The following is a 276,163-nucleotide window of genomic DNA, read 5'->3' on the forward strand; positions in this document are numbered from 1 at the left end:
CCCCTGTCTCTCCCTCTTCTTATGAGGGCACTAGTCCCATTGTGGGGCCCCATCCTCATGACCCCATCTAAACCTAATTCTCCCGCCAAAGGCTGCATTTCTCATTACCTTCTTGCTGAGGAGTAAAGCTTTAACAGGAGTTTGGAGACAACACAATAATTCAGGTGAGACCACAGTACCCAGTGTCAAGGTGTTAACAGCGCCACTCACAGCATGAGCCACGCCCCTCCCCCATGACAAGAGGGTGTTTCCCAGAACATTCACATCCTACTGTTCCCCATGGGGCTGGCCCTGCTCAGATGGGGTCCATGGCTGAGCCAAAGTATGTGGGATGTTTCAGAAGCCAGTGACATTTAAGGACGTGGCCATAGACTTCACATGGGAGGAGTGGGGGCTGCTGGGCCCCACACAGAGGATCCTGTACCATGACATGATGCTGAGGAACTATGGCAGCTTGGTGTCCCTGGGGAGGCCTTCCTGTCACTTCTTTATCCATGTCCCATGTGTGTGCGTTTCCATGTGTGCTCACACATACATGTACATATTTATCCCCTGCCTTGTCCCCAGTACCCCATACCCAGGTATGTCCTTGCTCTGACCTGTGTCCCCCAGTTGGTTCCCGTCTGTGCAGAGTGGACGCCCTACCCCATATCACCAGAGAAGACCTCCTGTGCCTGGAGCACACACACTGCCCTGTTGGGTCTGTTGGGGTCTGGCTGGCTTGTGACAATAGCATCAATATTTCCCTCCTACTTTCTAACGATGCGCAGGACTTCCCGATTGCAAACCAGATGTGATTTCCAAGCAGGAGCAGTGGGAAGATCCCCAGACTATGGAGAGAGGTGTCCCAAGAGGTCCAGATGAGTGAAGTTAGCATCTATCAGATCAAGTGTTTTTTAAAATTAATCTTCCTCCCCCCAGTTTTTTTTGAGGTATAATAACAGACAAAAAGTGTATATATTTAAACTGTACAACATGATGTTTTGAAATACATATACATTATGAAATGATCACCACCATCAAACTAATTGATATATCCATCACCTCACATAGCTGTGATATTTTTTCTGTGGCGAGAAAGATTACAATGAACTCCTTTAGGAAATGTGAGGTACACAATACAGTTTTGGAACTGTGGTCACCATAGTTACAATACTATAGTTCAGATCAGTTTATTTCTCCTCCTGGGGCAAAGAGGTGTGACGTATATTGACCAGAAAAGAGCCAGTAGGCAGAAGCCTGAAAACAAAACCGACAGTCACTTAGGGATCACTTCCCAAGACCCGACAGCCACTAATCCGCCTCCTGTCTCTGTGATTTGCCTGTTCTGACATTTCATATAAATGAAGTTTATATAAATGTATTTGTATAAATCCATTTGTTTTTCCTATAGATACAGGTCATACTATGTGTGGTCTTTTTGTGTCTGGCTTCTAACCTCAGGCAATAGTGGTCTATGAACGCTCATGTCCCGGTTTTTGTTTGACTGTTTTCCATTATGTTGACTAGGCCATGTTGTGGTAAGGGTGTGGTTGTAAAACACCCCCAGTGGCAGCTGACAGGTGGGGTGGCTCTTGGTGGCCTTGGCCCCTAGCCTTTCTGTGTTCCATTCTGCCATTTTCCTTCCTTACCATGCAGAAGAGGCTTGACAGCAGGCCTGTGGCCACCATTCTTGGAAAGGCCTGGTGCAGGGTTGGCCTTTGACTGGCCTGGGAACATGGATCGTGGGAGGATTCCCACCATGTCTTAAATGGTAAGGGTGTCTCACTGCGCCCAGATCATTTGTCCAGACAGTGTCGTTTATACTGAATGCCTATTTTACTTCTGAGAGTGTGGGATTTTGGTAGATGCCACACAATGGGTGCATATGTGGCCAGCCCCCAGTCAAACCCTGGGCACAGAGTCTTGAACAAACCGGAGAATACACTTTGTTTGTTCACGTCCAGTGTAGGAGGGGTTTGGTGCACGCTGTGTGGCTCCACTGGAAGAGGGCTCTGCCCCCTGTGCCTTTTCCCGTCATGGATTTTGCCTGGTGTCCTTTTGCTCTAATCAGTCACAGCCACAGTGTGGTACTTTGTCGAGTCCTATAAGTCCTAGGGAGTCACCAAGCCTGTGGTGGTCTTCTGGACCTTGATCTCTTCAATCTTCTGTCCTCAGCTGCAGGAATGCCACTGAAAGGCGCAGGTCTGTGTGTCCCAGTCTGACTGAGGTTCTGTCCGTCCCCTTCAGACTCAGTGCACAGTCGGGTTAGGGCTTGAGCATGTTTCTTTGCTTATTTTTCAGACACAGAGCCTGGGCCCCAAGCTGCATGGCTGCCTTTAGAGAAAGATGCTCTGCTTCAGGGGCCAAAGACAGTGGGACTTACAGGGCAGGATTTCTGGCACACCATCCAGAAAGAAGCCACAGAGTAGGAAGGCCAGGTGGTGGAGAAACAATGCCAAGCAATGACACTCAGCCAGGGGAAGAGAAGCCCAGAGTGGAGCCTTGCAGGGACTTTCTCCTGGCACCCATTCCTCACTGAGCACCGGTCCTCTCAGTGCTCAAGCTCCCACAAGCCACGTTGGCAAAAAGGCCCTCACCTGCCTTTCAGTCCTAGATCAGGGGCACCCTGCCAAGAAGAGAGTGTATGTCTGGAAGCCCCCCGCTCTTTTCCAGACCCAGTCACCCACAGGGAGCTCACACTGTGGGGGACACGCTGGTGTGTGGTGGGTGGGGAGATGGCTTTGGCAAGAATACACACCTTGGGGGCGCCTGAGTGGCTCAGTGGGTTAAAGCCTCTGCCTTCCGCTCAGGTCATGATCCCAGGGTCCTGGGATCGAGCCCCACATCAGGCTCTCTGCTCAGCAGGGAGCCTGCTTTCCTTCCTCTCTCTCTGCCTGCCTCTCTGCCTACTTGTGATCTCTGTCAAATAAATAAATAAAATCTTAAAAAAAAAAAGAAAAGAATACACACCTTGTGGGCTCTCCACGGATTCCCAGTAAACGGAAGGCCTACACATGCGAGGAGTGTGGGAAAGCCTTCGGACAGAGCACACATCTCGTTCAACACCAGAGAACGCACACCGGCGAGAAGCCATACTGTGGCGGGAGTGTGGCCGGCCTTCCAGCAAGAACTCGTCGCTTGTTAAGCACCGGCGGGTGCACACAGGCGAGAAACCCTTCAGCTGTGGGGAGTGCGGGTGCGCCTGCAGCCGGAGCTCGCACCTCGCGCAGCCTCAGCGAGTCCACACCAGGGAGAGGCCGTTCGCCCGCTGTGAGTGCAGCAGAGCCTTTGCCGAGTCTTCAGGCCTCCTGGTCTCCCACAGGACCGACGCGGGGAGAGGCCTTGTGAGTGCCGCATGTGCTACAGGGCGTTCGGCCTCCTCTCCTCGCTGGCCACACGAGCGCGGCACTCTGGGAATGTGGGAAAGGCTTCAGCCAGAGCTGTTCCCTCCGCAAGCTCCTGAGGACACGCACGGGTGAGAAGCCGCACCCCTGCGGGCACCGCGGCCACTCTTTCGGCCAGAGCTCCTCCCTGGCCAAACACCAGTGGGTGCGCACGGGCGAGCGGCCCTACGCGCGTGGAGAATCGTGAGGACCTTCAGCCAGAGCACGCTCCTCACCCGGCACGAAGGGATCCACACTGAGGAGAAGCCCTCTGTGTGTGGGGACCGAGGAAGGGTCTTCGTGCAGAGCTCCGCCTCACCCTCCACCTGGGACGCACACCGGGGAGGAGCCCCACAAGTGCAACGAGCGCAGCAAGGCCTACATCTAGATGTCGCACCTCACCGAGCACTACCGGGTGCACACGGGGGAGCGGCCCTACGTGTGCAGTGTGTGCAGCAAAGCCTTCAGCCGCGGCGCACACCTCATGCAGCGCCGGTGCGTCCACGCGGGCGCCGGACCCTGCATACGCCGCCTGAGCCGGAAGACCGTCCGCGAGCCTGCGGTCCTCCTTCCCCGTCGGAGGGTTCAAGCTGGACAGAAACCCTTTAAGTGTCACAAATGTGAGAAAGTCTTCAGCCAGGGCAGATTTCTGGCCCGGCACCGGAAAGTCCTTTCCCAGGGGACACCACGTGAGTGCAGCGGGTATCAGAAGACCCTCGGCAGCTCTTCCGCGCTCATCCCTTAGTGACCTGGGCGCGCGCCAAACATGGCGGCGACCCGTCGACCTTGGTGTGGTGTTTCTCCTCGGCAGAGGGCGCCGGGAGGATCAGCAACCCCGGGCCGGTGCAGAGCAGCCCCCTGCCGTCATACACGTCTCGCTGCAGGGTCAGCCGGTTGGGTGAGAAAGCCAGAGTGGCCTTCAAGGGGAGCAGCAGCCCTTCCCGAGCTCCATCATGCAGGTTCCCACAGATGTCCACCAGGTGGTGGGAGAGACCACGGTCCCAGCAGGTCTGGACCAGACGTTTCAGTTTTTGCCAAGGCAAAAATGAAATTAAAAACAAAACCCAAAAAACATGAAACTTAAAAAGATGCTTTTTCAGGGCACCTGGGTAGCTCAGTCAGTTGAGCTTTTATCCACTTTAGAGAGAGTGCACAAGCTCTCTCTAAAGTGGATAAATAAATCTTTTTTTTTTTTGTAAAGATTTTATTTATTTGACACAAAGAGAGAGATCACAAGTAGGCAGAGAGGCAGAGAGAGAGAGAGAGAGGAGGAGGCAGGTTCCCTGCTGAGCAGAGACCCCGATGCGGGGCTCCATCCCAGGACCCTGAGATCATGACCCAAGCTGAAGGCAGAGGCTTAACCACACTGAGCCACCAAGGCACCCCGGAATATTACTTTTTTAAGATTCATTTATTTTAGAGTGTGAGAACATTTCCATGAGAGAGAAGACTGGGCATGAACTAAGACAGGACACGGAAACACACACATACACAAATGTCACAAATTACAGAAGTGCACAAGACATCTGGCAAAAACCAGCCACCCAGGAGCCCCCATCCTTGCTTTTATTTATTTATTTTTTAAGATTTTATTTATTTAACAGAGAGGGAGATCACAAGTAGGCAGTGAGGCAAGCAGAGAGAGGGGGAAGCAGGCTCCCTGCCGAGCAGAGAGCCCGATGCGAGGCTCAATCCCAGGACCCTGAGATCATGACCTGAGCCAAAGGCAGAGGCTTAACCCACTGAGCCACCCAGGTGCCCCAATAAATCCTTAAAAAAAAAAAATTAAAAAAAAGATGCTTTTTCAGTTGTTGGTGCCTTGTATTAACTCAGGCCATATGGTTTTGTTTTTTTCTTCGGCCAGAAAGTAAGGTTTGTAATGCTGAAATGTGGTGTGTCACAGTCGTGGTATTCTTATTTTATTTTAATTAATTTATTTATTTGGCAGAGCACAAGCAGGAGGAGCAGGAGAGGGAAGAGCAGGCTCCCTGCAGGGAGCCCAACGTGGGACTCAGTCCCAGGAGCCTGGGATCATGACCTGAGCTGAAGGCAGATGCTTAATGACTGAGCCACCCAGGCGCCCAAAGTTGCAGTCTTTAAAAAAGACATTGTGTGTCATTCATCAGCTTCAACACAAGGACTTCATTAAAATCATTTGAGCCGGTGACATTCAAGTACGACCTTAGCACTTGGTAAGCACTTATACCCATTGTTCCATTCATCCTCTCAGCACCCCTGGGATACAGATATTTTTATCCCCACTTTAGAGACAAGGAGCTGAGTTGTTGTTGTTATTGTTATTGTTGTTGTTTTAAGACCTACTTATTTGAGGAGGGTAGGGGTAGAGGAGACAATCCCAAGCAGACTGTGTTGATCATGGAGACTGACACAGGGCCCAATCATGACCCCAAGACCATGACTTGAGCTGAAACCAAGAGTCAGACGCTTAACCGACTGAGCCACCAGGCGCCCCAAGGAGCTGAGATTTTGAGAGGTTAAATCACTGCCGGAGGACCCCAGTTAGAATCCACTCACTTTTCAGGATAAAAATATATGAATTAGCAGATGGGGACAGAGAGGGAACAGTCCCTCCATCCCTTTCCGCAAATGCAAAGGGTATTTACTCTAAGGAGGCAGCTCTAGAATTTGAGACTGTTGAGACTCAAAAATGGCAGGGTGGGGGCGCCTGGGTGGCTCAGCGGGTTGAGCCGCTGCCTTCGGCTCAGGTCGTGATCTCAGGGTCCTGGGATCGAGCCCCGCATCGGGCTCTCTGCTCAGAAGCCTGCTTCTTCCTCTCTCTCTGCCTGCCTCTCTGCCTACTTGTGATCTCTCTGTCAAATGAATAAATTAAAAAAAAAATAAAAATGGCAGGGTGATTGGGTCCCACCTGAAGAAGCAGGTTGAACCATCCACTGACTTAGGTAAAGGCAGAAAGTAGGAGCTGGCAAGCCACTGCTCAGTCTAGATGTTGGTTACAGGCCTGCTGGAGCCATTCCTTCATCCCGTCACAGGTGTGAGCCTTTCACTTTCCTACACAGCTTCACTCAGGGGTTCTTTGTGGCCGTCAGGATGTGGTCTGGCCTTGAAGCCCCTGCACTCACCCACCATACCCCATCTTTCCGGGTTCATTTCCAGTCATCCCTGTGTTGTCCAAGCCCAGCTTGGTTTGGTCTCCTGTCCTCAGCATCAGCTCCAGGGCCCCTCCTCACTGGCTGAATCAGAAGCAGCCTGTCTTCCCCTCGTGTCCCCCGTGGCAGTATGAACATTGCGTTGTCATTGTCCATGTCCTTGTTCAGAGCCCACTCTGGACTCAGAGCCCCTTCAGCACACACTTGTCTCAGGTGCCTCCATAGACCCATCCCCTGGCATGTGGCTGGGACAAAACTGGGAGGGAATGAGTGAGTGAACCAGGGAGATGGGGCGGGCTTGCCACCGACCCCCCACTCAGCCCCTGTAAAAACAGGGACTGTGTCCTGGCAGCAAGGTAGAGGGACAAGGAGGGATGGGCCAGCTCTCAGCAAAGTCTGCTTCCTTCCTTCAGGGTGGTCGGGCCTAAGAACCAGCTAAATCCAGCTCCATGGGCTTGAAGTCCAGCATGACTCCAAGGCACTCTGGGTCTTTACTCCCTGCCTCATGTTCTTGTCTATGAAATGGGGATGGCGAACACCTCCCGGCAAGAATTGAACGTGTTAACTTGGAGAGAAAATATGTGCAGTGTGAGTGTCGTTCCACCAGGAAGCACCTTCCACCTGAGGCAGGTCAGTGACAGTTACAGACTGGCTGCGGTTGGGTGATGAGAAAGAAGTGCCACCAACAGCTGGCACGAACAGCCCCACCAGGGGGGAGGGCGGCAGGTGGGAAACACCCAGCTCTTATGGGATCTGATGGTCAGGGCAGAGGCTGGCACAGCACCACATAGGAACAGGATGGTACCCACAGAATGTCCCTGGGCGATTCACTTTCCCCAGAAGGCCAGTCTTCAAGTTCTCTGCCCATTCCTATTGATGGTGCACCTGTGTGTGTCTCATATTGAACATCTGTCTGCAGAGAGCTGTTCAGACACTGTGCAGAGGGCAGGGGAGCTGCGGGCACTGGCTGCGGGAGGCAGAGACTGGGCCTCCCGGCCCAGCTGGACTGTTCTGGGGTAGGAGGCAAGGGGGAGTCCATGGGGCCTCGAGGCTGTCACTTCACTCCTTGGATGATGTGCACCTGCACTTAAACACACCCTCACAAAACATCGCACGCTCACACACTGACAGAAGACGCTCTCTCTCTCTCTTTTTTTTTTTTAGATTTTATTTATTTGACAGACAGAGATCACAAGTAGGCAGAGAGGCAGGCAGAGAGAGAGGAGGAAGCAGGCTCCCCGCCAAGCAGAGCAGAGCAGAGCAGAGAGCCAGATGCAGGGCTCGATCCCAGGACCCTGAGATCATGACCTGAGCCAAAGGCAGACACTTAGTGACTGAGCCATCCATGTGCCCTGACGTGAGAGTTTATCTCCAGTTCTCCATGTTATAGAGTCAGGTTTATTATCTCCATGCTATGGAGAAAGTAGAGACCCAGAGAAGTAGAATCATCTGCCTGAGCAGGAGAGAGTAAGAAGCACAACTGGGAACTGAGATCCACCGGGCCCCTCCCGATAGCCTGTACTTCCTATTGCATCCCCCCGCTCCTTAGCCAGTGGTTCCCAGCCTCACCTACACGTGAGAATTGCCTGGATAAAAATCTGGGTGACCAAACCAAACACCAAACCAGTGCAATCTGGATCTGTGGTAGGCAGAATAATGCCTCCTCTCCCTGCTTAAAGATGCCCACATCGTAATCCCCAGAACCTGTGAATATGATACCTTACTCGGCAAAAGAGAATGTGCAGACGGGGAGGGGGAAGAGAATCCTGGGTCACCAGGTGGATCCAGTGTCATCACAAAGATCCTTTTAAGTGAAAGAGAAAGGCAAAGAGGGTCAGAGTCAGAGAAGGAAATGAGATAACATTGACGCAGATAGGAACAAGGAATGTAGAAGAGACAAGGAAATAGTTTTCCCCTGGAGTCTCAAGAAAGAACTGCCCCTGCCACTAGGGCGATTTTAGCCCCTTGAGACCCATTATGGACTTCTGACCTCCAGAAAGATCTTTGTTGTTATAAACCACTACATTTGTGGTAATTCGTTAGAGCAGCAATAGGAAACCAACACAGCCTCTCTAGACAAAAACCAGACCAGTGGAGTACAACCAGTTGTACCCGGGGGAAAACAGGAACAATGGTTTATGGAAGTGATAAAAGAGAAATCAGGAAAAATGTGGGGCTCTTTTCCCTGGTAGGTGGGTGGAAAGGCAAGTTCTGCTTGGAGGCAGGGAGGCACCAGTGATGTGAAGCTGGGCTGGAGAGAAGACAGGGCTGAGAGCTGGAAAGCAGAAGCTGCCAGAGGTGGGGCACCTGGGTGGCTCAGTTGGTTGAGTGACTGCCTTCGGCTCAGGTCATGATCCAGGATCGAGTCCTACATTGGGCTCCCAGCTCCATGGGGAGTCTGCTTCTCCCTCTGACCTTCTCCCCTCTCCTGCTCTCTCTGTCTCTCTCTCAAATAAATAAATAAAATCTTAAAAAAAAAAAAAAAAAAAAAGCAGCAGCTGCCAGAGGTAAAGCCTTCGGTGGTGCAGAAAGGATGATCACAGCAGAGCCAGGAAACTGGATTAACCAGCACTGCCCAGAGAGTGCCTGGTGCACAAAAGAGGCCCAATAAAAATGTGGTCTCTTGTTATGATTACTGGGGGTGAGCATCCTGGGGTTGTTCCTTTGACAACAAAAGGCAGAAAAGCACAGAGGAGGCCAAGAAGACCCAAGGAGATGAGGGCAACCAATGCCACCCACAGGCCAAAGCCCAGGTCAATGCTTGACAGGGAAAAAGAACAGAATTTCTTGGATTAGGACCCATGGTGTGTCTACCAGTGGTGAGAAAACGAGAAGGGGCCATGTGCACAAAATACCAGTGCAGGCAAATCTATGGAGGCAGAAAGCAGATTAATGGCTGTCAGAGGCTGGGGATCGGAGAATAGGGAGTAACTGCTAATGGGTATGGGGTTTGTTTTTGGGGGTGAGGAAAGTGTTCTGGAATTAGACAGGGGTGGTCTTTGCACAACCTTGTGAATATATTAAAAAGTGAACTGCATGGGGAGCCTGGGTGGCTCAGTGGGTTAAGCATCTGCCTTCAGGTCAGGTCATGGTCTCAGGGTCCTGGGATTGAGCCCTGCATTGGGCTCTCTGCTCAGCAGGGAGCCTGCTTTCCACCCCACACCCCTGCCTGCCTCTCTGCCTACTTGTGATCTCTCTGTCAAATAAATAAATAAAATCTTTAAAAAATAATAAAAATAGGGGCGCTTGGGTGGCTCAGTGGGTTAAGCCTCTGCCTTCGGCTCAGGTCATGATCCCAGGGTCCTGGGATTGAGCCCCGCATCAGGCTCTCTGCTAAGCAGGGAGCCTGTTTCCCCCTCTCTCTCTCTGCCTGCTGCTCTGCCTACTTGTGATCTCTCTGTCAAATAAATAAATAGAATCTTTGAAAAAAAATAATAAAAATTAAAAAAAATAAAAAGTGAACTGCAGGGGCGCCTGGGTGGGTCAGTGGGTTAAAGCCTCTGCCTTCGGCTCGGGTCATGATCCCAGGGTCCACATCGGGCTCCCTGCTCGGCAGGGAGCCTGCTTCCTCCTCTCTCTCTCTGCCTGCTTCTCTGCCCATTTCTCTGCCCACTTGTGATCTCTGTCAAATAAATAAATAAAATCTATTAAAAAAAGAAAAGTGAACTGCACACTTTAGAATGATGAACTTGAGGTATGTGAGCTATAGATTAAAAAGAAGGAAGTTTTTTTTTTTTTTTTAAAGATTTTATTTATTTTATTTGACAGATAGAGATCACAAGTAGGCAGAGAGGCAGGCAGAGAGAGAGGGAAGAGGAAGCAGGCTCCCTGCCGAGCAGAGAGCCCGATGCGGGGCTCGATCCCAGGACCCTGGGATCATGACCTGAGCCGAAGGCAGAGGCTTTAACCCACTGAGCCACCCAGGCGCCCCAGAAGGGAGTTAAGTTTTAAAGGGAAAAGAATATGGAAAGAGAACCAGGTAAAAGGGCAAACTCTGGCAACGAGGAGGGAAGCAATGAGAGTGTAGGTGTAAGATGAGAGAGAGGACATGCCTTAGGCCTTCTGGACGATGGGAGATAACGTGGGGCATGGAGAGAGCATAGCCACCAGGGCTCTTCCGTAGGTCCGAGCTCCCCGGAAAGGCTTTGCCACACTACTTGCATTCGTACCACTTCCCTCTGGGGTGGGTCCTCTGGTGTACTTTTTAGTACACTATATACCAGGAAAGGAAGACTTTTCTACACTCGTGGCATTCATAGGGTTTCACTTCAGTATGGATCCTCTGGTAATCAACGAGGTTAGACCAGCACCGAAAGACTTTCCCACGGGTGCTACATGGACAGGTGCTACATGGATAGGGCTTTTTCCCAGTGTGAGTCCTCTTGTGCACAGGGAGGGCCAAGTGCTGCCTGAAACTCTTCCAATACAAGCTGAACCTGCAGGAACTCCTGTCTACACAGGCAGCCTAGGACACAACTGCCTCTGGCACGTGCTCAAAGCTTCCTCCATGTGCACCTAACGTGTGGTTTGTTTTCCACAGCAACGCTCTCTTTTTTTATAGAGCTGGAAGGTATCCTGACACTCCTCACAACTTTTTTAAAAAAGATTTTATTTATTTATTTGTCAGAGAGAGAGAACACAAGCAGGAGGATCAGCAGGCAGAGAGAGAAGCAGGTTCCCCGCTGAGCAAGGAGCCCCATGCGGGACTTGATCCCAGATCCTGGGATCATGACCTGAGCCAAAGGCAGACACTTAAGTGACTGAGCCACTTAGGCGTCCCCCCTTCTCACAACTTTACTGCCTATAACCTCTCCCCATACTAGGAGATTCTAGTCTATTGACTATTTCCCAAAGGTCTACTGGGGAATGACCTTTTCTTAAAAGTTTTTTACCTGGAAAAGTCTCCTCAGTAGCATCTCTGTTCTGGTTCCCTGAGGAGGCCTCAGGAGCATCAGCATCTTTGAAGGCAGAGCCCTGTGAGCTCTCTTTTCTGATGACCTCCCTTGTTACCGCCATGATGAACTGCAGCAGCTCTTTGAATATCCTCTGTGGTCACCGTCCTTGATCTGAAAGAAACCAAGATCACAAATGTCAACTCTGTTGACTTTCTAAGCTGAAAAAAAAACAAAAGTATTGATGAATTGGACAAAATTAACAGCTCAGTTTTCCACCCCTCCTTGTGTACATACCCTTGGCCATATTTGTGGTTCTCACCAAAGGCAGCATGGATGCCTCTTCCTTGACTTTGGGTGTGGCCATGTGACTTGCTTTGGCCAACAGAATCTGAGCGGAGTTGCTAGTATGTTAGTTCTGAGCCTGGGCCTCAAGCCGGCAGGCATCTCTGCCATCACCATGAGATAACTTGCCCTATGAGCCATACAAGATAAATGTAGCAGAGATGGACCCAACCTATAGCCTGGAGCGCAGCCCAGCCCGGATTAGCCAATTCTTAGACTCATGAGAGAAATAAGTGCTTACTGCTGTCGGTCAGTGAACTGTCGTAACTGTTCATTACAGAGCAATAGCTGACTGACATAACTGCCAAATTAAGAGGAATAAAAGATGGGGTTTGAATTCTGGGGAGAAGCTGAGAAAGAGAGAGAGGAAGAGAGGAGAGTCTATTCAGGAAAACCCAGAGGTCTAGAGCACTGGTCCAGTAATCAGAGAATAAGCATAAAAGAGTCTCCCAAAGTCTGGGGTGTGGAGTGGAAGGGCCACAGTGAGGATGGAAAGTAAGACAGAATCCAGATAAGCAGCTTCAAGAAAGGAATACTGTCACTCCGCCATTCATTCTTCACAACTCTTCTTGGGGCTCTGACCTGTGCTAAGCACCAAGGATGCCCCAGCCTCAGGTCACAGAAAGGGCAAGACTCCTCTCTGCTCTAACAGCACAGACTCCTAATCTGGACAGAGAGGAAGGCCCTGAGGAAAGCTCCCGTCGACTTTCCAGGTCACCCCACACCTACTGTCAATCCAGGCTCGTTATTCCCTGGCACCTGGGTCTCCTCTGGCTGTTGCCCTCTCTCCCCTGCCCTCAGAAGCCTCCCAGAAAGTATCCCCACACTCATACCAATGCCCCTTCGTCCCATTACAGGCTGAACTGCGTCCCACCAAAATTCACACGTTAACACCCTAACCTAACGCCTGGTATATCCCAGAATGTGACTGTATTTGGAGACAGGACCTTTAAAGAGATAACAAACATTAAACGAAGTCATATGGGTGGGCCTAATGCAGTGACTGGGAGGGAGAGACACCAGGGGTGTGCTAATGAGGAAAGGCTACGTGATGACAGAGCAAGAACGTGGCCAAGGAGAGAAGCCTCAGGAGAAACCAACCCTGCCAACACTTTGATCCTGGACTTCCAGCTTCTAGAACTGTGAGAAAATAAGTGTCTACTGTGTAGGCCACCCAGTCTGTGGTATTTAGTTATGGCAGCTGTAGCAAACTAAAACACTCTCAGGCTCCTGGGCCAGCCTTGCTCTCCCCTTGGATGCTGCACTTCAACCCATCGAGCTTGTCTGTTCCGTCTTCAAAACAGACCTGTATCTGACCACTTAGCAATACCTCTGCCTCGACCATCCTGATCCGACCTACCCTGCTCCCCGGGATTCCAGCAGCACTCACCTCCTAGGTCTTCCTGCCTCTACCCTCACCCCAGGAGTCTTCCCCTGTAACAGCCAGAGGAATCCTACAAAGAGCTAAATCAAAGCACAGTCCTCTGGCCAAAGGCTTCCCATAGCTCCTACCTCTCTCAGGGTAGACATCCAAGTCCACACATGGCCCATAAGCTCTGCACCATCTGCCCCCACAGGCCTCCCGATTCCGTCCCTATCCTTTGCTGTGTCCTTCCCTCAATCCACTCCAGCTGGACCTCCTTGCCTGTACCCACCTTGGACTTTTGGGATTAGCATTCCATCTACTGAAACACTCTGCCTCTTCCCTCTATTCAGGACTCAGCTGGGATGCCACCTCCTCAGAAGCAGTTTTTGTGTCTCTGATTACTGTCTGCCTTCCCAACAACAACGTCTGCTCCATAGAGGCAGGCGGTGCCTGTCGTCTAAACTGCAGGTCCCATCTGGGATGGCATTGGCCCTTACTGCTCAGTGCACATCTGTGGAAGACACAAGGGGCTCATTCTGGCTGCAGGCAAAGGTCTGACGAGCAGAAGGGGCCATGATTACAGGCTGGGGTCAGTAAGCATGGGCCAGGCCAACCTCAAAGCCTCACCACACAGGCTGGGCCCCTACCCACCCTGTCCTCCGCCCCCAGCAGGAGTCTCCTGCTCAGACTCTCCACAGAGGACATGTTCTCACATACAGTCACACATTCAGGCATCCACACTATCACACAGTCACATCCGCGATCACAGTCACAGTCCCTGCACCATCACAGAGCAATTCTACACAGTCTGGGACCCTCCTGCTGTATTGGGTCCTCCTGGGTACCACCACCAGACACCCTCTTTCAATGTGACAGCCACACCGTGCTGCAGGATTATCACATATGGTGACTAACACAGAGAGCACACGCACAAGTTACACACACAAGAACTACCCACACACGTGGTCACAGCGAATGACACATTCACCCTAGACTGTGGGGCACCTACAGCCACAAAGGACAAACACCTGTATATGGTCACAAAAAGCAACACATGCTACACACGGTGACACCCCTCACACCGACACCGTCACCCCTCACCCCCACGCACCGTGCACGCTTCCACCTCCCGCACAGCCCCTGGCCCAACTCTCCACCCACGGCCGCCACAACCCCACAGTGGGCCAGCCTTCTGCCCACTACCCGCCCGCACTGCAACTACCGTCGTGCCCCCAGGGTGCGCAGGAGGGGACGCGGGGCTTTCTGGGGCTTATAATCCGGGAGGACGGGAGGGCGGCGTGCGGGCTGCGGACCTTGAAACGCGAGCACCCTGAGCATTGTGGTTCAGCCGAGCCCGCGCGCCCGCAGGACGGCGAGGCGCATTCTGGGAATTGTGGTCCCGGCAGGCGAGCGCGCCGCTGGACAGCGCGGCGCATTCTGGGAGTCGTGGTCCCGACGAGCGGGCGCCTCCCTGTGAGCTCCCGGAAGTGGCTCCCGCCGCGCGGGTGAGGTGAGTCTTGGGGCGGTCCGCTGGGGTCGCGGCGGGAGAGGAACCCTCCATGCCCCGAAGCCGCCAGCTCGTGCGGCGGCCTGTGCGAGGCGTGCGGGACCGACCCGCCGGCGGGCACTGAGGCGCTGACCACGAGCGGCGCGACTGGAGGGCCGCGTGACGACCGCCCCAGCCGAGTGTAGAACTCCTGCCCGAGCGTGGGGCCCCCGGACGGGGATGCAGCCTGAGAGTGGGCTGCAGCGGCGCCACGCCGCGGGCGCGCGTTTCTGACGGGCCGCTCGCTGTGGTGTGTGGCCGACGGGGCTGGGGGCTTGCGCTCCCGCGGCTTGTTGTGTGCGGTCAGGAGTGGGAACGTGGGGGTGTGGCTGCGGGGTGCGCGGCTCAGAGCCGCGGAACAATGGTGTTCGCGGGGGCGTTGGCGCCGCTGTGAGGACCTGCGGCTCCTGCCCTGACTGGGAGTGACACAGAGATTGGGAGTGCCCGGGTGGATTTGGGGGTGTGGCTGACGCCGCGCCTGAGGTAGGCTGTGTGCGTGCGACCGTGTGGCTAAGACGTTGCCGGGCCCGCTGGAACGGGGGTACTAAGCAGAGTTTACCGAGTCTGTGCTTCGCCGCGTCCGCAGCTGCAGCTCTTGGACGGCGGCCACCCACCCGGGTTTGTGGATGTGTCCCCAGCAGCTTCTGTGTGCTTAACCCGGCAGGAGGCTGTGGAGTCCGCGGACTGGGTGTGTCCACCACGTGTTCGCCGAGTGCTGGCCGCTGCTGCACGTTCGTCATGGAGCGCCTTGGGTGACCTCACAGCAGCCCTCTGAGGTAGGTCAGTTGTCAGGACAGCTACAAGTGAGGACCACTGTCTTCGGTTGGCTGAACACTCACGAATCGGGGACCTTGACCTGATGTGCGGTCAGTGCGGAGGGGGATGGGCGGAGGCGGTTCCATGTCCGTGTGTTTCAGCGACTGTCATCAGGAATTTTCCAGAATAGAAGCTCCAGGTGTCCAAAAGGGAGCTTGGAATCTCGGTGCACTTACTGCCGTCCCTTCCTGCTTCCCCTCCCCTGTACAGTGACTCCCCACGTCTGTGGTGACCATGCCCAGCCTTCCCCGGTCCCCATTTGCTCAGCACCTGTTTACTATGCACTTGACGTAGGCCGTGCCCTGGGCGCTGTTGCTCCCGCTTGCCCCGTCTCTCTGGGGTAACATGTGGTTACAGCCAGAGCTATAGGAAAGAGAGACCCAGGGCATTCACTTAGCTTGTTCCAAGCGCTTGGACAGCTCTTGGAGACGAAGGCAGGCAAAGCGCAGTCTGGAGGAGTAGGAGAATTTAGGTGCAGAGAGAGATCGTAGAACATGAGAATAACAGGGAGGAAGGCTGTAAAGATGGGGGTTGGGGATGATGGCAAGGACAAGGTGACAAAAGGTCCAAATGAGCTTCTAGGGGCTCGAACACAGTTTTGCCAGAAGTTGCCAGCTGCCACAGAAAGGTTTCGGGATTGGGGACTTACTTTACTAAGGTTTGCTTCTCCCTGTGCCCAAGGCCATGGCTCAAATGCCAACCAACATTTGTTACCTCTTTTTTTTTTTTTAAGATTTTATTTATTTATTTGAGAGAGAGAGAATGAGAGAGAGAGAGGATGAAAAGGGAAGAAGGGTCAGAGGGAGAAGCAGACTCCCTGCCAAACAGGCAGCCTGATGTGGGACTCGATCCCAGGATTCCAGGATCATGACCTGAGCCAAAGGTCCAGGATCATGACCTGAGCCAAAGGCAGTCACTTAACCAACTGAGCCACCCAGGCGCCCCTGTTACCTCTTTGATTTTAGCCATCTTAGCAGGTGTAAAGTGGTATCTCATTGGGAGTTTGATTTGGATTTCTGTGGTTGAGCATCTTTTCATGTTGCCTCTTAGCCATTTGTATATCTTCTTTGAAGAAATGTCTAGTCAAAACCTTTGCCCGTTCTTTAACTGGATTATTTGTCTTTTTATTATGGAATTGTTTAGATACAGGTTCCTTATCAGATATATTTTGTAAATGTTTCCTGCCATTTTATGGGTTGCCTTTTTGCTTTCTTGTTGGTGTCCTTCAAATCATGAAAGTTTTTAATGTTGATGAAGTTGTTTATCTGTCATCATTTGTTTATCTTCCTTCATTTATCCGGGAAGGCTTTGCATTTTTTAAATTGAAGTATAGTTAATGTACAACATTTTCTTGGTTCCAGATGTACAACCGTGATTCAGAATTCATACACAGTGTAAAATGCTCTACAATAAGTCTAGTTACCATTTCTTACCATAAAAAGTTAATACAATATCATGATCTATATTCTGTGTGTTATACATTACATCCCCATAACCTATTTATTTTATAAGTGCAGGTTTGTATCTCTTGATCCCTTTCACCCAGTCCCAAAACCCCTTCTCTGGCAGCCATCAGTCTGTTCTCTGTATCTATGAATCTAGTTGTTGTTGTGTTGTTTTTTTTTTTAAGATTTTATTTAAAATAAATATTTAAATAAATAAATAAATAAATTTAAATAAATATTTAAAATAAATTTAAAATAAAAATAAGAGAAAGAGAGAGAGCGCACACAAGCAGGCAGAGGCAGAGAGAGAAGCAGGCTCCCTGCTGAGCAAGGAGCCGGATGTGGGACTTGATCCCAGGACCCTGGGATCATGACCTGAGCCGAAGGCAGCCACTCAACCATCTGAGCCACCCAGGCATCCCTGAATCTAGTTTTCTTTTGTATGTCCACTTGTTTGTTTTTTTAGATTCCACATGTAAGTGAAATCAAATGGTATCTGTCTTTCTCTGATTTATTTCACTTACCGTAATACCTCAGGGTCCATCCATGTTGTCATGAACGGCAAGATTTTATTCTTCTTTATGGCTGATATATATATCTATATCTATCTATCTACGTATATTACATATATGTATGACATCATATGTGTATCATGTATATAATATGTATCATATGTATATGTATCATATCATGTGTATATGGATATATATGATATATATATGCCGCATCTTCTTTATCCCTTCATCTGTTGTTGGACATTTAGGTTGCTCCCATATCTTGGCTATTATAAATAATGCTGGGGCGCCTGGGTGGCTCAGTGGGTTAAGCCTCTGCCTTTGGCTCAGGTCATGATCCCAGGGTCCTGGGGTCGAGCCCCTCATCGGACTCTCTGCTCAGCAGGGAGCCTGCTTCCCCTTCTCTCTCTCTGTCTGCCTCTCTGCATACTTGTTATCTCTATCAAAATAAATAAATAAATAAATCTTTTAAAAATTAAATAAATAAATAAATAAATAATGCTGCAGTGAATATAGGGGTGAATATATCTTTTCGAGTTAGTGTTTTCTTTCTTTTTTTTTTTAAAGATTTTATTTATTTATTTGACAGAGATCACAAGTAGACGGAGAGGCAGGCAGAGAGAGAGAGGGAAGCAGGCTTCTTGTTGAGCAGAGAGCCCGATGTGGGACTCGATCCCAGGACCCTGAGATCATGACCTGAGCCGAAGGCAGCGGCTTAACCCACTGAGCCACCCAGGCGCCCTCGAGTTAGTGTTTTCATTTTCTTCAGATAAATGCCCAGAAATGGAATTGCTGGATTGTATGGGTAGTTCTGTTTTTAATTTTCTGCATTATTTTTTAAGTTTATGCAGAACACTGACTAAAATTAACTATATATTGGGTTACAAACCAAGTCTTAGCAAATTTCAAAGGATTAAAAATGACTAAAGCACATTTTCTGAGCACAACAGTCTTAATCTGGTAATCAACAATAAGAAGATAACTAGAAAACCCCAATTGTTTGGAAATGAAAGATTATGGGTTATTTCTAAATAACCCATGGGTCAGGAAGAAACTACAACGAAAATGAGAAAATATTCTGAACTCATTAAATGATAATGAAAATGCAACATCGAACTTATGGGTATGCAGTTAAAGCTTTGTATAGAAGGAAATTTATAACCTTAAGTAAATGTATTAGAAAAGAGGAAAGGAAGAAAGGCTGAATGTCAATTATATAAGTATCTATCTCAGAAGCTACAAAATAATTAGCAAATAAAGTGAGTGAATGACCGTGTGTAGCTACCTGAGGAGTGTGTGTGAGGGGAGGGAGATCTGGTTCTGTGTGGGAAGAACACTGTAAGCAGACCAGCCATGGGCTCAGGCTGCCTTGGTTTACAGCTCAGCAACTCCCCATACCTTCAGTATCTGGGAATCTTTGGGCAACTCTTCTCCTTTCTATCTGTTTTCATATCGATACAATGGAAAGGAAGTTCCCACCTCCTGACTTTGTTGTGAGTTTTAAATGAGTTACTATATACAAACGTTTAGAATGGTGCTTAGCACCTGATTGTTTTGAGCATCTATGTCTCTGTGAGAATGAGTCACATCTCACAGGCCCCCAGTCTGCATCTGCCCTGCTCTACAGGTACGAGCAGAGCCCCAAGTTCCACACCATGACAAAGTTCTGGCATTCCTGCAGACCCAGTTCCAACACTCCAGCCCTCCTGTGCCTCCCTTTTGTGCTGCTGCTTGATGGCCATCCCCAAGAGTCCTCTGAGCCCAGTGCCCTGGGAACAGGAAGGCTTCCTGCGTGTGAAGGTGGAGGATGAGGAGGCCACCCTCTCTGAGATGCAGGAATCTAGCTCTGGCCACACCGCCCACCCTGAGGCTGCTCGTCTTCGCTTCCGGCGCTTCTGCTATGAGGAGGCATCCAACCCACATGAGGCCCTGGCCCGGCTGCGTGAGCTGTGCCACCAGTGGCTGCAGCCCGAGGCGCACTCCAAGGAGCAGATGCTGGAGCTGCTGGTGCTGGAGCAGTTCCTGGGGGCGCTGCCCCCCAAGATGCAGTCCTGGGTGGGTGCCCAGTTCCCCAAGAGTGGTGAGGAGGCTGCCATGCTGGTGGAAGGTCTGACTCGGGCACTCGACAAGAGAGGTGAGGCGGAGCAGCTGGTAACTGTTCACAGCACACTGAGGGCAGAGCCCGGACTGGAATGTGGGAGTGCAGGGTTTGGGCTTGGGGTCGCTCACACACGCACTCGTCACCTTTGTACCTCACCCAGACTCTCACACACTGTGCTAAGCAGATCTGTTTTGATTGCTAATGACCAAAATCCCAGCCCAAACTGACTGAAGCAAAGTAGGGAGGCTTCATGGCTATATTCAGGAGTTCTTTTTTTTTTTTTTTTTTTTTAAGATTTTATTTATTTATTTGTTAGAGAGAGAGAGAGAGAGAGCATGAGCACAGGCAGACAGAGTGGCAGGCAGAGGGAGAAGCAGGCTCCCCGCTGAGCAAGGAGCCCGATGTGGGACTCCATCCCAGGACGCTGGGATCATGACCTGAGCCAAAGGCAGCCGCTTAACCAACTGAGCCACTCAGGCGTCCCATATTCAGGAGTTCTGTTGATGGTATCAGGACTCTTTTTTTCTCATTCTGCTTCTCAGTTGGGTTTTCCTACATTAGTTTCTCTCACTCTTCTCCTTTTCCTTTTTTTTTTTTTTTTTTTTTTTTTTTTTTTTTTTTTTTTTTTAGAGAGAGAGAGTGCACAGGAGTGGCAGGGAGGGGCAGAGGAAGAGGGAGAAGCAGACTCACCACTGAGCAGGTAGCCTGACGAGAGGGCTCAATCCTAGGGCCTTGAGATCATGACCCGAGCCAAAGGCAGACACTTAATCAATTGAGCCACCCAGGTGCCCCTAGCTTTACTCTTAAGCAGCTTCTATCCTCATTGGAGATAATATTGGCTTAGCAACTCAGACTTATGTCTTATCAGTGTAGAAACCCCCAGGAAGAACAGTAAAAGATTCCTGGGCTGAGGCCAGCTGAACTGGTTGGGGTCTTGTGCTTGTTTTTTGGATGACCAGATCCCAGGGACTAACATGAGCAAGGAAAACCAGGCTGCTGGGGGCTGGAAACCTGTGAGGGTGGGGGCGGGAGTCACAGAAATATCCAGTGTCTCCTTGTGTCTTCTCTGATTCCTCCCTCTGCTGGCCCTCTAGGATCTGGCTGAGTCAGTCTTGCCCTTAACTAGAGTGGGCACTGTTGCTTTGGGGGACCCACACCAATATCCCAGCCCCGGGAGGGCCTGTAGGACACAGAGAGGATGGCAGGACAATCGAGAACAGGGAGTGAAGGCTCCTCCCAGAAGGGCCTGGCCTGGTGTGGCCAGGTGTGATGGTAGCAGATAGCGTGTATATCCCAGGACCTGGGAGGAGGCGTGCTGTGAGTAGGAGGAACAAAAGTATGATCAAGGGTTGGTAGATCCAACCACTGCTCTTCTTCCTCCTGGTCATGTGACTTTCTTGTGCCTCTGTTTCCCTGTCAATAAAATGGGAATTGTAGTCATAATACCTACCTCAGTATCAATGCCTGGCACAGATTAAACACAGTGGAAACTGGGGCTGTTAGGATGATTTTTTTTTTTTTAGCTCCTTAAGAAGCAGACTTTTCGGGGCGCCTGGGTGGCTCAGTGGGTTAAAGCCTCTGCCTTCGGCTCGGGTCATGATCCCGGGGTCCTGGGATCGAGCCCCGCGTCGGGCTCTCTGCTCAGCGGGGAGCCTGCTTCCCTTTCTCTCTCTCTGCCTGCCTCTCTGCCTACTTGTGATCTCTCTCTGTCAAATAAATAAATAAAAATCTTTAAAAAAAAAAAAAAGAAGAAGCAGACTTTTCTGGAGAGGGTAGTCATGTGCTTTCCCTTGGCCCCATCAGCTGTGCCCAGGCAGAGGTCATGGGGACAAGGGTAATGACCCCATCTTCCTGCAGGGTCCAGGTTTTCAGAGAAAAGGCAATATGGCACTGAGACAAGAAGGACCTGGCAGTCCAGGCAGAGGGAATGGTGGGAGGTGAAGGGCCAGTGGTACAATAAGGACCAGTGAATTCTGGAAAGGCAGGTTGTGTGATATTTCTAGAATAGAGGAAGAAAGGAGATGTGGGACCAAGCATGTGGCTGGAGAGGCTGGGGAGTTAGGAGGACATCTGTAGGCTTAGAGGAGGAAAGCTGAGATCTACAGTTGAAATCTCAACTTGGCTGCTAGCTAACAGTGTCATCTTGTACCAGTTAGTTACTCAAGACCTTCCTTCAACTGGGCCTGTTTCCTTGTTGAAGTGCAGTCGTTGCAGTATGTCCTTGTGAGAGCAGACTGAAGCTGAAATGAGGCAATGGAAATGACCTAGTACTGTGCTAGTACTTGGAGACTAGCACATAACAAGAGTCCAAGAATGACCAGCACCCCTGGGAGGCGAGCGGTGGTGGGTCCCTCTGGCACAGGTGGGGAAGCAGGGCCAGACAAAAGCAAGACTGCGCAAGGCCCTGGAGCTGGCCAGCGGCAGAGCTAGGACCCCACTGTGGACTCAAGCAGCAGCTTTATGCCTTCTCCCATATCTTCCTGGGGTCTGTCCAGTGCACGATGCTATTCACTGTCCCCAGGTGCCCTGTGCACCCCTCAAGGATCACTTCAGCTCAAAGGTCAGTTCAGACATGCCACTGACTCATACACAACCCAGTCTCCAGCTTCCTTTTAACCATACTCTGCCTCCACAGCCATTTAGAAAGAGTGGGCCTCAGTCCTCCTGGGGTCTTAGGGAAGCCAGGCAGGTGTGTCACCACTCACCCTCAGCAGCACTTGTCTACTTAGGGCTCGAGGTAGAGTCTACTGTAGGAAACTGCACAGTTGTGAACATCTGGAATTAATTCCCTCATTCAGCCAGTATTTACTGAGCACCTGCAGAAAATGCTCAGTAGGTGTCTAGGTCCATGGGGAAGGCACCAAGAGCTGGGGCCTGCCCAGGGGGAGCGAGTATGCAGGCACTTGGCAAAGAAGAACCCGTGTGCGTGCTTACTTGCTCTCGCTCTCACTCTTTCAGTTCAGTTCAACATCAGTCTTCCTTCTGATACTTGAGCAAAAATCAGCAGCCTTGAAGAATGAGACTTGTGGGGAGGGGGGATTGAAACCTGTGATCCAGTTTTTGATGGTGTGGGAGGACAGCCCCATGCCTTTTTGTCATCCAGGACACCAAATGAGAAACTTTCCTTTGGAAATGGGGCCAAATGTTAGGAGTGGCTGTGTCTCCCCTTACAGAGTCAGACCAGGCCGAGTTGGGGAGCCCTGTGTGGAAAGAGTGGTGACACTGTGGTTTGGATTGTTTCAGGATGGGACCCGAAAGCCAAGCTCTCAGAGGCAAACTGCAAGCAGAGTGATTTGGAAGAGTCAGAGCCATTAGACAGGGCCACTGAAACCCTTATGGGAGGTATTTCCCTGGGACCCACCTTTGGTGATGCTTGTGAACCTGAGGGCAGCTCAAAGAGGCAGGCAGGACTCTCGGGGGAAACCTGGACGAAGTCTGTCCCCCAAGAGATGGATTTGAGGGAAACTTCAGAGCCTCACAAGGATGTTCCCATTGACCAGCCCAGCTGTGAATCTGGTGCCTTGGGGAATAGTCCCAATGTGTGGCCAAATTTCACCTCAAAAGAGAAGACACCAGAAGAGAAATTTGATGCAATAGATGGTGATAGGACAGAGCCTCCATGCATATTCTCAGGGAGGAGGTCTTCCAAGTGTGGTGAATGTGGAAAAACATTCCAGAGCCCCTCAGCCCTCGAGACACATCAGAAGAGCCATTCTCGGAAGACACCCTACACCTGTAGTGACTGTGGGAAAGCTTTCAGCCGGAGCACTCACTTGGCCCAGCATCAGGTCATCCACACCGGGGCAAAGCCCCATGAGTGTAAAGAGTGTGGGAAGGCCTTCAGCCGGGTCACCCACCTAACTCAGCACCAGAGGATCCACACTGGAGAAAAAACCCTACAAGTGTGGGGAATGTGGCAAAACCTTCAGCCGCAGTACCCATCTCACTCAGCACCAGCGGGTGCACACAGGGGAGAGGCCCTATGAGTGTGAAGAGTGTGGGAAGTCCTTCAGCCAGAGCACCCATCTGACTCAGCACCAGCGCATCCACACTGGGGAGAAGCCCTACAAGTGTGACGCTTGTGGGAGAGCCTTTAGTGACTGCTCAGCTCTGATCCGCCACCTGAGAATCCACTCCGGAGAGAAGCCATATCAGTGTAAGGTTTGTCCGAAGGCCTTTGCACAGAGCTCCTCCCTCATTGAGCACCAGAGGATCCACACGGGAGAGAAGCCATACAAGTGCAGTGACTGTGGGAAGGCCTTTAGCCGCAGCTCAGCCCTCATGGTTCACCTGAGAATCCACATCACAGTCCTTCAATAACCAAAGAAAGCCCTTGGGACACAGAACAACTTCCCCTCGGAGGATCAACATCTAAAAGAAACCCTAAGTTCCAAAGGAACAGAGAACAGGGTGGGTGATTGATAGTACCCTAAAATGATAAGGTGCTTCTGGGCAGATTCTGGGGCTGTCTGGGAACAACTCTGCATTTGGAGATCCAGATGGAGGCACCTGATGAACACAGAGCTATTCAGGCCAGCAGGAGAATCTTCCAGAAGGATTCTGCTCTCCATACCCCACTCAGGCCCATCTCAGAAAGGACAGCTGAGCTGAGGACCTGGATTGGTCTTCAGAGCCATGACAATTGGAGTAAAGTTTCTGTCGGGACTCAGTGGTCCCAAGATGCTCTGGGCAGAAAGGCTCTAGCTTCATGTTCCCATGTAGCTGCTCTTACCTTTTCTTACTTCTTAACTTACCTGGTAAGCTGAACTTACCTCTTAGCTTTTCCTCTCCGGCTCAGCCCAGGAGGGATGCCAGCCCACCTCTGTGCCTTCACACCTACTCTTTTGCTCCACCTGTTCATGTCTAACTCCAAGGCCAACCTGTGGGGCTGCCTTTTCTGTGAGGCCTTCTCCAGGCCCCCAGTCTCTCTCACATTCTCCCTAATCAAGGGTGTGACATGATGCTTGCGCAGCATCTGTTTCTCTTTGCCCTTTTCTTCTATGTTCCATCAGTCATCAGCCCTGTTGGCTTTACCAAAAACTCACCTCTAATCCGCCTTCACCATTGTCACCTTCTGTGAGCCCTCATCACCTCATCTGGATTGCAGCTGGGGTCTCCTGCCTTCATTCTCTCCTCTGACTTCCCCCGATATTTCATTCTCCACACCAGCCTCCAGGGGGCTCTTTCTGCAAGCCAGACCTGATTGTGTCACTCCGTAGTAGAAAGCTCTCCAATGCACCCCCTTCTTTGGCAAAGCTTCCTGAATGGGTTACAAGTATGCCAAGACATAAGGCTTGGCCCCAAACAACCTCTCCAGGTACCCTTATATGTGTATGTGAAAACTGTCATTTTTCTATGTGTGCAGTGATGTGAAAATGGTTTCAAAGAACTGCCCTTAGGGATAGATGTCAAACTCCTTCACCTGCCATTCATGATCATTTGTGACCTGACCCCCCCCCCCCCCCGTTCATCTCCTCCTGTGGTAGCCCCACCTTCCACACACCAGCCCTGTGGAACTACTTGTGGTTCCTGAAGAAGCCATATTTTCCCCCACCTACGTGCCTCTGTACCTGTGCCTGCAAACCTTCTCTCCTTTCCTCCCAGATGTTTCACATATCCCTCTCAAACAAAGCCCTCCCTACTTCCTTGAGCTGACTTCAACTTGCCTTCTTTGTTTCCAGAGCACCTCCTTAACTTCTCTTTAACTTCCTACCATGTTGTATTTACTGCTTCCAGAGCTTACAGTCTGTGTTTCCCAAAGAGACTGTGAGCTTCCAAGAGCAAGGACCATGTCTTATCCTTAGTATCTGCAGCACAGGATGCAGTAAGCTCTGACCAGTGTATGTTGAATGATTATACCATGACTGGTGCCTTCCTGGAGGCAGTTGCCATGCTCCACCCTGCGACCTGAGAAAGGTTGCTGTCTCCCTGACACCCTGCAGGGCAAGAAGAATCTTATTTTCCTAGAGCCCCAGCACTCAGACAAGCCTGGCATACAGTGGCCTCAATAAAATGTTACCATATTGAGTCTGCCCTTTCTATCGCCCCAGAATTCCCTGGACTCAGTGGTTGCCAGCATGCTGTCAGTGCTCTCTGGCCTTCTCTCACAGTTCTGTATCCCTGCCCCTCTTTCAGGGTCCATGTCTGTAACTGGATGTCACTGCTTCTGCTCTTAACTTTTAGGGTGTCAGTCTTCCTCTCTCTGATGACCCTATCACATTCACATGTTAGCCATTTGACCTGCCATACTGTTTTGTACTGTACCATCTCTCCCAGTGTTTCTCCCTGTGTCTTGAACTCATTCCCTCTGTGTCACAAGTAAGCAGAGTCACACAGACCAACCAAGGAGTGAGGTTCAGAACAGGAAGGTTGAGACCCAGGGAAACAGATCTTGTATCAGTATCTCTGAGAAAGTCTGGGAAAGTCCCAGATACACCTGCACACTGCTCAGAGATGAGAGATACACATTACTAGTGAAATGATCACACAGGCCTCCAATAAGCCTTCAGGCAATGGAAATATATGGGCCTAAAGTCAGGCTGCCAAGCCCTACTCCTCCCCAGGGCTGCTTTTGGGACCTCAGATTAGTGACTTCCCTGAACCTCAGTGAACTGCTCATCTGTAAAGCAGGAATAAGACGACCTGCCTTGTGCAGGACCCAACCCAGGGCCTGGCGACCAGCTTGCAGTGTCCATCTCCACCTCTTTCTGCCCCCATTTTCCTTGTCTTTGGCACAGAAGAGCTGAAACTCCACTCCCTGGTGCTCTGAGCATCTCCACCACCCACTTCGTCATGACATATGTGTTTTCCCGTGTTTGTCTAAAGGGGGAGGAAATCAGGAAAAAGGAATCTTCCTTAAGGATCCACATGTGTTGTTCACTCTGCCAAATAACTTATGTACATCATCTCACAACACTCAGGGCAGGATGACCATCCCTGTTTTACAGAGGAAGGGACGTGGCCAAGTTTTTACTGCCAGAGACTGGAAGCACTAAGATTTGAAAGCCTATCCAAATATGTCAGCAATTTTAAGAAGCACCACTATGTTCAACAAACCAAGTAAGTCAAATACTAACATTGGATTTCCTTCAAATCCAGACATATGTTCTTTAGAAGAAACACATTTAAAATGGGCAAGTTGAGGGTAAAGGAATAGAAAAGGATATACAAGGCAGATGTGAATCTGAAGAAAGACAACAGAGCTATATTAATTTCAACAAAATAGATGTTGACACGAAAGCATCATTAGGGTCATAGGATTGCTATGTTGTTTTGGCATTTTGTTGGTCTGTTTGTTTTTTGTGGCATTTTTTTGTAATAAATAGAACATGCATTAGGAAGATGTGAGTTTGGAGCCAGACAGCTCATGACATCTGTATTAGGGAACAGAATCACAATAACTGATAAGACCATACATGTAGTTGAAAATGCTGCCACATTCTTTGTGATAATAGCAGAGACAATATTTGAAGAAGTAATTACTGGAAACTTTTCAAATTTGGAAAAGGTGTCAGTTTACAGGTTCAGAAAGCTCAGTGAAAAACAGTGTAATCTCAAAGAAATCCATGCCCAGACACATCATAATTGAACTCCTGAAAACAAATTTTAAAAATTTGAAAACAGGGGCGCCTGGGTGGCTCAGTGGGTTAAGCCGCTGCCTTCGGCTCAGGTCATGATCTCAGAGTCCTGGGATCGAGTCCCGCATTGGGCTCTCTGCTCAGCAGGGAGCCTGCTTCCTCCTCTCTCTCTCTCTGCCTGCCTCTCTACCTACTTGTGATCTCTGTCTGTCAAATAAATAAATAAAATCTTTAAAAAAAAAAAAATTGAAAACAGTCTGTGAAAAACTATGTATCCTATAAAGATCAGTGCAAAAGATTATGGGTTTCCTGTTAGAAATAGTGAAAACCAGAAGGCAGAGAAACAACATGTTTAAAGTGCTGGGGGAAGAAAAAACCCTAGCAATCCAAAATACTATATCCAATGAAAATACACATCAAGAAGGGGAGTAAAATAAAAACATTTTCAAATTATGCAAAACTAACAATCTTGCCAGCAGGCTAAAGAGTGATTTTGGTAGAAAGGAAGTGACATCAGAAAGAAAATCAGAACTTTGGTAGTAAAGAAAGTAATGCATTGCAAATTTTTGTTCTTTAGGAAACACATGAATGTTTTTTAAAAAAGATAGATATGACTGTTGAAAACAAAACTTATAACATTGGTCACGTTCAATGTATGTTGATGTAGTATGTATGACTACAACATAAAGAGGGGAGAATATCAAAATTCATTCATTGGGGGCGCCTGGGTGGCTGCCTTCAGTTCAGCTCATGATCCCAGGGTCCGGGGTCCTAGGATCAAGCCCCACATCGGGCTCCTTGCTCAGTAGAGAGTCCCTCCCTGCCTGCCATTCCCTCTGCTTGTGTTCTCTCTGTCAGATAAATAAAATCTTTAAAAAAATTCATTCAGTGATATATTTGAGATTTGTATATTTTAATGCATATACATTATATCCCAAAGAACCATTAGTGTTGGGGCGCCTGGGTGGCTCAGTGGGTTAAGCCGCTGCCTTCGGCTCAGGTCATGATCTCAGAGTCCTGGGATCGAGCCCCACATCGGGCTCTCTGCTCAGCGGGGAGCCTGCTTCCTCCTCTCTCTCTGCCTGCCTCTCTGCCTGCTTGTGATCTCTCTGTCAAATAAATAAAAATAAAATCTTTAAAAAAATAATAAAATAAAATAAAAAATTAGAGGGGAGGGCAAAGAGACCTATGTAGTGATAAGATTTCTGTATTTCACTCTAAGTGGTATAATATTAATTCTATGTAGACTGAAGAGTGAGGTACACATATTGTAATCCCTAGAGAAATGTCAGAGACAGACAGACACACACACACCTATGCAAAGAAATAAGCCCAATAAATGAATTACAATGAAGCTCTACGGGTACCTGATTGGCTTAGTTGGTTAAGCGTCTGCCTTCAGCTCAACTTATGAACCCAGGGTCCTGGGATTGAGCCCCACAGTGGGCTCCCTGCTGAGTGGGGAGCCTGCTTCTCCCCCTGCCTCTGCCACTTCCCCTGCTTGTGTTCTCTCAAATTAATTAATTAATTAATTAATTTGGTAGGTGCCCTGCCAATTATTTTTTATTCACAAAGAAGTAATCTCCTATTATTTAAACTAATACAGACTTGTTTTTAAGCCTAATAATAAGCTGTTACTGATGTCTACTCCCAAGAAATCAATAATCTGTGTTTCCTGAAGAAAGTGAAAAAGAACAAATTAATTCAGAAATAGAAGGAAGAGAATAATAATGATACAGGTAGAGATCCACAAAGTAGAAAAGAAACCATAGAAAAAATGAACACGGGCCCCTGGGTGTCTCAGTGGATTAAGCCTCTGCCTTCGGCTCAGGTCATGATCACAGGGTTCTGGGATCAAGCCCTGCATCGGGCTCTCTGCTCAGCAGGGAGTCTGCTTCCCCCTCCCACCTCTGCCTGTCTCTATGCCTACTTGTGATCTCTCTCTGTCAAATAAATAAATAAAAATCTTAAAAAATAAAAAGAAAAAATGAACAAATCCAAAAGTTAATTAGTTCTTTGAAAAGATTAATACAATTGATAAATCCCTAGCTAGGCTGACAGAGGGAGATATTGGGGGGGGGGGTAAGAAGGGACACAATATCAAGCATGAAAGAGGTGACATCATTACAGACTCTGTAGGCATTAAACTAATACAGAAATGTTGTGACTAACTCTATACCAGGAAATCAGACCACTCAGCTGAAATAGGCAAGTTCCTTAAACAAAACTTAGGAAGTATTAGTTGATATTGCTGATACAAAGCTTCTGGTATGCCTGTACCTTGAGGGCCAAGCTCTAAGTAGACTGGGTAATCAAATGTCTAGAGGGGTACTGGGTCAGGCAAAGGACTTTAGATAGATCTGAGGAGACATGGGAAAGAATAAAGAGGAGTCGCACCCCTACAACAGTTTCAATCTCCAGTGTGAGAGACCTAGCCTTTGGGCACAGACTCCAGCACCATCAGCTGGTGGCCACTCAGTCCAGAAAAGAGAACTACAAAATGCAGCCTTTCTGAAGTACCTCCCAGTGTGGGGACCAATTTGGTCAAGGTGGGGTTGGGTTTGTTTGGGGAGCTCCCTACCCAGACCTGCTAGGGACCAGGCAGAAGTGCCTGCAGAGTAGGAGGCAGCTTGAAGAAAGCAAAAGGTAATCTTGACAAATGTGGCCCCAAGTAGCCAGTCCATGGCCCCTATATCCTCAGGATCCAACCCAGAGCCCACCTACCTTTAGGACACAAGATCCCAGACCATTTCCCTCAGCCCTGGAAGTATGGCCCCTTGCACCAGGGCTGCCATAGCCAAGGACACCTTTTAAAGTCTCCACATTTTTATTGATTTCCAGGAGGAATGAGGGGCAGTCCAGCACTTCCAGGTGAGTCCAGCCTCTAGCTGCAGTGTGAGGCATCAGAGCCAGACTGGAGAAACTACTTGCCAAAGATACCATTAGCAGCGTGAGTCTGCAGCTGGATCAACTTCCTAGACAATTTGACAAAACAGAAGTGGTAGAGGAGGGAGGCATCAGGTGTCCTCCTCCCTGGTGAAATCAGGGCAGACCTCACTGAGACCCCTCAGGAAGTAATTAGCTTGGTCAGCCTCCAGCCAAGACCCCTCCCACAGGTGGGCCTCCCTCCAGGTGCTCTAGCTGACCAAACCACTCTCTGCTCCAGGGCCTTTCCCTGCCTTCAATTTCCCTCGTAACCCCAGCAGACTAGCCACACTAACCAGTGTGCTGGGAGGAGGTGCAGGGAAGGGGCCCTCCTGGCAGAGAGCACAATCTGGGCAAAGGCAGGAAGGAGGAACCCAGCTCACAGAACCAGAGGAAAAGTTCACCTGCCACCTGGAGCTCCACCGGGTTGCTGAGCTCAGACACAAAGGGTTTGGGCGACCACCAGCGGTAGCGGCAGCTGTAGTTGCCCACGTGCTTGGGCCCCACATAGGTCACTACAAGGTCTGCTGAAGGGTGGCTAGACCAGAGTCTGGCTATAGGCTCCTCTTCGCCTGCCCGAAGCAGCTCGAAGGTGACCTCAGGCAACTGGCCCTCGCAGCGCAGGATGGCATCGCGGCCTGGAACCACTGCCCCACTCCACAGGGGCCGGAGCTGTGGTCTGGGATGGGTTCCTGGCCAGAAGAGCTGGGTCAGCCCAGTGAGGTCGTCCCCTCAAGTAGCAGCTGCCCCAGCCCCTCAACGCCTTCCTGCTTCCCACTAAACCCAGGCCTGCTGGCTGCTCCGTCCCTCCAGGATGCTACCCTTTGTCCTCACACACCTCTCCTTTTCCTGGTCCTCCTCTTGTCCTCCCAATCACCCTCTTCCCCAAGACCTTGTAAGTTCCGTAGACCCGGGCCTGCTCTGAGACTTCCTGGGGCCCCTAGCATTTGTCAGTCAGGGCCTCAGGACAGGGTACCCAAAGGAAGAAATGGCCAAGGGAAATGGTGTTCCCGGCAGAGAGCACAGGAAATAAGCCAGATGGGAGGTGTCCCCCGGGGCAAAGTTCCGTTGTTCCGAAGGGTCTGCTGTGCGGGCGGGACCAAGGCCCGGTGCACTTCCCTTCCGCACCTTCATTTGCTCCCGGTTGCCCCCCCCCCGCCCCGCCCCCTGCTCACCGTCTACACGCAGCTCCAGGTGCGCGCTGGGCGCTGAGCCCTCGAAGGGTGGAGCCGTGTCCACGTAGACGCAGCTGTAGTTGGCGGAGTCCACCACCGAGACGTCCCGCAGCTCGAAGGTGGCCTCTGTCCCCGCGGGGCTCAGGATACGGTACACTCGGCGCTTGGCATCCTCTCGCATCAGGGCGAAGCGCAGGCCAGCCCGGGGCGCCCGGCACCGCAGCTGCACAAGGGCGCCGGGCGCCGGGTGCAGCATCGCGGGCTCGGCCGAGAGCTCCGGCGCGGGGAGCGTCTCTGCGGGGAGGACACGGCCTGATTTGCGCGCCGAGGGGAAAGCTTGGGCCTCTCAGGTGATCCAGCCGCGCGCCTTCTGCCTGCAAGAGTCCGCGCAGCCCGCTCTGCTCCCTCCCAGGAGGCCCGCCGGCCCCGCTCCGCTTAAAACTGCAGCGCCCTCCAGACCTCGCCGGATCCCTCACACACAGTCCTACACTATTCCTTATTAATTTGTCCATAAAAACACGTGGGGAGGGGCGCCTGGGTGGCTCAGTGGGTTGAGCCGCTGCCTTCGGCTCAGGTCATGATCTCGGAGTCCTGGGATCGAGTCCCGCATCGGGCTCTCTGCTCAGCAGGGAGTCTGCTTCCTCCTGTCTCTCTGCCTGCCTCTCTGCCTGCTTGTGATCTCTGTCTGTCAAATAAATAAATAAAATCTTTAAAAAAAAAAAAAAACACGTGGGGAAGGAGTCGACTTTTGTCACCAAGCCCACGACATGCGGTTGCAAGAGCACGCGTGCTTCCCCGCAGTCCGGGATCCTCTCTTGGGGTCGAGGCTCCCTGTCCTTGGCAGGTCCTGCAGCCCCAGACTGGCTCCCTTCAACAAACAGGCCTCAGATGCCCACCCACACCCGGGAGACAAGAGGAGACCCCGGGCAGGTGGGGGCACCGGCATGGCCGGTGCCAGACTTGCGTGTTGACCCAGTTTTTCTTGTTGGAGCCTTGGGATTGCTGAGCTCATTGTCCTATTCTCAGTTGGGGAAACTAAGGTCAGGCAGACGAGTTGGGATTGGGCCCCAGCCAGAGCCCTGCACTTCTGGGGGACCCCTTCCCTGCATCCTTGCTGCTGCTCTCCACCCCTGCAGCGGAGTGGCTCTGGCCCTCCCAGGCCCATGGCCTTGTCATCGCATCCTGTGGCTGCCAGGCTTACCGTCGCTCAGCAGCAGCTCCACAGGCGCACTGTCCGGGGACCAGATTTGCTCGCCGTGCAGCCTATAGCGACAGGTGTAGAGACCTCCATTCCCGAGAGCCACCGAGTTCACTTGAAAGAAGACGCGGTCTGGGCTGGTGGAGCCCCTGGGTACCAGCAGCTCCTTCTCGCCCTGCCGCAGCTGGAATAACACGCCCCTCAGGGGTGCCACACAGAGGAGGGTCACGCCGGCTCCCCTGTGCAGGACAGCTGCAGACTGTCCCTGGAAACTCAGCGTGGGTGGCAACGGTGCTTCTGCAAGGCAGGGAGCGTCCCTGGGGCTTGAGTCCCCGATAACTACCCCCTCCCACCTTGGGACTGTTCCTGAGAAAGATTGGCTCAGCCAGACCTCCAGACCTCTGCCCTGTCTGCGGCAGTCCCAGGAACACCTTTCTTTGTGGCCCATCCCTAGGCCACCCATGGCGCCACAGTGTCAGTGTTCAGGGCAGGTGTGATCCACCCAACTGAGTGACCACTGTTTCCCAGACCTAGTCCTGGGCAAGGGTATTCAGGGTTGGGATCAAGGTAAATGCAGTTCTGTCCTCCAGGAACCTCCCACCCCAGGAAGCCCTCTGGGATGGTCTGCACACTCACCCAGCTCCTCAACTGTCACAGTGGCACTGGGCTCAGAGGGTGCGCCTGCTTCGTGGGTCCTGTAGCTGCAGCTGTAGTTGCCTGGGTGCAGGACTGTGAAGGTGGTCTCTACGTCTTTCGGGGCCTCAGCCACCTCCAAAAACTGATCATCACCTTCCCGCCTCAGCAGGAAGGTCACACCATGAAATCCCCCACGGCACACCAGTTTTGTCTTCAGACCCCGTGTGATCCAGGACACCGGCTCAGGTGTGAGCAAAGGTGGGGGTAGGGACTCTGCGGGTGGAGCAGGGTGGGTGGATGGGTCTGAATGACTTGGCCCAACCAGACTGGGACCTCCACACTCATGGAAATGGGAGGGAGGGGCACCTGGGTGCTCAGTCAGTTGGGCTTTGGACTCCTGGTCTGGCTCAGGTCATTGGGCAGGGGGGGGCTCTGTGCTCAGTGGGGAGTTTGTTTAAGGATTCTCTCTCTCCCTCTCACTCTGCTCCTCCCACCATGCACATGCTCTCTCTCCAAAATAAATAAATCTGAAAGAGAAAGAGAGGGAGGGAGGGAGGGAAGGAGAGAGAGAGAGAGAAAGAAAAAAAGGAAGGAAGGAAGGTAGGTAGGAAGAAAAGGAAAGGAGAGAAAGAGGAAATGTGCTGGGCTTTTCCCAAACGATTTCTGGGGATTCAGCCATGTATTCCTCACAACCTTCCGGGATCAGTGCAAACATCACCCTCATTTTACAGATGAGGAAACAGGATCAGAAATGTCAGATGACTCGCCAAAGGCCACCTAGCTGCTCAGGGACACCCCTCCCCACCCCCACCCCCATGTCAGAAAAGTAGGACCAAGAGAGTGAGGAGGGGAGGAAGGGAGGAAGGGAGGCCTGCCCCGCACGCAGCCCTTTCCCCACTGTCTCGCGCCTCCATTAAAGCCTCCGCACACCTGCTCCGGTCACCTCCAGGAGGTTGCTCAACTGGGTCCATCCGCTCTCCAAGCCAGAACGGCAGCGGTAGAGGCCCTGAGTGTCACTCGTCACTGCTCCTAGTGGGAACCGGTGCTCCATGGCGGGTAAGTCGAGGTGCACAAGTTCCTGGGTTACCCCATCTTTGAGCAGCTCAAAATCCGGGGTCTTCAGGCGGGCCTGGCACACCAGCGTCAAGCCAGCCCAGGGCTTCAGCAGCGATTCGGCCTCTGCCCACAGGTCTGGCTGGGGATCAAATACTGCGTGGCCAGTGGCGGTCAGTGCGGGGCTCCAGGACAGGGGCTCACCTCTGCAGGTGCCCACCTCCCCCCAAGACCCGACCCGGACTCACCTACTGCTGCCTCAGTCGCTGGGCCCAGTGAAAGACCTGTAGAGAGGGCACCTGTGAGGCCCCCATTCCTGTCCCTTCTCCTCCCTTCTGCCCCAAGGGAACCCAGCCCCAGCAACCTCACCCCAGAGCATCAGGAAGGCCCCAAGTGTGGACATGATGGCCAGTCTCCCTCCAGCCTGGTACTGTCTGGGATGATAAAGCCCACATGAGGCTGAGGGCAGCAAGGGGGCAGCAAGGGGCATTGACCTCTTCCCTATCATTTGTCCTTCCAGAAGCGGGGGCCTGCAGGGCGTGGAGACAAAGGGCAAAACTCCAAGGTCTTTGGGAGTCTCGTCAATAACTATAATCAATAATTATGTATAATTATAAACTAAGCAATAAATAATAAAAATGATTTTTAAAATTATATAATAAAATAGCAAACTACAGCAAATAATACATTAGCAATTAAAATGACTTAAAATATGAGAAATACAATTTTAAAACAAATTAAAATAAAATAATGTAATAATTACTAATTGATCAAGGAAATTTTCAGTTTCTAGTGTTTGTGGGCCCTGCCCCAGGGCTCCCAGGGAAGCTATACTTTAACATTTACTAAGATCAAAATGACTGCACAAAACCTCAGAGCACGGGCTCTATGTCTGCCTAGAGCACACATTGTATGTCTGCTTCATTAAAACAACAAAAACAAAACAAAAAGGAGCATTCCAAACTTAAAGATAAGAAAAACAAAAAACCACTCTGGGTCCCAAAAGATGAAAGTCCTACAGACTTGCACATACTAAAAACACAAGAAAAAGTCTGAAATTTTCTGGAATGTCCTTCATCATGATGATTTGTAACTCTTTTTTTTTTTTTTAAGATTTTTCTTTATTTATTCGGCAGGCAGAGATCACAAGCAGGCAGAGAGTCAGACAGGGCAGCAGGTGGGGGGGGGGAGCAGGCTCCCCGCTGTGCAGAGAGCCCGATGCAGGGCTCCATCCCAGGACCCTGAGATCATGACCTGAGCTAAAGGCAGAGGCTTAACCCACTGAGCCACCCAGGAGCCCTTTAACTCATTTTTTTAAAAAAGATTTTATTTTATTTATTTATTTAAGAGAGAGAGAGCACGCATCAGTGGGGGGAAGGCAAAAGGAGAAGCAGACTCCCCACTGAGTACCCCTGGGATTATCGCAGGACCCTGGGATCAGACCTGGGCCGAAGGCAGACACTTAACTGATGGAGCCACCCAGGTATTTGAGCCCTCTCTTCTTTGTGCAGACTGTATCCTGGGCACCTGCCCTAACTTGGGCTGGAATAAAACTCTTCCTTTCTCTTTAAACATTTTTAAAGGGTTTGTTCATTTTGCATCAACATTTCTTGGCATACTCAACAGGATGTCAGAGCAACTCGCCTGAGAACACGTGGGGATCATCTAGATCTCAGCGCTTGGTATGAGCACAGGCCCTCTGTGCCCCTCTGGCTCCTTAGCACCTCATAGGTGTTTCTGGTGAGATGTCCTGATATCTGGACTTCTTCAATTTGGGTTGACAGTCATGACTTTTATTTGAACTGTTCAAGGTTACCAGTGATGTCCTCTAGGTGGGAATAACCTGAGAGGGGGGGAAGTCGATTGGTTGGTTATTTTAATTTGGCATTATACTAATGGATGCTATTAATATATAAGGCTTGAGTAAATTTTCTCGCTAGAAATATAAGAGACTGAATAACTCAGCTCCAAAGAGAAGGGACACAGAAATTTCCTGTCTCATAAGGTAAGTGTGATTGGCTCATGCAGGGGTGCCCACATAAGGATTAGTCATGCATTGCTCCAAACCCCTCTATGGTCCTAGACCTTCCAAGGAGAAATGGAGACACAGAGAGTGTACCACGGCCATACTAAAGTAACACTCACAAGCGGCACCCTCTCGATCCACCACTCTTTATATCCTTAGATCTTAGTCAAGCCTTATCCTAAAAATAAAACCCAAATTAAAAGGAGTAGGGAACTGTGCTTCAAAAGCCAGACCAACACCCAGAAAACGAACGACCACCCATGGGAAACCCAGGCAGGCTACCTGTGCGTATGCACAGAGCCTACATTTGCAGGTGCTGGCTTCATTGGGACAGGTAAGGATAACCTGAGTGGGGTTCTTTTGACATGTCTGAACTAGTTTATTTGTGTGCGCAATTAAAGAAAGCCAACTGTAAGACTAAGTAATCAGAAACTAAGAAGCCATTTGGTTGAGTCAGTGAAGTCCCCAACTTGTGGGGAAGAACCAGCAATCCCAGAGGTACTCTGAGCTTCGTTTGGTTTGTCTGTTGCTACAGTTTTTGGTATCTTTGCATACGACCGGCCATGTTCTAACTGGAAATGGAAAATAACTAATAAATGGATCCATAAATTATGTGTATATATACATACACACACACACACACACACACACACACACACACACACACACACACACACACACATATATATATATATATAAATCTTTTAAAAAAAGATTTGATTTAATAAAAGGGGGATAGGGGGATGTTTGGGGATTGGGTCTTTAAGGTCCTGTGCACAAATAAGAGTGAAACAAAGGCTAAGTTTTGTTCGCATCTTGTTTGTATACATGTATCTATGTGTGTGTTATAAATGGGAGGTATTTCCTCTGTCTCTGGATGGTATTGCTAAACCCAATTTGTAGAGGAGCCCTATTTCATTGGTTTAAAGACAAGTCCTTGTACAAACTGGGCATGCTAAAACTCAAAAGGTTAAAAAGTAACCCTAGTGTTTTGTTTTGTTTTGTTTTTTAAGATTTTATTTATTTATTTGACAGAGAGAGAGATCAGAAGTAGGCAGAGAGGCAGGCAGAGAGAGAAGGGGAAGCAGGCTCCCCGCCGTGCAGAGAGCCCAACACGGGGCTCCATCCCAGGACCCTGAGATCATGACCTGAGCCGAAGGCAGAGGCTCAACCCACTGAGCCAACCAGGTGCCCCAACCCTAGTGTTTTCAAGTTCACATGATCTGGGGTAAAATTACCTACATTCAAACTTGTATATTACTCCATAATAAAAATGCATCATAGGAAGGGACTGGAGGAACAAAAATTAAGACACCTGACCCCCTTCCCGATGGTCAGAATAATGAGGGAAAGGAGGAGGAAGATAGGCAGACATCTTAGAAATCCTAAATTCGCACCCCCTCCTCCAAGCACAAGCACCAGAACCAATGTCCAATCCACTGCCTGCTCTCCTTTCAGAGGGCTACAAAATACCCAGAGGAAAAGACAGGAGACACAGAAATTTTTTTAGGATTTTTACTTTTAAGTAATCTGTATACCCAACGTGGGGCTTCAACTCAGAACCCTGATATCAAGAATTGCATGGGACGCCTGGGTGGCTCAGTCAGTTAAGAGTCTGCCTTTGGCTTAGGTCATGATCCTGGTATCCTGGGATCTTCAGCTTCCTGCTGATTGGGGAGCCTTCTTCTCCCTCTCCCTCTGCTGCTCCCCCATTCCTGCTTGCTTGCTCTCTCAAATAAATAAATGGCATCCTTAAAACTGAGTACTTACAACATCCAACCTGGTTAGCTGAGGAAGGCCTGTGGAGACAGCCAGGCTGAAACCCTGATCGAGAGGCCTGAGCAGAGTGTCCTCCCCTCAGGTGAGACTTCTAACTGACCGTCACCATAAGGCCCTATTTATAGGGCAGATAAGAGGGTTTGAAATTAAACATCTGTTTGCCTACGTGCAGTTTGGAGCGGGCTGCATTTCCATGTTATCATGTTTCTGTATTTTCAAGGAGCCTGGGTGTCTGCCTCCCCTCCCGGATTCCAGTCTGGGGGGCCAGCTCAGCCTGGAGCAGGAGGAAGCAGGGGACAAGATCTGTAGCTCTTGGCCCCCAAACCAGAAGGGCCAGTTCTGACCTGGAGGCAATATAATATACTTCAAACCAGCAGGCTCCCAAGGTTATTCACACAGCACAGCCTCTTCTCCCCTCGCCTGGGGCCAGCTTGAAGCCTCCCAACTGAGCAGTCAGGGTCAGGTAGAGAAGTCCCCTCATATCACCGGATATGGTGCAACAGGGCTCAGTAACCCTTGTGATTAGACACTGCAACCCCGGCAGACAGCCCAATAGGGTCCTCATCATCTTTGAGTCCTCAGGCCCATCCGGCCCTCTCTGGGGCTCTGCTCTGGAGACAAGATGAGAAGGAACTTCCCAAGCTAGAAAGGATTCACACTAGTCAGGGTCATAGCTCCAAGCATTCCCTCTCCCTGCTTCCCTCACAGGCTTCTGCAGGAGGCTGCTGGTCCCAGACCCAGGAACCCAGGGGCAGCCGAGGGCAGAGAGAGGCTCCCTAAAATGGCGGTGGGGGCAGGAAGCTGGACAAACCCACAGACCGCAGGGGCACGCAGTGGGGCAGGACCAGGTAAGAGGGTAACGAAAGCCAACTGTATGGGAATCCTGGCATGGGAAGCCACAAGGGGTGATGATGGCCGGGCCCGAGAAGCGGCCCTGTGCAATGCCCCTGCATCCCAGAGGAGACACGGACCCACCACCTTCCGGAGAGGGCCCCCTGAGGGTGCCAGATGGAGCTGCCAGCTCACCCCCTGGGGAGGAAAGGGGAGTGGGTGCAGGCCAGGGCTGGGGGGGCCGATGCCCAGAAGGTTGCTTGGGAGCCTGGAAGGGGCCTCTGGGCTGGAGTGCTACCAGAGAACTGGTCTCTATCAGAAGAGGCCCCAGCACAGGTGGAAGTCCTGCCTGGGCACCAGGTGTGGGAGCTGGGAGTGATGGGCATGGCTGGCAGTAGGGAACTCCCCCTCGTGCTTTGTGGGTGGTCTGCTCCCACCCTACCCAACCCACCCATTCTCTCACTGAGTTCCCAGCACCTGGCTGGCTTCCCCTCTAGCTTCCCTTCCCGGAGGCCTTCCGGCTCGCCACCCTGCGTCCTCAGCTCCCCACCTTCCTGCCCCTCCACCCGGCTGTTTTCCCCTCACTCTGCAGCCTGCCAGAATCCCTCTGCGTTGCCAGGAAATGGGTCAGAAACCTGCTTGCTCAGGTTGTCACGTGGGGACTGTGACAACCCCAGATGTGCGGGTGTGCTGCTGGGTCCACAACCTGCTGAAGTATTTCAAGCTGCTCAGGTTTCTTTTTATTTTATTTTATTTTTTAATATTTTATTTATTTATTTTGACAGAGTGAGAGAGCACAAGCAGGAGGAACAGTGGGGAGAGAGAAAGGTAGAAGCAGTCTCCCCGTGGAGCAGGGAGCCTGGTGCGGGGTTCCATCCCAGGACTCTGGGATACTGACCTGAGCCTAAGGACTGAGCCACTCAGGCGCCCCTCAGGCTTGTCTTTTTATAATGGACCCCTGGCCACAACTGTGCAGAGAACAGGAGGGAGGGGTGGGGGGGGGAAGCAACTGGGAGGGGAAGATGGCAGGACCACCCCCCCCTTTGCCCTAGGCCTCCTGCTGCTCACCAGGGTCCCAGAGTAAGGCCTCTGACCTTCTGCCCCTTGGCTTGAAACAAAAAATGCTGTGCAACCTCGAATGCAGCTGAGGTGAAGGGGAGGCAGGGAAGGGGACTCATGCAGCCCTCGTTCCTGGGGAGCCAGCTGCGCTCTGGATCTCTGTCTCCTAGGGTTCTGAGACAAGACCACCACTGATGAATGGATAAACAAAACATAGTGGACACCTACAACCAAACATTATTCTGCCATAAAAATGAAATGAATGAAAAGAAAAAAGAAAGGATGAATACCCAAGTTTTGTAGCAACATGGACGGGACTGGAAGAGATTATGCTGAGTGAAATAAGTCCAGCAGAGAGAGTCAATTATCATATGGTTTCACTTATTTGTGGAGCATAACAAATAGCATGGAGGACAAGGGGAGATGGAGAGGAGAAGGGAGTTGAGGGAAATTGGAAGGGGAGGTGAACCATGAGAGACTATGGACTCTGAAAAACGATCTGAGAATTTTGAAGGGGTGGGGGGTAGGAGGTTGGGGGCACCAGGTGGTGGGTATTGTAGAGGGCACGGATTGCATGGAGCACTGGGTGTGGTGCAAAAATAATGAATACTGTTATGCTGAAAAAATAAAAAATTTAAAAAAAATTAAAATAAATAAATAAAAATAAAAAATAAATGAAATGAATGAAACACAGATACATCGTAATAAGATACATGAACCTTGCAAACAGTACAGTAAATGAAAGAATCAAGACACAAAAGACTTCACATTGTATGATTCTGTTTATCTGAGATGTCCAAGATAGGCAAATCTGTAAGCAGCAGGAAGTAGATTAGTGGCTGCCACAAGCTGGGGAGAAGGAATGGGGAGTTTGGTTAATGGGTATGGGGATTCTTTCAGGGTGATGAAAATGCCCTGGAGGGGGCGCCTGGGTGGCTCAGTGGGTTAAGCCACTGCCTTCGGCTCAGGTCATGATCTCAGGGTCCTGGGATCGAGCCCCGCATCGGGCTCTCTGCTCAGCAGGGAGCCTGCTTCCTCCTCTCTCTCTGCCTGCCTCTCTGCCTGCTTGTGATCTCTCTCTGTCAAATAAATAAATAAAATCTTAAAAAAAAAAAAAAGAAAAGAAAATGCCCTGGAATTAGCCTGTAGTGACAGTTGCACAAAACGTGAACATACTAAAAAAAAAAAAAAAAAAAAAAAGACACTGTACACATTAAAAGGGTTAATTTTTTTAAAAGTCACCAGCCAATTTCAAAAGGTTACATGATTACATGTATATTACATTCTTGAAAGACAAAATTGCAGAAAGAGAAAACAGAAAACCAAGGGGTTAAGGAAGAGGTGGAGGCAGGGGGGAAGTAGGTGTGGCTAAAAGGGCAACTGGAGGAATCCCAGGTGGTGGAAATACTCAGTATCTTGATTATCTATTTGAATAGCTTGGTTATCTACTGTAGTTTTACAAAATGGTACCACTGGACAAAACTGGGTAAAGGGTACATGGGATCTATTTGTATTATTTCTTACAGATGTGATTTTATAATTATCTCAAAAATGTGTTTTTTACAAGTTATCAGAATTCAATAAAAATCCTTATTTAAGGACCCATGGCTTCAGGAGTCGCATGTTTCTAAGGATGGTGCCTGGCAGGGATATCCCTCCAGCCAAAACCTATGCTTGGCAGCTGCCCAGTCCTCTGCCCCCTCCAACTGGGCGCCCTGCCTGGGAGTCTGCCCATCTTGGGATAGTATCCAAATCCCTGAAGGTCATTCCTGATTGCCTTCAATGCTCCAGCCTCCCCACCGTCCTCTCACGGACACTGTGTGCCCCTTTTCTGCCTGAAAGCCTTGTCCCCCACTTTCCCCCAGAATGCCTACTCACATGTTTTGTGGCCGCCCCTCCAGTCAGTCCCCATCGCCCACGCCAACAACCGGCTCCCATCGGACAGGACACAAGTGACTATTTGTTTCTCTCCCCAGCCCCCAGGATCTGGGCTCTCACCTACTGGGGGCTGGATGGAAAACTACTGAGTGGAAGAAGGGGAGGGACCCTGCACAGGAGATGCCCAACGGGGGTTCCGGTCTCGGGGAGCGCTGGGTTGGCGGCACACCTGGCAAGTGAGCGCGGAGGCTGGGAGTTCGCGCGCAGAGGGCGGCGGCGGAGGCTCGGCGTTGGGAACCAGCCTGGCGCGCCCAGACGCGGCGCGGGGAGGAGGTCCGAGTGGATGCAGGAGGAACGGAGGAAGGAATGACGGCGCGGCCTCGGGAGCGCAGCGCGGGACTGGAGAGCCGGAGGAGGAACGAATGAATGCGCACACGGATGGACAAACAAATCGGAGCCGGGTGGCCACAATCCGGGCGCCGAGGGCGGAACCAGACAGCGGGAGGATGAATAAACGCGCGAACGAACGAACGAACCCGCGGGAGGAAGGGACGCTGCGGAAGGAAGCGACAGACGAGGCTCGCGGGACCGAAGTGCGAGCGGTGAAGCACGGGGTGCGGATGGGCGAGCCCCGGGCTCGGGGCGGCGGCGCACGCCCACCCGCTCTCCTGCGACGGGCCGGAGACCGGAACCCTGACCCTCGCTCACCGCCCTCGGCCCGCCCCGGAGTCCACCTGGCGCGGCCGGGCTAGGACAACGCCCGGGTCAGCACCCGGGCTCGGGCCGCGGGGAACGGGGAGGGGCGCGGGGTGAGCGCAGGGTGTCCACCGAGATGCTGTCGCGTCCCCAGTGCGACCTTGCGCCTCGCGGTACTCCTAGTTCCTCCCAAGTCGTGGGCTTGCGTCCTTCGGTTTCTGTAGCGATGGTCCAGCAGCCCTCTCCCCGGCCAGTGTCCTCCGTTGCCGTGGATACGCGCCGCCCTTTTCCTCAGCCCCTCCCCTGCCTCACTGACACACCCAGAGGGACGGGGGGGGGGGGGGGGGGGGGGGACACACGCACACGGCCGCTCAAGGTCGCCGGGATCTCGGAGCCCAGAACCAAATCTGGAGGAAGAACCGTCCTGCAGCCCGAGGGATGCACACTCCTCACCCCTGTCCGTTCTCTGGCCACCAGGTCCTCTCTACAAACCCAGGGACCTTGTCCAGCAGGGGCCGGCAGGGAGACGGTGCGCATCTCACATACCTAGCGCTGGCCCCGAGGCCCTTCCCTGGGGGACAACGAGCCCAAGCTGGAGGCACTATTTGCTGTGTGACAGTTTCTCAGTTGCCTCGCTCTCCGTCCAGGTGGTCTGGACGAGTGTGGACGCGTGTGGACGCGTGACTCAGGCACACCCGGATTCTGTTCCCCTTGGCCCTCAGGACTGACTCAGGATCCAAGTATGAGGAGCTTCCGCCTGTGAGTTTCTCGGGGCAGGAAGTTCTTTCTGAGCTCTTAAGGCTTCCATTTTGTATGGAACTTTAAACCGTGACTAGCTCGCAGGTAGTACAGCTGCAGCTTTCTGGACCCATGAGGGGAGAACCTGTCAGACAATGGAGCCCACATGAGAGGCAGAATGAAGGACAGTGTTATTAGTGTCCTAGGGCTCCTGTAACAAATTACCACAAACTTATGGCTTAAAACAACGGAAATGGATTCTTTCACAGTTCTGGGTGCCAGAAGTCTGAAATGAGTATCACTGAGCTGAAATCGAAGTGTCAGCAGGCCTGATGGCCCTCTGGAGGTCCCGGGGAGGATCCGTAACGTTGCCTTTTTCAGCATCTATAACTGCATTCTCTGTATTCCTTGTTTATGGTCCCTTCTTTCATCTTCAAAAAACTAATAATTAAACAAAATCTTTGACACATGTTCATTTCATATTTGCACAAGTCACAATTTTAGGTTGTTGGGGTTTTTTTAAAGATTTTATTCAGGCGGTGCTTGGGTGGCTCAGTGGGTTAAAGCCTCTGCCTTGGGGCGCCTGCGTGGCTCAGTGGGTTAAGCCGCTGCCTTCCGCTCAGGTCATGATCCCAGGTCCTGGGTTCGAGCCCCACATCGGGCTTTCTGCTCAGCAGGGAGCCTGCTTCCCCCTCTCTCTCTGCCTGCCTCTCTGCTTACTTGTGATTTCTCTCTGTCAAATAAATAAATAAAATCTTTAAAAAAAAAAAAAAGCCTCTGCCTTTGGCTCAGGTCATGATCCCAGGGTCCTGGGATTGAGCCCTGCATCCGGCTCTCTGCTCAGCAGGGAGCCTGCTTCCCCTTCTCTCTCTCTGCCTCCCTCTCTGCTTACTTGTGATCTCTGTCAAATAAATAAATAAAATCTTTAAAAATAAAGATTTTATTCATTTTATTTGTCAGAGAGAGAGAGAGAGAGCACAAACAGGGGGAGCAGCAGGCAGAAGGAGAAACAGGCTCCCGGCTGAGCAGGGAGCCTGATGTGGCCCTTGATCCCAGGACTCTGGGATCATGACCTGAGTAACCAACTGAGCCACCCAGGTGTCCTACGATTTTAGTTTTTAAAAAAGATGTATCCTGGGACTTCTGGGTGGCTCAGATGGTTAATTGTCTGACTATTGGTTTTGGCTCAGGTCATGATCTCAGGATTATGGGATCGAGCCCCACATCCGGTTCTCTGCTCAGCATGGAGTCCTCTTGAGTTTCTTTCTCTCCCTCCCTCTGCTCTTCCCCTCTATGTTTGCTCTCTCTCTCTCTCAAATCAATCAATCTTAAAAAAAAAAAAAATGTATCCTTTAACAGCAGGTAACTACACCTGCAGTAACCAACAATTCCAGGACCTCAGTGGCTCAACACAATACAGATGTCTTTTGTGCTCATGTCACAGTGTGAAGTGGTCAAGTGACCCTCCTTCCAGAAGGCGGTCCTTAATTCAGGGACTCAGGCTTCTTCTATCAGGCCTTAGCTATTCCTTACAGCCTCCTCAGAATTTTCTGCCAAATCTTCTCTGTGCAGCTGGCTGATGAAAAAAGCAAAGAAGATGATGTAGGCCATGTCGTGTTTTCCATCACTTCTGTCCACATTCCATTAGCCAGAACTCTGTCACATAGCTCCGTGGAACTGCCGGAAGCCTGAGAAATGTAGGTTTGTGAGGAAGAGAAAAGGGACTTTGGGGGCATTTTAGTCCATCTGTACATGGGACCCACAATGTGCCTTCTATACAGAGGTTCATCTTGGCAGCACTCAGGGTCCAGTAGAGTCCATCATACTTGGATTGAACTCTCCTAAGGGCCTGCCTGGTTCTGTAACGTTTGCTCCTCTAGACTAGGGAAACTTTTTCTTAAGTTATCTGTAACTTATAGATATGTAAAGGTGTTCATTTGTAAACGAATCAAGGCATTCAACTTAGATAGATCTGAACCCTCTGAAACCAAAAGGGCTCAATAAGTATTCTTCCTTGGCAGTCAGTCATTTGCATAAGTTCAATAAGAATCTGTTCTCCTTGTAACAGGACAGCATTGGACACTGGTTATTTTACCAAGGCTTTGACTGGAACGTCATATTTGAAAAGACTCAGATATGACCAGCTTAAAGGAACTAAGGTTGACTTTGTAAAACCTGGAGCCGTAAAGCCCTTTGGAACTGTTGGCCTGATACCTTGCTTACAGAGTTCCCAGCAACCTCACCAGGTGAGTAAAGAATGTCACTCCTTGGTAGGTCCAGAGCCTCAGGAAGAAGAATTTGCCCAGGTCGACTGGTATTTCAGGCATGTCTGATGGCAAGTGCGTGGCTTGACTTCTGGCCCGGAGAGGCTACCTAAAGTTCAACCTAGAGATTCCTCATAAAAAGTTCCAGCAAAGCAGATTCTAAAAGATCTATATGAATTCTCACTGTTCTTGCTGAGCTTATGTAAATAATAGGCCAAGTTTGTTAAAAACTGGACTAGTTTCTCAAGTGAGGTAGTCCTGATTTGGCCATCTCTGGAAATGAGGGTTATTTTAGAGAGAAAAACTATGTTTTAGTAACATGCCTTTATGGGTGTCAAATTCTAGATTAGATTGTTATTAAATGTTTGTTTACCTAAGCTAGATAACTTAAGGTAAACTTCAGAGAAGTTGCGCGATAACTCGTGTAAACGATCTTGCTTTTGCCAGTCAGTCAGAGCCAGATATAAGGAGGAAACTTCAGAAAATTGAAGTATTTGAAAGGAAAAATCTGACTGAGTTAGTGGGAATAGTAGAAATAGCCGCTGAGGACTACGGGTCATGCTTGCAGGGGATGAGAGCTCTCTTACAGACTCTGCAGGGAAAAGTATCAGGTGTCAGCAATGAAAACACAGCTTTGTAAAAGCCACGCCACTTACTTAGGCTTTGGTCTCCATGAGGGAGTTTCTTGGGACGTTGGGCTACTGCAGGCTGTGGATACCGTGGTTCGTGGAGATGGTGCGACCTCTCTACGAACTGACTAAGGGAGGACTCACTATGGTAGAATGGACTAAATTAGACTATAAAGGAGATTGGGCTAAGACTAGAAGAAAGTTAGTAAGCCAAATACATCAGGGCACTCATTTGGGGACACGCAAGTTTTTTTTTTTGTTGTTTTTGTTCTTGTTTTTTTTTAGAGTTTTTGTTGTTGTTGTTTTTAAAGATTTTATTTATTTGTCAGAGAGAGAGGGAGAGAGAGCGAGCACAGGCAGACAGAATGGCAGGCAGAGGCAGAGGGAAAAGCAGGCTCCCCGCCAAGCAAGGAGCCCGATGTGGGACTCGATCCCAGGACGCTGGGATCATGACCTGAGCCGAAGGCAGCTACCCAACCAACTGAGCCACCCAGGCGTCCCGGGACACGCAAGTTTAAAAGAGCTTATGGGGGGGGGGGGCGCCTGGGTGGCTCAGTGGGTTAAAGCCTCTGCCTTCGGCTCGGGTCATGATCCCAGGGTCCTGGGATCGAGCCCCGCATCAGGCTCTCTGCTCGGCGGATAGCCTGCTTCCCTCTCCCTCTCTCTCTCTCTCTCTCTCTCTGCCTGCCTCTCTGCCTACTTGTGATCTCTGTCTGTGAAATAAATAAATAAATAATCTTTAAAAAAAAAAGAGCTTATGGGCAAGCAGTTCTAGGTTTCTAAATTAGGGCGTATGGCTCAAGATGTGGTTGATAGATGTGTTCAGTGTCAGGTGGTAAATGCAGAAAGAACTAGAATGGGAAGAGAGAAAAGAGAAAGAGGTTGCTATAGCAGAAATGACTGCTCAGTCTGTACTCCAGTCACTGCAGGCATTACAGTCTGTCTTAAAAAAGCCCATGCAGGGATCCGGACTGCCCACACTGGGCTGGAGACAGAGGTGGAGCCACCTCCTCGCCAACCCAGGGACTTAATTTGGATGCACTGCTGCCAAGTGGGAGGCTTGGAGCCTCGCTGGAAGGGACCGTTTACTGTCATCCTGACCACCCCCATGGCAATAAAAGTAGAAGGCATCAGGACCTGGATTCACGCAGGTCATGTCAAACCGCCCAGGACGAGAACTCCCCCCAGACGTGGATGCCGCTGCCAATGGACCCCGCCAATCACGGACTAAAACTAAGACTCAAAAAAACAATGAGTTCACGGGCGCCTGGGTGGCTCAGTGGGTTAAGCCGCTGCCTTCGGCTCAGGTCATGATCTCAGGGTCCTGGGATCGAGTCCCGCATCGGGCTCTCTGCTCAGCGGGGAGCCTGCTTTGCTTCCCTTCCTCTCTGCCTGCTTGTGATCTTTCTCTGTCAAATAAATAAATAAAATCTTTAAAAAAAAAAAAAACAATGAGTTCATTAAATTCATTGTTGGCCCTCTTGTTAAGATATAGGCGGGAGGTATAAGCAATTGCGAATAGAAAAGAGGGGGGTTAACTTACTGTTTCTGATAAAAGGAGGGCATAGAACTGGCTAAAAAGTCAAAGATTTGACTAGTCTCCAAAGAAAAGAGGGGAATGTAAGGACCTATTTAGAAACTGTCCCTGCTCCCCTTCCCCCAGGGCATTTACTTGGAGACAAATCCCGGAAACCAGCTTCAGGTAACAAAGCCCAGATACTAGGGTGAGTCAGGCCAGGTGGAGACATCTGATCAGTGGGGGGGATGCATACTGTCTCCCTGGTTACCAAGGAGGATGGGCCCCGCCCTTTGGGAGCCTTTTGGGCTCCAATCCCAATCAAGGTGTAATAGGCTGGTTCAAATGTCTACTAGGGTAAATTGTAACTCAATTGGTCACCTAGCATCACTGTGGAGTTTCCTGTGTGTGTTACAATCTCATTGGCCACCTATGCGTGGCCAGGCCCGACCGCATGGCCTTTGCCCTTAAAAGCTAGGCTGTGAAACAGAGAAGGGTCGCCCTCTCTTGTAAGAGGTGCGGCCCCAAGCGTTTGGTTAGATTCTTGATGCTTGGCGCGAAATAAAGCTTTGCTTGACCTTCGCTTTGTATCAGTCTCGCTCCTTTAATCACGGACCCATTATTGGGGCATAACAGTAACTATATATATTGCTGTGAAAGAAACATGTTGGTAGCTCCAGGCCTCTGGTGGACTCCCACCTATGTGGTGGCCACGCGGAATTGTGGCCGCACACTTGGTTCACACTCCTTGATTCCTCCCATGCGGCAGGAGATGGCATCCTGCCCGGAGTCCTCTGACAGAAGAGCACTGGCTGGATCACCGGACCTCGACTTGACATGATGAGGTCCCCACTTGCTAATCACAAGCCAGGCCAAGGCTGCCCGGGAATCCCTCCTCCTTCCAAGGGGAGCCCTCTGCGTAGCGAGTGTAGGAGCCACGGGGGGGCGGGGGGGTAGGGCAGGCAGAGGCCGTGCCCACGAAGCCCGTGGCCATCGGTCCCAGGATGGTCACTGCAGAGTCCCTCTTCTGAAGCCCAGGGAGGCCAGAGATCATCATCTCGAAGACCAAACGGAGGAGGCCAGGCCAAGCAACACTAATGGGTGTGCAAACACCCACAGGACACCAAGGGCTCACGAAGCCCCCTAGGCAAGTGCAAGGAGAGGTCCTGTGGTCAAAAGTCACCTCCACCATTCTCTGCCTGTGCCCGGGGGAGTCACGCCCCCGCTTCCCCACTTTCCAGCCTACCCGGGAGGCGGAGCCAGACTCCCGAGAGCCCACGCGGCCTCCGGCTCACAGCGCGCTCCACGCGCTCCTTTATTAGCGCTTCGCCAGAGCTCCTCGCTGTGCGCGCACCCGCAAGGGCGCAGGACGGCGGGAGCGGAGGAAGCCTGCGGACGCAGCGAGTACCGAGCGGGGTTCGGGGAAGCCCGGAGCTGTTTCGCAGTTTCGCAGGCTCAGGAGGCGGTGGTCGTTGAGGTTGGAGCGCTGGCTGAAGGCGCGGCCGCACTCGGCGCACGCGTAGGGCCGCTCGCCCCTGTGCGTGCGCCGGTGGCGGACCGGGCTGCAGTTGCGCACGAAGGCCTTGCCGCGGTCTCGGCAGATGTAGGGCTTCTCGCCCGAGTGCAGGCGCTCGTGCTGGCGCAGCTCGGAGCAGCCGCGGAAGGTCTTGCCGCACTCGGGGCAGCTGTAGGGCCGCTCGCCGGTGTGCGCGCGCCGGTGCTGCAGCAGGCCCGAGCGGCCCTTGAAGGCTTTGTCGCACAGCGGGCAGGCGTAGGGCCTGGCGCTGCTGTGTGTGCGCCGATGGCGACTCAGGTTCAAGCGCTGCTTGAAGGCCTTGCCGCACTCCGGGCACGCGTAGGGCTTCTCGCCACTGTGCACGAGCCGGTGCTCCACGAGGTGTGACAACAGGCCAAAGGCCTTGGCGCACTCTGCGCACTCGTATGGCTTCTGCCCGGCAACGGGCACCCGTGGAGGCCCCCGGGTCCCCTCGCCACAGTCCCCACAGGGCGGGCACCCTAAGAGGCAGGACCTCTGGGCCAGGGCCCGGCTGTGGCGGTGGTGCTCGGCCGAGTGGGTCTTCTGGTGGCGGAGGAGGCCAGAGCAGCGCATGAAGGCCTTGCCACACTGGGCACACTCATAGGGTCGCTCGCCGGTGTGGATGCGCTCGTGCTGCAGCAGGCTAGAGGTGCGTGCGAAGGCCTTGCCGCACTGGTCGCAGACGTAGGGCCTTTGCGCCAGGGGTTCAGGGGCGCCGCAGCCGGGACCCGAGGCCTGACCACACTGAGGACACATTAAGGGGCCCTCGGCCACCTGCGGCTGCTTGTCGGAGCCAAGGCGCTCGCCACACCGGGCACACAGGAGGGGCCCCTTTGCCATCCGCACTGTTTCCTGCGCGTCCGGCAGGGCCGTCCGGGTCAAGCCCTCGCGGCAACGGCAGGCCTGGGGCAGCTCCTTCAGGGGCTTCTGCTGAAAGAGGGTCACTTGCAGCGTCTTTGGGAAGGCCTGGGTGCCTATGCGCTGTTCCTGCGACCCCTCCTCTGTGTGGACCTGGCACAGCTGGGTCCTGGGGCAGCACCAGCACAGCAGCTGGCCTCCACAGTGATCACACACCAGGGGCTTCTCCTCTGGGGGTGTTCTGTGATGCTGTGCCAGGCAGCAGCTACAGCTGGAGGCCCTGGTATTGACTGGGCACCAACAGGGGCCCTCCCCAGCATGTGGCCTCTGGGGAATGACTAGGTCGGGGTCCTGAGAGGAGGTGGGGCCACATGGTTCTTTTACCAGGGGTCCTGCTCCTGCACTCTGGCGGGTCCCTGGACTGGGGCTCACACCAAGGCCCCAGCTCCAGGAGTCCCTGCCTTGGGGAGCCGTCTTGCCGCCTGCTGTCCCTCCATGTAGTCTCCCTCCTGAGAGGGGTGTCTCTTGGCCGGGTCCTCTGCCACGGGCCTCCACTCCATCTTGGGCCTCTCCTCCTGGCCCCTGTCAGCTCCCTGGAGATCTGCCTTGGGGATGCCTCCCTGCCTGGAGTTCTGGGCCCAAGCCTCCATCCTGGGGCCAGCCCCCAACAGTGTCCAGGATGTAGGATCTGGAAGAGCAGAGGAGAAATGGAGGTTGGCAGTTCCCAGGATGGGAGAGGTGAGAACTGCCAAAGAATGATGACCCCAGGACTGATGGGGTTGCCCCCACCTTTCCCTAGCCCAGGGAAGAAAGAAGAGAAATGATATCAGGCAGTGAGAATACTGGAGCCTCCTGCCCTGACTCCTGACATCTGCCACGGTCTAGGATGTCTCGGAGGCCCTAGAAAGCATCATCCTTACTCTTCACCAGTTGCTGGAACACCGTCATCCTTGACTTGCCCCTCCCTTTAGCAAGACATACCCCAATTACAAAGCTGCCCACTCCCCAGAATCACACTCCACTCCCAACCACCAGCTTCCTGGCAGCACGCCCTACTGACTCCCTGCCTTGACCTGGCCCCTCTACACCTGCCATCAGCCAGGTCTTCTGGGAGGTGCAAGGTAGGGCTCATCCGACAGCAGGGCTGGCCACCAGCTGTGCCCCTCCCCACTTCTACCAAGCAACGTTGGTTCTCTCAGGTCTGGCAGCCTGAGAAACGGGCATAATAAATGTAATGTGAACAGCCCAACTTGGGGGCCCTGATCATTCCAGCAGCGACCAACATCAAGAAGGCCCGATGCCTCCTGTTACTATTTCCAAATTCCACTGTGGCTGTTAATTTTCTATTGCTGCCATAACAAATTGCCACAAATTAGTGGCTTAAAGCAATGCAAATTTATTAGCTCACAGGTCTGGAGAGAAGTCCTGAAGCCAGGTTTCAACAGTGTTGCTTTCTTCTGGAGGCTCAAAGCCTGGATCTGTTTGCTTGTCTTTTCCAGCTTCTAGATGCCACCTACTTTCCTTGTCTCATGTCCCCGTCTTCCGTCTTCAGAGCCAGCAGTGAAACATCAGACTGCCCCTCCTGCCTCTTCTATACAAAGACACTGTGATCACACTGGGCCCACCATAAATAATCCAGGATAATCTCCCGCATCAGGATCCATTATCATACCTCCTAATCCCTTTTGCTGTGTGAGTAACAGTCACAGGTTCTAGGGACTTTGGGGGAAGGTGGGGGGGGTGGTCTGCCTACCACAGTGGCTTTTTCTGAGCTCTTTGTATGCTTTACTGGGAAAACACAGTATATGAATCGAGATGCCACTTAGGTGAAACAAAACTGAGTGTTTCGTCCGCAGTCTTGAAGGACACAGGAGCAGCTCTGAGCAGTCCCATCTGGGTGGGGGCTTGCTTGGCAGGAGACAGTGAAAACATGTAGAGTGGGACAGGTGACTCTGATGTGCAGCAAACGTACAGGAAGGGGTCAGGCTGAGAAGGCCCACTTGGGGGGTTGGAATATAGAAAGGAAAAGGACAAGGGGCACCTGGGTGGCTCAGTTGGTGAAGTGTCTGCCTTCGGCTCAGGTCACTATCCCAGGACTCTGGGATCGAGTCCCATTGTCGGGCTCCCTGCCTGACAAGGAGCCTGCTTCTCCTTCTTCCTCTTGCCTGCTGCTCCCCTGCTTATTCTCTCTTTCTTATAATCTCTCAGGGGCACCTGGGTGGCTCAGTGGGTTAAAGCCTCTGCCTTTGGCTCGGGTCATGATCCCGAGGTCCTGGGATCGAGCCCCGAATCGGGCTCTCTGCTCAGTGGGGAGCCTGCTTCCCCTTCTCTCTCTCTCTGCCTCCCTCTCTGCCTACTTCTGATCTCTCTGTCAAATAAGTAAATAAAATGTTTAAAAAAACTTTCATTAACAGTGGAACTATTTTTTAAAAAAGATTTTTATTTATTTATTTGACAGAGAGAGATCACAAGTAGGCAGAGAGGCAGAGAGAGGGGGGAAGCAGGCTCCCGGCTGAGCAGAGAGCCCGATGAGGGGCTCGATCCCAGAACCCTGAGATAACCACCTGAGCGGAAGGCAGAGGCTTTAACCCACTGCGTCACCCAGGCGCCGCTTGTTCTCTCTTTCTAATAAACAATTAAATAATCTTTTTTTTTTTTTAAGATTTTATTTATTTACTTGTCAGAGAGAGAGGGAGAGAGAGCGAGCACAGGCAGACAGAATGGCAGGCAGAGGTGCAGGGAGAAGCAGGCTCCCTGACGAGCAAGGAGCCCAATGTGGGACTCGATCCCAGGATGCTGGGATCATGACCTGAGCAGAAGGCAGCGGTTTAACCAACTGAGCCACCCAGGCATCCCACAATTAAATAATCTTAAAAAAAAAAAAAAAAAAAAAAGAGGGGCGCCTGGGTGGCTCAGTGGGTTAAAGCCTCTGCTTTCAGCTCAGGTCATGATCCCAGGGTTCTGGGAGGTCATGATCCCAGGGTTCTGGGATCAAGCCCCGCATTGGGCTGTCTGCTCAGCGGGGAGCCTGCTTCCTCCTCTCTCTCTCTCTGCCTGCTTCTCTGCCTACTTGTGTGATCTCTGTCAAATAAATAAATAAAATCTTAAAAAAAAAAAGATAAGAAAGGAGAACTTGCTTGTCGATTAGGTTACTGATTAATGACAGTCACTAAAAGAGGACTGACCTGTTAAAGAGGCCATGGTAAGAATGAATTCTTCCTACATTCTTGTTACTTCCCAAATAAATATGGACGTGCCCAGCACAGCCTTTGAAGTACGAATATGTGACCACAGTAAATCAACAGCTCACTGAGCATGATGGCTCAGGTTCTCGTCCTTTTGCTTGGTTCCCTTTTCTGTGCAAGGCAGATTATCCCTTTCTCAAAAGTTCCAGAAATTCTGGACACCTGGGTGGCTCAGTTGGTTAAGCATCTGACTCTTGATTTTGGCTCAGGTCATGATCTCAGTGTTGTGAGACTGAGCCCTGCTTGGGCTCTGTGCAGTATGTGGAGCCTGCTTAAGATTCTCTCTTTCCCTCTGCCCTTCCCCACCTCTCCCTCTTAAAAAAAAAAAAGTTCCAGAAATTTGAGTCTATTTAGTGAAATGGTTTTCACCAACTCTCCCTTGACCCATTGCTGTTTTTCTGTCATTTTTGCAAATTTCTAACAAGCAGGTCCCTGGGGGCTACCAGTGGGTTGAAATAACATGACTTGGAACTAAAAAGAATCAGGAAGCATTTGGCCAAGTCTCTCTGCACGTTTTCAGCCAAGGACACTTCAGAGCAAGTAGACGTTCTTTTCACGACGGGGCTGCCAGCCGTCTCTGGTGGATTACCTTGCCCTTGGACATCACAACCACAATGGCAGAAATTGGCTGACTTGGGAGTGAGAATTAGACATGCTGAGGAGGTCAAAGGTGAAAAGTGCAGAGTCGCACACGTTCCCCAGATCACAAAGGGGTCACGGCAGCCACTCCGCCACCAGCGCTCTGCTCTTCCGGCTGCTGCCTGCTGCAGTGTGGGATGCTGAAGGGTCCGCAGTAAGGGTCGTTTGTCTGGTCACATACTCAGCAAGTAAGCAGTCGGGGGCATGCTCCGAAGAAACGAAGGTGGCAATATGGACAGGAGCACACACTGTGACCTGACGTTATTCAGACAGTCCTCACTCCAGTCACATGTGGTACTAGCAACCCTCCTGTGACTTTCAGGCCTGTGTGAGTCTGGCCTTCAACCCAAGGTAGGTGAGGCCACCTTTCTCCAGCTGCACCTCAAAGCCACTTAGTGTCTGGGTGGACTAAGACTTCACAGGGCCACATTCAGACCCAAAAGGAGATCAATCCTTGCTGGCTCTCTCTCCCATGGGTGGCACCAATGGGGGCTAGGGAACCCAACATCTTGCCCACTGTGGCAACTACCACTACGTGCCTCTGTTTCTCCGCCTGACAATTTAGCCACCTAGAGCTTGAGACCCAAGCAGAGGCACTCAGAGCCCCCAGAGTGAGAGACTTCAAGGAAGCAGGAGGACATCTGGGCGACACTGAACACGGGCATGTTGTACTCCAGTGCCAGACTGTCCATGGTGCCCTTATAGAGGGAGGCAGCAGGAGGGCGTGAGGGGCACGTCTCTTTCCCAGACATTTGGGATCTGAGCCCGAGGTTATTCTCCCCAGGTAAGAAATGGCTACTATCCTACCCCGATACTATGTTTCTGACTGTCTTCCCTGAGACTGGACTATGCAGCTCTCCAAAAACAGGCGTGAGGAACGACATGGGCTAACTAGGGAGCAAGCAGCTGTGGGCTCCATGTGCCCACCTGTGCTGACTACCCTAACAGTAGGTGGACAGGAATCTAACCCGCAATAGACACCGTGCCCAGGGTTGAAGGACCATGACTCCTGCAGAGCCCTCATTGGACCCACCTAGGGAAGGTCAAGGGACGAGCTTTCTCTGGAACATGCAGCTTGCTGTGCAAATACAACAGACAAGCTGGGGGTCCAGTTTCAGAAGGTGACCCTTGTACACTGGCACTGGCAAAACCGTTGTACTTTGTACGTTGGACTCACTGTGGGTAGACTGACCAGCCTCTTCCAGCTAAGTCTCCACACTCAGACTTTGTCCGAATGAGGACAGATGGACAGGAAGACCTGGCAAAAAAGGCAATTGCACAACACACTCCCACACAGCTAGTGGGAATGGAAAGTGATGCAACCAGCTTCTGTGGAAAACGGCCTGGCAGTTCACCAAAAGGTGAAACACGGTGTCACCACATGACACGGCAGTTCCACTCCTAAGTATCTCTCCGGGAGAAATGAAAACGGGCTGTCAAGCAAAAACTTACACACAGATGTTCATTATAGCATTTTTCATAACAGCCAAAAGGTAAAAATAACCCAAATGTCCAAAAACTGGTGAATGGATGAATGAAATGTGGCGTGTCCACACCAGGGAATATTACTCAGCAACAAAATGGGATGAAATACTAATACACGGATGGGCCTCAGAAAACATCATGCTCAGTTAAAGAAGCCAGACACAAGAAGACCACATGGTATAATTCCATTTATGTGAAAACCCAGAATAGGCAAATCCACAGACACAAAGGGTAGACTGGTGATTGCCAGGGGCTGAGGAAAGGAAGAATGGGAATGGGAATAATGGTTTCATGAGTATGCAATTTCATTTTGAGGTGCTGGGAATGTTTGGAATTGGACAATGGTTGCACAACACAGTAAATATAGTAAAAACTAAAATATGTTAATAACCAACCTCAACTGTACACTTCAAAATGGTTCATTTATGTTACAGGAACTGTATCTCAAAAAACAACAAAGGAAACCGCCCGCAGCACAAAGCATTCCTGCCTCCGGTGTGCGGCAGAGCCCAGAGGTGAGCCTGCCCTGCAACACCCCAGAAATCATCTGAGCCCCGGCGGGCCGTAGGGACAGGGAAGCGTGGGACGGAGGGGTGTGTGTGTGTGTGTATGTGTGTTTAACAATACTTTCATAATGAGAAAAACAAGGTCTTCAAAACTGCTAGGTAAAAATAAAATATGAACTTCGCCCACATGCTCAAGTGGATTGTACACCAAGCAGAGTTTCCACATCATTGGCTTAACCTCTGTGTTAACAGCATTCTCCCCTGGACCCAGACTTCTCTTCAACCAAGTGTCTCTTATCCACTCATCTGAAGGAGAAAACCCTTGGTAGGAAGCTAGACACACCTGCTGTGCAATGGGCATCAAGCTGGGGCCCAGGGAAATGCTTCATGGTGTCTTGAGGCCCAGGGCACTGTCATCACTGATTTACAGATGGGAACAAAGGCTGAGAGTTGGCGAAGGAGCTCACACCCCATTCTGTCTGACCATGGAGCCGTCCTCCATACCCCGCTAGCCACTGGCTCCCCACCGCCACCCACGGGATTCACCTTTTGCCTCTTACAAGCCTCCTTGTATCCCCACCCTCAGCCTCTGCCTCTAAGCATGCAGGTTCTGCAGGGTTCCTTGGTCTGCCTCCCCAAAGCCAGGCTGACCTCTTGCAGTGGCCAGGCACAGAGCTGTAGGAGAAGCCATAAGCACTGATATGGGGACGATCCTTTCTTTCCTCCTCATACAACTGTAACTCCAGGGTGAACTCTGGCTGCTCACAGAGAAGAGGGGACCCCCACAGTGAGTGTTGAGCAGCAGGAAGGCAGGTACCCAGATTTCTGTTCCCGGGGAGGAATCAGGACTTCTATAATCATACTTTCTGGAAGCCCCACAGCCAAGATCTGCCTTGATACCAAGTTGCAATGCCCCAGATGTGAGGGACAGCAAGACCTGGGTGCCTGCCATGCCTCTGCCCCAGGGCTTCCAGTAAATGCTGTCCCTGCAGGGTCATGGTTGCTGGCCTCATATCCTGGTTTGCACAAGAACCTGGTGGCTGGAACAGGACCTCGTGGAACTCAGAATGAGCTCTTGGAACCTCAGGAATCCAGAGGCCAATGACCCACTGGAATGGGAGAACACATCTGGGACAGCCTGACCAACCCAGGACAGCCAATCACCGTGGAATCAGTGGACAGGGCAGAGGATGGGTGGCCTGCAGTGTGATGTTGCTGCTGCCCCTCAGAACAATTTGTTACTTAAACTGTAACCCCTGGAGGATTTTACTAGTTGCCAAGCACATTTAGATATGGCCTTAAGAAAAACATATACTGGCAACAGGTCTTTGGGGAGAAGGACGATATACGACCATGAAGCTGGGCAGCTGGGGATGCCCGGCCCGCCCGGGGCGGAATGCCGCCCTGATGAAGTTCTAGAACCTAGGTGAGGTTCGGTGGGCTGAGGTCTGGAGCTGATGACCAAGAAATAATTCTTGAGACATCTTTGGTGCAAAATGGTGGTTTATTAAAGCACGGGGACAGGACCCGTGGGCAGGAAGAGCTGCTGCCCCGGGTTGTGAGGGGTGGCAGGATATGTACCCTGCAATTGGGGTAAGGTGAGGGGAAGGGAGGTTTCAACGGAGATTTCATATACTAAAGAGGGCCTACTGGAGGCCTTGCCCTTGCGGTTGATCAATGTTGTCTTTAGGCCAGCCATTAACATCAAGATAGCTGGGAGATTTTTGGTGGGATGTCACAATGCTGCTATCAATCGTCTTTGTTAGTGAGATTTAGGTTTAGAAGGGATTTAACTATATTTACATTCCCTTCTACCTCAGCCTCCTTCAGTTTTGTTTATGTGGGGGGAGGGAGACATTAGGGCTGGAGGAATTGAGTTATTTGCCTCTGGAAAATGTGCTATTGTTAGATAGCTTCTTTGTTGTAAATCTCTTGGTAAACCAAGGGAGACTCCGGTCTTGCAGGAAGACTGTGATCTCTGCAAGTTAACTATTTGTTTTTCTTTTAGGTCAGCCAGAGGTACCTGAGGAATGTCACACATATTACTGAGGGGAGTGGGTGGAGAGGGGGTGCAAGGTGCCAGCTTTTGCTTTGTCCTCAGCCAGCCTCCTGCTCCCTCATCAGCCCCTTCACAGAAGCTGGGCCCCTGAGGATGCCTGGCTCGCTCAGGGCGGAAGTTGCTCCTTCACAGAAGCCGGGCAGCCGGTAACGCCCGGCCCACCCAGGGAACGCCGCCTGCTTCAGGGACGCCTTTGAGCACCCGGGAACGCCCGGTCAGCTCAGGGTGGAACGAAAACCGCCTACTTCCCTTCTCCGTTATCGCTTCTTTCTCTTCCCAGAAGCGACCGTTGTTAGTTAGGTGAGTCCTTTGAATGTGCTTGGTTAACTATAAACTTTATCCTCCTCCTGGCTTGTCTGCAAGACGTGACTAACGTTTGACCTTCATCGGTCCTTCTGTTGGCTATTGTTTCTATCTAATAAAAGTGAGACTGTGGGGTTGCTGGTGGCAGCAACTTTTCGACGGTTGTCCCCTGCTCCCAATCTCTTGTAGCTGACTTGTTTGTGCCTAATTCTTCTCCCGTCGCTGACTGGAAGTGGCATGATGTCACCCAGGACTGGGCAGGTTCCACCAAAGGAAGGTGTAGTGGACTGAATGGTGCCACATCCCAAAAGCTACATATATACCCTAACCCCCAGAACCTGTGAAGGTCACTGACCATAGTTGGGAAAGGACAGTGCAATGAGATCATCACGCATTCCCTGGGTGGGGCCTAAATGCAGTAACAAGAATCCTTGTAAGAAAGCGAGAGTGAGGGTGCCTGGGTGGCTCAGTGGGTTAAGCCGCTGCCTTCGGCTCAGGTCATGATCTCAGGGTCCTGGGATAGAGTCCCACATCGGGCTCTCTGCTCAGCAAGAAGCCTGCTTCCCTCTCTCTCTCTCTCTGCCTGCCTCTCCGTCTACTTGTGATCTCTCTGTCAAATAAATAAATAAAATCTTTAAAAAAAAAAAAAAAGCGAGAGTGCGAGAGAGAAGAGGTGGAAGCCAAGACTCGAGTGATGCAGCCACAGCCCAAGTGGCATCTGAAACCATCAGGTGCCACGACAATTTGCATGGGATGGTCTCTGTCTCAGAGCTTTCAGGGCCTGGAGCCCTGATGATGTCTTCAGACTTCTGGCCTCCAGAACGGAGAATAACTTTCTACTGTTTTAGGCCACCTAGTTGATTATAATCTGTTATAACAGCCACAGAAAATCAATAGAGACTGGTCCAGCACCCCTCATAGGATGAGTGGGTTTAGGTGTGGGGGCCCTCCTGATCTCTGGTGACGTCCAGTCTGATGACTGCTCTGTGCAGAGGGTCAGGTAAGACTGGGGTGGTCCCAGGAAAAAGCAGCAGCTCCCACCTAGCAGGAAGAAACCCGGAACTCACAATGGGGGACCAAGGGCCACCCATTAGCCATGTTCACAGGGCATCTCCCGACTGTCCCTAGACACCTGCTCCCATAGGTGGCTTCCTGGGCCCATCTACAGTGACAGAAACCTGCCTCCCGACGTCGGACACACCAAGTGGCAGCCCATGGCCGAGGCTCCCTGCCTCTCTTGCCCTGCTCTCGGCCGGCACCTCCAGACTATCCTACCTGTACCTGGAGGGCCTTCAGTCATGAACCTGGGACCGGAGGCTGAGCTCAGCAAGGGTTCCAGGGAGTGGGTCTCCCCGCTGCACAGCGGCCATCCCAGCTGTTCTGGCAGTGCCTCCCCATCTGCCCCGGGTGAGCTCGCCCCGCAGCCTGAGCGCTCCCCCAGCCTCTCTAACGCTCTCCGGGCTGCAGCAGGTGGACAGGACAGGACACACAGCGGCCACTGCTGGGCAAGCAGGAGGTTGAGCAGGGGACGTAGCCCAGGCCAGCCCGGCAGAACCGCACGACGACAGCACGTGGGGAAAGGCTGGCAGGGCGACCGTCCTCCGCGTCTGGATACACCCCACTGAGGCCCACGGCCGTCTGCCTGCTTCACGGGGCTCCACAGGCCCGCACTACGCCTGTCCTCCCGGTGACGCGCCACCTGGAACGGGGTCGGAGCCGTTCCAGGGCGCGGGCCAGAACGCACGAGTCGGAAAGCAGGGTTAGTGCGGGGACGAGCGACGCACGCGGGGCGGCTCTCCGGCCTCCCGGCGACCGGAGCGGCGGGACCGGGCCTGACGAGGAGCCGGCGCCCGCACGCAAGCCGAGGCCGGCGGGCGGGCCGGGGGCGCCGGGAGGCCAGTGCCCGCCAGCAGGAGGCTCGGAGCTTGATTCCGAGAGCCGCGACGGTGGGGCCCGGGCCTGCTGCCTCCACACGTGGGGCTCAGTGTCCACGCTCTGGTGGGCGCGCGCGGCAGCCGGAAGTGGAGCCGACAGGCCCTCCCGGAACTGAAGGCCCGACCTGCGGTGGCCAGCCGGACCCCTGGGCGAAGCGGACCGGAAACGCGCGAGAAAGGTCTCCGCACAGAGCCCGCGGGCCGGAGGGGGCAGGAGGCTGGTTGAGGTCAGGGGGGTAGAGGCGCGCGGAGTGCTCGGAGGTCCCGGCCTCGCGGGCTGGAGTCGCGGGTACGTGGTGAATGCCACTTACTCGCTCGGGGGCGGCCCGCACGGGTCCCCTGGTCCTCGCCCCGCACGCGGCGCAGAGCCTGCCACCCTCCACCTTCGGGCCACCGCGGCCCTGAGGGATTAGAGCCTCTGTGAGAGAGAGCCGGAGCCCTCGCGGGGCCTGCTGGGAAACGTAGTCCCGGCGCGCCCCGCGGTCCGACCGCTGGACTCCGGTTGTCATGGCAACCGCGGCCTTCTCCGCCCTGTCAGCTAGGTAGGGCTTTTGCGTCTTCGGCAAGGAGACGGTGTCCCGGACCGACTGGGGCGCTTCCGCCTGTCCCAGAAATGCTCCGCTTTCCGTCTCTGTAGAGAGGAAGAGTGGGGCTGATGCTGGGGGCAGCACTAGAAGAGCCCTCCCCGCACACGCTGGCCACCTACGGGGGGCTTCAGGAGTGAGAACCCGGGTCCCCAGGGCACTGGAGAGAAAGTGGGGTTCCACACCAGGAATCCAACTCCCTCGGCTTGTCAGGTCGCTGGACTGGCCTCATGCCGAAGCCACAGCCCTGGGAGCCTGTGCCCCAGAAAACTGTCGCGCCACTTGCCACCCCTTCACGCAAGTCCCTCTGCCGAGGGCAGTATCCCAGCACGGTGCTCCGCCAGGAGCTTGGCTTCACGACAGGTTTCTCCTGAAGTCCCAAGGCACTGGGGACTGGGAATCAGCCTCAGGGCGTCTTCACTGCTCAGCACCCTGGGCCGGAGCCTCCATCCTGGGGCTGGCCTTCGATTCAGAATCCTAACAGCAAGATCTGGGAGCACCAAAGAGAGATGGAGAGGCTGGCAATTCCCAGGAGGGGAAAAGGGTGCAAAAGAAGCAAATCCCAGCGGCTGAGGGATCTTAGATGGCTTGAACAGATTTGCTAGTCTAGAAAGCTGTTAAAAGGTGGAAACATAAAGAAGGCATTTCGGGGGCGCCTGGATGGCTCAGTGGGTTAAAGCCTCTGCCTTCTGCTCAGGTCATGATCCCAGGGTATTGGGATCGAGCCCCGCATCAGGCTCTCTGCTCAGCGGGGAGCCTGCTTCCTCCTCTCTCTCTGCCTGCCTCTTTGCCTGCTTGTGGTCTCTGTCAAATAAATAAATAAAATCTTAAAAAAAAAAAAGGCATTTCGGCAGGAACTGAAGGCAGCCAACTCAGTGGGTGAGGTGATGGGGGGTGTCACCTCTTTCTAGGCTACATTAGAGAGACTGCTCTTACCTGTCAGACCACTGGCCTCCTGCTGATTTCTGCCTCTCTGACCTATCCTCATTACCAGCTGCCCTGTACATACTCCAGACTGTCCATGTGACAAGCCACACCCAACGCTAGCTGTTGGATGGCTGTGTCAGGCTCATGATGGGAACTGTTGCTGACCTAGGTTTAGAGTCCCACGCATGTGTGTGGTAGATAGAATAATGGACCCCCAAAGATGTCCATGTTCTAATCCCTGTTCCTGGTGAATATGTTACCTCATATGGCAAAAGAGACTTTGCAGATGTGATTAAAAATCATGAGATAGGGACATTATCCTAGATTTTTCAGGGATCCAATATAATCACAGTAGTCCTTACAAGAGAGTTGCTGAGAGAGTCGGGAAGGAGATGTGATGATAGAAGCAGAGGTCAGCGTGCTGTAGTCACAAGACAGCGAATATGAGCAACCTTTAGGACCTGGGAACGGAGAACCTAGTTTCTCCCCTGGAGTCTCCGGAGGGATTGCAGCCTGCCGGAGGAGGATTGTGACCTCTCTCTGTCAAATAAAAAATTTTAAAGATTTTATTTATTTATTTGACAGAGAGATCACCAGTAGGCAGAGAGGCAGGCAGAGAGAGAGGGGGAAGCAGGCTCCCCGCTGAGCAGAGAGCCCAATGTGAGGCTCCATCCCAGGACGCTGAGATCATGACCTTAGCCGAAGGCAGAGGCTTAACCCACTGAGCCACCCAGGCGCCCCAAATAAATACATCTTAAAAAAAAAAAAAAAAAAAAAAGACTGTTCCAAGGTTCTCAAATCCAACCCAGAAACTCATCTCCCCTATTCCTTACTCCCAAGTGCCCCAAATGAGGAGACAGGTCTGGATCTGATCTAGTATCGCCATCCCAGCCCTGTTGCCCCATCCCTACCTGCAATTCCAGAGTCATCCTGAATATGTGGATCTAATTTACAACTGTGCAGACTGAAACTAGGGAGGGGGCTTAGGTTTGCTGACCCAGCATCTGGCCAAGTGGACTGGCCCAAGCACCTGCCTCTGCCTTAAAGTCTAGAATTCCCACTCTTGTAACAAGCATCCCAGCCAAACTACCTACCCGTGTAAGCCCAGCTTTACACATGCTGGTTGGTGGCCAGAATGTAGGGAGCCCTGGGCAGTCGGAAAGATCAACTTCTTGTTTGCCAAGAAGCATGGGAGAAGGAAACAGCACCGCAGGAGTTGGATAAGCAATAAATATGCTTGTTGTACCTCTCTGGGCCTCCACGACTATCTATAAAATGGGGGAACCCACTTCAAACAGTTGTTCTGAAGAGTAAGATTGGATTCCTGGATTCCTAGATTTCTAATGTCCACCTGGGAGCCTGGGATCAGGCAGGGGCTTCCCTGGAGTGACCTCAACAATGGAGTGGCCAGGAAGAGGGGCAGAGCAAAGTAAGGAGGTCTTCTGAACAGGTCTTATGAATATGTCTAAAAGTCCTGGGTGTGAACTGGTGTCTGGTGGAGGGAGGACCAGCCACTCCAGGTCTGCCTGGAACCCAGAGTGGGAGCAGTGAGTATATGAGGGACTAGGGAAGACTGGCCTATCCACCCATCATTTATTCAGGTTACTCACGGGCAGATCCTGTGTGGCAGGCTCCATGCTTGCAGCTGGGGATACAGCAGGGAATAAGCCACACAGTCTACCTTCCTAGAGCAATTAGACAAATAGGGCAGAAGAGATGGTCAAGGCTGGTGGGCCCAGAGTGGAAATGATGCACCAGGAAGTGAAGGTGGCCTCTAAAGAGACTTTCCACCCTTCAGGCTGAAGAACACAGTGCCAACATCCATAGACCCATGGGGTCAGCCTTCAGGTCTCCTCCACTGTGTCATGGAGGTGGGGAGGCTGGACCACCCCATGCCTGGCAAGAGGTATGTCAATCTTAGCTATGCAAGGTGACACTCTCCGCCCCCCCAACCCTTTTCACATTATGGGGTTTTATGGCAGGAACTCCCTCCTGCTCTCCAGTGCACAGCAAGTCACTCTTTCAGGGTCTATAAAGGAGTCTATTTGGGGCACCTGGGTGGCTCAGTCAGTTAAGTGGGCGACTCTTGATTTTGGCTCAGGTCATGATCTCAGGGACCTGGAATCAAGCCCTACATGAGGCTTACCCCTTAGTGGGGAGTTGGCTTGAGGAGTCTTTCTCTTCCTCTGCCCCTTCCCCCACTTGCTCATGCTTTCTCTCTAAAAGAAATAAAAAAGATGTCTATTATCAAATGACAGTAGGCCAGTAGCCCACCCAGTAGCCCAGGGCACAGGATCCAAACTGGCCTTGTCTCATCCCCCCCCCCCCCCCAGTTTTGTTTTGTTTAGTAGGCTCCATGCTCAACTCAGGGATCAAACTCATGACCCTTAAATCTAAAGTCACATGCTCTACCAACTGAGTCAGCCAGCACCCCTGATTCTGTTCTTATGTCTATGCTGAAGGGGGAAACTGAGGTTCAAGGGGGTGGCGCCCTCTCAGCTTTTGAGGAGAAAGAGGCAGGGCTGGGAGCCTCCCTTTGGATCCTGCTGAGTGTAGGGGCACTATTACCTCTGCCTCTCTCAGCTTCCCTGCTCCCCCCGACCCAAGCACCTTTCCAAGGACCTCCCCCAGGACAAGGGAGGGCCCCCAAGGGTCAGAGAGGGTCTGCCGGACCAGGGAGGAGCCCATTTATCTCCTCCCCATCCCCCACAGACCCCAGTGGTAGGTCCAAGGCTGCTGTTTGCACCTAACAGGGCAGAGTTCAGGGATAAGGGCCACAGGTTGTAGGGGCTGGGGGCCTTGGTGTCTAGATGCAGTTCCTGTGCCCCCAATGGCAGCCCAGGATCTAACCCCATGCTCAGGCCAGCTTCAGGGTATATCCTTCTGAGTCCAAGGCAGGGAGCAGCAGCTCTTTCTACCCAAGGTTCCTGTCCCTGTGTTTAATAAAACGACCATTTTGGACCAAATCAAAACAAAAAACAAATCCAAAACCCAACTAAAAACCAAACAAAAAAACCAGTCCAAGGGGGCACAGAGTCTCTGGTCTGAAACACTCCTGAAATGGGGTAGGAACAGGGGCTAGTCCTTAAAATCAGTCAAGCAGTACACACCTAAGGCGGATGCTGAGGACCTGCTATGAACATGCTCAGAGAGTGGGCAAATGGGGTCACTGGGGATCTACAGAGGACCACTTAAGTGGCTGGGCCCCTTGGGGTCTGGCTTGGGGGAGCATCCCCTTGGAGGGAGAGATAGGCACCAGAAGGTGAGGAGCCCCATGCACTCATGGAGAGAAACTCCACTAGAGGCTGCCGCATTATCCTGCCAGGCAGCGTGGATGAGCAACCGCACTATCGCTGCCTCTGGGGAGCCCACCAAGACTTAGTCCACGTTCCAGCTCGACTCCAGGGAGTAGGTTTAGGAGACGCCAAACAATCGGGGTGTGTGAAGTTGCGGGACAAGCTCTTCAGGAGAACCACCGGGTCAATGGGTGAGGCTACAGCGTGGCCGCGGCACGGCCACCAGGGCCGACCCCCTGCACCCGTCCAGTGACGTCAGCATCAACACAGGACCCAAGTGCATCAAATAGAGTGGAGGCTGCCCCCGCCTCCAGTTCACCTGCTGGGCACAGCCCCTGGCCCCATATCCAGGGCTCCTCACCAACATTCGCCCGCACACGATAAGGGGCGGCAGGAAGTGCAGTAGTCGTAGAGAGACGACAGGGGTACCCTGGCATGGGATGAAGAAAGCTCAAGTCGGAAAGGGTCCCGCCCTCTAAGAGGCTCAGCAATCCGAGCGTGCGAGTGTGCGGTAGACCCACCCGCGACAGGGGCTAGGGCATGCAAGTGGGGGCCAGTCGTGACCACCAGTCCCACCACTCCTCTCCGAGCATGCAGCTGCGTTTGTCTGTGAGGCGGCCGTGACCTGGACGAAGAACGAACCCGCTACCGCACTCGAAACCCGCGGCAGGTGCAGCGTGAAGTTAGAGGCCCGGGAGCACGAAGAGCGCCAGCCCGACTTCTGCCCTCATTAGACATGGCGGCCTTGGCCTCAGAGAGATCTCTGCGCTTGTGCAAGGGCCGCTAAGACCCGGCAAGTACTGGCCATTAGAACATCCGCCAGGCGGACTCCTGGGGTCACTTTTGCAAGCGCGCGTGCGCAGGGTATTTACGTATTTAGTTTGGCACTGGGCGCCTTCATATCTTGTTCCGGATTGGTCCTTGGGTATAATGGTGACGTTTTTGCATACGCGTTGTCCCCGCTGACCCGGGAAGTTTTCACCCCCTTTAAAAGCTTCGGCCCGCTATTCGCGGTCTCTTCCTGTCTGTGCCAGGGCGACGCGTGGTGAGCGCTGATCGATTGTGACGCCCCGGCTGCGCCCTCAGGTGAGGCCGCCGCGGTGTCGGGGGTGTACGAGGAACGATTCAGGATTTTCCGGGCCGCGATGAACGATCCCCGAGGCTCGGGGTTTCCCCCGGGAGAGTTTCCCGTTTTTCTCCGTAAAAAGTGCTGAGGAACGTGGAGGCGCAGGAAAGTTACAATTTCTCCGTGTCCCGCTATCTCCGTACCTTTATCCGGGAGCGGGGTTCGGGGGTGCGGGTTGGGCTTTGCAGTCGTGAGTTGAGATAGGAGGTTTCTGTTCTTAGCACACGGTGCACTCCGCGGCCAGTGCACGGTTTTTCCTCTCGTAGCTCTTAGTAGGTCTTTGGTGTCGGACACGCGCTGTGGCATTTGCCTTGATTTTGTGTGGATTCGTGTGGTGGCCCTCGGTGGCAGACCCGGGTTTCCATTTGACTCCAGAGAAGCAGAGCGGAAGCAGCCTGACTCTCCCCCGTGTCAGAGCTCGTTAATGACCTGGCTGGGACTCGAATTCCAGCGGATGTGGTGTCGGGGTACCGGCTGTCTCCCTTGCAGACACGGTCCGCGCAGCCCCTGTTGGTTCCCGGGGTCCTTGGCGAGAGAGAGATGCTTCTTGTTCACCTTACAGCTAAGTGGTTTTTCGAGGACCCAGAAAGGTGGGCCCAGACGGTCACCGCCTTCCCGGGTTCCACATAAATTCCCAGGTGGCCGCGTGTGGGCCAGCCTCGCAGTGGCGGGTATGTCTGGGCTCTGACAGTTTGTGTTCCTAGGATGACCGAGTGGGAGACGGCTGCACCTGCCGTGGCGGAGACCCCTGACATCAAGCTCTTTGGGAAGTGGAGCACCGATGACGTTCAGATCAATGACATCTCCTTGCAGGTGAGAGGGGCGTGTGGTGGTCGCGCTGTCCCCACCTAGGGGGTTCGGGGCACACGTGGACTCTTCCAGAAGGGGTGACTTGAAACTCCTTGCTGTAGACTTGAAGATGTGACAGGTAAAGGAGGGCTTCCTGGACCACCACACCCACCGCGTCTGTTTTTCCTTCGTATTTTGTTAACCCGGTTGCTACACTCGATGGTTCCCACAGGGGTTTTGTGTCCATATTTTGGTTCTGTTTTTCTTCTTTGTTGTTTTTGTTAAGATTTATTTATTGAATTGAGGGGTGCCTGCGTGGCTCCATTGTTGTGTCTGCCTTTGGCTCAGGTCATGATCTCAGGGTCCTAGGGTGGAGCCTCTCCTCTGGTTCCTTGCTCAGGGGAGAGCCTGCTTTTCCCTCTGCCCGCCGTTCTCCCTGCGTGTGCTCGCTCTGACAAGTAAATACTTTCTTTTTTTTTTTTTTTAAAGATTTTATTTATTTATTTGACAGACAGAGATCACAAGTAGGCAGAGAGGCAGGGCAGAGAGAGAGAGGGAAGCAGGCTCCCTGCTGAGCAGAGAGCCCGATGCGGGACTCGATTCCAGGACCCTGAGATCATGACCTGAGCCGAAGGCAGCGGCTTAACCCACTGAGCCACCCAGGCGCCCCAGTAAATACTTTCTTAAAAGACAACTTTTCACTTTTACCTAGTGTTCTCTTAGGGGCTGGGGAAGTCGAAGTCCGTGTCATGCCAGAATTTGGTTTTGAAAGATGTGCAAGGCTCTGCCATAGAGCTGGATGTTACATCCAATCCCTGCCAGGGCATTTGGTGTTTGTGGTTTATCCTGCCCAGTGTGGAGCCCCCCATGGAGACCCAGCTGCTTGCCTGTTTGTGTAGGTGGTTCTCTGCAGACTGTCGTTTTGGTATCAGAATTTTTCTCTTCTTCAGTTATCTGGGTGTTATAGAAATAGGATGTGTGTGGGGCTTCTGGTGTATAAGTGATAGAGTGACGTTTGGGTGTATTTCACGGTGAAATAGTTGACGGTAGTACTCTACACATACGTGTAGTCCTCTGATTTGAACGCCCCTGACATTTTGGTGTTTTATAGACATTTTCTTGGGAAATGATGCCTCTTTGTATAGGAAGCGTTGCTGGATAATTTTGCTAAACAGTGGTCCTCTGGCGTGATCTTCCCCCACCCCTTTTAGGTGACACTTGGCAATGTCTGGGTACATTTTGGGTTGCAAAAACCCAGAGGGGTGCTACCGCCGTACTGGATGCTGCTCAACGTTCTGCGGTGCACAGGACAGCCCCCGCAACAGGAGTTCCTTCATTGAAAATGCCTGTGGCACAGAGTTTGAGGAATGTTTAAAACTGAAATCGTGGAGAGAAAAAAAAAAAACTGAAATCGTTGGGGGTGCCTGGTGGCTCAGTTGGTAGGCGTCTCCCTTTGGCTCAGGTCATGACTCCAGGGTCCTGGGATCGAGCCCTGCATCGGGCTCCCTGCTCGACAGAGAATCTGCTTCTCCCTCTCCTTCTGTATGCCACTCTGCCTACTTGTGCTCTTTCTCTATCTCTCTGTCAAATAAATAAAATTTTCAAAAAAAAAAAAAAAAGAGATCATGGGGTAGCTGACTGAGCCTGGGTAGCCTAGTGAGTTAGGTGTCTGCCTTCAGCTCAGGTGGTGATCCCAGGATCCTGGGAAGGAGTCTCATTATCAGGCTCCCTGCTGTGCATCGTGAAGTCTGCTGCTCCCTTTCCCCTGTTCATGTTCTCTCTCTCTCAAATAAATATTAAAAACAAAAAACAGATCATAAGTTGTGATCTTCTTGGTTCTCTATCCCCCTCCCTTCCTCCCATTACAGAGGAGGTGAGCTTTTTTGTTTAAGACTTCATTTATTTGAGAGAGAGAAAGCACAGACAGAGGGAAAAGCAGTCTCCCCACCCCACTGGCCGGGCAGCCTAATGCGGGGCTCCATCCCAGGACCCTGAGATCATGACCTGAGTGGAAGGCAGACACTTAACCGACTGGGTCACCCAGGTGCCTCAAGGAAGTGCTCTTCTTAGTGACTTTGATGAAGACACTTGTTAAGGTTACTTTTTTTGTGGCAGGCAGGGCCCTCACAGTAAAGCCACCACAGATGGGTGGGGGCTACCCCCAGTGGGTGCTCAGTCCCTCTGGTTCTTGGCCATCTTACTCCTAACGATGGTACTTCCATCCCCTCTCCCTGCTGCCCCAGGACTACATTGCGGTGAAGGAGAAGTATGCCAAGTACCTGCCCCACAGTGCAGGGCGCTACGCTGCCAAGCGCTTCCGCAAGGCGCAGTGTCCCATCGTGGAGCGTCTCACCAACTCGATGATGATGCATGGCCGCAACAATGGCAAGAAGCTCATGACCGTGCGCATTGTCAAGCATGCCTTCGAGATCATCCATCTGCTCACTGGTGAGGTAGGACTGTGAGGCCTGATGAGGCAGAGTGCCCGTAGTACAGCCTGAAGCCAACAGCTGTCCCGTGGCGTGCGTGTCAGGGTCCATTAGGGTTTAGGGGTGAGGAGGGGGGAGGGATGTGGACTGATGTCACGTTCGTGGCTGCCTTCTCCTAGAACCCGCTGCAGGTCCTGGTGAACGCAATTATTAACAGCGGTCCCCGGGAGGACTCAACCCGCATTGGGCGAGCCGGAACTGTGAGGCGTCAGGCTGTGGATGTGTCCCCCCTGCGCCGTGTGAATCAGGTGGGCTTGGGGCAGAAATGGGCAAGTAGGAAGGTTTCTTCTGCCTGTGTGCTTTACCTGGAGTGTTCTTTGCTCCAGGAATCCTTCCTGCATTACCATCACATTCAGGGCAGATACTGGTTCTGGCCCTATCCCGAGCAATGTTTCCCTGAGGCACGGTTTAATTTGAGTGTGTGTTGTTACATACTGTGTGTGGGTGTGTGGTTTTTTTCCCACAGACCATTTGATCATTAGCTGGGGGCATTGTCACCATGGCCCCCTTAACAGAGATAGAATTGTCTCACATTCCGTGCCTGCAGCTGTCCCCAGTGTATCCTTCGTAGCTGTCCGTTGTCAGTCAGGGTCCAGGTCAGGAGTGCACACGGCATCGCACTTCCCTGCAGTCCAGGTTTCAGATCTCCTGTAACCAAACACCCAGCGTCAGCTTTTGTGTCCACACTTGTTTCTGTGGCCCCCGGTCTGATCTCAGACCTGGCAGCATTTCACCTGGTGCTGCCTTTGGGCTCCTACTGTGTCTCGTCTCTGTTGCGGGGGGGCCAGTGGATGCCAGGCAGTATGGTAGCCAGCATTTGTTGGGGTGCCTAGGCTACGGAAGACAGTGGCCCTATCTGCTTTGGGGGCATCTGCTTAGCTGACCCCTGTGCTCCCTAGGCCATCTGGCTGCTGTGCACAGGTGCACGTGAGGCTGCCTTCCGGAACATCAAGACCATTGCTGAGTGCCTAGCAGATGAGCTCATCAATGCAGCCAAGGTGAGTGAGGACACAGGGGTGGGGCCAGTTCAAGGGGAAGCTGCTCCAGCCTTCAGAACTGACCATCTGTCTCCTTGCAGGGCTCTTCCAATTCGTATGCTATCAAGAAGAAGGACGAGCTGGAACGTGTGGCCAAGTCCAACCGTTGATCACCTGGCTGTGCCTTCAATAAACCTGTCTGTCCTTGGGGCAGCCTCACCCACCTGTGCCAGTGTGTGTCCTGGGGGGCTCGAGTGGGATGGCCCCAGGGTCCCGAGTTGCTGGCCATGTTTCTGACCTGTCTTTGGCCTGTGGGGACCCGGGTTCACCAGGGAGATACTCTGCTCAGGAAGTGCCACTGACTCAGAACCATGGAGAGTAGGCCTGGCCACCCGGAGGGTTCCAGTGTGTTGGAAATGAGAGGGGTGGGCTGTCCTGGCACAGATGTCACTCTAGTCTGGGGAAGGGCTTGGTGTTTATCCAGGAGATCTGGGCGGTAGCCCACCACCCTGAGAGGCATGTTTCCTGTGAGCAGCGCCAGGGAGCGGTATCTGAGGCCAATGGTCTGGGTCAGTGTTTCCACCCTCCTACCTGCTGGTTTGTCAGGGGCCAGCCCTATCCAGTACACTGTGGGGTCTGCCCACCTTCCACCCCAGAGGCTCCTCTGCTCTGGCCAGCTTCCCCCTGAGCCCCAGGCTGCCTGTGCACTCTTTTTTTTTTTTTTTTTTTTTTTAAGATTTTATTTATTTATTTGACAGATAGAGATCACAGGTAGGCAGCGAGACAGGCAGAGAGAGAGGGGGAAGCAGGCTCCCCGCCGAGCGGAGAGCCCGATGTGGGGCTCGATCCCAGGACCCTGGGATCATGACCCAAGCCGAAGGCAGAGGCTTTAACCCCCTGAGCCACCCAGGCGCCCCTTTTTTTTTTTTTAAGATTATTTATTTGACTGATCACAAGTGCTCAGAGAGGCAGGCAGAGAGAGGGGGAAGCAGGCTCCCCGCTTAGCAGAGAGCTCAGTGTGGGGCTCAATCCCAGGACCCTGAGATCATGACCTGAGCCAAAGGCAGAGGCTTAACCCACTGAGCCACCCAGGCGCCCCTGCCTCTGCATTTTGTGTACTAGTCAGGACTGCAGCAACCCTGGGTACCCACAGAGTCACTGCTACATCAGGTTTATCTGATTCCACCAGTGGCTTGAAAGTGGATTCATGAGGTGATGGAAGACTTGGGTGGTGGGTTGTTACTGCCCACGCATGGGACCAGACTCACTGGCCTGTCCCCCTGTGCCATCTATCACCTTCCTGCCACCCCCAACATCCGGCCAACGTCAGGCTTGGTGTTCATCCTGGAGGGACCTGTCTCAGGGGCGGGCCAGGCAGTCAGACAAGTCTGACAGGTACCTTGGGAACCTGGGATCTGGAGGGAGTGGTACCAAGGCAGTACCTTCCTGCAGGGAGGGGCACCTAGTATGCAGCTGCTGGTAGGCCAAGTACTGGGGTCAGAACTAGCAGAGACGTGCCAGGCAGAGGGAGGTGGCACCCAACAGGTAGGAAGGGCCCAAAGGCCCACTGGGGTCTGTCGTCGGGAATCTCTGGCACCTGCTCTGGGCTTCTGTCATTTCTCTGTGTTGCTGGGCTCCAATCCTGAGGCTTGCATGTCCTCTTTTCCTCATCTGCCCCTCCTGGGATCTGGTATGGACCCCCCAGAATCGAACTAGTTCTTAGAGGTCCCCATCTTTTGTTCCTCTCCATGTTGGAGCCTCCCCATTGCTTGTCTGGGGTCCTGCCTGGTGATGAGTTCTCAGCTGTCATCTCTGCCCCTTCCCCACCTAAGTCAAGCTTAGGACTTACCATGCCCCCTGGGTCTGTCCCTGTTCCCCAATCCTTTCCTCCCATCTCTTTTGCTCCCTCCCTTCTCCAGTCTTGATGCTTCTTCAACTCCCTACCTGGACACCCTTTTCCTTTGCTTCTACCCTGTGAGTCGCCTACCATCCTAGCCTCTGCTCCTTGGCTCTACACCCCCCTTCTTTGCTCCTGTACTCCAGAGTGCAGCTCCTGACCCTCCGCAGACCCTCCTCCGCTCTTCCACCGCCTGCTTTCCTGGCTGACGGGCCTCTCCCCTCAGGTCCCGTCCAGATGCCCTGCCCTCGGCTGCCCTGGCTCCGCCGCTCCCGGGCCCCTCAGGGCTCAGGCCCCAGCTCTCAGAGCTCACTCTCTGCGCCCCGCTCACCCGGCAGGGAGGAGGGCCAAGACGACGACGGCGAGGAGGAGGAAGGGGACGGCAGCCCCGGCTCGGGCCCCATCCTGACCCCCGCGTCCCCTGTGGAGTGTCTCATTTGCGTGTCACCCTTCGACGGCGTTTTCAAGCTGCCCAAGCGCCTGGACTGCGGCCACGTCTTCTGCCTCGAGTGCCTGGCTCGCCTGTCCCTGGCCACGGCGGGGGGCGGCGACGCGGTGGCCTGTCCGGTGTGCCGCGCGCCCACGCGCCTGGCCCCGCGCCGAGGGCTGCCCGCGCTGCCCACAACAACCGGGCCTGCTGCCCGTGACGCGCGCGCGCCCCTGCCGCGCCAGGGCTCGGTGCGCTTCGACCGTCGCCGCGGCCTGCTGTACTTGCGGCCGCCGCCGCCGCCGCCGCCCGGGCCGCGCAAGTCCCGCGCCGCGCGCCCACCGCCGCCGCCGCCGCCGCTGCGCCTTGGCCGCCCGCTGTCTCGCCGCCTCTCCCTGGCCAGCCCGGCCTGGGCCTTCAACGCCGCGGTGGCGCTGGCGGTGCTGGTGGCCGCCGGCCTCGTCGTCTCGGGCGTCTACATCTTCTTCCTCATCCCCCACGCCGCCTCCTCCGGCCCCGTGCGGCCCCAGCTCGTGGCGCTCGCCCCGGCGCCCGGATTCTCCTGGTTCCCGCCGCGGCCCCCGCCGGGGACATCCTGGACGCCGCGCCCCGTGGGTCCTGACCTGGACACCGCCCTGCCAGGGGCTACGGAGGACGTGCTGGAGCCCGAGGGGGACTCCGAGGACAAGGTGGAGGCCGAGGGGACTCTGGACCGGCCCCCCGACCGCGTGTGGGGAGCAGAAGCCGGCCTGGGCTGGGCCCCGCGGGGACGGGGAGGTAGGAGGGTGTGGGCGCCGCGGTAAACGCATCCGTGCTTCAGGTCCTGTCTCCAGAGCTGGGGTCCTCCGTGTCCTCCTGGTGGGGCCCCTGCCAGGATCGCTTGCCCTGGGCCTCAGGGAGGCCTTACCAAGGTGCATGGAAAGCACCCATTTCTCCGAGGGAGGTCTAGTGAGATCGTTCCAGGCGTCATCACCAAGGAGCAGGGACACTCTCAAGGAGCAACCTCTGCCTTCATTCCCACAAGGGCCCTCTGGGAGCACCCATAACCCCGAGCAACTGTGGGCATCCAGCTGAGGCTGTCCTGAGACCCTCTTTGAGAAGGTCCTTCTGGGAGGCACTCCTAAACCTGGTCTCCATGAGGGCCCAGGTTGGGAGGACCCTTGATCCTCATCCCTCTGAGAGTCCAGCTGGGGAGCCCCTCGGACCAACATTGGGTAGGTACCCTGCTCGAGACCCCATCATGCCCCTCCGGAGGGTCCCACTGAGCGCACCTCCCATTCATCATCAGACCCCGGGGGGAGAACCCTCAGCTAGCAGCTTGGGGGGGAAGCCTCTGATTTAGTCATCCTGTGGGCTCACTGCAGGTGGCTGGAAGCCCCCAGTCTCTGGGTGGTGAAGCTGCTACTGCTGTTGACCTCTGGCCATGCCCCTCTGCGTGGCCTATCGCAGTCCTCCCCACCCCACTAGGGCTGTGGAGTTTATTTTCCACTCTGCCACCTGCAGGTTGGGTGTGGGTGGGATCCAGCTATTTCCAAGCTGGTCCTGGGTTGTCTGCATGCATGGCTGGGGCTTGGGCTTGAAGGGGCAGGGGTGGCCAGGCCAGGGCTGAGGAGGGACACATAGGGCCTGAGCCTCCAAGATTAGCTCCCACTTGGTTCTGAGCACCAGTCTGCAAGCAGGAGCCTCGACTACTGTTTGGGTCATGGCTTCTGGGGTCCTGATATGCTGTGGGGCAGCTGTGGTCACCAAGGCTCATACAAGGTTTGCCCTCTAGGTCAGGTCCACATGATCTGGGGGGTGGGTGCTCCTGGATCTTGCTGGCCTGCTCGGAGACATCCTGGCCTCTCTCCCTGGGTGCTAGAACCCCTATCACCCCTATTTCCACTCATTAATTTCTCGAGACCAGTTATTGCATGTCTCCTCCAGAGTTCCATCAACTTTTTTTTTGGGCATCCCTGTTGTACCCTGAGGTGAAGCCTCAGCCTTGGGTAGCAGCCTACAGGGAGGGCAGCTCTTGGGTTCCTGTCCTCCTCCTCTCAGAAGCCTTCCTGGGTCAGTCATCACAGGGTAGATGGCTGCCACCCTCTACACAGACTGAACGCAGGTCTTCTGTTTCCCCCAAGGCTCTTGAGCCCACATCCTCCCTCACTTGGCCCAGGTTTGGGGTTCCATGTTCTGTGGCTTGGAATCTGGCATTTTCCAGAGAGAAATGTAACTTCTATGGGGCTGGGGGCTCTCATTTGATCTGTTTACACGTGTGTCCTCAGTGCCTGGCACACGGGGGGTGCCAAATAGTTTTCTGGGGGAGTGACTGGCATTGCTGGTGACCAAGAGGCAGGCTGGGAATGCTTGTGGGCACTCTAGGCTCAACTAGCTCGGAGCCACCCTGGTGGAGGCGTGTCAGCCGAGTTCCTTTCGATGGGACGCTGCTGCTTCCGGTTGGAAAGCAGAGGGGGAAACATCAGGACATCCAAGGGAGTGTCTTTCCAGACCAGTTCTTGTCCCACACCCAGGTGCCAGTGTCACCCACAGTGACTGAGAGCAGGGTGCTGGGTCACTGGGCAGCCCTAGCCCCGCCCACACAGGGAGGGGACTTGGTCAGGCTGGAGCAGTGTTGGTGGTCTAGGTTAGTGTCTGCTGACTGCTGCAACAGAGAACTCAGACTAATTCTGTCACAGTTCTGCAGGCCAGGAGTCTTGAAATCATGTTTACCTGGCTAAAATCAAGTGTCCTTGGGGCTAGCTTCTCCGGAGGGTCCAGGAGAGAATTTCCTTAGCTTTTCATCTTCAACACCTGCATTCCTTGGCTTCTTCCTCTATCTATTTTTATTTTTTTAAGTAATCTCTACACCCCATGTGGGACTCAAACTCACAATCCCAAGACCAGGAGTCCCATGCTCTACTGACCGAGCTGACTAGGTGCCCTGTCTTCCTCTGTCTTCAAAGGCAGCAGCATCGTGGCTACAAAGCTCTGACTGTCCTGCCTCCTGCTTTCACTTGTAAGGGTGTCGTGAGAACTTGAGCCCGCCCTGATAATCCGGGATAATTTCCCCAGATCAGCATCTTAATTTAATCACATCTGCAAAGTCCATTTTGCCATCTAAGTAGCAGATTGACAGATGCTGGGGGTTAGGACCTGGCTATCTTTGGGGGCCATTATTCACCTCACTATAGCGTCTCAGGTATCCTTATTCTCATCCCTTCCCTCCTCCACCCAAGGCTGGGAGATTGGGGAGGGGGGCAAAAGTTGGGCCCAGCCAGGAGAGTGAGAAAGGGGCCCTTAGCTGGTGGTGCCCAGAGAGGGGAGAGAAAATGCTTTCTGCCTGAGGGTGTTCAAGAAAGGCTGCCTGGAAGAAGACCTGCATCTTCGAAACAGCTGGTATTTTTTTTTAATTTTTTTTTAAGATTTATTTATTTATTTGACAGAAATCACAAGGAGGCAGAGAGGCAGGCAGAGAGAGAGGAGGAAGCAGGCTCCCCGCGGAGCAGAGAGCCCGATGTGGGGCTCGATCCCAGGACCCTGAGACCATGACCTGAGCGGAAGGCAGAGGCTTTAACCCACTGAGCCACCCAGGCGCCCCTTAAACAGCTGGTATTAAGGCAGAAGGAGCTGGGGGCAGGAAGCGGGCGGCTGAGGGCACTGGCAGGGCTGATCATCCCATAACCCAGTCCTAGCTAGCTTCCTCCTAGGGGTTAGGGAAGGTTCGGCTTCTCCACTCTCCCAACTGGGAGACTGAAACTTCAGTCTCTCCTTCCTTACAATGAGCCTGATGACAGATCCCAGGGGTCCTGAACATTCCTGTCTGCTAATTACTACCTCGATCACTGCCCATCCACTGCCCATGAACAAAGGGGCCGTCCAAAACCACCCTGGGGCCGGTATCATGGGTCCTCTGCCCCAACCTTTCCTACCAGCCTCTGTGGCCATCTAGAGCCATGCCCTCCCCGCCCTCCCTCTGCCCACTTCAGCCCTGCTGCATAACCACCCCTCATCTGTCGCAGGCTTGCGAATACCCAGAGAAGGGAGTCAATCTCATTGCCTGGCATGGTGCCAGAGATGCCAGACTTTGGTTCTCTCTTCTGTAAAATGGGTGACAATAAACACTTTACTTGCAGGGAATATTAGTTAATCTACAAGTATTTATTGTGCACCTGCTGTATACCAAGGGTGTGCACTGGGGACATCGCAGGAACAAGGAAGGCCCTCACATGGCAGATGACGTCCAGAACGCTGAGCAGAGCAACCATCATCTTGGCCACACTGCCTTCCCTGTCAAGTTCGTGGAGTCCCCAGTTCCCCAAAGCTTCCCCATGTTCTCTTCCCAGCTTTGCCTTCATTGCCCCCGGAGGGACGCAGGGTGCTCCGTTCTATAGGGATCTGGCCAGCCTCTCCTCATGAGAATCAAAGATGCCGCTGCCCGCCCCCCCCATCCCTGCCCATCAGGGCATCTTCTTGTGTTGAGGCCAAGGGAACAAGGGCCTCAGAGGGCCCTCACTGGACCCTGAGAGCCGCAGAGTCCAGACTCTGCGGGGAAACAGAGGCTGTTGGGCTGGGCAGGGTGTGCATTCGAACCAGGACCAGAGAGCTTCCTGCAAAACACCTTCTCCCCTCAACTCCACACCCTGGTAGGGTAGACTTGGTTTTTACCCTCCTCCTCCGGTCCTGCAATTGGAGTTCTCTCTCCACACTTGGGAGGCTTCCCCTCCTCACTAACACCCACACGCAAACCAGGGTGGGGCTTGGGGGAACTTCTAGCAATCCTGGCTGGGGGCTGCTTGAGTGTCGTCACAACATGGCAAGTGGCTTCTCTCTGAGCAAGTGAGCCAAGAGGGAACAAAGCCAAAGAAGCCACAATGCCTTTTATGACCCAGCCACAGAAGTCATTCTATCATCTCCCCCATGTGCTAGCGGCCACCCTATTCACTATTGAAGGGACCTAAGTGAGTGTGTGAACATGGACAAGGGACTCATGGTGGCCATTTGGGAGGTCAGCCATCTATCTAAAGTGGAGTCACCAGCACAGTCCTTTGTCCTCTTTAGCCCAATGGGCCTGTGCCACTCTCTTGGGCCCTCTCTCTCTGAGAGAGTCCCAGGCCTTTGGTTCAGGCTGAATCCCCAGGGTGATGACCATATCACCCTTTCTGTGAGTTTCGGGGAGGCCAGGGAGAAGCCAGTGCCGGCCACAGTAGCACCAAGTGGGGACTGGGTCAGAACCAAGGACAGAAAGGGAAGAGTGACTGGCTTCGTCCTCACCGGTCTCCAGGCCCCCAGATCTTAAGGGAGGGAGGAGACATGGAGCTGTGAGTGTTGACGGGAGTTGGAGGGTCGAGGGGGGTAGCATTAAAACAGCTGACTCTTTTCTAGGCCTCTTACCCTCTGGTGTTGGAGGAACAGGAGTGAAGAAGCATTGTGGTGGTTCAGACCTGGGCTAGGCACCTTCCTGCAGCCGTCTTTAGTGTTTCCACATCACCATTGGGGGAGGGTGCACAGTGGGGCAGCAGGTGGCACAGGTGCTAGGGACCAGCTGGCCTGTTGCAGAATTTGTCTGAGATCGGAGTTCTCTGCAGGAAGCTGGCTCTGCTGCCCTTATTCTGTGCTGTCTGGAAGAGCCAGCTGGCACGGGTCCAGAGGCTAGTAAGATGCCAAGGCAGCTTAATCGTTTCAGAGAGGAAGCATGACTCATTCCAGGATCTACTCTGTCCCACAGCCTCAGTGAGCCACTGCAGTCAGCCCTGTCCACTGTACCACTGGGCGGAAATAGCCCTCCCGATATTAGTGTCCTTGTGTACCTGGAGCCCTAATCCACACCAGATCGTCTATGCCAACAGTGTGATTTGTGGTAGGGGCTGTGGGCCACGCTGCATCAGTTTGTCCTGTGGGGGGGGCGGGCGGGGGAGAGACTGGGTAACTAAGGTCAGTTACATGGGTGCTGTTACAAAAGTGCACACCTTTGTTACTGTTTCCCAATGAAAACCCTGGACACCAAGACTTAGGTGAGGACACTTGGTGGCAACACTCAGTATGTGTTGTCATGTATATTGTTTTTGGGAGAAGTAAGTGCTGCGTGTGACCCCACTGGGAGAGGACAGCAGGAAGCTTGTGCCTGATCTTTCTTAATTCCTCTTTACATACCTCTTTCTTCTGCCAGATTTTATTTATTTTTTAAAGATTTTTTTTTTTTCTTAATTTGACCCAGAGAGAGTACAAGTAGGGGGAGCAGCAGGCAGAGGGAGAGGGAGAAAGTGACTTCCCACCAAGCAAGGAGCCCCACGTGGGACTCGATCCCAGGACTCTGGGATCATGACCCCAGCTGAAGGCAGACGCTTAATGAATGAGCCACTCGCGTGCCCCTCCTTTCCCAGATTTTAAATTATATCTTTTCACTGTAATAAACTGCAAATAAGGGCCACTACAACAACGTACTGGCAAGGACGTAGGAGAAAAGAACAGCTGGGCACTGCCGGTGGGAATGTGAGCTCTACAACCGCCGTGGAAGACAGTAGGAAGGCTCCCCACAACCTTAAAGATAGAAACCCCACACAGTGCCGCAATTTGCGGAGGAGAACGAACTATTGAGAACATACAAGCACCCCTCTGCTCACTGCAGCTCTATTTCCAACAGCCGAGCTGCGGACGCAGCCCACGTGCCCCCCTAGATGATGGATAAAGAAGGCGCGGAGCACGGACACTGGACCACGGCTCAGCCGCAAACACGAAAGAACGGGTCCTGTCCTTTGCAACACCGCGGATGTTCTCAGGATGTCCGCTCTCGGGACGTTCTGCAGAGAGGGTCGTCCCGGCCTCAGCGGCCAGGGACAGCACACACCTAGCCGCGGGAAGGGCCCGAGCCCAGCCACCCACCCCTCTGCCCACACTGACTGCCGATTTTCCTCCCCGCACCCGGTTTTCCTCCCGCCCAGGTCCCCAGGCCCTGAGTCCGCAGCTGCTCAACGCCGGGGGGACGAGCCGGCTTCCGCGGGCACGAGCCGGTTTCTGCTGAGGCGGTCCCCGCGCGACTCCGCCGCACAGCCCGGGTCCGTTCCCACTAAGGCTGGGGACGCCAGGGGCCCAGGAAGCGGGTCATTCTCCGCGCTAAAGGCGCATACAGGGCGTGGCGGGACCCTGCCCCCTTCGACTCTCGTGCCGTCCGCCACTCCCGATTCCGGCGATGCGGGGACCCTTACGGACGCGACCCGGTAACCAAGCGAGGGGCCGATAAAAGCGGGACTACGGGCAACCATCAGAGGCGGACGTGCGGAAGTCCCGCCCCAGCAGCCGTCCCGGAGACGCCCCGTCCTGGGCCCTCATTGGTCAGCGCCGAGGCGTCGTCGCAGTGTCTTTGGGTAGTGTAGTTCCCGCCGCGGGGCCCCGTGCGCCCGCGGGGCCGCGTCCTCCGGGTGCTGCTGCCCACGGTCCGTGAGGGCGGGGTCCGTCGTCGCATCTTCTCCGAGCCGGGAGCTCCCAGTCCTGGCCCCGTCTCTCTGAGACTCGTCCCCAGCGTGGGGCGGGCTGCCTCTCATAGAAGTATCGGTCCGCGCCGCGCGCTCTCCCGAGCTTCCTCACCGGTCCTCGGTGCCCGCCGCCCCGGCAAGGGACACCTGGCGCCCGGTAGGCTTCTCGCGCAGGAGTGGCTGGGGACCGAGGCCCCGACTGCGACGGTCAGCCCGAGGTCATCCCTCCGCTGGCTGGGCTGGGGTCTGGTCTGCGGACACGTGGGACGACCCGGAGCCGCCTTTCAGCGCGCAGCTCCGCCGCCACGGCCGCCAACGGCCGCGGGGACAACAGACCCGGCGCAGGTGGGTCGCGGGTGAGTCCAGGGCGCTCCCTCGGCCCCACTCACTCAGAGCCCCGTATCGGGGATGTTGGTAGCCTGAGGCTTTTCCTCCTCCCCCCGCCCCGTATCACCCGGGCTTTGGGGATCACCCACAGTCCAGCCCGCAGTCCGGCGGTTATGCCAGTCGGTGGAATGTGATAGGGAAAGCGTTAAGGACACAGAAACCAGCAAATGCATGTTAGTGAGGCTGAGTGGGAATCCAGGTCCCACCGTGGTCTTCCGAGAACAGAGAGCAGGGGTAGGAGTCAGGCCTGGAATGGATCTAGACCCCTGTCCCGAGGGCTCTGGGAGCTACGGGAGATTTAGGGCAGAGGGGGAGGTGATCTGACATGGTGTTGGGAGGCTCCCTCTGGCTACAGAGGGAAGAAGGCCCATGAGAGGCTGCTGGTGACGGGTGGCTGCACCAGGGTGCTGGCAGTGTGTGGGGCAGGGTGCCCCAAATTCTTTTTTTTTTTTTTTTAAGATGGGAGGGGACCCCAAAGGGTTGCCCTATGATGGAAAAATGTTGAGGTCATCTTAGAATTCTGCCTACTATGTTTTTTTTTTTAAAGATTTTATTTATTCATTTGAGAGAGAGACAGAGAGTGTGAGCATGAGTGGGGAAAGATGCGGAGGGAGAAGCGGACCCCCCCGCTGATCTGGAGCCTGATGTGGGGCTCAGTACAATGATCCAAGCTGAAGGCAGATGTTTAACTGTTTGAGCCACCCAGGCGCCCCTGCGCACCATGATTTTGAAAGGCAAAAAATTTGGACACCTCAGGAACAAGATACACAGGTAGCAAATAAACATAAGAAAATATGCTCGAGGGGAGCCTGGGTGGCTCAGTGGGTTAAGCCTCTGCCTTCGGCTCAGGTCATGATCTCAGGGTCCTGGGATCGAGCCCACATTGGGCTCTTTGCTAAGCAGGGAGCCTGCTTCCTCCTCTCTCTCTGCCTGCCTTTCTGCCTACTTGTGATCTCTCTCTCTGTCAAATAAATAAATAAAATCTTAAAAAAAAAAAGAAAATATGCTCGAGATTGTATGCTATTAGGGAATTGCAAGTTAAAAGAATATCATTACATAGGTATTAGAATGGCTAAAATCTAAAATCCAATAGGAGGAACCAAGATTCTCATTCACTGCTGAGGAGAATGGTACAACAATGTACAAAATGGTACAACCACTTCGGAAGAATCTGATAGCCTCTCGCAAAGTTAAATACAGTCCTACCATATCAGCCAGCAAGGCACACAAATGGTTGTAATTGCTCAGAACAGGAATCAACTCAGATGTTCTTCAATAGGTAAGTGGTTAAAGACACTGTGGCACATACACACAACAGGATATTATTCAGCTGTAAAAAGAACTGAGTTGTCAAGCCACAAAAGGGCATGGAGGAATCTTAAATGCATACTGCTAAGTGCCAAAGTCAGTCTGAAAAAGGCATCCGCTGTTTAATTCCAACTTTATCGCTTTCTGAGAAGGGCAAAGCTTAGAGACAGTAAAATATTGGTTGGTGAGGACTTGGGGAAGGGAGGGAGGGAGGAATAGGTGAAGCACAGGGGTTTTTCATGCCACAAAACTATTCTGTATGATACTGTAATGACTGACATATGTGATATTATATATTTGTCAAAACCCATATTATGTACATATTATGTACAACTCTAATGTAAACCATAGACTTTAGTTAATAATAATGTATCAATATGGGTTCACAGTTATAACAAATATACCATGCTAAAGATAACAGTAGGGGAAAATGTAAGGTGAGACCAGGAATATGGAAATTCTGTACTATCAGCTCAATTTTCCATAAACCTAAAACTTAGTGCTCTAAAAATAATGTATATTGGGACGCCTGGGTGGCTCAGTTGGTTGGATGACTGCCTTCGGCTCAGGTCATGATCCTGGATTCCCGGGATCGAGTCCCGCATCGGGCTCCCATCTCCACGGGGAGTCTGCTTCTCTCTCTGACCTTCTCACTCATGCTCTCTCTCACTGTCTCTCTCTCAAATAAATAAATAAAATCTTTAAAAAAAATAATGTATATTAATAAAAACTAGAGTAGTATTGATAAATAAATGTCAGAAAAATTTTTTAAAGATTTTATTTATTAGAGAGAGAGAGCACAAGTAGGCAGAGATGCAGGCTAATAGAGGGAGAAGCAGGCTCTCTGCTGAGCAGGGAGCCCGGTGTAGGACTTGATCCCTGGACCCTGGGATCATGACCTGAGCCAAAGGCAGCTGCTCAACTGACTGAGTCACCCAGGCATCCTAAATGTCAGAAATTTTAAAAATGAGCCAGACTAGAGACAGTCATTGGGAAAATCATGTGATTTTCACGTGTAGTTAATACTGGGCTACTTTGAGTACAGCTGGGCGGTTTTAGGCAGTGTCTATACAAATTTAAAACATGACAGGCTCAAGGAGAGTTATATAGTGAATTTAAGAGCTGAACTGTTTAGAGGGAGAAGTATCTAACAATAGGGCACTACTGGAAATAATTGGGGTATCTCCATTAAAAGATGTTGGCACTGAAAATGATTACATTTATAATCAGCAAATATACTAATAAACCTTCTCTGATAAGCAGAAAACATCATGTGCTTGTTAACAAATGGCCAGTGTCCCAGCTGAGGCTTGCATCTCAGCGACTTGGATGTTCCCATTCTCTCTTCCTTGTTCCCGATGAGCAGGAACTGCATTGTCTCCTTGCCCAATGTCACCCAACCCAAGAAGAACGAAACGCTGTAAGTATGTGATCCCAGACAATGCTGTGAATGCACACGAGAAAACAAAAAGCACCAGTAATTACGTATAATAAAGTATAAATAAATTCTTTCTTTTTTTAACTTATTGTAAAAGCAACTATATGAAACCATATACATAATTGTATTGCTTGATCTATAACAAATAGGAATGTATTTGCCATTAGCAGCACAGTGGAGGTGGGTGGACATAGCAATACTGGCTTAAGGAAATGGACTACAGAGAGTATCTCAAGTTCCATACATGGGTATATCTTTGTCCAACCTCATCTAATTTTGCACTTGAAATGAATTTTTTGGTTATACATACATTTTGTATGTATACATACATACATTTTGTTATATATAAGTTATACATTAATAAAGTTGACTAAAAAAATTCGTTAGAAAAAGGGCAAAAATTTGGGGGCATCTGGGTGGCTTAGTCAGTTGAACATTGGATTCTTGGTTTTGGCTTGGGTCCTGATTTCAGGGTGGTGGGATGGAGCCCCACGTTGGGCTCCATGCCCAGGGCAGAGCCTGCTTGGGATTCTCTCTCCCACCCCATCTTGCCCCATTCCCTGCTCACTCACTCTCTCTCCCTCTAAAACAAATAAATCTTTTTAAAAAGATTTTATTTATTTGATACAGAGAGAGAGAGAGCACAGGCAGGGTGGGCAGGAGAGGGAGAAGCGGACTCCCCACTCAGCAGGGAGCTGGATGCGGGGCTCGATCCCAGGACTCTCGGATCACGACCTGAGCTGGAGGCAGATGCTCAGGCGCCCCTAAATCTTTTTTCTTTTTAAAGATTTTAAAAATTTTATTGATTTTGAGAGAGAGAGAGCGTGAGAGAGAGCACAAGTGAGAGAGAGCACATGTGCACAAGTAGGGGGAGGGGCAGAGGGAGAAGCAGACGCCCAGGAAGCCCGATGAGGGGCTCGATCCCAGGACCCTGAGATCATGGCCTGAGCTGAAGGCAGACGCCTAAGCGAGTGGCCACCCAAGTGCCCCTAAAATAAATAAGTCTTAAGAAAAAAGAAAAAAGAAAGAAAATGGGCAAAAACTTGAGCAGATACTTCACTAAAGCAGATATATGGATAGCAAATATATGAAAGGAAGGCTGTTCAACAGCTGTTGCTGGTGGGAATGTAAAATGGTGCGGCAACTCTGGGAACAATTTGGCAGTTCAGCATACAATTACTGTAGCACTCTACAGTTGCGTTCATAGGCATTTCTCACTTCCCTGACACACAGAGCAATGAAAACGCATGTCCACACTAAAATGAAAACATGTTCATAGAAAACCGAATACAAATGTTCATGGCAGGGTTGTTTGTCATAGCTAATGATGATGATGATGACGATGATGATGTGGACACCCCAAATGTCCTTCAGCAGGTGAATGGATAAACAATCTGTGGTATATTCAGATAATGCGATACTGCTCAGCCGTAAAGAGGAACAAGCTACTGATAGACACCCCTTTCATGGATCTCAAATACGTTATGCTGAGTGAGAAAAGCCCACAGTACGGCGCATCCATGCTCTAGGATTCCCTGTACGTGACATTTGTGAAGTGGCCCAATTACAGCGATGGAGGACAGATCAGTGATGATCAGGATTCGGAGAGGGTATGACCTAAGGGTTAGTTAGAAGTTCCTTTGTGAAATGAAACAGTTCTGTATTGGACTGTGGTGGTGGTGGTGACATGAAGCCACACATATGATAAAATTTCACAGAACTCCATAACGAGTATATGTGAAAACTGGTGTGATCTGACTAAGGTCTGTAGTTGAGTTAGAAGTATTGTGTTAGTACTATTTTCCTGGTTTTGACAAGGTACTGTGGTTATGTAGAATATTATCATTGACAGAAGCTGGATGAAGGATACATAGGAACTCTTTTGCAACTTCTTTCAAACTACTTCAGAATAAAAAATATTTTGGGGGTTCCCGGGTGGCTTAGTTGGTTAAGTGTCTGCCTTTGGCTCAGGTCATAATCCCAGGGTCCTGGGATCAAGCCCCATGCTCAGTGGGAGCCTGCTTTTCCCTCTTCCTCTCCCCCCACAGCCTCTTGTTCATGCTCTCTCTCAAATAAATGAATAAAATATTTAAAGCTAAATAAAAGTATTTTATAAATTTCTTGAATGTATATGTCCAATTGAAAGGGGAAACACAAATCAAGGCACTGTGAAATAAGAGGGCAGATCTATTAGAATGGCTCACGTAAGGTAAACAATTACATACTACCCTGCTACAAAAGGGATAGGCACACGGTTCCTGCAGGGTACACAAGGACCCTCACTGGCATCACTACTTCCATAAGACCCTCACAGACACTTCTAGGCTTATGTGGGAGGGGTGGGGTAAGAGGTCACAGCCACCTCTCTGCAGGGTCACTGGTCTCCTCTGCCACCCTAGAAAGTATACTTTGATAAGGGAGCACGTCATAAAATACAGGCAGGACTCTTGCCCAAGGGATGTATTCTTTTTTTTTTAAGATTTTATTTATTTGACAGGCAGAGATCACAAGTAGGCAGAGAGAGAGAGGAGAAAGCAGACTCCCCACGGAGCAGAGAGCCCGATTCAGGGCTTGATCCCAGGGTCCTGGGATCATGACCTGAGCCGAAGGCAGAGGCTTTAACCCACTGAGCCACCCAGGCGCCCCCAAGGGATGTATTCTTACACGCCACACCATTCACAACTGGGGAGAGGCAAGAATAATTTCATCTGGACTACACAGAGAAGGGTCTATATTGTTTCAAATTCACTGCATGAAATGTGATGCTAGTAATTCTGCATCTCGTACTTTCAAATCCACACACTTCAAACTTGCATCAAATTTAACCACTATGTCCTGCTTGAAGCAAAATTGTACACAGAGGTGGGGGGGGGTCAGAGCTTAGGGAGTCAGGCTGAGCTGAGTTTCTTCCTGGGCTCCCATGAGACTGTGGGTACAATGCCTCACCTCTGTATGTCCATTTCCTTCTCCATAAAATGTGGAATTCATAATCTCAGGCTGTGGTGAGTGGGAATATCAACATCTGATGGCAGTGAAAGCTCAGAATCCCCATTCAGGCCCTGTATGGCTGTGTGGTCACCTCCAGTCACCTCCACAGCCCTTCACAACTGGTTGGCAGGAAGACACTTCCTGCCTCTCACCTGCCAACAGCCCCCCCATGCTGCACTGTGACCTGGGCAGTTTCAGGCATCCGCCTGTTGTGGCCACCCAGATGGCTCCCTCTTGCCATCCTTCAGGCAGCCAGCCATAGGTAGATGTCCTGCAGTTTAGGGTCACCCTGCCACCTCCCCAGTAAGACTCCATTGTCTCATTACCTGTTCTTATAGTCTCTAAAGAAGCACCAAACCTAAAATCTGAAAAGTAAAACTACTGAGGTTCAAGAAGGCAACCTCAGGAATTAACACAAATAAAAAACACGAGCTGTGACTGCAAGCCCAAGAAAGGTGTGTAGTTACAAGAGGCAACTTCAGGAGTGCTTGGGGGTTCAGTTGCTTGGGTATCTGACTTGATCTCAGCTCAGGTCTTGATCTCAGTGTTGTGAGTTTTGTAGGCATGGAGCCTACAAAAAAATCACCCTGGGGTAGGCTTCTTTGGTACTCATCTAAGTGCTCTGTTTGTCCTAGGAGACTCAGTAACACATCCTCCAGGGTAAGTGCATCTAAATTGAGTACAAGACATCCAGGAGCTGGGTTCTCCTCCTGCCAGCCTCCTATCACCATGTGCCCAGGATCTTTCCTCCAACACCCTCCTCCACAAGGCCCCTGAGTTGGCACCATGGCTTGACACGGGGCAGACTACCAGCCTACTGTCCTCTGAACATATGCCAGACCCATTCCCAGCACCCCAGACCTGCCTGAGTCCAGTGGACCTGGCACCATAGACTCAAAACTTGTAAAATCCCACTGCTGATCTTCCGCGACCTCCCCTCCCCACCAAGGTCCCCCCCCAGCTGCTGGTCCCCAGGTGCTCACTGAACTCTGGCTGGAGAGTCTTTCTTTCCTTTCACCTTCCCCTATCTTTCTCTTTCTTTTTGCTTTTAGGATTTTATTTGACAGAGAGAGCCAGAGACCACAAGCTGGAGACGGGGCTGGGGATGATGGTGGTGGATGGCATAGGGAGAGGGAGGAGCAGGTTCCCCAACGAGCAGGAAGCCCGATGTAGGGCTCCATCCCATGACCTCGCGATCACGACCCTACCGAGGGCAGACGCTGCGCCGACAGAGCCACCCAGGCGCCCCCGGAGTCTTTTCTGAGCTCTGTCTCCTGCTCTGTGAAGCAGACACAGCGGCAAGCGCGAGGACTCCCCGGCGGTCCCGGGTACCACGGGCTTTGATGGAGGTGAGGCCCAATGGTGTCACTTCTCTGCGGCCCGGTACACCAGGGCTCGGGACACCTGCGGCGCTCACTCTCACGCCGTCCCTACGCCCCTCTCCTCCGCCCGGAAGACCCTCTCACACTCAGACCTGCGCGCAGCGGCGCTCCCCGTCCCGCGGGTGTGGCTCCGAGGGAGGAGACCGGCGCCGGAAGTCCCGCCTCCCCCGGCGCTGCTTGCCGAAACGCTCCTGTCCCCGGCCGTCCTGGTCTACATCCGCGTGAGCTCTCAGCCGCGGCCTCCCCTGTCGCCTTGGCAACGAGCAAGCGGCCCCGCGAGGGGAGCTGGGAGGTGAGGTTCTGGAGTGACGCGGAGGCTAAGCTCATGGCGCCCGCTGAGGCGGCGGGACTTCCGGCGTTGCCCTCGAGCTTCTCCGCTTGCCGCTGTGGGTCGGCACAAGTATCCCGAGAGCTGCGCAGCGGGCCGACTTCCCTGAGAGGCCGTACCGCGGAGGACAGCGGCGGGGACCCCCGTCGCGCCCCTGTTAGCGCCCTGACTCCGGGAATGACCCCCTCTTCCTGAGACTCGCTGTTGCCCCCTGCGGAGTGGGGCCGGAGGGTCTGGGCCTCCCACAGGCGGCTGCCTGGTCCCTGCGCACGTTTTAGGCCCAGCTTCGGAGGTCCCACGGTCGGCGGGAGGTTCCTGCGCCCAAGCCAGGGTGGCAGGTACGGCCTGAAGAGGCCGAAATTCGGCATCCGCCGCGGCCATGCTCCGCCCACAGCTTCCGACGGCCGAGGAGGCGCGGGTGAGTGGAGGGTGCCCCAGGCTTTGACAACCCCTATCCCCACCCAGTGACAACCCCGATCCCCACTCGGACCCATTCGGTCCGGGTTCCGAATGAGCTCAGGAGGAGCGGGGGAGGCTGTGGCGGGTGAAGGGACAGCCTAGGCAAAGGCACAGGTGGAAGAGGGCCGGGGTCTCCGAGGTCCGTGTGCGGTCTGGTCGGGGGAGGGTTGAAGCTAAGAACAGGTCTGCGTGGGGGAGGTCTTCAGTGCAGAGCGGGGGGAGGGGGGATGCCTTAGCAATGAACCTTGAAGGAGTGGGGTTCGACTGGGGCAGGATGGGATGGTGGTTGTTCTCAGTGGGGTCACTCTGGAGATGCCATGTGCAGAACGAGCATGTGGGGATTCCATTGAGTTGCCAGTGGGGTGAACGGGTGAGATTGTGCTGGGGCTGTGGAGCTGTAACATGCAGTGGTACAAAACTTATGTGCATGTCAGGCAGGAGAGCAAACTGGAAGGTCTGGGACCACGTACTGGGACCTGAGAGGGAAGGGTGAGCGTCTGTTTGGTTGCCTCTGGGAGGTGATCTCTGGGACATAGAGGGAATTGGCTGACGGAGGTAGGGTGGGACCTGTGTGTCTGTCTGTTACATAGATGGCATCTGTCTGGTCACCAGCCTGTTGTTGCTGTGGGCAGGATGCAGAATCCGACTGAGGAGAAGCAACAATGGAACTGGGGGCCCTGGCAATCCTCTGAGGTCAGGGTCTTAGGAGGAGGGAGGTAGAGGGTATGCTTGCGTGGGAGTGGGGGTTTAGGGCTCAAAGGGAAAGATGATGTATGTCAGTGAGACATGTGGCAGGGCCCTGAGACACTGATCAAGGGCCTGGATGTGTTCCTCTGTCCATGTTTTGCTTGGCTTTTCTGCCCACTGTTGACTCCTAAGGCTCAGCTGAATCAATCATTACAGGGCTTGGTGACCTTTGAGGATGTGGCTGTCTATTTCTCCACGGAGGAGTGGGGTCTCCTTAATCTGACTCAGAGGAGCCTGTACCGTGATGTGATGCTAGAGAACTTTGCACTTATTGGCTCGCTGGGTAAGTCTCTCACACTCTTCCCTGGCAGACTGACCACCTCTGCCTTTTCCCCATAGGAAGGTGTGTTCATCCTAAAGCCCACCACAGAGGCCGTTTAGTTTCCCAGGTTCCCTGTGGTTGGTGCTGTCAGTACTGGCATTGGGCTGTGTGTTCTTCGTCTGCCTCCTTAGCACCTTGTTAGCAGCCTCAACGGATGTTGGTCTCCTGGAGTAGGGCTTGGGTGCAGGTATTTACAGTTTGCCCAACCAGCTCCACTCAACCCTGCCTCTCTCTCTGGCTCTGCTGAAGTCATGGCCCCTCTGTGCTCTGGGTGTTGATTTCCTTCAGAGGAGATTTTTTTTATAGGGCCCTGCCTGGGCCACACTTCAGCCATGAATTCGAATGAATAGATCAATTTGGGGAGTATTACCATCTTAATATCTTTCAATTCATGAACATGACATATCTTTCCATTTATTCAGTCTTTAACTTTTTTCAACAGTGTTTTGCAGTTTTCAGCATATAAGCCTAACTTTATTCCTAGGTATTTTATTCCTTTTGATGTAATTTTAAGTGGAACTGTTTTCTTAATTTCATTTTAGGTTGTTCAGTGCTAGAATATAGAAATACAGATTTTTATATACTGATTTTGTGTCCTGTAGCCTTGCTAAGCTCATTTATTAGTTCTAATAGTTTTTTTTTTTTAAAGATTTTTATTTATTTATTTATTTGACAGACAGATCACAAGTAGGCAGAGAGGCAGGCAGAGAGAGAAGGAGGAAGCAGGCTCCCCACTGAGCAGAGAGCCTGATGTGGGGCTTGATCCCAGAACCCCGGGATCACGACCTGAGCTGAAGGCAGAGGCCTTAACCCACTGAGCCACCCAGGCGCCCCAGTTCTAATAATTTTTTAAAATCATATTTCATTTTTTAAATTATTACTTACATATAATGTATTATTTGTTCAGGGAAAGAGCTCTGTGATTCATCATTCTTACACAATACACAGTGCTCACTGCAATACAAACCCTTCCCAGTGTCCATCATTCAGCCACTCCATTCCTCCCACCCCTCTCCACTCCAACAACCCTCAGTTTGTTTCCTGAGATTGAGAGTCTCTTATGGTTTCTCTCCCTCTCTGATTTCTTGTTTGATTTTTTCCTCTCTTCCCCTAAATCCCAATAGTTCCTTTTTGCCCTTGCTTCCCTTGCCTTCGGCGATGTATCTAGAAATAAATTTTTGCGGCCGAGGTCAAAGAGGTTGCTGCCTATGTTTTCCTCAAGGATTTTAATGGACTCCTGTCTCACATTTAGGTCTTTCATCCATTTCGAGTCTGTTTTTGTTATGGTATAAGGATATGGTCCAGTTTCATTCTTCTGCATGTGGCTGTCCAGTTTTCCCAACACCATTTGTTGAGGAGACTTTTTTCCATTGGACTTTCTTTTTTTCTTTTTAAGATTTTATTTATTTATTTGACACAGAGAGATCACAAGTAGGCAGAGAGGCAGGCAGAGAGAGAGAGGGAGAAGCAGGCTCCCCACTGAGCAGAGAGCCTGATGTGGGGCTCGATCCCAGGACCCTGGGATCATGACCCGAGCCAAAGGCAGAGGCTTTAACCCACTGAGCCACCCATGTGCCCCAGGATGATGTACTTTGTTAAATGCTTTTTCTGTACCTGTTGAGAGTATCACATGGTCCTTGTGCTTTCTTTTATTAATATATTGTATCACATTGATTGATTTGCGGATGTTGAACCCTTGCAGCCCAGGAATAAGTCCCACTTGGTCGTGGTGAATAATCTTTGAATGTACTGTTGGATCCTATTGGCTAGTATTTTGGTGAGAATTTTTATATCCATTTTAATGAGGGATATTGGTGTATAATTCTCTTTTTTGGTGGGGTCATTGTCTGGTTTTGGGGCCAAAGTAATGCTGGCCTCATAAAATGAGTTTGGAAATTTTCCTTCCATTTCTATTTTTTGGAACAGTTTCAGAAGAATAGGTATGGAAGAATAGGTATTAATTCTTCTTTATTTCATTTTATTTTATTTTTATTTATTTATTTTTTTTTTAAAGATTTTTATTTATTTGACAGATCACAAGTAGGCACAGAGGCAGGCAGAGAGAGAGAGAAGGAGGAGGCAGGCTCCCTGCTGAGCGGAGAGCCCGATGTGAGGCTCGATCCCAGAACCCTGGGATCATGACCTGAGCCGAAGGCAGAGGCTTTAACCACTGAGCCACCCAGGCGCCCCCTTTATTTTATTTTTAAAAAAGATTTTATTTTTTTATTTGACAGAGAGAGAGAGAGATCACAAGTAGGCAGAGAGACAGGCAGAGAGAGAGGGGGAAGCAGGCTCCCCACTGAGCAGAGAGCCCGATGTGGAGGTTGATCCCAGGACCCCGAGATCATGACCTGAGCCGAAGGCAGAGGCTTAACCCACTGAACCACCCAGGCGCCCCTAATTCTTCTTTAAATGTTTGGTGGAATTCCCCTGGGAAGCCCATTTGCCTTGGGCTCTTGTTTGTTGGGAGCTTTTTATTTATTTATTTATTTATTTATTTATTTGACAGAGAGAAATCACAAGTAGGCAGAGAGGCAGGCAGAGAGAGAGGAGGAAGCAGGCTCCCTGCCGAGCAGAAAGCCCGATGCGGGGCTTGAACCCAGGACCTGGGATCATGACCTGAGCCGAAGGCAGTGGCTTAACCCACTGAGCCACCCAGGAGCCCCTGTTGGGAGCTTTTTGATTATTGCTTCAGTTTCCTTGTTGGTTATGGGTCTGTTCAGGTTTTCTATTTCTTCCTAGTTCAGTTTTGGTAGTTCATCCGTCTCTAGGAATGCATCCATTTCTTCAAGATTATCTAATTTGTTGGCATATAGTTGCTCATAATATTTTCTTCTTTTTTTTTTTTAAATTTTATTTATTTATTTATTTGACAGAGAGAGAGATATCACAAGTAGGCGGAGAGGCAGGCAGAGAGAGAGAGAGGAAGAAGCAGGCTCCCTGCTGAGCAGAGAGCCCGACGCGGGGCTCGATCCCAGGACCCTGGGATCATGACCTGAGCCGAAGGCAGAGGCTTTAACCCACTGAGCCACCCAGGCGCCCCTTTTTTAAAGATTTTATTTATTTATTTGACAGAGAGAGATCACAAGTAGGCAGAGAGGCAGGCAGAGAGAGAGGGAGAAGCAGGCTCCCTGCTGAGCAGAGAGCCTGATGCGGGACTCGATCCCAGGACGCTGGGACCATGACCTGAGCCGAAGGCAGCTGCTCAACCAACTGAGCCACTCAGGCGTCCCGATATGGATAGTTCTAATAGTGTTGTTTTGTTTTGTGGATTCCTTGATATTTTCCATATATATGACATTATGTCATCTGCAAATGCAGATATTTTTACTTCTTCCTTTCCTTAACTGACCTGGTTAGACTCTCCAGTACTTACTGAATAGAACTGGTGAGAGTAGACATCCTTGTCTTCTTCCCAACCTGACGAGAAGAACATTTAGTCTTTCACTAGTAAGTATGATGTTAGCTGTTGTTTTTGTAGCTACCCTTGACGGGTGAGGAAGTTCCCTTCTTTTCTTAGTTTGTTGAGTGCATTAATCATGAAAGATAATTAGATTTTGTCTAGTGCTTTCCCATATCTTTTGAAATGGTCATGTGATTTTTTTTCTCCTCTATTTTGTTAACATGGTATATTACAGCATTTGGTTTTCATGTGTTCAACCTTGTATTACAAGGATAAATTCGACTCTGTTATAGCTTATAACCCTTTTATGTATTTCTGGATTTTGTTTACTAGTATTTTGTTGACTTCTGCATCTATATTCGTACGAGTCATCAGTGCATAGTTTTTTCATAATGTCTTTGTTTGGATTGAGCATGAGGGTAATTTTGGCCTGAATGAATGAGTTGGGAAACATTACCTTTTCTTCTGTTTTCTGGAAGTGTGTGTGAAATATTTGTGCTAATTCCTTTTTTTTTTTCTTTTTTAAGATTTTATTTAGTAGGCAGAGAGGCAGGCAGAGAAAGAAGGGGAAGCAGGCTCCCTGCTGAGCAGAGAGCCCGACATGGGGCTTGATCCCAGGACCCTGAGATCATGACCTGGGCCAAAGGCAGAGGCTTAACCCACTGAGCCACCCAGGCGCCCCTGTGCTAATTCTTATTTTAGTGTAAATATTCATCAGTGAAGCCCTCTGGGCCTAACCTGTATTTTTTCACCCCTGTGGGGGAAGTGTTTTTTTTTTTTTTTTTTTTTTTTTTGTTTAACTCTAACTAGACTTTCTATTTCTTCTTGAGTCAGTCTTGGTAGTTTGTGTCTTTTTTAGGAATTTGTCCATTTTATCTAAGTTACCTAATTTGTGGTCATATAATACAGTTGTTCATAGTATTTCCTTACAATTGTTTCTATTTTGTAATGTTAGTAATGTCCCCTTTTCCATTCCTGTTTTTAATAAATTGAGTCTTCTATGTTTTCTTGTCTAGGTAGCAGTTTTTCAATTTCATTGCTCTTTTCAAAGATCCTAGTTTTGGTCTTATTGATTCTCTTTTTCTAATCTCTATTTCAATTATCTCTGCTCATTATCATTTCCTTCCTTCTGGTAGCTTTGCGTTTAGTCACTTTTTTTCCTGTTTCTTGAGGCCTAAAGTTAGGCTGTTTGAGATCTTTTTAAATATGGGTGCTGTGACATAGTAAGAAATATATATTTTGTCTTAGTCTCCAATTTCTAGCATAGCTCCTAAAAAACTTGGAATCTCTGCAGTGATAAGAGTGTCTTTTGTGTGCTTATGGAATGACTGGTGGCTGGGAGCTCCTAGATAGCTTCAGGATAGGAGGTGGCCATCTGAATGATGAGCTACCCTCCAACCCCATCCTTCTAGTCCTCCACCTCTGGCCTCTGCGGAGAGTAGAGGGGCTGGAGACTGAACCAATCACCAGTGGCCAATGATTTAACTAATTATACATCATCATGAAATCTCTATAGAAACAACGAAATAACAGAGTTCAGAGAGCTTCTGGGTTGCTGGGAAAACGATGCCACTGGAGGGCATGGATGCCCTTTACGCTCTGCTTCCTCACCCCTCACTCCCATCTCCACCCCTGGCAAACTTTGCCCTTTGAATTTCTTCCATTGGGCTGTTCCTGAGTTGTGTACTTTATAGTAATAATCTGGTGATACTAAGTAAACTCTTCTTGAGTTCTATGAGCCATTATAGCAAATTATTGAACTTGAGAAGGGATAAATATATTTGTGGGAATCCCTGATTTATAGCCAGTTAGTCAGAAAAATGGGAGTCTTGGACTTCCAACTGTTGTCTGAAGTGTGGGCAGTCTTGGGAGACTGAGCCCTTAACCTGTGGGATCTGACACTGATTCCAGGTAGTTAGTATCAGAATTTAATTGAATCCTTGGACACAACGTTGGTGTCTGAGGGTTAGAGATGTGGCGTGGAACACCCACCCTACATCTTACCCACATTTGGTGTCAGAGGTGTTATGAGTAGGGGTGGCTGGATGGCTTAGTCACTTAAGCGTCTGCCTTTGGCTCAGGTCATGATCCTGGGGTCCTGGGATTGAGCCCCACATCAGGCTCTCTGATCAGCATGGAGTCTGCTTCTCCCTCTCCCTCTCCCCCTGCTTTTGCTCTCTCTCTCAAATAAATAAACAAAATCTTAAAAAAAAAAAAAAAGAAGAAGAAGAAGAAAAAGTGCTATGAGTAAAACACCATGGAGGTGTTTATAGCTCTAAACTGCTATGTCCCATTACTTTTGGCATGTTGTGTTTTCATTTTCATTCATCTCAAAGTGCTTTGTAGCTTTCTTTGTGGTTATTTAGGAGTGTTTTATTTAAATTCCATAAATTTGTGAGTTTCCCAAATTCTTTCTGTTGATTTCTATTTTAATTCCTTTGTGGTCAGAGAACATACTTTGTGTGATTTCAGTCCTCTGAAATCTGTTGAGATGTCCTAGCAAAGTGGTGTGTTCTGGAGAATGTTCCATGTCTGTGTGAGAACATGAGAATACATATTCTGCGTTTGTTATGTGGTAGGATCTATAGATGTCTGTTAAGTTTAGCTGATTTCTGGTGTTATTCAAGTGCTATTTGCTTGTTTTCTGCCGAGTGGTTCTGTCCATTATTGAAAGTTAGAAGTTGAAATCTTCAACTATTATTATTTATTTTTTTACTTCAGTTATGTCAGTTTACCTTCAGTGTAAGGTTCTTTCACAATAAATTGTGGTAAAACACAACATGGAGTCTACCTGCTTAGCAAATTTTCCAGTGTGCCGGGGAGGTTTGTTTTCTAATACTCCATTTCCTTCATGGTTGGCATGAAGACATGAGCTTCCTACGGGGTTGCGGCGATGTTCCTTGGCTTGGGCTGGCCTCTTACTACCTTTCTCCCTTGTAGGATTTGCACCTTCAAGGTCCCATGTGGTCACCAAACTGGAAAGTGAAGAAGAGCTCTGGGTGCCCAACATGGTGGACTTGACTCTAGGCAGCAGAGCAGAGTCCAGGAGGGGTCCTGTTCCTAGTGAGTAGGGCTGGGTGATGCCTTGGTTTCAGCGATGGGCTCACAGCATGCTGGGTATCACTGTGCACTGGCGTTTTGGTGCTGAGGCCAGTGACCACACACTATTTCCACCTTTCCTCTCCCTTCTGGACACACTGTGTGTCTTGCTATCCCTACCATGACTCTCAGGACCTAGATGACCCACATCTCTGGCCTCTGTGCCAGTTTAGTGCTGTCTACTGGTGACTTGAGATGTGTACATACCCATAAATAACACTTGAATACCAGCTACTCTGTTACCATTGCCTTTTCATTGGAGCAGTCACATCCCCTTCACAGTGCTCCCTGTCACCAGCGGCTGAGGCCCTACTTGAAGCCATTGAAAGGAGTGACTTGGAGATCTCACCTCTTCTCCCTGCACTGCTCCCATCTTGTGTCCTCGTCCCTGCTTAGCTCTTTCCTATTCTGTGATCTGGTGGAGCCCTATTCTGCTGGGGCAGCCCTTTCTTACCCAGACTCTTCCTAGCAACCTCCTGGCAACTCTCGGACTCCTTTTGGGTGTGTCTGACATGCGTTTTTTGTTTTGTTTTGTTTTTAAAGATTTTGTTTATTTATTTGACAGAGATCACAAGTAGGCAGAGAGGCAGGCAGAGAGGAGGAAGGGAAGCAGGCTCCCTGCTGAGTAGGGAGCCCGATGCAGGGCTTGATCCCAGAACCCTGGGATCATGACCTGAGCCGAAAGCAGAGGCTTTAACCCCCTGAGCCACCCGGGCGACCCATGACATGCATTTTTTTTTTTTTAAAGATTTTATTCATTTATTTGACAGACAGAGATCACAAGTAGGTAGAGAGGCAGGCAGAGAGAGAGAGAGAGGAAAGCAGGCTCCCTGCTGAGCAGAGAGCCCGATGCGGGACTCGATCCCAGGACCCTGAGATCATGACCTGAGCCGAAGGCAGCGGCTTAACCCACTGAGCCACCCAGGCGCCCCATGACATGCATTTTTGATGAAGGTGCCTCCTCCCTCTGATCCAATGCTCAGTAACTGGCTTTTCTCTGTTTTAGGTCGTCCGTGTAGACTGAAGGACGAGGAAGCCTCTCCAGAGCAGATGAAGAGCTACGGAGTCCGCCTGTCGGAGAGGCCCTTTCTGTGTGAGGAGTCTAGGAATGATGTCCCAGCCACCGTGGGCCTCCTCCAGCGCCAGGCCGCCTACAGCAAGGAGAAGCTACACAAGAGCACCAAGCCTGGGGAGGCCTTCCATGTCAGCTTCAGTTGCCAGAAGCAGCAGGGACTCCATACCACACAGAAGGCCTTCAAGTGCAGTGTCTGTGGGAAAGCCTTCTTGAAGGCATTTGCACTCCTCGACCACCTGATAACTCACCCCAAAGAGAGACCCTTTAGATGCCTGAAAGGTGGAAATGCCCCCAAGGAGAAATCCACCCATGTCAATTACCAAAAAATTCACACTGCAGAAACATCCCATGTGTGTAATGAGTGTGGAAAGGTTTTCAGTTATCCATCTAAACTGAGGAAGCACCAGAAGGTTCACACAGGCATAAAACCTTTCAAGTGTGATGAGTGTGGCAAAACTTTCAACCGCAAAGATGCACTTGTTCTGCATCAGAGAATTCACACTGGAGAAAGGCCTTATGAGTGCAGCGAATGTGGGAAAACCTTCAGCGTTCTGTCTACTCTCATTCGGCACCGGAAAGTTCACATTGGAGAAAGACCCTATGAGTGCAGGGAATGTGGGAAATTCTTTAAATACAACCATAGCTTCATTCTTCACCAGAGAGTTCACACTGGAGAAAGGCCTTACGAGTGCAAGCAATGTGGGAAAACGTACGTGACCCGCTCTGGCCTGTATCAGCACTGGAAAGTTCACACTGGAGAACGGCCCTATGAGTGCAGCCTGTGTGGGAAGACCTTCACCACGAGGTCCTACCGCAATCGGCACCAGCAGTTCCACACTGAAGAGAGATCCTATGAATGTACAGAATGTGGGAAAGCCTTCAAACATAGTTCTACCCTCCTTCAGCACAAGAAAGTCCACACTGGAGAAAGGCCATAAGAAGACAGCGCATATTGGAAAGCCTGTAGCCGGGGCTGGGCACCTTGTTCAACATGAAAGGCCTCCCTCCGGAAAGGAGATTGAGGAGAGTAGCCATTTGAAAGCTAAACCTGGCATACCCCAACATGTGCCATGGCGTGGCAGGTGTGTAGGAAGCTTTCAGAAGCTAGGTTGCACTCCGACTGCCAAGGCTGTTGGCAGTGCGAAGTCACCGCTGGTTTCTGTGATAGAAGCTGTCCCACCTCCACCACCGGGCAGGAGCCCAAGGTGTGCATCAGTCATGTCAACGTGCTCTGAACAGCAGACCTCCTTAGTCCCCACTCTGTCGAGGAAAGAATCATGAGTGGTGGACCCCACAGTGGGCCTCACTGCCCCCCCAACCGGGTATGTCGTGACCAGTCGCTGGTCAAGAGTAGCTGAGCTGTGCTACTGGGGGCTTCCAGAGAAGATTAATCATTTCCATGGACACAGTGTACACTCTACATGGTTCCTGTCATGGATTCATCCACCCCTGGACCTGACTGTCTCACGCTCCCTGGAATGTGTTAGGTAATGAAAGCTTTACTGTTTACACCATGTTTAATATTGGGGCTTCTGAAAAACAAAACACAACAAAACATATTTAATATTGGGGGTTTTAATCACTGTGTATGGAGGGACTGAGAACCGAACTGGGCTCATGAAGAGAGGGACTGGCTTCTGTAGGGAGAGGTCCCTGACTTTTGTTGCCTTACTGGGGATAGCAGAATGTTCACCTCATGGCCATACCCTGGTCCTAAAATGAAGACCATGCAGTCCTGGGATGTGGCCAGTGCTCCTGGCGTCTTTGCATACCATGGCCTTCATTGTTTTTGCTGCCAAGGGAGAGAAGTGATATCCTCTGTTTTGTGGGGTCTTTTGATTTAAAAATTTTGGGAAACTAATTTCCCAAAAGGTCAATAAAATGTCAGTTCAGCAAAACTTGTGTGTTGTGGATTTCTAGATGTGTCCCTGGTCCAAAAATTATGCTTCCCGTGATGAAGAGAATGTTAACTTGGAGGCATGTTTAGAGAGAGAACTATGACCCTACACTTGACGGACTTTGAGCCACAGTGCTCAGCCAGTACCATGTGTTGGGGTTGGAAACCACTGCTGCTTTCTGTAACTGGGGTGATTCTTCTCCCCGATCCCCCACTTTCGCTACTGATGGGAGAGGTGATGACCATGCAGGGTAGAAACGCAGTCAGGCTTGAAAAGTCCGGGAACTTGGGGCACCTGGGTGGCTTGGCCAGTTAAGTGTCTGACTGTGTACATTTGCTTCTTTAGACATTTCATACAAATGGAGTCACACAGTATGTTTTTCTGTGAATGGCGTTCACTTGGCATAATATATTTGAGGTTCATCCATGCTGTAAAACATGTCAGGACTTCATTCCATCTTATGGCCAAATAATATTTACCATGGTTTGTTTATTCGTTCGTCAGTTGATTGGGCCTTGTTTGTCTTGTTTTGTTTCCACTTTTCGGGTGTTACAAAAAATGTTGCGATGAACATTCAAGCACAAGGTGTTGTATAAGTATGTTTTCATTCCTTTTGAGTAGATAAATAGAAATGGGATTGCCAAACTGTTTTCCAAATTGGCAGCACCGTTGTATAGCTCCACAGCAGTGTATGAGCATTCCAACTTTTCTACTTCCTTATCAGTACTTGTTGTCTGTTTTCCCATGGATAGCCTAGGGGGTGTGAAGTGGTTTTGATTCGCATTTCTTTAATGACCAGTGGTGTTGAGCAACTTTTCATGTGCTTACTGGCAGTTTGTGTGTGTGTGTGTGTGTGTGTGTGTGTGTGTAGCAGAGGCCTGGCATCAGGCCAAAGGTTCAGGCATCAAAGAGAAGAGAGAAACTGACACCAACTTGGAGAGAAAATGTAGCAGAATTGGAGGAGTGGCAAAGTGGGGAAAGGCTGAGCAGACAGTGGAGAGTGTCCCTCATGGGGAAGGTCACAGGCAAAGGTCCAAGTGCAGGGAACTACTGTTGAATGGAGCTCAGAGAACTATCATGAGTGAGGGCAGAATGTGCAGTGTCAGTATACAGACTGCATCCCTGCTGATTGAGTGAGCTGAAAATGTTGGAACTACTGAGCCCCGCAAAGGCTGGTATCCGGTACAGCTCAAAGGTCAGAGTCATGAGACCTTTGCCTGGAGTATTCCAGCATCTCTGGCAAACATCTTTCTTCCCCCAACAGACTGGTTGCTGTGTACTGAGCCCCAGTGGGAGACCAGGCCTGTTCCAGGAAAACACAGAAAATTCTTTACCCATGAGCTGGGGGCCATTTAATGCGATCTAACCAGCCATCCACACAATGTACAAAGGTTTGAGCTGTGATGACCAGTGTCTGTCCTACCCCATTGCTTAGAAGGCTTGATCCTCACATGGCTCAGTTGGCCTTTAACTCTGATCCCACATGTTGGTAAAAGTCCTCCATGTTGGTAAAAGATAATTATTACATCCAGAAAGGCAGGCCTGAGCAGGGTGGGGGATTCCCCCAAATATCTCATTGTGCTAGGGAGTACTTGAGCAGCCCTGCTGTAATCTTTGATGACTGCAAGCCTGTCTTGGGTTCCGCCTCTAATGTGGCTATCACTCCTCGTCCCCTCTGGGCTTTTGGGAAAGTCACCCTGAGAAGAGGTGGCAGTAGCACTGCCTTCCCACGTACGATGCAGTATGGATAGACAGTGCACCCTGAAGCCTCTCATGTCAGAAAACTCTGTCTTTCTTACCCAAAGTCTGCCTAGGGGAATGTATATAGCCCACCCACAGGTTTTGGTAAACTGCTTTTGTATTGTACAAAATGTTTGTGGGTTTTTTTTTTTTTTAAGATTTTATTTATTTATTTGACAGACAGAGATCACAAGTAGGCAGAGAGGCAGGCAGAGAGATAGAGAGGAGGAAGCAGGCTCCCTGCTGAGCAGAAGGCCTAATGCGGGGGCTCGATCCCAAGACCGTGGGATCATGATCTGAGCCAAAGGCAGAGGCTTTAACCCACTGAGCCACGCAGGCACCCCCAAAAAGTTTTTTGAAATTGCTTCTAACATAAAATCAAAAGCCACATAAAAATCTGAATATCTGGCTCTTCCCAGAAAGGTAAGAGATGTGGGAGACCCATATTAACTCCACCATGTTGTCTCCCCACCCCTTAAAAAGGATAAACTTCCTTGGTAGCTACCAGAGGTGGAATAATGAATGCCATGGCTAGGCGATTCTCTAAAAACTCTGGCTACTCACATAAACCATTCTCCAGACCATGAGCTCTATCCTCTTGATATGAGGTTCCTGTGTGGTGACAGCCACAAGGTGAACAGCTCAAGGAAAATAAGGAATTCTTACATTTGTTTGGATTTCCATTATGGGTAATACACAGGTCTGCAGGTCTTGAGAATTTCTTCACTCTTATCTCACTTGGCCATAGTCATCTGGAAAGTTTTTTTCTTCTTTTTAAAATATTTTATTTTTAAGTAATCTGTACATCCAACATGGGGCTCAAACTCACAACCTCAAGATCAAGAGTTGCATGTTCTACCAACTGAGCCAGCCAGGCACCCCAATCTGGAAGTTTTTGATATACCTTTAGAACAGCCAAGTTCCCTCTAGTTTACCAGTCTGCTCCAAACCCAGTGTTTCCTACTAACAATGGCTCCCAAATGGCCTCTGTAGATCTCAGATTAAGTTATACTTGCCTCACCCTGCAGAGCCACAGCTGATGGAGAACTGTGGTGCTCCTTTTTCCCCAGCGGCAGTGCTGTAATTTACTAGTCTCCCCAACTCCCTATTACCTCACACCGATTGTTTCTCTGTTCACATACAGAATCCACTGGGCCTCTACCGGCCTCCCAGGGTCATATCTTCTTTATGGAACCAGAAGACAGCTTCTCCTCAGATGGGAAAACCCAGACATCTCTCTAGGAACCAGGGACCTGCCTCCTAATCCAACAGTGCAGACTAGCATCCTCTTTCAGGGTGAGCTGTGGGCCTTCTGGTAACTCTGAAACATAGGCCACTATGTTCACTTTATGAACCCTTCAGTTTTTTCCCTAGTCCTTCACACGCACTGCAAAGTAGGCCAGAACAGAATGTAGAGCAACTCCCTATGTTCCTTCTACACCGTGAGGCAGATGGTGCTTCGTGCCCTGTCTTAGCCACCCCTCACTCTACCCACTTTTTTCAGCCTACTCCACCAAACCCCCCAAGAATAAAGCTGATGTGAGACATACTTGGATGGCTCAGTTGGTTAAGCATCTGCCTTCAGCTCAGGTCATGATCCTAGGGTCCTGGGATCCAGCCCTACGTTAGGCTCTCTGTTCATCAGGGAGCCTGTTTCTCCCTCTCCCTCTGTCTGCCACAACCCCTGCTTGTGCTCTGTCAAATAAATAAATAAAATCTAAAATAAATAAAGGTGACTTGATCAGGGCATTTGGATCTCATACAGTTAAGCACTCTTGATTTCAGCTCAGTTCATGATCTCAGGGTTGTGATTTTGACCCTGAGTCAGGCTCTACGCTGGGCATGGAGCCTGCTCAGGATTCTTTCTCTCCCTCTGCCCCTTCCATCCCTCTCTTAAAAAAAAAAAAAAAAAAAAAGAAAAGAAAAGAAAAAAAAAGACTTGGTTACTTGGTCTTTATTATCATGCAGAATAGAGAAGACCAAGATAAGCAGTTCCAGGGGAGGGTGATGTGTGGGCTCATTGGACACATAATTGGGGTTACATGCAGACATGACAATATCCATGAGGAATGGGCATCTTTCTGAGAAGCCCAAACTGGACATCCCTCGAGGCCCTTGACCAGCATGGGGTTAATTCACTTCCTAACCATTTCAGAGGCAATGGGAATGAATCCATTCCAGTAGGCCCAAGACAATCCTGTTTCCCTCCACGAAAGGGGAAGGGAAGCACAGGGCTCTGTTTTCTTCCTGCATATGTAGATGACTGCTTCAAATATTTGGATCCAGGCAGGCTGGAAAGGGGTTTATGCTCCAGAGGGGAGAGAGTTCAGTCCAGAGCTGCTCAGAAAGGGCAGAGTACCTTCTGAAGCCTTCTCCACACTAGTGGTACATCCAGGTAACCTCTCTGTGGGTATTCTGCTGCATGAAGTTTGACTTGGCTGAAGATCATCTCAGAAGGACCATCTCCATAAGGTTCCTTTCAGGTATGAATCCTTTTATGCTGAGCAAGATTGCAGAGGCGGCTGAAGATTTTCCCACAGTGGCCACATTCATAAGTCCTTTCTCTGGTGTGAACTGTCTCGTGTTGAACAAGTGTAGATCTTTCACTAAAGGCTTTCCGACATTGGCTGCACTCATAGGGCCTTTCTTGTGTGTGAACTCTCTGGTGACGAACCAGGTGAGAGTTATTGCTGAAGGCTCTCCCACATTCACTGCATTCATAAGGCCTTTCTCCAGTGTGAACTCTCCAGTGATAAATGAGGCTGGACTTTCGGCTAAAGAATTTCCCACATTCACTTTACTCATAAGGCCTTTCTCCAGTGTGAACTTTCTGATGTTTAATGAGAATGGAGTTCTGGCTAAAGAATTTCCCACACTCACTGCACTCATAAGGCCTTTCTCTTGTGTGAACTCTCCAATGCTCAATGAGACTAGAACTGTGAGCAAAGGCTTTCCCACATTCACTGCACTCATAAGGCCTTTCCCCAGTGTGAATTCTCCAGTGCTGAATCAGGCTGGAGCTGCGGCTGAAGGCCTTTCTACATTCGCTGCATTCATAAGGCCTTTGCCCAGTATGTACTTTCTGGTGCTGAATGAGTGTGGAACTATTGCTGAAGGTTTTCCCACATTTGGTGCACTCAAAAGGCTGTTCTCCAGTGTGAACTTTCTGATGTCGAAGGAGGTGGGAGCTTTGGCTAAAGTCTCTACCACATTCACTGCACTCAAAAGGCCGTTCTCCAGTGTGAACCTTCTGGTGCTGTGCAAGGTTGGAGTTATTGTTAAAAGCTCTTCCACACTCACTGCACTCGTAAGGCCTTTCTCCAGTGTGAACTCTCCAGTGCTGAATGAGGGCAGAGCTGCGGCTGAAGGCTTTACCACATTGATTGCACTCATAAGGTCTCACTTGAGTGTGAACTTTCTGGTGCCGAAGGAAATTGGAGCTTTGGCTGAAGGCTCTTCCACATTTGCTGCACTCAAAAGGCCTTTCTCCAGTGTGAACTTTCTCATGCCGAGGTGTGACCTGGTACTAAAGGCTTTCCCACATTCACTACACTCATAAGGCCTTTCTCCTGTGTGAATTCTCTGGTGATGAACAAGTGTGAGTTTGTGTTGGAAGGTTTTCCCAGAATCACCACACTCATAATATTTTACTCCAGTGTGAAATTTCTGCTGTTTCCTCAGTTTAGAAGGGTGACTGAAGGTCTTCCCACATGCTTTACACACATGACATGTTTCCTGATCATGACATTTTTGGTGATTAACAAGGGTTGATTTTCCTCTAAGGGTTGATTCCTCTAAGGAATTTCCAACTGTTGGGCATCTAAATGGTGTCTCTTTAGAGTGAGTTCTCAGGTGGTTGAGGAGAGTGGAGGTCTTCTGAAAGGCTTTTCCACAGTTGCTGCACTTAAAGAGCTTCTGTGTGGTATGGACTTCTGTGAGCTGCTCAAGATTAGAGTTGTGTGAAAAGGTCTCCCTGCACTCTGTGCTCCTTTGTGGCTTCCTGCTGCTGTCAGTGGTTGAGTGCTGGAAGAGGTCATGGCTCTCCAAGGCATCCTTACCACCTTTTCCACAAGTAAGGGCTTCCCCACAAGTGAAGACAGGTGAACTGTAAGATTTTCCACATGTGAGTCCTTATCCTTGTCCCATCTGAAGGGTTTTTCTCCACTGAGCTCCTTCTGGTGCTGGTGAAGGTTTGCACTGAACGAAAATTCTCTTCCACATGTTCCACATGTATAGAGGGTCTCCTCAGGATATGTTCTTTGATGTTCATCCAGGTGCAAAATGTCTTTCAAGAATGGGCCACACATATCACAGGTGTCAGCCTTCTGGGTAGAAGGATTTGCACTGGGGATCCTGACCTGTGACATCCCTTCTACAGAAGTATTCTGCTTGGAATGGGCCCCTTTACCTTCCACTCCATCCCAACAACCTGAAAGCAAAGAAGTTTCTGGCAAACTGAGTGTTCCACTTGGTGGAAAGGGTAACTTCATTAGAACTATATGGCTGAGATATACAGGAATGGGTCCAAGGGATGTTGACAGGCCAAGGGCCCAGAATAAGAGTGAAGAGCCTACTGTGCAAGACAGGACCTAACCAAGCCACAGAATAAAGGAGGCCTTACTAAAGTCGAGGACAAAGAGAAGGACAAATGATGTGTGTGTGTGTGCGCATGCACACCAGTAAGCACATGAAAAGTTGCTCAACACCATTGGTCATTAAAGAAATGCATATCAAGGGGCGCCTGGGTGGCTCAGTGGGTTAAGCCTCTGCCTTCGGCTCAGGTCGTGATTCCAGGGTCCTGGGATCAAGCCCCGCGTCGGGCTCTCTGCTCCGCGGGGAGCCTGCCTCCACCTCTCTCTCTCTGCCTGCCTCTCTGCCTACTTGTGATCTCTGTCTGTCAAATAAATAAATAAAATCTTAAAAAAAAAAAAAAGAAATGCATATCAAAACCACTTCACACCACCTAGGCTATCTATGGGAAAACAGACAACAAATATTGATAAGGAAGTACAAAAGTTGGAATGCTCATACACTGCTGTGGAGCTATACAACAGAGCTGCCAATTTGGAAAACAGTGTGGCAATCCCATTTCTATTTATCTACCCAAAAGAAATGAAAACATACTTATGCAAAACCTTGTACTTGAATGTTCATAGCAACATTTTTCTTAACACCCGAAAAGTGGAAACAAAACAAATGCCCAACCAACTGACGAGCGAATAAACAAACCATGGTACAGCTCCACAGCAGAATGTTATTTGGCCGTAAGATGGAATGCAGTCCTGACATGTTTTACAGCATGGATGACCTCAAATATATTATGCTAAGTGAACGCCATTCATGGAAAAACATACTGTGTGATTCTGTTTGTATGAAATGTCTAAATAAGCAAACGTACACAGTCATAAAGTATGTTAGCAGTTGCCTAAGGCTGAGAGAGAACAGCTGAAGGAGGATGCGGCAGGAATGTTAATGGGCACATTTTCTCTTTAGGTGATAAAAATGTTCTAAAATTAGTTTATGGTGGTATTTATACAACTGTGCAAATACACTAAAAATCACTGAGCTATACACTTCAAAGTATGAACTGTATGGTATATCTCAATGAAATTTTTTTTTTTTTTTTTAAGTCTCATGAGGGAAGGAAAAGAATCTAGGTGTCCCCCACAATGGATCCTCCAGCCAGGATTGGTCAAGCTTAGTTGGATCCATCAGGCAGACGACAGGTGCCTGATCCCCAACTTTTGCCCCCACGGGGCCCCTGGGCAAGAGCTATTGGGACTATTCATGAGGCTGTTGAGAGAGACATGGAGAATGCACACAGCCCAGTCCCAGCACCCACAAGATCTGTAATAGGAAACCTGCAAAGAACCAGTGCCTTGGGTCCAGCTATGGGGCGAACAGAAATCTTTCTGTGAGAAAAAGGTAAAAGGGCAGAAGCTGGTCACCATGCTGGGCCAGGCAGAAAGGCCTTACCAAGTGAGGTCATGAGCTCAAAGTTCTCCAGCATCACACTGTGGTACAGGTGCCTCTGGCTTACATTAAGAATCCCCCACTCCTCCCTGGAGAAGTACACGGCCACATCTTCAAAGGTCACTGGGCTCTGCAATGACAGGACACCTAAGCCAAGGCACCAATGGATGGGCTGAAAAACAAAATAGTTAAATGGATGCAGGCCCTTGACCTATGACTCAGAGTGCTGCCACACCTACTTCTGGCACATCCTCTTCTTGTGACCCCCTCGGTCCTCTTCCCCTCACTCACCTGCAGCTCCTCTTCCTCCTCAGTCCCCCACCTTGGAGGACATGAGAGGCCCTGACACCACTGGTGTCCCTCTCTCCTTGTAGTCCCACTGGTCACTGTATCCAGGCCAACCCAATCCAGAGGAACACAAGCCAGGTGGGCAGACAGTTGCTGTCTGAGCGCTGGACTGGCCAGGAACCCCTCCCCAAGGTAAACAAACTCTCTCGTGTTGTGTCTCTTGTCTCTCCAGATCACACTTCGCAAGTATAAAAAAATTCAGACTCTCTTTTCTCCCTTAAGCCTCTAGTACCAGGGCCCTGGGCACACTGGTTCACATTCCCTTACCTTGTACATGTCATTCTTTGGACTACACCATCATCATATCTAGCCCCCCTCCCCCCGTCCACACCACAGGCATCTCCCTAAATCCCTATATCCCACTATGCGCACAGCACACCCAACAAAGGCAACCAGGATCCAACACAGCCTGGCCTGCCTGGATCTCCAAAAAACACGACTTCCAGAAACAGCCATCACTTCTAGTTAATGCCTCCCCTCCTAGCCCTGTTACTTCAGCCTTCAGATCCCCAGAACCATGAGTAGATCTTAAACACCCCTGCTCTCTTCCACCTCTATCCTTGTCCCCTCATGGTGTCCCTTCACCTGTCAAAGCTGTTCTCACTCTTCCTAGTAGACAAATCCCAGACCTACTGTCCCCTATCCCTCGCTTAGGGACTCTTAGGTTACACTGACCTTTTCTGCCCCTGATTATTCTCCAGCCAGACACCCCCTCCCCCACCCTCAGACCCCAAGGAGGGTGGCCACAAAAACCTGATGAGTTGTAGAGCGGTAAACCAGTCCTACCTCAGGCCCCACTGTCATCCTACCTCTGTTACTTTCATGCTTCATGTCTAGTCTCTCATCAGAGGCCTGGTCACCATTCACCACAGCCACACATCATATCCACACAGAAGTCTTCATCCGTTGGATGTCTCCAGCCTGGACTTGAAATAAAGCATACTTGATACCTTAATTTGGAAGTCTGTCAGATACCTCAAATACCATATGGCCCAAACCCAACTCTTTATCTTCCCTCTGATATCTACTCACTCTAACTTCCACATCTATCTATCTGGGTCAACCCTCATATCTCACTGTGTTACATCAGGAAATCTAGTCCACCCTTCTTAAAAAGTTCAAGAGCCAACAATTTCTCCTACTTCTACCTTTGGCCTAAAAGCACATACACCTGAACTACTGCAGTCACTCAATGGAAGACTCAGTGGTCGTCCTACCTCCAGCCCCACCTCCACCGCCCCCTGACCAAATCTGTTCTCCATTCAGCATCCAGAGGTAGCTTATTAAAACCTGAGTCAGGGGATCTGGGTGGCTTAGTGGTTGAGTGTCTGCCTTTGGCTCAGGTCATGATCCCAGGGTCTTGGGATCGGGCCCCTTGTCGGGCTCCCTGTTTGGTGGGAAGCCTGCCTCTCCCACTCTCCCTGCTTGTGTTCCCTCTCCCACTGTCTCTCTCTCTGTCAAATAAATAAAATCTAAAAAAAAAAAAAAAAAAAAAAAAAAAAAAGGCCTGAGTCAGAACACCTCCCTTCTCTGCTCTAAACTTTCCACACTCCCACCACACTCTATAAATAGAGACAGCTCCTCAGCTTGCCATTCCAGGCCAATACCTGTCCTCCTGCTCTCTTTGTCCACCAGACATAATACAGACCTGTAGTTCTCTGAACATTTTCATCCTATACTCACCTCCAAGAAATTTGCACATCCTGGTCCCTGTGCCTGGGACACCCTTCCAGACCTTATCCCATAGGATTCCAGAAATGTGAATGTCAGGGGAGGTCATCAAGAGGATGTGACTGCCAGATGACCCACGCATGAGCTGGACCTGGGCAATCAAGGCTTGTCCTCACCTCCAGTCCTTGGAATGTGTATTCTTACCCCCTCCCAGAAATTCCCTCAGGGACATAGCCTTGAGATTGTGATGTGGTGCTGAAACCATCTGGGTGGTATCCGTGACTGAACCAAGTTAAGGTCTCTGTATAAATTTATGATTCAGTGGGCTAATGTGGAGGTCTACTCTTCTTGTGGCTGTCCAACGCAAGCTTGCTGTGTACCTGCCCTTGCTTATTTAACCTGCAACCTACGAATCTGGAGTGACCTGCCTCTTTCTTCACTCTCTCCCTGCCCTCCACCTACAGGCTCAGTGTCAGATTACAGCAGGGAAGCTCTGGAGGAGGTTGCAAACTAACACTGAACCCCTCCATATAACTTCCGGCCTGGATTTTGGATGCTAGGAGAAGTGACTCTCTGGCTTCCAGACTCAAGTGTAGGTGAAGAGTCCAGGACACCACTCTTCCCCGTACAGGCGGTACAGGATCAGGACTGGGATCCCAGCGGGTAAGGGGCTGGGACACCCTCCACTCACCTGACCCGGGTCCATCTGCGACGCTGCTGTCCTGGTCAGTCTGTGGTTTGGGCGGGACGGTGCGAGGCGGCGACAGGGACAAGCAATGAGGGCTAATCCAAAGCTTCAAATCCCCACTGTCCGGGGTGACCGCGGGCTGACGGTCGCACTAAGGGGCTTAGTCTTCCCCAGCATAGCATGCACCCAGGGACCTGGGAACTGCATCCGGAGACCGTGGGACGAAGGCGAAGCGGGGGGGTTGTTACCTCCGTTCTGCATCCGGGGAAACCAAGGCTCAGGAAGGAGGAGCCGTTAGCGGAGGGGGAAAAGTGCGTGCAGTGGAGTGGTGACAGTCCCGGTACTTCCCTACCCTCATCTCTGGTCCCAGGGGCCACCTGCCAAGCACCCCACCAACCGCGAATTGAGGAATGCAGTGGCGACAACGGAAGTCCCGCCCCAACCTCAGCTGCTCACACAGAAACGCCCAGACCCTGAGCAAGCAGGGGCTCCAGGCCCGCAGCCCGCTAAGACTCTAGGTCCCGGAGCCAGTCGCCGCGCCGCTGGGTCGTTGCCGAGGTGATCGGGACCCACGCCCGACATGTCCCTGCTCCCGCGACGCGAACTACATTACCCAGAAAGCCCCTCACCGAGTGTTTCCTCAGTGTATCCCTCTGAGCGCGCCGTCCGGACTCTGGCCAATGATGGGCTAGGGGCGTTTCCGACACAGCCGAGGTCTTCCGGTCGCCACTTCCGGGATCCGGCCATTTCTTTGTCCGCTTGCCGTTTTGTCCGGTGTGGCTGAGGGACCTTGCTGTCAGGTTGTGGCCTGTGTCCAGGAGGCTCCCTGGTCCTGCGGGCGTGATGAGTGAGCGTATCGAGCAGTCACGGCTGAAGAATCGTGTCCTGGCCCCCACCCGGCTGGACTCAGTCCCAGTGTCCTAGTCCCCGACTGAACTGCGGGCCTTGACGTTCAGGACGATGGAGCGTTCGCAGGGGCCGGGTCTTCATCCCAGAACCTAGTGTCGTGAGATACAAAGGACGCAGGCAGAGGGATCTGCATGTGCAACGACTCAGAGGTAAGACCGACCCGAGAACATTCAGGAAAGCTCCGTCTTCCACTGCAAGGAGCCAAGAGCGTGAGAGGAGTGCTAGGAGTCATGGAAATTTTTTAGTAGAAGAGGGATGTCCATGATCTGTTGTAGGATTTTGAGAGTATCCCAATGAATACCCAGTAGACATACTAAGTGAGCGCGCTGGTGGGAGAGGGGTTGTGGCCAGGCTGAAAACAGGAAGATTCATGAGGATGCTGCGGCAGCATTCGTCGGGACCGTTGCGGCGGTGGCCTGTGCAGGGCAGAAGTAGGAGAAGTGAAAGAAGCGATCATATTTCGGTTAGATTTTCAAGATGGAGTTGATGGGTTTTTGTGGTGGATGTGAGGACTGAATGTAAGTGGCAGATAAAGGACCATCCCAAGGGTTTAGAAGGAATGAGGTACTACTGCTCGTTGAGATGGTCCCAAAGGAGGAGGATGTTTTGGGGAAGATTAGCAGTTAGATTTTGTAGAGGTAGAGTCCGAATTGTCTGGAGACCTCTGAGTGTGGGTGACATATGTACTGTGAACACAAAGGGAGTTCTGGTTTGGCCTCCCATGCCAGGCTGTGGTTCAAGGAAGGGCCCGAGAATGGCATTTTGGAAGGAGAGTCTTGAGTTGTGGTTACAGATGAATGGCCCTGAGGCGAATGTGGGGTGTCCAGGAAGGACCAGTGGCTAGGTGGAGGACATGGGTGCCAAAAAAAGAGAAGCGCTGTCCAAAGACCAGTGGATCTGGGGAGAGTGCGCATCCAGGAGGACGGCCCACCCTTAGAGGGTGAGCAGGCATGTCAGGGAACAAGGTTTGGGAGACATAAGGGGAGGTGGCTGGCAGGACAGACTGGGGCCCCAGGTCCCATGCCCAGGGCTCACAGCCATCTGCTCCCTGGCCTGGTATTGCAGAGCCCGTTGACCTTTAAGGAGAAGGCTACATATCTCTTAGAAAAAGTGGGGCTCCTTCATAAGGCACAGTGGGGCTACTACCATGGCATGGTCCTGTCCTCACCAGGTTAGGCCAGTGCGTTCCCCGTGGGTTGTGCTGCTGGTCCTGATGCTGGCCCGTGTTTGATACCTCTTCTCCCAGACTGCTGCATAAGCAACCTGAACTCTTTGTCTTGGGACCTTTTTATCATGGTTAAGGGTCAAAAATATCACAACCCAGGGCGCCTGAGTGGCTCAGTGGGTTAAAGCCTCTGCTTTCTGCTCGGGTCATGATCCCAGGGTCCTGGGATCGAGCCCCACATCGGGCTCTCTGCTCAGCGTGGAGCCTGCTTCCTCCTCTCTCTCTCTCTGCCTGTCTCTCCACCTACTTGGGATCTGTCTGTCAAAGAAATAAATAAAAATCTTAAAAAAAAAAAATCACAACCCGCATAGGAGATCACATCAAGCTTGGTTATTATCTGGCCAAGAGACCCCATCAGGGCCTGTTGCTTTTCTGTCCCCTCTGTCAGGGAAAAAAACCCCACCAGCAAGTTTTCTGCCTTGTCAGTCCCTGTGATGACACGTGAGCATTGACATGGTCATTGATTATGGGGACAATGAGCTTTTCTGCTGAGATATTTTCTGGTTCTTCGTTTCGTGAGGTTCCGTTCTCTAGATGCATAGCGATCCTCACCCCTCTTGCTCTGTCATGGGTAAATCCCCTGACATGGGGCTGACCTCTCACAAACCACTTGATCCCATCTAAGAATGACTGTCTGCACTACCCTAAATGTGGTCACCCAAGTTGAACTTGGCAAGGAGACCTGGACAGGGCAGCTTGAATCATTTCTTGACCAGAGAGGCCCATGGAGGACCAGTCCTGGTCAGCACGAAACTGTTGTGGGAGGGACTGTAGCAGTGGGCTCATCTCTCATTTGGTACTTGACCTATGTCCTCTGTTCCCCTGGTCCCAAAGTGAGTAGCCATGCCTCTTTTCTATTGTTCTGATCCCTTTCTGACACTCCATTCTCCTTTCCCTTGACTCTTGTCCCCTGGCTGATCCTTCTGTGTCCTTTGCCTTACAGCTTTTCTACTTCTCCCCTCTTCTGGTCAGGTCCCCCACCAGTGGCCTCCCCTTAACATGTCCTGAGCTGATACATCTTTAAGTAGTTCTTGAAAATTTGTTCCTCCATGAGACTGCTTGTTCCCTCAAAGGAAGGTAGATGCAGTGTCAGTGGCCGGACCACCCTCACCGCACAGCCCCTGCCTATCGCCAGGCCCTACCAGCTCGACATTTTGCTGACCCACAGAGAACTAACACTGAAGAGACACCCAGTAAATGTATGGTGTCTGGAGAGGTGTTCAGTCACCAAAAATGTTTCAGAATGGGAAAAAAAATCCCAAGTACGTCAGGAAGGTGGGAAGGTTCTCACCTTTGCCTCCATCCTGAGAAAGCAGGAGTACATTCACATCTTCAAATGTTGTGAGTGTGGTAAAATGAGAAAACCTCCAGCCAGAGCTCTATTCCTTTTGACCACCAGAATGTTCTCCTTGAGAAAGCCTTTATAAAGGCACTGAGTATGGCCCAGGCTTGAGTGAAACTTTCCATTTCCCCCTTGCACTAAAGGACCCAAGTGCAGAGAATGTGGGCATCTACGTCCAGAGCTCCATTCTTGTTAGCACCAAGAGATTCATGTCAGAGAACAGTTGTAGAAATGCAGTAACTTTCAAGAAAATATTGAACCTGTTTCCCATGATCCTTATTGAAGAAAGGCATAATGAGTACAGCTGATGTTGGAAAGCCGCCTCTCACAAGATTGAATCCAGTTTTGCAGCAAATTAGTGCATTGTGAGTGAGTATAGGGAGTAGGAGAGCAAAAAGCTGCAGCTCCTGCCGTGTTCTGCGTAGAAATATTAACTGGAGAAAGCTCCTGTGTGTACAGCCAGCCCGGGAGAGCTGTTGGCCACGGCTCCTGCCCTGTCAACACCAACAACTTCAGTAGAAAAAAGCCATTTGAGAGCAGTGAATGTAGTCTTCCACTGCCCTTTTCTTTTTTAAAAAACATTTTATTTTAAATAATCAACCTATTTTACAAACTTTGTTCAATACAAAAGAATTAATACCTGAGAAGGACCCTACCTAGTAGCCTTCAGCCACAAGTTGGACCTTGTATAGAAGAACGTTACCTGAAGAGACACTCTGACTGCCCTGTGTGTGGGGAAGCCTGTAGGGGCCACCTGGACTTTGAGACCACTTGTTGTACTGCTGGGTTCTGTGGGAAAAGCCCTTCTGTGTTTGATGGTCCCCTCCTGTTGCTCAGCAGAAGCAGTCCCTGTTCCCTGCTTGCCTTCCCCTGGAGAGATGGCGGTGACCCGGCATCCACTGAAGTGGTATCACGGTGCTCACCCATGACTGAATTTGGCATGGACTCCTGCTCTAAGCAAAGGGCCTGATGGGATAGCTTTTGGAGGGCTTCTGGGTAAATTTCCCATTGTTTATGGACCTTGTGAAGTCTGCCTTTGACATCCCTGATGCCTTCATCGAGCTGCTTCAGGTCCTGCTAACAGTTCTTATGCATTGCTGTCATCACCCAGCTCTGGTACCAGGACCTCACACTGCTCTGGGCCATTTGATAATGCATTTATCACCAGTTAATTCACCTCTGATGTTAGACTCCTGTTTAGCAGGAGTGCATAGAGAACATGACAGAGGTGTTCATAGGTTGGTTGTCAGGGCCCCTGTAGCACCTCACAGAGGGCACAGCAGCAAGTCATGGCTCATCTCGGTCCAGATGTGACTCAGTTGGCCTTTGTACCCATGTTCCCTGGCAAAGAATGAAGCCTGTGTGTTCTGAAGCTTTGGACCTGGAGTTCGCCTAGGAAAGGCAGTGGTTGGTCTGATGGTCGGTGTTTCAGGGACTGTCCTTCCCATCTCAGCAGTGTTTAAAGGAGGCCCCCTGAAGGCCACACCCTAGCAATATATCACCCACTTGTGTTTGTGTGAGAAGGAAATGAGTACCGTTAATGGGTAAAGAACACTGAGTGGACAGATAGGACCAAGGAAATGAGTACCGTTAATGGGTAAAGAACACTGAGTGGACAGATAGGACATGCCAGGCACACCATTTTCATGTCTGGGTCCTTGCAAGATGAAGGTTTGCAGGGCGTCTTAAGGATCTGTGTAGCTCCCAGAGCTGTACGCCTAACCAGTGTTTCATGCTTTCCTGTCATCTTCTAGTGGGCTGGATACTCTGGTTATCACCATGCGGTCAGGAACTCCAGGACTGTGAGAATGAAAAGTCCTGTTTGCTAAGTGGCTTTATCGAGGGTTAGTTTACATAGTGTAAAACACACCCGTTATAAGTGCACTATTAATGACTTTTCGTAAATGTATAGAGTTGTACAGCCATTATTATCTTACCCATTCCCATCGCCTCAGAAGGTTCCTTTGGACACTTTTATAGCCCAAATCCACTCCCATCCCCAGCCCCTAGCAACCACTAATCTACGTATGTTTCTATACTTTTGCCTTTTCTGGATATTTCGTATCAGTGGAATCATGTAGTATGTAGTTCTTCGTGTCTCGTTTCTGTCACTGAGCATAATGTTCTTGAGGTTGTGCATGTTATTCGTAAATATCAGAATTTTCTTCCATTTTATTGCTGAATAATATTCCTTTGTATGGATACACCACGGTTTATTTATCCATCATTAACTGACAGATTTTTTTTTTTTAATATTTTATTTATTTATTTGACAGAGAGATCACAAGTAGACAGAGAGGCAGGGAGAGAAAGAGAGAGAGAGAGGGAAGCGGGCTCCTTGCTGAGCGGAGAGCCCGATGTGGGACTCGATCCCAGGACCCTGAGATCATGACCTGAGCCAAAGGCAGCAGCTTAACCCACTGAGCCACCCAGGCGCCCAGATTTTTTTTTTTTTTAAGATTTATTTATTTATTTGACAGACAGAGATCACAAGTAGGCAGAGAGGCAGGCAGAGAGAGAGGAGGAAGCAGGCTCCCCGCCGAGCAGAGAGCCCGATGTGGGGCTCGATCCCAGGACTCCGGGATCATGACCTGAGCCGAAGGCAGAGGCTTTAACCCACTGAGCCACCCAGGCGCCCCTAACTGACAGATTTTGAATTGTTTCAAGTTCTTGGCTATTATAAATGATGCTAGTAGGCATTTTGCTTACAAATCTTTGTGGAGACATATGTTTTCATTTTGCTTGGGTGGATTCTTAGGAGTCAAGGACAGGCTTCCCCAAGATGGGCCACTTTGGCATAAAGATTATTTTGCTTTAAAGGTAATCAAGGGGCACCTGGGTGGCTCAGCGTGTGACTCTTGATCTCAGCTCAGGTCTTGATCTCTGATTGTGAGGCAGTTGGCTTCTGCACTGGGTATAGAGCCTACTTAAAAGAAAAAAAGGAATAATCAGAACGCTGGGTGGCCCAGTTGGGTTGAGCGTCTGCTTTCCGCTCAGGTCATGGCACCCGACTCTGGGATCAAGCCCCGTATCAGGCTCCCTGCTGAGCAGGGAGCCTCTTTCTCTCTCTCCTCCCTGCTCCTACTCTCTCTCGAATAAATAAATAAAATCTTAAAAAACAAAAAACAAAACCAGCAGATGCAGGAAAAGCTCTCTGCCTTTCCCACAACTGCCTAATTTACATGGGGAAGGAGAGCCTGTAATAGGAAGAGAGCTATGAACAGAGACTCCCCTTTACTTAAGGAATTTATCTGCGTAATAGAGCAACCTTGTATTTCCAAATCTCTCCTTTCAACTTCTTGCTGAAGGGCTTTCTCCGCTTCATATCCTTAGACCTCTGCCCTCAGCTCACATAAGCTTCATGTTGCCTCACTGTCTTCGGAATTTCCTGTCTGTTGATTCCCTGTATGTATGCCCATTAAATTTGATTTTCTCTTGATAATCTGTATCATGTCAGTTTGATTCTAAGTCCAGTTAGAAGGACCATAGGGCAGAGTAAGGTCTTCCTGCCTGACAATTCCTAGGAGTGGAACTGCTAAGTCCTGTGTTAAGTTCATGTTTATCTCTTCACTGCCAAACTGTTTTCCAAACTGTCTCTACCATTTTATATTCCCACCAGCACTGTAGGACTGTTTGTTTTCTCCGCCTTCCTGCCAACACTTGGTGTTGCATCCCGGTGAGGGTGAAATGGTATCTCAATGGATTTTTTTAAATTGTGGTAAAATACACATAAAACTTCTATTTTTAAGTGGACAATTCAATGACATTAACTAAATTCACACAGTTGTACAGCTATCCCCCAATACCTCTCTCTAGCTTTTTCGTGTTCCAAAACTAAAACTCTGTACCCATCAAACAGTAATCTCAAGGGTTGTTTTTTTTTTTTAAGATTTTATTTATTTATTTGAGAGAGAGGCAGTGAGAGAGAGCATGAGCGAGAAGAAGGTCAGAGGGAAAAGCAGACTCCCCGCGGAGCTGGGAGCCCGATGCGGGACTGGATCCCGGGACTCTGGGATCATGACCTGAGCCGAAAGTAGTCGTCCAACCAACTGAGCCACCCAGGCGTCCCATCTCAAGGGTTTTTTTTTTTTTTTAAAGATTTTATTTATTTGTCAGAGAGAGAGGAGAGCGAGCGAGCACAGGTAGACAGAATGGCAGGCAGAGGCAGAGGGAGAAGCAGGCTCCCCGCCAAGCAAGGAGCCCGATGCGGGACTCGATCCCAGGATGCCGGGATCATGACCTGAGCCGAAGGCAGCTGCCCAACCAACTGAGCCACCCAGGCGTCCCACAAGGGGTTTTTAACTTAAGTTTTCCTAATGAATAATGACGTCAGGCATCTTTTCATGTACTTTTTAACTATCTATCTTCTTTGATAAAATGTCCATTCACATCTTCTGTTCATTTTTACTTGGGTTGTCTTCTTATCATTGAGTTGCACAAATTCTTTATATATTCTGTATTAAGACTCCGTATTTATTTCCTCTTGGTCTGTGGCTTGTTTTAATTTTTTTTTTTAAATCTTTTTTTTTTTTTTAAAGATTTATTTATTTATTTATTTGACAGATCTTGAGTAGGCAGAGAGGCAGGCAGAGAGAGAGAGGAGGAGGAGGCAGGCTCCCTGCTGTGAGCAGAGAGCCCGATGTGGGGCTCGATCCCAGGACCCTGAGATCATGACCTGAGCTGAAGGCAGAGGCTTTAACCACTGAGCCACCCAGGTGCCCCAAAACCTTTTTTTTTTTTTTTAAGATATATTTATTTATTTGACAGATGGATCACAAGTAAGCAGAGAGGCAGGCAGAGAGAGGGAGAAGCAGACCCCCTGCTGAGCAGAGAGCCCGATGCGGGGCTCAATCCCAGGACCCTGGGATCATGACCTGAGCCAAAGGCAGAGGCTTTAACCCACTGAGCCACCCAGGCGCCCCTTGTTTTAATTTTCTTAATAACATCTTTTGAAGAGGGATATTTTATTTTTTCTTTAATGTAAGCTCTGAGGCCAACATGGGGCTTGAACTCACAACCCTGAGATCCAAGAGTCACTTGCTGTACCAACTGAGTCAGCCAGGTGTCCCTTGAAGAGCAGTATTTTACATTTTGATGAAGTCTCTATGTAGAGGCTGCTTTTAGGCAAACAGGCCTAAGTGATGGAATGTAGAAAGAGCCCACAGTGACTCCCTGGCTGAACACGACAGGATCGCTGGGTGACCCACCTCACAATATCCATAGACCCCGGAGGCCTGGGTTGCTCAGTCGGATGAGCATCCCACTCTCGATTGCAGCTCAGGTCATGATCTCAGGGTCATGGGATTGAGCCCAACATGGGGGCTTCGCGCTCAGGGGGAGTCTGCTCAGGATTCTCCTTTTCCCTCACCCTTTGCCCCTCCCCCCCGGGGTCTTACGTGTGCACGTGTGTTTTCTCTCAGATAAATAAATCAATCTTGAAAAAAAGAAAAAAGTATATACAAGGGTCTAACTGACCAATGGACTACTTTCAAGCAGGCAGTTACCAAGAATGAGAATTCCACATGTCACCAACCTCCTCATCTCCCCACACTGAAAATAGCCCCTGCCCACTGCGTCATTGCTGAGAGCCACTCCTCTGCTGACCTGTCCACCGTTTAAACTTCCGTCTCCTCTGTTCTGCCTCAGGTGAATTCTTTCATCTCCTCTGCCATTGATTTCCACCCGATCTCTGCTTTGCATTTGGGGTTCCCCATCCAATTGAGAGACACCCCATTTAGACACCGTAGTCTCATTTATTAGTTTTTCCTTTTATACATTGTCTCCTGGTTTCATATCTAAAAAATTATTTGCCTAACTAAAAGTCAACATTTTTCTCTGATTTTTTTCTTGTCAGTTTTATAGTTTTAGCTCTTATATTTCCATTTATGATCATTGCATGGTAACTTTCATGTAGTTAGGTGAGGGTCTAAATTCATCTTTTTGCATGTAGGTACCTAATTTTCCAAGAACTATTTGTTGAAAAGACCATCTTTCCACATTGTATTTATTGAAAATCAGTTGGGGGCACCTGGTGGCTCATTGAGTTAAGCCCTCTGCCTTCCGATCCCGGGGTTCATGGGATTGAGCCCCGAGTTGGGCTCTCTGCTCAGCGGGGAGCCTGCTTCCCCCGCCCCTGCCTGCCTCTCTGCCTGCTTGTGATCTCCATCTGTCAAAGAAATAAATGAAATCTTAAAAAAAAAAAGAAAAGAAAATCACTTGAGTAAAGTTATTTTGGTACTCTTAAGTCTGTTCTACAGATCTGTGTGTCTGTCTTTATGCCAGTGCCACACTGTCTTGATTACTATAGCTTTACAGAAATTTTTAAAATTAGGTAAAGTAAATCCGGCTTTGTTCCTGGTCAAAAGCATTTTGGCTCTTGTAAGTCTTTTGTGAATTTAGGATCAGCTTGTTAGTTTCTACTGAAGATGTCAGCTGTGGTTTTGATAGGGATTGCATGGAGTCTGTATTTCAATTTGGAGAACACTATCATCTTAAAACATTGAATCAGCTAATCCATGAGCATGGACTGTTTCTCACCAGTTTCTCTTAGCACTGTTTTATAGCTTTCAGAGTGTTTTCAGAGCACTGCACTTGTTTTGTTAGACCTATTCATGTCATTCTTTCTCAGGCTGCTATGAATGGAATTGCTTCATTAATCATACTTGATCATTTGTATGGGAAACTTTGCAGCTCTGCTTTGTTTTGTTTGTTGCATATATACATATGGCATATATTTGCATATATACATATATGTTTTTTTAGAGCAGGAGAGAGGAATAGAGGTGGGGGAGGGGCCCAGGGGCAGGAGAGGGGGACAGAGACTCTCACGAGTACTCTACACTGAGTGCTGAGCCCTGAGCCAAAACCAAGAGTCAGACACTTACCCAACTAAGCCACCCAGGTACCCCTCATACCTATTTTTATATATACTTTTTAATGGATTCCTTGGGATTTTCTACACCCAGATCATGTCATCTGCAAATAAAGACACTTTTAACTTCGGGGACACCTAGGTGGCTCAGTCGGTTAAGCATCTGCCATGGGCTTAGGTCATGATCCCAGGTCCTGGGATTGTGTTCTGCATCAGGCTCCCTGTTCAGTGGGGAGCCTGCTTCTCCCTCTGCCTGCCGGTCCCCCTGCTTGTGCTCTTGCTCTCTCTCTGACAAATAAAACCTTAAAAAAAAAAAAAAAAAGACACTTTAACTTCTTCCTTTCCAGTGTATATCCTAATTTGCATTTCTATCCTGTGCCCTTCTGGGAAAGGCTGAAAGATTCTAGGCTCTCAATCTTTTAAGTCAGATACCAAGAGCTCACCTGGTGAAGGGAGAAGTGAGTCTAAAAGCCTGACAGCGATGCAGAAGGAGCTGCTGATCTCTTGTTCGAGAGGATGTTTCATGGGACACCCCCTGCAGCAATGACAAGAAGCACTCCCCCTGGGCTAAAAAGACATGCCCTCTAGACACCAGACTCTCTTAGGCGGGGTTACCTCCTGTGTTCATCTAAGAACCAGGTGGGTGTATTAAGTGATAATCACTGGGTATGAGGAATAGGGATTGGAGACTGGCAATGTGGAGTGACGTGGAGACATATCTGTGGGGTAGCCATGACTGCTTTGATGACTGAGTCTGTGTGGGGTGATGGTGTACAGAGTTTTTCTGTACCTGCAGACCTTCACATCTGCCACAGCCATTCAAAGCATCAAGTTCAATATAGCGCAAACTGAAGCACAGAGACGTGGTAACTTGTCTGAGAGCATACAGCTCATTATTAGCGGGTACGTAAATGTACAACGCATAGCTCCAGACTCTGTGCTCTTGGCCACCTCACCATCTCTAGAATACCTGTGGGAGTGTTGTGAACCGTTAATAAAAACAAATTTTAGGGGCACCTGGCTGGCTCAGTCTGTAGAGCATGTAACTCATGACCTCGAGGTTTGAAGTTCAAGCTCCAGGTTAGGTATACAGGTTACTTAAAAATAAGATCTTAAAAAAAAAATAGTAACACGTTTTATATAGAAGGCATGTGCTTATTTGCCATTCATATATCTTCTTTAGTGAAGTGAGTGTTTGAGTCACTTTTGCCCATTTGTAAAAACTGGGTTGTCTTGGGGTGCCCGGGTGGCTCAGTGGGTTAAGCCTCTGCCTTCAGCTCGGGTCGTGATCTCAGGGTCCTGGGATTGAGCCCCGCATCGGGCTCTCTGCTCAGCGGAGAGCCTGCTTCTCCCTCTCTCTCTGCCAGCCTCTCTGCCTACTTGTGGTCTCTCTCTTTGTCAAGTAAATAAATAAAATCTTTAAAAAAAACAAAACTGGGTTGTCCTATTAGGTTGTGTGAATTCTTCATATGTTCTCGATCAGGTCCTTTGTCAGAATTTGTTTTGCAGATAGTTTTCCCAGTGTGTGGATTGCATTTTCATTTTGTTGATGTGCCTATTGAAGCTTCTTAATCTTTTTTTTTTTTTTTTTTTTTAAGATTTTGTTTATTTGGGGCGCCTGGGTGGCTCAGTGGGTTAAGCCGCTGCTTTCGGCTCAGGTCATGATCTCAGGGTCCTGGGATCGAGTCCCACGTCGGGCTCTCTGCTCAGCAGGGAACCTGCTTCCTCCTCTCTCTCTGTCTGCCTCTCTGCCTGCTTGTGATCTCTGTCTGTCAAATAAATAAATAAAATTAAAAAAAAAAAAGATTTTGTTTATTTATTTGACAGAGATCACAAGTAGGCAGAGAGGCAGGCAGAGAGAGAGGAAAGGAAGCAGGCTCTCTGCTGAGCAGAGAGAGAGGAAAGGAAGCAGGCTCTCTGCTGAGCAGAGAGCCCTATGCGGGTGGGGCGGGCAGGGGCGCGGTGATCCCAGGACCCCAAGATCACCACCCTAGCCAAAGGCAGAGACCCAACGGGCTGAGCCACCCAGGCTTCCCGAAGCCTCTTCATCTTTTTAAGTTTTCATTTATTTAAGTAATCTCTACACCCAACGTGGGGCTTTAACTCACAACCCTGAGATCAAGAGTTGCATGCTCTTCCAACTAAGCCAGCCAGGTGCCCCCTGATGTGACTACTGAAAAGCAAAAATTGAAAATTTTGATCCAGTCCAATTGATTTATCTTTTTTCTTGTCATGTTTTTTGTTATGTTTCAGAAATCCACCAAATCCAGGGTCAGTGTGCTTTCTTCTGGAAGTTTTATTGCTTGTGTCTGTAATGAACTTTGAGTTGACTTTTGCATATGACTTGGGTGAGCCTAGAGGTTTGCTGTTCCATCTGGCTCTGCAGTTGTTCTAGCACTATTGGTTGAGAAGATTATCTTTTTCCCTATCGAATTGCCTTGGCCTATTTTGGTTAATGGAACCCAGAAGTCCACTTGGCATTTGGCTTCGGGCACTAAATGGATCTGGGGCTCAAATGATCAGAAGGCCTGCTTCTGACTCTCGACACTGCCCCCTTCTGTGGCTGGTTCACAAGACAATCTTCCTATAGCGTCAAGATGAACATTAGTATCCCCAGTGTTTAGACACTCAGAGCCACAAGGGGTTTGTTTTCGTTGTTCTGGCACATGTGTATGCACACACGCACGCACGCACGCACACACGCACGCATAGCAGGCCAGCTGCCTTGCACAGAGCCCTGATGGGGAGAGCAGAGTCAGGTTCAGGTCAGGGCATTTCTCCGAATCAGGATTCTTTTCCAGAAGACTTCATTTTACAAGGTCTCCACACAGATGACCATTCAGGATAAAAGGGATTGCGTTCTGATAATGAGTGTCTGCCCCAGTTTGCTTTCAGGCCTGAGCTCCACTGGCTCTGCTGGACTCCCCTCTAACCCCAAGCAGCCCTTCCGTGTTGCCCACATAGAGAGGTCGCATATATACTTACAAACTTTGTTCAGAAGTTTGCAACATTTATAGAATCAAAAGGCTTCACATAAACATATGGATCTCTCACTCTTGGAAAACCCAAGAATGGGGGCAACCCTATGTTGATCCCACCATCTCTGATCTTTGTACCCAGGGACAGCCTCGTCTCAGGGGCAGCAAAAAACAGCAGATGATGGCGGCCATGAACACAGTGACCTGGAATATTGGCCGAGCTGCCAAAGTCCGGGACTACAGTCCCAGCATTCCTGCCTAGGCACTGATGGCCCTGAAGTGACCAGCCAGGGAGACTACAGGAACCCACACCACCTTTAGGTTATCTGCTCTGGCAGTGAGCAGCATATGCTGGGTATGCCCATCGTGAAGGGTCACTGTACGCATGCTAGAGGATGAGATGAGAGTACACAGGACTTCTAAGATCTCCAGAGCTGAGTCTCTCCTGTGGCCAAAGACAGTGTCAACTGGGCTTTTTTTTTTTCCCCCCAGTTTTTTTGTTTTCAAAGGATTATTGTTTGTTCATTTTTTTGTGGTATAAATTCTACCGTGGCTGACTGGAAGCCATCCGTGTGAACATGGAATTGAGTGGGTATGATGTGGCTCAAGCATAGCATCTGGTTTGCCAGTCTCCCTGACCCCTCACCTCAAAACCGGTGTTCCTGTACCCGCTTACGGTTCTGCCTGGCCCTTGGAGATCTTACATCCAGTGATGTAACCAACCTGTCTATAGATTTTGGACATTAGGGGCCTTACTCATGGGCAGGTCCCAGGAGACAGCGGCCCCTCAACTCTACTGGGGAACGTGGACATTCCCAGGAACAAAGAACCCAACCCCTGCTGCCCAGGAAGAACTAGAGATTGCCATACGGAATACCCAGTGTCCAAAGCTCTGGGCCTGTCAGGCTGTCCTGGCATCCAGGACCAAGATTTAACACAGAGACTTTCACCCTGTCCCAGGAGGCCCTGGGCCTAGACTGCAAGGTGTTCCGTGCCATCCTGCTGTTGAAGGTGAGGTCTCCCACTAAGACCTTTTCCCCTCTTTATCCTGTTAGAGCTCCATTCTGTTCTCCATCTCACCCACCCCCAACCACACACACAATGGATAGAAATTAAAGACAGCTTCAAAAGTGAGGCAGAGGGGCGCTTGGGTGGCTCAGCGGGTTGGGCCGCTGCCTTCGGCTCAGGTCATAGTCTCGGGGTCCTGGGATCGAGCCCCGCGTCAGGCTCTCTGCTCAGTGGGGAGCCTGCTTCTTCCTCTCTGCCTGCCTCTTTGCCTACTTGTGATCGCTCTCTGTCAAATAAATATTAAGTAAATAAATCTAAAAAAAAAAAAAAAAAAAAAAAAAAGTGAGGCAGGCAGTTCCAGGGTTGGGTGATTTGGAGACTGGACAGATCCATCGCAGGCACCATCTGTAGACAATATCAAAAGGGTGCCTGGGGGGCTCAGTCATTTAAGCGTCTGTCTTCAGCTCAGGTCATGATCCCAGGGTCCTGGGATCAAGCCCCGATTCTTCCTTTCCCTCTCCCTGCTACCCCCCCCCATTTGTGGTTGCTCTCTTTCAAATAAATATGTAAATCTTTTAAAAAAAAATTACCCACAAAAGAGGGAAGCTATTTCTGGAAAGTCCTGGAGAGAAGAGGTCAATCAGGTCCATGCTTGAACCACTGGGGACAGGGCAGAGATGGAAAATGAGGCCACCCCAAAGAGCTCCCATCACTCATGTCTCCCTCCTGGGAATGAGTGAGGACAAAATCAGCCTTCCCTGAATATGCTGAGATGACAGGCTGTGGGGGGCCCCGCCAACCTGTAGAAGTGAGATGCCATCTGGCATATGACATAATCTGGCAAAGCACCTGGACAGATTAGAAAGTGTGATATAGTTCCTGAAAGCTTCCCAGGTATCTGGCGATCTCCTGGGAGGGGTGTTAGGATATTTTTCAATATTTGGCTTATGGCTTCTTCCCAAAGCTTCCTTTCACATAAGTTTTCTCGGGAGTGAACTCTTTTTTTAAAAAAAGATTTTATTTATTTATTTGACAGATCGAGATCACAAGTAGGCAGAGAGCCCAATGTGGGCTCTTAAGGTGGACAAAGAAAATGCCCCAGTTAGTTAGTGGTTTTCCACATTTGCCACACTCCTTAGACCTTTCTTTGGTATAAACCTTGTGGTGCTGAGTGAGGCTGGGGCTCTGGCTGAAGGCATTCCTATGTCCACTGCACTCAGATGGCTCTTTTCCGGTGACCTTTCTGGTGCTGAGAGAGGTCTGACCTGTAGCGGAAAGCTTTTCCACACTCAGTACACACATAAGACTTTTCTTCAGTGTGAACTCTCTGGTGCCGACTGAGGTTGGATCTTGTACTGAAGGCTCTCCCACACTGGCTGCACTTGTAAAGCCTCTTTCCAGTGTGAACTATCTGGTGTGTAACAAGGTTGGAGCTATAGCTGAAGGCTTTTTCACACTCACTGTACTCATAAGGCCTATCTCTGGTATGAACCTTCTGGTGCTGAATGAGGGCAAAGCTTTGATTAAAGACTTTTCCACACTTGTTACACTCATAAGGCTTTTCTCCATTATGGATTCACTGGTGTGCAACAAGATTAGAGGGCCAGCTGAAGGCTTTCCCACACTGTTTGACAGAGATCACAAGTAGGCAGAGAGGCAGGCAGAGAAAGGGGGAAGAAGGCTCCCTGCTGAGTGGAGAGCCTGATGCGAGGCTCGATCCCAGGACCCTGGGATCATGACCCCAGTTGAAGGCAGAGGCTTTAACCCACTGAGCCACCCAGATGCCCTTGTTGTGAACTTTCGGATGCCAATGAAGATAAGAACTGTTAATGAAGGCTTTCCCGCATTTACTGCACGTACAAGGCCTTGCCCCAGTGTGTATTTTCTGGTGCTCCACAAAACTGGTGATGCAGCTGGAGACTCCGGCACGGTCTGCACTTACAAGGCCTTTCTTTGTCGTAACTTCCTGATGGCAAGCGACACTGAAGCTGCAAGTGAAGGTCTTCCCACAGTGGCCACAGGCATAAGGCCATTCTTCAGTGGACTCTCCGGTGCCAAGCGAGTGTGTACTTCTGGGTGACGGCTTTCCCACACTCACTGCAACCGTGATACACTTTTCCAATAGGAACTTTCTCATGTGTCCTCAGTTTCAAAAGGTGACTGAAGGCCTTCCCACATTCCTTACACACACGGGATGTCTCCCCATTGGGGTTTTCGGGTGATGAACAATGGTGGCCTGCTCTTCAGGGGCATTTCCCCGTGCTGGGCATCTGCAGGGTCTCTCTTTGGAATGAGTGAGCAGATGATCTAGGAGCATGAGAGCCTTCAGAAAGCTGCTCCCACAGCTGCTGCACTTGAAGGACTTCTGTGTGGTGTGGCCTCTCTGCTGCTGGCAGCTGGAAGGCCTCCTTGTGCCTGGTGCCTGTGTGGTATCCCCATGCTGTGGGTGGCCGGTGCTGCAGGAGGTCGAGGCCGTCCAGGACATCCTTAGCACGTTTGCTACCTGTGAAGCGTTTTTCTCTACTGGGCTCCTGCTGGCACTGGTGAGAGCTTATTGAGCCAGAAGCCTCTCCCAAATGCCTCACACTTGTATGGTTTCTGCGTAGGGTGACTTCCCTGACGCTTAGCCAGGTGTAATGTCTTTTGAGACCAAGCCACACATGTCACAGGTGTTGGCCTTCAGGGTAGAAGGATATGCCTTAGGGGTCCTGAAATGGTACGCTCCTTCTACAGAAACACCCTGTTCAAGAGGGGCTTCCTCCACTCCACACCAGCAACCTGAAAGCAGAGAAATACCAGCGAAGTGTATATAGGCTTTGTTGGGAGGGGGCAGCCCCCTCCCAGATGTGCATCTGACAAATTTAGAAGTGAGTCTGCAGGATCAAGTCAGGGGGAGGTAGAGCTTGTGGTGCAGGACAGGGCCCAGGAAAGGCACTGAAGGTGAAGATCCAGGACGTGAGAACACACGTGAGGGTTCTGGCTGGGAGGAGAGGCAGGAACTGCAACCTCTCAGCTCTCAGCAGGACCCAATACAGGCAGGCCCCAGATCTCGGACAGGAACAGGGGTCACAGAGTCTCCTCGAGCACAGAAAAATCCAGCTGCAACCAGGCATCTGGTGCTTAAAGCCTCTATGAGGATATATGCACATCTCATAATACACTGACCGTGGGCTAAGGTGGGACATCCCTGTAAAAGGAGGAGTGGAGGGGAATAAGGAAGACACAGATCAGAGCACTGTACACAGACAAAGTAGAAATGGCGAGAATGCGTTGTCTAAAACAAGGAGGAAAATGGAGTAAGGTACGGGTACTGGCCCCAGCAGCAAAGGCCAGTGGATACAGGGCAAGTAGTACAGTGTGAACCCAGCCCCAGTGTCATGTCTGCTCCAGCTCCCACTCATCAGAGCCAGACCCCCTCCCAGCCTCTTCTGTGGTATATGGAGCTATGTGCACCCTGTCAGGCTCCCAGCCTTCTCTGTCCTGTTCCAGGTGAGCAACCATGCAAGACCTGAAAGTTCTAAGTCCTGGGAAAAAGACAGAGCGGGTGAGTGTCTGGCCCAGCCAAGGGCAACCTACCCTGTGATAGACAAGAGGGAGCTCACGTCATCTCCGCAACTAGGGAGAAAACCCAGTGTTACAAAATAAGCCTGTGAGGAGCATCTCCTAGGAAGAGCCCAGTGGCAGGTAGTGACGATGTCCATGTCTATAGTCCATGACAAAGCCCGGCTCCTGGAAATGTCTGATATAAAAAAGTGGGGGCTGGGGAGAACCTAGGCACAGAGGTCCCACTGATCTAGACAAACTCAGGCAACCAGACGGAGCCCCTCGGTCCTGAGCCCTTCTGCAGGAAGGGAAACAGATATTGGGGCTCCTCAGGGGAAGGAGCAGGCTGTGCCTGTGCCCCAGCTCTGCACACACAGCAGATAGCCCAGCTGCTCAGCTGTCAGAACACAGAGCTGTTCCCGGGAGAAGAGGAAGGACAGAGACCAGAACAGCAAGCTGGGGTGAGAGGGCCTTACCGATTGAGGCCACAAGCGCCAAGGTCTCCAGCATCACATTGTGGTACAGGCGCCTCTGAGTCTCATCAAGGAGCTCCCACTCCTCCTGGAAGAAGTACATGGCCATGTCCTCAAAGGTCCCCCAGTCCTGTCATGGTGAAGACAGCTAAGTCAGCCATGGTGAGGACAGGGCAGCAAGAAAACTACCAAAAAACCCACAAATGAACCCATCCAGACCTGAGCCCGTGACCCTACATGCTGCCATCTTTCTCGTGGGTAGTCTCTGACTCCCAAATCAACCCTGCCAACAAACTCCTAGGTCACCCTTCTCCCTGAGCTCCAAAGCCATGGGGGCTATTGTCTCCTCGTGTCCCACTGATCACTGTGTCCTCCTTCACACAGCAGGGAGGTGGGCAGATAGTTGCCACAAGGTCTGAGCCTGGTCGTGAGGCCTCACTGCCTCCTACCAGACGATTCTCTTGGCTCCCCAGATCCTGCCTCCCAGAACAACGAAACTGGGGCTCATCTCGCGTAGGCCCCCAGTACCAGGACTCCAGTCCATCAATTCATACACCCCTGCATGTGCATGTCCGTCTTTGTACCACACATCTCCAGACCCTACCACTATCCCATGGCCCATTCTTCCTCCCAGCAACCCTACAGATCACTCTACAAATGGTGTCTAAAATGTGGCTAACTTGGTGAGGTCAACCAGGATCCCATCCTGACCCAGACTTCTAAAAGTCCCCACTTCCAGAGGTGGCACCCAGCTTTCCTTCAGTTTCTCTAACTGGTCCTATTCCTACCTTTAACACTTAGCCATCCAGACTAGGCCACAAAGACTTCTGGGACCTCCAAGTCTCTCTGCCTTTATTCATGCTGTCCCCTCACCAGCCTCAGTATTCCTCTTTCCTTCTGACGCAACCCCCCCCCCCCCAAGCCTAGGACACTCAGCCTACTGCCACTGAACTAACCTGTCATCCTGACTGAAACACTCAGACCCCACAGAGGGTGGCCAAGAAATGCCTGTGAGCCCACAGAGAGTTGACTAAACACGAGTCCCAGTTCCACTGTCATGTTACTTGCATCTCCAATATCTTAGCCTCTGTCCCAGGGATCTTGGTCACTTTCTGGACCCCCTCTCACACACACCTTCTCTTGGGGCTCCTCCTCCCTTCATCTGACTTTGTGACATCCACCGACCCCGCCCAGTACCCAGGCCAGCCACCCAGTCCTCAGATGCCCTTGTAGGACATCTTCACCATAAGCTAAAGATGCCCCCTCTCAAATGTGAGCCAGAGCTCCACTGCAGCTCACAGGCTGACTGGATGTCTCCAAGCTGAATTCCTCAGCGTAACTAAGACCTGCCAAGCTAGCCCAGGCTCCTCCACTTCTCTGCACATCACAAAGTCTGGCTGACTTGAAAGATCCAAAACCCAACCATTTCTCCCAACTTCAGGTTGGACCTGGATTGACACCATCACCCACCTAATCTAGTAAAAGAGCATCTTTATAAGCCTCCCTTTCTGCCCCCTCAACTTCACCTCCTACCCCACCCTACCTCTGTTTTCCACTCTGCAGCCAAAGGGAGCCTGTGAACATCTCTACTCCAAACCTTCCGTGGCTCCCACCACCTTCAGGCCAAGCTCCCCAGGCTGCCATGTCCAGGCCTGACTCCGGCCCACCGGATATAAATAACGGAGGCCTGTGGTTCCCCGAATACTCCCAGCTCAGTCTCGTCTCTGAGCATTTGCACATCCCGGTCCCTGTGTCTGAAACAGCTTTCCAGATCTTGTCCCACTGGATTCCAGAATCGTGAAAATTCCCACAGAAACTCCGGCCGGGACTCAGGACCTCAGGCTTGGGGTGATCCGAGGGTCGCAGCAGCGAAGCAAAAGAAGTGAAGGTGGAGGAAGGGTCCAGGGACTCCCCACTCCCTTCTACCGTGGACCCCACTCACCCGCGCCAGGTCCACCAGCGCCGCCGCCGCCATGGGACCCGGGCAGGCCTTGAGTGCGCAGCCGAGGCCCACACCTCCGCCGGGCAGGGTGCCCGCACGCCGCCCGTCGCAATCGGGGCCTCAGTCAGAGGGGACGGCGGGCGAGTGCGGAGGGCCCCGTTACCGGAGATCACGACTGGGACGGAGCGGGGCAACTCATCCCAGCCTTCTCGCCCCGCCACCCCGCACCCCACGGCTGGGTCCCAAGGAGGCGCCTGCGGGAGGTCAACTCCCCGAGGACGGGGAAAGGGCAAGACGAACGTGCTCGAGGGAGACGCCGGAAGCCCGGCGAGCCGCAGGATATAGCCCCTCTTCGGGGCTGGGATTGGTGGCGGGTCGCCGCCGTCCCCGTGGCCTTCTGGTCGTTGTAGTTTCTGCCGCGCGCAGGCCTCGCGTAGGGCGCCCGCGCGTTCCGCTTGGCGACGTCCGAGTGGCCCCGCAAGGGCTGCTGGGAAGGGGAGCCCGCGGTGCCGAGTGGCGGTGCTGTGCTTACGCTTGCTCTGACGGGGCTACCCCGGTTGTGCTTACGCTTGCTCTGACGGGGCTACCCCGGGTTCCTCCCGCAGAGATGCAGGGCCCGCGCTCTGGAGGAAGGACCAGCCCGGAGGGGGCCCCTGGGGCACAGCTTCACTTCTGCATTTCCCCGGTCAGAACCTTCTGGGACGAGCCTGAACATTCCGTGCCTGGACAGTCCCTCGGGGATTCGGACGCGCTCCCAGAAACAGCTCTAACTCGAAATCCGGTGACGAGATTTGGTCACTGCTGCACCTTTCCTCGCGAGACGTGACAGGAGAAGTATTTAGCACAGGCCAGGCACATAGTGCTGTGAAACCCAGGAAAGGGAGCCCCACTAAAGTGTGAAAGGGCGAGCTCTCGCTTGGTACGGCTGCGAGTCAAGAATTAGCGACAGAAGAAGCTTCAGCAGCCAAGAATCCTCAGCTACAGGCCCCGACGGAAAAGACGCGCACTGCATCTCCTACAGCAGTGAGTGGGCCCTGCGCCTCAGCCGGCGAGAGCCCATCGTCACCCTGAACTCTTCTCCGCTGGACTTTCCTTCAGAACAGCTCCTCCTAACCCCCTTCGTCCTCTCCGTATAATAACGTTCTTCTCCTTTGTTACATTTGCCTACAGTTTTGCTGTATCTTGCATGTCCAGAATTGTAATTCTCTCCTATTCCCAAATAAGCCCATTTTTGCTGGTAAAGTAACTTCTGTTTGTAAGGATAACACTACTAAACAAACAAGACAGCTCTTGTTATCCTTATCATCATCATCATCATCATCATCATCATCCCAAGGCTCTCATAGCACTGCCAGGGGAGGGCAAGTTGGAAACACGTCTTTCCAGAATCATTGTTGACATCTATCAAAGAATAAAACGCCCTCATCCTGACTTTGCAAGTAGCCATATAGGCAGTGTTCAAAATTTTTAAAAAAGTATATTCTTGTACTGTGGTAGGCAGAATATAATGACCCCAAAGATGTCCACTAACCTGTCTGCAAATGGGATTCCCTCGGGCCTCAGTGCTAGTAACAGGAGTGCCAAACAGGGTGGAAAGCTGGTAACACTAGGGCTCCAAATCCCCAGAGGGGACAAGTGCCTGCCCACCTCTAAAATCCTGCATTTTATTTATTTTTAAAAAAATATTTTATTTATTTATTCGACAGAGAGAGAGATCACAAGTAGGCAGAGAGGCAGGCAGAGAGAGAGAGAGCGAGAGGAGGGGAAGCAGGCTTCCCGCTGAGCAGAGAACCCGATGCAGGGCTCGATCCCAGGACCCTGGGATCATGACCTGAGCTGAAGGCAGAGGCTTAACCCACTGAGCCACCCAGGCGCCCCTAAAATCCTGCATTTTAGGATATGTGAGCTATGCAGGGATTGTGCTAGTTTCTTTTTTTTTAAGATTTTATTTATTTATTTGACAGAGAGAGATCACAAGTAGGCAGAGAGGCAGGCAGAGAGAGAGGAGGAAGCAGGCTCCCCGCTGAGGAGAGAGCCTGATGTGGGGCTTGATCCCAGGACCCTGGGATCATGACCTGAGCCGCCGAAGGCAGAGGCTTAACCCACTGAGCCACCCAGGCGCCCCGGATTGTGCTAGTTTCTCATTGCTGCTGTAATAAATTACCATAAACCAACCGACTGGCTTAAAACGACACAAGTTTACTCTTCCAATTTTTTTTTAATTTTTAATTTTTTTTTTTTTACTCTTCCAATTCTGGAGGCCAGATGAAATTAATTTAGATGGGCAAAAATCAAGGTGTTACCATAGCTGGTTTCTTTTGAGGCTCTAGGAGAAAATCTGTTCATTACCTTTTCCAGCTTGTTGAGGGAGCCTTCATTCCTTGGCGCTTGACTTCCTTTCCTCACATCACTCCAACCTCTTGCTTCTGTTGCTCCATCTCCTATCTCCTCTTTTGACTTCCTTTTTCCACAAAAATGTGTTTTTTCACTGACACTTCATTTTCAGATAGCAGAGGAATCTAAAACAGTTTTTTTTGGGGGGGAAGTAATTTCAGATTATAATTACTACTACACTAAAAATTGTAGTTAAATATGCAGTAGTGTATTTAAAACACAGTAGTTAAAACACAGTAGTTTTCATTTTAACCATTTTTAAGTGTACAGTCCCATGACGTTAATTGCATTCATAATGTTGTAAAACCATCACCACTATCTATTTCCAAAAGTTTTCCATCACCTGAGCAGCAACTTTGCCCATTAAACAATAACTCTCCATTCCCCCTTGCCCTGGCCCCTGTTAACTTCTTCTTTATTTTTAATTTTTTTATCTTTTTAAAAATTATTTATTTATCTTTTAATTTCTTTTCAGTGTTGGAAAATTCATTGTTTATGCACTACACCCAGTGCTCCATGCACCCTGTTAACTTCTTTTTTTTTTTTTAAAGATTGTATTTATTTATTTACTTAACAGATGGAGAGCACAAGCAGGCAGAGAGGCAGGCAGAGGCAGAGAGAGAAGCAGGCTCTCCACTGAGCAAGGAGCCCGATGCGGGGCCCGATCCCAGGACCCTGAGACCATGACCTGAGCGAAGGCAGAGGCTTTAACCCACTGAGCCACCCAGGCACCCCAAATGCTCCTAATTCTTAAAAGTAATCTCTACACCCAGCGTGGGGCTCAAATTCACAACCTGGAGATCAAGATTCAGATGTTCTACTGTCTAAGCCAGCCCGATGCCCCAAAATACTTTTTTAACTGTATAGGTGAGTTTTACAAATGCATACACATATGAAATGGCCACACTTACAATACTGAACGTTCTCATCACATCTAAAGTTTACTTTTCGTTAACTTCCAACTCTGTCTCCTCCAACCCATGTGTCAGGCCACTACTGAGGACTTGCTTTCTGCCACTATCGGTTAGGGTTGTCTTTTCTAGCACGTCATATGAAGGGGATAATCTATACTGTATGGACTGTTTTGTGTGTTCTTTCACTCACCAGAATTTTGGGAGATGGATCCGTGTTGTAACATACCATTGTGTCATCCCTTACTGAGTTGTACCTCACTGTAGGAGATACTACTGTACTACTATGTGTTTATTCCACTCACCAGTTGTTATTCATCAGGGCTGTCTCCAACTTTTAGCTGTTATGGATAAAGGTGCTATGAATATTTATACCAGGATTTTTATTTTTATTTTATTTTATTTTTTTTTAAGATTTTTTATTTATTTATTTGACAGAGAGAGAGATCACAAGTAGACAGAGAGGCAGGCAGAGAGAGGGGAAGGGAAGCAGGCTCCCTGCTGAGCAGAGAGCCCGATGCGGGACTCGATCCCAGGACCCTGAGACCATGACCTGAGCCGAAGGCAGCGGCTTAACCCACTGAGCCACCCAGGCGCCCTATACCAGGATTTTTAAAAGAAAATTTTAAAAAGATTATTTAAGCAATCTCTATACCCAATGTAGGCTTAAATTCCTGACCCCAAGTTCAAGATTCACACGCTCTACTGAGGTGCCCCTCACGTACTAGGACTTTGTGGTCACGTGCTTTCATTTCCGTGGCTAAATCCCTCAAAGAATAGCTGAGCTGGAGGGTAGGTGTCTGTTGACCGTCACAGGGCAGTGAGGGTCTGCCACAGCTCAAGGGCCGGCTGCACCAGTCCAAGCAGAACTACAGAATTCAATATTCAGTGAAGGCAAACTCGTCTAATTATCCTGTGTTGTAAGACGAAGTAATGTGATTATAAATTCCTGCCGGGCAAGCAAAACACCTTCAAGTCCCTCAGTGTACTCAGCAGGGCCTAGCACCGTGCCAGGGGGTTATCCCTGACTCTGAGTCCAAATGTGGCCTCCTCAGGGACCAGAAGGAAAACTCCAATAGTGCCTGACGGTCTCAAGCCAGGAAATCCACAGCTCCTGCTAGAGGTTAGGCATGAGCAATGGGAGGATGGACCTTAGGTGTCCTGACCAGGTGTCCCACTGCAACCCAGGCCCACCCAGGGCCCACTCCCTCCCAAATATCCAGCAGTTTGTCTGTGGTTACAACCCAGAAGAGGAAGAGTTAAATGTGGTGTGCTGATTGCCCTTGTGCAAAAGCAGCTGCTTGTCCTTATGTGACCTGTGTCTCTAGAACAGAAATCCTGTTGAAGTTTCCTAGGGTGCATGCATTTGCGGGCTTGAGGGGGTTGTTGTTAAGATTTTATTCATTTATTTATTTAGAGAAAAGAGCCACCTAGGCGCCCCCATGTAGGCATTTTGAATGCAGGAAAGGACAGGCTTAATTGGCTGGTTATTATATAATCCAGGCCTGTCACTCAAATGAGACGACCCTAGGATCCACCACAAAAAAAATTGCTATAGGGGCACCTGGGTGGCTCAGTGGGTTAAGCCTTTGCCTTCAGCTCAGGTCATGATCTCAGGGTCCTGGGATCAAGCCCCCATCAGGTTCTCTGCTTAGTGGGGAGCCTGCTTCCTTTCCTCTCTCTCTCTGCCTGCCTCTCTACCTACTTGTGATCTCCATCTATCAAATAAATAAATAAAATCTTAAAAAAAAAAAAGAATGGAACCCTCTGAACTGGGATGGAGTGGGAGAGGACGCCGGTGGCTAGAGGCACTTTCTGGCTCCCACGTGTGTAGGGCTATAACACTGTTAAGGGTGTGGCCCAAGACAGGTTCAGTGTTTTCCATAAGTCAGGGAGGTGCCCAACATTAATGCAAAGCTGCCTGGGCCAGGGGCTGAATGTTGATACTCCCCAAAACCACAAGCTGTGCAATCTCACTCCAGTAATTGAGATGTGAAGAAACCGAAATCATGGGACATCAGGGCCCAAGATCATGCAGGTTATAGTCGGAGGAACCAAGCTGCAAACTCAGGTCAGCCTGACCTAGCTTGGGCCTAAGCTCTGACTCCTCTTCTTCCATGTTGCTTTTTTTTGGGGGGGGGGGGAGATTTTATGTATTTATTTGGGAGAGAGGGAGCAAGAGTGGGAAAGGTAGCCCAATGTGGGGCTGGATCCCAAGACACTGAGATCATGACTTGAGCTGAGATTAACAGTCAGATGTTTAACGGACAGAGCTTCCCTAGGCTCCCTAGAAAACTTTTATTTAGTGTATTGGGGTGTGGGGACAGGGAGCTTGCATATATATCAAGGAACTTATACATATTCTATTACTTTGGCACATTGGTTCAATTGTCTTAGTTTGCCATCTTGATGGGGGCAAATCACTCCATTTGGGCTTGTTGTTGTGTCTTTTCAAATAGTAGACACTCCAGAATGTCCTTCCACTCTCCTTTTCTCTCCTGATTCCCAGCCCCTGGCTGTGCCCAACTTCCGTGGCCTCATATTTCATCCTTTCCCCTCAACCCTCCTCTCTTTCTCCTAGGTCCTTTAACACCAGACTCCCCTTAATGTGTCCTGACTTGGCCACATGTCTTTGAAATGTCTTGTTAATGTGCTATTTAATGACAGCAATGTGTTCCCTCCAAGGGGTTGCAGTCCAGGTATAACCACTGCCTAGACCTGCTCCCCAACATGGTGCTCCCTTGTCAGCAGAGGCTAAGGCTGTACCAAATCCCCCAAACAGATAAGTGAGCAAGAGGCCTACCATGTCAGTCTGTACTCACACCTGCGTGGGGTCCCCCAGTCTAGGCTGTGGAGGCGCGCAGTCAACATAATTCCTGTCCCCTTGGCACTGACTCCATGGACTTCATCCTGGTTGTGTCCAATATGCACTCAGTTAACTGGCATTTCTCTGTTTTTCGGTTGTTAGCGTGGAGCAGAGGAAGAGGAGCTGTCATATGACCAGAAACATAACCATTATGAAATAGACGCAGAGCCTTTTCCCTACAAAGACATATACTACCAGGAGTAAAGCTGCTAGAGCTCTTTCCAGCTGGGTGAAGGACGCTGCTCCCATTCCAGGTCACTCTACCCTTCTTCTCTCACCTAATTGAGAGGTCATAGTCAACAGGTGCTAGGGCTTCAGGGAAATACACTGAGAATGCCGTAGCCAGGGAAGGCAGTTGGGGTCAGGAAGTAAAAGAAACTACAGCGGTAGAGATGTGCTCCTGAGACTCAGTCCCACTGAAGACTGAGATTTCACTGGAAGATTTAGTATGCTCCTGCCCTCGAACACCTGACACGGCATCCGTGGAGCTGCAGTGTAACAACACTGGGTTACAGCTAAAGGAGATGCAAGACAGGGACTCTCTGTGAAGAATACTCTTCGGAGCACAAAGTCTGGAGAAGAGATGAAAACTAGCGCACAGGAGGAATCTGAAGCCTCTGGTGTCCATAACTACAGCAAGCAAGTTCAGCCCTGCTCCTACCACATTACCATAAATCCTCACACGAACCTCCTGTTTACCTTACTTCCTGTTACCAAACATATGTCTGGCTTTCAGCAGCAACTGACAAGGCATGTCAAAAGGCAAGAAAAAAAGAAAATCTGAGGACACACAAAGCAATCATCACAATGACAATCACATAGGACACTGAGGTTGGAACTATCAGGATGTAAAATAACAATGATTAAGAAAGATGTTAAGGGCTGTAGTGGAAAAAGCAGACAAAATGCAGGAATAGATGGATAATGTAAGTGGAGAGATGGAAACTATGGAAAGGTCAAAAGTGAAGGCTTGAAGGAAACAACACCAGTAGAAATGAAGAGTGCCTTCAGTGGGCTCATCAGTAGGCTCAGCCCAGCCAAGGAAAGAACTGGTGCTCAGCACAATTCCGCAGAATGCAAGTGTCTACTATTATCTAGTTTACAGGTGTACAGGGGGATTCACAGAGGTCCCACCGGGTTGTTTGGAGTCCAACCACCGGCACCAGATAACAGCCCCCACCCCCACCCGGCAGTTCAATCTTGTTCAGGGGAGATCCGAGCCAGGGATATGGAACTATTTTGTGTACAGAGGAAGTTGACATTTTTATTTCATTTCCAATTCATTAAATTATGAATTTATCAAACAATTAGCATATCTCTAAATATTAGGCAATCAGGAACCCTGGAGTCTAAGTAATTACACATTACAGGGATAATTTTATTATTTTTTAAAGATTTTATTTATTTATTTGACAGAAATCACAAGTAGGCAGAGAGGCAGGCAGAGAGAGAGGAGGAAGCAGGCTCCCCGCCGAGCAGAGAGCCCGATGCGGGGCTCGATTCGGGGCTCGATCCCAGGACCCTGGGATCATGACCTGAGCGGAAGGCAGAGGCTTTAACCCACTGAGCCACCCAGGCGCCCCTACAGGGATAATTTTAAAATAACGTTTTAAGAAATTAAATGTCTCCAAACATTCAAACAGTGCTTGAAATGTTAATGCCTCTAAGCTTTTGATTAAATCATGAGTTTAAGATGTTAGATTTCCTTAAATTCTTTCAAAGTGAGCAATACTTAACAAACGAATATTCCTGGGGCACCTGGGTGGCTCAGTGGGTTAAAACCTCTGCCTTTGGCCTGGGTCATGGTCCTGGGGTCCTGGGATTGAGCCCCACGTTGCACTCTCTCCTCAGCGGGGAGCCTGCTTCCCCCCACCCATCTCTGCCTGCCTCTATGCCTACTTGTGATCTCTGTCAAATAAATGAATAAATCTTAAAAAAACCCCACAAAAACAAAAAACGAATATTCCAAAATTGATGGGCTCTCTTGCATTTCCAGGATTTACATTCCAAAGATAGTCATGGCTGAGACAGATGCATGTATAAGGAGGGAGAAAGAGAGTAAGGAAGGCAGAAAGAATGAATGAGCTTGACGAAGATGAATTCCCTATCTCCTTACCAAAGTGGGCAACAAGGCGCTGGGTAACGTTACTGTACCACGTCTGTCTGTCTGTATGCATGCATGCGTGCCTGTATGTATGGAAGTAATTGAGGCCGGGGGCTTGCACCCCTTGGTGCAGGGGCTGCAAAACTGGTGTTAACCCTTCACAGTCCACAGAGAGGCCAAACGAAGCACAGGCCTCCAGAGGTGAACCTGGGGTCGCATTCCCGGGCTCGCTGCCCCAGCGCCACCCCTTCTGGCCCGCCCCTCCCACTGGGCTTTGTCCTTAAAGCCCCGGGCTGGGGTCGCCTCCTGGCACCTCAGCGGTTCCCGCTTCCGCGCGTGCAGCATTTAGCCTCGGGCCGCTCGGGTGCCGTCACGGGTCCCAGGACGCCAACTAGCCACCCAACGCGCGCGGGCCGGCGGAAGCGGGGACACGCCTGCGGGACTCCATTTCCCAGCGTGCTGCGCGGAGATCCGAAAGAGCGACGCCAGCCTGGCTGCAGAGCGGGCGGGAACTACGCTTCCCAGAAGGCGGCGCGCGTGCGTCCGCAGCGCGCATTGGGCCAATGAGGGCTTGCGGGGGCTGGACTTCCGGCGTCCGGGGACTGTCACTTTGCAGCGGGGCGCGGGGCCACACCGGTGTTGGGGACCCGAGCGCGGCGGGCACAGGCGGGGTTCCAGGAGGCGTGGAGACCCGAGGCGACGGCGGCGACGAGGGCGTGAGCGGAGGGCGGTTGGGCGCATGGCGTGGGCGCCGGCGGCCGTCGCGCCCCCCGAACCTCGGTTTCTCCGGGTGTAGCCTGGGCCGCCCCGCGGGGCTGTGGGGCGGTGGCCCGCGTCACGTGTTCTCCGACCCCCGGGCGGCAGGGGAGGCGGCGTCCTGGGCTCCGGGGCGTCTGTGCCCTGGACGGACGGGGAGACTGAGGCCCGGAATCGGGACGTTCGCTTCGTCCGTCGCTTTCTGCGCGTCCCCAAGTGCAGGCTCTGATGGCGACCGCGGCGCTGACAGACCCGGCGCAGGTGAGTCGAGGAGGCGTCGGACTCCCTCCCCCACCCCCCAACCACCCGCCTAGGTCGCTCCTAGAGGGACCCGAATCCCGACTCAGGGAGGGGCCCCATCGGGACGTTTTGTCTCCCGTCTCGGTTTGTCCCAGGCCCCGGTGTTCAGGCCATGGGGGGGGTGGGGCGTGCACGTGTGAGATCCCCCGTCCTGGCGGCCAAGGGGGTGAGGGTGGAAGGAAGTTGCAGGCGGAGGACGCCGCACGTGCAAAAGCCGGGAGGGGAGACTGAGCCTGGCTGCTCCCGGAGCTGGGCTTCTGACGTGAGCCCCGGACAGAAATGGTAGGCCGAGGAGCTGGCGTCGGGGACCGTGGAGGGTTCGACGGAGACCGGACATGCTTCAAGTTAGGGCTTTTAAAGTGTCGCCGCGTGTGCTTGGCGGAGAAAAGACGCAGACCGGGGTGGCCGCGCGCGCAGGGAGCAGGCAGTGCCACAGTAGGTGGTCCGAGTCGCCACTTGCAGCGCACTGGGCCGGTGGAGATGGGAAACGTGGTGGGTTCGGGATAGATCCGATGTCTCAGGTGCGGTGGGGGAGCGAGGGGCCCCAGCGGAGCACAGTCCCAGGGTTTTTGGCCTGAACACCCGGAAGAATAGAACTGCTGTATCAGAAACAGGAATCTGAGGGGAAAGCAGGCTTAAGAGTATGTCCCAGAGCAGAGGTATCATCACGTGGACCCGAAACTGCAGATGTCCAAGGACACGGTCCTGATATTCCGAGCCAAGGCAGGGCCTGGGAATCCCATTTAGGAGGAAGGAATCTCGTGGACTCAGCCAGGGATGGGTAGCTCTCCAGGGAGATGAAGACAGGTCGGTAGCCTCTGGGGTTCTGGGAGGAAGTCTGGCAAGTGGCTGAAGGCAGGGGTTTTGGCCAAGGAAATGGAGGGGTGGGGTGTGCGTAGTTATGGAGGGAAGAGGAAACTGACTTCCTGTGTGGCCACTGGATCCCTGGGCCCCCTCCTATAGTGACTGGAGGGGATCAGCCAGTCCTCAAGCTGGAGGAGCAGCCTTGGGATGTCAGGCACGTTCTGCAGAAGATGGCATCCCTCCAGACATGGGCGTGTCCCGGCAGGTCCATAGCTGGGACTTGTACAATCGCTAGTTACAAGAAGAGCTAAGGGCATGTCTGGGAGGGTCAGTTTGTGCAAAGCCTGGAGCACAAGGGGCACCTGGGCCTGCCTTTGGGGTGGCAGCCATCTGAATGCTGTGAGCTTGCTCTGGCTGCCTTGTGTAAGTGACCAGTGTGGAGGCCGAGAAAGCATCTATGCCCTAGACAGGTAGGGTTTAGGGGAGAGGAGGGAAGTTTAATCGGCACAGTTGCAGAGCCCGGGGGAGGAGGGGGTCAGGGCGAGGAAGGTAAGCCTCTGAGGGACATGGGAAGGGTAGCCATTGGGCCAGGGAGGTGGGTCCTGGGTCATAGAACCATAGCTTAGATTGTGTCCATCTTCCCCTGCCCACTGTTGTAGGGCCTGATGGCCTTTGAGGATGTGGCCGTGTACTTCTCCCAGGAGGAGTGGGAGCTCCTGGACGCAGCCCAGAAGGCCTTGTACTGCCACGTGATGCTAGAGAACTTCGCACTTGTGGCCTCACTGGGTAAGGCCCTGGGTTTTCCACGGGAAGCTCAGCTGTTGCCAGCACTAACCCCGCATTTCCCGTTGGCCTACAAGCAGCCTCACACCAGCTGGCCAAATGTCCCTGTCCCACTGTGGCACCTCTGTGTCCAGGCTCAGCCCCTTTCATCTGCTACTGCCAACTGGGTTCTCCTCACGGGAACCAATGCTCTTTTCCTGTGAGTCCTGCCCTGTGGTGTGGTTTTCTTCATTGACCAGATGACACCATCTGTGTCCCATAAAGTCCTGGCTCCTATTACCCGTTGTGCCAGGCCTGGCCCTTCACTTGCTTGTCTTTTCTCACAGGACTCTCTGCCTCACGACCACGGGTGGTCATTCAGCTTGAGCGTGGTGAGGAGCCCTGGGTTCTCAGTGGGACAGTTGTGACACCAGTCAGGAATGCTCCTAGGAAGCCCAGCCCTGGTGAGTGGGGACTTGGAGAGTGTGAACTTGGGCCCACCAATGGCCAGGCTTCTGTCTCCCTTTCCCTGCCCTCCTGGACACTCTCATCTCCTGCCTCCCACCTGACTCCTTCCCGTTCTCCTTCTATCATCAGCCCCTCTTGGAGGCTCTGGTCTTGGCTTGCCCGTTAAAGGGGAGCTCCCAGAGCAGCCCATTCCAGGCACCGGGGTGCAGCCTTTCCCAGGATGTTCCTGGTCCTGCTCTCATGGAGTTGACCATGCCAGGGGAGAGGCCTGGGGAAATGAGTTTGTGAGTAAAGCCTGTAGCATCAGGTAGCCATTAGTGTAAGGAGGAAAAGCAAGCTTGAGGAGTTCCCGGGGCCAGAGGGAATGATATAGACTGGTGTCTGGCTACTGCTCTTCTCCCCACCTTGCACACCTAATCCTTGGCATCCCCTTTGCCTGAACACTAGGCCTGGCCCAGTAATCCCCTCTTGGCCAGGGTGACCCAGGATCTGCCATTTCTGTGCCTTTAGGTTCCCATCATCTGGCATACGACAGGGTTGTTCCAGCAGAAGCAGAGCTGCCAGGGTCCTTCCATGATGGCTCCCCTCCAGCATCTACAAGGGTCCTCCCCTTCACTGGCATCTGTGAGCACGGGAAGAGCCTGGAGGGCTGGCAGGGCATTTCCCCCTCTCAGGAGAAAAAACCCACAGGGGTGTCTGTAATCTATTGGGAACAGCTCCTGCTAGGTCCTGGCAGTGGGGAGGCCAGTGTCAGTCTGCGCCTGACCTCCCCACTGAGGCCAGCTGAGGACTACCCCCCTAGGGAGAAGGCCCTTGTGACTCGCCCCATGCCAGGTAAGCAGCTAAGGGCATGTGGGCGGGAGGCCTCTCGGAGAGGTTTCTCCAAAATTCCAGAATTTGAGGCTGGTCTCACCTCTGGGGAAGGAGGAAAGAGTCCGGCTAGCCACAAGTCTCATGGACACCCTGCTGCCCAGGAGCCCCCAGCCTGGGATCAGCTGGGCAAGGCCCTCCACATGGGCCCTGGCCTCCTCCCCGGGGAGAAGCCCTTCGAATGCAGGGCGTGCAACAAGGTGTTCGTGAAGAGCTCCGACCTGCTCAAGCACCTGCGCACGCACACTGGGGAGCGGCCCTACGAGTGTGCGCAGTGCGGCAAGGCCTTCAGCCAGACCTCACACCTGACGCAGCACCAGCGCATCCACAGTGGGGAGACGCCATACGCATGCCCGGCCTGCGGCAAGGCCTTCCGGCACAGCTCCTCGCTGGTGAGGCACCAGCGCATACACACCGCCGAGAAGTCCTTCCGCTGCGGCGAGTGTGGCAAGGCCTTCAGCCACGGCTCCAACCTCAGCCAGCACCGCAAGATCCACGCAGGCGGGCGGCCCTACGCATGCGCCCAGTGTGGCCGCCGTTTCTGCCGCAACTCACACCTGATTCAGCACGAGCGCACGCACACGGGGGAGAAGCCTTACACCTGTGCCCTTTGTGGGGCTGCCTTCAGCCAGGGTTCTTCTCTCTTCAAGCACCAGCGTGTGCACACGGGCGAGAAGCCCTTCGCCTGTGCACAGTGCGGCCGCGCCTTCAGTCATAGCTCTAACCTCACGCAGCATCAGCTGCTGCACACGGGCGAGCGGCCCTTCCGCTGCGGGGACTGCGGGAAGGCTTTCGCCAAGGGCGCGGTGTTGCTCAGCCACCGACGCATCCACACGGGCGAGAAGCCCTTCGTGTGCTCACACTGTGGCCGCGCCTTCCGCGAGCGCCCAGCCCTCTTCCACCACCAGAGGATCCACACAGGAGAGAAACCTGTGCGGAGACCCCGGCGTGGGGCAGGCCTCTGCCCCCAGGCCAGGCCTTCTTCCGTGGCCTCATCAGAGGGCTCACTGGGGAGGGAAGCGGGGCCCACTCCTGCCTCCGGTCCAGCCGCAGTCTCGAAGCCTGCTGAAGCCTGAGTTCACCGTTCCAGCCTTCCCTGGCTTGTCGTAACACAGCTGTGTTCCCTCCATATCCACATTTTGGAGGAGACCGTATGTGCACTGTGGTTCTGTCTGCACGTGTGACGATGTTTGCCATTTCAGCCACAGCTCACTCCAGCTCTAAGTGGTCAGGCTGCAGAAATATCAGGGGATCGTCCCCCCATTCGGAAGCTGGGACTTCAGTAGGGCAGAGACTTGGGAGTCAGAGTGCCGTTTCATTGCCATTATGACTGTGGATGCTCAGGTGAGGCAGGGGAGTGCTGGAATGCTGGGGAAGCAGCCCTCGACATTTCCCCTGCCCATGCACAAACTGGCCACCAGGCCAACCCTCAGGATAGTCCTCCAAGGCCCCCTTCCTCCAGATCTCCTGGAAGTGGACCCAGTGGACAGGAGCTCATGTGCGGGTCTGGGGTTGACCTTGGGTCTAGGTCCTATCTTCCACCTCTGGGACAAAGAACACAAGAGAGAGCGATTCAGGCCTCCAGAGGGAATTTGCAGCATCCTGATGGCAGGATCTTGATAAGCGCCAACACGTGCCAGTTGCCAGGCTTGTGAGGCTACACTCATAGTACCTATACTACACTGAGGAGTACCTGCCAGGCTACTGTGGCTGGTGTCCCCACCTTACAGATGAGGAAACTGAGGCAGAGAGAGGGGATGAGTTGTACATAGCAGAGCCAGCACTTGAATCCAGGCCACAGGCCCAGTATCCAGACAGCTCACCACTCTGCCCCCATGCTCTGGCACCCGTGCTCTGGTCTGCTGGTGTGAGAGCTGGGTGATGTCAGGCCTGGTTGTGTGCACATGGCAGTCTCCCAGTGGGTGGGGCAAGTAGAGGTGGCAGTTCCCTGGGTGGGCAGAGGAAGACAGACATCAAGGTGGTGGCTCTTGAGCCATGCTTTTTTATTCAGTTTCTCATGGCAGCCTCAGCAATGACCATGTCCCGTTGTTACCAAAGCACTGCTACAGGACCCTTTATGTCCCCACTGCCCTAACAAGAGGTGATGACGACAACAGGTTTGGAAGAGACCAGACGGGACTACTTGTTTCTGCAGGGTCTGGTGGGCAAGTGCCCACTTGTTCACTTCCTGAGTTGGAAAGAGGATTTGCTGTCACCTAAGGCCATGTGTGTGTGCACCCTCCCATCCTAGGACACTGAGTTGGATGGGTGGGGTGGGGCCCAGGTTTCTCCCTGTGGCCCTCAGCAGACCAGGGCCCATCCTCACCTCAGTCCTCAAACCCAGGGGTGGTAGTGGTCTCTTTACTTGGGAACAAAAAAGACCCAAAATTGGAAGTTGAATGGACGCACATTGTGTAAATCCTTGCAGGGCACTGTGGAAGTCCACAGCCTCAGCCTCCCCTCCCAGCCTCCAGGTCCTGGGTCAGAGGGTTTAACATCACAGTCCAGAGAGGCTTCCTGATAAAAATTTGTCAAACGTGTGCACGGTAACAGTCTGATGCCTGTTTCATCTTAGCAGACTGCATACATGCCATCACTGTGTGTCGTGACAGAGCTGCAGACACTTGGCTTTGACCACGTCATTCTGAGAGTGAAAGGGTAGGTATGTAGCCTGTCTGAGGTCCACTGGGTATCTGTGATACCTGTTACTCCCTTGGTAGCCAGAGGTGTGGGGTCAGCCCAGGAGATCTAGTAGGGAGGATAGCATGGGGTGGCCCCAAACAGGACTTCTATCTCGATATGAGTCTTTGTGGATCCAGGCCAGGGAGTCTAGGCTGGGGTCACCAATAGTGGCCAGAAATACTGACTCCAGTTTGGTGGATCATCTAGTCCCACCATCTCCAAGACTTGGCAGCTATGTGTCATATACTATGACCACACATATTGTCCTCTCATACTCACTTGTCTCCTCCCAGCATTGCCAGACCTTTTATTCTAGAACCTCACAACTCCTGCAGAGAGAGGATTCTTGCTGAACCCACTCCCAAAGACCCTTAGATGCAGGTCTTCTGTGGCAACTCCTGGGTACCCCACAGGCCTCTGAGCCACTGTTCACCCCTCCTGGACTCATCCTTTCTCCTCTGATCTGGTATACACTCTGGCCTCATTCCCATCTTCCTTTAGAATGGCATCATGAGAGTGCCATTCTCAGTCTGCACAGCTGTGAAATGCAGACAATCCCCCACTTTCTTGGGAGCCCATGGGATTCAGAGGCAAAGGCAACTGTCAAGCAGCACGTGGCTCAAGTCATATGCAACCTTTTCTGCATCTTGGACTGGAGCTCCTGGAGCTCTCATGACCCCTTGAGCTGGGTCTGATGTCCTGAGCCATCTCCCCACCAATCTCCTCCCCACTTCATTGAGGTCCTTCCCACCTGTGTGCTTGGCCCCTGTTATGCCTCACTTCCTCTACCCTTCTCAAACCTGCCCCTCCCAGTGCGTAGGAATGGTCACTGGCCCACACTGGGGCCTTAGGGGAACAGTGACCATGATTATCTGCCTTCCCCCATATCTTGAGCCTTACACTGCCCTCCACTAAACTGTGGTCATGCTGAGCCTTGTCCTGTCAGGCTAGTCTTTTTCTTTCTCTCTCTCTCCTTCTTCTCCTTCCTTCCTTCCTTCCTTCCTTCCTTCCTTCCTTCCTTCCTTCCTCCCCCTGCCGCTTTCCTTTCCTTTTCTTCTTTTCTCTTTTCTTTTCTAGGCTAGTCCTTAATCCTGAATAGGCTGAGTGTAACAGTGCCCTTGAGCTCTCTGGGGCAAGATAGTGGTGTGAACACATGCATTTCACTTGGTTCAGAAACCCACTGGAGCTACAGAGATGAGAGTATTTAAAAATATGAACCCACAAGAACGAGGATGGTGAAACTAGAAGCAATGGCATTCTGGAACTAGAAGCAGATGTGGGATCTATCTCTGATTTAGAGAAAGCTAAATATTGATTTGGCCCTGGGGGAAGTGGGCAGAGGTTCCACCAGGCTTATAGTGCAGAACTCCAGAAGGCCTGTAAAGCAGCAGCCCCCTGGGAGAAGGGACCTAAAGCAAAGGTGACTGGGGGACAGCTACTAAAGCTATTAGAGCACTAGCTCTCCCCATGGTGGAAGAGACATTTCTGGGGAATCCATACAGTTCCAGAGAAACAATCTAAGTCCCCCATCCCCACCCAAAACAGCTCAGTCTGATGAGGCGTGGAAGAGTTGACAGGCCCCACCCATGCAGATGCTCAGAGCATCCCGTGTGTATGACCACTGCTCTTCACTGAGTGCTAGCAGCTAGGGATTACTAGGTATCCCAAGAAATCAAAACAGGCATATGCAATTTAGGACTGAATACTTGATTTCTGGAAGCAAAGCACCCCTTCCCACAGTGTGGTTCTTGGCTACTGAGATAAACTGAAGGTACTCTTACTCGTTTTGGTACCCCATGTAAAAGGTTAGCGGCGTCCCATAAGCTGGACAAAAACCTTCGTCCCTCACTTTGCAGTACTGACATCTGAAGACATGTCTGAGACTCTGAGAGTATAAATCATGGGACAGTATCTTCTGTAAATATGTGTCCACCCTGGTCCTTGTTCTCGATGTCCGCAGGGCACCCAGCAGCGGTCGAATAAGGACCCCAGCACCATCCCCGCTGGAGTCCTTCCCGGGGTTGGCGGAGAAAGTCCACAGATAAGGTCGGCCCCTGCTTCCTCCGGGAACCACCTGGAGGCGAGTCTGCACAGTTCCCGCAGTCACTTCCGGCTTCCCGGGAGGACCCGGCGACGCTCTGGCCGTTGCCGTGGAAACAGGGAGGGGGCGGGTGTCCTCTAGCGGTCACCAAGAGGACTGCTCCGCGACTAGAACGCGGCCTAGGTGGGGCGCTAGCTCGGGACCGCCGTGAGGTCACGCTCCTCCCCGCCCCCGCTTGCCAATAGGCGCCGGAGCCACTGTGCGCACGCGCAGGAGTCTAACGTACCGTCCGTCGCGGCCGTTGGTGAGTCCAGGGCGCGGATGCAAAGGAAGAGCGGCCGCCAGAGCGGGGAGGGAGCTCCCACAGTCTGCGACTCTTCGCATTTCTCTGAGAGGAACAGAGCTCTTCTCAGTTGTGAGAGGCCTTTGGCAATGAGCATCCGCTGGCGAGGCCGCGCCCGTCCTCGCTTGCTGAGTCTCACGGGAAACGTAGTCCGAAGGGGGGGCGGGACCTGCCGAGCAGGCGCGTGGTTGGCCGGGGCGGGGTCGCCATGGCAACGCGCGGGGGCGGTGGGCGGAGCCCCTCCACAGAGGCGGCTTTCTGGCGCCTGCGCCGCGGCGGAGGTGAGCGCCGGCGGGGCCTGGCGGGCCGCGGCTCTTTGCATCCCGGGGGCACCTGGCGGTGCCGCTCTGCCCGCACTTCGGAGCGCCCGCCTACCGCCCAACGCGCCCCGCGCGCCCCACCTCCCACCTCGGCCCGGGCCCTTCCTCCCACCCGGAACGTCGTTCCCCCTCCTTCGGCAGGACCTCTTCTTACCCCTCCCTTTTGGGGACCGTTCTCCGGGGGGTCAGGCCATGCCTATCTGGTCTGACGGGCCCCCCAGGTGGCCTTAGTTCATCCCAGACCCTCTTGACGGCCGGGACACAGTGTCCGCTGAGGACCCCATGCACCTCGTAGCTTTGCTTTGTTGTGATTGTCACACGCTTGCTTCGGGCGACGCGAGCCGTTCCCAGTCCCCTGGGGTCAGCGAGCGCGGTGTGTTGGAGTCCACACAGCCTCTGGCTCGCCCCGTGACGCAGACGTCCCTCCTCCTTCTAGCCGGCCCCGCAGGGGCCCCACTTCCGTCAACATGTCCCCATGTCCCGGAGATCTGGAGATCGTGGGGACACACACTCCGCCACAGCCCAGCATGGCCCCGTGTCCTGCTGAGGCCTCTTCCCACCGTCACTGCTCCCCCTCACCAGTGGTGATGGCCTCACCCAGTCCCTGGCTGCCTGCCCCTCCTCCTCCTGCCTGTCACTTTACTCGGCTTCTGAGTGAGACCCTGGAAGACCGCGGTGACTCCTTTCGCCTCCTCTTCATCGTCTCCTGCAGTTTCCTGGAAGCTCCATTGGACAACTTGCCTCCAGAGCGTCCAACCGCAAGGCTTCCTTCTGCCTTCAGTTCCCTCGGCAGCCAGCTCCTGTGACCCCTCCCTCCACCGAGCCTTCCCAGCCTCATGCATCCCTGGGCCAGAGCCCTTCTTCAACCAGCCTCAGCCCCCTGGGCTGGGCCTGTCTGCCCTACCCTCACCATGGCCTCTTAGCCCGCACCCTGACCCCTCCTTTCCTGCAGGTCTCTCTTGTTGGCTACAAGAAGACACCCAATACAACAATGCCATCCCCACTGGGCCCCCCACGCCTGCCCTCTGTCGACGCCGTGGCCATCCTGGAGGAGCCTGAGGCAGCACGCCTGCGCTTCCGAGGATTCTGCTACCAGGAGGTGGCAGGTCCCCGTGAGGCCCTGGCCCGGCTTCGAGAGCTGTGTCGCCAGTGGCTGCGGCCGGAGGCATGCTCCAAGGAGCAGATGTTGGAGCTGCTGGTGCTGGAGCAGTTTCTGAGCACACTGCCCCCTGAGATCCAGGCCTGGGTGCGGGGCCAGCGGCCAGGCAGCCCTGAGGAGGCTGTAGCCCTGGTTGAGGGCCTGCAGCATGACCCTGGGCAGCTGCTGGGCTGGGTGAGTGTGGCCAGCATTGGCTTCTCTGAGGGACAGAGCCACACGAGAGCCCTTGTGACATTCCTTTTCCCCTCAGATCACAGCCCGTGTCCTGAAGCAAGTGGTGTTCCCAGCAGCACAGAAGACAGAGGAGTCCCTGGGGAGATCCCACCCTTCAGGGACAGTGGAGCTTCTCGGGGCCACCTCTCGGGAGGGATCCCAGGACACCCAGATGGAGAGGTCTGCCCAGCTTAGCTGCAGTGTGAAGGAGGAGCCAGATGCTGATGGGCAGGAGATGGGTAAGAGTGGGAGCTGCACAAGGTCTGGGGGGCTCCTGAAAGGAAGGTGAATATCCCCAGATGGAATGAGGACTCGGGAAGGACTGCAGAGCTGGGTCCCCAGGAGGCAGGAGGAAAGGACTGGCAGGCTGCCTGCCATGTGACTGGCACACATAGTAGCCTCCTGGCTCCTGGCAGAGGAAGGCCAAGGCTGCAGCACCAACACCAGGTCACCTGCCATGGCTCACATGACCGGCCCCTAACCCTCATCTGCCTCATTTTCTAGCATCTTCCAATCCCCCAAATCCAGCCCAGTGCTATGAGGGGCACCCTGGACACCGGGAACCAGCCTCCACGTCCTTCCACCCACCCAGGATTCAGGTAAGCAGCCCCAGGTGGAAGGTATAGGCACCCAGAAGGAGGACTGTGTCCTTGGTGGCCACTCTGCCCTGTCAGTTTTTCAGGCTTCTTGGCTAGCAGCTTTAGTGCTCTTTGCTGCCCAGAAATGGAGTTGGTATCAGGGTCCCTTCTGCAGATCCTCAGGGACAGGGGCAGGCTGGTGGTCTCTCTAAAACTGGGAAGAATTTGGGCCTTAGGCCACAGAATCTGGTTTAGAGCGACTGACACTGGTAAGGGTTGGTTTCTTCATTTACAGAGAAATCAGGGATTTTGAAGCACTTAGCAGTCTTTTTTTTTTTTTTTAAGTAAGTTTTTTGTTGTTTTGTTTTCGTTTTAGATTTTTATTTATTTATTTGACAGAGAGACAGCGAGAGAGGGAACAGGAACAGGAGGAGTGGGAGAGGGAGAAGTAGGTTTAGCTTTCTGCTGAGCAGGGAGCCTGATGCAGGTCTCGATCCATGACTCTGGGATCTTGACTTGAGCGGAAGGCAGACGCTTAAAGACCGAGCCACCTAGGCGCCCCAAAACCTAGCAGTCTTAAACTGGTACTTGGGGACTTGAACCCTCATGGGCACGTGGGGAGGGGTCAAGATGGTGAACCTTGGCAAGAAAGCCTGAGCACCACACAACAGTTTGGCCTTCCCTTTTGCTTTCCCCTCCCCCTCCACACAACAGGTGGCCTTTCTCTAGGAAATAACCTGCAGCCACCTCTTTCCTGGGGCTTTCTTTGAAGGCCGGCCAGCCAGCCCTGGGCTGCAGCCAGCTGGGCGTGGAAGTCCCAGGGAGGCCCCGGCTACCTGGAGTGTTTGGTTGCTTGGGTCCTGAGTGTGAACAGCAGGAGTCCTGTCCTTTCCCAGCAGCTTTGCTCCTAAGCCACTCCACTGGGGAGCGTTCCCAGTGGAAGAGCTGGTTGAGATGTGCTTGGAGGCTGAAAAGTTCCTCCAGGCTCTCTCCACAGTCTGATGGCACAGTGCCCGACAGCTGGGTGGGCAGGCCACATCCTCCAAAGCCGCTGAGCTCCAGCCAGCAGCATTCTGGCTGTGGCTTCGTGGGGCTACCTCCTCCCTGTCCCTGGACCTGCAGGCATTTGCCTGGCAGGATTACTTTTCCCACAGCAAAGCCCCAGATGATGAGATTTGGGGAGGCAAGGAGAGCAGAAGCCAGGGGCAGGGTGTGCATGCCCTGGTAAAGTCCACAAGGGTCCACCACAAGGTGGTGCTTCAACCACCAGAGTTCACCCTTTGGCAGCAGGCAGAACCCAGCCCACCACCCCACCCACACACCCGCTCTGAGCACGGAGATGCTTGGCTGCACTTCCTAATGTGAGTTCTCCTGCACTAAACCTCCCCAAAGCTAGGTCCCCACATCCAGGAATGCTGACAGCCCTCAGCAACTCCCCCAAGGAGGATCTCTGTTACTTTTGTAATCAGAGGCTTGGGGAGAGGTGGCTGGATTCCCTTAGGTCCCCAGGCCTTTTGTTCTCAATGCAGCACACTGTTCAAGGCAAGGAGGTGGGGACAGTCATATCTGTGCCCACCTCAGCTTCTCCCAGAACCCATTAAGGGGTTCTCAGCTTTACTCTCTCTGGCTAGAATATGGAATGGGGCTTCTGAGGGGAGCAGGTGCTAGCAGCATCCCCTCAGTGAGCTGAAGGACAGCTCCTCTCTGCCCTATTTCCCAACCTTCACACACCCTTTTCAGCTTCACCCTTAGCGAGCAAAAGAGTCTTAGGTAGCCTGCCCGCTACTTCAGGTAATGAGTAAGGTCATGACCAGGGGACACGGGCAGGGGCACTGCAGGTGAGCCAGAGGTTGGAGGGTGGACAGGTACCAAGGGTGATGGGCCATATCCCCACAGGAGGAGTGGGGGCTACTGGACCCGTCACAGAAGGAACTGTACTGGGACGCAATGCTGGAGAAGTATGGCACGGTGGTCTCCCTGGGTGAGGACCAGCCATCACCCCTCCTTCAGTGTCTGCATAGCTCTAACCACAGGGTACTCTGCCCAGTCCTGTCCTGTGCATGTCTCCCAGCGCTTACCCGAGTTCCTGCTCATTACCTGAGGGCACCCTGTCACCCACCAGGGCCCCCACCCCCGCCCCTAATATGTAAGAGCCCCTCACCCACCCCCATGCTATGACTGCTACCTGACTGCCCCTCACCCCAGCAGGGATACCAGCCCCCCAGCCGGAGGCACGGGTGGAGTTGGAGCCTGGGGCACTGCATACGGGGACAGAGGGTCGAAGAAGCCTCCACCCTGGTGAGTTCTTCTCCATGTGACCCGAACCACCTGTTCTCTGCTGGGGTGGGAGCTTGTCCGCCCCCACACACCTGATGGGAGAGGGTGGGCCAATGTCAAGGGTACTGGGCTACTGGGACTGCCACCTCTCCTTCCCCCAGGAGATGAAAGTGAGAGCCACTGCGAGGGTCCACCCCAGTGCCCAGAGGCCCAGCCACCCCAGGGCCCGGGATCTGTCACCTGGGAGGGCCCGTCTGGGGCCTCTGTGTCTGCCAGGGCAATGCTGGGAGCAAGGCTGGAGGCCGGTGCCCCACGAAGGAAGCCTTATACCTGTGAGCTGTGTGGCCGAGGCTTTGACTGGAAATCAGTCTTCGTCATCCACCACCGGACCCATGCGGATGGGCAGGGTCCACAGGCCCTGGGAATGGGGGGTGCTCAGAAGCTGCCTCCGGTTTCCCGGGAGCCGGGCACACCCCGGCCCCCCCGGCGCATGCTCCCAGGCCCTCGGAGCTATGCGTGTGAGGACTGTGGGCGCAGCTTCAGCTGGAAGTCGCAGCTGGTCATCCACCGCAAGGGCCACGTGGGCCAGCGGCGCCACCTCTGTGGGGACTGCGGCCGTGGCTTTGACTGGAAGTCCCAGCTGGTCATCCATAGGAAGAGCCACCGACCCGAAGCCCCATGAAGGGCCCGAGGTGTCCTCATCCTGCGGGCTTGGGAGCTTCCAGGGCCTGGACACAGTTCCCGGCACTCTGGTTCCAGCTTTCCCTGGGGCTGCTCAGCCTCTGTGATTCTTGGGGGCAGCAGAGGACACTGGTGAATCAGAGTTCCCAGGAGGTTCCCCTGCCCCAGTTCAGTCTCCCCAAAACAGCCACCTGGGCGTAAGTGGAAAGAAGCTGCTCCTCCTTCCACCATCCCGTGAGGCCCGAGTTAGAATCTGCTGCCCAAGCCTGGTGACTTCCTGGCTCTGAGACCCCAGCTTTGACCCAATGCAGGCTGACAGGCCAAGGACTCTCCCTACCCCTGGGACCTCAGTGGCCCCAGGCGGCTGCTCAGAAACTGCCCCTTTCCACCCTTCCTGAAGCTTCCGGGCCCGATGTCTCGGTGTAGAAGATGCAGATGGTCCAGGAGAATATGCCTTGCCTCTGTTTGCAGGCAGATGGAAAACTAGTGCCCGTCCACGTTTGAGATTTTTTAGAAATTTCACTTTCATAATGGAAAGTTTCTGCATAAGAATCCTGATATTTGCTTTCCACGGGTCAGAATATTGGCAGTGCCACTGAATGACTAAGCCACCCAGGCTTAGTCGCCCCACGTGAACCCTTTTAAAGCATGGAGTTTTCTCTGGCTTGTGACAGGAAAGAAAGTCCAAAGGACTCGAAGCATGGGGCACCTGGGTGGCTCAATCAGTTAAGCATCTGCCTTCGGCTCTGGTCATGATCCCAGGGTCCTGGGATCGAGTCCTGCATTGGGCTCCCTGCTCAGTGGAGTCTGCTTCTCCCTCTGCCACTCTCCACCTTGCCCCCCTCACCACCATCTCAAATAAAATAAAATCTTAAAAAAAAAAAATCGAAGCCTGAGAAGGATTTGATTCACCACTACTGGCTTGTAAGATAGAGGGAGTCCCACTGTGACCTCTGGAAGTTCAGAACAAACCCTGGCTGACAGCTGGCAAAGAAATAGAGACCTCAGTCCTACCACAAGGCTTTGCAATCTGCCAACAACTTGAACGGGTGTGGAAGTAGATAACTCCCAGGTCTTCAGATAAGAGCCTCCCCAGCCAATGTATTTCAGCTTTGTGATACTCTGAGCAGACAACCCAGCCAGTGCCTCCCAGACTTCTGACCTGCAGAACGGTGAGCTAATCAATGGATGTTGTTTTAAGCCACTAAATTTGTGGCAATTTTTTAAGTAGCACACAGAAAACGTAATGCAATCACGTATTGTTAACGGGTGCTCCTCGTGGCTAAAATACAAAACTGGCCTGCATCCAGGGATGAATGGGGTATGGAATAAAATAGTGATAGTGTTTTTCAATAAAAGTATTAATAAGAATTGAAAAAAACAATGACTTTGGAAAACTTGCCTCTATGTACTACAGCTGAACCTATGTATACTCTTACTCAGCAGTTCCACTCCTGGCTATGCACCCCACAAATGAATTCTTGTTTTGGCTCAGGTCATGATCTCAGGGTTGTGAGGTCAAGCCCCGAGTCCGGCTCCATGCCCAGCACAGAGTCTGCTTGTCCTTCTCCCTCCTCCCGCTCACCCCATCTCTCTGTCTCTCATGCAAATAAATACAATCTTTAAAAAAATATATATGAATGCTTATGAGCACCAAAAGACAGCTATTGAAACAGAGCAACTATCTGTGAAAGCAAAAAGATCAGAAAACAGGGGCGCCTGGGTGGCTCAGTGGGTTAAACCTCTGCCTTTGGCTCGGGTCATCATCTCAGGGTCCTGGGATCGAGTCCCGCATCGGGCTCTCTGCTCAGCAGGGAGCCTGCTTCCCTTCTTCTCTCTGTGCCTGCCTCTCTGCCTACTTGTGATCTCTCTCCCTCTGTCAAATATATAAATAAAATCTTAAAAAAAAAAAAAGATCAGAAAACAGCCCAAGCCCACTGTAGTTACCAGTGTATCGCCTCTCTGCTTCATACCAGTGCCCGTCCGCTGTGGTGGGCTGGGCCCTGCAGCCAGTTTTCCTCCACAGTCAGCACGTTGTTGAGCTTGGTCAGTCGTAGAGGGCACTGGAGGGAACCACAAGTTGTTTCTCTTCTTCCTGCCACCACAGCAGTGGTACATGTGGAGACTCTGCCCAAAGCAGGCCTCCTTTTGGCAAGCTCAGAGCCTTGGCCTGGCCCAGTCGCCACCTCACCACAGCCCTCCTGATACGGATACCATGCACCCCAAGGTACCCTGCTAGCAAGCGGCTTCCCAGTGCCTCTCCCAGCAGATACCTCATGCTGTAGGCCTTGTACCTGCAGTGGCACCTTAAGTCATCTGCACTCCTGCTTATCGCTTTGGCCCACCACCACATCAAGGTGTTATTGGCTTGGCTTGGGCAACCCAGAGAATCTCTCTGCCTCCTGGTGTGTTGCAAACACATCTTCCCCCACATCATCTGAACTCCAACCTTGAGGAGGGCTCCCACTTGAAAATTTATTCTTACATTGGGCATTCTCTCAGCTGAAGAATTTTAAGAGTTAGTTCTCTGTTATAGTTAATAACTGTATAACTTATTTTTAAGATTTTATTTGTTAGAGAGCACACAAGCAGGGGGAGCAGCAGGCAGAGGGAGAAGCAGGCTCCCCGCTGAGCAGGGAGCCTGATGTGGGACTCGATCCCAGGATCCTGGGATCATGACCAGAGCCAAAGGCAGATGCTTAACTGACTGAGCCACCCAGGCATCCTTATAGTTAATTAAAAAAAAAAAATATTTCTAAATCTTCTTGGCTGAGCACGAAGTCAGATGCGGGGCTTCATCTCACAGCCCTAAGATCATGACCTGAGCTAATATCAAGAGCCAGATGCTCAACTGTCTGAGCCACGCATGTGCCCCTATAGTTAATAGCTTTACGTATCAAATCTACCCAGTTCAAATTACTGTACGGCTTCTGCCTCCAGCCTGGGCACTCACTGGTACATCCACTGGCAGCAGCGTGGACACTTACACCAGCTGTGCATGTGCTGAAGTACTGTGCCCACAGCGATGCCCACAAACAGGTGACTGATACATCAGTGCTGCTGACTCAGACACAAATGGAAGGGAGGGACAGAGCTTGGCACCATCTTTTAGGGAAGCAGGGGCTTTCCTGGGGTCTGCACAGGCCACAGCCTCCTCCCACAATGGCAGATGCCTAAGGGTAGAACCCTCTCCTAATGGCACATGGGTGCTCAAGGAGGCAGTGCATTCACAGGAGACCTGTGTTTTCCGGGGTCTTGGCAATACCAATGCTATCTGAACAAGTGTCTGGCCATGTGTATGTGCTCCATCCTGCTTCCCACTCAGTGAAGGCCACACCCATCCTGTCCCCCCCCTGCAGTGTCGTCAGCTATGCCTGTCCCCTTCCCCAGCACTAAACACACCCTGCAGATCTCCCTTCCGCCCACATCCACATTTAGGCAGCACCTAAAGCCCTTGACATGGGGTGGATTGCACTTCCCAGGGGTTCAGTGCCCTGAAATTCCTATCTGTATTTATCCTAATTCCCAAAGAAGCATTTTTGGTTCTTGAGACATTGAGGACTATACTTCCCAAGGCTTTGGCACTCACTTTTCCTTGGCCCACAGACTATGTAGTTGGGTAATGATCAACTAACGTTTAAAGCCCCCGAGATAGTGTATGTACTACACTTTTCTGAAACCAGCAAAAACATGATCCTGCTTACAGTACACACAGTGCCCAGTGGGCTCTTTTGGCCCCTAGGACATTGATTTCATCTTCCAGAGGGCTTGATCTGCTCCACACCCCTCCCCACAGGACTTGCGTCAGGGCTTTTGCAGGTGCACTCTGCCAAGGACACTCTTTTCCCAGTTACTTGTTGCTCATCCTTCTGGGCTTAGCCCGAGGTCATTGTCGTATCACCATGATAGCACTTCTAACACCCCCCAGACCATACCACATCTGTCAGCCTGGAAGTCAGCCCATCAGAGGCCACAAAAAGATCTACAGTTAGAGTGAGCCTTATGTCTCAACCCTGGAATGACTCTGAGGCTGCTGGCTCCTCCCACACTGGTGGCATTGCCTAGAGAGAGGTTTTCCTTGAGACTTGCCAAGTTCCTTGGCAGGGTGATGGTAGGTGGTGGGAACCCTGAAGTAAGATCTCTGGAGTGCACTAGGCCCTGAAGTCCTTGCCTGTATCTCCATCCACTGTTGGGGAGGAAGAATTTCTTCTGTTGTTCCAGGACTTTCTGGCTTGACTAAGAATCAGATGGACATGAGACATGTTAACAGGAGAAAACCAAATTAAATTGGTACGTATGTGGAATACATATAGCCATAAAATTCCAAAGACAGGCAAAATGAGGTATACATGTCATACTGAACTGAGAAAGGTATCGAGGTCCCAGAATTCAGTAGGAAAGAATGCAACTTAAAGGAAGACGAAAGAGTAAATACTTGGTAAACCAGTGGTCTTTGGACCATTCAGAAACAAGAGGACACAGGAATTTGACCAAAGAGGCCTTGCTAGGTTCCTCCCTGTCACAACGTAGTTATCTGTGGGGGAGATAAAGAGCTTCTGAATCTGTTAGGGTTTTTTTTTTTGTTGTTTTTTTTCAAGATTTTATTTATTTACTTGACAGAGATCACAAGTAGGCAGAGAGGCAGGCAGAGAGAGAGGGGGGGAAGCAGGCTCGCTGCTGAGCAGAGAGCCCGATGCGGGGCTCGATCCCAGGACCCCAGGATCATGACCTGAGACGAAGACAGAGGCTTTAACCCTCTGCACCCAGGCATCCCTGAATCTCCTAGGTTTTTATTGCTTTTAACACAACCTTTTTGCTGAAGTGGCCCGCCTGCCCTTGGCCCCTACATCTGTAGTAGACATCTGTGTACACATCCAAGTTCATGCTCACTCTGCTACTGGGCCTAGCATCATCTCACTCTCTGGCCAGGCTAGGATTCATGATGACCCTCAGCAGGTTTGGGTGGGGGGAGGTGACCCTGCAAATGGGAGTGGTAGTCAGCACTGGGCGCTACCACTTCAGATGTCCTCTGGACTGGCTAAATGATCAGAGTCTCCAAGTTCCATTGCACACAGCCTGGTACATGTCTGGCGTCAGGGGCCGGAAGGCCTTGGCCTGGTTGTCCAACACGAACAAGGGGTCAGCAATGATGCCTACATTGAAGCCCTCGCGTGCCAAACGGGTTTTCACCAGTTTGAATGTGCTTGTGATCGCCAGGGTGTCCTGCAGGGGCAGTAAGCATAACCCGACTGTGAGCCCCTGGCCAAGACCTCACTTCCACCTGCTTCTGCCACCCAGAGCTCACCTGGATGCGGATGAAATGGGGTGCAGCATAGGCAGGGAGCCAAGTGTGGACATGCTGGTACATCCTCTCACCATCGAAGGTCTGGCCGGGGACCAGCCGCACAGCAGCCATGCCCACCTTGCCCTCACAACCTGGGGAACATACCAGTCATTCCGGCGTCACCCACCTCATAGCGCCCATGGCTGACCCTCTCACTTGGCCCTTCTCTGCTCACTGGCTCTGCTCCAGCAGGCCCCCCCCCCGTGAAGTCTGGATAACACCCCTCCGCCCACAAAGCTGTTGGCGGTTTTTGGCGGTTTAAAAGGAGGCAAGCCCTCCGCACCTGGCACCGACACGCCGTAGACGTTCACCTCCTGCAGGAAGTCCACGAGCGACAGAACGCTCTCCACCTCCCGCGTGGACACGTTCTCCCCTTTCCATCTGTGGGGTTGGACCAGTGCTAGAGACAGCAGCCCTGGCAAAGCCGAAGCGCCCTCTTGCCCACCAAGCTCCTCCTCCTGCGGCATCTGGGAGCTGGTTCTGCCCCGCTCCGCGTCCCTGGGGATCAGGGAGCCACGCCCCCCGAGGGCCGGGGGTGGTCGGGAGCCACGCCCCTCGGGCCCGGAAGTCCCGCCCTCTCAGCCTGGCTCCTCCGAAGGACCCGGAAGTCCTGGCCACCCGCCCTCGCAGTCCCGCCCGGGACCCCGACCGGAAGGTGTCTCCCAGGCGGTCGCGAAAGTAAAGGAAGCCTTCTCCGTCCATGGCCAGCACGTCGCCGGTGTTGAAGTAGACGTCGCCCCTGCGCCGCACATCCCGCACCAGCTTGCGTTCCGACAGCTCTCGCGCCCCGCGGTAGCCCACGAAAGGTTGGTGGCCCGAGACCTGGGTCAGCAGAAGCCCTGCTTCCCCTGGGGGTAGGAGTTGGAATTAGGGCCTTAACCCTGGCCAGGAACCGCACAGCCCACCAGACCCCGGCCGGAGGTTCCCAGCCGTGGTAGACTCTTCATCCCCGAGAGCCTGCCAGAGAGGAGACAGAGGGAGGCCTGGAGAGAAAGTTGGGGGGGAGACAGGAGACATTGGGGAGCTCACTAGAAATAGGATAACAAGGGAAGGACAAGGGACAGAGACAGACGGCGGTAGGAAGAAAGATATGGTCAAGACCACGTATGGCACCAGGAGAGAAGACCCTAGGAGAAAGTACTGGACCAGAGACTGATGTCTGGGAGGACATGACTTCCACAGATGAACCCCCAGAGACCCAGAAGAGCAAGGGACTGAGGCAGAGGAGCCAGGCAGAGCTGAGTAGCTGAGAGACAGAGGGGCCCAAGCAGTGGTCACACAGGTGAGGGCAGTAGACACCACCACTGGACACTGACCTCAAAGCTTGTTCCAGCCAAGGAGTAGATGGCCCCCGCCCTTCCCACAACCAGGGAACGTACCTGGCCTCACAGGGACACAGAATCCCCGATTGTCCCTGACAGGCTCTTCGGCCTCTGTGTCGAACTGTACAAGCTCAAAGGGGGACAGCATCTGAGTGGGGGGGTGGGGAAGTGTCAGTAGAGGTCCTGTGGGCTCAGCCTCCATCAGGGCCACTGTCCCACCCAACCCACTCACTCGAAGCAAGCAGCTCATCTTGCCCAGGGCCCCACAGCGCCCTGGATAGTTGACGAAGCCAATGTTGCCTTCCGTGGAGCCATAGCTTTCCAAGATCCGAATAGGGCCAAAGCGCTGCTGGAAGGACTTCCACACATCTGCCCGGAGTCCATTGCCCATTGCCAAGCGGACTGTATGTGTCCGGTCCTCTGGTCGCTGTAGGGACATCCCAAGAAGGGTGAGGAGGAATGTGCCCTAGGACCCTTACCTATGAAGGCTATCTCTTGGGTCCTTACCTGAGGACTTACCTGGGAGGTGATGGGGGCCGGGGCATCTATACCTAGTAGTCTACCAAAGATTCTTACTTGAGAGTAGTTACGTGGAGTCTGTACTCGGAGGGTTACCTGCAGAGGTTCCCTGGGGGGGCAGTTACCTAAAAGGCTTACCTAGGGGTGACTGGAGGCCTTATCCAGGGCTTACCTAGGGGAAATATCTGGGATCTTATATAGGGATAGTACCTGGAACTTTTACCTGGAGGTAGGTTACCTGGGGGGGTTACTTAGGAGCCCTTACCTGGAGGTAAACCGGGGAGTGACTTGAAGGGAGACACCTGGGGGCCTTACCTGGAGGTACTTAGTTACCTGAAGCATTTTACCTGGGATCCATATCTTATTGCTGTGTAAGTTTACATCTAGTGAGTTTACCCCGAGCCACCTTTTGTTCTAGGCACTTTATATGTGTTTTATTCTTACAAATACCCCCTTTGAGTTACTATCCTCGATTTCCAAATGAGGACACTGAGACTGAGAGAGGTGAAGTCACCTGCCCAAAGCAGCACTGCTGATCATCACAGGAGCTATGATGGTGTGGGCTGCATTATCTGTGGCTGTTGCCTGAGGTGTTTTACCTAAGGGATCTTGCTTGAGTCCTGTACCTGAATCTCTCTGAAACCTTTACCTGAGATGACGTCTAGGATCACACCTGAGGTGTTCGCCATGGAGCCCTAATCTCAGCCCCTCACCTGTGGAGTGTTACACAGGTACCGCAGGACCTCGCCCACATACAGGATCACAGTCACACTGTGCTGACGACAGTCGTCCCAGAAGCGGGAAGCAGAGAACTTGGGGGCCAGGACACAAGTTGCTCCTGAGTGGGGAGAGGAAAGGGTTTTACATCATGCTTCCATGCCACTGTGATAAGCTAACTGTGGCCCTCTGAAGCACAGGATTTGGAGCTCAACTGTGTGTCCCTGTGTGTCCCTGACCCAGCGTAGAAGAGCGTAGGTGGGCATGGGTTTGAATTCTGTCTTCAGGATGCATACTAAGCTCAATACTTGGTACAAAGTGAGCACTGCAAAATAAGGGCTATGAATGTTAATCAGTGATTATGATAAATGTTTTATGAATGTCTAGCTGGGCAGACAGATAGGTGGGGGGGATGGGTGGGCAGATGGATAGGTGGTGGCACAGATGGATGGGTGTTGGATGAGGAGGTACGTTAGATGGATGAGTTAGTAGATGGTGGAAGGATGTTTCGGAGGATGGACACATGGATTAATAAATTTTACAGGCCACTACTTATCACTCCAGGAAGGTGATCCTTTCTTAGCTGCTCACCTTCTTTGCAGCTGGCTTTGTGGAAGGCACTCTCCCTACCTCAACCCTAATCCTGAACAAAACCGTGCAAGCTAAATGTTATCATCCTGGCACCCAAAGGGACAACTGCTCGTGTGCCTGGGGAGGTAGCAAGTGTGTGCCTTCTTTGAGGCTGTATTTTTGGCAGGGAAGTAAAATATAGTGCCTTCTGTGTGAAAATGGATGCTGCTCTTGAAAGTGACAACTTTGCAACCTGTAATGAAATGCCTGATTCAGGAAAGGTCTTCAAGAGCTGGAAAAACCACCGGGGGAAGGTTGATAGGGAGTTTTCCAATTAAAGCCCCCCCACCAGTATAGATTTCTCTAATTGCTACATAGTACACCTGAATGAAGCTAATGTAACCGTGTCAGCTGTACATACATACATACACAGATACACCCGTAACAGCTCCCCTGTTCATCTCAGCCTCTCTAAGGTAGGGTAACAGTTACGAGCTGCCTTCTGTGTAATGTATTAGGAAGTACACGGGATTCCACCAAGGTTCTTGCCATCGATAATTGACTTCAATCTAACATCTCTAGAGGAAGTTTCCAGTTTGACCAGAAATACAGGAGAAAGAGGAGCAGAGAACAAACAAGCAGGTGCAGTGAGGGGACTTCAGTTGTAAAACAGACGTGTCATTGGGGGAATCTGAACGTGACCTGTGCATCAGATGATATTAGAGTTACTGTTAATCTTGTCAGATGTGATATCACTACGGTGACAGTTCTTAAGTCCTTACATGTTAGAGATACATACTGAAAACTTACAAACAAAAAGATACAGTGTCTAGGATTTGTTCTAAAATAATTAAGAAATAGAGGAAAACATGAAGAAAGATTGGCAACATGTTAACAATTGTCAAGGGTTGGTGAGGATATGTGAGACATCAAACTCTTTTCTCTACTTTTACTGTGTATGTTTGAAAGCAAAGTGCTGGTGGTGGCTGAAGCTGGGTGGTGGGCACATGAGGATTCACGTAGAACTATTTATAAATTTGTACGTGTTTCAAAACTTTTTTTTATAAAAACTCAAAAAGAAAATACTGGAGAGTTCCCAGTCAGAATTGCTTGTCAGGTGTCCAGGAAGAAAGCCCAGTGGAATGCTTGGTGCACTCCTAACCATCACTGACGATCTCAACACTCCTATCAGCCTGTCTCCTTCTGACAACAGCAAGACCATTAGGGACTGTCTAAGTGACCAAGTCTCTGCCCAAGTAGCCTTGGGGCCTGCTGCTGTATGTCCCTTGTCAAGGGTAAAAACTTCGGTGCTGGGTAACGTGTGGGGCCTTGTTACCCTGAAAGTACCACCTGACATTGAGTCTGGAGGTCCCATGGATTGGAGGGGTCTTCAGAAAAGGGCTTACCGAGCTCCAGGCAGCCGAGGACCCCAAGGATAAACCCCATCACGTGGTACAGAGGCAAGACTGTGTAGACCACGTCATCAGCTGTGATCCCAGCCAGGGACAGCATCTTGCACATCTGCAGCAGTCGCGCATGCGTGACAATGGCCGGCTTTGGGAGCCCTGGGGAATGGAGTGGGAAGGGTGGGTGGTGAGAGGACGGCTGGTAGAAGTGGGTCACCGTGGTCAGGTCTGCAGTGAGGGGCTTGAGGCTCTTAGAGAGTGGTCAAGTATGGGAATTTGTGGGTGGGCTCAGGGAAGAAAAATTGGATTTGGGGCTCAGAGGGTAAATTCCAAAGCTCGGTTAGGGTTTCAGTGGCTGTTTACTGGGCAGAGGCAGGATTCTGGCACTGACCAGTCAAAACACATTGGGGGTCAGAGTTCAGGCCAGGTGTCTCAATCAAAGGGTAGGATGGATTTCAGAGGTCAAGTTTGAGGCACATGTCAAGCTTGGGGTTAGGGCAGTGTTAGGGTTCAGAGGTCAGGGCTAGGGTTGCTGGGCACCCTCACCAGTGGTCCCAGAGGTGTAGATAAACAGGGCAGGACTTTGTGGTGTGATCCAAGCACGTAGGTCAGTGGGCACCCGGTCGGTGGGTGCAACATCGAGAGCAGCCCCCAGAGCCCCCACTCCTGGTGTTGGGGAGGACTGGCTGAGGTAGAAGCATCGGATCTTCTCTGCCTGCAGCTTGGGAAGGACCTCTTCCAGGTTCTCCCGGAGTTCTGCAGGGATGGGTCAGAAGAGAAATTGGGTAAAAGCCCATAGATGAAGTCAGGAGGGGAGACCTGAGACCCAAGTATAGGGGAGAAGAGCCTACTGCGAGCAAAACGGGAAGCAGCTGGCAGAGAAAAACTTACACATTCTTCTGTAAAGAGCCCCATAATTAGTATTTTTTGGCAAAAAGGATTGAAACACGGTGCCTGGGGGTCTCAGGCGGTTATGCGGAGCCAGCTCTTGGTTTTAGCTCAGGTCGTGGTCTCAATGTCCTTGGATTGGAACCTGAGAGCACTGCATGGGCTCTGCACTCAGCGGGGAGTCAGCTCAAGGATTCTCTCTCTCTCTTCCTCTGCCCCTCCCCCGTTCACTCTTTCTAAAATAAATAAATCTTTTTTAAGAAAGATTTATTTGGGACGCCTGGGTGGCTCAGTTGGTTAAGCAGCTGCCTTCGGCTCAGGTCATGATCCCAGCGTCCTGGGATCGAGTCCCGCATCGGGCTCCTTGCTCGTCAGGGAGCCTGCTTCTCCCTCTGCCTCTGCCTGCTATTCTGTCTGCCTGTGCTCGCTCTCTCTCCCTCTCTCTCTCTGACAAATAAATAAATAAAATCTTTAAAAAAAAAATAAGAAAGATTTATTTGACAGAGAGCACAAGCAGGGGGAGGGGCAGAAGGCGAAGCAGGCTCTCCACTGAGCAGAGAGCCCAATGCGGGGCTCAATCCCAGGACTCTGGGATCATGACCTGAGCCGAAGGCAGAGGCTTAACCAACTGAGCCACAGAGGCACCCCTAAATAATTAATTAATTAATTAATTAATTAATCTTTAAAAAAATAACCTCTGGTAACCCCAAAATTACTTTCTAGCAATTAAGTTTTGACTCTAATTGCCTGTGAGGGTAGGTAGGAAGCAAGGAGCTCCTTGCCCAGCTCCCTCATCAGGACCCTCTGAACAGCAGTCCTCCATGTATGTCCTCTGCTAGCCTCTGGGGTCCTCACCTGGGTCCACCACCAGCAGCCGAGCCCCAGAGCTCAGCACGGAGTGCAGCAGGGGTGCTCCCCGGCCATGCGGATTGATCCAAGCTACCGGGCAGCCCAGCTTGGCCAGCCCCAGCCACAAACCCAAGGCCGGAATGGTCTGGGACTCCAGCACCAGGAGGGCAGCCGACTCCCCACCAAGCAAGTCTGTGAGGCCGCCCAGTTCAGCCTTCAGGGCCCACACTGCCTGGCATGCCCTCTCGTCCAGCTCCCTGAAGGTGACTGAGCGGCCCCCTGGCCCCTTCCACACCAAGGGTGTGTGGCCCGGCTGTGCTCGTGCTCGTCGCTCGAAGGTATCCACAAAGGTGTCAGGCGGGTGGCGTCTCATGCGCGATCTGACCACCAGGCCCAGGTGGAGGATCCTGACGATATAGGCCATATCCGCAGGCAGCCAGCGCAGCCCTGGGGGTGGCCGTGGAGGCACCAGAGCCAGCGTGAGCGCTGCGGCTGCCAGACTCAGCCAGTGGGGCATCCAGGTGTAGAGCCAGGGCTGTGCCAGCATGGCCAGGCCAAGCAGCACACAGAAGATCCAGTCTCCCAGGAGCCAGCGCAGGGCCAGGGCCACCGCAGCAGGCCATGAGGGCTGCCCCAGGGCTTGCGGCAGCAACAGTGAAAAGGTGAGTCGCAGCCAGATGCTCATTGCACCTACTCCCTCCTCAGAGAAGTGTCCACAGAATCCTAGAAACTTTGCCAGGGGCTGCCTGGCCTAGATCTCTGACCCCTTAGTCCCACCCCCGACCCCAGGGGTGTTGACAGCAATGCTTCTGGCCTCAGGACTCCACCCACCAGCCTTTTTTTTTTTTTTTTAAACCAGACTTTTTCACTGTGCCTGCCTCTAGCCAGGTATGTGACTGGCCTCAAATTCAGTGCCTAAATTCAAACCCAGTTCTTATATCCCCACCCCCGGGCATCCATGGGGACTATCCTTGGAGTTCAGAAGGCTAAACTCACCACCCCCAGCAAACATGGGCGGGGCAGTCTATGAATGGTTGGACCAGAAGCCCTTAGCCCTTCATCTCTTGGGAGGCAATCACAGAGGGGGAGCTCAGAGAGGTGCTGTCATTGAACTGGGAGCCTGCACGTCTTCAGTTCAAACCCCTCTCCACCTGCTCCACATTCTTAAGACAGGATGCCCAGGGTCAGGCGCCCCCATGTTCTGGAGCTACTTTCTGGGCTGACAGCCGATGTGATACAGGGTCTTGTGACACTGGTTCGCTACTAGGGATCAGTATCTTTGGTCACCAGGTTAGCAGCCCAAGGGTCCTGGCTGCCGCTCCCCTTCAGCCCCCCTCCCCCTGCGCTTCAGAACCTACCCGTGGGGGTAGGCATCCTGGGGCTCAGATGCCCATCTGGCTGCCTGGCCTCAAAGACTCCCTGGATGCGCCTCCCCCCCGCCCCGCCCCCTGCAAAGGAAGGTGCTCAACCATTGTGCCCATGAGAATGGGGGAGGGGAGCCTAAAGTCCAAAGGGCTTTGAAGTTCTGGTGGGAAAGGCCTCAAAATCTGCGTCTTTTCCACATATGGCTTCCCCCTTCCAGGCGTACCTCAGGGCTGGCTCTAGAAGAGCCAAGTGCCAGTCATAAAAGCATCCCATTCCCACCTGGAGAACAGAAGCATGAGTGGCCAAGCGGACCGTCCTGTCTCCGCCCAGGGACGGGGGCACTGAGCCCCGACGCCCACAACCAGTCTGTGATGGTGAGAAATGCACGGGTCTGCGAGTTCACGGCTTCCGAATTTGGAACCCATGGCCCACAGTACTTTATTAGAGAGCGGGGGTCCTGAGGCCCTGTCCCAGTCCACGATGGGTCCACCTGAGCCCCCTAGACGCCAGACTGAGGGAGGGGTAGTTCAGGATCATGCCCAGCTTGACACTGGGGCAGAGGAGAAGCTCCAGAATCCACCCTAATCAAGCCACAAACCTTGGGCCTGGCCCAAGGGTCTGAACAGCCAGTCCGAGTTTAGGCCAGAGGTGATTCAGTTCTCAGGGATGGCCGGTCCCTGACCAACCCCAGCCCGCCGCCATCAGAAGGGTCTAAGGAGGAGGGAGGACAGGTGTAAGGCAGGCTGGACCCCCGTCAGGTTTGGGGAGAAGGGTGGAAGGAGAGGGAAGGCCTGCGCTCTGGGGAAAGTGCGGTTTGACGGTGGGAGCGTGGTCCAGGCGTCTAGGCAGGTATGAACCGGTCCCGCAGCGGCCGTGGCCTAGTTCCACCGGAGGTCCCCATGCCGGTGAAGGGCGGCCTACCGCGCGGGGGCGTGGTCAACCCCGCGCCGGGGGGCGGGGGGCGGGGGTGGAACCGGATCAGGGCGCCGGATGCGCGGCCAGGTGGCGCTCGAGCAGCGCGCGGTGGGAGAAGACCTTGCCGCAGGCGGGGCAGGGCGCGCGCTCCGGCCGGTGCGTGCGCATGTGCACGTTGAGCGAGCTCTTCTGTGTGAAGCGCTTGGCGCAGACCGCGCACTGGAAGGCGCGCACGCCTGTGTGCGTGACCATGTGCTTCAGCAGGTAGTCGCGCAGCGAGAAAGATCGCCAGCACACGGCGCACTGGTGGGGCTTCTCCCCTGTGGGCGACAGGGCATGCGGTGCACGTATGTCAGCTGGGAAGGGGCTCTCCCCTTTCTTCCCAGAATCCCCCTCTCCCGTTAGGGACACTCCCTCCCGGGACCACCCCTCACCCGCGGACCTTTCTGCTCACCAGGGACCCTCCCCCAACATGACCTAGTATGTCTCCCCACTCAGCGGGGATACCCCCTTCCCAGACCCTTACCGTCATACCGGGATACCACTGTCAGGGGCCCCCAACTCTAACAGGTACCCTCCGAACAGGGACTCCTGCTGGTTAACTGGGATAACGCTGCCCCTCGTGACTCATCACTAGTCCCCCACCTCTAGGGACTTCCCCTCCCCCCACTCCTGCTATGCCCATGGAGCATTCTGTACTCTGCTTGCTGGCCACCATTCTGAGGGCAGTCTTGCAAGGCCCGGTAGGCTTACACTGGGAGAGACTCAGGCATACCTATACCCCTCCTACTGGAAGCCCCTGTTGCCCAGAACCTTTGTCTGCTGGCAGCTATAATGTTCCTGGGGTGGTGCAGACAGTGTTGGCTCTTAAATCATCAGGTATTAATAAAAAACCCATCTCAGTTCAGGGGGACTGCAGGGCAGTGCCTGGGCAGGGGGTTCCCCCAGACCAACCAGGCCTGGCACCTGGCTAAGGCGACACAAAGCTCCAAATCTTGGCTGGCACTACCTTGGGGCCCCTGGCAGCTCTCCACAGGCTGAACACCTATGCCTGTATCCTCTCTCCTTCATCTCAAGACAGCCAGGTGGGGATGATGGTGTAAACCACATCTCAGTCACTCCTCACCTCAGAACACTGATGCCCTCCCATCCATTCACAGTGAAATCCCGAATTCCCGGCCCTGTAGAACTCCCCACTCCACTCCCACAGGACTCCCAGCCAAATCTTTGCTTTTCCTAACATCCAGTTCAGCCCTGCAGGCAGTCTTTGACACTCCATAGCCCTGTCCTCCACCTGAGCCCCTAGGGAATCCCCCCCCACCCCGCACCACACACACCCTGCAACACACCCAGGCCTTGCCAGCCACCACCTCAGCCTCTAGTGCCACAGTCTCCACTTGCTCACCCTAGCACACTCCCCGTCTCTCCCTCAGCCACTGCAGAGCACCTCCCGGATGAGCTAAGGTTTTAGGGGACTGCCCCCAACGTCTTCAAGGAGTTTCCCTTTCCTCCCTCTGCAGCTGCAGGGTCCTCACAATGCAGCCCCATCTGCCACCCCCAGCCTTGATCAGGGCACCTCTCTGCCTACTCTGCATGCTTTCCCTAGGCCAGCGAACTCATCCTCCCTCCATCCAGTCTGTCAATGAGCCCAGGGACAGCCAGAGGACCCAGGAGGCTCCCTGCAGCACTGCTTCCCAACCTGGCTATTTATCCCTGCCAAGGCTCTGTTCCTCCAGATCAGCCCAGATCATGGTGAGTAAAGGCTTCACTGCCAGCTTTCCAAAAGCTCTGGGCAAGTTCCTGCTCCTTTACCCAGCCTTAGGATTCCTCCGGCACCAATAAGTCGAGGTAGGGGACTTGCAGGAGCTTCTGCTTCTCCAGTGGAGGGGCTTCCCCTCCCCCCTACATGTCACACTTGGGGCTCAATTTCCAGGCTCCTCTGGGGTCACGAAAGAGCATCAGAACCACATGAGTGCCTCCACCCCACTTGCCCAGTGCCCAATCCTCTCTCAGGCTTGAATCTCTAATGACCAAGCGGCTCAGAGACCCATCCCGGCTCACCGGAGTGGATGAACATGTGCTTGGTGTAGTTTTTCCGTGAGCTGAACGTCTTGCGGCAGTGACTGCATTCATAGGCAGGTGGCTCGGCAGCACCTGGGGCTCGGGCAGGGGTGGCCGAGGGGGCCGCAGCAGGAGCAGCGGGCGGCGGGGCCGGTGCCTCCCCTGGAGGCGCACTTGGGGCCGTATCTGGCTGGAGCGCGGGGTAGAATGCAGAGGAGAGTGCAGGAGCGGGCCCGGAGGGCGCGGGAGAAGGCTGCGCAGGCGGTCCGGGAGCGCCCAGATGAAAAGGGAAAAGCGAGACTGGGGGGCCCGGGGTCTTCACGCTGGGGACGCGGGATCCGGACAGGACGCAGTCAGGCGGAGCCGGGGTATCGGGGGGGCAGGCTTCTGCGGCGGTGCCATCCTCATCTTGCCAAGCGGACACGTAACTCTCCGGGAACACGTCCTCGGCCGCCGAGGCCCCCCTAAGGAAGTCCCTTCCGGCGCCGGCGTAGTCCGAGAGGCCGGCGGGTGCGGGCGGCTCCTCGCACGCGCTGTCAGGGGCCGCGGTGAGGAAGCCCGCGGCGCAGTCGGGGAAGGAAGGGGGCGCCTGGCCCTCTCCCGGGCCGCCGCCTTCACCGTCCTCGCCGTCGGTTTCATCGTCGGTCTCTTCGTCGCAGTCGCCGCCGTCGTCTGGGGCCGCCGACAGGGCGGGGTCCTCCGACCCCTCGGCCTTAGTTGGCGCAGTGGGAGCGGGCAGCTGCAGGCGCGCTGGCTGGCGCTGCTTGCGGCTATGCGCGGCGCCTGGGTGGCCCGGAGGGCGCGCCGCAAGCAAGTGGCGCAGACGGTGGCGAAGCTGCGCGGGTGCAAGAGGTGGGGGCACGGGTGTGGGAAGGGGCGCCGGCGCGCCCGGGAGCGGGGCGCGGGCGCGGGCAATGATCTGCGTGCATTCGTCTATGACCGTCTGGATGCGCAGCACCGACGCGGCCGTGAGCACCTGCAGGGCTTCGCCCTGTGCCACCACAAGCGAGCCGCTGTAGAGGAACTCGACGAGCTGGCGCACCGTCTGCGCCGGCACCACCGGTGGCACGCGGATCTCGGAGTGGCCGAGAAGCAGCTTGTCCTGGAAGAAGGGCGAGCCAGCAGCCAACACACAGCGGTGTGCACGCAGCGAAGCCTCGCGGATCCTCACGGTCACGTCACAGAAGTGACCGCCCAGCCGCTGCCCGTTGAGTGTCTCAAGCAGCGAGCGGGAGAAGTTCTGCAGGTGTATATGGTGTACTGCCTCTGCCGCCGCCATCTGCACCGCATGAGGGGATGGGGTAGGGGGAGGGAGGTCAGGGGGGGACACCCCTCCCCCCGTCCCTGTCCCTCGAGCTCTTATTGCAGGGCAAGGCCCACAGGCACACCACAACCCCAGGCTTTGTGAACCTCAGCCCTCCCAAATAGGCCCGACAGTTCTGTCCCACAGACACCACACCGGCCTCACCTAACCCCACCCCCCAGTCTCCAGGGCCTCCGCAGCTCTACCTTGGAAGCACCCAGCACATCCCCTGCAAGAAGACTGGGAATACCACAGACCTGCCTCCCTCCCAGTCTTGCTTACTTCTCAGGGGAGGGTCCAGAGTTCAAATTCCCCTATATTGGTCCACCCACCCTTCCCCTAACTCCAAATCCATAAACCTTCCCAAAGTCCCCCTCCAATGGGACAGCTGTGGAGGATACTGCAGGGGCCCCTACACAGAACTGGCTGCCACACCTTACCCACTCCCCTTCCTGGCCAGCTGTGACTCCTCCCCAAGCAGCTTTTTGATCTTCCTTTGCCACATCCCCCCTCCTTGGAGCATCCAAGGCCCTGTGGAGACCCGTCTGTGGCTTGGAATTGGGTTATGTTAACTAGGGTATACAGAGGTCTTCTCGCGGGTGGGGTGGCATGACCTGCGTCCTGGGCTAAGCAATTCAGGGTGTGCATAGTCAGAGGATTCAGGGTGTGCATAGTCAGAGGATTGAGAGTAAGTTGGGCATCAGCCTGACAAGTGCCCTATAAGAGAAGAATACATGGTCTCTGCCAACCCCCACAGCAGGTAGGGAGGAACCACTTGCAGCCTGGTTCTTGGACTCTCGATATGGCTTGCCGGGCACAGGTGTGGGGTGGTATAGAGCGGGGGCTTCTGTGGACTGTGCAGGGTGTGTGGTTGGGAGGGCAAAGGTGGTGCAGCAGAGGCCTCCAGATAAGGATGATTCTTGTCAAAATTGTGGCCTCCTAATTCTACCTAATTTGCCCACCGTCAGACACTGGAATGGGGAAGGGACACCATCCCCCAGGAAACCCCAGGAATCTGAGAAGCTCTGCTACTTCACGGGTCAAGCAGGTCCCATGCTGACTAGGGCTCAGTCTTCCGTCTATCAAACAAAGATGGGATACCTGGCTCTTCTTACACCCAGCCCCGCGCTCCCCGATCTGAGAACGGCTGGGACACAGGACGCACCCTGACACTCACCCCCTCTCCACCAGCCCGGCGCAGGCCGGGTCCCACAGCCCTGGAGTGCAGCCTCTCTTAACGTTCCGGGTCTAACGGGGTCTCGGACTCACCCCCCTCCGGTCCCTCACCCCCAGGTCCCCTTTCCTCTTTGGGGGCCAGCCCCCCGCCCCTTGCACGCTCCACATCTCACTCCATCACGGACCACTTCGCACACCTGCACTCCCCAGGATGGAGTCTTCCCCTTGGGTTCCCCGCCTCCCAGCCTATTCCCCGCGCCACAGGCAGAGGGAGCCTGAGCAGACCCGACAGCTAGGAACCTTCCCGGACTCCGCGCCCTCCACGGCCACGACAAAATTCCTGGCGCTTCTTCAAACGCGCCCGGTGTGTGCACGTGCCGTTACCTGTGACCCAGCCCCTTCCCCGTCTCTATTCACGCACCGTCCAGAGACCTTCAGATCCGCGCGCGGGCGGCGGGGGCCTGCGCACCGACCCGCACCCGCACCCGCGCCGCCGGCCGCCTCCGGCCCTCCGCCGCCGGGCTCCCGGCCTCGGCTCAGTCCCGGCGCAGCAGGGCCTTCTCTGCGCCGCAGAACAAAGGCCCGCCCTCCCGGGTGTGGCGCCGCGTGGCGGCTGCCGCGCCGCGGCCCTCGCCGTGCGCAGCGCTCCGAGCACCCTCCCCCATGCTCCGCTCGGCTGCCCGCGCCCCAGCCCGAACGCGGAGGCCCCCCTCGCACACGCCCCGGCGGCGCCTGCGGCAGACCCCCGGCCAGCCTGGATTTCCCGCCTCCGCGCGATCGCCGGGGCCAGGCCCCCATCAGCAGCGCCCCCTCACGGCCGCGGCGTGCGCGCCACGCCCAGCGCCGGCGCCCCTCCCCCGGCCCGCCCGCGGGCCCTGAGGCGGCGGATGCCCGCCACTCCGCACCTTCGGCTCCTCCGCGGCGCTCGGCCGGGACTTGGCTTTCTCCCGCTCAGCACCGACAAGGCCGCACTTTCGGGGTGCGACGCCGACGGAACTCAACTCTGCGGCCGCCGTGGGGCCGGGGAGCGCTCGGTCAGAGCACGTTTCCGGTGTTTCTATGGCGATCGGCCGCCGCGGCCAGGCCGCTCTTCCGGCTCTAGCCGGAGGGGGAACTAAAGTCGCCGAGGCTCGGGCGGCGGGGCAGCGAGGAAGGTCAGAGCAGCAGCTCGCTTCCGGCGTGGCCCGAGGCGCGGGGGATGAGGCGGGGCCTGCGCTGTCAATCTCTGGGCCGCGCTCCCGCGCGCTCCCCGCGGGGCTGGCACTGGCGCGCGGCGGCGGAGGCCGGGAAGGCGGTCGGGAGCCCCAGGTAGGTCTCGGTCGGCTTGGACTGCATTGCGACCCCAGGGGACGGCCTTCTGCCCGTAGCAAGAGTGGAACCAGCCGTAGGTCCCCCGGACTCCAGCCCTTCTGGGAGAGCAGCGGAGCGAGGGGCAGACACTACCCCAGGCTCCGGCTCCCATCGTCCGCCCCCGAGCCTGGGTCCCTGGTGGACGGTGGAGGCGGCAGGTCTCTGTGCCCCTGCCCCGTCCCCCACACACGGGCGCATCTGCCCCGGGGCGAGCGGTGAACGACGGTTCCCTTCGGCACGCAGCACTTGGGACACGCGTCGGAGTAAGGGGAGGGCAGGGGTGAGATGAGTGGTGCGTCTGCCAGGACTGGGGGCGCCAGCAGTCGCTTTCAAAGACAGTCTGCGGGCGGAGGAAACAGCCTTGGTTTTCGAGGACCTTGAGATGGGGCTGGCTATCCAGGACACAGTGAGCCAGGCCGGGGGCTGGAGTGGTGGGCTGCCTCGCTTTATACTTTGCTCGTGGGGGCTAGAGGCAGTCGGGAGGACAGAACGGTCGGAAGATTCCCGGAGACCTCGGTGGACCCCGTGCCTACTGCAGCGGGTGTGGAATCCAGCATGGGGGTGGGGTGACGACTCAGCCTCCGGGATGAGGGCAAGATCCGAGTACCAGCCTCCCGCCTTGGGCAGCTGTGCTGTAGACGCGTTGAAGGTCAGGAGGGGAACCGCTGTCCCCACTGGCAGCCCATCCTGTGGCCCATGCCCCGAGGAACCTTGTTAAACCCCAAGTCTAATGACTTCAGTGTCCTTCTTCAGAATCTGGGCCCCTCAGAATGGCCTGCCCTGCCCCCTGGGTCTGCTCCATCCAACCTCAGTGGCTGCTCTCCAGTCCTATCACTCCTCATTCCTCAGGTCTGTGGTTCTGCCTACCTCGAGGGTGGCCTGTGCTGTTCCCTCTTTTTGTAGCACTTGCGCACATGGCTCGGCCGCGTCCATGCCTCTAGGGACTCTCCCTGACTTCAGGGCCTCCCTGTCTTCTGTCCCAGGACCTGTAGAGGTGGGGGTCGTCTGTGTCCCTCACCTTCACAGACAGCTACTGCTTACCTCAGCAGAAAGAGAGGCGCTAACAGCAGCTTCATCCTGTTGTGGGCCTGATTCCACAGGATTCTGAGACATTGTAAGTCATCTCCTGGAGGGAGGCAGAATTCTAAAAATGGTCCCCTCCAAGATTCCGCGCGCAGGACTTACATATAGTTACAGTACCTGGCAGATATAATTAAGGTTGACAGCCCGCTGGCCTTGAGATGAGATGATCCTTGATTGCTTGGCTTGGCCAGAGACCTCTGGTCATCATAGGGTGTTTAAAAGCAGATGAGGAGGGGCGCTGGGGAACTCAGTGGGTTTAGCCTCTGCCTTGGTCTTGGGTCATGATCTCGAGGTCCTGGGATTGAGCCCCACATTGGGCTCTCTGCTCGGCGGGGAGCCTGCTTCCCCCTCTCTCTCTGCCTGCCTCTCTGCCTACTTATGATCTCTGTCGAATAAATAAATAAAATCTTAAAAAAAAAAAAGCAGATGAGGAAAGCATAGAGAAGTAGAAGTAGAGGGATTCCACCGCCTTTGAAGCTGGAAGAGCCCATGTGACAAGAAATACAGGGGGAGTCAAGAGTCTACGAGGCCCACATGACAGCCAGCGAGGAAATAGGGGCTTCAGTCTACAAACGCATGGAACTGGAATCTGCTGACGACCTGAAGGGGCTGGGAAGCTGATGTTCCCGCAGAGCTTCCCAGAAGAGCCCCCAGCCCTGCCCAGAACTTGATTGCAGCCTTTGTGAGACCTGGAGCAGAGGATGCTGCCTGGGTTTCTGACAGGTAGAACAGGAAGCTAATAGTGTTGTGTTAAGCTACTGAGTTTGTGGTACTTTGTTAAGTAACAACAGGGAATGAATATAGCCACTGGAGGGTCAGGGCCTGCATGCAGTGCGTTTCTGCTAAACGCTGCTGTTTCCCATCTGACAGATGCCTTCCCCTTGCCTCTCCCTTGCTGAGTGCTGCTTTGTTTCTGCTTTACAAGGCTTTATCAGCGACGTTGGTGGTCTCATTACCCTCTGCTATAAGCGGAGGGCCTCCGGGGTGAGAAAGAGAGGGAATGATCCAGACACGTGGCTGTAACATCAGGCCGGTGGAAAGGCATGCATGAGGGCTTTGAGGAGGGCGGGTGGCCCTCCCTAAAGTGAGGAAAGTGAGCGAATTGTGGGCCAAGCTGCTATGGGGATTGTGGAGCTGTGGGAGGAGAGGGGGAGGACCACAGTCCCAACTGCATGTTTAAAGGACCCGTGGGTGGTGGGTCTTGTGGGGCAGCAAACACAGGGGGCCTAAAAGGCAGCAATGGCAGCTCATACCTCAGCAGGAAGGAGAGGACATGGGTGGCTTCAGAGGAGGTCTTAGTGGATGAGGATGAGGTGGAGGACCTGACCCAGTGGGAGGCAGGAGGGAGAGGCGCAAACTCTGGCCAGTTCAGCAGCAGTGGGGGTGGGAGCTGCAGCCTCCCGTGTCACAAGCCTGGAGGAGACATGGATTTTGCTTTCCCCTCTAAAGACCTTATCACAGGGGTTGTGGGTTGTGCGTTTTGAGGAATAAATAGTATATCCAAGGATACAGGTTTAATAAGCCAAGGAGGGGGTCAATGTGGCCTGCAAATACCAGACATTCTGGGCCGGGTCCTAGAGTCTTAGAGGCAGTGTGATAAGAGGCAGATGGCACCAGCTGATGGACCATCCAGGGAAGAACCTGTGAGGTTGCAATGGTCACAGACATGTGAAAGGAGAAGAAATTAAACTACTCATTGACTGGGCCTCCTCAGCAGCCAAGAGGCAAGAACCACTGTACCCGGCACCTCCACATCCCTCACAACCACAGGCACAGCTTAGGTCAGAAGACTCAGTCCTGCTTCCCGCCCAGTCTGTTCCTAACCTCCCTCTACCCTCCATCACTAGCCAGCTTCTCACACAGGGTCTCCTTCTGTGGCTGCCGCTGCCCACGGATAAAGTACCGCTCAGGTCCCACTGTCTCTCAGCCTAGCGCTCCCTTCCTGGGGCTGGATAGTGCCATGTGTGGGGTGCAGGTTCTAAGATTCAAGTACTCACCTCAGACGGCCAGGAGCTTCCCCTTGGCCTAGGGGTTAGGTACAAAGCACCTCTCTGGAAGAGTGCTTCCCGGTACAAGGCAGATAGGGGAGGGACTGAGGGAGGTCCCAGCCAAGGCAGCTACGGCAGTGGAGGGTTTGGTGCTCCCTAGAAGACAGAGCCAATGAGGAGCCCTTTGGGGTGCGGGAAGGGCAGTAACAGGTTCCATTTCCATACCGATGAGGGTTAGGAAGCTGAGGGGAGGACTGGAGGAAACCCAGGCCCAGCCCCAGGGGGAGTGCATGAAGGTGGTAGGAGCAGTGGGTCAGATAAAGCAAGGTACCTACAGGACTTAGCAAAACAGAAACCTCAGGGACTGTTGGGGTGGGGGTGGAAATGGGGTGAGGAGTATTTGCAACATAGAAAAGGTTTAATTTGCTTTCATATGTAAAAGACAAGAACGCCTGCTAGTCTGTGGACAGAGAGGTGGGGACATCAGGGAAGTAGGAGACCTAAGCTGAAATAATCATAACACAACTGCCATGGTCACTTCTCCTGGGTCCCTGCACCAGGTCCTACACGGGGCTCTTGATTTAATTTTGGAAAAGTGAAAAAAGACCCCAAGAAACACGAAGTACAATATAGCACACACTGGAGTGCTGACATCCCCAAATTACCAAATGTTCTTGTTTTGTCCATTTTTTTTCCCTTGAAAGATTTATTTGTTGATTTATTTGCGATAGTGAGTGCACAAGCCAGGATAGGAGTAGATGGAGAGAATGTCCAGTGGACTCCTCCGTGAGTGTGGAGCCAGACATGGGGCTCAATCTCATGACCCTGAGATCATGACCTGAGCTGAAATGGAGTCAGACACTTATTTTTTTTTAGAGATTTTATTTATATATTTGACAGAGATCACAAGTAGGCAGAGAGATAGGCGGCGGGGGGCGGGGGCGGGAAGCAGGCTCTCTGCCAAGCAGAGAGCCCGATGTGGGGCTAGATCCCAGCACCCTGAGACCATGACCTGAGCCAAAGGCAGAGGTTTAACCCACAGATCCCTCCAGGCTCCCTGTCCTTTATTTCTTTGTCCTGCTTTTAGTACATACACACACAAAGTTATTATTTTTTTAAAGATTTTATTCATTTATTTGACAGAGATCACAAGTAGGCAGAGAGGCAGGCAGAGAGAGAGAGAGAGAGAGAGGAGAAAGCAGGCTCCCCACTGAGCAGAGAGCCTGATGTGGGGCTCGATCCTAAGACCCTGAGATCATGACCTGAGCCGAAGGCAGCGGCTTTAACCCACTGGGCCACCCAGGCGCCCCTCACAAAGTTACTTAAAAAAATTTTTTTTAAGCAAAGCTTGTAGGCAAAAGAGAAAGCCCCGGGAGGGAGGTGGCACACCTGCGTACTTCTGTTCCTTCAAGGCCTCTTGGTCCTACCCTGGTTTAACAGTTCTCCTGAAGCCAGATGAATGTTTCTGGTTTTGTCTTGTTTTTTTCACATGTAATAATTTTTCTAAAGTTAAAGTTTACTAATTTTTTAAAATAATCTCTACACCTATCATGAGGCTCGAACTCACCACCCTGAGAGGAAGAGTCCTATGCTCTTCCGACTGACCCAGCCAGCCGCTCCATGTTTGTATTTAAAGTTTTTTATTTTTTAAAATTTTTATTAGGGAGAGAGGGGATGGGGGAGGGTCAGAGGGAGAGCGAGAATCTTAAGCAGACTCCCCACTGAGTGCGGAGCCCAACACGGAACTCAGTCTCACAACCTTGAGATCATGACCTGAGCTGATAACATGACCTGAGCCGAAATCAAGTGTCAAGAGTCAGATGCTTAACCAGCTGAGTCACCCAGATGCCTCTCAGTTTTATTTATTTTTTATTTTTTGAAAGACTTTATTTATTTATTTGACAGATAAGAGATGACAAGTAGGCAGAGAGGCAGGCGGAGGTGGGTGGGGAGGGTGGAAGCAGGCTCCCGAAGAGCAGAAAGCCCCATGCGGGTCGGGCTGGATTCCAGGACCCTGAGATCATGACCTGAGACGAAGGCAGACGCTTAACCCACTGAGCCACCCAGGCGCCCCAGAAACCACTAATCTAATGTCACTATAGATTAGCCTTTTCTGGACATTTCATATGAATGGAGTCACACAATATGAGGTCTGGGTCACTTTGGCTTAGGCTTCTGTGCCACCGCCCCAGATGTTAAATTCGTGTACATTGTTCATTGTTTTCTCTTCAGGTGCTATGCCCATGGCTTCTGGTCCAAAAAGTATTTCCTTGCCATTGTGGGCAACTGGGGCAGAAACCTCTCCAGTCCTGCCTTTACCAGCTGTCCTGCTGGACTCAGGCCCTCCTTCATGACATGGTCTGTTCCACCCTGCCCTCTTTGTGCTTGATGCACTGTTCAGCTCTCCTTTTTTTTTTTTTTTTTTTAAAGATTTTTTATTTATTTATTTGACAGACAGAGATCACAAGTAGGCAGAGAGGCAGACAGAGAGAGAGGGGGAAGCAGGCTTCCCGCTGAGCAGAGAGCCCGACGCGGGGCTCGATCCCAGGACCCTGAGATCATGACCTGAGCCGAAGGCAGAGGCTTTAACCCACTGAGCCACCCAGGCGCCCAGCTCTCCTCTTTTAACACCAGAATGCATCTTTTAAAAACAAGGATGGGGGGCGCCTGGGTGGCTCAGTGGGTTAAAGCCTCTGCCTTTGGCTCGGGTTGTGATCCCAGGATCCTGGGATCAAGCCCTGCATCGGGCTTTCTGCTCAGCGGGGAGTCTGCTTCCCTTCCTCTCTCTGCCCACCTCTCTGCCTACTTGTGATCTCTGTCTGTCAAATAAATAAATAAAATCTTAAATAAATAAATAAATAAATAAAAGCAAGGCTGGGGGGCTCCTGGGTGGCTCAGTGGGCTAAAGCCTCTGTCTTCGGCTCAGGTCATGATCTCAGGGTCCTTGGATCGAGCCCCGCATCTGACTCTCTGCTCAGCAGGGAGCCAATTCCCCTTCTTTTTTTTTTTTTATTTTTTTTTTTTATTTTTTATTATTATTATTTTTTAAGATTTTTATTTATTTTATTTGACAGACAGAGATCACAAGTAGGCAGAGAGGCAGGGAGAGAGAGAGAGGAGGATGCAGGCTCCCTGCTGAACAGAGAGTCCGATGCGGGGCTCGATCCCAGGACCCTGGGATCATGACCTGAGCCGAAGGCAGAGGCTTTAACCCACTGAGCCACCCAGGTGCCCCCAATTCCCCCTTTCTCTCTGCCTACTTGTGATCTCTCTCTCTGTTAAATAAATAAAATCTTAAAAAAAAAATAAAAGCATGCTGAAAAAAAACTAAAAAAATTAAAAAAATTAAAAAAAAATAAAAATAAAAGCAAGGATGGGGGCGCCTGGGTGGCTCAGTCGGTTGAGGTCTGACTCTTGATTTCTGCTCAGGTCATGGTCTCAGGTTTGTGATGGAGCCCGACGTTGGGCTTTTGTGCTCAGTGGGGAGTCTGCTTGAGATTCCCTCTTCCTCTGCCCCTCCCCCTGCTTGTGTGCTCTCTGTAAAACAAATAAATAGATCTTTAAAAACAATAAGGATGGGGCACCTGGGTGGCTCAGTCACTTAAGCATCCAACTCTTGATCTCAGCTCAGGCCTCGATCTCAGGGTTGTGGGTTTGAACCCCATGTTGGGCTCCACACCCAAGACAAAAACCCAAAAAACCAAGGATGGTTTCCTAGTTGCCTGTCTTCGGAAGCTCCTCCTTAGTGTAACCAGTCCCCATTCCCAGGTCACCAGCTATCCACAAGTGGGCCCTGACTGCTGATTTGTCTCTGCCAGGAACCCTTTCAGAACTGCCCAGGTTCCTCTTTCCCTGTTGATCCAGAAGTTCCACTCACCCTTTTTAAATTAAGGTAAAATTCAGATAAAACAGAATTAACCATTTTAAAGTGAACAATTCAGACACACCTGGGTGGCTCCTCCAGTTGGGCATCCGACTCCTGATTTCAGCTCAAGTCATGATCTCAGCATTGTTGGATCAAGCCCCGCATCAGGCTCTGCTCTCAGCACGGAGTCTGCTTGGGATTCTCTTTCCCTCTCCCTCTCCCCCTCCCACCCTCTCTCAAAAAAATAGATAAATAAATAAAATCTTTTAAAAAGTAAAGTGAACAATTCAGTGGATTTTAGTATGATCCCATGTTGTGTAACCACCACCTCAATCAAATCCAGAAACATTTTGCTTAATCCAAAATAAAATCTTGGAGACGCCTGGGTGGCTCAGTCAGTTAAGCATCTGCCTTCGGCTTGGGTCATGATCCTAGGGTCCTGAAATCGAGCCCTGCTTAGCAGGGGAGCTTAACGGAGCCTGCTTCTCCCCCTACCTTTCCCTCTTCCTGCCACTCCACTTGCTTGTGCTCTCTCTGTCAAATAAATAAAATCTTGAAACAAAAAACAGTGTGTACCCGTTGGCAGTAACTCCTCATTTCCCTCTTCCCCCAGCCCCTGGCAACCACTAATCTACTTTCTGTCTCTATGAGTTTGCATGTTTTGGATATTTCATATAAATGGAATCATACCATATATGGTCTTTTGTGTCTGATTTCTTTCAGCTGGTATAATATTTTCAGGGTTCATCTATGTTGTACTGTGTATCAGTTCATTTATTTTTATGGCTGAATAAGACTCCATTGTATGGAAATACCACATTTATTTATCTGGTCATCAATTAATGGACTTTGGGTTGTTTCCACCTTTGGCTACTGTGAATAGTATTGCTGTACGTTCCTGTACAAGGATTTGTTTGAATACTTGTTTTCAATTTAAGGGGTATATACCTATACTTTTTATTTTTATTTTTTAAGATTTTATTTATTTATTTGACAGAGAGCGAGATCACAGGCAGAGAGGCAGGCAGAGAGCGGGGGGAAGCAGGTTCCCCACTGAGCAGAGAGCCCAATGCGGGGCTCGATCCCAGGACCCTGAGATCATGACCTGAGCCGAAGGCAGAGTCTTAACCCACTGAGCCACCCCGGTACCACTTCTTTTTAAAAGGATTTTATTTCTTTTACTTTAGAGGGGGGGGGGGGAGGGGGAGGGGCAGAAGGAGAGGGAGAGAATCTCAAGGAGACTCCATGCTGAGCATAGAGCCTGAAACACGGCTTGATCCCATAACCTGGAAATCATGACCTGAGTCAAAACCAAGAGTCATGGGGCGCCTGGGTGGCTCAGTGGGTTAAAGCCTCTGCCTTCGGCTCAGGTCATGATCCCAGGGTCCTGGGATCGAGCCCCACATCGGGATCTCTGCTTAGCAGGGAGCCTGCTTTCTCCTCTCTCTCTGCCCACCTCTCTGCCTACTTGTGATTTCTGTCAAATAAATAAATAAAATCTTAAAAAAAAAACAAACAAAAAATCAAGAGTCATACACTCAGCTGAGTTACCCAGACACCTAGTACATACCTATAAGTTAACTGCTGGGTCATATGGTAAATCTATGTGTAGCTGTTTGAGGAATAGCCAAACTGTTTTTTATTTTTTATTTTTTCATTTTTTTTATTTTTAAAATTTTATTTATTTATTTGACAGAGAGAGACAGAGATCACAAGTAGGCAGAGAAGCAGGCAGAGAGAGGAGGAAGCAGGCTCACCGCCGAGCAGAGAGCCCAATGCGGGGCTCGATCCCAGGACCCTGAGATCATGACCTGAGCCGAAGGCAGAGGCTTAACCCACTGAGCCACCCAGGTGCCCCCCCAAACTGTTTTTTTTAATCAGTGGCTGCACTATTTTACATTCTCACCAGCAATGAAGAGGGTTCCAATTTCTCCACACTCCTACCAACATTTGCTATTGTCCTTTTCTTAAAAAATAAAGATTATTAGGGGCACCCAACATGGGGCTTGAACTCACAACCCCGAAGTCAAGAGTGGCATGCTGTACCCAGGAAGTCAGGCACCCCACCACAATCCAGTTTTAGAACATTATCCTTCCCCTTAAAACTTCCTTTGCGCAGTTTGCATCCATCCCTTCCTTACCCTAGGAGTCACTGATCTCGTGTCTGGCTACAGATACACAGCCCCTTCTGTGAAGACAGTTGAAGGACAGTAGACCTTAGTTTCTGGCAGGACATCCCCCACTTCTGATGGGCCCACTGGCTACTTCTTTCCCTCCCTCTAGTATTTCCTTTAGCTCCTGTGGATGAGAAATGAGCTCTAAAGACTTGTTGGGTTTCTGGCCAAACACTGGCTGGAACCTCTCACAGAGTGGTGGATGGGTCCTGTTGTGTCTCCTGAAGGGTCTCCGTGTTGCTGACCCTAATGTGGGCGCAATGACAGGCTGACTGGCTGCTCCCCACTCACGTGCCCCCTCCTAGATGATCATATTCACACTTTACCCGCTAGTACCCTCGGAATGTGTACAACTGATAATCCTGATCTCAGGAATCTTATTATGGGTTGGGAAATGATATTTTCTGAATTCTAGAATTTAATGATCTAAGCAAGCACTGGGGCCGTGTGTTCCCTTTGGGAAGGCAGGATCAGTGCTGAATTCCCAGAGTGAGGGGTCAGCTTAAAAGTGACATCAAATGGTGACAGATGGGCTTATTTTCCTGGCTCTCCTTTTTGAGAACCCTAAAGGATTCATTGTATGTCAGCCAATGACAGTTGCAATTTTTTCTGATGCTTGAATTGTATCATCAGGTTTAGTTTCTGTGTCCTTTTAACATGTTCCTGTCATTTTTTGGGCACTTATTTTGTGGCATAACAAGATGTTCCAGGCTCACCTGGGACCTTCCCTGTTTAGCCTTGGAATCAGTCTTTACTCCCAAGAGCCCTGGTTCCTCTTTGCAGAAAAAGGGATGAAATTCTGGGCTGTGGATGTCTCCTGTCCTTTCCCTCCTTGCCCTCCCTGGGAGCTGCAGATTCCCTTGGGAAGGAAGCAGATTGAAAGGGTGAGGGCACCCTCTGAGCACAGGACTGGGTTGGACTCCTACAGACTGTGGGGCTGTGGACAACTCCTGTTCTCTGATGACTGATTTTCCCATCTGTGAAATGTGGACTTCAGTAGGCTGAAATATGGCTCACAAAGATGTATACATCCTAATCCCTGGCCCCTTGACTGTTACCTTATTAAGAAAAAGGATCAGGGGTGGGGCACCTGGGTGGCTCAGTGGGTTAAAGCCCCTGCCTTTAGCTCAGGTCATGATCACAGGGTCCTGGAATCGAGCCCTGCATCGGGCTCTCTCTGCTCAGTGGGGAGACTGCTTCCTCCTCTCTCTGCCTGTCTTTCTGCCTACTTGTGATCTCTGTCAAATAAATAAATAAAATCTTTAAAAAAGAAAAAAAAAAAAAAAAGAAAAAGGATCAGGGGTAGTTAAGTATCTGCCTTGGGCTCAGGTCCTGATCCCAGGGTCCTGGGATTGAGCCCGAATCAGGCTCCCTGCTCCGCAGGAAGCCTACTTCTCCCTCTCCCACTCCCCCTGCTTGTGTTCCCTTTCTTGCTGTGTCTCTCTGTCAAATAAATAAATAAAGTCTTTAAAGAAAAAGAAAAAGGACCTTTCGAGTTGTAATTAAAGATCTTGAAATGGGGAAATTATCCTGAATTATTGGGGTGGGCTCCAAATATAAAGTCACGTGGACCCTTATGAGGATGAGGCAGAGGGAAACCTGACACTTAGTTGGCTCAAGCTGCTTTTACAAAGTACTGTTGTTGGGTGGCTTAAACACCCAAAATTGGCTTCTCACAGCTGTGGAGGCTAAGTCCAAGATAAAGGTGCTGGCAAAAAAGGTGTCATCCTTAGGCCTTTTCTCTTGGTTTGTGGGAGGCTGCAAAATCATCGTGTGGTCACAAAACATGTATGGGGCAATGTCTGTATTTATAACAGCACAAACAGGAGGGAGGCCCAAGTGCAGTCAAAAAGAGAATATGTAAACAGACTGTACGGTATTTGTGTGGTAAGGCCCTACACAACAAGGGCATGCAAGGAACCAAGGCCATATAGAACCACACAGATGTGCACTCAGAAAAAGAAGCGAGACACTGACATGCAAACCCTGTGTGGTTCTACATACAACCAGCAAAACTCGTCTGTGGTGGCAGTCAAGATGGCAGTGGCTGCTTGGGAGACACAGAGGACTTCTGGGAGCCCGACACATTCCAGTTTTTGCTATGAGACTCATGGTGCTCACTGGAGGTATGATGTGTATGTTTTTCTTTCTAATTACAAGCCTTCATCAAAATGTTAAACAGTTCATAGAAATAGAAAGTGGATTAGTGGTTGCCAGAAGCTGGTGGGAGAGTGAATGCGGAGTGAGTGCTGATAGATTCTGGGTTTCCTTTTTTTTTTTTTTTTAAAGGATTATTTATTTATTTCACGGGGGCGGGGGAGGGCAGGTATTGCACAGGCAGAGGAAAAAGGAGAAGCAGGCTCCCTGCTAATCAGAGAGCCTGATGTGGCGCAAACTCTTAACCAACTGAGCAGCCCAGGTGGCCCCCCCGGGTTTCATTTTCATGTGATAAACACGTTCTAGGACTAGATAGAGGTGATGGTTGTACAATATTGTGAATGTATGAAATGCCACTGAATGTACTTTTTTTTTTTTTAAGGTTTTATTTATTTATTTTTGCAAGAGAAAGCAAATGAGTTCGAGTAGGGAGAGGATCCCTGCTCAGCAGGGAGCCCAATGTGGACTCCACCCTAGGACCCTGGATCATGACCTGAGCCAAAGGTAGACGCTTAACTGACTGAGCCACTCAGGCGCCCCTGTGCACTTTATTTTTTTATTTTTAAAGATTATTTGACAGACAGAGATCACAAGTAGGCAGATAGGCAGGCAGAGAGAGAGGAGGAAGCAGGCTCCCTGCTGAGCAGAGAGCCTGATGAGGGGCTCCATCCCAGGATGCTGGGATCATGACCTGAGCAGAAGGCAGAGGCTTTAACCCACTGAGCCACCCAGGTGCCCCTGTGCACTTTATTTTTAAAGATCTATTTATTTAGGGATGCCTGGTGGCTCAAGTCGGTTAAGGGTCTGCCTTTGGCTAAGGTCATGATCCCGGAGTCCTGGGATGGGTCCTGCATTTGGCTACCCACTCAGCGCAGATCCTGCTTCTCCCTCTGCCTGGTGTTCCCCCTACTTGTGCTCTTTCTCTGTCAAATAAATAAAATCTTTTAAAAAGAAGAGATTTATTTATTTATTTGAGGGAGAGAGAGAGAGAGAGCACGTGTCTATGGGCACCAGTGTAGGGTGGGGCTGAGGGTGAGAATATTTAGGCACAGCACACTCCCTGCTGAGCAAGGAGCCCAGTACTGGGCTTAACCTCACCACCCATGAGATCATGACCTGACCTGAAATCAAGTCGTACACTTGACCAACTGAGCCACCCAGGTGCACCATAAATGTATACATTAATATAGCTAAAAGTGATAAATTTGATGTTATATGAATTTTAACTCAGTTTTTAAAAAGATTTTAAAAAGTAAGATAACCCAGGGGTGCATGGCTGATTCAATCAGTAGAACATGTGACTCTTGGGCGCCTGGATGGCTCGGTCCTAAGGCATCTGCCTTCGGCTTAGGTGGGTCATGGGATCAAGCCCCGCATCCATGTCCCTGCTCAGCAAGAGGCCTGCTTCTCCCTCTCCTACTCCCCTTGCTTGTATTCCCTCTCTTGCTGTCTCTCTGTCAAATAAATAAATAAAATAAAATAAAAAAGGAACATGTGACTCTTGATCTTGGGGTCATGAGGTCAAGCCCCATGTTCCGCAGGGAGCCTTCTTAAAATTAAAAAAAGTAAATAAGATAACCCTAATCTCATCTTGTAGCTCACAAAACCGGCAGGGTCGAGATAGTCATCATTTCCATGCATTCATTTGTCCTTTCTTATTTTTCTTTATTTTTTTGAAGATTTATTATTTTTTTAATAAGCCCTCTTTTTTTTTTAAGATTTTATTTATTCATTTGACAGAGATCACAAGTAGGCAGAGCAGCAGGCAGGGGGTGGGGGGAAGCAGGCTCCCTGCTGAGCAGAGAGCCCAATGTGGGGCTCGATTCCAGGACCCTGAGATCATGACCTGAGCCGAAGGCAGAGCCTTAACCCACCGAGCCACTCAGGTGCCCAAGACCTCTTTTAAAGATTGATTTACTATTTGAGAGAGTGAGAGAGCGCGTGCGTGCCCAAGAGCTGGTGGGAGGGGCAGAAGGAGAGGGAGAAGCTGACTCCCTGCTGAGCAGGGAGCCTGAGGCGGGGCTCCATCCAAGAACTCTGGGATCATGACTTGAGTAGAAGGCAGACACTGAACCACACAGCACCCCTAAAAAGATTTTAAGTATTCTGTATACCCAGCTTGGGGCTCCAACTCACAACCCGGAGGTACGAGTAGCATGCTCTACCAACTGAGCCAGACAGGTGCCCCAAGGGTCAGCAGCTCCTGGGTGGTCAGCCGGTTAAGCATCTGACTGGTTGAGCATCTGACTCTTGATTCTGGCTTGGGTCATGGTCTCAGGGTTGTGGTATAGGCCCTGAGTCAGGCTCCGTGCTGAGCCTGAAGCCTGCTTAGGACTTCTCTCTTCTTTTCCCTCTGCCCCTCCCCGCCTACGCTCTTTCTCTCTAAAACAAACAAACAAACAAAAAACAAAAACAGCCCAAAAAACAACGAGAACAAAAATATAATTCAGTGGCATTAAGTACATTCCTGATGTTGTGCAAGTTTCATGACTGTGTAGTCCCAAATGGAATCTGTGAAGATGGAGAGAGACTAAAGTGATGCAGCTACCAGACCTCCCCAGGAAGTGGCTTTGGCGGTGACACCTGAAGTTTACAGGGAGAGCCAGGTGCAGGTATGGAGTTTGGGGGGAAGAGAGAGGGCTGCCTGCAGCTAGGTGCTCAAAAGAAGCAGTGGGCAGGCCATGGTTGGTCTGGATGCAATCTGAGTGACTCTTACACTTTGTTTTATCCCTTGACTTCTGTCTGCAGGAAACTGTCTGTAGATAGTTGCCAGTGTTCCAGGACTGGGAAGGGTGAGATGCTGAAAGGGTGAGCAATGAGCACAGAGGATGAGAGTATAAGGTACCACTAACTACGTGGTCTGGCCTACTAAGGGTACAGAGCAAAGATGTACCCATTTCCTGCCATATACATCTGGACCTCTGCCTTGGTCTTGCATACCTGTATGCCTCCTCTGCCTCCACCTACCCTGGGGTGCCCCCTTGTGCTTCTCTTATTCTGCCTGAGCCTGGTTCCCAGTTGATTCCCCCTCCCCCAGGTTTGTCCTGGCACTTCAGAAGGCTTGGTTTGTGCATGCGGTGAATGGAGCTGGTAGTGGCCTGGTACCTGATAAGAAGGTAGAGGGAATCTTCAAGGCCTGCTTGCTGCTGGCACCTGGTTATACCCTGTTGTGTGACTGCCATGTACTGGGAAGGAAAGTACTGGGCCCAGGAGGAAGGAGGTCCTGTTTAGAGAGAAAAGTATGAGCCACTGAAACTGCAGGGCCTGTTGCTATAGTCTATGGAGGGGCCCATACCAGGGACAATCCAGAGGACCCCCCCCCCCCAATTCAGCCAACCTCTAGGCTCCCTCCAGCTGTCTCTGACCACTCCTTACTTCACTGCTCTCTCAGTGCCTCGTCAGGACCCCCGCAGTTGTTTCTGCCCGGAACCGTCCTTCCCACAGGTGTTTGGAGGTAGTCCCCTAGGAGAGTCCACTCTTTTTTTTTTTTTTAAGATTATTTATTTATTTATTTTAAAAAAGATTTTGTTTATTTATTTGACAGAGATCACAAATAGGCAGAGAGGCAGGCAGAGAGAGAGGAGGAAGCAGGCTCCCCGCTGAGCAGAGAGCCGGATGCCCGGCTCTATCCCAGGATCCTGGGATCCTGACCTGAGCCAAAGGCAGAGGCTTTAACCCACTGAGCCACCCAGGCACCCCTAGGAGAGTCCACTCTTACAGTCTTTACCACCACTTCTTATTTTTTTTTTTTAAGATTTTATTTATTTATTTGACAGACAGAGAGATCACAAGTAGGCAGAGAGGCAGGCAGAGAGAAGAGGAAGCAGGCTCTCAGAGAACCTGATGCAGGGTACTGGGATCGTGACTCAAACCGAAGGCAGAGGCTTTAACCCACTGAGCCACCCAGGTGCCCCATCACCACTTCTTATTTTTTACTGTCCCTGACACCCTGGTGCCTGCCCCAGAAGTTTGGGTCGGTATGGGTAGCTCCTATGCCCCCTTATTGGTGTTTTTGGGGCGCAGGGAGGGGTGGGGTCGTGGAAAACGCTCAGCAAGTATCGCTACTGTTTGCCACACCTCTCCCCACACACTAGCCAACTTTCCTTCCCACTTATCAGAGAAGGGAAGCAAGGGTCTGAGGCCAGGGCCTTGGGGGAGCAGCACGGATGGGGCGGGCCACTCCATGGTGGGGCGTGGCCCACGGACCGGGTGGGAGAGAGGCCAGCCACGACTCAGCTCAGGGGCGGGGCGGGCCCCGGATTTGGGGGTTGTGTTGGGACGGGAACAAAGGCAGGCGCAGAGACAAAGCCCCACGGACACCCAGCCCCCTTCAGGAACAAAGGCCACACCCCGCCCAGCCAGGCCAGACGCGCTTCCGCCGCCAGCACGCGTGGGCGCACGGCTCAGCGCACAGGTTTTACGTTTGAACCCAGAGACGAGGAGGAGGACTTGGGGCCAGACCTGGGGCCGGCCAGCATGCTTTAAGCATCCTCTCAAAAGCTGACCTCCCCCTTCCTGCCCATCGTCTCCTTTAGCCTCGTCCTCAACTGGAGATCTCGGCACCGAGGAGCCCCGCAAAGGGGGCCTAGGCCCACCGCTGGACCGGCTCCGACGCACGCACCCCTCGAGCCTCCTTCGGGCCCGGGGTCTTTAGACAAGCTCCCCGCCCAGACTCTGCTCCCGCCTCAGACAGGATCGAACAGGAGCTCTCCGCCTGCACCGTAGGCCGCGCCTCCCGGCTCAGACCCGACTTCTCTCTCCGTCCTTGCCTTGCCCCCGGGATGCTCTCCCCAGACTCTGCGTCCTCCTCGGGACTCCCGCGACGAGGCTGTGTTTGTCTGACAGGATTCCCCACGGCTCACAGGCCTCGCTCTCCGCGTCGGACGGAATTCTCCCGCGACATTCAGCCTGGACCCCCTCCGCCCCCGCCCCGATCCCGAGTCCCGCTGAGGCAGGACTCCTCCCTCGGATAGGACCCTCCCCACCCAGACTCTGCTTTCCCCTCCTGCGGGATTTCCCGTCCCGCTCCGCACCCCTCGCCCCAAGTCGGCTTCGTGCCGTAGAATTGCCCCGCTGTGGGGGGTTCATTCCGTTGCGCTCTTGGAAAAGCAGCTGCCTAAAAGATGGGCAGGGGTCGTTTGTGGGGCCGCGGGACTCGCTGCTCTGGACCCCTTGGAATCTCTGCTTTGGGCAGGTTTCAGTGTTTGCCATGTTAAACAATAAAACGGTTAAAACCCAAAAGTCATCCACTTGGCTCAGAAGGGGACTTTCTCCTGGGACTGGGACCCCGCCGCCCCCTTCGCTCTCAACCCCGCCTCTCCCCAGCACGGCTGGGCGCGGCGACCGGAGACTTCTCCGGGCTTGGCCTAAGGGGCGGGAACTGAGGTGGCGGCGGGGACGGCCAAATCGCCTGCGCAGTACCGCGGCCAGGGGCTGCGGCTGGAGGGGGCGCCAGAGCGCGTAAAGGTGCGCGCGCCCCGCCCGCGTACGAGGTTGCGGCAGTGGCGTCACTAGCCCGACCCCTGCCGCACAGGCGGCGCTGGGGCAGCGTGGGCGGTGGTAGGAAGACCCGGCTCAGGCGCGTGCGTACTCGCGGTCTCGCCCGGGGCGGCCGGCCTGGGCCCCGCCCCCGAGCGCAAGAAGCCCAGTGCGCCTGCGCGGCAGCGTCGGCGCCAGTTATTTCTGTCCCGCCCCCCGGCCGCGGCTCTTTCTGCGAGCGGGCGCGCGGGCGAGCGGTTGTTCGCGTGGTGCGTGGCGCTGTGTCTGGGCGGCCTTTGAGGAGAAGCGCGGTCGTCGGCGGCGGGAGGCTAGCAGGCGGCGGCCCGCGGGGCTTCCAGAGCGCCCCGCGCGCGGCGGGCAGTAGCCCAGGCGGCGCGTGGCGGCGCTCGGCCTCGCGGCGGCGGCGGCCCAGCCGTTGGCGGCCAGCGCGTCTGCGCCTGCGCGGCGAGCCCCGCGGCCCCTCCTCCCCCCTGGGCGCCCCCGGCGGCGTGTGAATGGCGGCCTCGGCGGCGGCGGCCTCCGCGGCGGCGGCGGCGGCCGCCTCCGGCAGCCCAGGCCCAGGCGAGGGTTCGGCTGGCGGCGAAAAGCGCGCCGCTGCTTCGTCGGCCGCGTCTGCGGCCTCAGCCTCGGCCTCGGCGTCGTCACCCGCGGGGGGCGGCGGCGAGGCTCTGGAGCTGCTGGAGCACTGCGGTGTGTGCCGGGAGCGCCTGCGCCCGGAGAGGGAGCCTCGCTTGTTGCCCTGCTTGCACTCGGCTTGCAGTGCCTGCCTCGGGCCCCCGGCGCCCGCTGCCGCCAACAGCTCGGGGGATGGCGGTGCGGCGGGCGACGGCGCCGGTGAGTACGGTCGGGCCGCGGCTGCCCATCCCCCCACCCTGCAGGCTTTGATCCTGACTCGGCGTGGGCATTGGGGGTCCGTTCGCAGCATGGCGATGGCGGGGGATCGACTGAGCGAGAGGGATAGGGACCCGGATAGTGCGTGGCCGGATCGGGTATGGGCAGTGGGTTCTGGGCTGGGCGCAGAGATGGGGTGTCTGCTTCAAGTGCGATGGAAGAAGGGGTTGGGTTCCTGCTTCCTAATGAGAGGATCTGGTCCCCTTTGGGATGAAGGTTGGGCCCAGTCAGGGGATGTGTTATAGCTTGTGGGTGAACTTGGAACAGTCTCTCTTTGTTTGTTTTTGGCAGTGGTGGACTGTCCTGTTTGCAAGCAGCAGTGCTTCTCCAAAGACATTGTGGAGAACTACTTTATGCGTGATAGTGGCAGTAAGGCTTCCGCAGACTCGCAGGACGCAAATCAGGTATGTCCTGCCCGGAAACCCTAAAGAGGCCTCGGGACATGGTACCAGTACATTCCAGACTGTATTCTCTTGCTATGAGGCTCTGGGCAGACTCGTGTAGGCTAGGTAAAGGCTGCACTTTGCTTTAAGGTTGTGTTATTTGGGGTGCAGTTGTGGGCATGTTAGGAGGTTTTGTCTCTTGTTTTGCCTTTGCCCATCAGTGCTGCACTAGCTGTGAGGATAATGCTCCTGCCACCAGCTACTGTGTGGAGTGCTCTGAGCCGCTGTGTGAGACGTGTGTGGAGGCACACCAGCGGGTGAAGTACACCAAGGACCACACCGTGCGCTCTACTGGTATGCAAGGCAGAGGGGAAAGCCTTGGTTATCCTACGTTTGTTCTCAACTGTTTATGGCGCTAGTTATCAAGGATGGATGGGTCCTGGGGAGGTTTTTTGGAGGGTACCACTTGAAGGGTCTGAGGGCAGAACTCAGAAACAGGGAGTCTGGGGCTCAGGTGTGCAATCTCTCTGGGTCCAAGGGGAAGGGAAAAGGCAAGCTCATCAGGGACACCTCCCCGCCCGCAGACATACAGAGGATAAGACCCCTGTATGTGAAGGAGCTTCTGTATGTGTATGTATGTGGTGGAGGGGTGGGCCTGGCCTCCCTGGCAACTTCCGTTCAGACTCCAGGGGAAACGAAGCCTCTGGTTGCAAGGGCCCTCAAGACCATCACGGAGAGTGAGTCTGAGAAGTGTTTTAATTTTGGGTCACACACGTCTAACAGTTTAGCTGAGGAAGGTATTTGCGCAGTTTTCTGTAAGTGCTGGGGTTGGGACAGAAAAGGGCTTAGGAGTTTTCTGAGTTTATCTACTCTTTGTTCCAGAACTTTCTGTGAGTAGCCTTTTGGTAGTTAGGTTTTTGCTTTGCAGTCCTAGAGGATAGCATAGGCAGGAAGGTAAGGATGGAGGGGGTAACTGTGGAGGCGTGAGGAATCAGGAACGAAGGGCAGAAATTTGTAGGAGGTCCTGGGTTCAGGCAAAGGACAGTGCAGGAGGTGGCATTGTTGGAGGACCCGTGGTCTGGCTGATTTGTGTCTCAGTCATATGTCTTGGGCAGGGATGGTATAGCCAGGGTGTAATTGGGATTGAGTAGGAAAGAGGGATAGATGCTCTCGAGCAGCTTTGTGATGGTGACAGGTGGGGGGTGGGGTGGTGTGTACCAAGACTTCCCCCCGCAGAGGGGACCCGACACCTTTGTGAGGATTTTGATCTGATATTTCAGCTCTCCTATTCTGAGAAGGCCTTGCAAGCCCTGGATCCCTTGTAGGCCTTTGGGTTATAAGAGGTCTGTGGACTTCTCTTCCTTCAGAGAGGGGAGGGCACCAAAGCATGGTTTTTAAGGGAGCTGTACTTGAATTGTGTCTCTAGTCCCTTATTTGCTTTCTGTCTGTGCCATCAAGCAAACATTGTCTGTGTGCTTATAGCCAGAACTCCGTTTTCTGCCGGACAGAACGTGCTGCAGGTGGAGGAGGAATTGAGCCCAGTGGGGATTTTCAAGGTGGAGGAGCTCTCCAGTGTGTTCACTTGGGGAAGGTTCTAATAGCCAGAATAGCGAGTGGGAGGTCCCTGCCAGTCTTCAGACTTTGTTGTCCAGGTCAGAAGCTGGGAGGAGGGAGTTGTTCTCCAGGTCAGGCTTGGGGCAGAGTGTTTTGAGAGGAATGATTTGGGCCTATAGGCCTGTGCTTTTCTCTGCCACTGCTACAGGGCCCTTGAGTTTTCCCAAAGGCAGCCCAGGGTTGCAGGACAGGCAGGAAGTGAGGCCTTAAGTTTTGTTTACTGCTTAAGATGGCAATAGCTGAAGATGAGGTTCAGCCTCATGGTTTCTATTCCCCAGGGCCAGCCAAGTCACGGGACGGTGAGCGCACAGTGTACTGCAATGTGCACAAGCACGAGCCCCTTGTGTTGTTCTGCGAGAGCTGTGACACCCTCACCTGCCGGGACTGCCAGCTCAATGCCCATAAGGACCACCAGTGAGTACTGGGAATTCTGGTGGGTGCTGCCTGTTCCTTCCCATGTTCAGCACCCAGGCTCTCTTTTGTCTGCTGTCAGATACCAGTTCCTGGAAGATGCAGTGAGGAACCAGCGCAAGCTCCTGGCCTCGCTGGTGAAGCGCCTCGGGGACAAGCATGCAACGCTGCAGAAGAATACCAAGGAGGTTCGCAGCTCGTAAGTGTGGAAGCCAGGACCGCAGTTGGGGGCAGGCCTGGGGGAACATCTTTCTGACCTGGTTCACCCTGCCTCCTCCAGGATCCGCCAAGTGTCTGACGTACAGAAGCGTGTGCAGGTAGATGTTAAGATGGCCATCTTGCAGATCATGAAGGAACTGAACAAGCGGGGCCGTGTGCTGGTCAATGATGCCCAGGTACACCCTGTCTGAGCGGGGGAGGGGATTCTGGGTCCCCTCTGTTGGCTGCCGACTGCCATCTGTGATGGGGGGGCCTTGGGGACTGGCATCTCCGTTGGCTGTTGATGCCATCTTTGATGTCTTCTTTTTTTCACTGCTTTTCTTCTCTATCTGCAGAAGGTGACTGAAGGGCAGCAGGAGCGCCTGGAGCGACAACACTGGACCATGACCAAGATCCAGAAGCACCAGGAACACATCCTGCGCTTTGCCTCCTGGGCTCTGGAGAGTGACAACAACACGGCCCTGCTGCTCTCCAAGAAGCTGGTGTGTGCTGGTGGGCACCCAGGTGGTGGGTTCCAGGCAGGTGCCACTCAGCACCCTGCAGCCGTGTTTGCTATGTGTTCATGCACTGCTCCATCTGCAGATCTACTTCCAGCTGCATCGGGCCCTCAAGATGATTGTGGACCCTGTGGAGCCACATGGCGAGATGAAGTTCCAATGGGACCTTAATGCCTGGACCAAGAGTGCAGAGGCTTTTGGTGTGTTCTTTTGTTAACCTGCTGCATATTGGTACCATTCCAGAAAGTGGGTGTTTTAACGCTGATTTTATTTCATTTTTGCAGGGAAGATTGTGGCTGAGCGTCCTGGCACCAACTCAACAGGCCCTACATCCATGGCCCCTCCTAGGGCTCCAGGGCCCTTGAGCAAACAGGGCTCTGGCAGTAGCCAGGTGAGTTGGGGTTGGGGGGGGCTGGTAGGGGAGGGAGGGGCACAGGGTCCTATGGGACACCTGCCCACTGAGGTCTGCCTACTTTGCCCACAGCCCATGGAGGTGCAGGAAGGCTATGGCTTTGGCTCAGGTGAGTACCTTGTAGGTGGGAGAGCTTCAGTGCTTTAGGTCTATCCCTAATCTACTGTCTCTTTCTCTTTCCTGAGCAGACGATCCTTACTCAAGTGCAGAGCCGCATGTGTCAGGTGTGAAGCGGTGAGTTTGGCTGTCCTTTGGTTTAGCCAGGTGGGCATAGGGATGGGTGTGCTAACGCCGTGCTGCACCTGAACCCACAGGTCCCGCTCAGGTGAGGGCGAGGTGAGTGGCCTCATGCGCAAGGTGCCACGGGTAAGCCTCGAGCGCTTGGACCTGGATCTCACAGCTGATAGTCAGCCACCAGTTTTCAAGGTCTTCCCAGGCAGCACCACTGAGGATTACAATCTCATCGTTATTGAGCGTGGTGCGGCAGCTGCTGCTGCTGGACAGCCTGGGACTGCTCCACCTGGGGCCCCTGGTGCCCCGCCACTGCCTGGCATGGCAATAGTCAAGGTGAGCCTGTCTCAAGTGATTGTGACTGGGAGATGAACACCTAGGTCTGCACTCTGCCGAACACCTCTTACTACCTCCTTGCAGGAGGAAGAGACAGAGGCTGCTATTGGAGCCCCGCCTACTGCCACTGAGGGCCCTGAGACCAAGCCTGTGCTGATGGCCCTGGCGGAGGGCCCCGGCGCTGAAGGCCCCCGCCTGGCCTCACCCAGTGGCAGCACCAGTTCAGGTCTAGAAGTGGTGGCTCCAGAGGGCACTTCAGCCCCAGCAGGTGGCCCAGGTGCCCTGGACGACAGTGCCACCATCTGCCGTGTCTGCCAGAAGCCAGGCGATCTGGTTATGTGCAACCAGTGCGAGTTCTGCTTCCACCTGGACTGCCACCTGCCTGCCCTGCAGGATGTGCCAGGGTGCGAGGCTGGTGTGGGGCCTGTGCAGGGTGGAGGGCTGGGCCAGGTTCTTTGCAGCTCCTCATTCTCCTTCCATCCAGGGAGGAGTGGAGTTGCTCTCTGTGCCATGTGCTGCCCGATCTGAAAGAGGAAGATGGCAGCCTGAGCCTGGATGGTGGTGATAGCACCGGTGTGGTGGCCAAGCTTTCGCCAGCCAACCAGCAGGTGAGGGTGGGGGCCTACTCCTCCTGGGAGTTGTTCAGTAACCTACCCGCCTGTGGCTCTGATGTCTCTTGTCCTGTCCGTAGAAGTCGTGAGCGTGTTTTGCTGGCTCTGTTCTGTCATGAGCCCTGCCGGCCCCTGCACCAGCTGGCTACTGACTCCACTTTCTCCCTGGTGAGTTTTGGGACTTAAAGGGAGGGTGCGGGGGTGGGTAACTGCCTGGTCTCACCTTCAGCTTTGTGGCTTTTTGTCTACAGGATCAGCCTGGTGGCACCCTGGACCTAACCCCTGATCCGCGCCCGTCTCCAGGAGAAGTTGTCACCCCCCTATAGTTCCCCCCAGGAATTTGCCAGGATGGGGGCCGCATGTTTAAGCAATTCAATAAGCTGACAGAGGTGGGCTTGGGGAGAATGGGGTTGGGGGTAAGGTGAGGGGAGGTGGGAGGAGGGAGAGCTAGGACCCATCCCGTGCAATCTGCCCGGCTTAGGACAAGGCAGACGTGCAGTCCATCATCGGCCTGCAGCGCTTCTTTGAAACTCGCATGAACGAGGCCTTTGGTGACACCAAGTTCTCAGCTGTGCTGGTGGAGCCCCCGCCGCTGAGCCTGCCTGGTGCTAGCCTGAGTGCCCAGGAGCTATCCAGTGGTCCTGGTGATGGTCCCTGAACCTGTGGCTGCTTAGGCCAACCCGGCCTGGACTCTGTTCTCTGTCCTGTCAAATCTGCACCCCCCTCCCCCTGCCCCAGCCTCCCCCTCTGGTGGCCTGGCTCCTACTTCTTGGTGGCCCCATCTCTCAGCCCCTCACAATATGGTTTTTACTTATGTGGATTTAATAAAACTTCACCAGTTCCTCACGCCTTTGTTGGTGGGGGCAGTGGTCCTGGGGCCTGGTCTTTGCAATTCCCTCACCATGCCCTGGTGGATGGAGTAGGTGTGGGGCAGTCCTTTTCAGCCGTTTTGGTGTCCAGGGAGTAGGAGAGAGTCTCTCTCCTTGCCCTTCCAGTGTGGAGTGTGCCTCAGGTGGGTGGAGGGTTGCATGGGGCACATGCTGGAGGGTTTGGGGAGCCCCTGTAGGTGGTAATGCTTAGGCTGTCTGGGCAGGCAGGGTGTAGCCCCAGATACATGCTGTGTGGTGGCCAGTCTACCTAAGTGCTTCCTGGACTAGGGTGTAACCATTTCTCACAGTCAGCGCCACAGAGCTGGGTGGGCTGAGGATCCCTGGCAGAAAAGCCCAGACTTCAGGGTATCTGGGAAGCCCCACTGTCTTGGAGGTGTTAGCCTCTAGAGGCCATGAAGCTCCAAACCCTGAAATCCTAGAGACACTTGACCTGTTAACTGCCACAAACTGGGAAGCCAGTCCAGCCTTCCTTATCGTATACCCCAGTGCGTCTGGCATTTGGGGCTTTTGCCATGCAGGTCAGTTGCCTTTTTACCAAACCCCTGTATGTGAGCTCCGTGCCAAGGACCCCAGCCTGGCCCAAATCGGCCAGTCACACAGGCCTCCTAGGAATTAGTGTCCAATCTTTTATTACAGAAGAAGTACAATGAAACTGTTGGGCATCCACTGCCCACCTCCCACCCGGGGTTGGTCTAGGGTGATCAGTCCCTCCGCAGGTTCTTGAGCCGTTTCCTCAGGTCTGGCATCAGCATTACTAGGGCTGAGGCTGCGGCCTCTGCTTTCTTCCCACTGGCAGCCACACTGAGTGAGCCTCCGGTGGAGGGGAGGTCTACAGAGAGTGGGGGTTAGGAGAGCTGTAGAAAGGAATAATGCTGGGAGCAGGGGGGGTCAGGGGTTGTGTCTGGACTGCTGGGTGGGATGGGGCCCAAAGTTTGGTGCACTCACTTGACAGCTCGTCTGTCAGGCTCAATCCCAGCTCGTCCAGGACCTGGGACACAACAGCGTCACTTGGGAAGAGAGAAGAACTCTATGAGGGCCAGGCACATGCGGAAGACCAGACGTCCGTCCCATTCTCCCCATACCTGGTGTCCCCCCTAACCTTTCTTCTTCATCTTCCTCATCACCCATGGCATCATCAATGGCATCATTCATCATCTCCTCCTTCATGTCCATGATCTCAGCCTGCCGCTCAAATTCCATCATGATCTTCTGGATCTGAGGCAACTTCAACTGGAAGTAGGGTGTGGGGAGGGTAGTTGGTTGTTAGTTGTGGGGAAGAGGGGGGATTAGGAGAGGCACACCTGTCTGTTCATGGTGCCCATGGCTTTGGTGACCCCCTTCATAGCTTGCGCCATTGAGTTGTTAGACTTCAGTGTCTGGATCTTCAGGGACACAGCCTGGATGTTGGCCCGCATCAACACAAATTACGCACATAACGCCGATGTGCGCACCAGGTCTTTTGCCATGATACGCACAGCATCCTGAGGAGTGAACAAGATGATGGAAGTGAGCCAAGGGAAGATGCTGCTCCCCATGCACCATTCCAGCTGATGCTCTTGGACATTTACATGTGATCCCTGCCCCCTCCCTCCTCCCAACCTCATCCTTATGCTTCTTGGGTCATCACTCCACAGGCCCCTTTGTACACTACCTCTCTGACAACCCAGATTCTCGAAGGAACACTGGACTCACTATATATAGGGACCCTTTTCCCTCCATATATCTAGAGTCCCTTGACTTAGAGAACCTATTCCTGAATTTCGATCCTGGCTGAAGAGTTGTCTCTCCCCTCCACCTCAACAGGCTCATACTGCAAGCACTTTATTCCAAATAGAAATCTATCCATAGCTTAACTTTTGACTAACCCAAATGTCTTCCTTGCCTTGCCTATCCTGGGAAATGGAACCTCTTCAACCCACCTCCTTCGATTCAAACTCTTGTCATCTGTCACAGGCTCTGCTCCTTACTGATTCAGGCTGTCTCTATTTCTTTTACTAACCTCCATGTCACAGTGAATTCCAGGCCACATCTCTTGCATTAAACCCTTTGATTCAGCTCCCATTGTAGCCCATGATTTCAAATGGTCTGGTCTACTTGTGTAGTCTGAACTATCACTCCCTTATGGAACATTTGCTGCCTCATCTGTTTGACATTTTGGTTGCTTAGATCTTCACAGGCTCATTCTCTTAATATCACCTAGAAGGCAGCCTTTCTGGATACCCAAAATATCCGCTCACCCTTAATTTCTCTCAAAGCACCTGTTGGTGTCCTGTCATGTTCCATTGTTAGAGTGGTACCTGATGAAACCACAGCACCTAACCGTGTGTCCCAGCCTGTGCCCAACTGAGCTCACCATCTGGCCCTGCTTGGCCATCTTCTTGATGTCTGCGATGATTTTCTTCTCCTGGGTCTCTAGCTTCTGTCGCTCACGGTCCAGCTCTCGCATGGCACGGTTCAGGGCTCGTTGATTCTGCCTCAGCAGCTCCTCTGGTGTCTTCCGGCGCCCAAATAACAAATCCATGGTAGCAGGAGCCCACCAGTGGACCTGTAACAAGTGTGAAGCCTAGGTGCAAAGTGGTGTGGAGCCCACAAAAAGGGCAAGAAGCAGAGCCAAGATCACAATGTGTATTTGGGGGGTTAGTAGGGGGAACTTGCAAAATGCGAAGGGGTAAGCAGAGAGAGGAAAGGTTAATGGAAAGCCCAAACCTAGCCTGGAACACTGAAGTAGCCCCACGAGTAAAAGTGGGGCCAGCATCCCTTCCTCTCTCTCTGCCTACTTGTGATCTCTGTCAAGTAAATAAATAAAATCTTTTTTAAAAAGGGTGGGGGTGCCTGGGTGGCTCGGTGGGTTAAAGCCTCTGCCTTTGGCTCAGGTCATGATCCTGGAGTCCTGGGATCGAGCCCCACAATGGGCTCTCTGCAAAGCAGGGAGCCTGCTTCTCTTCCTCTCTACCTGCCTCTCTGCCTACTGGTGATCTCTGTCAAAATCTTTAAGAAAACAAAAAAACAAAAAAAACCGGGGCCAGCAAAATCTGAAAGTCATCCGCCACCCCAGCCCTTCATCACAGTGTCCCAAAGGAGGTTCAAGGCTTCAGCCTCTCCAGACCATAGTAAGGCCCTGGAGTCTGATGGACTAAGAATGGAAATGGTTGTGTGAGGGTGCACTGGGAGCATGTGGAACCTGAGTGGCAAGGATAGGGCAAACGTGGGGGCCCCACGGGATGGCAAGGTAGGTGGAGGGTCTGAGTGCCAAGAACAAAGTGGATATAGGGGTTCTGAAGCTGACAACATATGAATTAGCATTCGGATTGTGGGGAGGTCTGAATGGGGAGGCAACCTGGGTGCGAATAATATGGTTGTGGGGCACTGGAGCACCCGGTACACTAAGGACATGATGGATGCTGGGGAGCTCTAAGGATCTGGAAGAATCTGGGGTCCTCAGGGACCCCGGTACACCTGGAACGGGATAATGGGCGATGGAGCGCCTTGTTCATCCAGGACAGAACCTGGAGGGCGCCGGGAGGCCCGCACACCGAGAGCAAGGTGCCTCGATGATGAGGCTAGGGTCCCGTGGATGGGCGAGGCAGTCGACACCCCGGCGTCGAGGCCCTCGTATGCCGTCGCCCACGCACCCACCCGGGACCCGCGGCCCGGCAGGGGCCACTCACCGGAGCCGGGAAGGAATCCGCTTCCGCTTCCGGGTTACGCTCCTCTCTCGGCTTTCAGGCGCACCCACCAACGATAGCCCCTCGGTTCTTTCTGCCGTCGCCGCCGTTTCCGGAAGAAACGGTCTGACGTCACAAGCTCCACCGGCACCCGGATCGATGGGCGGGGATAAGATCGCGCGTGCGCAAGCAGGCCGTCGTCCAGGCGCATGCGCACCACTTTCCGTCTTTCTCGGGCCCGCCTGAGAGTGTTCCACAGGTTCTAGCTGACCCAGTCCTGGGACCCCAGTCCCGCTGGGTTGATGCATCTTCGGGCGCCTTCCGTCCGGCCACCCCAGAGGTCCCGCATCCCACCACCGAACCCACTAGAGGACCCAGCTCATCCGACGGACACCGTTTCCCTAATGTTTCTGGATCTCAGGCACCTGGTAGCACCGGGGAGGGTTCTTGGTGGGCCCACTCGGGGCAGGAGGGGGGCAGAGCTGGAGATGGCACGGACTTTCTTCTATACTGCCTTACCAAGCACGAGTGAGTGGTTACTGGTTCTGCCCCTCGCTGGTCACACACTGGGGTTCATCCCACACAGCCTGAGGCTTGGGATGTTGTCCCCCATTACCCCCCAGGCTGTTTCAGGCACTGGGGAGCTTGCTGAGGGGTGCCCCAGTACCACTTGTAACCACACATCTCCCACCACTCTTGCTGCAAGAGCTCTGGTGGACATCACCTGCCCCTCCCACCCCCACAGAAGGAAGAGGCAGAGGCCATGCAGTAACATTCCCCTTTAATAGCCTGGTGGGACCTCCAGTGGTGGAGGGGTGGAGTGCCCCAGCCCCAGCCACCCAGTCCCCTTAGCCACCCACCCCAGAGCCCAGAGTGGGGGGCTGGACAGCACCCAGCTGGGGGCTAGACAAGCCAATTCATTTCCCATCGCTGAGCGGGTCGGGGTAGGCAGCGCCGACCTTAATCACATGGTGGTTAAAAAATAATAACTAGGAGCGGGTGGCAGGGAGGGGAGGCAAGGCCAGGGCATGGGATTCCCCCACCGGCCACCCCATGCCCCCCACCTGTGGCCCCCAATAAATATTTGCAGGGGACGCCGGGGCTGGTGGCCCTGGCAGGGGTGGGTGTGCGCCAACCCTATTTCAGGCAGCGCTCGAAGTAGGTGGAGCCGATATAGCCACCTCGCATGGAGCGCTGCACATTCTGCTCAAACAGCCGCCGGTTGTTCTGCAGGACCTCGGCGGCCTCCTTGTTCAGTGGGTCTTCGGGGTTGGGCTCCTGTGGCCGGTATGGGTGGGGGTCAACAGGCCCTAAGAGCAGAGAGGGCCAACCTTCCCCAGCCTCACCCACCCACCCTTACTCACCAAGAAGAGATACTGCAGGCCATAAATTATGGAGTTTATCGTAAGGACTGGCTTCCAGTCCTCTCTGTGGACAGAGAATCAGGGTCAGGGGCTGGTGAGTGGCCTGCCAACCACAGAGCCTGCTGGGACTGAACTGGTCAGGCCCAGGGCACAGGATGGTACAGATGTGAGAGGCTAGGAGGAGAGCACACAGCAGGATAGGCCAGGGAGAAGGCTAAGGGCGAGACTTAAGAAAATGTGGAGATGAAAAGATAGAAAAACACAAAAGGGAGGGAAGGGACAGAGACCCGTGCAGTCTAAAGTCAGGGCCCTCACCTGAGGATGTTGAGGCAGACATTGCCCTCGAGGTCAATGTTGGGATGATAGACCATCGTCTCACACTTCACCTTGGGGGGATCATGTGGGTAACCCTGGCCCACCTGGCTCCAAGAAGAGAGAGAAGATAGGCACCCTAGCAGTGCCTGGCTGGGGCAAGCCTCAGCTGTTGCCTCTATCCCTCTATCCCTGTGCACCCGGGACTCACCTTAAAACTGAACACAAACTTTCCACTCTTGTAGAAGCCCTGTGAGGAGAAGGGAAAAAGTCTTAGGACGCCATCCTGCAGGGCCTGGCACATAAACCAGCTCTCCTAATTCCAGGTGTTCCCCCGCCCAGCCACCTGGCCCATGCCTGGGAGTCCAGCTGAATGTGCCCTTACCTCATCAGGACAGATAACCAGCTTGAAGTTGAGGAGATCGTCTGGATCTGAGAAGCTGATGTCACACGTCTTGGGCAGGTTCAGCTCGTTTATGTCTGGGTTTGCAAAGCAGAGAAGCAGAACGAGAGGGAGAGAGGAGAGCACTCAGAGTAGGTGCAGGTGCCGGCATAGCACCCAGGCCTCCTCTGCCATCCTCAAGGCTCTGTCCTGGCTGTGCCCCACAGCCCCAATCCTCTCCCTGCTCTTTCTGCTTCCTAGTCTCCAGGCAGACTCTTCTAGGTCCACAGCACACCTCAAACATGCATTTTCAACTGTGGCTATGCTGTATCTCCTGGTCCAGGGTAAGTTCCAACTCTTTTGAATCCATAGCCTCAAGTCTCAGCACCCAACATCTGGGTACCCAGATCCAAATGCCCCCATCCCTGTGTGGCCGCCAAGAGCCTCCAACTACCCCAAACACCAGGATCCTCAGCCATACCTCCATTTTCTAGTGGACAATGCTGGTCCCCTCCTGTCCACCCAAACTCAAGGACCCTGCCCCCCATCATCTCCTCACCAATCCTGTCCCCACTGATCCTCCTCTTCTCTGGTTGTCACCCTAAATTCAGGGATCCATCCGACCCTCAGACACATGAATTCCCATTCCTGTAACCCTCTAAGCAGCCTCTAAGATTCCCAGCACCTCCAGCATAATTCTCTAAAAATGCAATCCTACTCCCATCTCCAATCCCTGGCACACTCTGTTCTTCCTTCCTCCACGTGTCACCCCAAACTCCAACTTGCCATGTGACCCCCCAGACCCACAAATCGCAGTGCCCGAAACTGATTACACTCCATCTCACTTTCAGAGTCCCCAAGACCCCAACATACTTCACTAAATCCTCTCCGATTCCTATCCCCAGTCCTCAGTCTCCCATCCAATCTCCTCTATCACCCATGTTCCTGTCTGACCCCAGACTCTGTGGAGTCTCCAGCTTCCTGCACGCTCTCCACCGCCTAACTCTCCGATTCTCGGTCACTAATGGAAGGCGTCTGGCTTTCTGGGTATCCTAAGTGCCCCACATTCGGGCCCTATCTTTGAGCCCCCCTCCCCCGTGACTGCATTACTCCTGATCTTCCATCACACCGACACCCACCCTAACCTCCGACCCCCGGTGACTGCATTAACCCACTCCTGACTCCTACATCACCTCACTCCAGGCGCTGACCTCCGACCCCCACTCCCATCCTCCGACCCCCTACCCTTCTGGATCCGCAGCTGCGCAGCCGACGCCTTCTTGCTGCTGCCCTTGGTGCCGCCCGCCGACTCCTCCTCCTTCTTCTGCTGCTTCAGCGAGAACAGCTTGATCATCCTGCCGCCGCCGCCGCTGCCGCCGCTGCGGGGCCCGGGACCCCGGCCACCCGGCCCCCTGCCGCCGCCCGCGCCGCCTCCGCCACTCGAACCCGCCTTCGCGGCCTCCTCCGCTGCTGCCGCCGCCCGCCCGGCCTGCCGCGCCGCTCCGCGCCCACCGCGCGGCCCGCGTCGGCTCCCGTAGTCCGGCTCCGGCCTGGCCCGGCGCCTCGGGCTCGCTCGGCGGCGCTCGGGCCGACTCGGCTGTTCTCGGGCCTACTCGGCCCCGCCCCCACCCGGCCGCTCCCTCCTCCCCCTCGCCCGCTTAGGTCCCCTGAGGCTCAGCTGCGGCCGCGCCGCCTGTCTGTTTACTCGCTACCACCGCAAGGGGGTGCGGCTCGAGGGGAAGGAGGAGGCGGCGGCCGCGGTGGCGGCTGCCGTGTACTGGAAAAGGCTCGGCTTCCGCGGCAGCAGCAGCTTCGGCGCGGAGGTCCGCAACGGCCTCGGGCGCCCCACCGCTTCGGATATTTCCGCCGCTTGCCCACTTCGGCTCTTCTCGCCCGGCCTTTGCTCTGCGCCTGCGCAGCCGCCGCCGCTGCCACCGCTGCCGCCACCGCCGCCCAGCGTTGCTCCGCGATAGGTCTTGATATTCGGACTTGTTCGGCTAGTCTCGGGTATTTCCGTTCGTGCAGGCCGTCCCGCGGTCATTTCCGGGGACGCTCGCGCGTCCACGCACGGGCGGTGCCGCCGCCATCTTTAAGTAGGGCAGATGCAGGTCTCTCGGCTCGCAGTCCGCTTGTGCAGACTGCGGCGTGGGTGGGTCCTACGAGGCCTTGCCCCAGGAGATCATAGTGGCAGGGTGATCACGGCGGGCTGGAGGCCGGGCGAGGCCATAGGCTTTGTCCAAAGAGGGCGGGGTCGGGCGCCCTCGGTGTCTCATCGCAAACGCCACGCACGCGCGGAGATTCTGGCTGAGGTAAACTAGCAAATAAAATGTGTATCGTGCTAGAGAGTGGTAAGCACTTCGGGGGTTGACACGCGTGGACACTGGCTAGGACGTGGGGCGGGGGCCCTCTCGGAGCCGGGCCCGAGTTCCCGCGGAGACGTCCTGCGACCTTCCGCCGCCGGTGCGGCCAGCCGCAGCGGGCCTCGGAGGGCGGGAGGAAGCGGAGCGGGCCGGCGCGGGGACTTCCGGCGGTCGCTGCGGAAGCCGTCGGGCGGGTGAGCTGCGCGGCCTGGGGCCGGTTGGGTGGGTGGGAGCTCCTGGCCGGAGCTGCGCCGCGTGCGGCCCGCGCTGCGCGTCCCCTTCGGTCTCGGAGGCGACCTGTCGTCATCGCCCAGAGCCCTGGGGAAGTAGTCTTGGCGGTCCTGTCAGGCAGGGGTGCTCCCGGGCTCCTCTCGACTTCGCCTCAGGGGAGTCGCCCTGAGGCCCGCTCACCCCCAGCGCCTCCTCAGACCCGACCTGGTGTCCGTCTCGGCCCCTATCATCACCTCCACCTTTTCGGGTCTTGGGCTGGCCCCAGCCTCCTTCCTTAGAGTTCCCGCCTTGTGGGTTTTCGGGTACCGTGGACGTCCCCGGGCTCCTCGGACTGCTCCCTCTTTAGGCCCTTTGCTTCTCAGTACCACCATCCCAGACACCCCTTTTGTGCCTCTGGTTGTCCCGTTATCCTGGCCTCACATTCCCAGCATCCTTTCTTGGCTCGAGTGCTGAGTGCTGGCGAGGTGCCAGGACGAGGACGAGGACTCAGAAACAGCCAACAGCCTAAGTTTGGGGCTGACATTGCAATCATCCCAGCGTTCTTAGGCTCCAGACATGGCTGGTCATGGGACTCGGGTGGCCCCTCCAGACTCCCATCTTCCTCTTCCTCTATCCCTTCCTGTTCTTCTCAGCCACTCTGGTTTTCCTGCCCTTGTACGGGCCATCGCCAGGTGAGGGTTGATGACCATTCAGTTTGCAGCCAAAGTCTCAAGGGTGTTGCCTGTGGGTCAGCCCAAACCACGTGTCCATCCTCAGGCCCGTTTCTGAGGCCATCAGTTGAAGGCCCATCTGAGGATAGGGTATTGGTTCCTTGGAGAGGTGGTGCTTGCTGCACTAGTCAAAGCTAGACTCTTGTGGTCTCTGACCTCATGGCTTTCCCACCATCAGTGGGGGAAGACTTAGCCATGCAAGAAAATGCAGAGCCATGGGGCCTGGGCCAGGGAGGAGGGGATGGCTGAGCTGAGACAGGGTTTTGGGTTGGAAGTGGTGCACCTGTGTTTTCCTTGTTACTCTCATGGTACAGGTGTCGAGCGGTGAGAGTGCCGTACCCCTTGGGCCTGCATCCTCTTGGGACACAGCATAGGGCTCCGCATATCAAAGTTCCAGAGGGAAGCTGGGACTGGCACCTGGAGGAATTGGGCAGCATATGACAGGTGCAGAGTGAGGGTGCGAGTGCACCTGGTGCGTCAGCGTAGCCTCTGGGACCTGTCACTGAGAAGCAAGGGTCTGTTTTGGAAACGAGTGGCAGGAGTGGGCAGGGAAGGGAGGCTGAGTGCTGTGGGCCTCCAGGCTGGAGATGGAGGGCTGGGATCAGAGCAGTGCTGGGGGTTGGAGAGAATTGGACAGATTTAGGAAGCTTGGGGTTGGGGGTAAGAATAACTGGATGGATGTGGCATGGGGAGGGTGTGCTTGGGAGCAAATTGTATGGGCTCAGGTACAGATGATCCAGGGACAGGCTGGTTGGGTGCTGTTGTAGCTTCCCCAGGTGACCAGTTGTCTTAGGGGTTCCTCTCCTGCCTTCCTCCCATGGTTCTGGCCGAGTGAGGCCAAGTGGTCATTCTGTCCAAGCCCTCAGCCCTGCTGATAGTATGGTAGCACTTGGGTTCACAACCCCCAGCCTGGCTTGCAGGGCTGACCCCAGCCAACTGCAGAAATGACCCTTCATGGGGGACTCTCCCATCACTTCATGTTTCTTTCTTAGAGGACTGGCTCAGCAGGCGAGTCTGTGGATTATGACTTTGGGCACTGGGCCCTGGCCTGTTGTCGCCATGCCTTTCACGTGTGTTATAATTTTTCCTGTGTGTAATTTCAGGTTCTTAAGTAGTCATACGTGTGCAGATTTCTCTTCATGTTCTTCAAACACCAAGATGATCAAAACACAAGAGTGAGCTTTCTTGTCCTCTTTTTTTCTGATTATAAAATTCACACAGGACTTGAAAAAAAAAATCCATGTTACAGGATTTATAAAGTTCAGCAATACTCAACCTCACAACACTAGCTACCTCAGTATTTGTGCGCCTTCCTTAATCTGACTCCTAGCCTCCACCTAGGGACCCAGTGACTGCTTTCTACCCCTCTGATTAGTATATCCCAGGTCATGGTCCTTAAGAGTTCTGTTTGTGGTTAAGAGGATAGAAGTATTGGCCTAGGGCCCAGGTGGCCTCCCCCCACCTCCCAACGGTGCCACATGGAAGTACCCCTCCATGGGGAGTTGTTGACTTTGCCAGATGTAGATGCCAGAGTGGCCCTGGTCCTGGCTGGGGGTAGGTCAGGGGGGCGGTGGAGAGGGGTGGAGTGGGGGAGGGAAAGAGGTAGGGAACACACCTTCTTTGGGATGACTACTAGAAGCTTCTGGCTGAGGCTGGCTTCTTTCCCTGATTTCAGGACCCCAGTCTTGTAGCAAAGTCCAGCTGTATCCCTGGAAGAAGCTTAGACACGTGAGCCTCAAAAGGTTGTTCTTAGAACCCCTCAGGCCAAGGGCAGGCTGACACCTGGCCAGAGTGGGGTTTATGTCCCAAGCCAGATCCCGATGCATGAAGATCTTTCCTTTGGCACTGCTTCTCATCCTGCTTTTGGCCCCCAGGGTACCCACTGGTTGGGGTTGGGGGGCGCACTAGGTCAAGAGTCTGCACAATTTGGATGGAAGGGAAAGATAATTAGGGCAAGAAGCAATGGCATGTGAAAAGTCCAGAGGGGTCCAGAGATGCCAGCCCAGTGTGCAAGCCACCAAACCTGCACTGGCAGCATCCGCACTTTTATGTAAGCTGCTGACAGCTGTGCTTCCTGTGACTTGCTGCTGAACACATTCTTCATAGGGACCACCACCCAGTGTTGGGGAGCCCTTGGGGGTTGCACACCTGGCCAGGGTTGGCGGCAGCTGTGGCCCACAGAATGTGAATGATCACTAGGGGGATAGAGAACTGGCCTGGGGCCTCCAGTGGACTTTGATTTCTGGACAGGCTGGGGTATCCTAAGGGGAACCTAACCTCAGCATCTGCTGGTAGTTAACATGCATGAGAGAATCTAGATTTCCAGATAAAACCTTCTAGCTTTTATGCCTAAGAAATAGCTTCCTAAGGTTAAAGTTTTATAGACACATCCCTAGCTCTGGCCTTCTGGGCACCAGTTTGCTACTTGTACTGCCCTTGATGATCTTGGCTGGTAGGGGAAAACTGGGCCAGTTCTCACCTGTCAGTTGGCTTGGCCCATGGTTGTGCTGGTTGAAGCTGTCAGGCAAACAGTACAGGAGCCACAGTACAAGGTGGCATCCATAGCCCTTGGGAGGGGCTGCTAGGAGTCTATGGCTCTCAGAGACTGCATGGTTGCCGAAGTGGTAGATGGTGGGGGGGAAGAGGGACCTGTGCAGGTCGGGAGGCACTGAGTGTGTAGATTTCCAGACCCACGGTCCATCTACTGTTTATTGAGCTCCTACTGGGCGCCAGGTCCTGAGTGGGCCCGTCTGTACCCAGACTTGATCAGAGGCCTCACAGCAACCCTGTGAGGTTAGTGTTCGGAGTGAAGACCCTCCTCTGTAACCAAAGGCCAGAAGCGGAGACGCAGAGAAGAAGGGGTACAGTGAGTGCCGTTACTCCGCACTGTGGATGCGCTGGTGCTGGATGAGCTTAGTGCTCTGGTGGAAGCGGCGGCCGCAATCCTGGCAGGCAAAGGGCTTCTCCCGCCGGTGGGTGCGCAGGTGCTGCGTGAGCGTGGGACGCTGGCGGAAGGCCTTGCCGCACTCCGGGCACGAGTAGGGCCGCTCGCCCGTGTGGATGCGCCGGTGCTGCGTGAGGTTGGCGTGCTGCCGGAAGCTCTGGCCGCAGTCAGGGCAAGTGAAGGGCCGCTCCCCGGTATGGATCCGCTGGTGCTCGGTGAGCCGAGACACCTGCGTGAAGCCCAGGCCACACTCACTGCAGTGGTAGGGTTTCTCCCCGGTGTGCGTCCGCTGGTGGCGCGTGAGCTTCAGACGCTGGCTGAAGCGCTGGCCACACTCTGGGCAGGCGAAGGGCTTCTCGCCCGTGTGCACGCGCAGGTGTTGCGTGAGCGTGGGCCGCTGGCGGAAGGCCTTGCCGCACTCAGCGCAGGCGAAGGGACGCTCCCCCGTGTGGATGCGCCGGTGCTGAGTGAGGTTGGAGCGCTGGCGGAAGCTCTGGCCGCACTCGGCACAGGCAAAGGGCCGCTCTCCACTGTGGACTCGCCGGTGCTGCAGCAACACGGAGCGGCGGCCGAAACGCTCCCCACACTCCACGCAGCCAAAGGATTTGTCGCTGGTGTGCACCGCCTGGTGTTCCAGGAGCATGGCTCGCCGCGCGAAGCTCTCACGGCACTCGCTGCAGGGGAAGGGGCCTGGGGGCTCCGGGGCACCGGGAGGCGTGGGGGGCGCGGCGCCCGGGCCAGGGGGGTCGCCATGGATGCGCTGGTGCTGCAGCAGGTTGGAGCGCTGCCGGAAGCTCTGGCCGCACTCTGCGCAGTGGAAGGGCTGCTCTCCCGTGTGCACTCGCCGGTGCTCCTCCAGGCGCGCGCTGCGCACGAAGCCCTGACCACAGTCGCCGCACACAAATGGCCACTCCTCAGTGTGCGTGAGTTGATGACGCAGAAGGTGCGAGCTTCTGCTGAAGCTTCGGCCACACTCGCTGCACATGAATGGCCGCTCTCCTGTGTGTATCTTCTGGTGCCTCAGTAGGTTGCTGCGCTGGCTGAATACCTTCCCACACACGTCGCAGCGGCCACCCCGCCCCACCCTGGGGCCTGTGCTGGGGCGACCCCGTCCCTGGCCTTCGGTCCTGGGTGTAGGCCAGCGGCCAGTGGCCAGTATGGGGCCCAGGAGCTGGTGAGGACCCTCGTTCGTGGGGTTCTGCTCACCTCCAGGGCCACTGGGGGGCCCAAGTGCACGTGAGAAGCCACTTTCATGGGAGGGCGACCGGAGTTGGTCTGTGAGGCTGGCTATGCCGAGGTCCCACGGGATGTGGAGGTGGGGGCTCACAGTGCCTAGGCCAGCAGAGACACTGTCCATGTGGAGGGCAAACCCTGCATTGCACAACAGGATCCACTCAGTCATACCAAGAGAGCTGTGCCTGGACCCATTCCAGCCCATGGTAAATAGGGTGAACTAGAGGGACCTGAAACTAGCCAGTGAGGCAGAACCTAGTATGAGGAAGATTTAGAAGATGGGGACAAGCTTTCCAGGCCTGACTTAAAGTTTGCAAAAGTTGCCTTTCTGGAAGGGCTGCAGGACACATATGGGACAGGTGGCCTTGCAATAGTGATGATGGTTTCTACAAATACACTCAAGTGGGTGGGTCTGAGGGAGGCTGGAAGTGGAGCCAACACGAGAGAAATAGGGATCAGAGGGGACAGGCGGCAGCACTTTGGTGTGATGTGCCTTGCTTGAGAAAAAAAATCAATCTGACTCTGAAGAAGACTCGAAAAGTTTGGGATTAGAGGTACCAGGTAGCTCTGGCCATGGAGGTGAAGGGGCGAGGCCACGAAGCATGCTGGGGAGGCTGTTCAGAACTACTGCATGGACCAGCCCTGGACACTCTCAGCACAGAATTCTGAGCAGATAGCGGGCACTGAAGTAGCTCTGATTCCTGGATCTCTTCTCTCATTTTGGCAAAAGGCTGGGTTGAGGCTGTGAGACCACACTGAGGAAGCAATATAGCCAACAGCCAAGGAATACACGTTCCAGAAACAAGGGAACAAAACAGTGGAGGGAAAGGAAATCAGAGAAGTAATTCAAGCCAGTTTCCCACAATTGAGAGGGATAGATTTCAAACCGAAAGGGCTTACCAACAAAGACGATGAAAAAACTTTGAAACTGAATTAGTAAAAAGAATTCTTCATGTAGCCCCACTAGCCTAATATAGAATGTTAGGTAAGTGTTTTAAGAGATATAGCATCTCAGAACTTTTTATCTTTTTATCACGGTTGATCAAGAACTTTTTATCACGGTTCCCAGGAAGGTCCACCAGAACAAGGGAGTAAACCAAGAAGAGGAGCAGTCCAGGAAACAAGGAAGAAGAGGCAGAGAGACTGGACGATGGCCGACTGAGAGCAGATAGCTGAGGTGGACAGCAGGGGCTTCTGGCCTCCTTTTTGTACTGCTCCATCCACACCTTGTGTCAAGGTCCCTCTGCCCACCGTCTACTAACCTGCTGTCATTGGCAGATCCAGACCCTCCCTCCCCTGCTACCCAGTTAGTGGGGGCAAACCCAGACTCTGTGGGCCATCTAGGATGCCAGGGATGGGAGAGGTTGGGGGTATGGGGAATACAGGCCCTGCTCTCAGGTTTTACTGTGGTGGGAAGCAGCAGCTGGAGGGAACCTGAACTCAGCAGAGAGCTTGATGGAAACTCCAACAGCCTACTCCATGCCAGGGGAGAGCACAGAAGGTTATATGCTGCAAGAAACAGTCCACGGAATGGAGGAGTTTGAACATGTTGGACTGAGAGGGCAACCTGAGCAGGGCCAGGAGTGGGATAGGTGAAATGTGGTGCTGCCCATGCAGAGGGCCCAGCCCCACCATGCCGAGTCTCACTCACCTGGAGGGAAAATGCCTCCAGCTTCCTCCTGCCACAGGACCCCAGGATGCTCCCTCCATGAAGGCCCCTCAAGTCCAGTTTCGCCGTGAGGAGAGGCCTGGCCCAGCACTATTTCACAGCCCTGAAACCACAGTGGTCACTGCTTATCTATGCCCAGCTAGGCTAAGGAAGGGACCCACCTGATCCCCACCCACTGAGGCTTCCCAGACAGGGAGGATGGCCTTTATGGGCTCACCTGGGTCTCTTCAGGCAGGAGAGTGGAGGTGGCCTCCTGGGGATTGGCTAGAGGCCCAGAATCCAGAAGCTCTGTAGAGGAAAGTTGGGGTCAGGTGGCCCAAGGGTGTCCCCACCCCACTGCCCTCTTCTGTGGTATGCCAGATGCTGGAATCCAGACTGGGGGCTGGAGTAAGGCAGAACCCCCTGGAAGGCCAGAGGAGAAGCTGTAGCAGGATGAGACAGGCTCAGGACACAGACCCCTGCATGAGCCCTAGGCAGGATGGGCAGCAAGGGTGGATGAGAGCACTGTACTAGGGTCTACACAGGAATGAGGGAGAGTGTGGGTGGCCAGCTCTGGTACAGACCTGGAAGAAGTAATACAGAGAGGGGCTGCCTCCCAGCATTCTGGGGTCCTCCCTCAGCCACTCCCACCTATATTCAAGCCTGCCACCTGCTCCCCAGAGACCAGCTATTGTCTCCCAATGGATCTCCTTGGGAGTGCACCCCACACTCCTCCCCACCCCAGAACCCCAACAGCCTACTTCATGTCAGGGGAGAGCACAGAAACATAGCCGTGGTAGTCAGATTTGGCATGAGAGGAGCAGTGATGTCCACCGGCTAGGCAGGATGGGGGTGGGGTGGGGGACACCAGTGCATATGAATAGTTCCAGCCAGCAGGTGACCTTTAGGCTGTTGAGGCCAGGCTCCCCTGGTCTACTCCATCAGGCTTTGGGCCATGCATGCCTTGCCCACCCTCACCTGGGTCATCTGTAACCGTGGGCTCCTCTTTCACCCGAAGGCCCAATGGTAACTCCTGCGTAGCTTCAGATGGTGTCCTAGGCCCATGTTCTGGAGTCTGAGGCTTGGTTTGAAGGAGGGGCTGGAAGTTGGAGGGCTCCATCTTCTCTGATAGCACCTCCTGACCCTGCACTTGGACTGTGACCTGGGAAGGTGCCCCTCACCATTAGGGACCCATGCGGAGAGTTTAGCTGGGCACAAGCAATGGGTTCATAGGCATCTACCTGATCAAAGGACCCCAGGTCCTGACCTACTAGGCTCTCCAAGGACCTACATTCCCCCCAGCACTGAGTCAGGGGTAAAGGAACCACCTGCAGTTGCTCTCCTGTTGCTTACACTTGCGAATGCTCAGTGGTCTCCCTCTCTCCACCCTGCATCCCCTCCCATGTCCATGACTCCAGGCGATGTAGTGATGGGCCAGTGAGGCTGGCCCTGGAAGCCTGTCTACTCCCATACAAGGTCTGCTGCAAGTGACTACTTCAAACCACAAGGAACAGGTGTTTGGTTGAGCATGGCACCTGCTAGGGGGAGGCACAGCTGGATACTGTTCCAGCCTGGATCCTGGCTCAGGGCCACCGACTCACCCATCTCCGGGGGCCTCCTGGCTCCTGGCGTAGCCCCTCGACTAGGGCAGCTGCCTCCTCAGGGCTGCCTGGCCGCTGTCCCTCCACACGGGCCTGGATCTCGGGGGGCAGTGCGCACAGGAACTGCTCCAGCACCAGCAGCTCCAGCATCTGCTCCTTGGAGTGCACCTCGGGCTGCAGCCACTGGCGGCACAGCTCCCGGAGTTGGGCCAGGGCCTCTTGGGGACCCAGTGCCTCCTCATAGTGGAAGTGTCGAAAACGCTGGCGTGCAGCCTCTGAGGGGCCGGGATCCCATTGGGCAGCCTCACCCTCCTCCTCAGAGTCCTCCAGCTTCACCATGACAGGCCCCGCATCTTCCAGGGCTGTGTGACCTGGGGAGCCTAGTGCTGTGGGCCTCATTGGAAAGACTGGGCTGGGGCTCCGAGGATAATGTCTTTCCCTAGGAGAGGAAGAGGATGAGGCTACTGCGAGGACAAACAGTGGCAGTAAATGCTTATTGAGTGACTACTGTATGCTTCGTTGTTCCATCTTCAGACCTGTACTGAGTGGAAGGCAGATAAGAAAACTGAGGCACAGAGAGGTGGTCACATGCCAGGCACCTGTGTCTCTGGTCTCTAGCTGGGACTTACACACAGTCTCTGGCATTCCCCTGTTCCAAACACAGGGTGCTTCTTAGGGATATGAAGGCATCCCCCCACCCCCCGGACCCAAATCCTGCCCTTCTACATGCACCACGCCATCCCTGATGTGCGGATCTCCCACTGCCAAGTAAATGACATCTGCAGTATTTACCACATGGCCATAAGAAACACTCCAGCCCCCCTCCCCTTACACCACCCAGAACACCACCCCATCATTGCACCACCCACTCTCCCATCTAGTCTCTCTGACCATTCTTTTCTCAGCTTGGTTCCACAGGGCAGCCTTTCTCACTCCCACACATGGGCAAGGTCAGCTCTGTGGCCACACTTCCAGGCAGCATCCCCCTCTCCCTCCATTCGGTCCCATCTTCTGAACCGGCCCAAGTTATCACACCATGTAATGCTCCACCATCACTTCAGCTCCCTGATTTAGGCAGGGTTAGGAGGTGATGGGATCTTAACAAGGGGCCCACAAAGGCCCCAAGATAACTGGACCAGATACCTGCAAGCAAGATTCTGATCTTGCCTATTTGCTACATAACCTTGGCTAGTTTCTGTGAACCTCAGTTTCCCCATCTTTACCGTCCCCCGTAAGTGGGGCTGTCCCCCCTTCCCTCGCCATTGCTGCTTCCTTTGCAGCTGGGAGTAATGTGCGGGCTTTGTGAAGAAATCTGAGTTTATTAAGTGAGTAGATTCGACTTCCAGGGCCGCCGGATCCCGTGGGTCAAAACTCCGATCCTCAAGGTTCCAGGCCAACCTGCAACCCTGGGAGAAAGTTGGACCATTTTTAAGCCAGCCAGCCACTGCGAAGCTTCCTGAACTACATTTACCAGAAATCCTGGAGGGCAACCTCCACTTTAGAGAGCCCCCCGCCTCCCCTTCCCCCAGCTGGTTTAGTGCCACCATGGCAACCGGGGGGGCGGGGCTCCGAGATCTCGTCGCCGTGGCAGGGCACTGCGATTGAAGAGCATCGCGCGACAGCGCCCGGCTTGCCGGAGGAGGAGCGCCTAGACGTCTGCTCCGCGCTCCGGGTCCCGCCAGGCAGCCGGAATCCGAGAATCCGCGGTCTCCGCCCGGGTCCCCGCCCCAGCCTCCCTCGGTGAGAGGTCCCCGCCCTCACCTCCACGCTCAGCGGGCCGCTCCGCGCTCGCAAGCATGCGCACTCGCCGACTTCCCCCTCCCCGGCCGGACTCTGTCTCCCAGAATGCTCCACGCATCAGCCCGAGTGCCACCTTGCCCTTCCCCCACGCTCGCCTCCTTTCCCACCCTCCTCCCGTTCCCCGGGGTAGCGTTGTTCGCAACGACCAGATCACACGCCCGGCCGCCTCTTCCCTCGCTCGCCCCCTCAGATCCAGGCGTCCATGCCCCGTCTACTTGCGCGAGCTTCTCAGGCGGCTACGGACAGCAGCGCCGTCTTCCCAACCGCGCATGCCCCCCACCACGTTTTCCTCAGTTCTTTACGGGCCTTCCAGGGATTAGCAGGGGGCTGCACCAATCACCGCTCTCACTAGGACGCCGTCAGCCCACGTCTCCATGGCAACCGTTCGCAGATAAAGGGGGCGCCTCCTACAGCGCCCAGCCGGACTGTAAATGGCGAAGAGGCTCCGCCCGGTGCTTTCTGGGAAGTGTAGTCGGCTGGGCCTTTGTGCCCGGGAGCGGGGGCGGGGCTAGGTCGCTCCATGGTAACCGGGTGGGGACCCGGAGGGCATCTGAGAGGCGCAGGGGGGAGGGGAGGTGGGGTGGGGCTGGGGGTGCCGCCTGGGGTAGGAAAGCCCCGCTAGAGGATGAGGAGAGGTGAGGAGAGGCGGACACAAAGACTTAGGGGCGGAAGAGGCCCAGATCCTGCAGGGCTCAGGAGCAGAGAGAGCTGGGAGGAAAGACAGAGAAAGGAACTGAACAGATCCAGGGAACAAGACCCTGAGAGGAAAGAAAGTCAACAGAGAGGGGTTTCTACTCTCAGGGACCTAGAGAATGAGATAAGAAGCCAGAGGATCCAAGAGTCAGGCCGGGTGGACAGGATGTCTGAGAAGTTAGCAAGGCGGAGGGTCAGGAAGGGATCCATCTGGAAGGAGATTCACAAAGACAAGACATGCAACTATCGAGATTCAAGGGACGGGTGTACACAGGCAAGGGGAGAGAAAGAACAGGCATTTGAGAGACAGCAAAGATGGGTGGAGAGTTTTCGAAGACCTAGAGAAGGGGGACAGCAAGGAGGAAGCTGGAGGTAGACTTTTAGGAAAACTCACCCGAACTGAACAGTAGTGTAAGGGCCTACTTAGCCAGAGCGATTCCATCTTGGATTAAATAGTCATTTTTTTGTTTATGCAGTAACATATGGTCGACCAGTCCCTGATAACAGAGCCCAAATACAAGCGTGGATCAGGTCAGGTGGAGATAACAGAGCCCGAATGCAAGGATGAGTCGGGCCAGCTGGAGACATCCAATCACTATCTCCCTAAAGAATGTGGGCCCTGCCTTTTGGGTGCCAATTCTGACCAGGGTGATAGGCTAGTTTAAATAGCTACTATAGGGTGAATTGTAATTCAATTGGCCACCCGTGTGTGACCTAGCATGACTATGCAACTTTCTCTGTGTGTTACAATCTCATGGGCCACCTGTGGCCAGGCTCAACCATATGGCCTTTGCTCTATAAAGGTTAGTCTATGAGGCTCTGTAAGAGGCGGCCCCAACCGGCCGGTTTGATTCTGTGTGCTTGGCGCGAAATAAAGCTTTGCTTGACCTTCGCTTTGTATCAGTCTCTCTCCTTTGATCACATACCCTATCAGTAGGACAAAAAAAAGGTGATTGGGAGCCCTCTCTGTTTCCCAGCATTGTCTGCCAAGCCAGCTTGGGCTCATCTCCCTAAATGAAGGAATTCTTTCCCTCTGAAGTACCTTTTGATCGGAATCCAGGCCACACATGCTTGGGGTTAGAGTTGTATCACCCCCAAGGCACTGAGCGGGAACTGAGACACCTGGGCCCCCGACCCCAAGTGCTCCTTATTTCTTTCACCCTTCTTGTTCTTTCTTATCTTCCTGGAACTGCCTGTGCTATCCTTCGAGTTCCCTCCTCCAGGTAAATAACTCTTCGATGCGCACTCACTGAGTTTATTTTTAAGTTGACAGTCTGAGCGGAATTAATTCTCCAGGATGGGGGACAAACCGAGAAAAGAGAAAGAGAAAAGAGAAAACAGAGCCGGAAATGGAAGGAAGTAGGGAAGATGTTGGAAAGACACAGAAAGTCGGGGGAGGGAAAAATTAGAGAGAAATGAGGCAGAAAGCCAGCTTCCGGCAGAGGCAGCTTCTGCCGCCCCCGCTGGCCTCTAGGCGCAGCACCCTCGTCGCCGAACTACATTTCCCGGCGGGCCTGGGAGCGTCTGGCGCAGGGTTCGGTGCGCTGTCAGGGGCGGGCCTCACGCCGACTCCTCCAATCCCGGCAGTCCCAGGCAATCTTCCGCCTCTGCCGAGAACATGTAGGTTGAGCTCTGCTGCCTCAGGAAAGGGGCCCTGTAAGGCAGGACACAGGGAAGAGTCGCATCCCCAGCGGACCAGCTGAAGCAGCTGGCCCACGTCGCGGTCCGGAGGTGAGGGCGGTCGGCTGTGCGGGGGCCCGGGTTTCGGTGGCGGTGGCAGGGTCTGGGGCGCCGTTTCTCTTGGTCCTGAGCGGCGGGAAGAGAACGAAGAGAGGCCTTGGCACTTTCAGTCCGGGAAGAGCGCGGGGGTGGGGGCCAATCGGCGCTTCCGGCAGCCCCGCGGCTCTATGGGAATTGTAGTCTCACGGGGACAAACCTTGTCTCTCACCCAGACATCCGGCCACGAGCCTCCCCGGGCGGCCCGCTTGGAGACTTCCTCTCCAGCGTGGAGGGAGGGAACGGATGAATGAACATACGGTTGAATTAATTTATTTTATTTTATTTTTTTAAAAGATTTTATTTATTTATTTGACAGAGATCACAAGGAGGCAGAGAGGCAGGCAGAGAGAGAGAGAGGAGGAAGCAGGCTCCCTGCTGAGCAGAGATCCCTATGGGGGGCTCGATCCTAGGACCCTGAGATCATGACCTTAGCCGAAGGCAGAGGCTTTAACCCACTGAGCCACCCAGGCGCCCCTGGGTGAATTATTTTAAAATCGTGGGTGAGCAGAGGAAGGCGTGAATGTTGGAGGAAGAACAGGCTCGTGAGGGGTTCAGAATTCGGGGACGGCTTCCAGACAAGAGGAGCCTTTCCCATGCCCACCCCCCTTTCCCTGCCTCCCAGGCTCGAGGGTCCTGGGCCTGTGCCACCTTGTTTCAAGCATGCGCCGCCCACGAGTCCCTGAAAGAATTGATGTGATACTGACAGGTGCCGTAGGCGCTATGAAAATAAACCTTCACTCATTTGTTCATGCTTTCACAGGGCGCGCCTTCAAAAAAATTTTTTTTTCTTTAACTGATCAGTTGCTACTTTCACGTGGCTCATAATGCAGTAGGGACAAGATGAAAACTGTCTCCCACCGCTGTACTTTAAAATTAATAATAACGTACTTGAAGTTTAATAATTTCATCATCAAGCGCCTACTGGATGCACTATTCCTGGGCCTGGGGATACAAGAGAGCTCAGCCGACACAGTTCCTGCCCTCAGGCAGCATGTGACAGATGTATAATAAAATGTATGTAGGAAGGGCCTTTTTGATTAGGTTACATTTGAGCAGAGATTTGTAGGAGAGGGAACAAGCCATGCAGATAACAGGGAAGAGCCTGAGCCCTGGGCTGAAGGAAACAGGAGCACCCTTAGTGTGCCCCAAGGATGTGGGTAGGAGCAAGCCACGTAAAGGAGGAGGCTTTGAAGTGCTTGAGGAATCTGGTGAGGATTGTGGCTTTTACTCAGAACTGGGAGAGCTCTGAGCAGAGTGGGGACAGGATCTTAGTGCTTACTGAATCTTTGTGGCTGCTGTGTGGAGAACCACCTTCCTCCTCTATCGCCAGATGTTCTCTGGGGTGGCACGAATTATATTGGTTTCCTCCTGCATTAGTTTTCTATGACTGCTGTAACCTATTACTGAAAAAAGAGTGGTTTAAAACAACACAAATGTGGGGCGCCTAGGTGGCTCAGTGGGTTAAAGCCTCTGCCTTCAGCTCCGGTCATGATCCCGGGGTCCTGGGATCAAGCCCTGCATCAGGCTCTCTGCTCAGCAGGGAACCTGCCACCCCCCACCCCCCCACCCCCGTCTGCCTCTCTGCCTACTTGTGATCTCTGTCAAACAAATAAATAAAATAATAATAATAATAATAATAAATAATAAAATAACACAAATGTATTATCTTGGAGTCTTGGAGGTCAGAAATCTGAGTTGGGTCTCAGTGGGCTAAAATCAAGTTATCAGCAGGGCTGTCTCCTTCTGGAGGCTCTAGGCTTTAGTGGTCACATTGCTGCTTTCTGAGTGAAATCTTTTGCCTCCTCTTGCAAGGAGCCCCCTGATTACATTTAGGGTCCATTTGAATAAGCCAGGATAATCACCTGATCTCAAGATTATTGACTTAATCACACTCACAGTGTCCCTTTTGCCATATTAGGTAATTTTTAAATAAGATTTTATTTATTTGGCAGAGTTCACAGGGGTGGGGAGCAGGTGCCCTGCTGAGCAGAGAGCCTGATGTGGGGCTCGATCCCATAAGAGATCGTGACCTGAGCTGAAGGCAGAGGCTTAACCCACTGCGCCACCCAGGTGCCCCACCATATTAGGTAATTTATTCATAGGGATTTGTACTTGGACATCTTAAGGAGCCATTACTCAGCCCCACACTGATGTTTGATGTCTTTGGGTGGGAAGCATGGAAATGGGTAGCTTGTTTGCTCATTGGTGTGTGGGAAGTGGGTTTCTAAACTGTCTCAGGGTTGCAGGAGGTTTGCTGGGGGAAGAGAGCGAAGTCTCCTAGCAGACTTTTCTTGATCTCATAAGCTAAAACTAAGTGACAGGCTCCTCTAGATGCAAAGAATGGTTGGAATTGAGTGTGCAGTGTTTTCAGCAGTAGGAAAAGAAGGGATTGGGCACACCTCTGAGGCAGTGGTCAGCAGGGCTGGGTGCTCTTTGTCAGAACATGGGAGGGCCAGCTGGTGGTTGGCAATTCCATGTACTTACACATTAATGCCCATGTGTCCTTGTCTTACAGGCAGAGGCAGGTATGGCAGGAGAGGCCAAGGGGCTGCCATTGTGGGCACACTGGTAGCTACTGTGGATAGGCACTGGGGAGAGACCTCATCAAGGTGCATGGCCCAGGGAGGCGGAATGAAGACAACTCCCCAGCTGCAAGTGTCGGGGAAGGCATCCCTCGGTGGGATTGGCCTCCGCCACACTGCCAAGCGGGACCGAAAGTCCATCACCTTGCATGTGAAATTAGAGGTGCTTCGGAGGTTTGAGGAAGGCGAGAAGCTGACTCAGATTGCCCGGGCCCTAGGGCTGGCCACTTCTACTGTTGCCTCGATCCGTGTCAACAAGGACAAGATCCGGGCCAATTCTCAGGCAGCCACACCGGTAAGTGCCACACAGCTGACCCGCTGCCGGGGTGTGGTGATGGGCCGTATGGAATGCTTGCTGAGCCTCTGGATCGAGGAGCAAAAGCGGCAGAACCTGCCCGTCAGCACGCTGCTCATCCAGGACAAGGCCCGACGGCTCTTCGTGCAGCTGCAGCACGAGCAGGGTAATGGCACTCGGGCTGAGACCTTTGGGGCCAGTAATGGCTGGTTTGCCCGATTCAAGGCTCGCCACAATGTGCTTTTGACAGATGAGCCATCTGTGGCTGACATCCAGGCTGCTGCCCACTACCCCCCAGTGCTGCGCACCATTCTAGAGGAGGGCTGCTACTCACCACGCCAGGTATTCAATGTGGATGAGACTGGCCTGTTCTGGAAGCGGCTCCCAGAGCGCATGCTGTTGGCCCTGGAAGGGGCAGCTGGACCTGGCCTCAAGACCTCTAAGGACCACCTGACCCTGCTGCTTGGTGGCAATGCAGCTGGTGATTTCAAGCTGAAGCCGCTGCTGGTGTACCCCTCGGAGAACCCGCGTGCCCTCAAGGGCTGCTCCAAGGCCAGCCTTCCGGTGGTCTGGCGCTCTAACCGCAACGACTGGCTGACACCCAGCATCTTCCAGGAGTGGTTTACTAGCTGCTTCTGCCCTGCTGTGGAGAGCTACTGTGCCAGCCACGGCCTCCCACACCGTGCCCTGTTGGTCTTGGACGGTGCACCCTGCCACTCTGCTCACCTGGGTGGCCTCTCACCCCATGTGCGAGTTGAGTTCCTGCCCAAGAACACATCAGCCCTGATTCAGCCCATGAACCAGGGTATCATTGCCACATTCAAGGCATATTACCTGCGCTGTATGCTTAGCCAGCTGGTCCAGGAGACGTCTGGTGAAGACCGACCCTCTGTGCGGGAGTTCTGGCGCAGCTATACTGTTGTGACTGCTGTGGACAATATAGCCAGAGCCTGGGCAGAGTTGCAGCCCACCACCATGAACAGTGCCTGGAGGAAGCTCTGGCCTGAGTGTGTGCCTCCTGGCACTCCCGAGCCGGACACTGTGCCTCAGCTCCGCCGCAGCATTGTCGCACTAGCCAGTCACGTGGGCCTTGGAGATGCAGCCGAGGCTGATGTTGCCAACCTCTTGCAGGCCCATGGGGAGCCCCCACCCCACGGCCTCCCCCAGGATGCAGAAGATGGTGGGGACATTTGTGGTTCTGGGCTGCCGTGGCAGGAAGGGAAAGGCTCGGTGTCCGGAAAACAAGAGCCGGATTTCACAGGAGCTGTAGTGGGTGTGGGGACTGAAGATGCTGATGTGGGTGCTCTGAGCCCTGAGCACCTGGGCCAGGCCCTGTCACACTTTGCTGCTGGTTTACGGGTCCTCCTGGAGAATGATCCAAACCGGGAACGCAGCCTCCGGGTGTCTCGGGATGTCCACTGTGCCCTTGCCCACCTCCGGGAGCTGCACCGGGAAAAGAGGCGACAGGCCCGGGCAGGTGCATCCTCAGGAGGGCCCATGGCAGTGGCACCAAGGGATTTGGCAGGAAACCTGCCCTTGCCCCAAGTGGGGCCCACAGAGGGTGAGGAGGTGGCTAAGGGCACAGGTCATGAAGGTCAGACCTCTGGTTGTCCTGTATGATTTGGGGCTTGGGCTTAACCTCACATGATCTCTAACGATGTTTTGTTTCTGGAGGTCAGATACTGCTACTTCTTCCCCAGGGTTCTCATAGCTCATGTTGTATTCTTTGTGTAGTGACACCAGGCTTGGGGAACAGAAGGGTGGTGTTCTCCAATTGGCAGATGAACTGCAGGGCCCAGGGAGTGCCCACTCATGACAGTGACACATCCTGTAGTATGGTCTTTGCCCAGCACAGCCTGGCAGGGCAGCTGTGTCAGGGGCCAGAACTGAGACCTGCCTCTCCCATTTTCCAAACCTGACTTCTTACTCCCTACACCATTGTGACCCTTCCTTGCCAACTGTAGGTGAGGGTTTCCTGCTCTCAACATGACCTTTTATCACTTTACATGCCATCTTCATGGCCTCTGTTGACCTGGGTCTCTGGTACCTTCCCTGTGCCTGAGCACTTTGATTCTCTGTGGATTTTGATACTGGGGATCACTTCCTTTTTTGGAGATGTTTTCCTCTCTGAGTTTCTGTGCTATAGTTGTCTTGGCTTCCCTCTAGCCTTTGATGTTGAGCCTTTTGTGACTGTGATGGTCTTCCAGTTCTGGTGCTCTTTGGAAAATACTATCCACTCCTCTAAGAGCTGGATCACCTCAGGGTTAATTCCTAGTGCACTGGCTGCAGCCCAGCCTCTCCCTGAGCCAGCTTCTCTCCCGGAGCTCTGATTCTGATGGATATGCTCCCACCCCAGTCGTATTATCTCCCCTAATTCCAGTTTGCTTTCCTGTTCCCCAAACTGTAACAACCGGCATCATGGGGTGTCCACCTGACTGCAGAAATACCACTTGGGTCACCAAAACAGATAGTCAGCAAGGGAAGGTCTTGTGCTCCAGCTGGATGAGCCACAGGTGATGTGATAGGGATGTCTGGGCTTTTGTTGGACTCCTTTCAACACAAGTGCACGTGTACGTGAACACATGCACATACACACACACAGGCACGCCAAGAAATAAAAATGGGAGAAAGGATTCCCATTACTTCTGTCCCAGCTAACACCGCACTGATGGGCTTGCTGTCAACATATCCCTAGGGCTGGGGGCCAGGGAGGGGTTGAAGGGCCAGCCTCACTGGGAGAAAGGTCAGATGAGGCCCCGTGCTTGCTTTTCTGGGGAGAATGGTAAGAGGGATGACAGAGAAGGGAAGCTTTTCTTAGGATTCTGGTGACAGACTGGATACATTGCACAATTTATGAGCACTTGTAACACGCCAGGTGTTGAGACCAGGGTGAGTGAGACTGACTTCAGGAGCTGCTAGTTCAGAGGTTGTTACATTCTACATAACAAGGCTGTGACAGGCGACTCGAGGAAGGACCCGCACCTAGCCAGGCACGGAGGACTGGACGTAATAGGCAGGCTTTCTGGGCAGTGTTGTCTCAGCCTTTAGGGACCTTGCTGACAGTCAGGAAACCCGTCATTTCACAATGCCACACAGTACAGAGGGGCTTGACAGAGGCAGCCCGGTGCGGTGGGGTGGCTGGTGAGAGCCCAAGGACCCGGAGAAAGGAGTATCCTAGTGGAGGCTGAAGGGAGCAGGCGACCAGGTGGGAGTCCGAGGCGGAGTCTGGCTGGGCGGAAGGGTAGTTAGGGGACCGACGCTGGAGGTCGTCCCTGCGTGGTGATGGGCGGTCTGGCTCCAGGGCTTGTTTCTCCAGGCGCCTGGCCCGGGAGCCCCGGGTACCTTCAACCAGCAACCGTTCCCAGGCCCCTGAGCGTTTCAGGGAGGCCCTGGTGGTGGATCATGGCAGCCTGGCGTCTCCTGGGAGATGCCGGGTCTCAGCCCGACAGACTGGTTCTCTGGCTCGCTGGGGACATTGGCCAGAGAATCTCGCCACAGACGGTCTTGGACGCTTTTCACCTCAGGCGTGGACCGTTACCATAGACACGCAGAAGCAACAGGGATACCGTTCCCTCCCCTCCGCGTGCTCGTGTGGGCGTCGAGTGGGGGCGGGGGTCGCCCGCGGGCGGAAGGGCACAGGCGCCGGAAGCAGTCATTGGCGGGTCTGGGCACTCCCGGTTCCCAGCCGGGGTGGTCGGTCGCGGTCCTTGCGCGGCCGGCCGGCCCGTGTGGCTCCGGGGAGGTGGTGAGTCGGGGGCAAGGCAGCCAGAAGCGCTAAAACGCCTTGGGGGTGTGCAGCCTGGCGGAGGGCGGCGGGGGCGTTGGCGCCAAGGAGCGTCGCCCATTTCTAGTCCTGAGGAAGGGCAGCTTGGAGGCCTCCCGCGGGCGGGTCCCGACCCGGAAGTGGTTCTGGGCTGGGTTCGGGCTGCGGGTGGGCGCCGCTGCCCCCCAGAGCCGAGTTTCCCGGGCTTCCTGCCTGCGGTGCCCCTTCAGAGGCACGTCCGCGCGGCTCCTTCAGAGTTGGGCTCCCTTCCTGCGGGGAGTCTCAGGATGGCCGAAGTCCCGGCTTGTGTCTCCTCTCTGCTGCCACTCCGCGTGCCTCCGCCCAGAACGAGCGCTCCGGCTTTGGAGCGGTGGGAGGCGCTGGCCCGAGCTCCTCCAGCCGCCCCCGTGTTGTGCCGAGTGTTGTGTTGTAGCCATTACCTCCTCGGGTCGCCTGGCGGTGCGGAGCCGGGTGGTGGGCCGTTGGGTGTGTGTGGGGACCGGAGCTGCCCGGGCCTGGGGAGCCCCGACCGCCCCTTCTGAGAACAGGCGCTGGCGGTGGAAACAGCTTGTTCGTTCGTGAAGGCCTTCGTAGCAAGTAGCCGTTCCCGAAGATGGTCAGACCTTAGGTGGAGATTCTTGAGGAAAAAGCGGACGTCCTCCAGTTATTGCCCCACATCCCGCCCACTGGGAGCTTGTGTTTCAGGACCCATTTCTGAACATTTGTAACTGTAGCTTCTCCCTGCGCGCGCGCACACGTGCTGCGCAGAGGTTGTTCTAAAATATTAACAGCGGGATCGTGTTGTGTGAGGACTGCCGCGGATTACTTCCTGTTTCCCACTGCCATTTTTTGATCTTGGCTAATTGGTTTTGTGAAGCCTTAGAATATAGGTGAGGTTCGGTGGGGTGAGGTCCGGAGCCAATGACCCAGAAATAATTCTTGAGATGTCTTTGGTGCAAAATGGTGGTTTGTTTTTTATTTTTTTAAAAAGATTTTTAAGTTTTTTTTTTTTTTTTTTTTTTTTTTTTTTCCATTTGACAGAGATCACAGGCAGGCAGGGAGGCAGGCAGAGAGAGAGGAAGGGAAGCAGGCTCCCTGCTGAGCAGAGAGCCCAATGCGGGGCTCGATCTCAGGACCCTGAGATCATGACCTGAGCCACCCAGGCGCCCCAAAATGGTGGTTTATTAAGGCACGGGGATAGAACCCATGGGCAGAAAGAGCTGCTGCCCAGGGGTTGTGAGGAGTGGTCCATTATATGCTTGCAAGTTGGGAGGGGATCAGGGATGGCATAAGTCTCTGAGGAATTTTGGAGGCAAGGGTTCCAGGACCTTGAGGGGCTAGTTATTGTTGGGGAAAAGGTGATTCATTACCAGTAATAAAACCTTTTTTGTGAGACCCTTAGATGTGTATCAGTGGGCCATATGCTTGGGAATGATTATCAACATGTATCTTGGAGGGTTTAGAGATAAAGTTTCCAAAGGAATTGTTAAAGTAGACTTATAGGGTCCTTGTTGAGGGTAGGGGGCTCATCAGGCTATGACTGCCCTTTGCCCTTAGCAAAGTGTTAAGGTGGAGGCAGTTGAGTCCCTAGAGGAATGTCACTGTGCCTGTTTCAAGGGATTGTGAGTGGGTAAGGACATTTAATAATTTTTCTTCTGCCCTTGTTTCCCACATCAGGTTTGAGCTGAGCCTCTCAGGCTTGGTAGGAGTCTGCCATGGGGGAAAGAAGGCCTGCCAGTGTAGGAGTCAGCTGTTGCTATCCCTGTGCCTGGCCCAGGCTGGCTGCAGTACAGCTGACCCTAGCTTCCATCTACCCTTCCATTCTGTCCCACCCCCCCGCCATCACTCTTGCTGGTGCCTGGCAGATGGCATCCTTCACTTGCTCAGACTCTTCCTGGGCACTCACCCTCTGCTAGTTCCCGCTTACACTTCTGCTTGGGTGCTGGTGGGGTTCTCTCAGGTCACTGAAACGTGGCATGTCCATGCCCCCTAACCTCAGGAGCAACTCTCCTACCTTTATCCGGTCTAGCTTGAGCTAGTGTACACTTGTGCGGGGTGGGCTCACTCTTCTCTTAACCAAGTTCCCAGTGCCAGATGTTCTCTTGAGGGCAGAGATGGGGAGGGGGGTGGAGGCTGGATGTATCCCCTACCAGGTTGACAGCCAGCCAGACTTGGGGACAGTTTCCTCAGTAGCAAGTGGCCTTGAGGGTGTGTGTGTGTGGGGGGATCCCCAAGACCACCCTTAGACTTAATGATTTGCTGGAAGGAGTCCCAGGTTTCAGCAAGGTCGTTATACTCATAATGGTTGGTTACAGTGAAAAGATACATATTAAAATCAGTGGTGGGAAAAGGTGTATAGTCTGGGAGACAGTGGCTGTGAGCTTCCATGTCCTTTGCCAGGGTAGTCGTGTGGACACTGCTTAATTCTCACAGCAATGCTGTGTGACAATGCAGCAACCAGGGATGCTTACCTGAGCTCTGGTGGGCAGGGTTTTTATTGAGGGTCAGTCACATAAGCATGGAGCATACTGACTTCAGTTACTCAAATCTCAACTGCTCCCAGAGGTCAAATTGGTACTGTGTGACCCGTGGTCACCACTGTAAGTCACACTGTTAGCATGAACTATCTGCTTTGGCCCAAGTCCTGAGGTAAACAAAGACACCTTTAACATGCAGAATATCCAAGGGCTTAGAGGTTACCTCTTAGGAGCAGGTCAAGCACCAAACTTTTGGAACGTGTAGGGTTTAGACAATGCAGGCCTGCTGAGTCAACCCTTTACTGAATTTCTTACTGCAGCCAAAGGAAGGTTCTCATGGTCCTTTCCTTGGCATTTCAGTGACTTGGGTTTCAGGGGCTCTAGGTGTACTCCTGAGGTATGTGGGTGTATGTGGACCAAAGTGGGAGCTGCATGCGGGCCAGGGCAGGGTGTTCTGTGGGATTTGGAGGGCAGGCCCTTGTCTCATCCAGCCCGGAAGCCCAGACCATCACTGGGGTACATGCTAACTGCCTGATTGATTGATTGGCCTGGGTGCCTGACCCCTGTGCCCTTAGGTGGTGCTGAGGACACTAACCTTCTCCTCTCCCCTCAGCATGGGCTGAGGCCCATCCTGAGGACCAGTGGTCTGGAGACCTGGCAGAGCCGGCCAAACCCTTCACGGATGGAGCTCAGGTGAGCTTTGAGTCCTCCAAAGTCATAGATGCCACATCTTGCCTACCACTCCCCCCCTGTGTCACAGGGTACTTGAATGTTTGTGGTCCCAGCAGGTAATGCCGGGACTTCCCCAGGAGGAGAGAGGGAATTGCTTATAGACGTTGACTGAGTGTACATGGGAAGGAGGGCAGATCAGGCAAGGAGCATGCGTGGCCAGGGTCTCCTATCAGGTGAGTGGGCCACACCCTGGCCCTCTCTGCCCCTTGACTGTCATTCTTGGAGCTTCCTGAGAGACTGAAAAGCATGGGAACTCTTACAATTTCCCTGTCCAGATCTACCCAAGGTGGGCTCAGCAGATGTTTTCTGTGAGTTAGTGGCATGTTGGGAACTCTTGGGGGAATAGCCAGGATGCTTCACTGTGAAATTCCAATGAGAAAGTAGTACAAAGTTGAGCTCCGAGAAATGCTTTTTCTAAAACAGGGTGCATGGTCTGCCTTGTAGAAGGATATGCGGGAACTAGGTTTCCCTGGCTGCCTCTGGGACCCTCCCCTGGTTCTGCAGTGGCCTGTCTGGGTTATTTCACCTTGTCCATGTACGGTTGACCCTTAAATAGCACGGGCTTGAACTTTATGAGTCCACTTGTATATGGATTTTTTTTTTTTTGAAGAGTTTATTTATTTGAGAGAGAGAGTGAGAGAGAGAGAGAGCACCCAAGCAGGGTCAGAGGCAAAGGGAGAAGCAGACTCCCCAGTGAGCGGGGATCCCGATGTGGGACTCCATCCCAGGACCCTGGGAACATCACCTGAGATGAAGGCAGACACTTAACTGACAGCCACCCAGGCACCCTGGATTTTTTTTTTTTTTCCTTTTAAAAGATTATTTATTTGAGAGAGAGTGAGAGCGAGAGCAAGAGAGAATGAATGGGGTGAGGGGCAGGAGGAGAAGCAGGCTCTCCACTGAGTAGGGAACCCAGTGCGGGGCTTGTTCCCAGGATTGAGCCACCCAGGGACCCCTGTAATGTATTTTCTTTGTGCTTTTAATAACATTTTATTTTTTCTAGCTTTATTGTAAAAATACAGTGTATAATACATATAACATACAAAGTATGTGTTAATTGACTGCTTATGTTATCAGTAAGCCTTCCAGTCATCAGTAAGTTATTAGTAGTCAAGAGTTATAAGTGGATCTTGAACTGCTTGGTTGGGGGGGTGGTGTCCCCTAATTCCATGTTGTTCAAAGGTCAGCTGTTACCTCTAGCAAAACAGACAAAACAACACAAAGAAAAAACTGAGTTGATATCCTTAATTACATTGTTCAGGGTCTTGCAAGCTCAGAGCCATGAAAATGTGTTTTCTTGTAACTGAATAGCTTCTTGTTTTCCTCCTTGGCTGCCTGAAAACTCAGAGTTCAGTTTTATGAGCAATTGTTATAAATTCCTGTACCCAGCCACAGTGTTTTGAGGCACTTCTCCCCCAACCTGTGAATTTTTGATTTCTGCCTTTGGTCTGACATCAGCTTGTGTATTGCGTTATGTTGGATCCCTCAGGACGGGGGCTGAAGTAGGTGACTTCAAACAGTATGGCCATTGGGAGGCATTGTTGTAAAGTGGGAGTAGGTTTTCAGAGGCTTGCTGCATTACTGAGGCTGAAGTTCATTTAGTCCACCGGGGCCGGAATTCATCCAGTGGGACGTGAGTTCTGTGGCCAAATGAGGGAGATTTATCAATGGTCTTTAACAGGTTTCATCCCAGCTTGTCTCATTTCCCACCAGTCAATGTCTTTTCCCCATTTTATAGCAGGTCAGAGCCAGGGCAGCAGTGGCATTGAAATCAGCAGGCCCAGGGCAGGAACATGCATATTCTTTAGCTGTGTCTGGAGAGGGTGATGCAGATGGAGCCTCCTCCACTGGTCGAGGTGGTCTTCAGACCACCCTGGCCGGAAGATCGCTCTGGAGAGGCCACCCAGTGCAACCCTGTGCCAAGGCACCAAGTGGGACTGCAAGGCTGTCAACCCTCAGGTGAAGCTTGAGGTGTTGGCAGTGCTTTGAAGCCAAAGAGAAGCTTAGTAGAATCAGGGCGGTGCTGGGACTGTCCACCTCCACTGTGGCTACCATTCTTGACAGCAAGGAGAAGATCCGAGTGAGTGTCTGGGCGGCCAACCTGCAGGTGGCCACCAGATTGACACGCAGCGGGCAGTCTGGTGATGGAGAACGTGGAGTGGGTGGCGAGGCTGTGGGCACGACTGTGGCAGTTGTGCGTAGGTAGCCCGCCCTGCTGCGGAGAGTGATCTGGGAGGGCGGCTGCACACCCTGGCTGTCGTTCAGCATGGATGAGACTGGACTTTTCTGGAAGCAACTGCCTGCCAGGATGCTTCTTTCTCTGGAGGAGAAGTCAGCCGGGATGCAAAGCTGCCCGAGCTCTGATGCTGCTGCTTGGTGGCAACGTGGCTGGTGACTTCCAGCCGAAGCTGCTGCTGGTGTACCCCTCAGAGAACCTGCATGCCCTCAAGGGCTGCCCCAAGCCCAACCTGACTGTGGCATGGCGCTCACACAAGGGAGTCTGGGTGACCATGAGCCTCTCCCAAGAGTGGTTTGTGCACTTCTGGCCAGCCATGGAGAGGTACTGTGCCCCGTACGGCCTCCTGTACAAAGCACTGCTCATCCTGGACAGTGCCCCTGGCCACCCTGGGAGCCTGGACGACCTTTCAGAACACGTGCGTGTGGGGTACATGCCCAAGAAAACCAGGGCCCTTGTCCGGCCCATGAACCAGGACGCTGTTGCCACCTTCAAGGCCTGTTGCCTGTGCAGGGTCTTCCGCCTGTTGGTGTTGTGGGTGTGAGGCAGGGACCACCAGCACTCAGTGGTCCTTGACTTCAGGCAAGAATACAGCATTCTAGACACTGTCTATGACATCTCTGAGTCCTAGGAGCAGGTCCGCCAGCGACACTGGATAGACGAAGGAAGCCGTGGCCCGAGCGCATTGGCGGGATGCCGGCAAGCTGCACGGGGACGCTCTACTGCAGACCCTAAGGGACATCACGGCAGTGGCCCACAGTATGGGTTTCAGACAGGTGACAGGCAGATGTGGTGGAGCTGCTGCAGAGCCCCAGCACAGACCTGTCCAGCAAGGAACTGATGAGACTGGAGCAGGAGCATACTGCTGGAGAAGAGGGCGAGGACATCCACCTGTCTTCCAGCGGCTCATGGCCAGGCATCTGGCCGTGCCTTTGGCACGCTTGAATGCTGGCCTGCAGATCATCAGTGACAGTGACCCCAACCTGGAGTGCAGCCTCAGAGTCTACATCACCAGCTGCTCTCGGGAGCTTTTCAAGGAGAAGAGAGGCCCCGAGTGGTGGTGGTGGGGGCAGTGGTTGGGAGCTCCAGGGACTCAGCACTTGGTTGGGGAGAGGGCTTCCTGATGGCTCCCTTTGCTTGTGTTGAAGTTGCAATGGCCTGAATTTTCCCTTTTCATTATATTCCTCAAATGGTTTTTATCAGCAAATAATTTATTATTTCCAGTGAACTTCTCAAATACATGGCTTTAAAAGCCTTGATGAATTCTCAAGTGTGATATTTTTTGTGTTCTGGGTCCTTTGGAGGAAAGTGTACCAAGTTTCTTAGTGGAAGTCCTTGAGGAAGCCAGGCCCCCGAGTGTTCCTGTGCCTGTGCTCACTACAAAGAGCTCTCCTTCTGTTGAGTGTGGGACTCTTAGAACTGTGTGGACATTCAGTGAGGAAAAGGGGTTTTGCTTGGCTTCTGGTCCTCTCATCTTTCTGCTGGGCTTAAGGCCCAGCAGACAGAAAAGGCTGACCCCAGATAAACCTCCAGAGAGACAATGATAGAGTAGTTTTGGGTGGGAGGAGTATCTGGCCACACACCTCCCAGCTCTGTTCCTCTGGGGCCTTGGATGCTAATTGTCACCCTGCCCTGTTCTCTGAAATGATGTTGTGTCCCCACTGAGTGGCTGGGGAGAGAGAAAAGAGACTTCAGCCCATGGTGGATGAACTGGAGAGGCCGCATACCAGGCCTCGCAGCTCCTAGCAAGGGGCATCCTCATGGCTGTAGGTTTCTCTTGGGCAAAACTGGGTGCCAACTCTTCCTTTCTTGTCTCCTCCCCTGCTCTCTCTGCCTTGTACCCCCTCTGTTTACTCATTTCCATTTGACTTCTGCCATGCCTCTTTGACTTTCAGAAGAAAGTGGCTTATGTGGGCATGGCTTATTCCAGACTGTTGGGGTCCATGATCAAAGGAACAAGACTGATACAAAGCGAAGGTCAAGCAAAGCTTTATTTCACGCCAAGCATCAAGAATCAAACTGACCGGTCAGGGCTGTCTCTTGCGAAAAGGTGACAACGACCCCAGCAAGGCCGCTCCCAACGTGGCCGCTCTGGACGAGGCTGCTCCCCAGACAGGGCCGCTCCCCGGACAGGGGCTGCTCCGGCGAGGCCGCTCCCCGGGCAAGGCTGCTCCTGACTAGGCCGCTCACCGAGGAGGCCTCACGTCGAGGAAGCCGCTCCCGGAATGACGCTGCTCCTGCAAGGCCGCTTGGCGAGGCTGCAGCTCGGGGTGGCAGGGCCGCTGGCAGCTCTCACGGCTCTGACGGCTCTGATGGCTCTGACGGCTCTGATGGCTCTGACGGCTCTTACAAGAGCTCTGACAGCTCTGACAAGAGCTCTGACAGCTCTAACAGCTCTTACAGCTTTGACAAGAGCTCTGACGGCTCTGACAGCTCTGACAAGAGCTCTGACGGCTCTGATGGCTCTTAAAAGAGCTCTGACAGCTCTAACAGCTCTTAGAGCTCTGACGAGAGCTCTGACGGCTCTGACAGCTCTGACGGCTCTTATAGCTCTGACAGCTCTGTCAGCTCTCCTGGCTCTGACGACTCTCCTTCTCCTCCCGACAGCTCTCCTTCTCAGCTTCAGCCTCGCAAACTAACCTTTATAGGGGTGGTTGAGTCCCGCCCCCATACAGATGGCCAATGGGATTTAAACTCACCTCAGTAAATATATGCGTGCCCCTCTGATTGGATGTTTTCACCTGGCCTGACCCGCCCTTGTATCTAGGCTTTGCAAGTAAGTTCCTCTGGGAGGGGCAGGGTCAATCTAAGTTCACTGCATAGGGTCAATCTAAGTTTACTGCAACAAAATGGCTCCCTCTGACCAACTAGGCCCTTACATTCCCCCCTTTTCTTTGGAGATTATTCAAATCCTTGACTTTTCAGCCAGTGCTATGTTATATTGAACATGTAAGACTAACATTTTATCGCTCCAATTTTCTCCTATACAAATGACATTAGTGCACAGTCGGCTCATTTTTCCTAATTCTGTTCATCTAATTTCCCACCTATACTTTACATAAACAGGTAACAATAAGAGCAACAATAAACTCACAGTTTTTTTAGTCTTAGCTTTAGTCCATGGTCAGCGGGGTCTGTCGGCTGCAGCTTCCATCTCTGGGGGGTGTCCTTACTCTCGGCTCGTTTGATGTGACCTGCATGAACCCAGGCCCTAATGCCTTCTACTTTTACTGCCGTGGGGGTGGTCAGGATAACAGTAAACGGTCCCTTCCAGCGAGGCTCCAAGTTCCCCACTTGATAGCGATGTATCCAAACCAAGTCCCCAGGTTGGTAAGGATGTGGTTCCACCTCCATCTCCGTCCCAGTGTGAGCAGTCTGGATCCCTGCATGGGCTTTTTTAAAGACAGACTGTAATGCCTGCAGTGACTGGAGTACAGACTGATCAGTCATTTCTGCTAGGGCAACCTCCTGTAGCCGAGGACAGAGCAGGGAGGGGGGTCTCCCAAACATTTCAAATGGGGTCACCTTGTTTAAATAGGGTGTACATCGTGCCCTGAGGAGAGTGAAGGGAAGAAGATCCACCCATCCACCGCCAGTCTCCAGAATTAGTTTTGTCAAGGTCTCTTTAAGAGTACGGTTCATTCTCTCTACTTGCCCAGAACTCTGGGGCCGATAGGCACAATGTAGTTTCCAGTTAGTGCCCATGGCCTTGGCCAATGCCTGCGAGACTGAACTCACAAATGCAGGGCCATTGTCTGACCCAATTGTGAGAGGCAGCCCAAACCTAGGAATTATTTCTTCTAGTAGCTTTTTCGCTACCACTCCTGCTGTCTCATGTTTGGCGGAAAAAGCCTCCACCCAGCCTGAAAAGGTATCCACAAAAACTAACATATACTTGTGCCCATATTTTCTGGGTTTCATTTCCGTAAAATCTATTTCCCAATGAATTCCTGGTTCCTTACCTCTTTCTCTTTTTCCTCTTCCCATTTTAGTTCTTCCCACATTAACTGCCTGGCATTGAGCACATCTATCAACTACATCCTGAACCATACACCCTAATTTAGAAACCTGGAATTGCTTGCCTATAAGGTCCTTGAGTTTGCGTATCCCCAAATGAGTACCCTGATGTATCTGGTCTACTAACTTCTTACCTAGTTTTTGAGGAAGAATTATTTTTCTTGCTTTAGTCTTAGCCCAGTTCCCTTCATAGTCCAATTTAACCCATTTCTGTAAATACTTTAAATCTTCTTCTAAATAGTTCAGTTTTTCTGGTAGGGCTGGAGCTGGGAGTGTAATCCGTTCTTGCACTGTTTCTCTGGCTGCTTGCTTTGCGGCTTGATCTGCTAAGTGGTTTCCTTTTGAAATCAGATCAGTCCCTTTTGGTGTCCCGGGCAATGCATAACAGCCACCTCTTTTGGGTCCCAAATAGCCTGGAGGAGAGCCAATATTTCTCCTCTGTTTTTAACTCCTTTTCCTTCTGTTGTTAATAGGCCCATTTCTTTATAAATAGCCCCATGTATATGGAGAGTAGCAAAGGCATACCTGCTGTCTGTATAGATGTTGGCGGTTTTACCTTTGGCCATCTGCAGTGCCTTAGTGAGTGCAATCAGTTCCGCTTTTTGTGCCGAAGTTCCATGTGGCAGGGCTGCTGTCCAGAGTTTCTGCTCAGGAGAAACCACCGCAGCCCCTGCATACCTCTTTCCATTGACCATGTAGCTACTCCCATCTGTGAACAGAGTCATCTCGGCATCCAGGAGGGGAATGTCTCTGAGATCTGGCTTTATTCCTGTGACTTGGGTTAGGACCTCCCCACAGTCATGTGGATGGTCAGCTAGCTCCTCTGGCAGCAGTGTGGCTGGATTTAGCACCGCCGGGGGCCGGAAGATCACTCTTGGTTCGTTGAGGAGAAGGGCCTGATACCCTGTCACTTGGGTGTTCATCATCCATCGGTCTTGTGGAGTCTGGAGAAGGCCCCCAAAATAGCGTGTGTGGTGGTTACGATGAGATTTTGACCCACCAAAGTCAATTTACTTGCATCCTTGACCAGGAGGGCCATTGCAGCAATTATGTGGAGGCAAGGGGGAAACCCAGCTGCTACTGGATCTAGTTTCTTGCTAAGATAGGCTACTGGCCTTTGCCAAGGCCCCAGAGTCTGAGTTAAAACTCCTTTGGCCACCCCTGCTTTTTCATCCACATACAATTGGAAGGGCTTAGTAACATCTGGGATGGCCAATGCTGGGGCACTTAGCAAGGCTATCTGTAATTCCCGAAATGCTCCCTCTGCCTCAGCTGTCCACTCTATCATAGTGAGCCCCCCTTTCACCAAGTTCGTAGAGAGGTCAGGCCATCTCCGCAAACCGTGGTATCCATAGCCTACAGTAGCCCACCGTCCCAAGAAACTCCCTTACTTGTCGGGACGTGGTGGGGTGGGGGTATCGGGTGATCACCTGTTTCCTGGACTCAGACCGTGAATGCACTCCCTCATGGAGATCAAAGCCTAGATAAGTGGCATGGCTCTGACAGAGCTGTGCTTTCTTTGCTGACAATACCCTTTTTCCTGCAGAGTCTGTAAGAGAGCTCTCGTCCCCCGCAAACATGACTCATAGTCCTCAGCGGCTACTAGCAAGTCATCAATGTACTGTAACAGAGTGACTCCTGGGTTGGAGGTTCTGTACTCATGCAAATCCTCGTGTAGGGCCTCGTCAAAAATGGTGGATGAATTCTTGAATCCTTGGGGAAGTCTTGTCCAGGTGAGCTGGCCTTGAAACCCTTTCTGTGGGTCGGACCACTGAAAAGCAAAAAGGGGCTGAGATTCCCTTGCTAAAGATATACAGAAAAATGCATCCTTGAGATCTAAGACGGTATACACAGTTCTTTTGGGGCCCAGGAGGGAGAGTAGGGTATAGGGGTTAGGCACCGTCAGGTGGATATCTTCAGCCCGTTTATTAACTTCCCGCAAGTCCTGGACGGGTCGGTACTCCCCAGTCTCTGCCTTTTTGACGGGCAGCAAAGTTATGTTCCATGGAGATTTGCAAGGAACTAGGATCCCATCTCCTTGGAGGCGGTTAATGTGTTTTCTGATCTCTTCCTTTGCTTCCCGGGGAAGGGGGTACTGCCAAACGTGAATAGCCATAGCTGTCACCTTTAATTGTACCACCACTGGAGGTTGTTCCTTGGCCAAGCCAGGGGGCTTCCCTTCTGCCCAGACCTGGGGAAACTTGTCCTGTAGGATTTGGAGAAGGCTCCCACTCTTTGTTTCCTCTGGTTTTGAGACTGGCTCATAAAGGAGGTATTCATCTACTGCTGCCATAAGCACCTGTACAGTGGGTTGTCTCAAGGTTACAGTCATGTCTCCTTCCGAGAACTGAATGCTGGCTCTTAACTTGTGGAGGAGATCTCTTCCCATCAAGTTATATGGGGCATTAGGGAGGACCAAAAAATCAATGTTTAACTACTCCCAAGGCCAAATTTAAAGTCCTTTCTGTTGTCCATTTATGTCTCTCTGTGCCATTTGCTCCTTGTACCCAAACTTCCTCTCCAGATAGTTTTCCCATAGGTTTAAGTAATGATGAAAATTGGGCTCCTGTGTCCACCAAAAAATCAACTGATTTCTCCTCCACTTCAATTTTTACCCGAGGTTCGGGGAGGGGCTCTGAACCATGGCCCCTTCAGTCTCTGGTGGCAAGCATTGCTGTCTTCCTTTTAGGGCACTTCCTGGCACAATGTCCTTTTTCCTTACAGTAAGCGCACTGATCTGAATCTAAGTCTTCCCACCTGCCTTCTCTGTGCTTAGGCTTTTCCTTCCATTTACTCTCCCCTACCTGTCTCCTCCCCACCTCATGTAATGCCAAAACCTTAACCAGTTTTTTTGTCTGTTTTTCGTCCTCTTGTGCATCCCTGTTGTTAAACACCTTTTCTGCCATTCCCACTAACTCAGTCAGATTCTTCCCTTCAAATCCCTCAATTTTCTGAAGTTTCCTCTTTATATCTGGGGCTGACTGACTGGCAAAAGCAAGATTCATTGCCCTCTGATTTTCGGGTGCCTCAGGATCGATCGGGCTATACATTTTATAGGCTTCAATTAGCCTTTCTAGGAAAGCTCCTGGAGACTCATTCTTACCTTGAGTCACTGTACTAATTTTAGATAAATCTATGGGTCTCCTTGTAGCCACATGGAGGCCTCCCAATAGAGCCTGGCGGTAGAAATGTAAGCTCTCCTTACCTTCATCAGAGTTTGGATTCCAGTTGGGGGGTTCCCTCGGGCAATAGTTCTCCATTCGGTGGGGATCGAGGTCCCTGCCAAGTTTCTCACTTATCACCTTATGGGTTTCTCGCGTGATGCGATCCTGCTCTTTCCCATTAAAGAGAGCCATAAGGAGCTGTTGAACATCCACCCAGGTAGGTTGATGAGTAAGAAAGACAGTCTTCAAGAGGCTAATTACATCCCGAGGTTGGACAGAAAAGGATTTGTGTTTGGTCTTCCAATTATAGATGTCAGAAGAGGAGAAAGGGATATAGCTTAGGTAGGGCCACCCTATCCCATCTGGTAGAGCAACCTCACGAAGAGGCAGCATTGGCGTGGACAGTACCGGTGAGGTAAAGGGAGGCAGAGGGGGATAGAGGAAAGGGGAAGGATCAGGGCGGTCTCTCTGCTTGGTGGTCCCATAGGTGGACCCCGACCTTGTATGAGGTGGACTGGTAAAGGCATTTCGGGACCGAGAGTCAGATTTAGAGGACAAATAAGGGGGGGGGAATTCCACATCCTCCATATCCAATGGAGGTAGAACGGTCTTCTTCCCTGGTTCCCCCTCGTCTGTCTGTTCTGGTTTTGGTGCTCTGACCTGCCTTAGAGGGAGAGAAATGGTTTCGTTAGCAGGGGGAAGGTGGGACTTGAGCCATGACAGCGGCTCTTCTATCAGACATTGCCAGGCCACAATGTATGGTATTTGGTCTCGATATAGATCAAAGACCTCACTCAGCGTAGAATAGATCTGAGTCAAGGAAAACGTTCCTTCCAGCGGCCACCCTGTGGAGAAAGTGGGCCACTCTAATTGGCAGAGTGTTTTTAGTTTTCCCGGGTAAACCTTATCACCTGACTGAGTGGCTTTACCTTGAAAATCCTTGAAATGTTCAAGAACAAGACCTAGGGGTGTCACAGGCCCCTTACTCCCCGTTTGTCCCATTTCTCCAAATGCAACAAACAGCACAACAAACAACAAAAAAACAAGGCAAAGACAACCGCAGACCCAGCGATCCCCATCCAGAGCCTGCTGCTGGTGGGGACTTTCTTGGTCCCCTGCAAACACAACAAACCACACAACAGATAACAAAAGAACCAGGCAAAGACAACCGCAGACCCAATGATTCTTACCCAGAACCTGCCACTGGTGGGGGCTTTCTTTATCCCCCAACCACCTAGGGGGACTCTAACCCCCCAACCGCCCAGGGGGACTCGAACCCCCTGACCGCCCAGGGGGACTCGAACCCCCTGACCGCCCAGGGGGACTCGAATCCTCTGTTGATCTACCAGCAGAGGGATGGGGCATCCCCACATCCACTCCAGCCCTGGGGAGCATGGCCGCGTCCAGCTTCTCCCTGGTGGGCTATACCCTGGAGCTCTGCAACCAGACAGACAGATAGGATCCCAATACCCAAGATCCCAATACCTCCGAAGGCTTTTTCCCAAAAATTCCGAAGCTGGTTCAGCTCTCGTCGTTTGATCCCAGACGAGCCCCCAATGTTGGGGTCCGTGATCAAAGGAACAAGAGTGATACAAAGCGAAGGTCAAGCAAAGCTTTATTTCACACCAAGCATCAAGAATCAAACTGACCGGTCAGGGCTGTCTCTTACGAAAAGGTGACGACGACGACCCCAGCAAGGCCGCTCCCAACGTGGCCGCTCTGGACGAGGCTGCTCCCCAGACAGGGCTGCTCTGGCGAGGCCGCTCCCCAGGCAAGGCTGCTCCTGACTAGGCTGCTCGCCGAGGAGGCCTCACGTTGAGGAAGCCGCTCCCGGAATGAAGCTCCTCCCCGAATGACACTGCTCCCGCAAGGCCGCTCGGTGAGGCTGTGGCTTGGGGCGGCGGGGCCGCTGGCGGCGGGGCTGCTGGCGGCTCTGATGGCTCTGGCGGCTCTGATGGCTCTGATGGCTCTGACGGCTCTGACAGCTCTGACAAGAGCTCTGATGGCTCTGACAGCTCTGACAGCTCTTACAGCTCTGACAAGAGCTCTGACAGCTCTTACAGCTCTGACGGCTCTGATGGCTCTGACAAGAGCTCTGACAGCTCTAACAGCTCTGACAGCTCTGTCAGCTCTCCCGGCTCTGACGACTCTCCTACTCCTCCAACAGCTCTCCTACTCCTCCAACAGCTCTCCTACTCCTCCAACGGCTCTCCTTCTCCTCCTGACGGCTCTCTTTCTTCTCCCAATGGCTCTCCTTCTTCTTCTCAGCTTCAGCCTCACAAACTAATCTTTACAAGGGTGGTTGAGCCCCCCCCCCCCCCCACAGGTGGCCAATGGGATTTAAACTCACTCAGTAAATATATGCATGCCCCTCTGATTGGATGTCTTCACCTGGCCTGACCCGCCCTTGTATCTAGGCTTTGCAAGTAAGTTCCTCTGGGAGGGGCAGGGTCAATCTAAGTTCACTGCATAGGGTCAATCTAAGTTTACTGCAACAAAATGGCTCCCTCTGACCAACAAGGCCCTTACACAGACAGTGGTGGCATTTTGGAGAAAAGGTCCCAGATTCTATGAGGGAAGACTGGGGGCCATCCAGTACCCTGCAGAAGGCATCCTTTGGGAATGTGTCCTGTTTGGGTAAGGATATGGATTTGGGGGAGTGGGTTGGCCTAATTGCCAGACACACAGCCCCTCAGGTGAGTGATCTGTTTCCAGCCATGGATTCCTGCTGCAGAAAGGCCTTACCTGAGCCTACCCTCTTTCTGCAGGAGTTGGGAGAGGGAGGGCTAGCCTAGGAGATCAGTTAGTGTTTAAATTTGGCCCAAAGGTTTTGCTGTGGAACCCAGATTCCCACACATCTCCCATCTGCCTACTGTACACACCTGTGCACACCTGACTGAGGTATTCCCAGACTTGACCTCAAATTACAGGCAGGAAGTGAGTGCCACCCTAACCTGCTGGCACCTGAGGCAACTCTTCTGTCCCAGTGCTGAGGCCAGCCCTGGGTTCTCCTGGGAGTGGCCACCATGGGTGTATCTTGGGAACCCAGGGTTGCTGGGAAGCTTCTCCCACTTAGGTACGTACACCACTTAATGTAGAATCCGAATCAGATGAGAGACTGACACTAGTTTTTGTTTTATTTTTTAAAAGATTTTATTTATTTATTTGACAGATCACAAGTAGGCAGAGAGGCAGGCAGAGAGGGGGAAGCAGCCTCCCCGCTGAGCAGAGAATGTGACACGGTAATGAATGGTGTGTTGAAAGGCATGTGGAGTGGCTTAATGATTGTGACTGGGAAGCCCCATCTGGGCCAGAGCCCAGGCAGCATGGAGTGGGGCCACCAGGACATCCAGAACTTTGACTTGGTAGAGGGGACCAGTTCATGGACCTTGGGGCTGTACTTTGTCCAAGTGATGAAGAACAGAATTTTGTTTTGTTTTATTTTGTTTTTAAAGATTTTATTTTTATTATTTTTATATTTTAAAGATTTTATTTATTTATTTGACAGAGTGAGAGAGCAGCAGAGGGAGAGGGAGAAGCAGGCTCCCCGCTGAGCAGGGAGCCTGAGGTGGGGCTCCATCTCAGGACCCTGGGATCATGACCTGAGCCAAAGGCAGACGCTTAACTGACTGAGCCACACAGGTGTCCCTAAAGATTTTATTTTATTTAAAGATTTTATTCATTTATTTGACTGAGAGAGAGATCACAAGTAGGCAGAGAGGCAGGCAGAGAGAGGTGTGTGTGTGTTGGGGGGAAGCAGGCTCCCGCAGAGCAGAGAGCCTGATGCGGGGCTCGATCCCAGGACCCTGAGACCATGACCTTAGCTGAAGGCAGAGGCTTAACTCACTGAGCCACCAGGCACCCCTAAAGATTTTGTTTTTAAGTCCTCTTTACACTCAACGTGGGGCCTAAAGTCATATGCTTGAGATCAAGAGTTGCATACTCCATTGACTGAGCCAGCCAAGCAGCCCAAGAACAGAATGTTTAATGAGAGCATCTGCAGCTCACCTTATGAGGGGATGTTTGAAGGGATGACTTCACAGTGGGCCTGTGGATGTCCTTGCTGCCCCACAGGGCAGTCAGCCAGCTGGAGTCAGAAGAGGATCTGGCGGAGATGCCACAGAGTTTGAGTATGGGCAAGTCTGAGAAGGAGTGCAGTGGCCTCACTGTCTCATTGGTGGATGTGTGAAGAGCTGGAGTCGCACACTGTGGTGTAGGCCCCATTGGCTGTGGGGAAGCCCATGTATGTGAGTCCTGCATGACATATGTGTTCCTGTCTTCTGGCAGAGACTCTTGGACTATGAGAATGGTGACTTGGGTATCAAGAAGAGCCTTGTTGCTTCCCTCAGTACACTGCCACTCCCATTTAAGAATGTGAAGTTGGACTCTAATCAAAGCACTTTCTGGTCCTGGCATTGGTGATGCCATCAGAATTTCCATCCTGGATTTAGACAGGGAAGGGTGAGGTCAGAAACATCCTGTGTGTGATCCTTTCCATCAAAGATGAGCAGTTTTATTGATCAGGCAACGGGTTGGGAACTATTCAGTTTTTCATGAGGAGTCTGTTCACAGTGTGTTTAGAGGCTTTGGTTTCTATCGAAGAGATTACACCCGAGGAATGGTCCCTGGGTGAACTCTCATTGTCTCAAGACAATGTCTGTCACTGGCAGGCAGGGACACAGGCAGTGAATGTGTGAAGCCAAGTGTGGGACCAACAAATGTCCCTGCCAGGGCCTTTCAGGTTCCTCTGTTTCTCCAAATATCATTTGGGTTTGTTCTGCTGTAATTAATGTCCAGCTGCTGATGAGGTTCTCTCTAAGCCCTCTTCTCTGCAAATCAGAAACTTCTGACATGAGGAGCCTGAAACCTGAGCCCCTGCCTTGTTTCCTTGATTTGCTCAACTGACCTCTATTGGGTTTATCTGTGGTTGGGAAATTTTATTGGGTCGGTTGACTTCAGTGTAAATGTGTTTGATAAATAACTGCTTTTATTTGTGTATTGTATTTATTGTAGGTTCTGTCTAGGGCTTGTTTCATCAGGACACATTTGTGGGTTTGGGTTAGGGTTAGGAGGGACGGGAGAGGAGAGTGGCAGTGGGATCTGGCAAGCAATGACGATGGTGTTGGGTTGAGGAGGAAGAGCCCAATTCCCAGGTTCACGGAGCAGCCTGTCCCTGGGATGTGGCATCCAGCTAGAGATGGACTATGGCTCTCTCAGGAGGGGACTCACATGGCTAGAGGCACAATGAATAGGGCAAGTGGCTCATGGAAAGGGTAAGCAGATCTTGGCTCCAGGGATCCCTGGACTTGACCTTTGCTATGAGCTCCTACTCAATCTCCCAGGCTCCTCTTCTCTCCTTCAAATATCCAGCCAGAAGAGAGAATTCTATGGAACTTCTGAGCCCATAGAAAGGTAGTGTAGGCCCAAAGGGAAGGCCTGAGTTTGAGGGAATCCCCATAAAGTCCATCAAAATGAGGATGTTAATCTTCAGCCAGATTTGGAGGGAAGTGAGTACGTACCTGCCTAGCCCTGCTTTCAGCTGCCCATGTTGAGCACTTGGACCATGCCAGGAATCAGCAAGCATCTGTGCCTAGAGGAGCTATGGAAACCATCATTGTTTGAGGGGGGTGCTGGTATTCTGGGGACATGGAGAGGATCTACCACAGAAGGCTTCCTGCAAAAGGGTGAGTGAGGCAGTGTAGGTTGAAAATGCAGAAGAGGACATGGTGAGCAAAGAAATTGCCTTGAATGAAGGCTCAGAAGGATAGACGCAGCTTGCCATCTCTTGAACATTAGAAGCTTTCTAGTCTGTGAAGCAGACATGTTGAATTGGTGAGTCATAAGGCCATATAAAAAGGTAGGGGCTGGGTCATAAATAGTCATGAATCCCAAACCATGGTGTATCAGTTATCTAGTGTTGTGTAACAGATCACTCCAAGATTTAGTGGCTTAAGACAACACATCATTTCATAGTCTCTCTGGGTCAGGAATTTGGGAGTAGCTTGGCTTGGTGGTCCTGGCTAGGGGGTCTCTCACAAAGTTTCAGTTAACATGTCAGTTGGGGTTTGCGTCATCTGAAGGGTTAACTGGGGCTGGAGGATCCACTTCCAAGGTGGCACCTTCAACAAACTTGGCAAGTTTTAGTGCTGGTTTTTGGCAGGAGGGTCTCAGCTCTTTGCCACATGGACCTCTGGAGGTGTTTGAATATCCATAAGACATGGTGTTTGGCTTTTTTTTTTTTAAAGAGTTTTTCATTTATTCATTTGAGAGAGAGCAAGCGAGGAAGAGTGGGAGCATGAGCGTGGGGAGGAGGGTCAGAGGGAGAGGGAGAAGCAGATTCCTTCCTGAGCAGTGGCCCAACATGGGGCTTGATCCCAGGACCCCAGGATCATGGCCTGGGCTTAACCAAATGTGCCACCCCAGTGCCCCTAGTGTTTGGCTTCTACCTTCTTGCTTTTCAAAAATATCTGTTGGGGGCGCCTGGGTGGCTCAGTCGGTTAAGCCGCTGCCTTTGGCTCAGGTCATGATCTCAGGGTCCTGGGATCGAGTCCCGCGTCGGGCTCTCTGCTCAGCAGGGAGCCTGCTTCCCTCTCTCTCTCTCTCTCTGCCTGCCTCTCCGTCTACTTGTGATCTCTCTCTGTCAAATAAATAAATAAAATCTTTAAAAAAAAATATCTGTTGGGATTCCAAGAAATGATTGGAAAATGCTAACACAGGCAAAGGTTTTCTTTTGTTTGGTTGTTTAAGTTTTTATTTAAATTTGTTTGTTTAAGTTTTTATTAAATTCCAGTTAGGGGCGCCTGGGTGGTTCAGTCGGTTGAGTGTCCAACTCTTGATTTCTCACAAGTCATGATTTCAGGGTCACGAGACCAAGCCCCATGTTGGGCTCCACACTGAGTGTGGAGCCTGCTTAGGATTCTCTCTCTCCTTCTCCCTCTTCCCCTTGCCCCACCTCTGCCTCAAATTACTGAATTCTACTCCAGAAACCAATAATATGTTGTTGTTATGTTAACTACCTAAAATTTAAGGGGCGCCTCAGTGGTTCAGTGGGTTAAAGCCTCTGCCTTCAGCTCAGGTCATGATCCCAGGGTCCTGGGATTGAGCCCCACATTGGGCTCTCTGCTCAGTGGGGAGCCTGCTTCCCTTCCTTTCTCTCTGCCTGCCTCTCTGCCTACTTGAGATCTCTGTCAAATAAATAAATAAAATCTTTAAAAAATTTTAAATTAAAAAATACATTAACTTAAAAATACATTGGAAGCCAATTAACATCTTTACTAAACATGACAATTTGACCTAAATAAAACTAAATCTAAACTTCAAAAAAGAAACAAATTCCAGTTAGTTAACATACAGTGTAATATTAGTTATTAGTTTCAGATGTACAATATAGCAATTCAATACTTCCATACAACACCCAGTGCTCATCATAAGTGCACTCCTTAATCCCCATCATCTATTAACCTACCTAACCCCACCTCCCTTCTGGTATTCATCAGTTTGTTCTCTACGGTTAAGAGTCTGGTTCTTGGATTGCCTCTCCTTCCCCCTCCCCACCTAGCTCATTTGTTTTTTGTTTCTTAAATTGCACATATGAGTGAAATCATGTGGCATTTGTCTTTCTCTGACGGACTTAATTCACTTAGCATAATACTCTCTAGCTCCATCCATGTCATTGCAAATGACAAGATTTCATTCTTTTTGATGGCTGAGTAATATTACATTGTATCTGTATGCCACATCTTCTTTATCCATTCATCTGTCGATGGACACTTGAGCTGTTTCCATAATTTGGCTATTGTAGATAGTACTAAAATAAACATCAGGGTGATGTATCTCTTTGGATTAGTATTTTTCTATTCTTTGAATAAATATGTAGAAGTGCAATTGCTGAATCTTAAGGTAGTTCTATTTTTAACTTTCTGAGGAACCTCCATACTGTTTTCCAGAGTGGGTCCCTGTTGGAGCACAATGCTGTGTCAGCCCAGGCAAATATAATACTATACCTGAAAACCTTTTCTTTCCCTGGGGTTTTTGACTGGAGGAAACATGCAAGATGGAGGTTTGAAGATGGATCCATTAAAATATAAGATTCATTCAGCATGCCTGGGTGGCTCAGTTCGTTGAGTGACTGATTTTTTTTTTAAGATTTATTTAAGATATATTTATTTATTTGAGAGAGCACAAGCAGGAGGGGCAGAGGGAGAGGGAGGGAGAGAGAGAGAAAGAGAGAGAGAATCCCAAGCAGACTTCCTGATGAGCACAGAGCTCAACACAGAGCGCCTGAGATCTCATGAGTCTGAGATCATGACCTGAGCCGAAATCAAGAGTTGGATGCTTAACTAACTGTGCCACCCAGGGGCCCCAAGCAAATGATATTCAATCATTAATCAGACAGTGGGGAGACTGGGCTGCTCTCCCTAAAGCCATTGGATATTTCTTTTCCAAGAGCAAAAGTTCTAGGTTACAGGGAGGGGGAGATTGGCTCCTGTGAGTCACGCTCTGGTTGGGGGTTGGGCCCTGTGATTGGGAAAAGGGGATGGCACATTCTTTGTAAACATATGCTAGGCTTCTGATAGTCCTTTAGAATTTAGTGAAGAAACCTTATACAGTTTTTAACTTCTATATAAACTAACTCAGACCCAAGCTACAAGGTTGGAAATTTTTTTTTTTTTTAAGTACCTCCTGTATAATTGCATCTGAATTCCTTCCTCTTCCCTCCTGCCCCCACCTTTGTGTTTGTATTTTGGGTTGGTTTACACTTGCACATATTCAACTTTAAGTTTTTTCCTTTTATAGTTTTCTCCCCTCACCTCCAGGACCCTCTCCTTTTAAAAAAGTAAATCGCTGACAAGTGTGTTCCTGTGTTCTATCTTTCACTCTCCCTTTTTCAAATAAATAAAATATTTTTTAGGGGTGCCTGGGTGGCTTAGTTGGTTAAAAGTCTGCCTTCAACTCAAGTCAGGTTTCCTGCTCGGCAGGGAGTCTGCTTCTCCCTCTCTGTCTGCTCCTCACCCCCCCCCCCTTTTTCATGCTCTCTCTAAAAATAAATAAGTAAAATATTAAAAAAATATATTTTTTATTTGGTTAAAAATCTTTACTTCAGGGTGTGGGCTCCAAGATGGTGGAGGAATAGGACACCTAAATTTCATCTGGTCCCAGGAGTTCAGATAGATAGTTATCAAACCATTCTGAACACCTACAAACCCAACAGGAGATCAAAGGAAAGAATAGCAGCAACTCTGTGAACAGAAAAGCGGCCACTTTCTGGAAGGTAGGAGAAATGAATCCAAGGCTATATAAAGGAAGATAGACTTCAGGGAGTGGGTAGAGAACCTCTGTTGGCAAGTGAGAGAGCAGCATGACATGAAATCAGAACTTTCAGAAGTCTGCCCTGTAGAGGGGCATTACTCCAGTGGCTAAGTGGGGTGGTGGTGGTGGTGGTGGTGATAGGGGAACCCTCCCGGGGACAATGTGGCCTCAGGACCCTTGCAGTTACAGAAAGACCAGGGGTACCTGAGTGTGGCAGACCTCCCATGTATTGGAGTGGGGAGGCCAGGTGCAAAGATGGAGCCAAGGAGTGGGCTCTCAGCTCAGGATTGTCATAAACCATGATCCGTGGCACAGTGGGGCCACTGCTTTTCAAGCAGGGACCCCACAAGTGGCAGATCTGGGGAGACCTCCCCCCTCCCCCCAAATCTGCAGGGTTTGGAGACTCCAAATGGGGTCATGCACCAGAGATAGAAACACTCGGTCACAGGCTGGTGAGTTCAGAGTGCAGCCAGAGACCAGGGAGACAGGAGTGACTGATTGCTTTTCTCTGAGGGCACACTGAGGAGTGGGACCCTGAGTTCTTGCCTCCTCCAGGCCAGAGATTGGGAGACCACCATTTCCATTCTTGTCCTCCAAATCTCTACAGAAACTGTTCAGGGAACAAAAACTCCTGAGAGCAAACCCGAGCAGATTACTTAGCCTGGCCTCTGGCAAGGGTGGTGCAAATCCGCCTTGGGTGAAGACATTTGAGAATCACTGCAACAGGGCCCTTCCCTAGAGGATCAGCAAGAACATCCAGTGAAGACCAAGTTTACCAACCAACGATAACTGCAAGACATCAGTGCTAAGGGGATATAGCACATAAAATTCATGGCTTCCCCCCCCCCCCATGATTCTTCAGTTTTTCAAAATTAATTTTTAAAATTTTCTTTATTTTTTCTTCTTCTATTTCTTCTTCTTCATCTTCTTTTTAAAAATATTTTATTTATTTATTTGAGAAAGAGAGAATGAAAGAGAGAGAGATCAAGAGCATGAGAATGGAGAGGTCAGAGGGGAAGCAGACTCCTGACTGATCAGGGAGCCCAATGTGGGACCCGATCCTGGGATTCCAGGATCATGACCCGAGCCAAAGGCAGTCACTCAACCATCTGAGCCACCCAGGTGCCCTTCTTTTTTCTCCTCCTCCCCCTTCTCCTCCCGTCCTCCTCCCCCTTCCCCCGCATCAGGCTCTCTGCTCAGTGGGGAGCCTGTTTCCCCCTCTCTCTCTGCCTGCCTCTCTGCTTACTTGTGATTTCTCTCTCTGTGTGTCAAATAAATAAATAAAATTAAAAAAAAATTTGGGCTGCAGATTCTTCTAACAGACCAAAATATACCCTAAATCTAGTGTATGGCTTTATTTTATTCACACGCCTGATCATAATCTCCTTTTTAAAAATTTTTTTTCTTCTTTCTTTTTTCTTTTCTTGTTTAAAAAATATTTATTTATTTGTTAGAGAGAGAGAGAGCACAAGCAGGCAGAATGGCAGGCAGAGGCAGAGAGAGAAGCAGGTTCCCTGCTGAGTAAGGAGCCCATTGCAGGACTTGATCCCAGGACCCTGGGATCATGACCTGAGCCAAAGGCAGCAGCTTAACCAGCTGAGCCACCCAGGCGCCCCCCCTTCTTTCTTTTTTTCAACCAACTTCTTATCATTCCTTTTTAAGGGCCACCTGGGTGGCTCAGTTGGTTAGGTGTCTGTCTTTGGTTTGGGTTATGGTCTCTGGGTCATTGTGCTCCCAGTTCATCATGGAGTCTGCTTTTCCTGCTCCCTCTGCCTCTCCCCTGCTTGTGTACTCTTTCTATTTCTAATGAATGAATGAAATACTTAAAAAAATCAAATCTTTAAAAGTTTCACTTTTACAGTCATATTTCATCCCTTCATTGTAGTTACTCTTATTTTTGTATATATGTAAGTTTTTCTTTCTTTAAAATTTGGGACACAGTTTCCTCTAACAGACCAAAGTGTACTCAAAATCTAGTTGTGGCTCTGTTCTGTTCACCAGCCTGATCATATTCTTTTTTTTCTCCCCCTCTCCCCATTTCAGGTCTCTTCTGATTTGTTTAGTGTGTATTTTTCTGGAGTTGTTGTTACCCCTTAGCATTTTATTCTCTTGTTCACTTATTCTTCTCTGAACAAAATGACAAAATGGAAAAACAAACAAACAAACAAACAAACAAAACAAAAAATAAAACAAGAGGTAATACCAACTGCCAGGGAGCCAATCAACATGGACATTAGTTAGATGTCAGAACTGGAGTTCAGAATGACGATTATGAAGATACTAGCTTCAAAAAAAAAAAAAACTTAGAAGATACTAGAGAATCCTTTTCTGTAGAAATAAAATCTAAACAAGTTGAAATTAAAAAGGCTATTAATGAGGTTCAATAAAAAATGGAGTCTCTAACTTCTAGGATAAATGAGGCAGAAGAGAGACTTAGTGATATAGAAGGCCAAATGATGGAGAATAAAGAAGCTGAGAAAAAGAGAGATATTAGATACTATTGGATCACAAGGGGAGAATTCAAGAGATAATTGACACCATAAAGTGAAACAACATTAGAATAATTGGGATCCCAGGAGAAGAAAGAGAGAGGGGGGCAGAAGGTATATTGGAGCAAATTATAGTGGAGAACTTCCCTAATTTGGGAGAAGGAAACAGGCACAGAGAACCCCCCTCAAAGTCAATAAAAATAGGTCAACACCCCGACATCCAGTAGTAAAACTTACAAATCTCAGAGACAAAGAGAAAGTCCTGAAAGCAGCTCAGGACAAGAGGTCTGTAACCTACAATGGTAGAAACATTAGACTGGCAGAAAACCTATCCACAGAGACCTGGCAGGCCAGAAAAGACTGTCAAGATATAGTCAGGGTACTAAATGAGAAAAATGTGCATCCAAGAATATTATACCCAGCTAGGATGTCATTGAAAATAGAAGGAGATATAAAAAGCTTCCAGGACTAACAGAAACTAAAAGAATTTGTGATCACTAAACCAGCCCTACAAGAAATATCGAAAGGGGTCCTCTAAGCAAAGAGAGAGCTGAAAAGTGAGGCAGACCAGGAAGGAATAGAGACAATATACAGTAACAGTGACCTTACAGGCAATACAGTGGCACTAAATATCTTTCAATAGTTACCCTGAATGTAAATGGGCTAAATGCCTCAATCAAAAGACACAAGGTATCAGATTGGATAAAAGAAAGAGGACCCATCAATATGCTGTCTGCAAGAGACTGATTTTAGACCCAAAGACACTTCCATATTTAAAGTAAGGAGGTGGAAAACAATTTACCATGCTAATGGACATCCAAAGAAAGCTGGGGGTGACAAATCTTATATCAGACAAATTCGGTTTTAAACCAAAGACTATAATAAGAGATGAGGAAAGACATTATCATACTTAAAGGGTCTTACCAACAAGAACATCTAACAATTGTAAATATTTATGCCCCTAACATGGGAGCAGCCAATTAATAACAAAATATGAGAAACATATTGACAATAATACAGTAATAATAGGGAACTTTTCTCACCCCACTCACTGAAATGGACATATCACTTAAGCAAAAGATCAACAAGGAAATAAGGACATTAAATGACAGACTGGGCCAGATGAACTTCATAGATATATTCAGAACATTCCACCCCAATGCAACAGAATACACATTCTTCTCTAGTGCACATGGAACTTTCTCCAGAATAGATCATATCCTGGGTCACAAATCAGGTATCAACTGATACCAAAGACTGAGATCATTCCCTGCATATTTTTGAGCCACAGTGCTTTGAAACTGGAATTCAAAAACAGGAAGAAATTTGGAAGGAACTCAAGCACTTGGAGGTTAAAGAGCATCCTACTAAAGAATGAATGGGTCAACCAGAAAATTAAAGAACTTAAACAATTCATGCAAACTAATGAAAATGAAAACACATGGTTCAAAACCTATGGGATGCAGCAAAGGTGGTCCTAAGAGGGATGTATATAGCAATAAATCCTCTCTCAAGAAATTAGAAAAATCCCAAATATTCAAGCTAACCCTACACCTGACCTAGAAAAAGAACAGTAAATAAAGCCTAAACCAAGGAGGAAAAGAGAAACAATAAAGATTAGAGCAGAAATTAATGAAAGAGAAACCAAAAGAATAGTGGAAGAGATCAATGAAACTAAAAGCTGGTTCTTGAAATAATAAGAATGATAAACCTGTGGCCAGATTTAGAGGACCCAAATAAATAAAATCATGAGTGAAAGAGGAGAGATCACAACCAACACCAAAGAAATATAAACAATTATAAGAACGTATTATTAGCCAACAAATTAGGCAATCTGGAAATATTTCCAGGAACTTATCAACTACCAAGACTGAAGCACGAAGAGGTAGAAAATATGAACAGACCAATAACCAGCAAGGATATTTGAAGCAGTAATCAAAAATCTCCCAACAAACAAGAGCCCAGGGCCAGGTGGCTTCCCAGGGGAATGCTACCAAACATTTAAAGAGGAATTAATAATATCTATTCTTCTGAAAGTGTTAAAAAAAAATTAGAAACAGAAGGAAAACTTCCAAACTCATTTTATGAGGCCAGCATTACCTTGATCCCAAAATCAGACAAAGACCTCACCAAAAAGAATTACAGACCAATATCCCTGATGAACATGGTTGCCAAAGTTCTCATAAAAAACTAGCCAATAGGATCCAACAGTACATTAAAAGAATCACTTACCACAGCCAGGTGGGATTTATTCCTGGGATTCAAGGGTGGTTCAACATTTGGAAATCAATCAACGTGACAGAGCACATTAATAAAGAAAAGACAAAAACCATGTGATCCTCTCATATCTCAACATCATAAAAGGAATCTATGAAAAAACGACAGCATATATCATTTTCAGTGGGGAAAAACTGAGAGTTTTTCCCTTAAGGTCAGGAACATGCCAGGGATGTCCACTCTCACCATAATTGTTCAACATAGTACTAGAAGTCCTCGCCTCAACAATCAGACAATGAAGAGAAATAAAAGGCACCTGAATCAAAATGGAAGTCAAACTCTCTCTCTTTTCAGATGACATGATACTTTATGTAGGGAAACCTGACAAACACTGCCTCAGTCAAGTGACCAAAGTGAAAACAGACAGTAACAAGTGGCCTTCAGTTCCCTTGATATAAGGTGATGACAGAGCCCTTCACTTCCTTGATCTGCTTTCTCAAAATCCACAGTCCCACATGAAAAATGACAAAAACTGTACATTCAGAAAACTCAAGATAATTTGAAAATTATTATTTCATGAAAAAGATGTAGGGTGATCCAGACTAAAGATACTGGAGATAGGTCCAAAGATAGGGAGGAGAAATATAATAAGAAAATCAATATAAAATACATACATAAAAACATACACACACGGTGAATGTCAGAAGTCTGGTAAGTTTGCTTCCAGATACTCCAATGACAATTACTTATTGAATACATGATATACATAATTTCCATAGCCAACTTATTTCTCTTACAAATTCACTACAAACTGTAAGTCACATCTTTAAGTAAGAGGCATGGTGGGGCGCCTAGGTGGCTCAGTGGGTTAAAGCCTCTGCCTTCGGCTCAGGTCACGATCCCAGGGTCCTGGGATCGAGCCCTGAGGTCCGGGGCTCAGCGGGGGGCCTGCTTCCCTTCCTCTCTCTCTGCCTGCCTCTCTACCTACTTGTGATCTCTGTCTGTCAAATAAATAAATAAAATCTTAAAAAAAAGGCATGGAGAGGGACGCCTGGGTGGCTCAGTTGGTTAAGCAGCTGCCTTCGGCTCAGGTCATGATCCCAGAGTCCTGGGACCAAGTCCCACATTGGGCTCCTTGCTCAGCGGGGAGCCTGCTTCTCCCTCTGCCTCTGCCTGCCACTCTGTCTGCCTGTGCTCACTCTCTCTCTCTCTGACAAATAAATAAATAAAATCTTAAAAAAAAAAAGGCATGGAGAAAGGGCCACCCAGCCTACACACTGCTGGTGTTGAGCTGACCTCATTCTGCTTCACTGGCTAGACTTTCTTCTCTTCATCTCTGTGGTCTGATAGTGCAGAAAGTTAGAGAGCCTGTTACTTTTCTTACACCAGAAATGACATAATTCAAAGCAAACACACACTCACACACACAGAGATGAGAGAACTTTTTTTTTTTAAAGATTTTATTTCTTTATTTGACAGACAGAGATCACAAGTAGGCAGAGAGGCAGGCAGAGAGAGAGGGGGAAGCAGGCTCCCTGCTAAGCAAAGAGCCTGATTCGAGGCTCAATCCTAGGACCCTGGGATCATGACCCAAGCCGAGGGCAGAGGCTTTAACTCATTGAGCCACCCAGGCACCCTGAGAGACCTTTTCATGACTAGGGGCTGCACTATCTGTACCAAATTCCAGAAAGCAAAACTATCCCCACCTCTGAGACCACATATGGGGTCACATCTGAGACAAAGAATGATATCTCCCTTTCTACACTGAGAAGGCAGAAATGAAAACAGACTCAGAAACAGGATGGAATAATCCAGACAGCCCTTCCCATGGAGCCTTCAAGATCAGAATGATGCACACAGTTTACTCCAGTGATAAACAATTCCCCAAGCTGCTGGGTGTCAGAGTCCCTGCCTTCAGTGTCCACCCTCATGCTGTCTGCATCACAAGATACATCAGCCCACCTGGCCCTGGAATTGGGCACAGGCAAGGCTAAATGTCATCTGGGACTAGGGGGCAGAGCTTTGATCTGTCCAGATCCAAGCCCTGAGTACCTCTGCCAGGCGACTCAAGTCCATCCTAACCTGGACCTGGGGACACTCACAGGCTCACCTCTGCTGCTGGGGCCATGGACAGGGGAGTGTCCAGCAGGATGTACAGGAGGTGCCTGCAACCACTGATAAAAGTATGTGATTCCCAAGTCCTCCTTGCGGGCTGTCATTGTGTCACCTGCAGCTGCAGTGACACTTTCATGCAAGTGTGTTTGAGGTGCAATTCTGGAAGCAACTGGCAGTGATTAAGTAGGGGGCTTAATGAGGAGCTTGCATAGCTGGAAGGTCCCTGGAGCTGCAGGGAAGCATCCAAGCCAGAAGGAGTGGAGGGAAAGTTTGTTGACTGTGGGGAAGGGACTTTGCCTTCCCCTCTGATGAGGTTGACCTGTGATTGTCCCTAGCCAGGGCCAGCTGCTATGTCTCTAATCTCTGCAGTTTTGCTTTCCTGTCTTTACCTCAGCCCCATGCCCTTCCATCCACACCCCCCTGCAAGGTCTCAAACCCCCTCAGAATCTCAAGGGATTTTCAAGCATCTTCCAGCCTCCACAAACCTGACACACCCCTGGACACCCTCTACCCCCACCCTCATCCCCAGCTAAGGTTCCTTTTCATCATGAAGTTTTCTTAATTGTGCAGTTCATTTTAGATTTGTGCATCTTTTATGAAAAGAGGATAATGTTTAGAGATGTGTGGTGGAGGGGAGAGGTTGGTATGAATGGGGCCTCTCCAGTTGTGTCCCCTCCCTGAGGGGTGAATGGGGGCACATCTGTCCATTGGATAGGAGATAAGGGGGATGCAATTGAAGAACCCTGTGAAATGGAGTAGGATGTGCATTGACAGGGCCAAACAAATGAGTATTAGAACACCTCTGGGCAGAACCTTCCTCTAAACAAATTGCTAAGGGAGAGGCTATAGCATGGGTCTGAAGGAGATGTTGGAGTCATCATGGGAGTACATGGGCAGACAGGGAAGTGAGTCTTGCAGCTGGTGGGGCCAGGGTGTGGAGACTCAGTGGCCACTCTCAAAACCCACATGTTAGCCTCCCTCCCTCCCACATGTCAGCAGCCACAGCCTCTGCTGGGCCTTCTCACAACTCTGGCAGTCCAGTGCCCTCCCCATACCAGCCATGACCTACCAAGTTTACGTTGATCCCCTCACACCCTGTATTCTCAGCTACACTGGCCTTCTTTCCCTTCCTCCAGTGGACTCAGGATCCTCTCCACTGCAAGGAATTTGTGCAGTTACCACCACATACACAGACATGTACTTTCACACAAAAAATACAGTCACTTGCTCACAGAATCCTCCTTCCATGTCATCATAAATGTCACTTCCTGGGGGAAGTATCCTCGGCCTTAACTATAACTTTCTCACAGGTGCTCAGAGCACCTAAAATCATTACACACCAAATTATACACTCTCATCTTTTCTATGTCTACAGCATTTTTTATTTGAGATGTTGACTATTTATGCCTTTCTCTTTTATCCTTGATCATGCTCGAGAGATTTATAAATTTTGTTTCTTCAGAGAACCAAGTTTTGCCTTTGTTAATCCTCTATTATGAATGTTGCCCTGCTTTAATTAATTCTTTGTGCTTATTACTCTTTTCTTTCTACATTCATTTGGTTTAATTTTCTCATCTTTTACTAACATCTTGAGTTAGATTTTTTTTCCCTGTGGCTGAACCCCAATTGGTGGGGCCATATTTATTTTGTATTATATATGCTTTCTCTGGTTCCCACACACAATCCAATTACATCAAATATTTTATTTTTTAGGTTTTTATTTAAATTCCATTTAGTTAACATACAGCCTAATATTAATCTCAGATGTATAATGTGGTGATTCAATACTTCCATACAATACCCAGTGCTCATCACAAGTGTAACTTCTTAATCCTTATCACCTATTTAAGCATCTTTTTTGGGGGGGGGTCTTATACACTAAGTATATACATTTCCTTCTAAATACTGATTTAACTTTTCCATACAAGTTTAAAAAAATATATCACTTTTCAATTTTTCACTTCTAAACTTTTTCTAATTGTAATTCTCAATGGGGAAAATTCTTATTTGGTTCATGGGTTATTTAGAAGTGTGGTTTCACTTTTTAATTATAGGGGGATTTCTTACCATTTTGTTTTTAGTTTTATGTTGTCTTTAGGCCCTGCTCACCTCCAGCTTTGCCTTCAACTGGAGCTGGCCATTCCTTGTTGTTTTGTCAAGTCTTAGAGGGTTTTGAGAAGATACTCTTTACATTTTATCTATCACTTTTAGTTTTCTTCAGGGAGATGATTGGCTTGGATGACCTAGATGGCCAGATTCCCAGAAACAAAATCAAATTGATTTATTATAGCTAATTTTTAAAATTAAAAAGTCACCTAGGGGTGCCTGGGTGGCTCAGTCAGTTAAGAGGCTGACTCTGGATTTTGGCTCAGGTTATGATCTCAGGATCCTGTGAGCCAGCCCTGCCTTGGGCTCCATGCTCAGTGGGGAGTCTGCTTGAGGATTCGCTCCCTCTTCTGCTCCTTCTACCCACCTCTCTCTAAAAACAAATAACTCTTTTAAAAAGCCATTTATAAAAATGAAAAAAGCTCAACTTCTGGGGAAGATGGTGGAATAGGAGGATCCTAAGCTCACTTCATCCCATGGATACAACTAGATAACACCAACATCAGCGTAATTAACCCAGAAAAGAACACAAAGATGGGCAGAACAGACTCTCCACAGCTAAATGTAGAGAAGAAACCATGTCAAAGAGGGTAGGAAGGGTGGAGATGCAGTTGGGAGACAAATTGACCTGTGAGACTGCAGGAGGAAGAGACATCCTGGGCAGGTGCAGAGAAGGGAGAGAAACAGACCTCACAATAGACAACCCAGGCTTAGGGAATCCACACTGGGAAGATGAATTCCCATAACATTTTGCTCTGAAAACCAGAAGGGCCCAATTATTTGAGAGTTCTTACCATCAGCAGGGCTTAACACCTGGAACTTTAAAGATCAGCAGGCTGGGCTCTGGGAGAGCTGGAGTGCATGAGGAAACAGCCCTTGCTCTTAAAGAGAGAACACAACAAACAACACCATCAAGGCAGATCATAGAACTAGCAGTTTGAGAAATGCCTGGGGTATATGGGAAGGAAATTTATTTACTAATCTCAGAGGTGTGCTGGAGGGACAGAGATCTTTAGAAGACTTCAACAACAGAATTGCTGGCAAGCACCATTTCCTTCCCCTGTATAGCCCCAGCCTAGATATGGGGACACCTGTGGGAAACAGCACAGCATGAATACACCCCACCTAGCTTGCTAACCGTGTGCCCAACTGCCCGTGCTCTTCTGTGGATCCACCTGCTCCATATCAGCCTAGGCAGGAGTTTTCCCCAGGTGGCTTCAGGTTCCCTTCTGTAGCAAAACTGTGGGGAGCTTGCTGGCACTGTGTACCCCACCTCCATGCTCTTCTGTAAGCCTGCCCCCTCCAGCAGGATGGCAGGAATTTTCTAAAGTATCTCCAGCAGACAGGCACAAACCTTGCTAACATCATGCACTTCAACCCTCACATTCTCCTATGAATCTTCCCTTAGCAGGAGTCCATTCAAAGCAGTTCCACAAGCAGTATGCAAGTGGTCCCAACAGGGGCCAGCACCACTCCAAAGTGACTCCTTTCCCAAGGATAGGGGAGGACAACCACACAGGACCAGTCAGACTACAGCCCCAGCAGTGGGCTTGGGGCAGACATCTGGTCTGACTGTAGGCACTGTCCCATTCTCAGGGGAAAACACAGATAAAGTGCCCTGCAGCTTGCAGTTTGGTGCTACTGCATCTCTAGCAAATGCCTGATCTGGCTGAACTCCAGCCCAAGGCAGCTCCAGACTGTACCACTAACTACACAGGGACCAAATCCTGCCCACGACAGGCAAAGAGAGCCATTGCAGATGACTGTACTGAAAGAAAAAGTAGCTCAGCTGCAACAGTAGGACATATGCAACACATATAGGAGATAACCCTGGAGGACCAGGTTCTAGTGAACAGGGGACACTGCACTGTACGGCACTGCAGGATCTCTTCCTCATTAAGCCAATGATTTAAGTTCAGGACATGTAGCCAACTTTTCTAACACATAGAAACAGGCAGAGAGTTAGTCAAGATGAAGAGACAGAGGACTATGTCTCAAATGAAAGAACAGGACAAAATCACAGCAAGAGAGCTAAATGAAATGGAGATAAGTAATATGCCTAATAGAGAATTTAAAGTAATGGTCATAGAGATACTCACTGGACTGGAGAAGAGAGTCATGGACCTCAGTGAGACCCTCAACAATGAGATAGAAAAAAAGAATGAATCAGGGATGAAGAATTCAATAACTGAAATCAAAAATACACTAGAGGGAAATAAATAGCAGACTAAAGGAAGCAGAAAAATGGATCAACAACCTGGAGGACAGAGTAATGGAAAGCAATCAAACTGAACAGGAGAGAGAAAAAAGAATAATAAAAAATAAAAATAGATTAAGGGAACTCAACAACAACATCAAGCATAATAACATTCACATTACAGGGATCCCAGGAGAAGAGAGAGAAAAGAGGGCAGAAAATATATTTGAAGAAATAATAGCTGAAAACTTCCTGAGTCTGAGGATGGAAACAGCAATCCAGATTCAGGAGGCACAAAGAGCCCCCAAGAAAATCAACCCAAGGAGGTCCAGACCAAGACACATAGTAATTCAAATAGCAAAAAGAAGTGATAAGGAGAATTTTAAAAGCAGCAAGAGAAAAGAAAATAGTTATATACAAGGGAAACCCCATATGGCTATTAGCTGATTCTTCAGCAGAAACTTTGCAGGCCAGAAGAAAGCAACATGATGTATTCAAAGTGCTGAAAGAAAAAACCCCTGCAACCAAGAATACTCTATTCAGCAAGGCTATAATTCAGAATAGAAGGAGAAGTAGTTTTCCAGACAAAGTCAAAGGAATTCAGCAACCCAAACCAGCCTTACAAGAAGGAATGTTAAAGGAACCCTTTGAATGGAATGGAATGACCATAAGCAGAAGTAAGAAAATTAGGAAGAACAAAAGCAGTAAAATTAAGTGTATCTATAAAAATCAGTCAAATAAAAGGATGTAAAGTATGAAAAAATAAAGTATCACAAAATGAAAGTATCAGGTATTAATAATAATAATAAATATAAATAAATAAATAAATGAAAATAGAAAACAGAAAATAAATAAATAATTAACAATATTAAAAAGTATCAGGATTATTAATAATAAAATTATAAAATTTTAATTATTAATAAATTATTAATTTACATTAATAAAATTATTAACAAATAAAATTATACTTTGTAAAGTATCACAAAATAAAAGGATGTAAAGTGTGACACTATAAACTGAAAATGTAGGTGCTGGGGAGAGGAGTAAAAATTTAGTGCCTTTAAAATGGTTTCAAACTTAAGTGACCACCAACTTCATATAGAGTGTTATATGGATGAGATGTCATATTTAAACCTAATGGTAACCACAAATCAAAAACTGATAATAGATATGGATAGATATTGATAAAGATATCCAAGTATATCACTAAAGAAAGCCAGCCAACTATGAGAGAAAAAAGCAAGAGAAAAAAGGAACAGAGAACTGTAAAACCAACCATAAAACAAGTAACAAAATGGGAATAAGTACATACCTATCAGTAATTACTTTTTTTTTAAGATTTTATTTATTTATTTGCCAGAGAGAGATCACAAGTAGACAGAGAGACAGGCAGAGAGAGAGAGAGGGAAGCAGGCTCCCCGCTGAGCAGAGAGCCCGATGCGGGACTCGATCCCAGGACCCTGAGACCATGACCTGAGCTGAAGGCAGCGGCCCAACCCACTGAGCCACCCAGGCGCCCTCAGTAATTACTTTGAATGTAAGTGGACTAAGTGCTCCAATCAGAAGACACAGGGTGAAGAAAGCAAGGCCCATCTATATACTACCTAAAGAGACTCATTTTGGAACTAAGGACACATGCAGATTGAAAACAAAATGATGAAGAAAAAAAAGAAAGTGAGATGATGGGAGGGGCACCTGGGTGGCTCAGTTGGTTAAGTGTCTGCCTTTGGCTCAGGTCACAATCTTGGGGTCCAGGGATTGAGCCCCATGTCAGGCTCCCTGCTTAGCGGGGAGTCTGCTTCTCTCTCTCCCTGTTTACATTCCCGCCAACAGTGCAATAGGGTTCCCCTCTCTCCACATCCTCACCAACACTTGTTTCAACTTGTTCTCATGTTTTATTATTTTAGCTATTTTGACATGTGTGAGGTGATATTGTGGTTTCAGTTTGCATTTCCCTGATGATCAGTGATTTTGAGCATCTTTCTGTGTGTCTGTTGGCCATCTATATGTCTTCTTTGGAGAAATGTCTCTTCATGTCTCCTGCCCACTTTTAAATTGGATGATTAGAGGGGTTTTTTGGTGTTGAATTGTATAAGTTCTTTATATGTTTTAGATATTATCAGATATGTCATTTGCAAATAACATTTTCCAAGCAGGATGGTGTCTTTTAGTTTTGTTAATTGTTTCCTTCACTGTGCAGAACCTTGTTTTTTTTTTTTTTTTTTTTTTTTTTTTTTTGCTAGAGTCCTAATAGTTCATTTTTGCTTTTGTTCTCCTTGCCTCAGGAGACATAGCTAGAAAAATGTTGTTATGGATGATATCAGAGAAATTACTGCCTGTGCTCTCTTCTCGGATTTTTATGGTTTCAGGTCTCATGCTTAGGTCTTTAGTCCATTTTAAGTGTATGGTGTATTTTGAGTTTTTGAGTATGGTGTAAGAAAGTAGTCAAGTCTCACTCCTTTGCATGTGGCTGACCAGTTGTCCTACATCATTTGTTGAAGAGACTCTCTCTCTTCTCCCCATTACATATTCTTGCCTCATTTGTTGGAGATTAGTTGACCATATAATTGTGGCTTTATCTCTAGGCTCTCTTTTCTATTCCACTGACCTATGTGTCTATTTCTGCACCAATACCATACTCTTTTTTTTTTAAAAGATTTTATTTATTTATTTGACAGAGAGAGATCACAAGCAGGCAGAGAGGCAGGTAGAGAGAGAGGAGGAAGCAGGCTCCCTGCCGAGCAGAGAGCCCGATGTGGGGCTCGATCGCAGGACCCTGAGATCATGACCTGAGCCAAAGGCAGCGGCTTAACCCACTGAGCCACCCAGGCACCCCCCAATACCATACTCTTGATTAGTATAGCTTTGTAGTATATCTTGAATTCTGGGATTGTGATACCTCCAGTTTTATTCTTCTTTTTCTTTCTTTTTTATATTAGTTTCAGAGGTAGAGGTCAGTGATTCATCAGTCTTATAGAATACCAAGTGCTTATTACATCACGTGCTCTCCTTAACTTCCATCACCTAGTACCCCATCCCCCCACCATCCTCCCTTCCAGTAACCCTCAGCTTGTTTCCTATGATTAAGAGTCTCTTACAGTTTGTCTCCCTCTCTGATTTCATTTTGTTTTATATTTCCCTCTCTTCCTCTATCATCCTCTGTTTTGTTTCTTAAATTCCACATAGAGTGAGATCATATGACAATTGTCTTTCTCTGATTGACTTATTTTGCTTAGTATAGTGCTCTCTAGTTCCATCCATGTCCTTGCAAATGGCAAGATTTCATATACATCTTCTCTATCCATTTATCTGTCGAAGGACACCTGGGCTCTTTCCATAGTTTGCCTATTGTGGACATTGCTGCTTATAAACATTGGAGTGCAGCTGCCCCATCAGATCACTACCTTTACATCACTGAGGTAAATACCCTACCAGTAGTGCAGTTGTTTTGTCATAGGGTAGCTCTATTTTCAACCTTATGAGGAACCTCCATACTGTTTTCCAGAATGGCTGCACCAACTTGCATTCTCATCAACAGTGTAAGAGGGTTCCCCTTTCTCCACAACCTTGCCAACATCTGTCACTTCCTGACTTGTTAATTTTAGCCATTCTGACTTGTGTGAGGTGGTATCTCATTGTGGTTTTTTGATTTGAATCTCCCCGATGGCCAGCGATGATGAACATTTTTTCATGTGTCTGTTAGCCATTTGTATGTCTTCGTTGGAGAAGTGTCTGTTCATGTCTTCTGCCCATTTTTTGACATGATTATCTGTTTTGTGTGTGTTGAGTTTGAGGAGTTCTTTATAGATCCTGGATATCAGCCCTTTGTCTGTATTGTCATTTGCGAATATCTTCTCCCATTCTGTGGGTTGCCTTTTTGTTTTATTGACTATTTCCTTTGCTGTGCAGAAGATTTTGATCTTGAAGTCCCAAAAATTAATTCTTGCTTTTGTTTCCTTTGCCTTTGGAGACATATCTTGAGAGAAGTTGCTGTGGCCAATGTCAAAGAGGTTACTGCCTATGTTCTCCTCTAGGATTCTGATGGATTCCTGCCTCACATTGAGGTCTTTTATCCATTTCAAGTTTATCTTTGTGTATGATCTAAGAGAATGGTCGAGTTTCATTCTACACATAGCTGTCCAATTTTCCCAGCACCATTTATTGAAGAGACTGTATTTTTTCCACTGTATATTTTTTCCTGCTTTGCTGAAGATTATTTGACCATAGAGCTGATGGTCCACATCTGAGCTCTCTACTCTGTTCCACTGGTCTATGTGTCAGTCTTTGTGTCACTACCATGCTGTCTTGGTGATCACAGCTTTGTAGTAACGCTTGAAATCAGGCAACGTGGTGCTCCCAGTTTTGTTTTTCTTTTTCAACATTTCCTTAGCAATTTGGGGTCTCTTCTGTTTCCATACAAATTTTAGGATTGTTTGCTCCAACTCTTTGAAAAATAGCCATGGATTTTTGATCGGAATGGCATTGAAAGTATAGATTGTTCTAGGCTGTATAGACATTTTAACAGTGTTTATTCTTCCAATCCATGAGCATGGAATGGTCTTCCATCTTTTTTGTTTTCTTTGATTTCTTTCACGAGTGTTCTGTAGTTCCTTGAGTACAGATCCTTTACCTCTTTGGTTAGGTTTATTCCCAGGTATCTTATGGTTCTTGGTGCTATAGTAAATGGAATAAATTCTCTAATTTCCCTTTCTGTATTTTCATTGTTAGTGTATAAGAAAGCAACTGATTTCTGTACATTGATTTTGTATCCTGCCACATTACTGAATTGCTGTATGAGTTATAGTAGTTTGGGGATGGAGTCTTTTGGGTTTTCCATATAAAGTATGTCATCTGCAAAGAGAGAGAGTTTGAGTTCTTCATTGCCAATTTGAATACCTTTTATTTCTCTTTGTTGTCTGATTGCTGTCGCTAGGACTTCTAATACTATGTTGAACAAGAGTGGTGAGAGTGGGCATCCTTTTCGTGTTCCTGATCTCAAAGGGAAGGCTGTCAGCTTTTTCCCATTGAGGATGATATTCACTGTGGGTTTTTCATAGATAGATTTTATGAAGTTCAGGAATGTTCCTTCTATCCCTATACTTTGAAGTGTTTTAATCAGGAATGGCTGCTGGATTTTGTCAAATGCTTTTTCTGCATCAATTGAGAGGACCATGTGGTTCTTCTCTCTTTTCTTATTAATTTGTTCTATGACATTGATTGATTTGTGAATGTTGAACCAGCCTTGCAACCCAGGGATAAATCCCACCTGGTCATGGTGGATAATCTTTTTAATGTACTGTTGGGTCCTATTAGCTAGGATCTTGTTGAGAATTTAGCATCCATATTCATCAGGGATATTGGTCTGAAATTCTTCTTTTTAGTGGGGTCTTTGTCTGGTTTGGGGATCAGGGTAATGCTGGCTTCATAAAAAGAGTCTGGAAGTTTTCCTTCTCCTTCAATTTTTTAAAACAGCTTCAGAAGAAGAGCTATCATTCTCCTTTGAAAGTTTGGTAGAATTCCCCAGGGAGTCCGTCAGGTCCTGGGCTCTTGTTTTTTGGGAGGTTTTTAATCACTGCTTCAATCTCATTACTAGATATTGGTCTATTCAGGTTGTCAATTCTTCCTGATTCAGTTTTGGAAGTTTATAGTTTTCCAGGAATGAATCCATCTCTTCTAGGTTGCTTAACTTATTGGCATATAAATGTTGATAATTTCTGATGATTGTTTCTATTTCCTTGGTGTTTGTTGTGATCTCTACATTTTCGTTCATAATTTTATTAATTTGGGTCTTCTCTCTTTTCTTTTGGATTAGTTTGGCCAATGGTTTATCGATCTTATTGATTCTTTCAAAAAATCAGCTTCTAGTTTCATTGATGTGTTCTACTGTATCTCTAGTTTCCATCTCATTGATCTCTGCTCTATCCTGATTATTTCCCTTCTTGTGTGTGGGCTTGGCTTAATTTGTTGTTGATTCTCCAGTTCTTTAAGGTGTGAAGACAGCTGGTGTATTCTGGATTTTTCAGTTTTTTTTTTGAGGGAGGCTTGGATGGCTATGTATTTCCCCCTTAGGACTGCCTTTGCTGTATCCCATAGGTTTTGGACTGAAGTGTCTTCATTCTCATTGGTTTCTGTGAATTATTTAAGTTCTTTGATTTCCTGGTTGATCCAAGCATTCTTAAGCAAGGTGGTCTTTAGCTTCCAGGTGTTTGAATTCCTTCAAACTTTTTCTTGTGGTTGAGCTCCAGTTTCAAAGCATTGTGATCTGAGAAAATGAAGGGAATAATCTCAATTTTTTGGTGTTGGTTGAGTCCTGATTTGTGACCCACTATGTGGTCTATTATGGAGAAAGTTCCATGTGCACTGGAGAAGAATGAGTATTCTATTGTTTTTGGGTGGAATGTTCTGTATATATCTATGAGGTCCATCTGGTCCAATGTGTCACTCAATGCTCTTGTTTCTTTATTGCTTTTCTGCTTGGATGATCTGTCTATTACTGAGAGGGGCATGTTAAGATCCCCTACTATTAATGTATTTGTATCAATATGACTCTTTATCTTGATTAACAGTTGTCTTATGTAGTTGGCTGCTCCCATATTGGGGGCATAAATATTTACAATTGTTAGGTCTTCTTGGTGAATAGACCCTTTGAGAATGATGTAGTGTCCTTCTGTATCTATAACTACAGTCTTCAGTTTAAAATCTAATTTATCTGATATGAGAATCACTAAACCAGCTGCCTTTTGAGGCCCATTGGCATGAAAGATGCTTCTTCATCCTTTCACTTTCAGTCTGGATGTATCCTTAGGTTCAAAATGGGTCTATTGTAGACAACATATGGATGGGTCCTGTTGTTTTATCCAACCTGCAACCCTGTGACGCCTTGTGGGTGCATTTAGGCCATTCATGTTCAGAGTGATTATTGAGAGATACGTTTTTATTGACATCGTGTTACCTGTGAAGTCATTGTTTCTATAGATTATCTCCATAAATTTCTGTTCAGTGACATTCTTGGGTTTTTTCCTCTTTACTAGAACCCCCTTTAATATTTCTTGTAGTGCTGGCTTGGTGGTCACATACTCTTTTAAACCTTGCTGGTCTTGGAAGCTCTTTATCTCTCCATCCATTTTGAATGTCAGTCTTGCTGGATAAAGTATTCTTGGCTGCATATTCTTTTCATTTAGTGCCCTGAATACATTTTGCCAGCCCCTTCTGGCTTCCCAGGTTTCTGTGGACAGGTCTGACGTTATTCTGATGGGCCTCCCTTGTATGTAAGGAATCTCTTCCCCCTAGCTGCTTTCAAGAGCTCCTGTCTAAAATTATGATTAATCATTTTCACAATCAGGTGTCTCGAGGTCTTTCTAGATTCTATGATCTTGGGGGGAGATCTTTCTGCCTCTAGGACAAGAACACTGGTTCTATCCCCCAGAATGGGAAAACTTCCATGGAGAATTTGTTCAACTATATCCTCTAGTCTTCTTTCTTTCTCCTCCCCCTCAGGGATTCCAATAATTCTGAAGTTGGAGCATTTCATGGTGTCATTTATTTCCCTAATTCTGTTTTCATGGCTTCTAAGCTGTTTGTTCCAGACCTCCTCCTGATCCTTTTTCTCTATCAGTTTGTCCTCTAGATCACTAATTCTATCTTCTGCCTCAATTACCTTAGCTGTTATAGAATTTAGACTAGATTGGAACTCACTGATAGCATTGTTAACATCTTCCCTGGTGGCTTTCACTTCTGCCCTAATCAATTCCATTTTGTCATTAATAGCTTCCTCCAACCTAGCCATTGCCTGGATAATTGTTAGCCTGAATTCCATTTCAGACATATTATTTATGTCCATATCCAATAGCTCTGATGGAGAGGGCACAGTCTCTGAATTTTTCCTCTATTGGTCATTCCTCTTCTTAGTCATTTTGGTGAGAGATGGTTGAGGGGATGTGTAGCTGAATGTATCAACTGTGGTCCAGGCAAGGTGCACCCTGGAATGCTTCTGAGCAATTGGGAGTCCCCACCAAAAAGAAAGAAAAAAGAAAAAGAGAGAGAGAGAGGAAAAAAAGAAAAAAAATAAAAGATAAAACCCAGCCCAAATGGCCCCCAAAGGTAAGATTTATAAAGTATACAAACAAAAACAGACAAACAAAAAGACTGAGAAAAGTAAATGACAAGGAAAAGAAAAAAGAACCCAGCCAAAATGAACCCTAAGTATAAGATTTATATACTACCAGAACAAAAACAAATACACAGAAACACTGACAGAAGAAAAAGATGGGAGGGTGGTTATAAATTCTCAGTGTGGGTGAGGAAGGTTATTTTGATTCTTCCTAGGTGTATCTTTATATCTTTATTAAAGGACTCAACTTTCCCGAGATAAAGGGGGATTTAAACTGGTTTAAATATATGGGTAGTATTGACAGGGAAAAGAGGATTATCTTGAAGTTTATCTCTATATAAATATTAAAAAAAATAGAAAAACAAAAGAAAAACACAGGTATATGTATCAAAAAAGTTCAAGTTAAAGGGTTATTATGGAATTTGTTGTACTAAACCTCTCATTGTGATGGTAAATAGGTTAAAAATTATAAAAAATTAAAAAGAACAAGAATAGTGGGAATGAATTAAAAATAAAAGTTGTACCTATGAAGTATACAGGATTTAGGGCAATACCAGGAGCTTAATATCCTATTTTCCCCTGATATTGGGGTTTTAGAGTTTTATGCGGACCCTGTGGTGGTTGTCCTCTTGTGTTTTGTTTTTGTTTTTGGCTGGCTTTTTGGGGGAGGGGCCTGCAACGTGGTTTTTCAGGCAGTTTTGCTAGAGTTGAGTCTTCCTGCCCCCTATTAAGGGGCTGGGCTCTGAGGAAATTGTTTTTTCAGGCTTTTGTTCTCTGGAGGTCCCCCCCCCCTTTTCCCTCCCCTTGGCAGCTTTGTGCAGTTCTTTAGAGGTTTAGAGGAAAGCAAACTCTGTCTCAGAGAGAAGCCTCAGTCTGTTCCCCTCTGGGTGTTCCAGAGCACATAAACTCTAGAGCACCTCCCACAGGCAGAACACGACCCCAGCCACAGTCTCAGGGGTTGCAAGAGCTCCCGCTTGTACCCCAGTGCTACCAAAACCATGAGAAGTACTAGTCCAGAGAGCTGGCTTCCAGTGGCTGCCTCCACCACGGCTGACTGGGCAGGTCCAGACCACCAGAGAGGTCCTAACTGGAGACAGCATGCTGAGATTTTCATGCTGGCCTGGGCTGGGAATGTTCAGACTCTCACGGGTCCTAGAGAGCACCAGCTAGCACCTGCATGGACTTCTCTCAGGGAAGGGGGTGGAGCGGGACTCAGACCCCAGTCTCGCAGCACATGTGCAGAGTGCAAAAGGCTGTGGCTCAAGACAGTGCCAGGTGGCGTCCACACCAGACACTCTCATGCGTGCCAGCAGCTCAGGGACCAAGGCCTGGCTTCTTTGCTGCACTCTCTGGCACAGCGCCAGCGGTGGCCGTCCTGGGTCCGTGGGCTTAAGCCTGTGTTCCAAACCGCCCAATTCCACCAATTTCTCCTTAAGATCTTTTGCTCTTTTTGAGTGCTTTTAACCAGACTCCAAGTTAATGCTGGTTCCCAATCACAGGGCACTCTCATATTGGGAGTATTGGGGTATTACTTTCCAATGGGTCACTTCTGGGGGCTCCCTTCCACTTTTGTTTATCTTCTGATATCAGTCTGATGTTCCCACTCCACTTTACCTGTCCACTGGAGTCTTCTGCCCCCATAGAGATCCAGAAGTGTGTATTCTAACATCAGGCTGATTTCATGGGTTATCAGAGTGCTTTGGTCGATAATCAGTTTAATTTAGGTGAGTGGTTGAAACAGCATCTCCTACTACTCTGCCATCTTGCCCCCTCCTCCTTTTGAGTCTATTTTTTGTGTATGGTGTAAGGAAATGGTCCCATTTCATTCTTCTACATATGGTCCAATTTTCCCAACACCATTTGTTGAAGAGACTATCTTTTTTCCATTGGACATTCTTTCCTGCTTTGTTGAATTAGTTGACCATAGAGTTGAGGGTCCCTTTCTGGGGTCTCTATTCTGTTCCATACATCTATGTGTCTGTTTTTGTGCCAGTACCATACTGTCTTGATGATGACAGCTTTGTAATAGAGTTTGAAGTCTGGAATTGTGATGCCACCAACTTTGGCTTTCTTTTTCAGCATTCCTCTGGCTATTTGTTTTTTTTTCTGGTTCCATACAAATTTTAGGATTATTTGTTCCATTTCTTTGAAAAAAATTGATGATATTTTGATAGGGATTGAATTAAATGTGTGGATTGCTTTAGGTAGCTTAGACATTTTCACAGTATTTGTTCTTCCAGTCCATGAGCATGGAACGTTTTCCCATTTCTTTGTGTCTTCCTCAATTTCTTTCATGAGTACTTTATAGTTTTCCGAGTACAGATTCTTTGCCTCTTTGGTTAGGTTTATTCCTAGGTATCTTATGGTTTTGGGTGCAATTGTAAATGGGATTGACTCCTTAATTTCTCTTTCTTCTGTCTTGTCATTGGTGTAAAGAAATGCAACTGATTTCTGTGCATTGATTTTATATGCTGACACTTCACTGAATTCCTGTACAAGTTCTAGCAGTTTTGGAGTGGAGTCTTTTGGGTTTTCCACATAAAGTATCATATCATCTGCAAAGAGTGAGAGTTTGACTTCTTTGCTGATTTGGATGCCTTTTAATTCTTTTTGTTGTCTGATTGCTGAGGCTAGGACTTCTAGTACTATGTTGAATAATAGTGGTGATAGTGGACAAAACTGCCATGTTCCTGACCTTAGGAGAAAAGCTCTCAGTTTTTCCCCATTGAGAATGATATTCTCTGTGGGTTTTTCATAGATGGCTTTGATGATACTGAGGTATGTACCCGCTATCCTACACTTTGAAGAGTTTTAATCAAGAAAAGCTGCTGTAAGCCATCAAAAGAAATGAAATCTTGCCATTTGCGACGACGTGGATGGAACTAGAGGGTATCATGCTTAGCGAAATAAGTCAATCGGAGAAAGACAACTATCATATGATCTCCCTGATATGAGGGAGAGGAGATGCAACATGGGGGGTTAAGGGGGTAGGAGAAGAGTAAATGAAACAAGATGGGATTGGGAGGGAGACAAACCATAAGTGACTCTTAATCTCACAAAACAAACTGAGGTTTGATGGGGGGAGGTGGTTGGGAGAGGGGGGTGGGGTTATGGATATTGGGGAGGGTATGTGCTATGGTGAGTGCTGTAAAGTGAAGTGTGAAGTGTGTAAACCTGGCGATTCGCAGACCCGTACCCCTGGGGATAAAAATATATGTTTATAAAAAATAAAAAAATTATTAAAAAAAAAAAGAAAAGCTGTTGTACTTTGTCAAATGCTTTTTCAGCATCTATTGAGAGTATCATATGGTTCTTTTCTTTCTTTTATTAATATATTGTACCACATTGACTGATTTGCAGACGTTGAACCAAACTTGCAGCACAGGAATAAGTCCCACTTGGTCGTGGTGAATAATTCTTTTAATGTACTGTTGGATCCTATTGGCTAGTATTTTTGGGAGAATTTTCATATCTGTGTTCATCAAGGATATTGGTCTGTAATTCTTTTTTGATGGGGTCTTTGTCTGGTTTTGGGATCAAGGTAATGCTGGCCTCAGAAGATGAGTTGGGAAGTTTTCTTTCCATTTCTATTTTTTTTGAACAGTTTCAGAAGAATAGGTATTAATTCTTCTTTAAATGTTTGGTAGAATTCCTGTGGGAAGCGGTCTGGCCCTGGGCTCTTGTTTGTTGGGAGATTTTTGATGACTGCTTCAATCTTCTTACTGTTTATGGATCTGTCCAGGTTTTCTCTTTCCTCCTGGTTCAGTTTTGGTCGTTTTTTTTAAATTTTTATTTTAAAAATATTTAATTTATTTATTTGACAGACAGAGATCACAAGTAGGTGTAGAGGCAGGCAGAGAGAGAGGGAGGAAGCAGGCTCCCTACTGAGCAGAGAGCCCGATGCAGGGCTCAATCCCAGGACCCTGAGACCATGACCTGAGCCAAAGGCAGAGGCTTTAACCCACTGAGCCACTAAGGCACCCCAGTTTTGGTAGTTTATATGTTTCTAGGAATGCATCAACTTCTCCCAGATTGTCAAATTTGCTGGCATATAGTTGCTCATAATATGTTCTTATAATTGTTTGTATTTCTTTGGTGTTGGTTGTGATCTCTCCTCTTTCATTCATGATTTTATTTATTTGGGTCCTTTTTCTTTTCTTTGGTAAGTCTGGCCAGGGGTTTATCAATCTTATTAACTCTTTCAAAGAACCAGCTCCCAGTTTCATTGATCTGTTCTACTGTTCTTTTGGTTTCTATTTCATTGGTTTCTGCTCTGATCTTTATTATTTATCTTCTCCTGATGGCTTTAGGCTTTCTTTGGTGTTCTTTCTCCAGCTCCTTTAGGTGTAGGTTTAGGTTGTGTACTTGAAACCTTTCTTGTTTCTTGAGAAAGGCTTGTATCACTATATACTTTCCTCTCAGGACTGCCTTTGCTGCATCCCAAAGATTTTGAACAGTTGTGTTTTCATTTTCATTTGTTTCCATGAATTGTTTCAATTCTTCTTTAATTTTCTGGTTGACCCATTCATTCTTTAGTAGGATGCTCTTTAGCCTCCACGTATTTGAGTTCTTTTCAGCTTTCCTCTAGTGATTGAGTTCTAGCTTCAGAGCATTGTGGTCTGAAAATATGCAGGGAATGATCCCAATCTTTTGCTACTGGTTGAGACCCGATTTGTGACCCAGGATGTGATCTATTCTGGAGAATATTCCATGTGTACTAGAGAAGAATGTGTATTCTGTTGCTTTGGGATGGAATGTTCTGAATATATCTGTGATGTCCATGTGGTCCAGTCTGTCACTTAAGGCCTTTATTTCCTTGTTGATCTTTTGCTTGGATGATCTGTCCATTTCAGTGAGGGGGGTGTTAAAGTCTCCTACTATTATTGTATTACTGTCGATGTGTTTCTTTGATTTTGTAATTAATTAGTTTATATAGTTGACCACTCCCATGTTAGGGGCATAGATATTTAAAATTGTTAGATCTTCTTGTTGGACAGATTCTTTAAATATGATATAGTGTCCTTCCTCATCTCTTATTATAGTCTTTGGTTTAAAATCTAATTTGTCTGATATAAGGATTGTCACCTCAGCTTTCTTTTGATGTCCATTAGCATGGTAAATTGTTTTCCACACCCTCACTTTAAATCTGGAGGTGTCTTTGGGTCTAAAATGAGTTTCTTGTAGACAGCATATTGATTTTTTTTTATCCATTCTGATACCCTGTGTTTTTTGATTGGGGCATTTAGCCCATTTACATTCAGGGTAACTATTGGAAGATAAAAATTTAGTGCCATCATATTGCCTGTAAGGTGACTGTTACTGTATATTGTCTCTGTTACTTTCTGGTCTACTAATTTTGGGCTCTCTTTTTGCTTAGAGGACCACTTTCAATATTTCCTGTAGGACTGGTTAGGTGTTTGCAAATTCTTTCAGTTTTTGTTTGTCCTGGAAGATTTTTATCTCTCCTTCTATTTTCAATGATAGTCTAGCTGGATATAGTATGCTTGGCTGCATATTTTTCTCATTTAGTGCTCTGAATATATATATCATGCCAGTTCTTTCTGGCCTGCCAGGTCTCTGTGGATAAGTCTGCTGCCAATCTAATATTTCTACCATTGTATGTTACAGATTTCTTGTCCCAAGCTGCTTTCAGGATTTTCTCTTTGTCACTAAGACTTGTAAGTTTTACTATTAGAGGACAGGGTGTGGACCTATTTTTATTGATTTTGAGGGGGATTCTGTGTGCCTTCTGGATTTTGATGCTTTTTTTCCTTTGCCAAATTAGGGAAATTCTCTACTATAATTTGCTCCAATATACCTTCTGCCCCTCTCTCTCTTTCTTCTTTTTCTGAAATCCCAGTTATTCTAATATTGTTTCATGTCATGGTATCACCTATCTCTCGAATTCTCCCCTCATGGTCCAGTAGTTTCTTGTCTCTCTTTTGCTTGGCTTCTTTATTCTCCATCATTTGGTCTTCTATATCACTAATTCTCTCTTCTGCCTCATTTATCCTAGCAGTAAGAGCCTCCATTTTTGATTGCACCTCAATAGTTTTTTTTTTTATTTCAACTTGGTTAGATTTTAGTTCTTTTATTTCTTCAGAAAGGGATTTTATTACTCCAGAAAGGGTTTCTCTGATATCTTCCATGCCTCTTTTGATCCCAGAATTCGATGAGAATTGTCATTCTGAACTCTAGTCCTGACTATATTACCAATATCCATATTGATTAGGTCTGTAGCTGTCAGTACTGCCTCTTGTTCTTTTGTTTTGTGGTGAGTTTTTCTGTCTTGTCATTTTATCCAGATAAGAATACATGAACGAGAGAATAAAATGCTAAAAGTGTGGCAAAGATCCCAGAAAAATGTATGCTAACCAAATCAGAAGAGATCCAAAGCCCGGAAGAAGAAAGGGGGAAAAAAGAAATAAAAATAAAAAATAAAAAATTGGGGTGCCTGGTTGGCTCAGAGGGTTAAAGCCTCTACCTTTGGCTCGGGTCATGATCTCAGGGTCCTGGGATCAAGCCCTGCATTGGGCTCTCTGCTCAGCAAGGAGCCTGCTTCCTTTCTGCCTACTTGTGATCTCTGTCTGTCAAATAAATAAAATCTTAAAAAACATATATATGACTATGTCATATATACATATATGACTATGTCATATATACATATATGACATACATATACATATACAAAATACATGCAGAATCAAGTGGGTGGCTCTGTTCTATTCACCAGTCATATGTGTGTGTGTGTGTATATATATATATATATATATATATATATATATATATGTCATATATATACACCAGTCATATGTATGTGCGTGTGTGTATATACACACATATATGTACATGTATATACATGTACATATACACACATACATATGACTGGTATATATATATATATATACATATATATGTCTGTATATATATGTGTGTGTGTGTGTATATATATATATACACACATATATATATCTGATGTCATTTCAGTTTGCTACTCCTCTGCCATCTGCCTCTCACCACCCCTAAATAAATACATTCTTTTTCTTAAAAAAAGTTTTTATTTATTTATTTGACACAGAGAGAAATATCACAAGTAGGCAGAGAAGCAGGCAGAGAGAGAGGGGGAAGCAGGCTCCCTGCTGAGCAGAGAGCCTGATGCAGGGCTCGATCCCAGGACTTGAGATCATGACCCGAGCCAAAGGCAGAGGCTTAACCCACTGAGCCACCCAGGCACCCATTTCTTAAAAAAAGAAATGCAACATGTCTCTGTATATTGACTTTGCAACTTTTACTGAATTTGTTTATGCTAACTGTGTGTGTGTGTGAACTCTTTAGGGATTTCTACGTATAGTATCATGTCATCCGCAAATAGTGACCATTTTCTTTTCCTATTTAGATTTCATATCTTTTTTTTTTTTTTTTTGTCTAAATGGTTTGGCTAGGGCTTTCAATACTATGAAGAATGAACGTGCTAAGAGTGGGCATCTTTCTCTTGTTCTTGATCGTAGTGAAAACGTTTTCAGCATTTCACCCTTGAGTATAAAGTCAGCTGTAGGTTTTGTATATAGGCCCTTTGGTTGAGGTATGTTCCCTCAATACCCAGATGGTTTAGAGTGTTTACCATAAATGCATATTGAATCTTGTCAAGTGTTCTTTCTGCACCTATTGTAACAACCCTAGGATTTTTATCTTATTTTGTTAAGGTGGTCCATCCCATTGGTGGATGCGCAGATGTGGAATCATCCTTGCATCCCTGGAATAAATCCCCCTGGATCGTGTTGTGTTATTCTCCTGATGTATTGTTGATTTAATTTTGCCAATAATTTGTTGAGGATTTTTGCATCTCTATTCATGAGGGCTATTGGCCTCTGCTTTTCTTGTAGCATTCTTGTCTTGTTTTGGTAGCAGAGTAATGCTGCCTTCATAAAATGAGTTTGGACATATACCCTCCTCTCCTCTCTTTTAAACAACTTGACAAGGGTTGATATTAATTCTTCTACCATCTGGTTGAACTCCTCAGTGAAACTGTCTGCTCTTGGGCATTTGTTTCTTGGGAGGAATTGATTATCAAATCAATCCTTTTTACTAGAGATCAGTCTGTTTAGATTTTTTTTTCCTTTATGGTTCAATCTTTTTAGGTTGTTGTTATGAGCTTATCCATTTCTCCTAGGTTGCCCAAGGTGTTGGCTTCTATTTGCTTATAGTACTCTCTTATGATCCTTTGTATTTTTGTGGTATTCGTTGTAATAGTTCATCTTTCTTTCTTTCAAGTTTTTCTTTTCTTTCAGTTTTTAATTTAAATTCAGTTAGCCAAAGTACAGTTTTTGATGTAATGGTCAACGATTCTTTAGTTGCCTATAACGCCCAGGGCTCATCACCACATGTCTCCTCCTTGATACCCATCACCCAGTTACCCCCCCCCCCACCTCTCCTCATTTGTTTCCTATGATTAAGAGTCTCTCATGGTTTGTCTCCATCTCTAATTTCTTCCCATATAGTTTTCTCTCCCTTCCCCTGTAGTCCTTTGTGTTCCCCATATGAATGAAACCATATGATAATTGTGATTCTCTGCTTGACTGATTTCATTTAGCAAAACGCCCTCCAGTTCCATCTATGTCAATGCAAATTATGGCATTCATCCCTTCTGATGGCTGAGTAAAATTCTATGGTATGTATGTACCACATCTTCTTCTTTTTTTTTTTAAAGATTTTATTTATTTATTTGACAGAGAGATCACAAGCAGGCAGAGAGGCAGGCAGAGAGAGAGGAGGAAGCAGGCCCCCTGCTGAGCAGAGAGCCCGATGCGGGGCTCGATCCCAGGACTCTGAGATCATGACCTGAGCCGAAGGCAGCGGCTTAACCCACTGAGCCACCCAGGTGCCCCTGGACCACATCTTCTTTATCCATTCCTCTATTGAAGGACATCTCAGATCCTTCCACAGTTTGGCTCTTATGGGCAATGCTGCCATGAACATTGGGGAGCATGTACCCCTTTGTTTCACTACATCTGTATCTTCGGGGTAAATACCCAGGAGTGCAATTGCTGGGTCATAGAGCAGCCCTACTTTTAACTTTTTGAGGAACCTCCATGCTGTTTTCCAGAGGGACAGCACCAGCTTGCATTCCCACCAACGGTGTAAGAGGGTTCTCTTTTCTCCACATCCTTTACAACAGTTTTTGTTTCCTGTCCTGTTAATTTTAGCCATTCTAACTGCTGGAAGGTGGTAGCTCATTGTGGTTTTGAATTCCCTGATGAGAACTGATGTGGAGCATTTTTCATGGACTGTTGGCCATTTGTGAGTCTCTCTGATAGACTTATTTCACTGAGCATAATACCCTCCAGTTCCAGCCAGGTGGATGTGACGTACGTCTTCATCCTCTCTGATGGCTGAATAATATTCCATTGTAGATATGAACCACATCTTCTTTATCCATTCATTTGTCCATGAACGTCTGGGCTCTTTCCATATTTTGGCTAGAGTGAATAATGCTGCAATGAACGCTGGGGGGCAGATGCCACTACTTTTCACTCAATCTGTATCTTTGGGGTAAATACCAAGTAGTGTGATTGCTGGGTCGTGGGGTAGATTTATTTTAATATGTTTTTAAGTTCTGGGGTGTCTTCGAGATGGATTCTCTCTCAGGAGTTCTGACTCCCATTGTCCCCACTCCTATTTAGTTCCCCCATTGGACACAATGTCTGTTCCATGGAGATTCCCCAGGGCAACACTGGACTAGCAAGTGTCCTCAGGGTGTGCCCCCAGGCCATCTGATGTGGCTGAGGGGCCATGAGCAATTCTGAACCCAAATCAAGGTTTTGGCTCTGCTGCTTTACTTTCACAAAAATAGCAGTGCCTGGGTTAGGCCTTCACTGCAACCGCTGAGCCTGCTTAGTAAGGACCTTGCCCAGGACATTAGCCCTATGACACTGTGAGGGCACAGTGAAGTCAGGCAATGTGACAAGGGATTCTCCACCAGGGTAGATGTCATTTCACAGCACACATGACAAAAAACATGTAAATGACAGTTTAGTAAGTAGTTCAATGTACTCTGTATGATGGCAGTGATGGGAAAAGCAAACAATGGGGTCAGAAAGGGGAATGGGAGTTCCAAAATCAGGCTGGAGTCGTCAGGGGGTAGGGGGTGTCTCGTGGAGGAAGGGGCCAGGAGGCTCATCAAGGGTTCCAACAGGGCAGCGTCAGGGTGTGCGCTGGGCCTGACCCACGACCCCCAGGGGCGCTGGGGGCATTTCAGCTCCAGAGGATCTACAGTAATGTCAGTTGGCCTGAGCAGAGCCTTCATGGTACATCTTCTTTGTTCCTGGGTGTGGCTCTTTCTCTGCTTCTGGAGGCTGTTAATTCTCCTTTGATTTCCTCTGAGCTGCACCATTTTGCACTGTTTTATTGGCATGGATTCAGTGCTGTCAATTGACACAAGTTCTTGCTGAAAAGAAGTGGAATAGAAGCCATCCTTGTCTCCTAAGTAGACCTGAATAGATTCCATAGTAATAGCCCTTTCTCAGGCCCCTGGGTCTTCACGTGCTCTCACACTTGTTTGCGAGAATAAGGGGGGAGGTCTATTTGGCCCATGGGTGGTAGTTTCCCACACCCCAGATCTGCAACATGATGGATGATGGGGGAGAGCGCTCTTCTTTTCCAGTGGAAGAGTGGGAAGACACTGGTATCAATTCTGCCTGACCCCGGCCCCTGCACGTGAAAGGAATAAAAGATGATAGTGAGATTGGCCAGCAATGAAGGCCTTAGTAATTCTCACCCTTAGTAATTCTCTCCCCCTTCCCTATTTCTCTGTAGGCCTCGAGCTTCCCACAACAGGTTTGTCTGTGGTTGAATTCCTTGTAGGTATTGTTTGGCTTAGTCAGTCCCTATAGCCTGGCTGGTCTATCCTGTGGGTTATATACCACACAGATGCTCATCTTCTTGAGGCCCAGACCATGAGCATTTAGATAGAACCATTTAGGGTTCTCTTGAGTCAGCTGAGGATCTGGCATGTGTGGGCTTCGGGATGAGTCTGATTTAGCCCTCACCAATGTTATGGAGCACCTGGCTTCCTGGGCCCTTTGTGGCACTGGCGTGGGCCTGGCCTAGGCCACTTGTGCAGTCGCAATGGAGAAGTCCCTGGCTTGGGTGGTCCACCTCGTGCTTGGCTCTACAGGCTAAGACTTAAAGTTTCTCCCTCCTTTGCTGGGACCAGGTCATATGCTCATTTATGAGTCAATCTCTGGAGCCAGGAAGTGGAGACATGGAGATTGGCATAGGTTGTTAAGACCTCAGTTCTTGACTTTTTTAATGGTCATGGTGGCAAGATCTTCTGTGATGCAACTGTTAATAAAATGAATATTAATTTCTGATAGTAAGTGGTTGAAGGTACTGGCTTAACACCTAGCTCCTCAGTCCCTGCCCCTCAGTATTGCTGTAGTACTCTGCAGAGACCATGCCTGGGAATGAACTAGGTGGATGGAAACTCATCTGGAGTACACAAGGGAAGGGTGTGTGTGTGTGTGTGTGTGTGTGTGTGTGTGTGTGTAGGGGGTTGGGGATAATAGCTCTGACCAAGTTGTAGCTCCAACTTATCTAGGTTTAAGAAGGTAAGGGGAATCCTGGTGTTTCAGCGTCCATCATTTTGTAGATGAAGAATATGCCTTTTGCATGGAGTGTGGCAAGACTTGTTCCAAGTCTTCTCTAGTTGGTATGGAAGTCGGGGAGATAGCATCCTCCATCTGCTAGGATAGGCGTGAGAGGCTGAGTGCTCTCAAGAAGGTGTCTGGCTTTCGCAGGGCTCACTGTGAGCCTACACACAGAACTGATGAGGACAGTCATGATTTTGTTCTGAGGATGGAGTATTGGAAGAATGTGGTGCCCCATGTAATCCTGGGCAGGGTACAGACCTGGAGTCCACTGTAGAGTTGTTTCATGGGAGTGGTGGTGATCTGCAGCATCTGCTTGATGAGATGTCTGTCCTTTATTGAGTTCTAGGTGTGGTTTCTGTGACTGTGCCCTAATGGCTGGGATTTCCAAGGAGTGGAATTTTTTGGCTTTACTCTAAGAGTTGGTCCCCTGGGAGTGGGCAAATCCCATTCCGCTGCTGAGAAGTGTGTCTCTAGCGGTTGGAGTGTGTATTACAAACCTAGAGGCCAAGGGTGAGGTGGTTACAGTGGTCAGCAGTCTATTGTTATTGATGATTTCTATGGGTGACTTCCATAGGATGAGATGTTAGAACCTATGGTTAGGGATCCTCATTAAGTGCCCATCAAGGGTGCTTTTTCTGAGTTTCATATTTGATACCTTTTTTATTGCTTCTCAGAGCCCTCCTTGTACTTGGTATTCCAATGAGCAGTGCATTACGTTGTCTGCATTTTACTCGTGTGTTGATGAGGATTCGAGACGGGAAAATGTTGTCAGTGTTTCCACAAATTGTACACTGGAACAGCCAAATAATAAATTTTATTTATTTTTTTTAAAGATT

At 51.2% G+C, this 276,163-nt stretch overlaps 18 protein-coding genes and 1 long non-coding RNA gene across 40 annotated transcripts; 10 read left to right on the forward strand and 9 right to left on the reverse strand.

The window, feature by feature from the left end:
* Positions 1-14,779: 14,779 nt before the first annotated feature.
* On the forward strand, positions 14,780-27,140 carry ZSCAN22 (zinc finger and SCAN domain containing 22). Its single transcript, XM_047710792.1, is given in 5 exon segments — positions 14,780-14,892; positions 15,307-15,418; positions 19,100-19,552; positions 22,763-23,409; positions 23,411-27,140. Coding segments are annotated over 3 exon segments (1,476 nt in total). The 5' UTR covers positions 14,780-14,892; positions 15,307-15,418; positions 19,100-19,152; the 3' UTR covers positions 23,840-27,140.
* Positions 27,141-29,135: 1,995 nt separating this feature from the next.
* A1BG (alpha-1-B glycoprotein) lies at positions 29,136-37,970 on the reverse strand. 4 transcript variants are annotated; one of them, XM_047710772.1, is made up of 9 exons: positions 37,880-37,969; positions 34,453-34,613; positions 34,332-34,367; positions 33,961-34,239; positions 33,031-33,123; positions 32,398-32,691; positions 31,197-31,490; positions 30,426-30,713; positions 29,136-30,071 (listed from the first exon to the last, which is right to left on the reverse strand). In XM_047710772.1, the coding sequence occupies exons 1-9, from the start codon at positions 37,882-37,884 to the stop codon at positions 30,064-30,066; spliced, it is 1,458 nt and encodes a 485-aa protein (XP_047566728.1). In that variant the 5' UTR covers positions 37,885-37,969; the 3' UTR covers positions 29,136-30,063. The 4 variants fall into 4 exon arrangements, with proteins under 4 accessions (XP_047566728.1, XP_047566729.1, XP_047566727.1 ...); XM_047710771.1 differs by having other exon boundaries at positions 29,140-30,071; positions 33,031-33,303; positions 37,880-37,965; XM_047710773.1 differs by lacking the exon at positions 30,426-30,713 and having other exon boundaries at positions 33,031-33,303; positions 37,880-37,967.
* Positions 37,971-48,817: 10,847 nt separating this feature from the next.
* On the reverse strand, positions 48,818-60,494 carry ZNF837 (zinc finger protein 837). The gene is given in 3 exon segments (XM_047709813.1): positions 48,818-50,386; positions 50,389-50,582; positions 60,377-60,494. Coding segments are annotated over 2 exon segments (1,725 nt in total). The 5' UTR covers positions 50,545-50,582; positions 60,377-60,494.
* Positions 60,495-65,849: 5,355 nt separating this feature from the next.
* Positions 65,850-70,474, forward strand: RPS5 (ribosomal protein S5). The gene is made up of 6 exons (XM_047710823.1): positions 65,850-65,958; positions 66,703-66,811; positions 69,031-69,240; positions 69,396-69,524; positions 70,176-70,274; positions 70,355-70,474. The coding sequence occupies exons 2-6, from the start codon at positions 66,704-66,706 to the stop codon at positions 70,421-70,423; spliced, it is 615 nt and encodes a 204-aa protein (XP_047566779.1). The 5' UTR covers positions 65,850-65,958; position 66,703; the 3' UTR covers positions 70,424-70,474.
* An 843-nt stretch (positions 70,475-71,317) lies between these two features.
* On the forward strand, positions 71,318-75,954 carry RNF225 (ring finger protein 225). Its single transcript, XM_047710821.1, has 2 exons — positions 71,318-71,798; positions 72,377-75,954. The coding sequence occupies exon 2, from the start codon at positions 72,388-72,390 to the stop codon at positions 73,378-73,380; it is 993 nt and encodes a 330-aa protein (XP_047566777.1). The 5' UTR covers positions 71,318-71,798; positions 72,377-72,387; the 3' UTR covers positions 73,381-75,954.
* An 11,790-nt stretch (positions 75,955-87,744) lies between these two features.
* LOC125089029 (zinc finger protein 584-like) lies at positions 87,745-98,874 on the forward strand. 2 transcript variants are annotated; one of them, XM_047710818.1, is made up of 4 exons: positions 87,745-88,277; positions 89,222-89,348; positions 95,731-95,853; positions 96,896-98,873. In XM_047710818.1, the coding sequence occupies exons 1-4, from the start codon at positions 88,239-88,241 to the stop codon at positions 97,900-97,902; spliced, it is 1,296 nt and encodes a 431-aa protein (XP_047566774.1). In that variant the 5' UTR covers positions 87,745-88,238; the 3' UTR covers positions 97,903-98,873. The 2 variants fall into 2 exon arrangements, with proteins under 2 accessions (XP_047566774.1, XP_047566775.1); XM_047710819.1 differs by lacking the exon at positions 95,731-95,853 and having other exon boundaries at positions 96,896-98,874.
* A 4,207-nt stretch (positions 98,875-103,081) lies between these two features.
* Positions 103,082-109,939, reverse strand: ZNF132 (zinc finger protein 132). Its single transcript, XM_047710745.1, is given in 6 exon segments — positions 103,082-104,115; positions 104,118-104,685; positions 104,688-105,031; positions 106,579-106,747; positions 109,286-109,325; positions 109,531-109,939. Coding segments are annotated over 5 exon segments (2,130 nt in total). The 5' UTR covers positions 109,301-109,325; positions 109,531-109,939.
* A 68-nt stretch (positions 109,940-110,007) lies between these two features.
* Positions 110,008-144,348, forward strand: LOC125089021 (zinc finger protein 324A-like). Of its 2 annotated transcripts, none has more exons than XM_047710776.1 (4): positions 110,008-110,340; positions 140,368-140,494; positions 140,818-140,934; positions 141,449-144,348. In XM_047710776.1, exons 1-4 carry the CDS (start codon positions 110,323-110,325, stop codon positions 142,882-142,884), a joined length of 1,698 nt encoding a protein of 565 aa, XP_047566732.1. In that variant the 5' UTR covers positions 110,008-110,322; the 3' UTR covers positions 142,885-144,348. The 2 variants fall into 2 exon arrangements, with proteins under 2 accessions (XP_047566732.1, XP_047566731.1); XM_047710775.1 differs by lacking the exon at positions 110,008-110,340 and adding an exon at positions 137,748-138,865.
* Positions 124,687-130,002, reverse strand: LOC125089035 (zinc finger protein 552-like). 3 transcript variants are annotated; one of them, XM_047710827.1, is made up of 3 exons: positions 129,574-129,995; positions 127,635-127,761; positions 124,687-126,393 (listed from the first exon to the last, which is right to left on the reverse strand). In XM_047710827.1, exons 1-3 carry the CDS (start codon positions 129,604-129,606, stop codon positions 126,239-126,241), a joined length of 315 nt encoding a protein of 104 aa, XP_047566783.1. In that variant the 5' UTR covers positions 129,607-129,995; the 3' UTR covers positions 124,687-126,238. The 3 variants fall into 3 exon arrangements, with proteins under 3 accessions (XP_047566783.1, XP_047566782.1, XP_047566785.1); XM_047710826.1 differs by lacking the exon at positions 124,687-126,393 and adding an exon at positions 126,401-126,802 and having other exon boundaries at positions 129,574-130,002; XM_047710829.1 differs by lacking the exon at positions 124,687-126,393 and adding an exon at positions 126,817-127,139 and having other exon boundaries at positions 129,574-130,002.
* Positions 132,679-137,048, forward strand: LOC125089042 (uncharacterized). The gene is made up of 2 exons (XR_007123835.1): positions 132,679-132,834; positions 135,847-137,048. It is a non-coding gene; the product is annotated as an uncharacterized LOC125089042 (long non-coding RNA).
* Positions 144,349-146,468: 2,120 nt separating the features above from the next.
* On the forward strand, positions 146,469-153,483 carry ZNF446 (zinc finger protein 446). 6 transcript variants are annotated; one of them, XM_047710763.1, is made up of 7 exons: positions 146,469-147,155; positions 148,147-148,527; positions 148,604-148,805; positions 149,071-149,165; positions 151,041-151,178; positions 151,353-151,442; positions 151,583-153,483. In XM_047710763.1, the coding sequence occupies exons 1-7, from the start codon at positions 146,853-146,855 to the stop codon at positions 152,207-152,209; spliced, it is 1,836 nt and encodes a 611-aa protein (XP_047566719.1). In that variant the 5' UTR covers positions 146,469-146,852; the 3' UTR covers positions 152,210-153,483. The 6 variants fall into 6 exon arrangements, with proteins under 6 accessions (XP_047566719.1, XP_047566720.1, XP_047566715.1 ...); XM_047710764.1 differs by having other exon boundaries at positions 146,469-146,835; XM_047710759.1 differs by lacking the exon at positions 151,041-151,178 and having other exon boundaries at positions 147,907-148,527; positions 151,350-151,442.
* Positions 153,484-156,808: 3,325 nt separating this feature from the next.
* SLC27A5 (solute carrier family 27 member 5) lies at positions 156,809-165,337 on the reverse strand. The gene is made up of 10 exons (XM_047710747.1): positions 163,724-165,337; positions 162,527-162,736; positions 161,981-162,139; positions 160,001-160,125; positions 159,001-159,195; positions 158,826-158,916; positions 158,096-158,294; positions 157,730-157,827; positions 157,408-157,538; positions 156,809-157,325 (listed from the first exon to the last, which is right to left on the reverse strand). The coding sequence occupies exons 1-10, from the start codon at positions 164,400-164,402 to the stop codon at positions 157,149-157,151; spliced, it is 2,064 nt and encodes a 687-aa protein (XP_047566703.1). The 5' UTR covers positions 164,403-165,337; the 3' UTR covers positions 156,809-157,148.
* A 151-nt stretch (positions 165,338-165,488) lies between these two features.
* Positions 165,489-171,557, reverse strand: ZBTB45 (zinc finger and BTB domain containing 45). Of its 4 annotated transcripts, XM_047710749.1 has the most exons (5): positions 170,959-171,345; positions 169,802-169,892; positions 168,059-169,337; positions 166,052-166,317; positions 165,489-166,001 (listed from the first exon to the last, which is right to left on the reverse strand). In XM_047710749.1, the coding sequence occupies exons 1-4, from the start codon at positions 171,333-171,335 to the stop codon at positions 166,061-166,063; spliced, it is 2,004 nt and encodes a 667-aa protein (XP_047566705.1). In that variant the 5' UTR covers positions 171,336-171,345; the 3' UTR covers positions 165,489-166,001; positions 166,052-166,060. The 4 variants fall into 4 exon arrangements, with proteins under 4 accessions (XP_047566705.1, XP_047566704.1, XP_047566706.1 ...); XM_047710748.1 differs by having other exon boundaries at positions 165,489-166,317; XM_047710750.1 differs by lacking the exons at positions 169,802-169,892; positions 170,959-171,345 and adding an exon at positions 171,443-171,557 and having other exon boundaries at positions 165,489-166,317.
* On the forward strand, positions 171,436-188,613 carry LOC125089033 (uncharacterized). The gene is made up of 4 exons (XM_047710824.1): positions 171,436-171,845; positions 183,008-183,123; positions 185,903-185,962; positions 187,690-188,613. The coding sequence occupies exons 1-4, from the start codon at positions 171,597-171,599 to the stop codon at positions 187,877-187,879; spliced, it is 615 nt and encodes a 204-aa protein (XP_047566780.1). The 5' UTR covers positions 171,436-171,596; the 3' UTR covers positions 187,880-188,613.
* A 232-nt stretch (positions 188,614-188,845) lies between these two features.
* On the forward strand, positions 188,846-195,099 carry TRIM28 (tripartite motif containing 28). Its single transcript, XM_047710831.1, is given in 19 exon segments — positions 188,846-189,487; positions 189,836-189,948; positions 190,149-190,281; positions 191,820-191,955; positions 192,035-192,151; positions 192,233-192,347; positions 192,507-192,653; positions 192,754-192,868; positions 192,953-193,059; positions 193,153-193,189; positions 193,269-193,314; positions 193,395-193,647; positions 193,732-194,051; positions 194,132-194,251; positions 194,339-194,426; positions 194,510-194,539; positions 194,541-194,598; positions 194,601-194,647; positions 194,740-195,099. Coding segments are annotated over 19 exon segments (2,499 nt in total). The 5' UTR covers positions 188,846-189,147; the 3' UTR covers positions 194,917-195,099.
* Positions 195,100-195,760: 661 nt separating this feature from the next.
* CHMP2A (charged multivesicular body protein 2A) lies at positions 195,761-198,984 on the reverse strand. Its single transcript, XM_047710822.1, is given in 6 exon segments — positions 195,761-195,977; positions 196,094-196,155; positions 196,248-196,378; positions 196,450-196,629; positions 197,502-197,711; positions 198,817-198,984. Coding segments are annotated over 5 exon segments (669 nt in total). The 5' UTR covers positions 197,670-197,711; positions 198,817-198,984; the 3' UTR covers positions 195,761-195,849.
* A 593-nt stretch (positions 198,985-199,577) lies between these two features.
* UBE2M (ubiquitin conjugating enzyme E2 M) lies at positions 199,578-202,250 on the reverse strand. The gene is made up of 6 exons (XM_047710825.1): positions 202,117-202,250; positions 200,875-200,969; positions 200,701-200,739; positions 200,493-200,596; positions 200,178-200,241; positions 199,578-200,091 (listed from the first exon to the last, which is right to left on the reverse strand). The coding sequence occupies exons 1-6, from the start codon at positions 202,223-202,225 to the stop codon at positions 199,951-199,953; spliced, it is 552 nt and encodes a 183-aa protein (XP_047566781.1). The 5' UTR covers positions 202,226-202,250; the 3' UTR covers positions 199,578-199,950.
* Positions 202,251-203,057: 807 nt separating this feature from the next.
* On the forward strand, positions 203,058-221,380 carry LOC125089017 (tigger transposable element-derived protein 1-like). 3 transcript variants are annotated; one of them, XM_047710768.1, is made up of 2 exons: positions 203,058-203,180; positions 218,386-221,380. In XM_047710768.1, exon 2 carries the CDS (start codon positions 218,484-218,486, stop codon positions 220,365-220,367), a length of 1,884 nt encoding a protein of 627 aa, XP_047566724.1. In that variant the 5' UTR covers positions 203,058-203,180; positions 218,386-218,483; the 3' UTR covers positions 220,368-221,380. The 3 variants fall into 3 exon arrangements, with proteins under 3 accessions (XP_047566724.1, XP_047566725.1, XP_047566723.1); XM_047710769.1 differs by lacking the exon at positions 203,058-203,180 and adding an exon at positions 215,644-215,763; XM_047710767.1 differs by lacking the exon at positions 203,058-203,180 and adding an exon at positions 215,682-215,822.
* Positions 205,349-213,692, reverse strand: MZF1 (myeloid zinc finger 1). Of its 5 annotated transcripts, XM_047710739.1 has the most exons (7): positions 213,360-213,692; positions 212,391-213,004; positions 211,599-212,037; positions 210,976-211,159; positions 210,236-210,306; positions 210,001-210,121; positions 205,349-208,487 (listed from the first exon to the last, which is right to left on the reverse strand). In XM_047710739.1, exons 2-7 carry the CDS (start codon positions 212,453-212,455, stop codon positions 207,049-207,051), a joined length of 2,319 nt encoding a protein of 772 aa, XP_047566695.1. In that variant the 5' UTR covers positions 212,456-213,004; positions 213,360-213,692; the 3' UTR covers positions 205,349-207,048. The 5 variants fall into 5 exon arrangements, with proteins under 5 accessions (XP_047566695.1, XP_047566698.1, XP_047566697.1 ...); XM_047710742.1 differs by lacking the exon at positions 212,391-213,004; XM_047710741.1 differs by lacking the exon at positions 212,391-213,004 and having other exon boundaries at positions 213,070-213,692.
* Positions 221,381-276,163: the final 54,783 nt, after the last annotated feature.

This window comes from Lutra lutra, chromosome 17 (genome assembly GCF_902655055.1).
Source record: "Lutra lutra chromosome 17, mLutLut1.2, whole genome shotgun sequence".
Lineage (NCBI taxonomy): Eukaryota > Metazoa > Chordata > Mammalia > Carnivora > Mustelidae > Lutra > Lutra lutra.

Excerpts from the sequence above, each read along its gene's own strand:
- MZF1 (XM_047710739.1), bottom strand. The coding sequence starts at position 212,455 with ATGATGGGGTGGTGTTCTGGGTGGTGTAAGGGGAGGGGGGCTGGAGTG. Across the intron at positions 210,307-210,975 it reads CACGGTTACAGATGACCCAG|AGCTTCTGGATTCTGGGCCT; the intron begins GTGAGGGTGGGC and ends TTTCCTCTACAG. Across the intron at positions 208,488-210,000 it reads TGGAGGCATTTTCCCTCCAG|GGTTTGCCCTCCACATGGAC; the intron begins GTGAGTGAGACT and ends TGTGCAATGCAG.
- RPS5 (XM_047710823.1), top strand. The coding sequence starts at position 66,704 with ATGACCGAGTGGGAGACGGCTGCACCTGCCGTGGCGGAGACCCCTGAC. Across the intron at positions 66,812-69,030 it reads TCAATGACATCTCCTTGCAG|GACTACATTGCGGTGAAGGA; the intron begins GTGAGAGGGGCG and ends CTGCTGCCCCAG. Across the intron at positions 69,241-69,395 it reads TCCATCTGCTCACTGGTGAG|AACCCGCTGCAGGTCCTGGT; the intron begins GTAGGACTGTGA and ends GCCTTCTCCTAG.
- LOC125089017 (XM_047710768.1), top strand. The coding sequence starts at position 218,484 with ATGGCCCAGGGAGGCGGAATGAAGACAACTCCCCAGCTGCAAGTGTCG.
- SLC27A5 (XM_047710747.1), bottom strand. The coding sequence starts at position 164,402 with ATGAGCATCTGGCTGCGACTCACCTTTTCACTGTTGCTGCCGCAAGCC. Across the intron at positions 158,917-159,000 it reads AGATGAGCTGCTTGCTTCGA|ATGCTGTCCCCCTTTGAGCT; the intron begins GTGAGTGGGTTG and ends CCCCCCACTCAG. Across the intron at positions 157,539-157,729 it reads CTACGGCGTGTCGGTGCCAG|GTTGTGAGGGCAAGGTGGGC; the intron begins GTGCGGAGGGCT and ends TATGTTCCCCAG.
- UBE2M (XM_047710825.1), bottom strand. The coding sequence starts at position 202,225 with ATGATCAAGCTGTTCTCGCTGAAGCAGCAGAAGAAGGAGGAGGAGTCG. Across the intron at positions 200,597-200,700 it reads AGTTTGTGTTCAGTTTTAAG|GTGGGCCAGGGTTACCCACA; the intron begins GTGAGTCCCGGG and ends TCTTGGAGCCAG. Across the intron at positions 200,242-200,492 it reads GTCTGCCTCAACATCCTCAG|AGAGGACTGGAAGCCAGTCC; the intron begins GTGAGGGCCCTG and ends CTCTGTCCACAG.
- RNF225 (XM_047710821.1), top strand. The coding sequence starts at position 72,388 with ATGCCCTGCCCTCGGCTGCCCTGGCTCCGCCGCTCCCGGGCCCCTCAG.
- LOC125089035 (XM_047710826.1), bottom strand. The coding sequence starts at position 129,606 with ATGGCGGCGGCGGCGCTGGTGGACCTGGCGCGG. Across the intron at positions 127,762-129,573 it reads CGCTGGTGGACCTGGCGCGG|GACTGGGGGACCTTTGAGGA; the intron begins GTGAGTGGGGTC and ends TCACCATGACAG. Across the intron at positions 126,803-127,634 it reads GGCGCTTGTGGCCTCAATCG|GGATGTCCCACCTTAGCCCA; the intron begins GTAAGGCCCTCT and ends CTCCTTTTACAG.
- ZNF446 (XM_047710759.1), top strand. The coding sequence starts at position 146,853 with ATGCAAAGGAAGAGCGGCCGCCAGAGCGGGGAGGGAGCTCCCACAGTC. Across the intron at positions 148,528-148,603 it reads CTGGGCAGCTGCTGGGCTGG|ATCACAGCCCGTGTCCTGAA; the intron begins GTGAGTGTGGCC and ends TTTTCCCCTCAG. Across the intron at positions 149,166-151,349 it reads TCCACCCACCCAGGATTCAG|CAGGGATACCAGCCCCCCAG; the intron begins GTAAGCAGCCCC and ends CCCTCACCCCAG.
- LOC125089021 (XM_047710775.1), top strand. The coding sequence starts at position 138,833 with ATGGCGACCGCGGCGCTGACAGACCCGGCGCAG. Across the intron at positions 138,866-140,367 it reads CGCTGACAGACCCGGCGCAG|GGCCTGATGGCCTTTGAGGA; the intron begins GTGAGTCGAGGA and ends CCACTGTTGTAG. Across the intron at positions 140,495-140,817 it reads CGCACTTGTGGCCTCACTGG|GACTCTCTGCCTCACGACCA; the intron begins GTAAGGCCCTGG and ends CTTTTCTCACAG.
- A1BG (XM_047710770.1), bottom strand. Across the intron at positions 34,368-34,452 it reads GGCCTTCCTGATGCTCTGGG|GTCTTTCACTGGGCCCAGCG; the intron begins GTGAGGTTGCTG and ends CCCTCTCTACAG. Across the intron at positions 31,491-32,397 it reads GGAGCTGCTGCTGAGCGACG|AGACGCTCCCCGCGCCGGAG; the intron begins GTAAGCCTGGCA and ends TCCTCCCCGCAG.
- ZBTB45 (XM_047710749.1), bottom strand. The coding sequence starts at position 171,335 with ATGGGGGCCTGGCCCCGGCGATCGCGCGGAGGCGGGAAATCCAGGCTG. Across the intron at positions 169,338-169,801 it reads CTGGCCAGGAAGGGGAGTGG|ATGGCGGCGGCAGAGGCAGT; the intron begins GTAAGGTGTGGC and ends CATGCGGTGCAG. Across the intron at positions 166,318-168,058 it reads GCACATGTTCATCCACTCCG|GGGAGAAGCCCCACCAGTGC; the intron begins GTGAGCCGGGAT and ends TGTCGCCCACAG.
- LOC125089029 (XM_047710818.1), top strand. The coding sequence starts at position 88,239 with ATGCTCCGCCCACAGCTTCCGACGGCCGAGGAGGCGCGG. Across the intron at positions 88,278-89,221 it reads CGACGGCCGAGGAGGCGCGG|GGCTTGGTGACCTTTGAGGA; the intron begins GTGAGTGGAGGG and ends CAATCATTACAG. Across the intron at positions 89,349-95,730 it reads TGCACTTATTGGCTCGCTGG|GATTTGCACCTTCAAGGTCC; the intron begins GTAAGTCTCTCA and ends TCTCCCTTGTAG.
- LOC125089033 (XM_047710824.1), top strand. The coding sequence starts at position 171,597 with ATGGCGATCGGCCGCCGCGGCCAGGCCGCTCTTCCGGCTCTAGCCGGA. Across the intron at positions 171,846-183,007 it reads AAGGCGGTCGGGAGCCCCAG|CAAAACTCGTCTGTGGTGGC; the intron begins GTAGGTCTCGGT and ends ACATACAACCAG. Across the intron at positions 183,124-185,902 it reads ACTCATGGTGCTCACTGGAG|GAAACTGTCTGTAGATAGTT; the intron begins GTATGATGTGTA and ends TTCTGTCTGCAG.